The 240,252-nt window shown below is 38.5% G+C and overlaps 4 protein-coding genes and 2 long non-coding RNA genes across 23 annotated transcripts; 3 read left to right on the top strand and 3 right to left on the bottom strand.

Moving 5' to 3' along the window:
- Positions 1–754: 754 nt before the first annotated feature.
- Positions 755–153,958, bottom strand: adam22 (ADAM metallopeptidase domain 22). Of its 11 annotated transcripts, XM_062984470.1 has the most exons (33): positions 153,660–153,958; positions 152,926–153,089; positions 124,521–124,597; positions 90,928–90,994; positions 68,981–69,063; positions 65,422–65,485; positions 64,998–65,067; positions 60,107–60,177; positions 57,887–57,961; positions 51,245–51,316; positions 50,647–50,813; positions 49,607–49,691; positions 47,858–47,948; positions 46,934–46,985; positions 43,182–43,281; positions 41,448–41,519; positions 40,190–40,282; positions 38,833–38,913; positions 38,578–38,628; positions 38,215–38,278; positions 36,702–36,807; positions 35,874–35,996; positions 34,060–34,228; positions 32,225–32,330; positions 30,872–30,962; positions 29,712–29,729; positions 27,694–27,888; positions 23,775–23,875; positions 23,165–23,231; positions 19,868–19,978; positions 16,674–16,760; positions 9,917–10,040; positions 755–9,275 (listed from the first exon to the last, which is right to left on the bottom strand). In XM_062984470.1, exons 1-33 carry the CDS (start codon positions 153,712–153,714, stop codon positions 9,255–9,257), a joined length of 2,973 nt encoding a protein of 990 aa, XP_062840540.1. In that variant the 5' UTR covers positions 153,715–153,958; the 3' UTR covers positions 755–9,254. The 11 variants fall into 11 exon arrangements, with proteins under 11 accessions (XP_062840540.1, XP_062840535.1, XP_062840534.1 ...); XM_062984465.1 differs by lacking the exon at positions 19,868–19,978 and having other exon boundaries at positions 9,929–10,040; XM_062984464.1 differs by lacking the exon at positions 19,868–19,978 and having other exon boundaries at positions 152,926–153,086; positions 153,660–153,957.
- On the top strand, positions 86,437–87,104 carry LOC134299994 (uncharacterized). Its single transcript, XR_010007259.1, has 2 exons — positions 86,437–86,601; positions 86,696–87,104. It is a non-coding gene; the product is annotated as an uncharacterized LOC134299994 (long non-coding RNA).
- LOC134299995 (uncharacterized) lies at positions 153,085–164,379 on the top strand. Its single transcript, XR_010007260.1, has 2 exons — positions 153,085–153,315; positions 163,739–164,379. It is a non-coding gene; the product is annotated as an uncharacterized LOC134299995 (long non-coding RNA).
- Positions 158,578–172,697, bottom strand: dbf4 (DBF4-CDC7 kinase regulatory subunit). 5 transcript variants are annotated; one of them, XM_062984472.1, is made up of 13 exons: positions 172,558–172,697; positions 172,197–172,297; positions 169,929–170,104; positions 169,282–169,476; positions 168,734–168,784; positions 167,437–167,506; positions 167,260–167,336; positions 166,714–166,744; positions 166,489–166,531; positions 164,821–164,952; positions 161,584–161,695; positions 160,435–160,559; positions 158,578–159,651 (listed from the first exon to the last, which is right to left on the bottom strand). In XM_062984472.1, the coding sequence occupies exons 2-13, from the start codon at positions 172,240–172,242 to the stop codon at positions 158,628–158,630; spliced, it is 2,082 nt and encodes a 693-aa protein (XP_062840542.1). In that variant the 5' UTR covers positions 172,243–172,297; positions 172,558–172,697; the 3' UTR covers positions 158,578–158,627. The 5 variants fall into 5 exon arrangements, with proteins under 5 accessions (XP_062840542.1, XP_062840541.1, XP_062840545.1 ...); XM_062984471.1 differs by having other exon boundaries at positions 172,466–172,677; XM_062984475.1 differs by having other exon boundaries at positions 159,603–159,684; positions 161,603–161,695; positions 172,466–172,678.
- slc25a40 (solute carrier family 25 member 40) lies at positions 172,657–187,400 on the top strand. 2 transcript variants are annotated; one of them, XM_016994320.2, is made up of 11 exons: positions 172,657–172,794; positions 175,477–175,597; positions 176,586–176,645; positions 177,000–177,106; positions 177,932–177,999; positions 179,002–179,126; positions 180,845–181,018; positions 181,789–181,898; positions 183,160–183,241; positions 183,856–183,933; positions 186,713–187,400. In XM_016994320.2, exons 2-11 carry the CDS (start codon positions 175,501–175,503, stop codon positions 186,829–186,831), a joined length of 1,020 nt encoding a protein of 339 aa, XP_016849809.1. In that variant the 5' UTR covers positions 172,657–172,794; positions 175,477–175,500; the 3' UTR covers positions 186,832–187,400. The 2 variants fall into 2 exon arrangements, with proteins under 2 accessions (XP_016849809.1, XP_016849811.1); XM_016994322.2 differs by lacking the exon at positions 183,856–183,933.
- A 1,320-nt stretch (positions 187,401–188,720) lies between these two features.
- Positions 188,721–227,378, bottom strand: rundc3b (RUN domain containing 3B). 3 transcript variants are annotated; one of them, XM_008112487.3, is made up of 11 exons: positions 227,000–227,378; positions 212,015–212,130; positions 210,985–211,118; positions 209,877–209,962; positions 208,991–209,077; positions 207,170–207,250; positions 206,484–206,652; positions 202,331–202,488; positions 195,743–195,889; positions 192,216–192,337; positions 188,721–190,861 (listed from the first exon to the last, which is right to left on the bottom strand). In XM_008112487.3, the coding sequence occupies exons 1-11, from the start codon at positions 227,101–227,103 to the stop codon at positions 190,716–190,718; spliced, it is 1,350 nt and encodes a 449-aa protein (XP_008110694.1). In that variant the 5' UTR covers positions 227,104–227,378; the 3' UTR covers positions 188,721–190,715. The 3 variants fall into 3 exon arrangements, with proteins under 3 accessions (XP_008110694.1, XP_003222140.1, XP_008110695.1); XM_003222092.4 differs by having other exon boundaries at positions 208,991–209,080; positions 227,000–227,377; XM_008112488.3 differs by lacking the exon at positions 195,743–195,889 and having other exon boundaries at positions 208,991–209,080; positions 227,000–227,375.
- Positions 227,379–240,252: the final 12,874 nt, after the last annotated feature.

A 240,252-nucleotide genomic window follows, 5' to 3' on the forward strand; every position in this document is an offset into this window, starting at 1 on the left:
TATATAAAATAGGTATAAAATCAAATAAATCAGCATTTGCAAAGCTTGCTAAACAGGCTTGTTTTATAAAATACAACTGAAGCATTTTCTGTAGAGCCCACTGTTACAAACTGGACGTTTTTGTTAACAGGTCCATGTAAATGTCTAAAACTGCCTCTAGGTGGCATTCAGAAACATTTTACGGTTGCCAAATTTTTGCATCCCGAGCATTAAACTCAAGAGACCCCATTTGGGGTTCAGGACCCACAGTACTTTAACTCTTACTTAAAAAGCCCATTCCCTTTTCCAGATAGAGTAGCAAAAGGCTGTCCAGGGAGACACTATAGAAACATTAATCCAACTTACTGCTTCCTACAGCTTTTTTGAATGCCTGGGCAGGAAAATGGTGGCAACAGCACCCGCAGGCAACTGTGTCCTGAGGTGGCGCTGATGCTTCCCCCTTATCTTATTCTCAAGTCATATCAAAATTCATGACTTTACCTCCAAAACAAGCCTTAAACTTATATACAGGGTCAATTTATACACAAGTATGCAGCAGGCACACTGAGAAACCTATTAGCGAATTGTGGCCCAAATGGGACCAAAACCATTTACAAGCACAAACTTTTTTCAAGCAGACACCACAACAGTATAGTCATTTGAGAGACATTTTTACTGAAGTTACAATACATTAGTAACAATGGGAACCAGTCGTTTTGTATTAAATATTTTTATCATCATGAAAAGTGCAAGAACTGAGACTCACAAGTCACAATTTTATAAAAAGGTACATTTTATTCAATTATATGAAAGCTGGCTTGATGCATTTGGATACTCCTTGACAAAAATGTCCTGTTCAAAGGTATAATGATACGTATATAATGGGCCAGAGCTTAGGAACGTTAACATTTGGGGATAACAAACCCCAGGTTTCTTTAACCAAAATTGGGCAGAAATCTAGGAGCTGTAAAATTAGCATAGCAAGCTCTGTAATGGGCAAGGCTTTTGCACTGGCATTTCTCAAAATCTGATCTATCAAGCAATGGACAGAACTGGGAGAGTTTGATATAGCAAAACAATTACAAGATGCAACATGATTAGCTACCATGGTAGAAACAATCTCCATCATTCCTGGTTCTTACAATATGGGATAGTTTTAAAAGTACTTTTAAAAAGATATAGATTATCAGCAACACAAATACACTATTTTTTTTAATAAAAAAAGATCAGCAATTTAGACATACTGTATACAGAATACATTGCTCAGGTGTTCATATTGAAAACAGATTCCACAGCATACTTAAAATGTGATCAGTGCTACCATGAAAGAAGCCACAGCAATTATAAGAAAGTGTTGAAATAACATGGCAGCCTCATGTAACATGGCATTTACGTTCCATTCAAATTAACGGCATTAAAAGCACGCTTAGGTTAAATTGTGGCCAGTATTTGAATAGTACAGTGGTATATTTTTGCTCCAGGATTGCTCAAATATCTACAGTTTAATAAGCCCCAGACTGTATGCCCTGGCAAATACTACACAGATTTTCAACATTGGCAACCAGCAGGCATTGTTATACTGTGATATGATACAGGTAATATTTTAGCACATACAGAATTACAACTGTGTCATATTTATATAGTTATCAGCTAGCACCACTATATCCAAGGCAGTGAAGCATATTTACAAGTGGTTTTTTTTTTTTCATACTGGCTGTAAAAATATATTCTGAAAATCTTGAATATTAATCTTAAGGCCTCTAAGGCTGCAATTCTACTGTCCCAGCATCATGTATTGGGGCAATAGGAAGAAGCAGATCTTCCCCACAAGGCATTGACCTTAGAAGGGGATACCGAATGTCAGACCCACTCATGCCCTCCTAGTCACCATGGAGTTCCCATAGTGGCCCTAAGTTGGCTCTCTAAACTAGGAAAGAAGACAAAGGGGGCATGTTTCAGAAGACCTGGACCTTCTGAATTCAAAGGCCTCTCAGCCCCTGATCATGCCCCTAATTCAGAATGAAACACAAATGTGCCTCAGAGTATATCTCTTTGTCGGAGGAGGTTGTTTCTGCAGTGTAAGTCACCAATAAGCCCTGGACGGAGGAAGAAACAAGCGGTAAATCACTATCATTGGCCCATCTAACAAGTATTTGTAGGGTTCTAGATAGAATGGAGCCACCAAAGGCAAACGGTTCCCTCTATTTACCTCATTCCTTATGATTGCATTCTAAAAGCCAGTAAGAAATCTAGATTTGTAAAGCTTAGACAAGTTTTAATTTTACATAAAGATGAGGCTTTTGTACTGCCTTTTGCCCTGTTTGTTTATGAAGTGTGTTGACTCAACACATGAAGAACACTTGTCCTACCTTTCTGTGTCTCCAGATTCATTAATTTGGAAAATTATAACTTGGCACCATGAGCTTTTTGCTGCATGTAGAAGCTCCTCAAACCAGATTGGGAATCCATAAAGAATCATGGTTACAAATGGCAAGGGGGGTTTCTATATGTAGTGGAAGCTCTCCTGTTCAGACTACAGTCAGCCCTCCACATTCACTAAGTACACAAGACCCCGTTGAAAAGTAGAAAAATCATTAAAGAAAAAATACAATTTTTAAAAAATCTGGGACAGAGGTATCAAACGTGTGACCCTCCAGGTGTTTGGGCCTCTAATTCCCAGGAGCACTAGCTAGCTTGCCCAATGGGCAGGACTTATGGGAGCTGAAGTCCAAAACACCTCGAGGGCCACATATTTCACACCACTGATCTAGGAGATCACTTCTCTAGGAATCTCAAGGTGCTCCAATGTGACTCAATGGTCAACTTCTGCCACTGAGTTGTGCTAGAGGACCTAGAGATTTTTAGAAAGGACTTCTCTTTAGGAATGTCTAGATCCTCCAGCATAACTCTCTGGTCAACTTTTGCCAAAAGATGACAATAGAATCACATTGGAGGACCGAAAGATTCCTTGAGAGACCATATTAATTAAATCTGCAAACAATCAAACCTGTGAATGACAAACTGTAGTTACTTTTCATGTGGGGATAGCGATGGAACTAGACAGAAAAAGGCAGGGCTAGTGTGCTTTTTTATATGTTGGATTTACATGTGCTTTATATAATGCCTGAATGGCACTATTGACTTTTCTCACAGGGTGTATGTTTGTCCAAATGTCATTACTTCTGGGTTCTCATCATTATTTCAACTGTTTTACTACCAAAAAAAGTCAGAATAGTTGGCACCATTGCCTTTTGACTTACAGCACTAGGAGCTCATCTGGAATGGCTACAGTCTGTTCACTGGGTCCCCACTGTGCCATTTCAACTTGCCTGGTTGTCAAATTGATAATGGGGCCTGTCGCTTCTCAAAATCCTTACCTTGTTTGTTTGAATATGTATATGCCTTCAAGTCCCTAGCTAGCCGACTTATGGTGACTCCTTGAATTTTATAGGATTGTCTTAGGCAATCTTATAAAATTGCCTAAGGTTTTGCCCATTCCTTCCTCTGAAATATAACCTATAGCACCTGATACTTATTGGTGGTTCCTCATTAATTACATGGTCCTAAATCCAACATGACACTGGTAGTAATGTTGGACTCTTCTCCTACAGTTGTCACTGGTGTCCCAATGCTCCGGAGGGTCTTCCATTCCTTGGAACGAAATTTTGAGAATGCCAGCACCTATCTTAGTCTGGATTATATTCTTATGCAAGCAGACATTTGGTGCATGACACAGTCTGTGCTTTTCAGTGGTTTTATTTATTTCCCTGAATTCTCTACAGCTTTTTATTTCAAATAGCCTTAGACTAGGACTCTTATTGGTTTCAGATATTTCCATCAGAACCAATCTTCATTAGAACTGGAGATTAAACCTATCTTTCTGCAAAATTGTTTACGTTTAGCAAAATTGTTAAACTGAAAATAAATGATGAGGGTGCTGTTCAGGTGCCAGAAGGCACTTAATTGTTAATAACAGCTAGTTGGGAAACTACCACAATAAACTGTTGATTATGCCAACTGATTTCCAAAAAAAATTTAATCATTAGTTCATATCATTAATTGCAAACAGACACAATGAATAACAACTTTCTTATTCTTAGTAGCGAACGAACATAAATCATTTTATGACTAAGAAAAGATAATTGATTAAGGGTATGTAAATGTTATTACCATGTTCTAAAACAGTTTCAGTAAGTAGCTGGTATTTTTAAAAAATTAAAACATGAAGGTAGTCGTTCTAATATATGAATATACACAAGATTAGGGAAGACCTTTTTTGAGAATAAGCATAGTGATACAAAACTGTGCAAATATATGAGTTCTCCAGAACTCTTCTCTTGCGCTTGGTAACACTAGCTGGAAAAGAACTTGGGTTTTTTCCACAAATAATGATTAAACATATTCTTGAATGTCATTCTTGGCTCTAGCAGTTCTTAAAAATGGTAACAAACCCATTACACTATTGTTGTCTTTACACAAGTAATGTAAGCCTACAATTTTATGAACACTTATGTAGGAATCAGCCCCAACACTGTATAAAATAGAATTGATTCAACATGTATAGGATTGCTATAAAGGTTTTAACATATGAACCATTATCACTTTTTTCTTTATCTGTGGACAACATAGCCCATCCTGTGCAACCGGTACAAGAGGAAGCGATTCCAAGGCTTAAGGCACTTCCTATGTTGCAAATATACCTTCAATGTTTGGAATAACTCTCCAATACACCACAATTAGAAGTGTATCTAGGGCCATTCACAAAGACGACTTCATAGATTTCTTCCTAACAGAAAAACTATCCAAACTAGATAAAGGTAAAGGTTTTCCCCTGACATTAAGTCTAGTCGTGACTCTGGGGGTTGGTGCTCATCTCCATTTCTAAGCCGAAGAGTTGGCGTTGTCCATAGACACCTCCAAGGTCATGTGGCCGGCACGAATGCAAGGAGCGCCGTTATCCAAATTAAGTCATACAAAACCTTTTTTTAATACTATGCACACACAAAGCTACCAACAGATATTTTTGCGGGATAACCAAAAAACCATAGTAGTGAAATGGTAAACAATACTATATAACTAATTATACGAATAAATAGATAAATGCTACACTTTAAAAGAAGAAGAATGCCACTGTAGATCATGGTTAAATCTGGTTAAAAAATTCAATTACATTTGCCTGTTTCAAACACTTACGATGCAAACTGCTTTGGACAAATGAAATAATTTAAAATCATCCTGAGCACAATGAGATGGTAAAGGCATGGGTTTAATGCATATTCCAACCCATTGTCAATTTTATTTTGTGCAGTTAAGAGACACTGCACATTCATCCAAATTCAAAATACAGAGTAAAATTATCTGTAACATGCAAAAAAGTACAAAACATTCAAGAGAATAGAAAGAATAAAGTCCAAAGCACCTCCCCCCCAAATTATGTTGCTGGACAAAAAGCAGACAACCTTCAAATTATAGAAATGAATGTATTGTAAAGAACAGGGGCATCTGTTGAAGACAGAATTTTCCTATTACACACATCTGTCTGAGTGCCTTTCAAAACAGCCATATAATCCAGAGTATCAAGGCAGAAAATCCCACTCACAATGTCTGTTTTGAACTGGGTTATCTGAGTCCACACTGCCATATTTTCCAGTTCGAAGCAGAAAATGTGGAATTTTATTCAGCTGTGTGGAAGGATCCTTATATATCTAAGGTTTGTGTATTTTCCTCATAGCAGATTGTGGGAGCTGTAATCTCTCTAGTTGAAACCAAAATAACTAATCTCCAGAGACAATCCACATACGTAAGACATTGTCTCCAGGGACAATCCACATACATAAACTTACTAATATCTTTCTTTTAGATCCTTTCAAAACACAACATTCTTGACTCCAAATTCTCCCTCCATTTCCTATTGATTTCCATTCACCATTCTTTCTCATACCAAGGAAAATCACCTTTGTAAACTTAGAAATCCTGCACTAGACCACAAAAGTAAAAGCAAAATTTTATTAAAATTATTTTTAATCTTACATTAAGATGACCAAGTGACTTAATATTAGTAGTGGCCAGCAATGTCATTTACGACACAGAAGTTCATTTTCTCAACCAATGCTTTAAAGCACTTCAACTACTGTAACACATTCACCTTTGTCTAACAAAAAGAGGTGTCTTCACTCTGCTCAAAACTCTGAAAATAATAGATGGCTGGGGGGAAATAAAGAAAACATCACCAATCTATACTGAACAACACATGGATTTGTATCAAAGAAAAAAATCCCAAAAGGCACATGATAAACACCTAGATATTGCATCTAAAAAGCTACGGGGACAGGCTGATAATCAACAATAGATATGGAGTTGGTCATTTAACTTCCCTCAGATTGAGGAGAAATGTTCCAGAAGTTGATTCAAAATCCACTAAAAGTGATACTACAGGAAAGAAGCTACAATTTCCACCAGCTTTTCTCCACACCAAAATCCTGGCTTATATAAGTATTCACCCACCAAAATCCTGACTTATATTACAAATTCACAAAATTAGACATTTTAATATATATATATATATGTATGTGTGTATATATATATAGATAGATTTTTATACCCTTGCAGATATTTTCTTATATGGGAATTTGTGTGTCTTCTCTCTTTCCTATTCATTACAAATCAAAATACTTACCAAAAATGTTATGCCTCATATAGGGATATTTGTGACTGCAAAGCCAGTATTGTATAAATATAACTGGCAGAGTCTTATAAATATAATATTTTCAAAGTCTTACATATTTTACAATTGGAGATATTCTTGTAAGTACCGTAACTTTAGCTTCTCGTAGAACTGACATTCTCATATAAGTAGGTCTTTTCATATAAGTCCAGCTACATGAAGAAAGTTCATGCATGGTAACACATATATTAAAGGAATTGTGTAGAAGAGGTAGAAGAATCAGAAATACAGATTACATTCCCGATCAGTTACTGTCAAACTACTAGATGATACTATATACCTAACATTGTTTTTGACTATGAGATTTTTATTCCGAGTTCCCAAAAGGAAGAAACCTTAAACCCTTGAGCCCATGTAGATGGTGGTGCCTTTTTAGCCTGGGTACTAACTGGTAATATTTTGCCCAGATTTCTTCTCGTAGACGGTCAACTGTGCAGCCAGGTAGGACTAGATAGCACCTTGGTATAATCCAACATAGCTCTTATGTTCTCAATGTCATAATAGGAAAATAGCACATCACGCTCAATACTCTGCTTCAAGCACATCTACACTGAAAATTCTGTTACTACAAAAAAACTAAACATTAAATAAAATGCCCATTGGGTATTACAGGGGGGAAAAAACCTTGCACCACAGAACTACAACAAAATTTAAATAACTATTTTATGTCACATAAATTTTGAAATGAAATTAGGAAAAAGAAGACCTTGCAAGCTTGATTGGAACAGTGAAAGGTTTAGAAATTTACAGAGCAATCCTATGCATGTATATTCAGAGGTAAGCCTCATTGAGTTCAAGGGATATTACTCTCAAGCAAGTGAGTACTAGATTGCATCCTCAAAGTCTCTGAAAAGATTCCTCCCTCTTTCCTTTCACATATCTATCTCCTGCAGTTTTGTGTCACAGGGGGAATAATGAAGCTCATGTAACGAACGGGAGCATTATGTTACACTGGCAACATTATGTCGCCATCACAAAGTTCCCTTTGTTTATAAAAAAAACCACTCAAAAATCCCCACCCAACTGCAATAAGCTCAGGCGAAGGGTTTCACCCATAAGGAGTGTTATCAACGTATGTACATTCATCATTGTGTAATAAATACTTGTATAGTACACTGATGGTGCATCTCCTGTGCTGTTCTACTTGTACTTTCTAATTACCCCTCAAAATTCAATCAAGCCATTCAAAGGACACCTCCTATTTTTCCAAACGTTGTGCTATTTACGCGATACTGTGCCAGTGAACAGGATAAAGGGTGCTATCATTAAAACATGGAAGTTCTAGATAGCTAGATTTCAGCAAACAAGAGGTACATAGACGCAAATATGCCATTTTGGCCACTGTCACATTAATTGTAGTTGTTCCATTCATGAAGGCAAAGGCAAACTCCATTTGAGTCCAAGTGTATTCAACGGGAGGGATAACTACTACTATTTTTCATCACGATCCCTGTTCTACGCAAATCCAGAAAAGCATTCCAGACCCTTCGTATTAGTTCATTTCCTTGGAACAAAAGCAAGGTCATTCATCAACTTCTGCATACAAGCCATGTAACAGCAGGAATCAAACTTTGGATCTTAACTCCTCCACTTTGCAACTGCTACTAAACCTGATCCTGTTTTTACCATATAATGGAATCTTATGCTAAATTAGACCACAGGACCATCTTTAAAATATACTGTTTACACTACACTGGAATTGGTTCACCAGGTTTTTAGAAAGATGGTTTTCCCAATCCCTGCTATAGATGCCAGGGGCTGAACATGGACATCTTCCATGCAAAGCTTATGCTTTGCCAATGACCTACAGCCCTTCTCCTATGCCTTGTGTAGTTAGGCCCTTAGATTCCCTGACATGCCATGTTCAGTCATAAGCGCCCTTCAAGAAAAATGAAAAACAAAACCCACCACTACATAACAGAACTGTTGATATTTTACAGTTTTAAAAAATATTTATATGGATTTCTATGAGAATATAATCACAAAAAGTTTTTGAAGTCTCTTTGGGTGAATCGATGCTTATGTCAAAGATGTTTGCCTCTTCAGATCCCACTCATGGAAAACATATTTCTTATTCCTGCATGCTAATTCTACAGTATAATGACTAATCCCTTACATATGGAAAGTGGCAAACAGAGGGGTTCATGCATACAGCATAAATGTTTACATACCAAATTCTGATTTATTTTTCATATTATTTGGGACTGTTAGACCAGAGGGGGAAACACTTTTGGGACTCCAATTAGTTTTATCTGAATGTCTACATATCATCTGTCGTCATGCGGAATAAACTTATCATAGTCAGGCCCATATATCTCAGGTTACTTTTTTGTTGAAATGGTTTGTTTGTTCTTCATGTGTATTGATAACATTTCAAACAGCTGCAGAAAATGGACTTTTCTTTCATCAGGAGGTGGTTCCTTGCTGAGCAGCATCGCTGTGCTGTCCAAATGTCCACTTAGCAGATGAATGTTCAGCGACTCAGTGATGCTGAGTTTGTATAAAATCTGAAGTAAACAGTTCTTGGCGTCAGCTCAGGTAGACAGTGGAACTAAATGGAAGTCTCCCATAGCTATGAAAAGAGGAGAAAGAGGAGACAGGCATGACTAGAGTTGTTCCATTATTCTCTGGATAACCTATATAACACAATATGTTTGGATTTTAAAACCAACAACCAGCATGATAAAATTAATGGTTACTCCAAGTTCAAGTTCCATCTGAACCATAGATTCTTGAAAGTAGATCTAGATTCATGGTAGAGATGGAGCTTGAAACAGATCTGAAGGTCTTCTCTCCATGCCAATCCAATCAACCCACAATTTTCACAGTCAATAGGGGGTCCGCTGAATAGGGTGGGCTGATGCAAGGAAACCGGTTGGACAGAAGTGTTTTTTGCAAGCATAAAACCAGTATGACAAAAGGAATTGAGCTCCAAGTTCAAGGAAGCTGCCTCATGTTTCCAACTCTCTATGCTATGCACTATCCCAATGATTAAGGGTTCCTTGCCCCACTGGAAAATGAGGAGGAGAAGGGAATCAGCAGAGTTTCCACCAGTACATTTGTAATTCCCTAAAGTTTCCACCAACACATTTGTAATTCCCTAAAGCTGGGGCCAATTCACTGTGAGTGTATGTGTGACCTCAGGGAAGTAGTTCTTAACTGAATCCCGCAGACCCAATGAAGTTCATGGAAGAAGAAAGGATGATTGCTTACCCTGGCACTTACTCTATTGGCTCTTTTCTCTTCATCAGGAAGTGGAGGCATTGGGTACGGATATTTTCTGCTGGAGGCAATGGAACCAGTAGATGATGATGGGGACTTTGCAGGAGAAAGAGTCCTAAAGGGTTGGAACAAGAAAGAAAAAATAAGCAGAAGGTCTTGAGATACCAGGCTTTTTGCAGAAAATGAAAATATTCTGCCATTTTGTTGAGCATGTTTTTCAATTGCTCGGTTAGGGCCTTTGGTTTCCCAGCCGCATTTTGGGGGAATGCACACTTTCCAAGGTCCCTCATCTGCAATTTCTATTTCATTTTAGATTTCCTGGGGACAGCAATTTAGCAGCATGAAATGGCTTTCACTTCTTGCCACTTTTTGTAACAAAACTACAGAAGTCATAATTATTTATAAGAAAGAAAATAGTGGTTTATGATGAGCCCAAATTTGTGTAGCACAGTGACAGATTGAGCAAGTATCAACTTAGCCCAGGTAGCTTTTGGTAAACCATTCTCTCAGTTAACCTCAGTCTGCTATTTGAAATATGGGGCTAATGAGACTGGTCGTTGTAGCATAAGATTGCTGAGATAATAAGTAAAAAAGACACCCAAATTTTTACATTGTTATCTTCACCATCTTCACCACTACTATTTAACTAATTATTCCAGTATATACAAGAAAGCATCAATTTGTTCATGCATTTATTTATTTTTTATTGGTTGACAAAGTGATGTAGGACAAAAGGACTTCATAAGTCTGCTGAAGCTAAAAGGGGCCTTTCCATGGCCACCCCAAATCATCACGGGCTCAGACCTTACCTGCAATCTTATGTATGTTGGAACTAAACCCCGCTGGATGTAGCAAAGCTTACTCCCAGTGTGCAAAAGATTGCAGCCCAAGTTGCTTACAAAGAACTCACGAGATACATTTAGCACAGTATATAAAGAACATATTTATATAAAAGCATGCGGTTTAGGGGGGAAAGGTTAATTAAGAGGAAACACTGGCAAAGACAAAGGGCTCAGTTGTTAGACATGCAAGCATCATCCAGTGCATATTGGTTCCAGCCAAAGTTTGAATGGACCGAGGAGTGGCGGGAGAAGGGTAGACAAAAATGGACTGATTAGTCAAAGCAATCAGCATTTCTGTACAAGGTGAAGAAAGAAAGCAGTAGCAAGTCAATGTCCGCATCACATGGAAGTAGCATTGCCAGGTGTCTCCTATTATAATGGATGTCCCTTATCTGAGGACCAGGATGCCCGTCCCTCCTAGGGCTGGCAAGTGTCCCTTAAAGGATGTCCTCTATTTGTGAGTTGGGAAGCTTTTCTTTTTATAGAGACTAACAACCTGTCAAAAACTCCAGTATTTTTCAGTGTGGATTTGTCATAAACATATAAATGTGTGCATCATTTAATATATGAAGATGGACAATATATTAATTTTACAGAGAAATACTTGGCTAAGCTAACTGAAATCAAGACTTCTATCAGGTATGTAAAAGAATCTTGCAGCATCTTAGAAACTAGCTGAGAGAAAAAAGTTGATAGTATAAGCTCTATGTCTTTGACTTCTGTTTGGTGTTTAGGTGTAACACACACTTATCAACAGGTACTTTCTGATTGTCAGCCCTGCATGTTATCCATTCCAACGGTCCCTTATTGCTATGTTGAAAACCTGGCAACACCACGAGGAAATAGGTCAATAAATCCTCTGCATTTCATTAGCTAGAATTTTACATACAAGGACAGGAATGACTGAACTTTCTCAGAATCAGATTCTTAACCTGCAGGTTCTGTACTATACAATTGGCATCATTGCCAGTCAGCATAGAGTTGCAATGATGAGAACTTGCAGTCTGATACATCTGCAGGGTCCCAGTCTGACAAAGGGCTTTTCTAAACCAATCTAAACTAGTCCAAACCAATTCAGAGCCACCTAGGAAATGAAATATTAAGACCACCCAACCTACTTGAGTCCTCTGCCCATGGCATCTCTCTTCACACACAATACCTGCACTTCCCTCTGTTGAGCACAACAATGGATCCATTCTGCATGGTTCTCCTAGTCATTAGTGTGAAATCCTTGCTTCTTCTTCTTTTGATGCTACTCAGATATGATTTATACATTTTACACTGAATGGCATAGCTGCCCTCATATGGTCCCAAGTAACATCTATACTTTCTACTTCCGCAATTAAGGTGAATGTTTTTACCCAACTATTGCATCAACAGATGATGTAACCATACACTCTGTTCAAACTATCTAGACTGAAAATGTCAAACAAAAATGGATATCTGATATTTTGGGCTATATCTCCTGCACACCTCTAGCACTCACTATGCTAGGCTGAACCAATGAGAGATGACATAAGCTTTGCTCAGAGTAGCATAGGGAGCAACCATGAGCTCTTGAGTAAAATATGAACAGACACTTCTATTAGCCTTCATTCTCTAAGCTCAATAATTTGTTTACCTGCTCAAACACAATCTACCTGTTCCTGGACTTCTTCACACACATCCCTCCTGCTTCCTGTATGCATTTGTTATTATTACTTGCCTATGAATGAGGAACTTCAATGAGCTGCAGTTATCAACAGGTCTTGCCAATGCAGGGCCATAACTTCCTTTATTGAAGCAATCCATCTGTACTCTTAGGCTGTATCTATATCCCTAATATCCCAGGATCTGATCCCAGATTAGCTACTTTGAACTGGATTATATGAGTCTACACTGCCAGATAATCTCAAATACCAAGATAATCTGGGATTCGATTCTGGGACATAGGGCAGTGTAGATCCAACCTTCCTTTCCTGCTAGCTTCCTATTTACAGAACACAGAGCATATGCAGCTGTACAGTATAACAATTCAAGTCTAAATTTGAAACAAGTCTATCTCTTCAAGGAACACATGGAGAATATAGTGTATAGGTCCTAAAATAAATTCTTCTTGTGTTATATAATGGATGGTATAGGGATACTCAACATTTTGTCTCCAATTGTTTCTATATAACACAGGATCTACTCCAGGATTGAGAGAGATATGTCCCTCCAGATATATTGAACTACATTATCTATCATTTCTTTTGTCACGGTTGGTAGAACTGATGGAAGTCATAAACCAAACTATCTGGAAAATCAAACCATTCCTATCCTTCATCTACTGAAAATGTAGCTAAATAATACCGTAATACTATATGTTGGTATGGTCAAATTCTATATTACAGATTTTCATAGTTGATGTAATATTTTTGAATTTCAATGAAAAAATAGCCACATTAGCTTCTGGCATTCAAAACAGAGAGTCTTGTGGCACTTTAAGGCGTGACATGTTTAATTTGCCACAACATTTTTGCACTCCATTCTATCTTTCCAAATGCAAGTGATCACACGCAAGGGATGTGATAACATGAGCTTATGCCAACTAACATATAGCAAGCTGTGTACATGAGATGCTAAAAAAAATCCTAGATTTATTTATTACTCTTCTATATGGAGTAGTAATAAGAAATAAGTAGCTGCCATCTAAATTTATCTTTTCATTCAGAATAATATGCAGACCAATTCTGCTTAGCACTTACTCAACTTTACTGGTCTCATAGTGGACTGTGAGTAAAAATGATTTGACTAAAAATGGTCACAAATTGCCTCGTACAAGTATTCTCCTGAGCTTCCCCCAATCATATTCAGGCACTTAATGAGTCCAATTGTGGTCAGTTACTACAAAATATGTCATTCAAACTGATCCAACGCCTCCTAGAAATTGTCAAAATCTACTTTGAAATACAAAATTGGGCAGTTTTGCAAAGGCCTCACCTCTACTAAGATGAGAACACTTTTTAGATACCCCAAAATGATACTTTGCTGCAACATCCCTTTCAACAAGGTTCCCTGGGGGAGCTATATCAAACCTCCATCCCAACACTGAATTGTTGCCTTGTATTATCTTGGTCTGGAAGCTTTCATATTCAGATATCCAGAGCTTAGAAGTCATGAGTATGACTAAAATGTTACAAAATTACATTTTAATAACAACTTAACAATTAAAAGCAGAATTACTGTGTTGGTATAATGAGTAATGTGTTTGTTGTTATTTTATTAATTTAAGCATATTTAATAAACAGGTAAAAATTCCTCATTTTGTGCTATTTTAAAAAAAAACAATCCTACTTTTTTCCCTTGCAAAAAAAGGAAGGGAATAACTACGAACACATTATGGATTTAGATAAATTTGCACACATAGCATTGTACTTCTATAACACAGCAAGTCTTCAGTGGAGTAGTTTACCCTGAAGTACTGTAAATGCAATATTAAAATCTTTATGTAAAGCAAATCAAACTCCAGTGCAACAGACCACCTTAAGTATCCACGACAAAAGTTTCCTGAATGGAGGAGAGAAATGTCACCTTTACAAGCATGTTTGTAAGTCTGTATATCCCTCCCTTTTTTGCTATCTAGATTGTGTTCTTTAGGCTATCCAGAGAATAAGGAATGAACTACACCAAATGGCTGTATAATATATCATTTTTAATTCTGACATGGAATGAACTCAACCACAGATTGTCATGTATTCTCTCCTTCAGGCATCATTTTCCCTACTCCCAGAATGCTACCAGTCTATTCTACATCTTTCGTGTAAGCCATCTTGATCCCAATATCAAGAGAAATAACCGTATCTACCTCACAACCAGTTACTGAAAATATCACTAGTTTTCCTGCTGTGTTCTAGTTTATATTTCCTTAAGACTTTCAAGAATTGAAAGTACATTTCCAATTTCAGAAAACAGGCTACAATCAGTCCTCCACATTTGCTGGGGTTAGGGATGTAGGATCCCTGAAAAAGTGGGGAAATTACCATTTCTTTTTTTAATATCTTTTTTTACCTGAGAGAACACATCTCTAACACATTTCTAGGGGCGGTTCCAGACAGCACTTTAATGAGCATCCAATAGGGTTTTAAAAACCCGACTGGACCCACATTGAAGACCGTACCCCCCTCGAAACTGCGTGCTTTTCGGGGGGGGGGGGGTGTCGAGATACAGAAGAAAACTCCTTAAAATAAACCCTAAAAACAGGGAAATAACTCACCCAGCAGCCATTTCTCCTTCTCCAGAGCTCTTCTGGCTTGTACGGGGGGGGGGGGGGGGGGGGAGAGGAGGAAAATCTCTCCTGGCCATCCCCTCTGGTACAAGCCATAAGAGCTCCAGAGAAGGAGAAATGGTTGGTGCATGTCATTTCCCTGTTTTAAGGCTTTTCAAGGGGTTTTGGGAGGGGGGTGGGGGCTATCTTGGGTGAGACAGCTGTGTGGATTGGGACCAGAAGTTGCACACCACATTCCCAGGCCCAATCTACACAGCCCCTGCAACTGGAAAGACAGGGTTCTTTTGAAAGATCTACATCTTTCCAGCTGAAAAAGCTTTGTCCTGAAACCATTTGCGTTTACCTGAGGTATCGTCTGGACACCCCTCTTAAAGAAGCAGGAGTCCCGCTTCTAAGGGGCTGTCTGGATGCGTCCTTGGTCCTCCAGTGTGATTTTAATGGTCAATTTCAACCAGAACTTGTCCAGTAAAATATGATTTCATGAACTTCAGATGGCAATTGAATTGTTAAAATGAAATTACACGAATGACACTCATTTCTATTCTGGTAAATGCAAAACAACTTTCTTCTGATTTACAAATAGTTGACTGTCATTTGCACAAAATTGAAGAAATGCTAAACCACTGAAATATTTGCTATAAGGACGTATTACAATCATTTAAAATATTTAATGCACTTCTGTCATGAATAGGTTGACATTATTCTTCCTATAAAAATATATATATAGTCAAAAAAATCAGTTGCTTCATCCTTCTTTTGATCTGCCAGTATTGTTTATGGCCAAACTGGCAACACAAATGAAAAGAGACCCAATAAATATTCACAGCATAACATCTACCTTCTCCTGATGTTAAGAGAAATTGGTTCTTTCCAGCATCTCTTACTACTGACCTCTAATGGATAGTCCAGGTACATCCTCTGATAGCACACCATTATACTTGTTGGTTGTTTCTAAAATTATCTATGGGGCTCAAATGAAGTTATTCCTGTTTGAGTACAAGAGTAAAATTCTGCTCTTTGTAGGATTTAATGTTTAACACTCTTCAAAAGGCATTGGGAAAACTCACAGCACAACCCTATGCACATATACACTCAGAAGTAAGTAGGACTAACTTACTTCTCCCAGTTGAGTGGGAAAACAACTGCAACCTAAACCCTACTGGTTAGTCCCAACAGCAACAGATCAATAGACACAGTTGCTGAATTGTGATTCGAAATGTAGATAGATCCCACTGATTCAATGGGCCATTTCTAGTTTGGACCAACAATAGGATTCAGGCTTACATGTGTTATAAAGCTACTGCATTAAGCTCTATCTATTTAGGGCTACAGTAATTTGGTTAGTGCTAGACAGAGATCATGCCCATAAAACATTATGTGGCATTAAATGACAATAAAGCTACTAAAAGCTAAAGATGGGTGATGGGAAATGCATGCGCTATGATCATCCTTTCCAACGGCTTCATTAAATCATTCAGAAAAAAACTGCAACCACACAATGAAGCCTCCAAAAGACGTCAGAAGGCAGCAAATGAACAAATGAACAAATGGTCCTCAGCACCTAAAGGATGTCACTTGGATTACAAGGAAGGAGTCCCATCATATCCGGAATATGCTGGGACAGCTCTTAAAGATGATAGAGAATTAATTTGCAAAATACCTAAAGTAGGGTCCTTCAGTGTTTTTATTCACATCTTCTACCCACTTAGCTACATTATAGTCTCTTTTGAACCATGGATTTAAATACCTGCAAAAAGCAACGGGAGGAATAAAACAGCAGAAAAATAGAGAAATATCTGAAAACACATAGCACAAGCCCAGATCCCCTTCCCAACACCCGCCAAGTGCTAGGAATGGCATTCAATGAGTCAATAGAGAGATGTTATGCAGTGAAACTCTGAGGTGTGGGCTTGAAAATGAATCCCCCCTGGAAATTAATGTAGGCTTACATTTTCAATAAACTGTCTTTTAATGCAGCCATAAGTATGGGGACTTCATCTTCAGAGTACAAGAACATACATCTTACATCTTACAGTTTGGATTCTAGAAAACTTTGGAAATTATTTCATGTATTAAGAGAGCAGAGAAAAGGAACTATAACCACCTTTATTTGTGCTGAATAGGCAATATCCAAAATCCAAAATAGGGAGCAGAGACCAGTGAAAGGTCCATATTATGTTATAAACTATCCTTCAAAAATTACAATTCATTTAACTTGGTTGGCTAGTGGGCATCACTTGAATGGCTCAAGGTTAGTCATTTTATTTCAGTTCTACATCTTTAACCCAATTCACAGACTGAAGGAGATATAGGAATATGATCTGCCTTGTGCCATAACATTTCTAAATATCAATAGACTGCCTGCTTGAAGGAGGCCAGTTGGTATATTGTCCCTGATTCCTAGCAGAAGACTGAAGTTTATGGTCTTTGGGGGTAATTCTATTTCTACAGTTCCAAATAAACTAACTCCATAGGAAAAGAGAAGAAGTTGTTTAAATTTGCAAACAAATGTGGGTTGATTAACCCTTTGTACATCTTATCAACGCTACATAAAAAGCTAATTTGCATCACACGACAGTACAACTAGCCATTTCCAACAGGGCAGACTGAATATGCAACTCATAACAGCAAATACACCAATGTCAGCATACTTGATTCTGTTGAGCGCTTGAAATAGTTACTTTTGTAGACAGAAAATCCCAGATTCCCCCAGCCCAGCTGGCTAATGGTGGATTCTAGGAGTTATGGTTCAAAAAGGTAAACGTTCTAAGCTCTGGTTCCGTGTGGCAAGCTATCACACATATAAACATCTTGCAACATGATGAAATCCACCAAATGGAATGAGTGTTCTGAAAACCTATGTACAGTCTTTCTATGTACATAAATCAATGCTGTGACTCATGGATGGACAACCTACCCTGCTCTATAAATATGGATGATATAAGATGGGCAACTGTACATGCAAAATATACATGGATTTTGGTCAATGTGGATGAGAATTCCATCCCTTCCAAAAGCCTAGCTTCTGGCCCCAGCACAAACGAGATATCATTTTCAAGGTAAAAATGTTCAGTCTGGATCTAGCTACACCTGCTTGTCAATAGAACATCTACATAATTATACTGGAATCTTTCCTCATTTTTATACCCCAGATCAAGAATAAGGACCTTTTGGACCTCAAGGTGTTTTGTTCTAAAATTCCATACTATGTTTGCTGGAGTTTCTGAGCATTAGAGTCTGAAATATCTGAAGAGCCAACAGTTCCCCATCTCATGACTATCTCCACTACTAGTATAAAGACTGCTTTTACTGAAGTCAGTGCAATACAAGAAGCAACTAGTAGTCTATGTCCTCCACAGGATAATGTTAAATATATCTGTGGCTGACATACAGTCAGAGAACCCCTGGTCTCCTACAAACTGAATTATAAACAGCACCACAATCTCTTGAGGCCACCAAAAAGTATACTATGGAGAATCTCAAGGTTTTAAACAAAAAGTCACTTGCAAATATTTTCAGTTAAAAAGAAAAAAGAAGGGTACTCAGGGTTATACCAATGGTCTTTCAAAGGCAAGGACGGGCAGAAAGGATCTACCTTTTTCTCCTTGTCCCTGCTTTATACAGTCGACTGTCCACATTCACTGCTGTTAAGGGCACAGAACCCACACAACAGTGCGAAAACCTGAATAAAAACACCACTATTCTTTTAAACTGGGAAAACACATCTCTAGTAATCGTCAGATCCTCCAGTGCAACTCTGTAGTCAATATCCAGCTGCAGTTGACCACATAGTCAATGACCACATAGTCATATTGGGGTATCTAGAGAGTCTAAAAGATATCACCATTATCAAATCCACAAATATTGAAATCCACAAAAGTCAAACCTGCAAATGTGGTGGGCAATTGTTTGTATTATCAGATCAGATCAATATTAAACTTGGTTCACTTATTAAAGCCAGCCAACAATTCTTATTTGTGTGTGTCTCTTTCGGTTGCATGTATCTCTCCCATCACCAACCACATAAGCTCAGCCATAGTTTTAATTCTCCATCAGCCAGAAATGCTTCTAAGTAAATCAGCTTCCTGAAGAGATTAAAAACAAGGAGTGCTTTATGTTTTCCATCTCAGTTCCTAATTTATAAAGTAAAAGTTAACAGCACAGCTGGACAGCAAAACTGCTAGCAAAGCAATGGGCTCATGGCAGGATAGTGTGCGCTAATTCATGTCTTGCAGTTTTAGTGGGCTCGTGCGAGAAGAAGTGCCAAACCTTTAACCTACATTTTTTATTGGAAAGGCTTGTTTGGTAACCATGAAGCACTCCTGATCTGGATTTTATAATAAGAAAAGAGAAAGTTATTACATCAACAAGGCATGCAACTGTTGTACAACAGAGTTTGGAGGCTTTAGGGCCCATTACACAGACATAGTAACTTCTATTCCTCCCGATCAGCCTGCGGTTGGAATTTTAATATCATGCCAGGTTGCTGAATTAAATCTGGAAATAGGGGTAACTGTGCATCGGTCATCATTGATATATCATAACCTGTCCAATTAATGAGCGGGGAGTGGTTTGAAATGATGTCAATTCTCAACTAGCTTACACATAAAAACTAAACCAATGACTTGATTTGGCTTGCAATGCAACATGCAACAATGCAAAAGTACCAGGTTGGTAAGAGTGGAGAAAAAAGTACACATCAGGCCAGCAAGGAGGGCTTAGCTAGCACTGCCATCAACAGAAGAATCTCCAAGCGATCAAAGGCATTTTTGGCTACAGTGAAACTTCTGAGAAGTAACTTTTAATGGGATTTTTAAAATGGTTGCCTCAAACAAAAGGGCCGTTGCAACTGACCTGTGTTCCTGATTCCCTGCCTGGGGGTGGAGAGAGCCCCCTTGGCTTATGCCTTGGGGCGGGATTGGATTGGTGTGGGAAAGCCCAGGCTCAGAAGCATGGGACACCCGGCTGCAAAAACACAATATGCAATAGAAAAAAATTCTAAGCCAAATTGTACATTACTTATAACAATGAGGAAGATGCACACCTAGAGGCAAAGTTAGTATGAATTAACACAGAATGTTAATATGGTTATTTGGGAAGTAATTCATCAGGACATGCTTAAGACATGCTGGTAAAATTCCTACTTTTCATAGCTAAAACTACCTGCTAAACCTTTATCGAAAACACTGGGAAACACTACGTACATTTTACTGAATCAATTCAAAATCAGCACACAAACAAAAAATCAGTTCCAACAGAAATCATTTTTCACCCGCAGTTATTATCTTCTGTTCCACTAACAGAGCTTCACCCAGCAAAAACACTCATTTGCAGCTGTGATTTTAGGCTCACATTGGTAGTAAAAGTAGGCATTGCCTATAACCTATCAATTGAATCCTGCAAAGGGAGCAAGGAGAGCTTTTATTGGTTGTATTCCAACGTCATAATAAACTATGGCATTATTACACCAGTAATGAGCCCAGCCTTTCCCTCCATGCTTAATGCTCCCCAGTACCCATCACAGAGAAGGGTTTTTTCTAACTGTTTTTGATGAATGGCAGCTTATTATGGTGTTTGGCCCCAACAAATGGTAGCTCATCTCAACAGATGTTTGCTGTATTGAAGTAAGCCATGTTCAAGTCCTTTTTAAATCCCCAGCTGGCTCACCAAAAACAGAATGAAAAGTTTCCAAACTTCTCCTTGTGCCCAATCCCAGTATACAGTGGATGTGGGGAAAGGCTAGGACCAACTTTAGTTATTTCTTTGGAATACATATCAACAAAATCATCTTATTTCTGCTAGAGAACTTGGGGATTATCATGTCCATGCAGTTAATATTTGATGGGTTACCAGTAGTATTGTAATACTCTACACATCATAAACATATGTGTTATTTGTTATCTCCTCCCTTGCCTGAAATCCATTATGACACACAAATCATACTATCTGGCAGTCTGTAGAACCAGATGCTTATAAAAATGTCAATATCTGGGTATTTTGTTACAACCCCCCTCTATGTGAATATGTGAAATGCTCACTTTATGCACATACTGATGGCATTGCACAAACCAATCAAATGCTTTAAGTAAATTATTCTTTAGTTAAACTATTTATCTAGTGAAATTTACAATTATACATTATATAAAATGTTCAAATAAATTAACATGTAGGAAAAAATAAACATTTCTTAGTGTCATGCACTTCTAATATCTTACAGAACTACGTTTTGCCCAATAATATTCAAAATGATTTATTAAAATGGGTATCTAATGGGACACAAAGCATAAGAAAAGGAACAGAAATCCAAAATGCTGTTTGATGATTAAAATATTATGCTTTATTAAGAAAAAACAAGATGGTTTAAGTAGGATTTTTAACTTTCTTAACAAGTCCCTCTGAATAACCTTTGATCTACCATAAAGAAAAGGTCACATTTAATACTTAATACTCAGCATTAATGTTCCTGACTAATGCCTCCTTCTTCTATAGCATTTATTATCCATTTAAAGTGTTACTGGGGTTAGATGACCTAGGTTCAAATACCTCTTGAACCCATACTAGGTGGCCTTGTTTCAGGGACACATTATCAAATCTCACTCACAGCCTTAAGCTCATTGGAGAAAAGGTGGGATAGAAGGGCAACAAATAAATAATAACAATAAATAGCAAAACAGATTTTTTTAAAAATCTATCAGAAACCATTGTTGCATGCAGGTTAACACATTACAATCTGCGGGTGGGAGGAATGGTGCAGTATACACAAGTAAAGAAGTGTAGGACCAACACTACAAAGCAAAGTAGAACTTGGGGAATATGAAAGGCACAGACAGACTGATGGTCTTAGCTTAAGAGAAACCCAGGAATATAAATCCTTCATTTAACCTAATGCTTGTTGCTGGAAAAGTGGTATGGGAAACCTTTCAGAGACTGATTGGCTCCATAAAGGTTTTAATCTTATACACACTTTGTGAGTAAGTCCACTTATGGCTAAAAATAGATGTATTGAGTGGATGGTATAATTACATAGTTTAGTCCCTAGGTGACCCTGGACGTAGCTGTCATGAGGATGGAATAGTATTTATATGTTTCTTATCCCAGTTTTAGATGGACAGTTGACTTCCTCTAAGGTTGTGATGACTTGCAGAGCATGTTCCTCAATATTTCATTTTTGTTTGTTCAGAGAGAAACTCTGCTGTGTCAGATACTGATGAATACCTCCCTGAAGTAGCCATTTTGCCTCTGAAGTTGACACTGCAACATGTGGCACCTTAAAAGGACAAATAAATGTGATGGATTTTCTGTGTGAAAATCATAAACAGGAAAGAACTTTCCACCTGGAGCCCTTTTGGAGCATAATTACAGTCAGCCCCCCACATTCACTGAGATTAGGGTAGAAAGGCCCCTAATAAAGTGGAGGAATGATGAATTAAAATGTTCCCCCCCCCCCCCCCCGAGAGAATACCTCTTTAGGAATCGCTAGTTCCTCCAGTGTGAAGTTGACCACAGACATCCTTTCTATCGTCAAGTTGACCATAGAAGTTCAGCATAGAGTCAAAATAGGGTTCAATTCCCATTTTAATCAAACCACAAACAAATAAATTCTGCAAAAGTTCATGGGGAGATCCAGCTGTGTAGCTCTATATTGTATGTTATTGATTATTATTATTATTATTATTATTATTATTATTATTATTATTATTATTATTATCATCATCATCATCATCATCCTCATTATCTGCCATTCTCGGCAATCTTGCGGTTTGCAGTTTGGTAATACCTCTGTCTAAGATCTCTAAATACCCTTTCCTAAAGGATACTGCCAGGGCAGTTAAAGTGGAATCATAGTACTATAAAAGTGCAATAAGGAAATGCCCTGTTTCCTAAATAAAAAACCTATAAAAATCTCGGTGTGAAGTGAGGAGGTGGTTAACAGTGGATAAACATTGCTGTAAAAAATCTATGTGGATACCTAGGCTTGGTTTTTAAAATAAACAAGGGTGGGGAAAGAACTACACCTTTTTACACATTAGTGCTTTAAGACAGGAAAGAACCTCTAAAGGGTCTGGTTCAAATGTTTTGCACAAAGGAACTGAAACAGAATGACTGTAGTAGCTATTCTGTTTTCTTTTTCATTCAGAAGTTAAAACTTACTCGGTTGAATTAGAGCGTGGCCTAAACCTTTTGCCTTTGACTTTCTTTCTGTTGCCTCCTATATTACCTGAAAAAAAATAAAAGGTTAGATAGTGAAAAACAATGTTTCAAAATAACAGGTAAACGTTTTCACAATTCACTTAAATCTTATTGAGTTCCATGAATTTACAAACTCGGGTCATAAACTGGTCTGGACAAAGTGCAGTGTGGTGGGTTTACAGCCTTCAAATGGTCATGATAACTTTAGATGAGCCAAAACACTTGGTCTTAAAATGACAGTTGAAGAAAACATGGGTAGGAGAATTTACTACAGGACTTTTGACATCCTTTCTATGGTCAAGTCGACCATAGAAGTTCAGCATAGAGTCAAAATAAGGGATAGGGCTCCTTGTTCCTTTAACGTTTGTTCAGAAGAGGGAATTTTAGCAGGTGACAAAAAGCACCTGCTGAAATTTCTTCTTCTACACAACTGTTATTTCATCTGGCAACCATACTGCAATGTCAAAAAGGAGAGAATGAAATAAAATCTCAAGACTGTGCCTCTATGTTGCTTCTAAACAAGTCACACAATCATTAGCCTTCAATGTCAGAGTGTGAAAGTCCTTCTCACCTTGCCACGAGTTACTCCTTGGTCTCCCGTTTTGACAGATGTCTGAAAGATTCTTTGCATCTTGGATTCTTTCACTCCATGAATGAGATAGTCCGTTTGACCTAGGAGTAATCATCAGCAAGATTTGCATGAGATTATTAGACTGATGAGGCTAAATGTCTGACAATATCAACATCCCCTTATTTTTACAATGGATAATTCAAAAGTCTGTCTACACATTCAAAATGATTACTCAAATTAACAGCCTACGTAAGTTTCTTTTTCCAGTTAAGTGTTCCTATTTCTGTAAAGTCCAACTGTTTCTTTACTTAGTATAATGGTGGCAATCACAGGCTTTTTAAGAAATGATCTTGATTAGTCTTTGGGAACACAGATTTACTGTAATACTAGAAAATCCCATCATAGCTTTCTTTGCCTCAATCCCACAGGGTTTTTTGAAACTAGAAAAGGCAATATTTTTTGTTTCTCAATACTGAAATCCTTCTGCTCACTTCTGATTTTGCAAGAGAGGATGGTATGGCCTATAGCTGGTCCTTGGATAAGAAAAATAGCTGAGAAATTGCTGACCCCCAATCTACAAGTTACTACAACACTATATTCATCACTTTAATGTGGGGATGGGCAACTATGAAGGATGTGGGGCCAAGTTTCATACACAGCATGCCCAACATAATCAGTAATGACATTACTTCCAATTTCAATGCTGGCTTATTACTTTTGTTTGCTTTTTTTCTTTAGACTTGTGGATGTCTTTGGGGTAAGGCAAAATCAATGGTTTTTAGTTATTTGGGGGAGCTTGGAGGTAAATAAAATCTAACGTTTGAAGGGTTTGGGTGGGGCTTCCAGAGCTTTAGGTGTGCCCATCTAATTCAACCTTTTCAATGGAAGCACCAACTATATGTGTTAGATTACAATTACAAGACTTTGGGGAGGTGTGTTAGGACGTTATGCTATTGAGGAAAGTTTTAACAACTGACGTCATGCATTCCATGTTGACTGGAACATTTAGCATGGAACAGATTCTAATCTAGAGCTCTGTATTTAGTTTAGTTCTCGTAGTCTACCTGGCTATTTGTGAAGGGGTTACTCTAGAAAAGCTAGCTAAATGAGCAAGGTCATTTAAAGGAAAACTAAAAAGAGATATTTCTGCATTGTACTCAGAGGTACAAAATTTGCATTCCGGGTCATTTCTTGATACTTTTAAAATTAGTTCTGGAGAACCATGTACTCAAAGGAATCAGAAAAATTATCTGCCAACAGATCGTGGAAGAGTGACTCTTGGGGCAACAGCTTCTACACTGACTTGTGGGATAATTCCCAGCTGAAAATGATGGAAATGGCAGTCTGACATATCTGTTGCTCCTTCTCTATTCTTTAGTTTCCACTGTACAGGGTCTGTGTCACATATCTTATGTAATTGTTTTCCTTCGTCATTGTTTGCATTGTTGTGATCTGAAGCTTTCTGGGAAGGTAATTTATCTGAAGTTGAACATCATTATACGAATCCTTTTCAGCCAAAGTGTCAAGAGACTAAGGTTTCGAATATTCTAGTGCAGACAGACCTTTAGATTTTTATAACATTATCACTCAAAGAACAAACAACTGACTGGAATGAAGACTAAATGGAAACATGGGGGTGGGATAATGGGCAGCCACACAGCACTGTAACCATGACATTTTAAGCAATACCCATTTTAAATGCCAAAAAACAATTTCAGACAAGTAATGATATTCTGTTCCATCGTGTAGATCTAAAAATAGATATAACAGAATCTTAGAGTTAGCTATTTGAGAAATTCAGGAGCACAAGAATAATTTGAAAATGATTCCCAGAAAAATATAACATTTTAATTATTTGCAAATATAACCTCACCTCAGTATAGACCCAAATGTATTTTTCAAATAGACGACTGCCAGAAACCCACACACATACTTTCAGACACTGTTAATCAATGTGTTGATCACTAGCATTGGCATTTATACACCCATCCCATCATTATACTAACACGTATAACTTGAAAGGGTCAAAATTATCTTCCTTTTCCTCTTCAGTTTCTAATCCAAAGAATGAATTATATGATTGGTCCTGTCCATTATTAGCAGTATAACGTGACCATTATTACAAAACGTTTCTTAAATGCTGGCAAAACTTTGAATATGAACTTCTCTTTTATAGAAAATAAGAGTGTTGTAAATCAAAGCAACCTTGGTAACTGCTCAATGAGATTAGCTCATTGGATTTTTTTTATGTATATGCCTTCTTTCCTCAATTCATAGCCCAGTTTTTCCAAGAATTCTAAGAATTATTTTTCATATAAGCGGACAAGAAGGTTTTACTCACACTGTCACCAAAGATAATGGACCAGGTATTAAATTTATCAATGTTCTTAGGGTCTGATTTATAATCCCACTCTGGGTGGCTGGTTATAACAGAACCATTTGAACACACACAGTACCTTCTCATGCATACTAACTTTTCTATTGCAATCATGGACAAAACGCATGAGAAGTCACTGATAGAAAGTAGCTTCCTAACTTGTATATCATTTGGAATGTGTAGGTATGTGTTTATGTTAGAAATAGGCACTCACAAGGTCATTTAAATAGGTCTTCACTGATCATTAAAGAGAGAGAGAAATGCAAGCTAAAGATGCCAGATAACACTATCAAGCTGTCACGAACACAGAAGCAGAGCCAACAAATGCCAAGACACAACACTTATGTTCTAATATATCCATTAATCTATTAACTGTTAATGAAAATACAACATCCTCCTTCTTTGATTACTCGATAAGGATAGAAAAATAGTGGCAAGGTAGATGCAGCTACGGGACTTCAACAATCCAGGTGTTCTGCTTAAGCGGCTACACTTTTGAGTACAAAATTTTGCTGGGTTGTGAAATCGTATCCATTATCAAAATAAGCTTTCAAACCAAAGTAGATAATTGAAAAGTTCATTTTTTTTTTAATTACAGCGCCTAGAATCTCCTAGGGCAGCGGTTCCCAAACTGTGTTCTGCGGATGCCTAATCACTTGACAGGTACTTCTCAAACACCAGCAGGACCATTTGTCAACTGAAATAAACCTCATAAGTTGTCCGTGCCTGAAAATCAAGATCTTATTGAAATTCAATGTACCTCTGCTTTAAAAACAAACAAAAAATGAATCTGTGTCACTGAATGACATTTGGGTAGGACTGATAGATGTATACTCAACAGTAACCTGAAAGGATATTTGAGCTTTGCTCCCCTTTGTGTCCACCTATCAATGTGAATCAGGATTTTCAGCTTCTGCTTACACCAAAAACAAATACAAGAGTAAGTTGGATACTGCCCCAGATCCACGTATTCAGTTGTTAAGACATAAAGCCTGATTTCAAAACTATTTTAAGTATAAAAATGAAACTATTTCTTGTATCAAAGCAAATGTTTGTAGTGATATTTGAAATGTGTTATCTTTGTTTCCAAACTTACTGCATTATACAAAACACTCAGGCAATAGGAATGTATAAAAAAGGAAAGACTTAGCAGGTTCAAAAATCAGAGATAGAATTTAGTGATCTATGTCTTCCAAAGGGTTCTGTGACTGAAAAAGTTTGGGAATTGCTGTCCTAAGGAATCTAAGAATTAATATATATATATATTTGAGCTCTGGAGAGGAATTACAGAATAGTGTCCATCTCTTGATTCACAAATTAGATAATTATGTTATTTGATACCACCAGATTTTTTTGATTACTCAAGAAGAAAATTAGTCAGCAGGGTAGGATAGAATGATACAATTTGGGAGCAAGAAGGGAGCCGAGAGATCACCTCATCCAGCCCATAGGACAGAATACAATCGACAAGTAATCAAAGATGGGAGGATGTCACGTTTTCACACAATTGACAAAATGAAGGAAGAAAGGAAGTAATCAAACCTGCTGCAAAACAATGAAAGGTTCTGACTAATGGAATAATGTGTGATGGAACAGGTAGAAATCTGAAAATGCGACAGAAAAGCAGACCTCTTCTTAGAACTAGATGCAGAATTTGTGCTGACTCCAGGACCCATGCCGCTATACAAGGAGTCGGCCTCAGCAGGCTTTTTAACATAATCTCCCTGAGGAATTTGTCTAAAGCATAATGAACATTTTCAAGTCAGAAATAATTCTAAAAATGCATACACTAAATGAGAATACTCAGTCAAATATAAATAGATTTTTAAAATACAGGAAAAGGGAGTCAAGAGAGGATAATACAATATTTTCTCACATAATGATACAAACAAAAATATCAGGCTACACAACACTGCAGTACGAAAATAGAACCTCTGCAATATTTAAATATCTACTTTAAATATCTCACTATTCAAATTTTGCTTAACTTGCCTTAAATAAAAACTATATTAAGATACCCATATTTACTCGAGTTTAATGCGCCATCGAATCTAATGCATGCCCCAGTTTTCAAAACCCTGAAACCCAAAATGGTATTTACCATATTATGAGAATCTAACACGCACCCTAATTTTGGGAAGGTAATTTAATCAAAAGAGGTGAGCATTAGAATCAAGTAAAAATGGTATTCTAAGTCATTCAGTCACAAAAGTAGAACTCAGTTAAATTCTAGACTACAGGTTTAAACCACAACTTCTGCAAAACTTTCCTTTCCTGCCACAGGGAAGAAGGATTTTGTAATTAATAAGCAGTAATGAAGGAAACCCAGTCATGCCCAAGTGTGACCTGGGCAATAGTCATGGTAGCTGAGAACCTCTAAGACAGTGGTTCTCAACCTGTGGGTCCCCAGATGTTTTGGCCTTCAACTCCCAGAAATCCTAACAGCTGGTAAACTGGCCAGGATTTCTAGGAGTTGTAGGCCAAAATAACTGGGGACCCACAGGTTGAGAACCATTGCTCTAGGAGATGAGGACCAAAAAGTTACTTTTTCAAGTTCTGAACCTATGCGTCAAAAGGATTTTCCTACAGCTCATCACAAAGAACTTTACTTCCAGAAATTAGGCTAGACGAATAATGGCTTGCTCTCCTTTTCCTCTCCTTTTATTTCCTTCCATTTCGTGAAATGAATCTTTCTTCAATATATAACACCAGAATTTTAAAAATGTAAAGCACATTCACAGAAGATTTTGTAATGGAAACTACTGAAGCCCATATAATTTTCACATGCTTCAAAATGCCATACAATATTTAGTTCAGAGGTTAAGTTACAACCATTACTATTAAGGAAGCCAAACTATAGTAGGAAATATAATATAAGTACTTTCCCCATATGATAAATGGGATTCCAAACCTTAAGACTACAGGCAGTCTCCAAGTTATGATCATGATAGGTTCTGTAGGTTTGTTCTTAAGTTGAATTTGTATGTAAGTTGTTAACAGGCATATTTTAAAATGTAACTTCAGCCAAACACACATATATATAACTTTAGATATCAGGGGGAAGGGTTAACACCCCTGTGTTGTTTGTTTCGCTGTCTGTGCCCCTGTTTGTTTCACCTCATTTTCTTTCCCTCTGAGAACTGGATTTTGAAAATTTTGGCTTGTTGTGGGAACAAGGATTGGTGAGAAAGCTGCAGTGGAGACACCTTTTCCCCATGTTTGCTCTTCCGGGAGTGAATTTCCCTTTCTAGAGGTAGATTTCTCTCACTTCTTGTTGTCTCATCCCCATTCTTAACTATGGGTCATTTGTAAGTCAGATGTTTGTAACTTGGGGGCTGCCTGTATATTAATAGTATAAGCGGAATAATCATTTCTGTTAGATTGAATAAGAGATCTCAGCTCTATGTACACAAAGAACTGTCAACTTATATGACTAGGGAAATTGGCCTTATTCTGATTCATAGGACTATTTCAATATATATATTCCCTGGTAAATACCAAATAGAGAGCACTATTTCAAAAATTCTGAGCCAACATAGTCACACTGCTTTTTCACATACCTCTGTCTTCGATAGTTTCTTACAAGAGAAAGGAAGAGAGATAAAGAGCAAGTTACCACTTCTATATTTTAGTACATTCAGCATCACAAACAAAAGACTGGATCCCATAAACTGCAAAAAGATTTCCACTTCCAGAATGAGGCATTTCTGTATCCGCCATCCTTTAGCCCCGTTTGAAGAAGTGAGACTTTTAAAAAGGAATTATTTTCCTCCATTAGCTTTCTGCATACTATAGGTAAAGTAAAATAAAGGTTTCCCCTTGACATAAAGTCTAGTAGAGTCCGACTCTGGGAATTGATGCTCATCTCCATTTCTAAGCCAAAGAGCCAGCATTGTCCGTAGATGCCTCCTAGGTCGTGTGACCGGCATGACTGCATGGAGCACCATTACTTTCCCACCAAAGCAGTATCTATTTATCTGCTCAAATTTGCATGTTTTCAATCTGCTAGGTTGGCAGAAGCTGGGGCTAACAACAGGAGCTCACACCGTCCTGAGGATTCAAACCACCGACTTTCTGGTCAGCAAGTTCTGCAACTTAGCGGTTTAACCCACTCCGCCACCACAGCCCCATATACTATATGTATACTAGTCATTTTGAATTGTTATTTTTGTTGAAGTAAAATAATACAAATAAGATGAAATTATAAAAATTATGTTATCTTCAGTGTTTGGCACACTTAGCAAGATGCATCTGATTCCTTTTTAGGAGACATACTTTCAGGTTGTTTAGAATCATTGACATACTTGAAAAGAAACTTTTCTTTAATTTGGATTTTTCCCCAACAGAGCTCTTTAGACAGACAAACCTAGACAGAATAGTGTAACAAATCTTACAAATGTTTAAAAAGTATGTTTAAAAAGTAGAAAGTATTGGGTCAAGTATACTGGGAACTGCATTAACTGGCTTTCACAGCAACTAGATACTAGAATAAAGCATATGAGCTAAGCAAGTCTAATTAGGCAACTATTTGCAGAGAAAACTGGAAGCAAGTTGAAAGCGGTTAAAAGGTTAATAATTACGCTTACTGCTCCTTCATTATGCCTTTTTGATCAGTGAATCTAAGCAAAATGTGCCTTTTTGCCCAAACTGTTCAATGTCCTATATTGCCAGCAATTAAAAGTATTTCATACTTGGAGTGTATTAAATATAAATTACTTACTTGTAACCCCATGCAGTTATGCCCAAAATCAGAGCCAACACTAAAATGGTACCAGCAATAGCTCCTATAATGATATTTGTGCTAGTAACACCTAGATAAAAACAAACAAACAAATAAAGAAAAAGTATAATCTGAATTTGATGGATTGGAAAACAACATAAAATTATAGCACTTCTGTTTTCTAAATCTGTATTGTCAGAGATTAAAATTTCCCAGGATACTTTTGGGAGCAATAATTGCACAGGGTTTAAATCAAGGAGGAACCCTATGCCTAAAAAATATTTAGCAGGCTGAATAACTCTTGTATAATTTGAACTGAAACCAAGAGTGGGATTCACAACCCCACTGACATCAAAGTCACCAGCTGTTAGGACTCAGCAGCAAGATGCTGGAGATTTCTCAGATGACGAGGGGAATGATGGATTTCCCACTGAGGAGTCTGTATGTGATCAAGGGGAATTGCAGGCCTTAGATCACACTGAGACAGAGGTTGTTTTGGATTCCAATGTTCATTCCTTAGCAACAGGGGACAAGTCAATTTCTTTTGGGAATCGGCCTTCAGCAGATGGGAAGTTTTCCTGTTGATATCAATTAGGCCTCCGCACGGAGGGAGTGAAGGATAGATTAATTAGGCATTCAGAAAGACTCCTTGAGAAGTCCTTGAAACCCAGGTGTCAGAGACATGATCTCATGGCTTCTTGGTCAAGCCTGGGCTTAAAATAAGTGTTGTTTACTTGGTGTCTTCAGAGCAGACAACGTTGCCATAGATTCAAGCTCCTGATTCAGATCTCAAGCTCATGATTCAAGTATCCTGTGTTTGCCTATGTTCCTGAAAGAGTTTTGCCTTGGAAAAGTTCCGGTTTTCATGCTTATGGATTTATGCCTATGATCTTGACTTCCTTGATTTCATGTACCTTGCAATTTTGGATTATTGATCTTTTGTATATAGACTACTGCTATTTTATAGTGCCTTTTCTACTGCTTTTTGGGGGGAAATGGCCCTTTTTCCATTTGTACATGCTTTTCCTAATAAACTGCTGTAGTTAAAATACTGGACTCTGGTGTGGTGCTAGGTGAAAAGGTATCTCATGGATTTTCACCAAGCTGCCAAGAAGTGATTGTTTTTTTATTTAATAAATAGCAGGTGCTAGATTAGAGCATCAGATGAAAATACATTTTTAACTTCTTGCTCCTATCACAATTTTAATCTAAATCACCTTTCTTTTAGCAGATTCAAAATAAAAAAATTCAAGGTATCTGTTCAAAGTAAAAAAAAATCTAGAAATAAGCAAGATTAGACTCCAATTTTGCTTACTTAATTTTAAAAGGGTTACTACACAATACGCAACTTACTTGAAGTATCCACATTTATTCTACCAATTGGTCCTCCAACGTGTTTATTGCAGTCTTCACCTGCCCAGAATGAGTCGCAGATACATTGTATTTCATTGCTGCAAACCTATGTTAAATTGGAGGCAGTGTTAAGAAAAACAAAACAAAATGGTACCAAAATTCCAACACCCAATGTATTATTCATATATTTGCATACAGATATACTTGTATGCATATGCATATACAGTAGAGTCTCACTTATCCAAGTCTCACTTATCCAAGCCTCTGGATTATCCAAGCCATTTTTGTAGTCAATGTTTTCAATATATTGTGATATTTTGGTGCTACATTCGTAAATACAGTAATTACAACATAACATTACTCTGTACTGAACTACTTTTTTGTCAAATTTGTTGTATAACATGATGTTTTGGTGCTTAATTTGTAAAATCATAACCTAATTTGATGTTTAATAGGATTTTCCTTAATCCCTCCTTATTATCCAGGATATTCGCTTATCCAAGCTTCTGCTGGCCCGTTTAGCTTGGATAAGTGAGACTCTACTGTACATATGTGTATATACATATATCATATTATAGTTTAACACTCTGCTTTATGTGATTTTGTCTTGTCATTATCAGTTTGCATTTCTCATTTCTTTTGTGTGTGTGTGTGTGTGTGTGTGTGTATGGGAAAGGATCATACTTTGTGTGGTCATACAGCATCACACAAGGTTGAGAAAAAACGGAATGGCATAAAATAGTCGGCTGCCCTCTGGAATTAAATCCTACTACTTTACTAGTTCCTAAAAAGCAGCCTCGGCCAACTTGGTGACTTCAAGATGTGTTGGACTACAATCCTCATCACCCTGACCAAGCAGGATGCATTTACATTAAGGAATAGTCAGAAAGAAGTTCAACTGACAACTATAGAATCTCAGAGGTGTGTCAGTACAAAGCATATAAGCAGAAAAGTACTCATCTAAGATAATAGTAGATCTTGAAACACCACTTGAAATAACAATATTCTTAAGTATATATTTCCCATCCTTTCCTTTCAAAAGGAACACTTAGTACATCTAAAGAAATCCTAGCCATATCCATTGGTCATATAAGAAAGTGTTGCTGTAACACCTGCTTTCTTCTCCCCTCATCATTCATTGAGAGTCTGTGAGCAGGGATTGGAATGTTTTAGGCAATTTGGAAGCGAATTACCACTACTGCTATAATTTCCCAGAAGATCTATGTGCACTGGATTGTACATGGTGATCTGGATTAAAGTTACACAGTCACCTCCATTCCTTTAAAACAGAACATTCCTGTTGTTGGAAAGCTGCAATTTACAGCAGTACTACACTGTTTTATAGAAAACATCAATCTCAGTATTGTCTGCTCTGACAGCAGCTCTCAAGAACAGAGAACTTTCCATGATTTGCCACAAAAATAGTAGATTGATCATGTAGACTTTCTATATGAAAAACTATGGGACCTTTTGGACCAAAGCAAATTATTCAATTCTTCTTTTGTACAAGTTTTTCTTGAAAATAAATCATACATACATACTTATATACACATACATGTGTCTCTATGTTTGTACATGAATATATATCACAGACATATATGAGAGCTTAGAAAAGTTAATTTTTGGCATTCCAACTCACAGAATCTTCCAACTACTCTAGCCCTCATGTTTACTGGGGATTCTGGGAGCTCTAACTCGAAATATAGCACTTCCGAACTCTAACAGATATCATGTGTGTCCATGTATTGCTAGCCTACATTTAAACATTAAAATAATGATAACGATATTGTGTCATCACATCCTTGCCTTCCAATACAAAGAACAAACAAACATACTCCATGTCCTGAACATATGCTGCCTCCTGTACTTCCTGGGCAGGAACTGAAGTTAAAAGAATCCACAGAAAGACATCTGTGTTCCCAGCATATCATTCCACGGCCACAAGGTGTCCCATCTTCTACGTAGCCAAGATCTACATCTTCTTCCAGCTTAACATGAGCACCACTGTATTAAGGAAGGAAAGACATTGAAGCAAATTACTAAGAAAATACATGATGGAAAAGTAACATATTAGTTTTCACCCCTAATTATCTCTCCATCTAATTATCTTCACAGCTGCAAACATGGCTATCTAGGATTTGAAACTTCATCAGTAGCAGGAGCAGTAGCAGTAGTAGTAGTAGTAGTAGTAGTAGTAGTAGTAGTAGTAGTAATAATAATAATAATAATAATGTCGAAGGCTTTCATGGCCGGGATCACAGGGTTGTTGTATGTCTTTCAGGCTGTGTGGCAATGTTCTAGAAGTATTCCCTCCTGACATTTCACCCACATCTATGGCAGGCATCTTCAGAGGTTGTGAGGCATGGATAAACTAGGCAAGGAAAGGAAAAAAATATATATCTGTGGAGAGTCCAGGGTGTGACAAGAGTCTTTTGTCAGTTGGAAGCTAGCATTAATGTTTCAGTTAATCACCCTATATATTTTTCCTTTCCTTGCCTAGTTTATCCATGCCTCACAACCTCTGAGGATGCCTGCCATAGATGTGGGCGAAACGTCAGGAGAGAATATTTCTGGAACATGGCCACACAGCCCAAAAGACATACAACAACCCAATAATAATAATAATAATAATAATAATAATAATAATAATAATAATAATAATAATAATAATAATAATGTGTCTCTCATAGCTCTTACTTGAAGACCACAAAGACTGCCTACTGACTTATAGCAATTCCAAGAATTTCATTCGGTTGTTCATGCTTAGGTTCTGAGATCAGACGGTGACTTTCGAGTATTTAGATCCATGAAGCCTTGACACCTGGAATTTGGTATGCATAGTCAGGATGCCAAGGACTGCGCTCCTGTAGATTATTTTAGTTTTCTAAATCATTACTTAACTTTGTTAATTTTGATATACTGTTGGAATTTGACAATACCACCTTTGACTATTAGATGGCAGACTTCCTTAACCAGGGTATAGCACTAATAAATTACTACAGGCGGGAGTCGGAGAAAATAATCTGAAGGAGAAAGTTATATGAGTATAATGGTAGTAGACTACACCTCTGTATAGTTTGATGAGAGCAACATGCATCTCAATGGGATCCTTGAGACCAGAACTTCATTCAAACGAAGCTGAAGCTGGGTCTAACTCAATTAGGTTCATCAGGATACAATTATGTTTTTTGTAATTATACAATACTCATGACAGTAATGTTTCATTTTGTCTTGTTTCTGACTGTTATCTTTTGTGTTGTTTAGCCATGTCTGATTCTGACAGCTACATTATTTTGCTTGCAGGCTTTGGTGTATTATGCTAAAGGCTATTCTAACACTATACTAACTGCTATCAAAACACAACAGAGCATATCCTCAACATGAGTAGCTACTATGGATGAATTGCATTCTCTGTGGTGCAGTCCACTGATTCAGTAAACTCTAGTTTCCTTTGAGTTTGTACCAAATTGTACCTTCCTTGTTCAAACACGTTATCAGATGGCTCTTTGTAAAGTAGGGGACAGCAGGGGAAATCGTGGGGCAGCATAGGGAACTGTCACGCTGTGCTTCCTACAGTCAAGGTCTGAGAAGCAGGGGGAAGACACTTCTTTGACTTCATCTGATGAGGCCATAAGTGTTGAAAGATTACCTGCAAACATAGGTCTTGTCTAAATTTTGGAGAGATGTTGATGTGATGTCACCGTCAAGCTCCCCCAGTCTTGGGATATTTGAGTCGATATTGGAGCACAGAAGATATCCACAAAGAACATCTCTGGAAGGAAAGTTTAAACAAGTCAAAAAATACTTTAAACAGTTTATGATTTTTGAAGGGAAGGAACAGTTATATTACCACCTCTGCTCAAAAAGCATCATTTCTTTAAATAGGAAAATACATAAAGGGGGGAACGGCAGAGAAGATGGGAAGAGAAGAGTGTAGCCTTATTTCAAGCTTCATCAATTCTCGAAATGGGATTGATCAATCTGAGTTTGGAAGAGGATGATAAGTAGAACATTTTAGCTCCTCTTCTGACAAGAATAAAGAGGTGGTCCCAGGTTCTCCACTGAACATTACTGTGCATACTCCTTCCAAAAAAGCTGGGATGGCACTTCAGGATAGACATAAAGGATAGGCAAAGCACTGTGTAAATTCAGCTTCTACTATGAAGCAAAAGAAGTTGTTTTTTTTTAAAAAAATGCCTACATCCTTAGTGGGAAATTCTGGGAGTTGTAACCAACGTGATGAGAAAAGCCATCTGATAGCAACAACACGGGAAAATACTTGTCATCTTGACTACAGTAAACAGTAGTGGAAACTCCAAGGAGCTCAAAGAGGGTGGCCTGGTTATTGCTGTAAACATAACATGTACATTTGGGAATGCATTGAGGCTATTTGCAAATATTATCATTTTTGGGAAACCACTGGCCTAAAAATAAAAAAAAAACAAAGTTCTTGCATAAACAGATTAGTTTGACTTACTCATTCTTGCACTGTATCCAAGTATCTCTCTCTCTGCCACAGTTACCTTTCTCAGTGCCCTCTATATTCAGCCTCTCATAGCAGTATTTGTCAGCAGCGTTCACTTCTAAAACAGAGGCAAATGGCTTTAAACAAATTGTGCGTATGTGTGGTTTAGAATACAGGCAGACATAAACGTGAAGACTCAAACTATATGTTTTCAAAAAGGTATTACACTCTTCAGCCACTTAGAAATAAAATTTCAGAACTTCACATTTTTTTTCAAAAGAGTAAGTTCACTGAAGGTTCCCAGTCTAGGCATCTGTGAGACAAAACAAGAATGAAAGAAAATGAAAGGGAAACTAGAATGTGCAAAATAAATGTAGAATTTCTAAAGGTCCTTTCCTTTATAAAGTGGACAATCAGGGATAGTCTCGTAGCATTCCTCTATGGAGTGTTTGCAAATTATACCAAGTTTCAGAGGGAAAGGCTGGCAGGGAAAGCATGGACAGATATTCCTTCTGACTGCCTCATCCAGAAAATGATGAAAATAATTAATTCCAGTGAGACATTCTGACCAAGTAGGACACATCATTCTTTGCATTCTTTTCAATTTTACTTTTCCAGTTATTACTGCACTTTCTCTAAATAATGAGCAAGATAGGTCAGGAGGGTAATTTCCTTCTTCCCATATAAAAAATATATAATTTTTTCAAACTGCAGGGTTCACTCCAATGGTCTAAGACTTCCCTCATGCTTCTGTGCCCATTTCAAATTTGATTCTGACAGCAACTTTAGATTACTATTGGAAGAATTGGTGGTGTGATGGGTTCCCATAGTAGCCCACCCAATTGTATATAATCTTCTGATATATTATCAGAATTGACTTTTCCAAGCGATGGTTCAAAATGTGTTATGCCCAAGAAGCAGGATGCTTGAAAGACTGCCATATCGATATGCATCCAGCTGTATGTCTTTACCAAAAGCATTCTGCCGATATCTCCAATGTCTCAAACATGTGGCTACTAGGGAAAAGGCCTCTTCAGTGTTGTCCCTTGAATACCAAATTTTTAGCAATATATTATATACAGTAAGATCCTAATTATCTGTAAGGGATACATTCCACTTTGTGTGGATGCATAAAACTGTGGATAATAGCAAACCCTATTGAAATGAAGGACTTACACTTCAGAAATGCCTTAGAATCACACTAGAAAATGCCTAGGAAGGATGTATTTTGTTGGACATGGATAAATGAAATCACTGGGCCTGTGGATACAAGGATCATACTGTAACATTTGTTTATATGTGGAGTTTTGTAGACCTGCTCTGACTCCTGTCCCCAGCTTCTGCATCTCCAAAACAAACATTTTTGGGCAAAAATTGCCCCTATTTAAAACCTCCAGTATCAAAACCAGAACTAACTTTTCAACCAATTTTAGGATGCCTGCATATGCCCCCAACAGAGATTACTGCAATGTGTTTATAATTATTCTTATGCTATCTATATAAGCACAAAAGACACATTACTCACTTTCTCCCCAAATATATTTACACTGCCTGTCTCTTGTTTTGCATCGTCCTCCAAAACAAATGCCCTAAGGAGAAAATTTAAAAGGAAATAAAATAATAAGTCTTTATCATTTTGATGAAAGAGTTTTACAAATAACCATTATTGTTGTGGTTGTTATCACCATCATTTGATGCTCCTTTTCTAGTGAAATGAGGTCAAAGCAATTTAATGTATCATTTCTACTCTGAAGTACGTTCCAGTGACTTCATCCAAGTTCTTTCATAGATATCTACACAGAAACTAGCTTTGATCTCCCTGGGTTTAGGATAGAGGGCATCTTATGAGCTATAATGAAAAGCAAATCAAATGAAACATTGTACTCACTTGCTCATTATCACATGAATACCCATCCATTTTGTGCAGATTTGGAGAACACTAAAGATAAAACAGAAGGAACCACGTGATACGCTAGACAGTGAGGGACAGTTTTTAAACCATCATTACAGCATCTATCATGATTGAAATCACAGCTTTTCAAACTTGACTTTTGATTGGAGATTGCCTCTTTTCTCCCAACATTGTTTTATGCATTATTGTATTACAGGATTTGCCATTCTCCATCTGGTTTTGAAACTTTACCTGATCAGAATCTCCTGTACAACTCTCTGGAATATCACAACCATTTACAGCTTCTCTGCAAATCACTCCTTTGGCTTCAAACTGAAAAAGAAACATCAACATCTGTGCATATCCAAACATCACAAACAGTAAATTCCCCCCAATGGTTCTTGCATCCAGATTTACTCTAAAAGACCCCCTCAGAAATCCAAGAGCTTCCTCTGCAAATTCCCAGGAACTGTGAAATGTTGCTTTTACTGACTGATCACTCGACCCCACTGAATAATAAGCTACATAAGTGAAGCACCATCTACACTGCCATTATAATGCAGATTGAATTGCATTATATGGTGAGTGTAGACTCGTATAATGTGGTCTAACTTACTGAACTGGAGTTCAATCTGCATTATAATGGCAGTGTAGATGGGGCCTGATTCCATTCTGCTGTGCTATAGCAGAATTCAGTGGTTTTAGTATCCAAACTAACCTTCTGTAGTGCTATATACAGAAAGAAAATGATGTTAAAAGACATTATGGCTCTTGTTCGTATCCCAATAGATAAGCCCTGTTTCCTCCCAAGTATTATAATGATTCACATAAAACTATAGCTGTGTCTCTTCTAACCACATGCTACCTTTCTGCTTACATCATGTTTCTAAAACATTGCCTTGCCAATACTCTATTCATTTCAGTGAAATCTTATTTATGTTAAAAATGCTATAGACTGAGAATTTCACTGTCAACAGAGAGGAAAAAGGCAGATGTTTTTAAGCACTGAAAGTTGAACTTGCTAATCAAAAAGTACCTGTCTACAATAAAAATTAAGCCACAGTTTCATATTAAAATGTCAAGATACAGGGATTTTCAGATTTGTGATTTCCTGTTTGGTCTTTTCTCCTCCTCTGATCAAGCCTTATAGAAAGCATAAATATGCATTTCATATTAACCACAACTAGTGGTTCTCAATCTGTGGGTCTGCAGATGTTTTGGCCTTCAACTCCCAGAAATCCTAACAGCTGGTAAATTGGCTGGGATTTCTGGGAGTTGGAGGCCCAAAACATCTGGGGACCCAGAGGTTGAGAACCACTGCCCTCAACCATCGTGAATCCTACCTGTCATTAATAAAAAATAAACCAGCTTCATAAATTACTGTTTGAAGCTAGCTTGTGTCTATCAAAATTAGCCAGATTTTCAAAAAAGATCATTGTTAATAGAAACAGGAAAGCTCCACACAGATGCACGAGAGAAAGGGAAGGGGGGACTGTGCAAATCAAAACCACACCTAGACTCATCTACATGACTGGTAACCTCTCCTTTTTTAAAAAAACAACCCTGTATATTGCTTTTTTATTCCTTTAAAATCCATATAAATACATACCTGACATTTTGTACAGCAAAGTCCATTGCTGCACTGAGAATTAGCAGTTAAGGTGCAAGAATTACAGCACTCGCCACCTTCAATGAGACATTCCTGGGGAGTAGAAGCAACTTTAAAACAGCAGTTTGACAAGCAGATATTTGTAAAACTATCTGTCTTCCAATCTATATTATATATCAGACAAATGTCAAATTAAATGGGGGTGTGTGATGCAGGAGTCCGAGGTAAACCAAGAGTATACTGACATCTAATATGTAGTTTTGGTAGTGTGTCAGAGGAAAACTTGGGAGATACCAGTTCAATACTCTACTCATGCATGAAGTTTATTTATTTTATTTACAGTATTTATATTCCGCCCTTCTCACCCCGAAGGGGACTCAGGGCAGATCACATTACACATATAAGGCAAACATTCAATGCCTTAACACAGAACAAAGACAAGACAAACGCGGGGCTCCGAGCTGGCCTCGAACTCATGACCTCTTGGTCAGAGTGATTTGTTGCAGTTGGCTGCAGCTGGTTGCTCAACAGCCTGCACCACAGCCCGGCCCCTTGGTGAAGTTCCCTTGGTGACCTTGAGCAGATCGCCATCTGTAATCCTAAAATAATTGTACAGAGTTGTTATACAAATAAGAAAAGAGCAGGGGGACCATATTCAGTGCCTCTGCTCTAGGAGGAATGATTGGGCAAAAAAAAGAAGAGAAGTAGTAGAAAGTAAAGATTATTGTCTCAATTGCTGGCTGGTAAAGTGCATGTGTACTGTGGGAATGAAAGATACAGTGCTACTAGGGCCCTATTGTCACAATCTCCACATATGACACTGAGCTTGCTCTGCTCGTAGGTTTTTGTGCAGTGTTTTGCATATGCGGTAATTATCCCTGGGATCACTCTTTGGTTTGCAGGGTCATCCCTACCACCGGGCAGTAGATTTTTGGGAGTATGGCAGGACGTTGTTGGAAGTCATAGAATCATAGAGTTAGAAGAGACCACAAAGGCCATCCAGTCCAACCCGCCGCCCCCACACACACATGCACACACTGTTCAATATTATACCATTAAAGCACTCTCCAACAATAATCATCCCACCTCTGTTAAGAAAACCTCCAAAGAAGAAACCAGAGCTATGCACCAGTACAGCCTGCCCTATTCCCCCTTCCCAAAGTAGCCTACTGCCCACAAGTGAAAGAGAAGCAGGTGTAATAGAAGTACATGCTCATATGGTAGTCACTCCTATACTACTAAACGTTGTGTAACTTACTGCTGCAGAACCACAATCACACTCTTCTCCAGCTTCAACAAAACCATTGCCACATTCTGGAGGATCCAGGAGCTGAACGAATAAACATACGTAGATAAATATAACAACAACAAGATATATACAGTAATAATGCATAGGCAGTGTCTAAAAGTGATGCTTTATTCAAGATAGACCCCTTCATTTATTAGTAGCAGCCAAACACAAAAAGGGTTATGTTAGTTATATAAAACACAGAATATAAAATGAATTTAAGGCACCAAACAACCAGGTGAAATTTTGGATTAGCACTGTAGTCTTTTTTGAACAAACTTTTTTCTTTTCACATCTGAATTCTCCATTATTATGCTTTCTGTTAGAAATGGCCAAACTAATTCAGAGCAAACTTCAGGAAAGAGCAATAAAACACAAGCAGATTCTATGATTACACCATGATTGGACAGGATGTACCAAACCATTTCTGTGTCCATGTCCCATGTAAACAAAGGAGTCCAGAAGCATTTGAGTATTTTCTTAGTTAACCACAGTTTGCCAAATCAATCTTATTTAATGTGAACTTGACTTCCTCTTCTTATGACACAAGAATTAAGCAAGTCTACAGGCTCATTCTCGTTCATGCACATGGTACTAAATTATGGCCTAGTTCAGTGGTTCTCAACCTGTGGATCCCCAGATGTTTTGGCCTACAAAACCCAGAAATCCCAGCCAGTTTGCCAGCTGTTAGGATTTCTGGGAGTTGAAGGACAAAACATGTGGGGATCCACAGGTTGAAAACCACTGGCCTAGTTTGATATGCTATATGCAACCAGTGTAAAACAAAAATCATGAGATAGCAAATAGATGGCAGATAAAATTTCAAAGCGGATAAACCAAGAAGATCCTAATCCATGCTGCAATGAGAAGCAAAGCCGAAGTGAAATACATGCTATTTCATTTATCCTAAATGATTAAGCAAGACTACCCAGGGGTTTGTGTGGGAAGAAGACTGTTTATGTACAGTTGACAGCTGTACGTTAACCTACAGGAATCAGTGAATAAAAGGCGATTTGTCATCTCCATCTGTCACTGGGTAGCCTTTTTAAAAAGAAGTGTCACATATGCCGAGCTCAGTATAATATGAAAAGAAACAACAATGTATATTGTAGGGATTAACCCTTCACTATGGATTGTAAACTCTGGAAACAAGTAAATAAAAATGTTGCTCAAACAATACTCCAAAGCATGGCACTTCTACAGTTTTTCTGTGTGTGTCACGAGCGACTTGAGAAACTGCAAGTTGCTTCTGGGGTGAGAGAATTGGCTGTCTGTAAGAACGTTGTCCAGGGGACACCTGGATGTTTTGATGTTTCACCATCCTTGTGGGAAGCTTCTCTCATGTCCCCAAATGGGGAGCTGGAGCAGCCATCAACCCTATATAGTGTCTAACAGAAGCAGTGAGTATATAATCTTAAAAGACCAAGAGAAATGTACTAACAACTGGATTTAGGCCACTAAGGCAATTTAGGCCACTACACTGCAATTTAAAATCCAGATTATCTGCTTTGAACTGGATTGTGTGGCAATGCAAAGCAGTTAAAAGCAAATAATCTAGGATCAGATCCTGAGCTATAGGGCAGTATAGATCCAGCCCAAGTGTTACCATATCAACTTCAGTTTCTTTACTAGAAAGCATTTCAATATAATGGCTCTGACACTAAACTAAGAACTGAACAGAATAGAAAATGCTATCTTTATTACCTTGGAGGGCTTATTGAAAAGGCAGGCTCCACCTCCATTATTTAAGAATTCATGATATGCCTCAATGTCACATTTGGAGAATTTAGTTGGAATGTAGTAACTGCAAAGGAAAAGAAAACAAGTTATTTCACATTTCTCATTTGGATGCATAAAAAATTGACAGGCTTCCACTGGACTGACAGCATTTGCATGGGAGGCGAGAGTTTTTGCCAGTGGTTTTATTACATTATTTTATGTCTAATTAAACCCAGCAGAAAAAGTGTTATCAAAATGACTCTGCATCTTCAGGGGTGATATTTCACCCTAGATAATTTAATTACGTTTCCCTTATTCTAGTTTCCATTATTCATATTTGCAAGTTATCTAAAACTTGAAGGAGCATTGTCAAGATGAAACAGAATAGCACTGAGATCCCTCATATGGACTTTTAGCAGTGCATAGAACATAGATGGCAATTATTTTTCACTTTAAAATGTTATCAAGGAGTGCATGTTTCAATATTTAAAATGCCAGAGATATTTTCTTTTTCACTTCTCCTTGCTAAATGGGAAAATAGGCCATTTCCTTTTGTTCCATTCTAGACAGTGGTGGCCACGTGCAGATTGTTCCTCTACAAAAGGGGAGCAGTTTAAAGAAGGAGGTTCATTTCAAAGTAGGATTCTGGAAATCTTAGACTGGGGGCATACATCAGTGAACGTTGTTTCAGCAACAGAGAAGTCTGGGACAAGGATTAGATTAGTTTGCAAACCAGTTTGGCTACATAAAATTGCATCCTTGGGGAGAAACATTATGTGGTTAAAACAAGGCTGCTTACTATTGTAACCAGTGCTTCATATATTGTAAGAACTAAAGTCACCAAGATTTATTTGGAACACTCAAGGGATCTGGATATGTTTACCTTGAAGAAGGAATAACTGAGTGATAACATGCCTTTAAATATCTGAAAGACTGTCCTGCACAAAATGCAATAAGTCTCTTTTATGGTGATTCAGAAGGCAGAACTCTTGAATTCAAGGATTGAAAAGACAGGAGATTCCCACTAAATATTAGGAAGAATTTACTGGTGGCAAGACCTGTTCAGCAGTAGAACTGAATACAAGTGATTATTTATTTATTTATTTTTTAATTTTTATCCCACTTTTCTCCAGAATTAGGACTCAAAGCAGTGAACAACATGAAGACAAAAAAATAACATAGCATAAAAATAAACATAATCATCAAACCATAACATTCCTAATGAAAATTATAAAAACTGAAGAACTTACAACATACATAATAAATAAACTACGATGACATAGTTTAAACACTCAATAGATTAAAACCCTTTCTAATATCCATGCCTTTAGGCTGTAATCAAGTCCAATTGCCGGAGGTCAACTATGCACACATGAAACTGGTGTTTACAACACTACCCTTCTCCTTCAGAGAAGGCCTGCTTCCATAGGAAGGATTTAACTTGGTTCCTAAATGAAAGCAAGGAGGGAGCCCCTCTAACCCCTTTAGGAAGGGAGTTCCAGAGCCATGGGGCAACCAGCAAAAAGGCCCTCTCTCTCGTTCCCACCAATCACACTTGGGACAATGGTGGGACAAGAGAAGGGACTCTCCTGAAGACCTCAGGGCAAATGTGGGTTCATAGGAGGAGATGCAGTCCGCTAAGTAGATTGAGTCCAAACTATTTAGGGCTTTATAAGCTAAAACCCGGTAACAGACTGGTAGCCAGTGCAGTTGTTTTAACACGGGGGTGGTTCATTTCCTATACCCAGCTCCTGTAAGCAATCTGGCAGCTGAGCTTTGAACCAGTTAAAGCTTCCAAATGCTCTTCTGAGGCAGCTCCACATAGAGCGCGTTACATTAGTCTAATCTGGATGTGACTAAGGTGTGCACCACCATGGCCAGATCAGACTTTTCAAAGGTTGAGGTTGTAGGAGGTTTTAAACAGAGGTTAGGGAGCGTACTACCCCCCTGCTAAGCCAGCTCCACTGGCTGCCAATATGCTACCGAGCCCAATTCAAAGTGCTGGTTTTGACCTACAAAGCCCTAAACGGTTCTGGTCCAATTTACCTGTCCGAACGCATCTCCTCCTATGAGCCTACGAGAATCTTAAGATCATCCGGGGAGGCCCTGCTCTCGATCCCACTGGCCTCACAAGCACGGCTGGTGGGGACGAGAGACAGGGCCTTCTCGGTGGTGGCTCCTCGGCTGTGGAACTCCCTCCCCAGTGACATCCGGCAGGCTCCATCCCTTCTGGGGTTCAGGAAGAAGCTGAAGACCTGGCTATGCGCGCAGGCGTTTAATGAATGAACTCAGTTAGCATTGACATGGATTGGATTCAGGCTTTTGCACAAGGTCTGATGGATGATTGGTATATATATTTGGTGTTGCATTGTCTTAAATTTTTATATATTGTATTTTACTATGTTATTTAATTATTTTAACTGTTTTATTCTTATTTTATTGTATTATGATGTACTGGTAGTGATCCTACCAGTTGTGTAAGCCGCCCTGAGTCCCCTTGGGGAGAAGGGCGGGGTAGAAATATTGGAAATAAATAATAAATAAATAGGTGGCCACAGGGATGAATTCTTGCACTGGCAGCCAAGTGGACAAGATAGCCCTTCAGGTATTTTCCAGTCCTATAAATCTGATTCACTTGAAGTCCACTAAAGGAAGCACAACCTACACTAATAGGAGAGGTGATTCACAGTTTTATGCCACGAAGATGGGGATTTCAATTCTGTAGCCATTGTATATTTTCTTTTTTACCTCCTGCAAAGTATTCACCACCATTATTTAAATGTAGTATCCAAAACCTTTTGCTAGCTATGTCCTCCTTGGATCTCTCTATTTATTTATTGTGTCAGAAGTGAACTGAAGGTACAGATGTAATATATTTAAAAACACAAAGAAAGTTTAAAAAATTTAGCATTATACTAAATGTCCTTTGACCACTAGGAGTGCCTCTAGTATTGCTATAAGAAAATCCTCCATTGAGCATGTGGCAGTGATCAGACTGCACTGTAATAGGTGGTCTGTGGTTTGCTCTTCTCCACACTTACTTGGATCTCTCTAAGGCTGTTTGACCCCAACCCTACTATCAGGGGAATACGGCTGTTGCATCTAGTAGCAGACTATAATAGCTTGTATGTAAGGTGTGTGCACTTTGCATCTAAGATAACCTTCTGAACCTGGGTGCAACGGAAGACTGACATCGCTTTGTCGTTCACTACATCAAACAAAATGTCATTGACCAGTCTCATTCCTATTAGAAAATAACCCTGAAATGAAATGGCTCCTAGCTTTTCCTGAAGAGCTATCATTAGCTATTGCCAGCTATCATCACCAGGTGGTGGCCTCTCCATTCCTTCTCTCACAGCTAGTAAATTACTGACTAATAAATTCACAACCTCCCTCAGTAACTGATGGCTACAACATGGCGAATATTTGCCCATTATACTCCACATGGAAAATCATGACCAACATGTTTAAATCCAATCTATTAATGCTTTGAGGAGACACAATGGAATCAACAGGGCTTAAATTAGTCACGACTTTGTCCCACTGATTTCAGTGCCTGTTATAAATATGGCTAAATCTGGACCAAGATCAGTTTGACAATGCGTCACATTTTCTGTTAGCAACTTCATGCACATGGTTCCTCGGATGACATATGTTTAGGATAGGAGTTTTCCCCCATAGCCATCTGTTAATTTATGCTTCCACTGTACAGAAGTTTGTCAAAACAAGTGTCTTACCCGATGTCTCCCATTATGCATCCAGACCAGGTATCCTCACATTTGCACTCACCTAAAATAAAATAAAAAACATATCACTCCCAATGTGAATTTTATTATTACAGGTATTTTGTTGAAAAGGAGACGAAAGAATGTAAAATGCTATTATGCTTATGAATAAATCATAACTATCAGACTAGTTTGGAGTAGAGTAGTCTTGTTAGACTGTTTTGCAACAAAAACGACAAAGATTAACATGGCATAATAAAGATAGGCCATCAAAACTGAGTTAGTCTATTAGGGAATACAATACTTCTGGTAACATAGTACTAATGAAAACAATGGGGAAAAGGGCACGGCATCCCACCAGCCTTTTGTGACTGCTGCCACCTCTCGCTCCTTTGTACCCAGCTGGGATCTCTTGCCTAACGGCACAATTGGGTTTATGAGTTCAATTCTAACGCGCCACTGAATCTAATTCACATCTTTGGCAATGTAATTTAGCCAAAGAAAGCGGGCATTAGACTCGAGCAAAAATGGTAATTCGAAATAATTATTTTAAAAAAGTAACTTGCACACTCTGAGACACTTTCTTTAGTTTGAAGATTCTAAAAATGGACAGAAGTCAGCTACATTAAACAAAACATATTTATGTTCACACATTTGATTTTAACACACATGTATATACTAAGTAATGGTTTACTGTAATAGCCACATTCCATGTCTATTCCAAATGAAAAGATGAAATACCTTCTCCAAAGATGCAATTATGAATTTTGTGGAATCTGTTTTATTTATATAACATTGTAAGAAATGTAGTAGAATTCCAGTGTCTTGTTAGAAGTGAATGTGCAATTGGAACAGAAACAATACTGAGGATTTATACTGAGGATATATTTGCAATCTTGAAAAAATCCATGTTTTAAAAGAAGTCAAACTCCTCACCGCTCTGTAGTTTTCTCTTGTCTGAGAAAATGCCAAGATTGTAAGCCAAGGACTGCGCCAAAGTAACAGACATCAAATCTGCCTTTCCGAACTGAAAAAGAACGATAATAATGGCTCATCAAGGAAGTCGTCAAAGTAAATGTCCTGAAGCAATGGATGATACACAAGCAGGTGGCATGTACTCCCTGATAGAGACTTTGAATTGTAGATGAGTACCAAGTAGACAGGAAGTTACAAAGCGCTCTATTAAGAATCAGTCAACTAAGGAATGTAAAACATTTACTCTTAAACAGCGAATGGACTGTGAATACAAGTGGAACCTCAGTTTAAATGTAATAATAATAATAATAATAATAATAATAATAATAATAATAATAATAACAACAACTTTATTTTTATACCCCAGCTCCATCTCCCCAAAGGGACTTGGGGCGGCTTACATGGGGTCAAGCCCAGATAAAAACAATACCAGTGTAAAACGCATCAAATGAAAAAGGACATGCACAATTATAGAAATTTAAGCATTAACATATAAAGATAAATACCTAACATTATAGAACATGATTTCAACACCGAGATATTATAAAAACAGACTGGGTAAAGTGCACCATATAAATTTTGTAAACACAAGGTAGCTGATAAAGTGATGCAAAGTCGTGAGAGAGCAATATGGGATGGGAATGAATCCTATGTCTATGCCAAATTAACAAAGCAAGAAAAGTGCTAACCGTGAGGAAATGGTCGTAGAAACAAGATTGTTATGGGGATGGGTGATCTTTATCCAAAGGCTTGTGTGAAGAGCCAGGTTTTCAGGCTCTTCCTAAATACTACGTTAAATCTTAGTTTTGCTACAGCTAAATTAAAAGTGACATTTTTCATGTGATCAGATTTATTTTCAAAACCTGATGCGGAGTTCAAAAGGGAAATTAGGGAGGGTTTTAATCCTTTTCCCCAAGTAAAATCAGGGAAAGTGAAATTCATGATTTTTTTTCAATAAAATGAAAGTTCTCATAGGGAGGCAACGGCAACAACTGTAGGCCCTGTTTCTGAGAAAGATTATAGTAAAGGCAAAGGGGACCGATATGGTAATCCCAGTCCAGGTAGCCCTTCCATTGTTCGTCCAAATCAGTGGTTCCCAACTTGTGGTCCACAGACCACCAGTGGTCCGCAAAAATGAAAATATGGTCCACGGCCTTACCATAGCTACATAATTGCCTTGAAACCATGCGGCAATGAGAGTAACTGGTCTTGCAAAACCGTCTTATAGTGCCGAGGCAACGGGGATGTTGGGAGAGGAGAGGCTGACTACCCATGAAATATTACTACTACCACATCATCTCTAGATTATTAAATATGGTTTTCTGTGTGCGAGCAGATGGTGATTACTGGATGGCATATGTTCTGTATAAGAAACTAGAGCTGATGTGGTCTGTCCAATGCAATTTCTGAATCAGCACCCCAAATAACCAAACCGAATCTAAAGTTGACCTAAAACTGATTCATAACTCTTTTGATACTTTTGGAGAGTGGTCCCTGGTCAAAAAAAAGGTTGGGAACCGCTGGTCCAGATCCTGGGAAACTCTGGAGCACAAGGACATGATGGATATTAATTAAGGGAATCAGTGAACATGGGGGGAAAGGTCACATCACACTATGTCACAGGAGCAGAACTAAAAGATGATTTCGAGAAATCACTATGAAGCGAGTGACAGAGTTCATTTCGCAATGTCTGGAGTTGTGCAGACCTACTTCATTCACTCCGCCTCCTCTCAGTAATGAACAAATGCCCCCAATGTAGGCTGCACTGCTGCGGCTGCTCTGAAACTGGCTCCCCCTTAAAAAAAAACACAGTGAGAAAAAAATAAGATGTGAAAAAGTGACTTAAGCATTACAGTTAGAAAGAAAGAAAACCAAGCCTGCCCAATAGGGAAGGATTAGGCTTTCAATTAACCAGAGACAGAAGACAGGTCTGTTCGGGAACTCCCCGCTCTGCTGATTAAGCACTTTTGTGAGAAGAACTACAGTTTTCAGTTAAAAAGAGGGCGCTGGAAGATTTGAAGCAATGTGTTTTTATCTTTATTGTACCAGATATGCTGCTTGCTGTACAGACAAAGAGATTACCATTAGATGATTTGCACCAAATTCAGTATTGTTATCTAAGAAAGCAACTTTGGTGTTCTCATATCCCCAGTGAATCTCTCTCAACAACAGGATGAAAGCAATTGTACATTCAGATTCAGGATTACTAAAATAAATAGTAGAAGTTACTTTACCCAAGGCATGGGCAAACTTTGGCCTTCCAGGTGTTTTGGACCTCCCACAATTCCTAACAGCCTCAGGCCCCTTACTGAAACAATCAGGGCAAGCTAACACCTCCCAACAAAGGATTCCCCCAGGCAGGAATCAGCCAGGCTTTGAAACAGCAAGGCTAATCAAGGTGATTAACTGAAATAGTTACACTTGCCTCCAATAGATAAGTGTTCTTTCTCCCACCCTGGACCTTACACAGATATATAAACCTCCCTTGCCTAGACTCCAACAGACTTCAACAACCTCTGAGGATGCCTGCCATAGATGTGGGCAAAACGTTAGGAGAGAATGCTTCTGGAACATAGTCATACAGCCTGGAAAACTCACAGCAACCCACTTTTAGACTCCTCGTTCCATCCCAAGTCCTAAACATGTGGGGGGAACACATCTGGACCAATCAATGGAATGCTATGCCAATGATATTGGAAATTCAGCCCATGCCACCCTAAACAGTAACAAAACAATATGAAATTACGTACGAAAAAAGGTGAACCGCATCACTTTTCTCTTTGATAAAATCCCTCCTGTATTTCATAAATTCACGCAGAGTCACCAATGGGTTTTCGGAGATGGTGAACTTATTATCCGTACCCCAGGTTTCCATGGCAACCAATACTATCCTGGTCTTCAGTTGTTCCTTATAGATCTAGCATATTAACAAAATGAACAATTACCTAGGAACAGTGTAAATTAAATATCACCTCTTTTTTCCTTTTTTAAATACATGTAACTAAGGAAATATTCAACATAAAGGACATTAATGAAGGATCACTGTCATCGCCTCTATAACAAATTAACGCATAATGGGATAAATGGCTAAACATCTTAACCTCATTTAAGGGACGTTTTTGTAAAAACTAATGACAGCTTTGATACGAGCAACATGTTTCGATACATGTTGAAACTGACTGAGATAACTGGAATTTTGGCTTTTCACTCACCCATACTCAAGTGAAAGGCTAAACAGACATTGATGAATAAATACAGTTCTGTTATCTCTCTCTCTGACCTCAAATTACCATTCCTGTGATAAAGCCGACAATGTATCTAGGACAGCAGCTTGTGAATTATACTTACTATGTCTGCCATGTTCACTACTGATTTCGCAAAGCTGTTTGTGTGGCCGACAGATAATCGATGCTTTTTCAGCTGAGAAACAAAACGACAAATTCTAAATGTATCTTTGAAAGATAATTGTCATCCACGAATGACTTTGTCAAAGGCTTGCTTCACTTGTGACATTAAAAATGGATTACTATCAATCTATTCAAACATTTCTATTAGATTTTTTTTTCAATTCAGTATAATGTCATGAACGTTAGATTACCAACTGATGAAAGGAATATTTCAGCTGATGGATCTTCTACCATCAATAGACAGGTTAATATCATAAGGGTTGTCCAACAGTATAGAAAGGTTACCATATATACTTGAGTATGAGCCGAGTTTTTCAGCCCTTTTCAAGTGAGAGTCCTGGCCGGCTTATATTCGGGTTGGCTTATACTTGGGTTGGCTTATACTATATTATTTTAGTTTAGTATTGTTGTTTTTCTCTTTTTTCTTTTTTTTCTTTCTCTTTTCTTTTCTCTCTTACCCTATCGTTCCTATAACCATTATTGTTCTTACTCTTTTTATGTATAGAAACACTCAATAAAAACATTTTTAAAAGTATTGTTGTTATTATTAAATTTATTATTTTACTCTATTTATTATTAAATTTATTATTTTACTCTATTTATTATTAAATTTATTATTTTACTCTATTTATTATTATTACTACATTTATTATTTTACTATTACAGTATTCTTGTTACTATGACATTCATTATTTTACTTTATTATTGTTGTTTCTATTGCATTTATTAATTTACTCTATTATTGTTATTATTACATTTATTATTTTACTCTATCATTATTGTTATTATTACATGTATTATTTTACTCTATTATTATTGGAAGGAAACGTAAGCACATTAACATTGAAAAAGGTTAGAATAATGATTTAATCAGAGTTGGGCAGTCTTATCTTAAATTACAGTTTTATGTAAATAGTCAAAACATTTAACTTACTGATGCTTCAATCAATATGTTTTTATTAGTATCTATTTTTATTTTTGAAATTTAATGGTAGCTGTTGCATTATACCCAAGTCTTATTTGTGATAAAATCAGGTGCCTCGGCTTATATTCGGGTCGGCTTATACTCGGGTATATATGGTAACTTCCATTAGTGACTCTGTTTAAGACTCTTTGCATTAGCATGGCAGTTTGAGTCTCTAAAAGATATGAAGGCTTTTAACAGACCAGGGGAGTGAATTTTCCTCCGCTATTTATTGCTTGCACTGTTCCCATAACTATAAGAAGGGCTGTGCACTTTGATTTTCTTTGTTTGCTTCTGCACTGTGTTGGAAGTCCATCTTGCATCAACTTTGCCTGCAGGGGTTGAATTTTAGTCCAGGGGTGACTCATTTCGACAATTCTGGGAAACTGGACTGCTGCCCAGGGATAATATGGGTAGAATTACAGCCAGACCTACATATCCATGGATTGTGCAGACTTCAATTCTTATATTCATGGCTTGAAGACATTCAAAAAGAAACTCTTAACAAGCAAATCTTGATTTTGCCATTTTATATCAGGGCCAATATATTACTACAACATTGTATATAATGGGACTTGATCATCTATAGATTTTGGATTGGTGAGGCAGGGGTTCCTAGAATCAAACCCCAATGCATATTGATGGTCAATGTAGTTGTTAAGGGATCCAATTTCACCACCACTGATTGTTCCGGGATGCTGAGCCCCATCAGATAAAGGGCTGAGATGCCTTTCTTCTCTATATCATCTGCTGTATCACTTAATACCAAGAAAGCTTATCACATAGCATTGACATGTTTCAGTATGACAAACAAAGTCTAAACCCAGTTCCAGAATCAGACAGATATTCTAAAACCTGATGGGAAATTTTAAAGTATCTTACTAGGTCAGTGAAAATAAGAAGGTGAGTAAAGGGGGGAATGTGATAGAAGCATATAAATTTATGCATGGTATGGAGATAGAGGAAAGGAGTAGGCTTGTGCCTTTCGGCTGAACCTCAATTCATTTCTGCTGGACAGATACTAGTAGACCCCCATATCTGTTTTCACGTGTGTCCCAAAAATAGGCATGCAGTCGGATGGATTTTTTGGACCACAGCTGATAAATACAGCTAGATCCGACTTACTGGAGGCGATGGGGGGGGGGGGGAATCCCCCGGGATCCCCTTCCTGTCATTTTAGGCAATGGCATCATTTGTCCTTATATCCTTCATTAAGTCCTGGATTTAAAGAGCATCAGAGTTAAGATACTACTCTTTCTGCAATCCTTTCCCTTTGATCTGTAGAGTAGACCTGGGATTAAAGCTCCCTTAAAGCTGTTTCTACTTTCTACTCTAGAGGAGAGGTAACTAAATACACTGAAGCCCCCATTAAGGTAAAGGTAAAAGTTTTCCCCTGACATTAAGTCTGGTCGTGTCCGACTCTGGGGGTTGGTGCTTATCTCCATTTCTAAGCCAAAGAGCCAGCATTGTCCGTAGACACTTCCAAGGTCATGTGGCTGCATGACTGTATGGAGCACAATTATCTTCCTTCTGGAGCAGTACCTATTGATCTACTCACATTTACATGTTTTCAAACTGCTAGGTTGGCAGAAATTGGGGCTAACAACGGGAGCTCACCCTGCTCCCCGGATTCAAACTGCCAAGCCTTTGGTCAGCAAATTCAGCAGCTCAGTAGTTTAACCCACTGTGACACTGTGACAGCTGGGCCCTTGCCATTAGGACCACCTGATAGAGCCGAATAAACCAGTTTGGCTGAATTAAACGGCTAAATGGATCTGTACAGAAGTCTAAAAAAGAGATGCTTTTCTCTCTCTCTCTCTCTCTCTCTCTCTCTCTCTCTCTCTCTCTGTGTGTGTGTGTGTGTGTGTGTGTGTGTGTGTGTGTGTGTGTGTGTGTGTGAAAAGCTGGTTCTGTAGTTTAACTATGGAATTGACTAATACAAGATATAGAGATGACCGCTGACATGGACTTCTTTGAAACGAGTTTAAGCAAATCCATGGAAGATAAGGCTGTCACTGGCTATAGACATTAGAGATATATATTTTATTTATGTGTGTACAACATCAGAGTCAATAAATATCTGCCAGTAGCATTGCTGAGGAACAAAAGTAAGAGGGTGTTGTTATACTTTGGCTTATGGACTTTATTTATTTATTTATTGATATCCTGCCTTTCTCTCAATTAGGTATCGGGCTGGCTACTGTGGGATTCCTAACTATATGGCCCTTTGATCCACCCCAAGTTAGCTAATTTATGTTCATGTGCATTTAGGATGGGAAGTTACCAACACCAGAAATTGACATAAGGTCATGCTGGAGAAACTAGAAATTCCTAGAGAGGTTTTCTCTAATAACCTGACCCCTATGAAATGGAGAGCTTACTGTACTTGCACATTAGAGTTGCACACACATTGGCACACAAACACAGATGCAGTTACACATTTCACAATAAAGTGGAACAGGAGTAAAGATTATGGCAGAGGTGTGGATGATAATGGTTTACTGAAACGAAACAATGGGATGATTGGGAAGCAATGTAAAGACAAGCGATGGACTTACACCAGCTTCAAATTCAATTGTAGAAATAATTCATTTTAATTGAGATAACAGATTAAAATGTTGGGCAGACTGCTCCAAAAATGAATAATAACATCGAAGGGAGGACATTTTTAGGCAGAGACTTGTCCAAATTAATATTAATAGGCTATGGGATTGTTGGCCATGGTATGAAGTGCTTTCCCTCTTTGTTTGTTCTTGCTTAAATAATTGAAATCCGCTTGACATTAAAGGGCATTTCTAGCTGTATGATCCATAATCCTGCAGAGCGTTTCTCCTACAGAAAGCCTGCTGCTGATTCCAGGAGAGAGCTGCTTCATTTCTATGGAGTTTGCAAAGGAGTGGATTGAATTGTATGTTTCACTTATGCTCTGGAAAAAAAGTCCACCCACACAGTTTCATCCAAATTATTACATAAGATGTCTCTTCATGGAATAAGAGGTTATTGATTTTTTTTCCACCTCCACGAGAAACAGGAAAGAAAGCCATCATATTTCACTGAGTGCACTTTGAGATGATTTTATTCCCAGTGCATTTATGCTACTATCCAAAGTGGGAGTTGTCAAGGAAGTATATATCATATCTATCCTTCATAATGGTCACAAATATTAGTGTGGCTGTCAAAATCATGGGGAGGTACCATTTAAGCCTCATCAGTAGGAGTATAGTGTCGAGTTTTAGGGAAATCTATTCTGCTTTGATCAAACCTCACCTGGGACGCTGTATCCAGTTCTGGGCAAAGCAATTCAAGAAGGATATTGACAAAGTGAAATGTGTCCAGAGATGGGTGACCAGAAAGGGTTTGGAAACCTAGCCCTATGAGGAGCAGCTTAGGGAGCTGGGTATGTTTAGCTTGGAGAAAAGAAAGCTGAGAGAGGACATGATATCCATGTTTAAACACACTTGAAAGTATGTCATGCTGAGAAGGGGTCAAACTTGTTTTCTGTGGGTCTGGAAAATAGAATAAAGAACGATGGATTCAAATTGCAGAAAAAGAGATTCCATTTAAGCATTAGGAAGAACTTCCTGATGTTAAGAGCAGTTCGATAGTGCAACGTGCTGCTTTGGAGTCTCCTTCTCTGGAGGTTTTTAAGCAGAGACTGGATGGCCATCTATCAAGGGTATTTTGAATGTGTGTTTTTGCATGGCAAGCGGTCAGACTGAATGGACCTTGCAATCTCTTTCCAAATTATATGATTCTAGTAACATTTACTCTAACCATGGTGGAAGACCTGTAAGGCTGCAACTATAGAAATCCCACTCAGAAGAGAATACTGAATTGGCAATACTTCTGAACAGATTAAACCAGGGGTCCCCAAACTTTTTAAGCAGAGGGCCGGTCCACAATCCTTCAGACTGTTGAGGGGCCGAATTATCATTTGAAGAAAAACAAACAAACAAACAAATACCTATGCATACTGCACATGTCTTATTTGTAGTGCAACAACAACAATGAAAGAACAATACAATATTTAAAAATGAAAACAATTTTAACCAGCATAAACCAATTAGAATTTCAATGGAAAGTGAGAGCCTGCTACTGGCCAATGAGATAGTCAAGTTAATTAGGATTGTTGTTGTTGTTGTTGTGTGCCTTCAAGTCATGTCAGACTTTGGCTGAGCCTAAGTCTAAAATTAATTATTTATTTACTGCATTTATTTACTACATTTATATCCCACCCTTCTCACCCCAAAGGGGACTCAGAGCAGCTGTATGTACATACAATATATTATGTTATTAGCATAACACAATATTAGCATTATACATTACTATATTGAACTATACCACTATACTATTATATAATATGTAATATATAACATAATTAATATTATTATATGGTATTACTATTAGTATTATATTGTATAACATAAGATTATTATCAATATTATATGTATATACAATATATTATATTATTCAAACTAATATAAAAATATTATATTATAAAACTGAGGGCGGGGGCCAGGTAAATGACCTTGGAGGGCCGCATCCAGCCCCTGGGCCTTAGTTTGGGGACCCCTGATATAAATGCTGTAAATAAATAAATAGTAGGTGCCTTCATGCTCCCCGCATTTCCAACATTTGTTGGAGGTTTTTTTTGTAGAGCACATTCTAAGGATTATTTCTGCATTTGATTTATTAAAATAGTCCCATCCACACCGAAGTAACGAAGGTGGAGGCATTACTTTTCATTCAACCCTCATATCTAGAGGACACCAGATTGCTAATAGTCATGCTAATAGTCATAATAGTCATACAATATATTATATTATTAAAACTAATATAAAAATATTATATTATAAAACTGAGGGCGGGGGCCAGGTAAATGACCTTGGAGGGCCGCATCCGGCCCCCGGGCCTTAGTTTGGGGACCCCTGGATTAAACCAACGTGCCTAAGCACTTTGGTTTTGGCCAACCTCCAGAATATCCCCTGATTTTTCCTAATGCGGGGCTAAACCGGGATTATCCACCAGATATTCAGGAATAACGTAGGGACAGCAAGGAGCAACCACATGGTGAATGTGATCTATTAAATCCATGTAAATATGCCATTAATTAATGAACTAAGGCAGGTTCATAAATGAACCACTGCTGTAGAGTAGATGAAAACTACTGATTTTAGGGTGGACATTACCATCAGTGCAAAGTGTAGTTGCATTTGTTTAGTCTTTCTAAACAAGTGTGTAAGAATTTGTGCAGTAAATACATCTACTTTTTAAAAGCAACGCTGAGGGAGACAGAGCACTCCCTCATCTTCAGTAGTATCTTGACAATTTGCATTGCTAAATGCACTCTTCTGGAAAGAATTCAAAACAAATGTCATGCATGACGTTATCCTTAAGAAAACCTGGAATATTTTCTAATTACTGCATTTTCTTTTGCTCTTAGCTATTCTACTGAACAGCTCCAAATATTATCCCATAGAGCACTGACATTGTTTTGACAACATCCTTTATACGTTAAAATCATTTTGCAGCAGGTACTTTACTGTTAATCTATTGTAGGCACAAAGTTGCACATGCATTATTAATTACTTTGAAAAAGCCCAATATGCAAAAGCTCACCATTAGATGATCATTTACAATCATTAGCTCAACATATTTCATATCATTTTCAAACTGATGTGAACTCTGATGGATCTGCAGAAAGAATAAGGTAATGATATACACGTTTAAAACAGCAACAGGCAAGACATTTGATTCTAAACCAATCTGATCGAAATGTATGTGGCCTCATTTTAAAAGCACTTAAAAGTAGTTCCAGATATCAAATTAGCAACAGAATGTGTACCATGCCTTCCCATGTTAGCCTGAAATAAACAGACTAAAAACAAATTCTAATATATTCCTGGGAGGTTCATAATGGACAAAGTCTGCATTAAGATATTGATTACTGCTGGATTCCCATCAAAGTGATCGTGATTGTTCAACAGAAAAAATAGTTTGGAAAGGTACACATAGGACAAACCTTCAGAATATGATTTATTTTATGCAAAGTAAAAACAACTCAAATGACGATTAAATTATTTAAAGTACATTTTCTGTCTGCTATATTTTTGCTGAACAATAAACATCTTACTGATAGTTATTTTAGTATTACATTTCTGTCTACTTCACAAATGAAAAAACGTGGAAAAAACAAATGAAAAAACGTCCCAACTCTTTTGTGCAGCTTTTCCTAACATCCCAAGATATTTTTGTAATAAAAGAAAGCCACCAATCAAATCAGCTGTGTGATCTTAGTGTTGATCTTGGCAACAAACCTTAACTAGAGTCATTCCTCAGTAGCCAAGTACTGTAGCTGCAGCTAAATTAGCTAATACCTTCATCTCACCACTTGAATAAGTTGCCAAGCAATAGCAACAGCAAGGAATTTGCACCCATTCGCACAACACAGAGGACAAAGAAGTCACTCAGCATAAGTAATTTTTCTAATCTGCTCAGAAAGTAGCTGGCTCTATACAGCTGAGCTGGTTGTGGCTGATGGCACGAGGACCTCTGTGTTCACCTTCCTTCAGCAGGTGTTGCCTCCTCCTCCCTTCCCTCCACTGTTTGGACAGCTGGCTAAATCTTTATGTTCCTCCCCAGCATATGCATATGGGTGTGCTGAGAGAAGAATAGAAAGAATGTGTCCTCCCAAGGGAAACATGGCATCTGGCATTTGGTGGATACATGATGATGGAGGCAAGATCTTTGGGGCTGAAGTTGTACAAAGGATGCTGGTAAGGGGATCTCTGTCATTGGAAAAACCAGTGGCAAGGCTGTTATTCCACCCAACAAAATGCTTAAAATTGATTTCCCCCGCCCCCCTTGTTTGTGAACATATTAACATTTGCCTTCCACAGATATTGCAAAAGGATGCGTTTCCTGTACTTCTTTCAAATTTAAGACAAGACAGAAAACACATACAAAAGGAAACAAAGTAGACTTTGAGAAGTTTCTCAACTGGTATAGTGGCCTCTGGCCCAACTTCAATTCCCCAGCCCAAATCTAACGTGAGAGATATATATACAAACAGGCCTATGTAATCTAATCCCCAATTTTAGTCCTAAGTATTTTGAGGCAAATGCCTTAATAGCATTGGTATATAAATAAATAACAATGTCATGAAATCTAAACTGTATCTGTCACTGAAGTAATCCATACAGTTTCTCTTTGATTTGAATGTCTACCAAATCCAGAAATACTGGCAATATATTTGTGGGTACAATCAAACACTGCTATAAAAATATAAATAAAACCAACAAGCTCCTTTAGAACTCCCCATTTGAGAAATGTGACCTTGAAGCAACACACAAATACTAAATGTGTTGAGATAAAAGATCCTAAATGTCATGAGAGAAATACTGCACAAGGTAACTGGAAAGTCATGAGCATTGGTTCTGACCTTGTATCTGTATTGGCTATTCCCATACACAGGGATGAGATATAGGGGACCCTAAAGGCTCAGTCCTACCATCTGCTGAAGCAAGACATTCATAACTACAGCAGGGCCATACCTAGCAAAAGGAAACCGGGTGGATGAAACTGGCTCCCTTCTTCCAAGTTTTCCCCCATTGGGGTGGGGACATATTGGTGGAGTCATGATCTCTGTGTCCTCCCATCACTGGGGAAGGATAAATACCAGTTCCACTTTAAGTTAGCCATGCTGGCCAAATCCAATGGCACACATATTCTCAGTAGGAAGAGGACTGGACCCTTGCACAGTGCATAGCTATTAAAAAACAAAAAAAGCATGTGGGGATGGGCATATGTTTGTATAAAAGTCAGTGTATAGGGACATACCTGCCTTTTTCTTCTTTTGTGTCTTGGTTTCACAACAAACCTCTGTGATGTGGTATTCATATGCCAGAATTCTAAACAAAACACACATTGAGATAAATTGGTTAATATAGTTATGTACTTCTTCAACAACAGTATGAAAACAGAAGTGCATAAAATAAAGCTGAGCACAAAGGCATTACAAGTATTTCAAGAGCTACTCAAAATTCAAGTGAACTTTACATTTTTACACCCTTCACTGTGATTTCCCATAGAGATTGTGCACTTGGCAGTTGTTCAGAAAGGTGGGCTATAAGTTTAGATGATATAATATACCATACTGGCAACAAATATGAGAGAGACTTAACTATGTAAACTTGTTGGTTTAAAATTATGCTTATAAAGAATCTCAAGAGCAATTCAAGCACAAAAGTAATTTAAGCCATAAGATCCCAGGCTAAAAGGACATCATGGATACATATCGGACAATGTTTTAATAAGAGGAACTAAACATTATATCTGCAATGAGAGATTCTGCTAGAAAAAAAGATGACCTACTTATTTGTACAAGAGAAGCATTACCACATCAACTTGGCATTCAGCACAAGCGAGAAACCTAGGCAAAGCCTAGACATCTAAGGACAACTTTATGATGGACCCTTTATCCTGGGACAAATTCAGAATGGTGTATGCCGGACCAGCTACAGGATAGTTTTAACTGCCAATTCCCCAGCCGCTGTGGGGGAAGAAGGGAATCCCGACTGTTTCATGGTGCCGAATCCAGTTAGACACCACCAGATGGCCATCCTTACCATCCCTCTCCCGTTCTTGCCATGGCAGTGGCCAGGGAGCGCAAAATGTTGCCTCAGAGGCATCAGAGCAACACAGAAGGGGGTGGAGAGGAGGAATCACATTCTCCCTTGTATAATCACCTCACTGCTTTGGCCAGTGTCACTCAATGAACAACAGACACTAGTCATGTTGCACGCTCCGGCCACTGTGACGATGAGAATGGGATGGGGACTGTGAGTGACATCCTGTGTCCCCAGGACACCTGAACCTGGGGAATTCAGGATGGCATTGTAAACAGGTGTTCTGTCTTCGACCTAACCCAACTGCTTACATGGGTCCATAATCATGGTTTGCTCTGGATTCTTAGGTAGAATTTAGAATAACCTATGATCTTTGTTAATTTGGTTCACTGCCTCATTAAAATGCTTTGGTCCATGTTGACCTGAATCAGCTCTGTGCATTGTACAGCTGCCACAGAGCTGATTTGCCCCCTTTTCGGGATAACAGGTCAGGGTAGAAGTGCCCTACATTTCTTGGCTATAAGTGTTCACAGTCAATAGACTGGATGCCATGGTAGAGAAGGCATGTGAAGTCAGGTGTGATGCCTGTGCCATAGAATAAGAGTTTCATCTATGCTGACGATCGTGCCATCACCGCCCAAGCAGGGAGCTTTAAAATGGTTGAACAGAAGCTCTCCGAAGCTTTGGGTGCTCTTACTGTCTATTACAGCTAAAACCAGCTGATTCCTAATCCATCTAAAACACAGGCGAGTGCTTTTCACCTTAAGAACAGACAAGCATCTCAAGCTCTGAGGATTACCTGGGAAGGAACCCCCCTGAAGCATTGCAGCACACCAAAATACTTGGGAGTTACCCTGGACTGTGCTCTGACTTACAAGAAACACTGTTTGACTATCAAGCAAAAAATGGGCACAGGAAATAATATCATTTGAAAGCTGACTGGCACAACCTGGGAATCACAACCAGATACAGGGAAGACATCTGCCCTTACGCTTTGCTACTCTGCTGCTGAGAACGCATTTCCAGTGTGGAACACATCTCACCATGTCAAAACAGTGGCTCTTAATGAGACATGCCACATTATTACAAGATGTTTATGCCCCACACCACTGGAGAAATTATACTGTTTAGCCAGTATTGTACCACCTGACATCTGCCGGGAAGTAGCAGCCAACAATGAGAGGACCAAGGTAGTGATATCTCCGGTTCATCCCCTGTTCAGATAACAGCCAACATGCCAATGCCTTATATCAAGAAATAATTTTCTAAAATCTACAGAGATACTCGCAGGAACACCTCAGCAAGCGAGAGCCCAAAAGTGGCAGGCTAAAACCCAAAACCTCAAGCTATGGCTGATTTCGAATGAGAGACTCCCTCCAGGGCACACAGAAGACTGGGCAACCTGGAAGGCGCTGAACAGACTGGGCTCTGGCACCATGAGATGCAGAGACAACCTTAAGAAATAGGGCCACAAAGTGGAGTCCACGACATGCAAGAGTGGAGAAGAACAAACCACAGACCATCTATTACAGTATAGTCTGAGTTCTGCCACATGCACAATGGAGGACCTTCTAATAGCAACACCAGAGGTACTCCAAGTGGCCAGCTATGGTCAAAGGACATTTAGTATAATGCCAATATTTTTAACTTAGTTTGTGTTTTTAAATACATTACAACTGTACCCTCGGCTAGCTTCTGACACAATAAATAAATAACTTCCCTTTAATTACATGTGGTCCCTTTCATGTTATTGGCGAATCGAAGGGGTTCAAGAATCGCAGCTAAGCATCTATGACAAATCAGCATAAAATGCTAACTACAAGGGAACATCCAACTTAATTTACATATGAAATAGACATGCCTTAGGATGCTATAAAGCGATATTCATTATTCAGAAGCTATTCGTTCTCCTTATTACCATTGCTTCACACTACCGCACCCTGAAATGTGGCCCTTTCATATGTTGGTTCAAACAGGGTGCTCCCATATTTTTGAAAAACAGCATCAGGGTCAATGATAATCAAAGCAATCTGCTTCTTTGTCACAGCCAAAATGAAAAGAATCACAAGGCTTATACAAATGTGCATTCCTGAAGTTGCATACAAGTAACCAAATAAAGATCTCAAAAGTAAAGAAAATGCTTCTTTCCAATTTCCTCAAGGGAAATAGTAACACATCTTTTTTTTTAACACAGTCTAATACTACCGTAACTGCTAGAACCTCAGCACCTTCAGTGGCTGCATTCATTCAAGAAACATAGCCTCACTCTGCCTCCAACTGCTCACATTTTTGAGTAAATTAATGGCAGCTACAATGACCAGTAAGCTGCAAGAGCCTCCCAGCTATTTTCTAACACAACCAGTATTTTCCGTGTACAAGGAAATGGGTAATGTAAAAAGCTCTCTTTGGTCCCACTGACGTCAACAACACGTATTTCAACCCAGTCTCCAGAGGACTGCAGGCCTGGATAGAGATGATCAAAGCGCAGTTAAATCAGTATTTTAATGATAGGATCAGATAAATAATCTTAATGGCATGAATAAAAGTCAGAATTTTAAAAGGCCTCAAATCCCTATTTAATAAACAGTTCAATATTTTTTTCACCACAGGCAAAGTTTCCTTATCTGAATCAACATAAACAGATTTGGCTGTGAAAAGCCATAAGTAATCATCCACATATATTGCTAAAACTGCCCTTAGAGGTTTACGTGAGAGTATTTTTTTGCTCTTTCTTGAAGATCAAAACCTTTCAGAAAGTATTTTTTTAAAGCTGTAATGTCACAAACCGTGGCTTTTGTATGCAAATGTTTCTGTATCTGAGTGCTTCGACAAATATATTACACACAAGTCTGGTTTTATCAATGTTTCAACCGTTCTTTAAAAAAAGATGTCAGAATTCAGTGTGAAAAATTATTTTGATACACATAGTTTAAAATAGGACATTCCCTCCTGTGAATCTGTTCATAGATAAGGTAAAGGTAAAGGTAAAGGTTTCCCCTGACATTAAGTCTAGTCGTGTCCGACTCTGGGGGTTGGTGCTCATCTCCATTTCTAAGCTGAAGAGCCGGCGTTGTCCGTAGACACCTCCAAGGTCATGTGGCTGGCATGACTGCATGGAGCGTCGTTACCTTCCCTCCGAAGCAGTACCTATTGATCTACTCACATTTGCATGTTTTTGAACTGGTAGGTTGGCAGAAGCTGGGGCTAACAGCAGGAGCTCACCCTGCTCCCCGGATTCAAACCTCCAACCTTTTAGTCAGCAAGTTCAGCAACTCAGCAATTTAATCTGCTACGCCACTGGGGGCTCCTTCCAGATCATGGTACACAACATTAAAAATATCACACATTTGTAAGATATTTGTATAATTGTAATGATTTCCTCATGTCCCCACTTTTAAGGAAACATACTTCAGAATATCATACTGTGCATCCATCTTACTTTTCTTAAATATTTACACATAGCATTTTAGAGCTCTACAAGCTTGGAAAAGGAGCTTGGCTATTTATTACCAAAGCAATCATAAACACTAAATTGAATCTAGTTAGAAATAAAATAATTTGAAGAGCAGTAAAAATATATGACCTAAATATCCTAAAGGCACCAGATATTATCTGGTTTTGGAAGCTAAGCAAGGTCAGCCCTGGATAGTACTATTCATTGGAGACAGCCAATGAATAGTAACAACCTTCTTGCAAACATGCTTTGGGAATCCTCAGCATCTCCTTATGAGCTGATTTTTTAAATTATTATTAAACTTATTCTGACAAGATGCAAAGAATATTATGTTTACAGAAATGCATCAGTCCTAATCCTTAGGATGCTTTGATCTTCAGCCACTTCTAAAACCAGTAATTAAGTAATTATCAGGACATCAAAAACCCTATAAATATCCTTAGTAGGAAGGGAGCCGGGACAAATTCTTCGATCAGAAGAGAGCCAAAATTATGAAGCCAGGGTCTGTTTCCCAATCCTATATTCAGCCTAGGAGATTATTTTCTTCAGCTTTAAGTTACAAATGATAACAAAATAAAATGCGACAGATGATTAACTACCAAAGAAAGGCAACAATGAAGGCTAAGCTAAGAGTCTGAAAAAGAGTTACCAGATGGAAGATCATCCAAAGGAAATTCAAATAATCTGGATTTGTAGACAGAATGTAAGTGGAATTCCTCCTGAAATAGCAAACAGCTAAATTTAGGAAATAAATACAAAACAAAATTTCTCAGACCTTCATCACCGCGGGTGTACCAAATGTTCTTTTAAATTGGGTGATATAAATGAATTACATTTTACATTTTGCATTACGTTAGTAATAAAAATAGATTACACAGCCATACACATAAAACACACATATATAAATGAATTATTTTATTTCTCATTTCACCCATATGATTGATCTGAATATTGTCAGAATTCAAACATTCACATGGAACCCAACACCTATATGAAAATTAAAGACTCCCAGGTTGTTGAGAAGATCATTCATTATGGAATATCCACATTGGGAAAACTGGAATTCTGCTTACCTGTGAAGTATAATTTTCTTCTGGCTCAATAAGATACGTGTGATTCCCATCATAGAACATGCCACTGTGAAAAACAAGGCAAATGTTAGAGTCAGTGTCTCCCTATACACAACTCTAGAGTCTTCCATTTTGTTATAAACCAGTACCGAAGAATAAGATCGATCACTGGTTTTTAGGCTTCTGTGTTGTGCGTGTCTTCAAGTCTCTTCCAGTTTACGGCAACCCTAAGGTGAACCTATTATGAGGTTTTGATGGCAAGATATGTTGGGAGGTTGCCACTAGCTTTCTCTGGCTTGATCTAAACTGCCATATAATATAGTTTGAATCTGCATTATATGGTCAGTGTAGACCTATACAATACTATTGTAACTGCATTGAACTGCATTAAATGGTTGACACTGGTCATATAATGCAGATTAAAGCTGCTTTATTTGGCAGTGTAGGTGCAGCCTAAGAGAGTGAAGGACTTGCCCAAGCTCATTTTGTAGTTTCCATGGCCAAGTGAGGATTCAAATCTTGGTCTCCCAGAATCCCAGTACAACACTCAAATCACTACGTCATGCTGCCTAGATGCTATATACATATGTTCGTATTTCAAAAATAGAAAAAATAAGAGCACCCCAATGGTAAATCTGAAGAAAACAATGCATTTCACAACATCAAGGTGCACACTAACTGGTAAAAATTCATTCTAAATCACAGCAACCACAGTAAGATTAGGAACCTGTCATTAGCAGTCCCTGATTTCATTCAGATAGCTAACAAGAATCACTGAGAAAGGTCTAAAAGCCAGTACCATGCTATTAAATGAATCCATGTAGCGAAACCACAGAGAATGCATTAAAATGATCCTATTTTTAGTCTGGTCTGCCTGAAACCTGAGCTCAGGGCATAACCTGCCACGATCTTAAATCTGGATTATTGTTAAAGGGGAAAAAGCCATTAACATATGGACAAGATTGAAAATTCTTTAAAAAAAACCCTATCAACGTTGCAAATATATGTGTAATAATTTTTAAATGCATTTCAAAAAATGATGCTGAGATTAGTAAACCATCAATCAATGAAGAGCCCATAAGATAAGTGCATGCCTTTCAGGGAAATTGGATGATGACAAAGAACCTTGAGGCAAGTGCTTCTATTTATAGCGCTCACTGCTTGACCTTAGGAACAATATAGTATATCAGGGCAAGAAATCAGGTCTGCTATTGTACTATAAGTACCGTATATAAAAGAGAAATGAACGAATTCTTCAAAATTAGTTATATACATTAACCCACTTATCTTTATGACAATAACTCTGTAAGGTAGGCCAGTACTTTGCTGTTAACTGCCATCAACTTCAACTTAAGGCAACCTCATGAATGAGAGACCTCAAAATTATCGTCAGCCATGCTCAGGTTTTGCAGACTCAAGGCTGTGGCTTTCTTGCTTTAGTTTATCCATCTGTAATGCAGTCTTCCTCTTTTCCTGCTTCCTTCTCCCTCATCAAGCATTATTGTCTTTTCCAATGAATTGTGTCTTCTCATGATATGGCCAACATGCAACAGTCTCAGTTCAATCATCTTGACTTGGGCAGAGCAAGACTTTGAGATAGCAAAAAAATAAAAGTATGGTATATAATATAATACAAGTTAAGTTGTGTTATTATCATATAAGGGACTACATTACAATAGAAGTGTGTGATAATAACACAACTTACCTTGTATTATATTATATACCATACTTTTCCTTTTTTGCTGTGTATAATAGACATCTGTGCGTTTCGCAAGACTTTGAGATGCCAAATGGAGCTGATCCAAAGTAATGCGGGCAAGGCCATCTTAAAGGACCTAATACATTAACAGTTGGAAAGCAGGGGAAAGCTGAAGGAACCATCTTAATTTGTTTCCTATCGTCTTTCTCCGTCTTCTGGGATGGTTGGTCAGCCCATATCCTTTTCCACCCTTTCCCATGCTTATTGACTCAGGAGTCGAGTAGCACCTGACTCCTGAAAACAGAGTCTTCTCTCTGTTTTAACATGTTGGCAACATGGATTCCCATGGGCAGCCACCGGAAGTGGCCATGGGTCATGGGATGACCTCAGTGGTACTTCATTTTGCCAGTGTGCTAAAACGGAGAGATGAAAGAGAGTTGAATACGTGGGATGAAGCTGAAAGTAGCCTTGCCTTGCATTAACCAAAGTTGTCCCAACTTTGGGCCTTTCTGAAGACTTAGGCCAGTTCCACAATGGAGCCAGCTGCAATTGTTCTCACTGCTTGGGTAGCCCAGGGAAAAAGGATGGCACTTATCATCCCCTCCCATCCTCCATATTGCGATGGTCTCTGGCTGTGACATGGGTCCTACCTATCTGCCATCTTTTCTAGTGACATTGATGGGGTAATTGGAGAAGGGAGGAAGAGAGTGACAGCAAATAGAAAGTAGACAGATAGGGCCCATGTAACAGCAGCAAATGTCAACATGGAAGATATAAGGGGATAATAGGGTGGCCATCAGGTCTTCGTCCGGCCTCCATAACACTCAAGGGAATGCCATTTGACCCATGCCAGATAGGCCCCAATATGGTGAGTTGCTGAAGAGCCACCTTATGTCTCTGATTTGTCTGTTTACTTCTCTAAACTCCACCAGCATTTTCATTCAATTCACGGCTTATAACTTTTTATTACAGAAATTAATGTGTGACTTCCACAAAAAGTATGTGTGTATACGTCTGATTGACTAAAGCGGGTTATGTCATATTTTTCAATTGTAAAGTTTCAAAGGTTAAGACATTTTTAGAATATAGGCATGGTCTGAGGATAGGTTATACAGTAGAGTCTCACTTATCCAAGCTAAACGGGCCGGCAGAAGCTTGGATAAGCAAATATCTTAGATAATAAGGAGGGATTAAGGAAAAGCTTATTAAACATCAAATTAGGTTATGATTTTACAAATTAAGCACCAAAACATCTTGTTATACAACAAATTTGACAGAAAAAGTAGTTCAATACGCAGTAATATTATGTTGTAATTACTGTATTTACGAATTTAGCACCAAAATATCACGATATATTGAAAACATTGACAACAAAAATGGCTTGGATTATCCAGAGACTTGGATAAGCGAGGCTTGGATAAGTGAGACTCTACTGTACTTCAAAACACATAGAAACCCTTAGAAATTTACAGATCTCTGGGGCAAGGTTATTTGTGTCCTGCAATGAGTCTTAGAAGTATGAAATGGATACTTTCATTAAACAGCATCTATGGACAGATTTTGCTTCATGAATTTGTCAAACACCCTTTTAAATGCCTACTTATTTATTTAATGTCAGCTAGTTTATTGGATTTCTAATATAGTTAATGCACCATGTACAAATTACAGAACTGCTCTTTCAGCAATCAAGGTACTGTATGAGCTGCTTCTAAAAATAAAACTGTTTTAAAATACTTGTTAAAAAGTAGTATGCTAACTGAAATAATTTAAATACAGGTTTTTAGCAGAAATATAATTGAAAAGTTCATTTTTTATTTTAGCTACATGCATCTTTTTGCTATACAACATTTGGGAAAAACTTACTGGAGTCCATGGCATGTTGACAGAGCGACAAATGACTCCAGATTCCCTCGGATGTGACCTTGGTAATAACAGTGTTCTCCTCCCTGCAATTAGAAACACGGTCTATGAGTTAGTCTCACACTTTCCATTGTGATATAAACATGGTTTCAAAAAAAAAAAAATAAGGTTGGGGTAAATTTCTAAATCAGACTGTCTCTGAGTGAGAAAAGGAAATAATGTCCCTAACCATCTTACAAAGTGAAAAACGTACACTCAGTACCTAAGACCAGGCAAGTTCATTTACCACCTGATGTAGAAAATCCCAGAACTACTTTTCCTCCCCACTGAGGACACATCTACATGGGGGGGGGGGGGGGGGGACCATACTCACATTAAATCTGGTATTGGTAGCCTTCACAAGCCATGAGGACTGCCAGTAAGACTCCAGACTTAACTCAACGTTGCTTTGCAGTAAGCAAAGTCAGCGGATACTCAGAGTTCACAGGAAACCCTGGTGTGGCCTCAAGGTTTGTAGCCATTGGGATTGCAGGATTGGGTCCCTTTCAGCACAATCCATTGTCTACATGCACATTGCCATTTGCCATTCCCTACACTGATCAGCACATGGAAAGGAATGGATCAGCCTCATGACATTGCCATCACTCCTTGCCAGTCACAGAACTTCCTATAAAAGCCTCGGTGTCATGGTCACATCTGCTGAGGTCATAACAAGGTGCCTGTGCAATCCATAAAAAAGAGACATTATTCTACTCCTTCCTTGTTGATTATATGGGCGCCTCATTTTGGCCTCAGCAGATGCTGGCCAAGCTCTCACAAGGAGCTTAATGGTCAGCAGCGGCAGTGGCAACACAAGGTCAATGGGACAAACCAGTGAGGCCAATGTATTTCAGCCTGGCTGGATTGGTTAGACATTGATGGGATGTCGCAGAGAATTCAGCCTGGTGTATGTGGCCACCATCATTGTCAATTTGAAACCAGTTCGGAGTATAATGCTCTGGACTGGTCATAGATTAAGCAGCTAGTGTCGACTTAGCCTGAATAACAATGTCATCTTATCCAAATGAATATCTGGCCATTTGCAGCTCTTTCATGTCACCCATGCTAATATCAAGACCAAGAAGAAAATTCAGGGCATAGCTCCATTATTCTGCTAATCCCCCACATTTTATTGCAGATTAACCTACTTTGTATTCCATTTTTAAAAAATTAGTAAAAGAAAATATTATTCAGAACAAAGCATTTGCTCTGGAAAATGACTAATGTCAAGGACAATTTAAAGGCAAAATAGTAAGCACACATACATATTTATACAGACATGAACAGGCACTGATATCTACATACACACACACAACCCTGCAGCTTCTTCATATAGTCAGTGTTATAGGTAAAAGGTTCTGCAAAGATTCAGTGCTTTCATGTTAGCAGCTTACAACAGATGTGCAAGCTGCTATATCAGGCATGGGCAAACTAAGGCCCAGGGCCGGATGCAGCCCTCTGGGTGATTACCTCAGGCCCCTCTGATTTTTCTCTGTCCTCTTGGCATAAGGACACAGTAGCTCGCCACGTCCTAATGCCAAAAAGATGGAGAAGGAAGGAGTGCTCTCAGCCACCGCCTGTCTCACCCTCCTCCTGGCATAATCTGAGGATTGGGCCAGGAGGATCAGGGTAGTCCCAGGCGGGGATGAATCGTGCCCATCTTGCTGCAGCCACAACTCCATGGACATTATCCCACAGGCAGGAGGAAAGAGGAGGAAAGTGTTTGGAAGAGTGGGGACTTGTCTTACCCCAGCAAGGTCCATCTTTGGGGATGGCCAGCCATCCCATGTAATTTCCCCATCTTCTTCCTGCCATCTGCTGTCTGCCCCCGCTCCCCCCTTCTTTCTTTAATCAGTAGTCACCTAACATCCAACTTCTGAAAACAGAGTCTTCTCTCCATTTTTGCACACCGGCAAGATGGGTTTTATTTATTTATTTGCAACATTTATATCCCGCCCTTCTCACCCAAAGGGACTCAGGGCGGCGTACACAATTGGCAACAATTCGATGCCTACACATAGTTAAAACATAGCAATGAATAAAATCCAATTACAACACTTAAAACAATATAAAAATATATAACATATGGTTAACGTCCGTTCATCCAATATCCTCATACTGTGGCCGTAAGTCAGTCCGGGTTGTCTTTATCATTTAATCATCGAAAGCCTGGGCACATAGCCATGTTTTCAGGGCTTTTCTAAAACTCAGAAGGGTTGGGGCTTGCCGTATATCTCTGGGGAGGGTGTTCCACAGCCGGGGAGCCACCACCGAGAAGGCCTTGTCTCTCGTTCCCGCCAGCCGTGCTTGCGAGGCAGGCAGGACCGAGAGCAGGGCCTCACCAGATGACCTTAGAGATCTTCCTGGCTCATAGGAGGAGATACGTTCGGATAAGTAGATTCCCACGGGCTGCAACCAGAAATGGCCATGCATCATGAGAATGCCTCCATGGGGCTCCGTTCTGCCAACATGCGAAAACAGAGAGAAAACTGGGGGATACTTACATGGGAGAAGGCCTTTAGTCTACCACATAAGAACTCCTGGCCATTGCAGGTGTGGTTGCTGACATCAAAACAGGGGGCCCATGCAACTGGCATAAAGAAGGGGGACCATCCTCTCTTCTAGTTCCAGATTATGTAGGCACTTATGGGAATGTCAGAATGGGATGCCCCCATGACCAAAAACAAGAAAGGGAAATTTCCCCCTCTTTTGTACTGTTTGCACAGGCACCCCATCCCAATGTAAGCAGAGATGCTCAAATCAGCCAGAAACTCCCACAGAGCTCAATGGCCAACTAGGAGCAGCAGTGGAGGCAACATGGAGGAGGTAAGACATACATCACACCAGCAGAGCAAATGCACTCCCTGGCTGTTGTGAATAATGGCCCCAGATTCAAGGCTGCTCCACAGCATATTTATACCAGACTAAACTGGCCGGTATAGATGAGCCCTTAAAGAAGCACTAAAACCAGGCTGGAAATCATTCACTGATTAAATTGTCTGTGTCTGAAAGCCAGAACTGGGTGTCCACTCAGGCAAAGAACCATTACTTTTTAAATGCCTTGCATAACGCCAGGAAAAAAAGAGCTTAAAGTGTGCTGGTGTGAGCCACAGAGATTGTAACTTGGCTCTTTCTTCATTATCAATTTGCTCTGAATGTTCTCACTCTCACTGATGCAGACTAAAAGCATCATTGTCTGCTGAAGATGGACACATCATGACTTGAAGCAATCTCCTGAAATGCCCATTTGTCCCCCTGCAATCATCTCTAGTCAAACTGGGTTCGAGGGGTGTTATAACACTTCGAGCTTTATCCCGAGACAGTTGAATATAGCCTGCCAGAAGCCTAACAAGTATGGATGTAATAGAAACAAGTTCATTTCAGAGCGATTGTCACAGGCAGTTAAGGAGCAAGTCATCCATGTTTAATTTCATCTGCAATAGAATAATCCCCATCTAATATCACTGTTGCTCTCAGACTGTGAAACTCTCTTTCAAGGGATGTTAGGCTGGTTTCCTCCCTTTTGCCCTTTCTCTGGTCATCAAAAACCTTTTTTTGCAGAAAGACTTTCAGCAATTGCCTACCTGCTGTGGAGGCGGCTTTTAGCCAACTGCTGCTATACATCTTTATGGATGCTTTTAAATGCTCTTTTTAAAAAAGTTCAATAGGGTTTTAATAGTAATTCTGTCTTGGTATTATAACTTTGAGTTTATTGTTATTTGCACCTGTTTTTAATCTTGCTTTGGATTTCCTTGACTCTCTGTTTTAGAAGAAAGGTGGAATATATCTTTAAAAACAAATATTTTGTATAAATGCTGGGAAACATTCTCAAGCTATTATTAACTAAATTAATTGATGGCCAAAAAGGAATAAAATCTGAATGGGTTTTATGTATTTCAGCCTGCATTCATCAAATGTGTTGAATATAACTTCCATCATATAATATTAATAATATAATATAATATTAATCATATTATTTTGTAATACAATATAATACTAATAATACAATATAATAATATTAATTATATATGATATATTACATGTAATATTAATAATATTACAATATATAGATATAGTACAATATATCTATAAGGGCTCGGGCTGTGGCGCAGGCTGGAGAGCAGCTGCAATGTATCACTGCAATGAATCACTCTGACCAGGAGGTCATGAGTTCGAGGCCCGCTCGGAGCCTATGTTTGTTTGTCTTTGTTCTATGTTAAAAGGCATTGAATGTTTGCCTATATGTGTAATGTGATCCGCCCTGAGTCCTCTTCGGGGTGAGAAGGGCGGAATATAAATGCTGTAGATAAATAAATAAATAAATAAATATGGTAATTTATTGCCAGTATTGTGCTACGTATGTTAATAATATAATATTGTATGTAAATTTAATTTGTAAGCCACTCTGAGTCCCCTTTGGGGTGAGAAGGGCGGGATATAAATGTATTAAATAAATAAATAAATCATTCCAGCAACTGCAGCTGTAGCTGAATACTGGAGTCTATAATGGATCTCTGGCAGTCTATGATTCTATGATTCTGGCAGTCTTCACTATGCACTTCAGCTTCTTTGCTTTTATTCAACTTTGCCCTGCTTTTGGTAAAATTGGAAGATACTCCAGAGTTTGCTGGAAACTCTGCAGTATCTGAAGGGTTCAAGGCAGTCTAGGGAGCAGAATCAGGTGCAATTTGGCCCAATCCACTGTCCAGATGGATAAAAAGATGGGTCGGGTCCATGCAGTTTCTCCTAGATCAGTAGTTCTCAACCTGTGGCTTCCCAGATGTTTTGGCCTTCAACTGCCAGAAATCCTAACAGCTGGTAAACTGGCTGGGGTTTCTGGGAGTTGTAGGCCAAAACACCTGAGGACCCACAGTTTGAGAACCACTGTCCTAGCTCCATCCAAGTTCCTAACCATTGTGGGTGCCTCTTCCAATATCAAGACATGGTGACCAGCAAGGAGGGGAATTCACTGCCCCACTTCTTGCTGGCATGCAAAGACCCTGTTCTGACTTCAGAAGATGCACCTGCAATGGTCAGGTGCTCAAGTGGAACTCTTTGGCCAGTTGGGAGTAGCAGTGACACAGAGGAGTTGACAGCCACAATGGTGAATGTGGTCCTGGGCCATTTGGTCCCAGCTTCAGCACAAAATTGAGGGCAGACTTACCCTGGGCTAACCTGCCCAGTGTAGATGCACCCTTAATGTCTTCTCAATAAGCAGCGGGTAAATAAGCTTGCTTCCAAGTTTGGGCCTCCCGGACATTAAAGTGAAAAGAGCATTTCCACCTTCCTTTGTTCCCATAGAGACATCCTTCAGACACTCACTAGCCTGTGGAAAAAGGGGACAACCAGTGACATTTTTCTGCTAGCTGCAATGTTACTATAACTTGATCCAGCTAATGAGTTCTGTGTTATTGGTGAAATGTCAAATGCCCTTTTTTCAGCAGGCACACACTGCGAGGTCACTGTGCTGATAACTTGCTCCCCTCAGCTTGCAGCTAAATCTTAATTACCTATTATTGGCATACCCACAAGTTGAAATCCAATGCAAAATATAGCACAGTTTCCAAGTACATTGTTGCATACATGTATATTTCTTAAGAGGCATCACAAAGGCACCAGGTTGGGTGGGGGGAGGATGAGCTATTTGGAGGGTTTTTTAAAATACTTATTTTTATTAAATTGTTAAATAAATCAACTAGAGTCTTTTGGCTTTCTACCTGAAAGTAGTGCTATAGTGCTGTTAAGTTGCTTTTCCAACTATCCATAGCACATAGAAAGAGGGAGATCCTTTAATGAAGACCTGGTGGTGTCGGCAGGTTTTTGCGTAATTACAATGGAATACCGTCGATCAAACTGGGCCTGAATATATTGCACAAGATTTATCTAGCCTGAAATGATACACTTTAATATATTGGGTTTATGGTTCCCGCCCCCTTGATCAGGTTGTGTAAGTGTTATTTATTGCTATATAATTGTATTATTTTTACATTGTTTAATAATGTGTTATTATGCTGCTGTGTAATGTATGTGTTGTTTTTATGATTGTAAACTGGCCTGTGTCCCATTCGGGAGATAGGGCAGTATATAAATATATTATTATTATTATTATTATTATTATTATTATTATATTAAACCAGAAGTGGGAATCATGCCAATCCTTCAGACATTATTGGACTACATCTAGTGATTAAATACAATAACTATACACCACAGACATATTTAAATTGCTTAGTCTATCGTCTAATGTCTAAAGATAATACTGCAAGATACAGATGTTGAAATGGATTAAAATCAATTAATACATTTAAACACCTCCAGGCTAGAAGCCCATTGGGTTCCCTTAGTATATATGTATATGTGTCATGGTATTGGAATTAAAGCAGAAAAATACAGAAATATACATACACACACTTACATTATGTGTATATTTGCATATTACATAACAGATGCTATCACATATATTATAACTTTGAGTCCCCTTTGGGGAAATAAAGCTGGATATAAATAAATATACTACTAATAATAATTTCTTGGATAAAGAATCAATAGAAAAATGAAGTTTTAAACCCTCTCTTTTAAACATCAGCCTTAAAAACAATGTATGAACAGCAGGCATAGCTCAGAGGACTCGAAAGAATCACGTATACAACCTCGCCTTATAAAAGAAGCTTTGAAGTCAAGAGAGGTCATATGCCATAAGCGACCCAAAAATGCTTCATCCTTTCAGCTGCAGGGTGTGGAAAGATGGCTCATGCACTTTGCTGCTTGTTCACAGCCATCTGGCAAGGGAGATCTGTTAGCATTTATTTGCTCAGAAAGCTCTTCTTGATTGCTTTCCTTTAAAAGCTAAGCGACTGGTTTTGAACAGCACCTAAGACATTCTGAAAAGGCAAGGAGCCAGAACCATGTCCCTTGCCTTATTATTTGAAGATTAATTGAAATCATTACTGGTAGGGCCCCGAGAATCTATGGCACCATTCTGGAACAAGTGTACGCTCCCCCATGGTGGCACAGAAGGTCCGTCACCTAAAGGCAGAAGAATTTCTTGTGGGCAAATGTGTACAACTCAAAGTTCCTGCCTCTAAGAAAAGCAATCTTGAGACAAAAGGGGGGAAAAAGGATGCTTAATGGGGTGTTCTGCAGACTTGGCTGAATCCCAGATCAAACTGGCATGATTCATTAATTTTGGAGAAGTTCAGACTGAATTGGGACTTATTCCAAGTGGACTATATCCCAAGCTTCATTAGTAATTCAGATTCAGAAGGTCCAGCGACTCTGAATGTCCCCTAAAACGTGAAGACCACCCCACTTCTCCCAAAATCACTGTACCTATCCTTGAGGACAAAGATTTAGAGCTGTCAATCAAGATTATCAATTCAGGTCTGACGCAAAATTTGCCCCCAAATTATGGCATAAACCACATCTTGCCGTGTTCATTCACAGTTCTTAAATTTTGCTCCACTGCATTTCCATCCTCCCTCCCCTGCACTGGAGGATTCAAAGAGGCATTTACGCTTTTGAAGAATGCTGTAAAAGGAAAAAAGAGTACATATGGCAAAACACAGATTAAGTGTGTATGCATGTGTGCACACACAGTACTTATCTAGTTCAAATCACCTCTTGGCTATCATTTGTTCTGCAATTTGCGATCTTGCATTTTACACTTAGTCCTTTCAGAACCATGTTGATAATTCCTACCACTCCCAAACTGTTGAAAATTAAATCCTCTTTGCTCTACTGCTCCGATGTGATTCTTGAGAACCTAATTTAGGCATCGGGTTAAACTCTGCCTAAGATGCAACTGAGATCTGAGGCAGGAAAACAATATCCAATTGTGGTCTTTCAAGAATGTCTACCAGCAACAAAAGCTAACTATTGTGGACAAAATGGAAATAAGATGAAACGGCAATGCAGTTGTAGGGTGTTGTGTGGTTTTCTGGGCTGTACGGCCATGTTCTAGCAGCAGTTGTACTTTAGGAAAAGAAAAACATTCATTTTTTACTCTTTGGGAATGGATGGTTCAGCTGTGTTACAGAAATCTTGCAAAGCTACTGAATTATAAATTGGGTCAGTGGTTCAAGAAATTAAGTGAGCAAGATGAGCTATTTTAGTTATAGTTGTAGGCCACAGAGACTATCCTACATGAATGGTATTTAGGGCAGGACCTACCATTAGATAGAGTGAGGTGACTGATTTAAACAGCAGGTTCTGAGTATCATGAAGCAAACTGTTACACTATTTTTGCTTATAAGACAGTGACGGAGAAGTGTTTTTAGAATGTCTTGCTTCACACACCATGAATTGTCTTTTTAAGGCACTATACACATCTCAACACGTTAAAACAGTGGATGTGGCTCGTAGTGAGACATGCCACATTATCACAGGATGTCCACGCCCCACACGACTGAAGAAATTATACTGTTTAACTGGTATTGCACCACCTGATATCCTCCGGGAAGTAGCAGCCAATAATGAAAGGACCAAGGCATTGACATCTCCGACCCATCCCCTGTTCAGATATCAGCCAGCTCGCCAACACCTTAAATCAAGAAATAGCTTTCTAAGATCTATGGGAATACTCGCAGGAACACCTCAGCAAGCGAGAGTCCAAAAGTGGCAGGCTAAAACCCGGAACCTCAATCCATGGCTGATGCCGGATGAGAAGACTCCCTCCTGGTCGCACAGAAGACTGGGCAACATAGAAGGCACTGAACAGACCGTGCTCTGGCACCACAAAATGCAAAGCCAATCTTCAGAAATGGGGCTACAAAGTGGAGTTCGCGACATGCGAGTATGGGAAAGAGCAAACCACTTACTACAATGCGGTCTGAACCCTGGCACATGCACAATGGAGGACCTTCTTGCAACGACACCAGAGGCACTCCAAGTGGCCAGATTCTGGTCAAAGGACACTTAATATGTCAAGTTTTAAACTGTGTTTGTGTTTCTAAATACATTACAACTGTACCCTCAGTACAATACAAAAAGGCACTATATACCTTGACTTGGTGGTATGAGGGCAGTTGTGAATGTGCTATCACACATAGTGGTTAAGGAACAGACCCCAACAACCTATAAACAAGTGGGGGGGGGGATTGGGGGTGATAACCCTATGCAACAATGAATAAGATCAAATAAGGATAAAGCAGTCAACAACAAAGCTAATTTTGAAAGTAAAAAACAGTAGAAGACAGGAGGACAAAAACCTGTCTAAACAGGAGAGCTTTTCCCATCACAAAAAGGAAATCTGAGAGGGCACTTGGCAAACCTCCTTAGAGGCAGAGTTCCAAAAACTATAAAAGGGATAAGTGATCGTGGGTATCAATGTGACAGAGACATTATGGCTTATGTACATTCTTACTGATGAGTGCACAAAATCTGAAAGCAGTTCCTTTGGTTGCACGTAAAGAATAAAGATTTAGCCACATTATTATGCCAGTCTATGAACATCCCCTTCATGGAAAATTGGCCCTTGGCAATTTCCTTGTAAATATCACTGACCTAGATAAGGGAAATATTTATGCTGCTTTTGCTACGCTATCTCTTGCAGTAAGCCTTCCCACTTAATTTTCAAAACTGGAGCATGCCACAGTGGTATGTCAACGTGAAACAGCTCATACATGCGTGCCATTACCTTAAAACTATTCTGACGGCATGTACACAGTTTTACAAAATGAAGTGAGGAGGTGATGATGGGTAACAATCACCACTTTGGAGGAAAACCACTTGAAAGATACCAGTATAACCTATCATTTGACTGAAATTGGTTAAATACAACATTCACAATCCTCCAAATTGCAATTGTTATCCTGCCATAGTAACTTAGTATGGATGTGGAAGCTGGACAGTGCAAAAGGCAGAAAGACAGAAATCCCCTCATTGGAAATGTGGTGCTAGACAAGAGTTTTGCAGATGCCATGGGCTGCTAAAAGACAAATGAATGGATGTTAGAACAAATCAGACCCCAATAGGAGCCAGTACTAAATAGCTTTTTTCCAGAAAGTTATATAGAAAGAGCATCCAAAATATGGTACTTCTGGTCCCAGGCATTTCAGATAAGGGATATTCAACCTGTAATTGTTAACGCATAATGTGTCATATTCTTTTCTGTCCATAATTTGGCACATCTACTTTTTTCAACAACAATTCCCAAATCCCACAGCCACTATAACCACCAGCCATGCTATCTAGGAAATACCATGTTCAAACACTGGATGTGGCTTTTAATGAGACATGCCACATTATCACAGGATGTCTATGCCCCACACCACTCAAGAAATTATACTGTTTAACTGGCATTGAGCCACCTGACATCCACCGGGAAGAAGCAGCCAGAAATGAAAGGACCAAGGTATTGACATCTCCATTCCATCCCCTGTTTGGATATCAGCCAGCATGCCAATGTCTTAAATCAAAAAATAGTTTTCTAAGATCTACAGAGATACTCGCAAGAGCACCTCAGCAAGCAAGAGTCCAAAAGCGGCAGGCTAAAACCCGAAACCTCAATCAATGGCGGATGACGGATGAGAGACTCTGTCCTGGGTACACAGAAGACTGGGTGACTTAGAAGGCACTGAATAGACTCCGCTCTGGCACCACGAGATGCAGAAAGAAATGGGCCCACAAAGTGGAGTCCACAGCATGTGGAGAAGAGTAAACCACAAACCACCTACTACAATGCAGTCTGAGCCCTGCCACATGCACAATGGGGGACTTTCTTTTTTTTCCATTTGCAGGAAAAGCTTTAATTTTCCATCAAGTAAAGTGGGTTCAACCCAGGAAAAATCCTCCACAATATTGTAGCTAAAGTGTCAGAAACTTTGATATAATGAACAACTATTTATTTTTAAAATAGCAGCAATAACAATGATCTTCAATTCAAAAGCTCTGGAAGGCGGCATGATTCACCCTTGATCTGGTTGATCACTGGACAAGATTTAAAGCAGGATCCAATGAGAAAATGTCATGTTTCAGTTTTTATCACATTATTTACAATAGTTTTACCAACAACTGGTGTATCTACACTGCAGAATAAATGCAGTTTCACACTGCTTTAATGGAGGACCTTCTTATAGCAACACCAGAGGTACTCCAAGTGGTCAAATGACATTTAGTATAATGCCAAGAGTTTTTTTAACTTTGTTTATGTTTTCAAATACATTACAACTTGTACCCTCGGTTCGCTTCTGACATGATAAATAAATAAATCTAGGAAATCTGGACTTCTTGTAAAGTAACTCCTTAAAATTCTTCTCTTATATATTCCTCTTACTGTGGCTCTGAGGCCATGAACAACCTTGAGCTTGGGTCTCATATGGCCCTCCACCTAATGAAAAAAATCCTCAGAAAATAAATCCAGGCTCCTAGAAGGTATTAGGGAAGAAGAAAGACAAAGAGAGAGAGAGAGAAAGGAATGGAGAAAAGCTATATACAATTGTAATTTAAAAAAACTCCCTGCTAATTGAAATATGAATATGAACAGGGATAAGAAAATGCATTCACAAAGGATGGGTAACACTTGGCCTGAAAGTATTACACGTGAAAATAATCTAAGAGACTAAGTAGACCAGAAGCTAAATATGAACTAACAGTGCAATGCGATGCCCAAAAAGTCCAGTACAATTCTAGGCAGCGTCAACAAAATTATACTGTCAAGATCAAGGGAAATAGCAGTGCCAAACTGTTCTGCTTTAGTCAGAACACACCGGAGATGTTCTCTCCAGTTTTAGGCACAACAATCCAAGAAAGATGTTGACAAGCTGCAATGTGTCCAGAAGAGGGCAACCAAGATGATCAAAACTCTGGAAAACAAGTCTTATGAGGAATTATTTAGGGAGTTGGGAATGTTTTGCTTGGAGAATAAATGTCTGAGTAGTGACATAATAGTTATCCGTAAATATTTGAAAGGAAGTCATGTAGAAGACGGAGTAAATTTGTTTTCTCCTGCTCCAGAGACTAACCACTAGACAGTAGGTTTGAATGACAACAAAAGATTAGGAAGAACTTCTTTACTGTAACAACTGTCTGACAGTGGAATACATTTCCTTAGAGGCTGGTAAACTTTCCTATTTGGGATGTCTTGGAAGGGCGTTTTCCAACTACTTTGGTATATCTGTATGGAAGAAGGTTGGATTAAATGTGGTCCCTTCCCAATCTATGCCCCTTTTCCTCTCCAGGTCTTTCTGAACTCACTAGTGCTTTTATGGACACTCCAGTCCTGTTTCGCAGCTGTGAAAAGGCAGTTTGCTGCCATATTAGGGTCCATGCTTCTGAGAATCTAGCCTTGGTTCATCCAGATGGACTAAAAGCTGTTACCCAGCATCACCGCTTCCCTTGGGCCTGAAAGGGGCTGGTTTTGACCCCAACCAGATTTCCAGTACAGGAAGGAATAGTTTACACGATTTGATAACCAGAATGCAAGTGAGAAGTTCCCACAAGGTTTGCTCAGGGACAGAAAGAATGGGACTGTGGCAAATAAAACTCATTTCAACAGATCTCACCCACACACTTTTTCTAACTTAGATATGCAAAAAGATTGTTTTAGCATAAAAGTCTTAGCTTTGCCACACATTTCCAGAAGTGCCGCATAACATTGAGCTGCCTTTTTAGAGTCCATTTCTCTAAAGCTGTAGGCAAGCATCTTACAGCCAAAAGGCTGACATTCATAGCCCACTTGGGATAACAGATATTTTCTAGGCTTACATATCAAGCAAGCAGGTCACCTTTGAATGTATCATGTCTGTCCAGAACTAGTTGAAGTCATTTCCATGTAATTAATGCCTTCCTGGCTTCATCTCAGAGCCCCAAAGTGAAAAGTGGGGATGCAAACTATTAGGGATATTACAACCCCTCCGTCTAAATTCATCTAGATATCACCTGCACTTTCTTTTCATCATTGTTTTGTCTGGTTGGCAAAGTTATACTTTTTTTTGCTCACTAAAATTTGAACAATGTATTGTATTTGCAACTGTATTTTAACAACCTACCTTATTTACACCTTCCCCCAATTACTGCTCTATTGTGCACATTTTAACTATTTGCATTTTTAAAAACAGACATTGTTTTCTTTGTTACATTCACAAATCTCTGAATATTTAAGTGGAGGTCTACATTTTCTCATTTGAAAGTACAGAAATGTCTATTTTGTGGAGACCATTGGGTCTCCCCATCCTGAACAGACATTCTATACACTTCAACATAGGATGTTCACAATTTAAATCACATGTTAATATAACCTATGCTGTTCTGCTTATTTTCGCACCTGCTTTTCTGTTTATCATCTTCTCTTCATTTTGACTGGAGATTTGGTGTGTGGATTTCTGATCAAATCAAGGAGGCAGCTGCTCATTCCTCTTTACCAGCTACCTCAACCTATCCAACAAGGTGGGGGGTTAGCAAAGTGCCAACTTTATACTGGGGAATTATCTCATTCCATGGAAAATACTCAGCTTTCATACCAGCACCAGAGGCTGGCAGCAGAAATTAGCATTCAGGCAGGAAGGTAGATCCTATCTATCTCCTAAGAAATTGTTGTCCCACAGAGTGGTTCATCCCCAGTAATAAATAATAAAAACAGGGAAACCCAAGGACTAAAGATTCTCAAATCCTCCACATATCACATGGAAGATTCAGTTTAGAAAATGTCACATAGTCTGCCGCTTGTGTGTGTTAGTGTGTGTTAGTACAGCTGATTTAATCCTTCTGTAGAAAACAGTATGTTTCACAACATCCTCCACAAGCACTGTTGTTATAACACAAACTATCCTTAGGCATTAAACACATTCTCCAAATTCAAGGAATTTTCAGTAAAATCATGCTACCCAACCTAGTACCAACCATAGGAAATGGAACATAACCGTCATCATCCAAATAATGCTCACTATGGTGATAGGAAATACAATCCAACATATCCAGAGAGTACCAGGTTGGGGGAGTCTGGGGAAAGATCTATAGGAGAGGAACACGGGAATTTGCCATAGTCATATTGTTCAACACTATCTACACTAACAGGAAACAACATTCTAGGCTTTCAGACAAGAGTATTTTATTACAGTCTTATCTAGAGAAGCCAGGGACTAAACCTACATTAAATGCACCTCCATAGAGAAATCAATATGCAACATACACATGTATCTCCTGATCTGGCAAGTATATACATGAATTTTGTTATGTACTTCACAGTGTATGCTGTGACCATAGCTTCCTAGTGGATATCTAGGCAATGAAACATATATGTCAGTACAGTCATTTAGTTGCCATATGCACCACGGTAGACCTCTTGCAAATAGGATGGGATTCATTTTAACTTCCAAGAACAGTGAAACAGAAGTGACTTCTGGTTGCCATTTCCAAGTCTTGTTGATCTTTCTACATGGAGGGAAACGAAGCTGGTATTTTAGTTACCTGCCACTCCTGGAAGCATCTCGGAATGATGATTTACCAATTTTGGCTTATTTTACCTCTGTCAACCCCCAATACTGGGAGGGAGCTTTGGGAGGTTCTAGGGTTGCCACAAAGATATATTAGCTCTGATACATTACTTGCTAATGCAAAAGTCTTTTTTTGCATAAGAATTTTGACAAACCTGGTACCAATGTGGAAACATGCATCAATAGCAAAATAAAGAAATACACTAGGAATTATTACCCAGGGCTGTTGGTTGGCTAGTTCAAAGTACTAGATGAGCAGAAAGGCATTGGCTCTGCTGTGGGTGGAAAAAGGAACATGTTTGATTTTAAGTGAGAAACAACAGGGAACAGATTTGGATACTTAACCGAAAAGAGGATTCTCGTGGATTACTTAGACCTTCAACTCTTTCATCTTGGTGACAGAACTAATGTCAGAAAGATAACTAAAGAGAGATAAAAGGATCCATCCAGTGATGTAGAATTTCTACATAATGAATGAATGCATGCTGGGAGCTTAACAGAGCCTTGAATTGAATAACACAAAAGCATATCAACACCTGAAGGGCTTCCTATATATTCTTTTTGTTTCTCAAGTCCCTTTTCCCACTCAAACAGAACAATGGCATTGGTTCAACTCTATTGAGGAAGACTGCTACTTTAGCAATAAAGCAGCTTTGCTCATTGACAGTGTAATCTAATAGCCTGAAGCGGCAATTTCTGTTGCATCCTTGCACACACGGCAATTGTGAGTCTGCAAAACTGCCCTAAACCACCACTGTAGCCAAAAGGTCATGCTCTTTCGCTTCACCTCCTTTCATACAAACACCATATGTTCCATCTACTCCAGTTTTTCAAGGACAAACCTGATTGATCTGTTGCCTCCTCAAGTTTTCAGCTGCGTTTAAAATGTCCTAGTTTCTCCCACTTTTCTCAACTTACTACAGTTGCTGAAAACCAAGTTCAAAGTGCAAAAGTAGTTTGAACTTTACTAAGTCAATGGCAGCAGTAAGGGGAGACAAAAGAGGCCGAATCTTATCACTTCCCTAGAGATTCAGGCAAAAGCAAGCCAGACCACCTTCTGCCAATTCGTTTTTTCTTCCACATAATTTTTGCCATCTTGACTACACTCTTATGTTGTTTGGCCATAAGTGTTTCTGGAGGGTCTGAAACACAAATTCGAGAAAAATCCTAAACTAATAATAGAACCAAAAAGAAATGCAGTCTCTAAATAAATATGGGTGATACGTATTTCTTCCACACCATAATCAAGCACTGTAATCTATGTAATGCTGACTGCTTCTACACCTGCTGAAATACCCTGAAGTGTCCTGGATGCAGCAAATAGAGTACACACACCAACCACTGTGGAAGTACCCTGAAGCCATTTCTGAATCCCGACAACCACCAGTCCAACAGCACACTGGCACTGGTGCCCTGTTCTTCTGAAAGCTGCTACCATCACCAGTGTTTGAGCTGTAAGATGCTCCTGGCAAAGCCTTGCTGCTGGCATTGCTTCTGGTAAGGCCACAGCAGCCATGTGATCTCAGAAGCAACATCACCAGCAAGGGCTCTGCTGGGAAACTGCTTGTGCTGCTTCTGTCCAGCAAACTACTGATAAGCGTTTTTTAAAGCGTGGATACTGGATTGCCACAAATCCAGATGTCCATACTCCACAAACACTGGAGTTAATCCTGGAAGCTCCAGAGAAAATTGTGTTTACCTTTATGGCAGATTAATGGCTGAATGTGATGTTTCCGCTGCAAAATTATTGCGTAGACCTCTTACAATGGTTGCACAATGAGTCTGTTTTATTTGGCCAGTGTAGACATGGCCACTGTGAACTAAGCTAGTAGCACTAGATGTAGTTACAGGTTATATTTTCATATTGGTGTTCCCCAAATCATATCTACTGCATACTGAACACATCCAGTCTCCAAAGGTAAGAAGCAGAGTGCATTCTGACATGTATAGTACATGGATGGGAGACCACCAGTAAATACCAGCAGTCTCCCCACCTGGTTAGAAGATGATCCTCTCTGAAAACCCAAGAAAGTCACTACTAGTGCTGGGTTAGACAACACAAAAGTCTCAGTATAAACCAGCTTTCCATATACTGGAAGGGAGATAGTGCATTTCAACAAGAAGTATGGTACATGGGATGTTTTAACATCTTATTTGTGTGCTACCTAGGGTAGCACACAATTGACTTATAATTTTAAAAACTATGGAGATATGTACTCATCTACTTAGATACATGTTGATTTCAGCCCACACACCCAAAATGTCCACACCTCCATCCAAATCTGGATTTATTTCCAGTCTTAAAAGCCAACTGGGAAATAGGAGATCAGACATTACAAAAGATCAAGTAGTCAGGAGGAATTCAGAATAATGAACCCTTCTCTGTGAAATATTTACAATAGTAAGAAAGGAAATAGAGCCATGCTTTGTGAGTGACTCAGTCTACAAATTTATAACTGGTAGGTCAAGTAACTGGATATAGTCTGAAAATGCTGCATAGGAATGTGGCCTGTTAGATAACTTTTCCCCCTTCCATCAATTTTTTTAAGTTATCAAAATGCATGGAGCAAGCCTTTGTTTTCATAATACTGCCCTGTATTGTGGCTAGCTTATTTTTGGAAGAAGTATCCATTTTAAAAAGGAGGCAAAAGATACACAAAGACAATAATTGCATTGTTTGGTGGCACCGCAACATTGCAATGGTGCAGGAAGTCTGGACCCATCTGACCCAAGAATAGAATCCAGACTCTCTAAACAAAAACAAACACTGCTGTTTGTCCCGATCGCTTTCTCTCTCCCGTCCCTCTCTTTCTCTCTCTTTAGATTCACAAAGTGCCCTTACTGTTTTGCACAGACAGGCAGAAACAAAGAACAAAACAAATTTCCCAACTTTCAACTATTTTAAGCAAAGTCAGGAAAAGTTCCTCTTTGAGGTTCTGTTTGTGGATGCGCTTTCAAGTTGCTATGGCAACCCAAGAATTAGATTGGGTTTCTTAGGCAAGGAAAACTCTAAGATGGTTTTCCCAGTGCCTTCCTCTAAATTATGAGTTCTTTGGTAGACTCCCGTTCAAGTACTAACCAGGTTTAATTTCTAAGAGCAATCAGGATTTGGTGCCTACAGCTCAAAAAAATCCTCCTGCCAGCATGGATGTTTGGGTGCTGTCACTCTCTTCCAAAGTGCTTTTTGTATCTGTTTTTTCCTATTTTTGCATAAGTCCCTTACCTCATTTTCCCTTTTCTTTTACTACAGTGACAGTAAAGAAAGAAGCATAGCTAGAACATGGAATATGGAGTGAGAGCCTCGCATCAGCTGCTGGAGTCAAGGCATCATGGCCTTTACAGAACTACAATACCCCAAATCCCACCAACAGTTTGGAGAATTTGGAACGAGATCCCAACATAGCAATATTTTCCAAATTCATAGATCAGAAATCCATCAGCATTCCACCTCCTGGCAAGAAAGATTTTTCTCATCACTTGATGAGTATGTTTTTATTGTATGTTATATGCCTTTGATCTTATATGTTTATATGTTTTAATGTATTTTGTTGCTGTATTTTATGGTGTATTCTGGGCTTGGTCCCCATGTGAGCCGCCCTGAGTCCCTCCTGGGAGATGGAGCGGGGTATAAGAATAAAGTTGTTGTTGTTGTTATTTTATTATGACACAGCAAACAAGATAGATATGCTGGATTTTGTATCACAAAATCACAAGTCGAACACTTCCCAAGTGTCTAGGACTGTGTGATGTATTTTCGGATGATGCGTGCAGATCCCAGTAGGGTGGCCTTTTGCAGTTGGCAGATCGTGATTTTGTCAATGTCTATTGTTTCCAAATGCTGGCTGAGATCTTTTGGAACGGCACCTAATGTGCCGATCACCACCGGGACCACCTGTACTGGTTTCTGCCAGAGTCTTTGAAGTTCAATCTTGAGGTCCTGATTGTTTTTCCTGTTGTTTTTCGTCAATGTGACAAAAATTATTATTTGCCACCTAATCCTTTTTTTTTAAAGAGCACTTGAAATTAAAGGCAGAGCCTTCTACATACTTATGTGCCTTATGAAGCACATGAGAAAACACAACACTAGTTAGCATGCTCTGTCTACCACATATCTTGCCTAAGTGCGTCTACTCAGTGAATTAAGATAAAGTGATCTGAGAATGAAAGTGCTCTCCCTAACCTGTTTTCCTGCTAAATCTCAACAAGCTTTTTGCTGTTTGTTTTCATTTGGTTCTCTTGAAGCCATCTCCTGGTATGAAGGACTGCCGCTCAATATGGAATCAATGATTGAGAATCGAAAAAGGTATACATTTGTCTAACTCCTAGACTGCAGAACTTCCTTTCAGCAAACATCAAGGGACGTGCTAAATTGCAGCTGCACTTAATGCGATCCCAACACCTCTTCTCTGTTAAGAAACCCGCTCAGATGGGCAGGCAGCCTGTGCAAAGGGGGCATGGAAGGGAAAGAAAAGTATGCAACTCACTGAGCAAATTACAGCTGCCAACAAAACACAAGAACTTCACAGAACAGAAGCCTATTGTACCCTGCACTTTATCTTTAAAAATTCTAATTGGGCAACCCTAGGAGAAACTAAAATACACAAGCCAAAAACTTGCATAGTTTTCCTCCCTAGAGGAGGAAACTGATGACAGAGGGGGAGAGGTCTGAATCCCAGAGGCAATTTCAATTCATCTTCAGGTTCTGGGGGTGTACATCTACAGCTGAGTTTCCCAGTGGCAATTTGGCACGAGTCAGCAGTTGGTAAAATAACAAGCATCAAGAAGGCTAATTACTTCTTCTAGATTTACAATGGCAAATGGAATGACAAGGAGTTCCAGCTTATCTACCAGGATCTGGGAAGGAGTGGGTGAAACTGCATTCTTTCCTTTGCTAGTCTGAATTGCACGACAACATATTTATTTCCCGCAGTTGAAAGTACAGGGTTCAAAGCGCCTCATATATCTTTTCGTTCTGATATTTACACATCAAGGAGGAAATGAAAAGAAAATAAAGTATGGATAAAAAAATGGAAGAAAGGGGAAATGATATGGTATAGTAAAATGCTAAGAAATTACAAAGAAAAGACAGCAACACTCAATACCTATGCTGAGTCAAAGTTTTTCCCAAAAAAAGAACTGTGTGCTTTCACGCAGCAGCAAAGAGATCAAGATTCAAATCAAATTTGATAAGGAATTAGTCAGGAATTACCTAACTAATATGAATGATTTCAGATCTGAAGGGCCAGATAAATTGCATTACCAAAGGAAGGAATTTGCTGTTGTACTCTCTGAAACCCTTTCCATCGGTTTTGAGGATCAAATGAAATACTAAAGGACTGGAGAAAGGGACATGATGGGGATACATGGCTTAGGAGTAATACATGAAAAAGGACCTTGGGATGATTGTGGACTATAAATTGAAGATACATCAGGAGCATAATGCTTTAGCAAAGAAGGCAAATGCCATTTTGGCCTGCAGTAATGGAAGCATATTTTCCAACTCAAGAAAAGTAATAGTCTCTCTATATTCTGTCCTGGTCAGGTATCTTCTGGACTACAGGACATTGGCATCACATTTTAAGGGTATAGACAGGTTGGAGCAGGTTCAAAGAAGAGCAATAAGGATGACAAAAGATTGAAGGAGGTGGGCTTTTTAAAGCTTGGTGAAGGAAAGACTAAGGGCTGGCATGGTTGAACTCTTTAAATACCTTAAGGGCAGACACAAAGAGGCTTGGGTGAACATTATTACAAGGATGTCCTTGACAGTAAGAGTGGTCCAGCAATGGAACCGATTGCCCAGAGATGTGCTGCAGTTTCCTTCTTTGGACACCTTCAGAAAGAGGCTGGATAGCTATCTCCTGGGGATGCCCTGGCTGGAGAGGGAGCTGGACTCAATGACCCATAACCACCCATCTAACTTGATGATTCTGTGAAGACGATTCTATCAAAACAACATTACAGGGACAGAGATTTCTCCTAGCAGTAAAACTCGCTCAGCAGTCAGGAAAAAAGTAAAGCATTACGGTACCAATTTCCCCAAACTGTCACTAGTAGGAAAGCCAATAAAAGACATCCAGCTCACTTCTTTTTATATCAGAAATTAGCTCTTTTACCGTTGTAAAATGCCTGTTGTTTTATAATTACTATAAGAACCAAGAGAGAAAGATAACAAATAGCAATAATGTTCTAAAGATGCTGCAAATGGCTTAACAACCATCTCTGGAATTAAAAATAGAGATAACTAAAATTGAGCCAAAACACATGGACAGACATGTAAATGGTCTAGTAATTCTGAAACCATCAGGGGGAAATTTTGGGGTTCCTGACCCTCACAATTTTTTCCCAGAAAAAATACTGACATTTTGAGGGGAAAATGGGAAAATGCAGTATTAGAACACTTTAGAGACTAAAATTTCACTCTGTTACTTTAATAAAGGTTTTCCCCTGACATTACGTCTAGTTGTGTCTGACTCTAGGGGCTGGTGCTCATCTCCATTTCTAAGCCAAAGAGCCGGCATTGTCCGTAGACACCTCCAAGGACACGTGGCCGGCATGACTGCATAGAGTGCCGCACAGAAAGTGTACAGTATTAGATATAAAGTTCAGTTTGCAATAACATGATAATTTGTATTATAACAATCTAGTTCATTTAGAAAAAAATTAAAAATTGGCTTTATTCTTTAATGTTTTACTTGGTATCAGTAGAACCACACAGTCCTGAACTGTAAAGAACACTTAAACTGTAAATGACATTTCGAGGTTTGCTCGTTCATTAAGAGCAAGGGTAAAAAGAACAGAAAAAGAAACAACGGATATTAGCAAAACACTTTGGTTTCCCTAATTTTGCCCAACTTCATCAGACTCATTACCATAAAAGATATCCCTGGATCTTGGGTTTCTTTCCTCAGGTTTTTATGGCTTATCCTATCCATTTATTTATAGTCATATTTGTGATCAATGAAGGTTGTTGTTTCTGGTCTCGGTGGAATCTGCTCTGGGTTTAAATCTGAACTTTAAAGGGAATATTTAGGATGTTGCACCATATCCACAAAATAGGATCCATTTTTGGATCGCTACTTTAAAATCTGAACTAAAAATGCAGTAAACACACTGACATTAAAGCCACCAACCTCCACTGACATGTATGTAAAAAAACACTCCAAAAAAACTTTAGAAAATTCAATATAACACAGTTATCTAAGTAATACAGTGATATATCAACACTAATGATATTTAATACTGTTTTAATATTTGTATATTTTAAATTGTATTGTAATGCTTTTAATGTTAGCTGCTTTGAGTCTCCTTGTGGAGAGAAAACGTGGGATATAAATAAACATAAACAATAATAATAATAATAATAATAATAATAATAATAATAATAATAATAATAATAAATGATCCTAAAATTCAACACTACTTGCAGCAAAAGTAATACAACTGAATTTCATACAACAAAAAATATCAATGAGAAAAACTTACTTTAACTTCAACCATCTTTCCACCATGTTCAATGTGTCTCTCAAGATATTCTGAAGACAGGAGATCACTGCAACAGCAGAAAAGTTGAACAATGTAATAATTTTTCACATTATATAACATTCACTAAATAAGCACTGGCGTTTACAAAACACAAAATCCAGTGGGATCAGTTTCTTCAAATATTAACATACATAATGCTGAAATACACACTAACAGGAGGACAAGACCCTGGCACAAACCCAGGTATTAACTCTGTCCCCAGATTTGTCTTGGAAGCAATATTACACGGGTCAATAACATCACCCACAACATCAAGGGTGTGCTATCCTTGAACATTTACAAAGGAAGACTGGAAAAAGAAACAGCTGAATTGAATTATATTCACAAATTCCAGACCATTAGTAGAATGTGAATGAAGACAATAGCTTCATGGCACAGATATATTAGCACAAGAGGCCTGGCTACTGCACATTAAGGAACGTTCTCATAGTTTTGTTCCCAGGGAAACTGACTTTTAATAAGTTGATTTATTGTTTTCAGATATCAGTGCTAACTAAACACTATAATGATCTGAAAAACATTGAAATTTTAAGGCAAAGAATCTTTTAGGATTCTATTACATTCTATCCCACTATCACAACTGCATCAATACATTATATCGGTAAAGGTAAAGGTTTTCCTTGACATTAAGTCTAGATGTGTCCGACTCTGGGGTGGGGGTGCTCATCTCTTTTTCTAAGCTGAAGAGCCAGCGTTGTCCGTAGACGCCTCCTAGGTCATGTGGCCGACATGACTGCATGGAACACCATTACCTTCCCATCGAAGCAGTACCTATTGATCTACTCACATTTGCATGTTTCGAACTGCTAGATTGGCAGAAGCTGGGGCTAACAGCAGGAGCTCACCCCACTCCCCAGTTTCAAACTGCCAACCTTTTGGTCAGCATGTTTAGCAGCTTGGAGGTTTAATCCTTCAATATACTGTATAGCCTGAGACTATAATATCACTCTGTGCTCCATCTGAAGAAGTGGTTTTTATATCCACAAAAGCTCATGCTACAAGAAGCACACATCAGACTCAAAAGTGCTGGCACAATCCTTTTTTCCTCCCGTTCCTTTCTCCTTTGTACACCAAAAGACGTAGCACTTAATGGTAACAGAGTTGCATTCAGACATTCGGGACACAAACAGCAATATGCTGAAGAGTGACTTATTTATTTATTTATTTATTTCCAACATTTGTATCCCACCTTTCTCACCCAAAGGGACTCAGGGCGGCTTACAACAATGGCAACAATTCAATGCCCACATAAAAACAATACATAAAATACATAAAATAAATTAACACTATTAAATACAATATAAAATTACAATGTATAAATTTAAAACATTTGATCAGATCCGAAGAAGCCGCTAATTGATCACCAACATCAAGATCCAAAGTTTACTTTGGCTTGTAATACAATAAGACAAACACTACATAGAAATCTTATCCCTACAGTCAACATTTCAGTTCCTCTATATCTGTTCACATTCTACAAGGCACACAATTCTCTTTTTTAAAAAAATAAATTTTATTGAATATTACATACATAAAATAGCTTAAAAAGAAAAACCACCTTAGTGGATTGGAGGGGAAGGGAAACACAATTCTCTTGATATAACTTGTGCTACTCTTGATTTCTGATATCTTGCTATTTTAACAGCATTATAGTCCCAATGCAGATATTCAGTCTCTTGACCTTTTCTTGAGGCACAGATATATGAATGAAAATTCCACCCCAAACACAAATCTCCAAATCTGGGTCTTTTTCTTTTCTTTTTTTTTTGCCCAATCTGATTGAACACTGCCACAGATTTACAGCTCATAATGATCTGTACCAAGATCATTTATCGGTTTTAGAAAGCTGGTATAAAGAAAAGTGTAATGGCCTCATCATGACTAGTCCCAGAAGCAATTGAAAGGTCCTCTTTCCACCCCAAGACTCTCTCAACATCCCAACTGTCTCCGCCCTGGCCATGGAGGAAAAGAAGAATAGGCAGCATCTGGGCTGGATTTGGACCTCTGGCACGCTGGCAAAACAGAATCCCAAGAAGCCATCGCATGAAGCACAACCACTTCTGGCGTCCACACGTAGGAATCCATCGTGCTAGTTGTGGGATGACTGGCCATCCCTGAAGACGTGCCTTGACAGGAGAAAATGGAGTAAGACTGTTTCCCTATTCTTCCCAATGCTTTCCCCCACTTCCCTCCTGCCCATCTGATAAAGTCCTTGGTCTCTTCTCCAACTGCCATTCCCTTTTTTTGTGGGCCCTGTTTTATTTAAATTATAAGCCTGATGGCAGAGGTGTGGTGGAGGCTCCTTCTTTGGAGACTTTTAAACAGAGATTGGATGGCCATCTGTCAGGGATGCTTTGAATGCGGTTTCCTTGCTTCTTGGCAGGAGGTTGGACTGGATAGCCCACAAGGTCTCTTCCAACTCTATGATTCTATGATTCTATGGCTGTCAAATTAAGTTTGTACACCATGCTGAAAACCTTTTGTGGCTGAAGAGTGGGATATAAATACTTTAAACAAACATACAAATAAATAATACATAAAATTAATCTTTTACATATTTTCATCTTACTAAAAGCAAGAGTAAAAAATATTCCTGCAAAATTCAGAAAAGCTACTTGTTTGGACTACAACTCCCAGAATCTTTCAGTCACCATGGCTGGGAAATCTAGGCATTAATAATCCAAAGAAATAATTTTTCCAGTCTCTGAAATTCTGAAGAAGATGTTGAGTGTCTAGTTGGTGTCGAAAACTCTTCAAACTGCCTTTGAGTGTTAAGAGCTGCAAAGTAAGTCGGAGGGAGTACTAGATAAGCAGTATGCTTCTACAGAGAAAAGACTGTAGGAAATTCTCAGCTTCATGCAGATAATACACGTCAACCAGTGAAGACTTTTCAGCAATCCCAGGGAGGAGCCCATTGTTTCTTCCATCGGCAACAGACTTCATGTTATTCAGAACTATACTTACATTATATCTGCTAAGGGATTCTTAGAAACATGTGTCCATTCTAATCAGAACCAAAATATTCAATTCAATAAAGCTAAATTTGACCTCTGTTGAGAGATCTAGTAAGTCACCGTTAGGTGGAGTGAAAGCACTAGTGTAAACAAAAAACCTCCTTCAGTAACCTAATTTGAGTCTGGCATGCTAAAAGCATGGACAGACTTGCGGGCACAAATGAGATACTTGTATTTTCTTCCTTTGTTTACGTGCAGTGGGAAGGCTTTAGTTATCAGCTCCTATGACAGAATGGAGAACTACTGCATAGCATTGCAAATACTGTAAGGCTTGTTTTGATTGAAATAATTTTGAGAGTCAGATTTCCTCCATGGGGTGCTTGAGCAAATCTTACTTGAGGAAATCTCTGTAGCCAGGATATGGCTCAAGAACTAGTTTTGTTACTTCGTTTAATGTTTGTCAGAATCAGAAAATGGCATACACTCAATACTATGGAATCATGACAGATGTTGGCTCTTTAACCTTCTCTGATAAAGAGTGCGGGTGGCTCACCAAACTACAAATCCCAAGGTTCTACAACATTGAGCCATAGCGGATAATGTGATTTCTACAGTGTACATACACCTGAAGACTGCACATTTCACTCATCCCAACAAGGATCACCTTGCCACTTCTACAAAAGAGAGCAATCATTTTATCAATCAATTAAAATGTATTCCTTCTCATTCTGAAGTTTTACAGTATTACTAGGGTCTATTGCAAATACAGCTGGTGCCCATTCCTCCCACTCTGTAGCATTTTCAGCCTGGTAGAAGGAAAAATCCTCTCTTCACAATGGTTGCTCATTGGCCATTACTATGTTTCAATGGGGTTAGAAGTTCCTGCAGGATTTGAAATCTCACAGGAGCTCCAACTCTCCAAAAAAATTTTCTCATGCATGACTTGAGGTGGTCCTTATCTAGGCCTGTCTCACATGTACCATTTTGGATTGCCATATATCTTCATCCTGCACCTTTTTTTTGTGGAGAGCAGGCTGAAGATGAAAAGGAGGGTCTGGAGAACTTTAAAGACTTACAAAATAATCTACAACTACAGTTCATCCTAGTAGGGGTACGGTCGGCCTGGATTTTGTCTTAAAGCAAAAATGAATGCTATTGACATGAGACAGCTGCAAACTCTTAAAAAACAAATGCCCTGGGCAGAAAGCCATTCTCGCAATATGGACTTTAATAAGGGAAAGCGGCATCATGTTCTCCCTAGAAACCATTTTTGTTGTATTGAAATACACTGTTTTTTGGCACTCAGAGCCTAACTATACAGTCTGCATGGGGTAGACACCTTCCCAAAGGCAGGAAAATGGCACTTGCCCTTGAAGCTTAAAAGCACTGATTCATTTGCCATAAAATGATTTGCATTTCAATGACGACAAGTCAAATGAAATTTCTATGTTTGCTTGCATTTTGAATAGCACTAATTGATAGTGAGACCACCCCGAATGCCTGCTGACTCCTAAAAAGGGAAGGCAGAGATATATATGTGTGTGTGGAGTCAATGCACTACAGATATAGATATACAGACATAGATATAGATGATGAATTGGCTCTAAAACAATTCCAATTCCATAGACAAACATTTTGGAGAGGCTTATTTTCACCTAAGGCTAAACCAAGTAATGAATGTGGATGGGAACACAGTAGAACAGCCGGCTCCTATTAATACATTTTTATAAAATTCCATTAACTAAATAAGTGGTTAGTGCTTCTCAGAGCTTCTCAGAGCTCCCATTGTCTTTGTACTTGCTTGCCAGAACACTAGAAAGCTAAAACAATTTTACTTCTAACTGTGTGAGGAGAGTGGAATTTGGTGAAATCATACCCTGCAACATTTCACAGATGGGTTGCTGTGAGTTTTCTGGGCTGTATGACCATGTTCCAGAAACATTCTCTCCTGACATTTCATCCACATCTATGGCAGGCATCCTCAGAGGTTGTGAAGTATTGGAAACTAAGCGAGTGGGGTTTATATATCTGCAAAATGTTCAGATTGGGAGAAAGAACTCTTGTCTGCCTGGGGCAAGTGTGAATGTTTCAAATGACCAGCTTGATTAGCACTGAATGGCCTTGCAGCTTCAAAACTTGGCTGTTTCCTGCCTGGAGGAATCCTTTGTTGGGAGGTGCTAAGTGGCCCTGATTGTTTCTTGTCTGGAAACCCCACTTGCCTAGTTTTTTTTTTTTTAAATGTCAGGAGCAACTTGAGAAACTACAAGTCGCTTCTGGTGTGAGAGAATTGGCCGCCTGCAAGGACGTTGCCCAGGGGACACCAGGATGTTTTTGATGTTTTTACCATCCTTGTCGGAGGCTTCTCTCATGTCCCCGCATGGAGCTGGAGCTGATAGAGGGAGCTCATCCGAACACTCCCTGGGTTGGATTCGAACCTGGCAGCCTTCAGGTCAGCAACCCAACCTTCGAGTCACAAGGCTTTAACCCATTGTGCCACTGGGGGCTCCTAGTTTCCTAGTTTCCAACACCTCACAACCTCTGAGGATGCCTGCCATAGACGTGGGCGAAACGTCGGGAGAGAATGCTTCTGGAACATTGCCATACAACCCGGAAAACTGACAGCAATCCAGTGATTCCAGCCATGAAAACCTTTGAAAACACATTTCACAGATGAAAAATGGAACACATATGGTTCAGCAAAATCAGAAGGTGCTCAAGATGACAACAGTTACTAAGGAAGAAGTACAGTTAGGTTGGGAAAGGCTGCTGAAATTTGCTTTTCCTGAATCTATTGGAAATGCAAGATTACACCCCCTTCCCTTCTTTCTCTCTAACTTAACAATTAGAGAGAACAGTTAACAGTTTAAAACTACTTTCTCACTTTGAAATGAGTTGGCAGCAATTGAAATAGACTGAAAATAAAGGTGAAATTAGGAGGAAGAGTACAAAACCAGACATTTAAGTGGGAAAAGTAGGACGAGAGAGAATTAATTGGGACTATCCCTGTCAAATCTGGACAATTGGGAGGTATGTGAAAGTTGAGGATCTAGTGACAAGGATCTTGTAGGTACAGTCCTGACCAACCTACAACTTGGCTCTGATGTGAGATGAAATCTTTCAAGTTCTTGTCAGTGGCTGCTGGCCCATGAAATTTCTCCCTATGCAATTTAGAAAAGTAGCCCGTTGTTGTTGTTGTGTGCCTTCAAGTCATCTCACTCTATGGCAATCCTAAGGCAAACATATTCTGGCATTTTCTTATCAAGTTGTCTAAGGCCACTTCTACACCGTCCTTATATCTCAGGATCTGATCCCAGATTATCTGCTTATCCCAGATTACTTGAAAAACAAGCCCTGGAAATGGCAACAAAAAAGCCCACTATATGGTTCAGATATGTGAATGACACCTTCACCATTTGGAGCAATTAAGGAGAAAAGCTAAATAAGTTCCTGGACCACCTTAACAGCATCCACCCAAACATCCAATTCACCATGGAAAAAGAAAACGAAGGAAAACTGCCATTGTAGATGTTCTAGTCATCTGCAAACCCAATCAACAATTGGACCACACCGTTTACAGAAAGCCTACACACACGGATAGATACCTACATAAAATCTCCAACCATCACCCAAGTAAAAAAGCATAATAAAAGCCTTGGCAGACCATGCAAAAAGAATGTGTGAACCTCCTCCAAGGTGAACTAAACCACCTAAACTGGGCTCTACAGGCCAATGGAGACTCCACCACAAACATCAGATGAGTTGCAAGACCAAGAACAAGCCACAAGGGTAAAGACAAAGATCCACCCAGAGGAAAAGTGTTCTTACCATACATCAAGGGAACCACTGACCGCTTAGGGAAGCTGATGAAGAAACACAACCTACAAACGATCTACAGACAAATACTGTGTTCAGCAAAGGGCAAGAGGGATCCTCTCAGCTCTACGGGAGTCTACTGTATGCCATGCAGCTGTGGACAAGTCTACAAAGGGGCCACCAATAAAGCATTGCCCAAACACGAATCAAGGAACACGAAAAGCACTGCAGACTAACTCAACCAGAGAAGTCAGCCATAGCAGAGCACTTGATGAACCAACCTGGACACAGCATATATTATTTGAAACACAGAAATACTGAGCCATTCAACCAACCACCATGTCAGACTACACAGAGAAGCCATTGAAATCCACAGGAATGTGGAAATTTTCAACAGAAAGCAGGAAACAATAAAAATGAACAAAATCTGGCTACCAATATTAAAAAACTCTAAAATCAGGACAGTAAATAAAGAGCAACACTACAAAAAAAAAAAACAACAGAGGTATTCCAGACAGGAAACAATCAGGCCAACTAACACCTCCCAACAAAGGATTCCCCCAGGCAGGAAGCAGCCAGTCTTTGAGGCTGCAAGGCCATTCAGTACTAATCAAGGTGGCCAATGGCAACATTCACACTTGCACTCTGGACATTCCACAGATATATAAACCTCACTTGCCTAGTTTCCAACAGACCTCTGAGGATGCCTGCCATACATGTGGGTGAAATGTCAGGAGAGACTGCTTCTGGAACATGGCCATACAGCCTGGGAAACTCACAGCAACCTAGTGATTCCAGTCATGAAAGCCTTCAACAACACATTTTTTTAATTTTCATGTCTAGAATTAAGGTTGTAATGCTACTCCAGGTTTCATTATGTTTTTAATAACGATAATTTGACTAGATTTATCCATGTTACAGCTAGCTTACTCTGTAAGCCATCTTAAGTTCCAATTGCGGGAGGTGGGGGGAATGGCATATAAATAAAATGAGAAATTATGACAGCCGTAGAATCCTAAAGCTGCTAAGTCTATGGGAAACTGTGGTGATAACACACCTATCAACAAAAACAAAAGCAACAACAACAATGCAACACCTGTGCTATGATATATGTGAAACATAAGCTCAGGCACAGAGATAAAACACTTGGAACATGAAAGAGAGTACAGTGCATTTCAGTTCCAAACAGTACTTTATGGAAAACATGTGTGCACTTGAATTTTGCCCACAAAGTTGTAATAAATGCTAGCATTATCCAGAGCATCTTCATATTTGAATTCCTGCTTCAAACCATATGGTGGCAAAGAGAAATCCTCTGGGAAACTTTATTACATTTAATACAGGGACTGAAAGAAAGAGAGCGGGTGTAGAAGAGTATCAGATTTGTTTATTATTACACTGCCTCTGAATTTATTTCATGTCTTGGCCATGCTGTATGTTGCAAATTTCAAATAACGTATAGCAAGAAAAGAAATCAAGAAATAAAAAGTATATTCAGTGGACGCTAAGTATCCACTGGAGTTCAGTTCTATGCTCTCCCATGGATATTAAAATCCATGGAGGCTCAAATCCCATTATATACAATGGCATAGTAAAATGATGTCATGCTTATAAAATAGTAAAATTTTGATTTTTGATTTTTTTAAAAAAATATTTTCAAGTTGTAGATGGTGGGATCTGTGGATATGGAACCCATAGAGTCAGAGAGCTGACTATAATAATAATAATAATAATAATAATAATAATAATAATAATAATAAATAATATAATAAGGGTATAAAATTTTTATTTTATTTTTATACCCTGCCCCATCTCCCCGAGGGGACACGGAGCGGCTTACATGGGGCCAAGCCCAGGCAATAAGCAATATTAAACTCAGCAATAATATATAACATATAATAATATATATTTTTGTGGCACAAATCCGATTGCCAATCCCAGCTATAGTCAACTCACTGAATAAATGGGATTTCCACGAGTACTGACAGAACCATTCACCAATTGATTCAGTAGATCAACTCAGTAGATCAACCCAAAACTGGGATTAATTCTAGTTCTGGGAAGGAGGCTAAGGCTGGATCTATACTGCCCTATAACCCAGGATCGGATCCCAGATTATCTGCTTTGAACTGAATTATATGAATCTACACTGCCAGATAATCTGGGATAAGCAGATAATCTGAGATCAAATCCTGGGATATAGGGCAGTGTAGCTCCAGCCTAAGAATGCCTAGCAGCAAATTTTCAACATTAGCAGAAATATTCACTACACTGTAATTCATTATACTGCTCAATGTGATATATTCTGTTCATATCTAGCTGAGCATAACAGTATAGTGAAATCATGAGTGTCTGTGCAACCTCTATTCAAATGACACTGAAGAGTTATACGCAAAAAAGCCATCACTAATCTATTTCAGTGGACCATCAACACTATTCTAATTGCTTAATCACAGACTTGGGAAAGAAGAAACTCAGCCAATCTTAATTATCCAGCCACAGACTCCCAAACACAACCATGATATCTAGAGTATACAGCCATCAATCCTCATTAACGCAAAATACATGTGCTCCATTAGAAACCTCCAAACACAATCATTACTACCCCAAAAACAAAATGCTCAAAATATTGAGGAAATATGAGTTGTAATCCATAAATTTAAGTTTTCTGAGTTCTAGTCAAACATAGGTTTTAGCCAGCTGTTCCCTTCAAAAACGAACAGGGCGAGACTTTCTACTTGATCAAACCACTTCTGCATCTGACACACTATGGTTGATTTTGAATGGAAGTAATGCTTCTCAATGACAAACAGAACTGGTCTTCCCCATTCTTACTATCTCCCATAGAATACTAGCCAGTCAGTAATAACCTTATTGGATTAAACATGTTGGCAAAATTGAATATGTTCAAGACAGCACAACGACAGATGTCATTCCTCTCTCCATCCATTACCTTGTGCCAGAGGAATTCCGATGGCTACTGCACAATTACTTTAGAAGTCCTTTGCTTCCTTGGTTTGAGTATTGTTGCTGTTTAGACTTTTTAAGAGGCTTGTTTGTACACAAACCTGAGGTACTTTCCCCAAGTTTCCTAATGTTTCCTCCTGGTTTCTCTGTGGTCCCATTTTGTCTATAATCCTACAAATGCTCTTCCTCTGAAGAAATTATCATTGTGTGCCTCCAAATCAGGACTGCCAGTAACCACGATCTGAAGACAGACAGTTGTCCTCACTGGATGACCTTCTCACTAGATTGCTGCATCATATTATAGTATATTATGCAGAGGTGATTCCATCATTCTCTACAGGTATGAAAATAGTGGGATAGAATGGAAATAAAAAAATACAATTTTTAGAAAACTTGGTTTTTCTTCACCCAGCAAAATCTGGCTGGCAAATACACTTGCGCTATGAGCTTGTTAAAAACCCATTCATTTTGTTTTATTATCACTTACAGATTGTCATTATTTAACTAAAGTAGCAGTTTCATGCTTGCCCAGACCATATGGGTATTTTTGTTAATTGACACTATTGAGTGGTTTAAATCCATCCTTACTAAAACAGGCAGATGAATGGACACATGAGAAATTACATTTGGCAGCAAGGATGATTACATGTGTGTGTTAAAATAAACAGCAATGGACAAGGCTTCCCAAATTCAGCAAACATTGCTTAACTAGCATTTCCTTAAAAAATTGATATTCCCATTCTTCAGCAACCCTTCCAAGGTCACATGTAGTTGTTTGTTTGTTTGTTTATTAGTTTAATATATACCCCACTGTTCTCCCATATGGAACACAAAGCAGCTTATATTGTAGGCTAAAACAATATAGCTGAAAGAACTGGAATACAAAATCTAAGAAAACATTAAACAACCCTCCACTTAAGTAAAGGTAAAGGTTTTCCCCTGACGTTAAGTCCAGTCGTGACCGACTCTGGGGGTTGGTGCTCATCTCCATTTCTAAGCCGAAGAGCCGGCGTTGTCCGTAGACACCTCCAAGGTCATGTGGCCGACATGACTGCATGGAGCGCCGTTACCTTCCCGCCAGAGCGGTACCTATTGATCTACTCACATTTGCATGTTTTTGAACTGCTAGGTTGGCAGAAGCAGGAGCTTACAGCAGGTGCTCATTCCACTCCCAGGATTTGAACCTGGCACCTTTTGGTCTGCAAGTTCAGCAGTTCAGTGCTTTAACACACTGTGCCACCACTTACAAATACTGATTTAAAACAGTTAATGTATTGCATATTAAAACAAGAGACAGTGTGGTGTAGCGGTTTGATTGTTGGTGTATGACTGAACACTAGGGTTTGAATTCTTGTTAGGCCACAAAAACCCACTGGGCAACTATTGATCCTCTTCCATTGGAAGGGGAACCTGGAAAGCTTTGATTTGCATCCTTAAAACTTCTAGGAAAGTATTGGAAAAGCAAGCAGCTACTTATTTCTCAGCAGCTCTAAGCAAACTCCACTTCAGCTAAGCACTGGATGAAGCTGGTATTAACAATTATCTGGCTGCTAGTCAATAAAAAAATACCTGGCAAGCTTGTATTGCTTTTTCCTTGCAGAAAAATCTAATGTCATTCCAAACATCTCTAATTCATCCATCCCTTCAGTCTCTACTCTCTTCTGCCCCACCCCCACCTCCTCCTCAGTATTCTTTTCGGTGCTTTTCTTCCCAGGCATATCCTCTCTTTGCACATTCCTCCCCATTTCCCAATTATTCCATATTGAATTGTCCTGTGCCCCAACATTTTTTCAGGCTACACCAGCTCTCCTTTATTTCAGGACCTACCGATTTTGTGTTTCTGTAGGTAGTGCCCTCTTTCATCACCACTCTATTATAGCAACCCTGGAAAAGTCACATAATCCGACCTCTAGAAAATCCTGTCATACAGTTATCTTAGAGTTGTTGTTGTTGTTGTTGCCCCTGGAAGGCATGCAACAACAACAATAATATTAAAGCTAGTATACTTGTTGAATTACCCCAAACAGTTAAAAGCTAGAGGTCTATTTAAACAAGAGAACAAAGAAGGAAGCAATCAAGCCTTTCTTGGAAGAGTATTACATAGCCTGGGATCAGCCACTGAGAAGACTGTGTCCTGAGTCCTCAACAGATATATCAGATGAAGCCTCCAGAAATTCCATTTAAATGAGGCATTATGCCATTAAAGTTCTGCAAAACAAAACAAAACAAAGGGCTGGCTGGGGTATGGAATAGAGGGTCCTCAACATGAAAAGTCCTCCTCCCAGAACCTAATCTTCTTTCTTCTTCATTCACTCAGTCGTTTCCAACTCTATGTGACCTCATGGAGCAGTCAATGACCTCATGGACCTAACCTTCATGTAGATGCAATTCCCTGCACATCTCACCAAGAAAAAAGCACTCATAGTAGCCACAATTCTACGAGTCACCCACTTTGATGTAAATAAGACATCTACCTGGAACCAAATTAGTACAGGAGTCAGTGCTAGGCAACTATCTCTAAGCACATGCTTGACAGCAATAGCTTATTTGTTACATATGTCAGAGATCCTGCTGTAACAGCATCACAGATACCTATATATAAAAATGCCTGCATGTAATAACCCTTGTGATTGCAGCATTTGACTTCAGGTGTAATCCTCTGAAGAACAAGCTAAAGAGAATTTTCATACATCAAGGTGAAATGAGGGCAAATTCTTCTTCTTCAACTATTCAAGAAGACCAGATAAGGAACATTTAGCTACTTGCTTCTAGCTAGAAGGCAAATAAAGAAAGAAAAAATAGATGATGCTACAGCAATTGGGATTGAAAGATGGGTGCTAACTAAGAACAGTATGACTTCAGTATCTGTATCCACTACAGAAAAATATGACCTTTCTGGGCATTTTCTATGTCCTCTAGATCAATTCTATGGGTATTATTGGACAAGAAGTTCTTTGTTTCAATAGGATTTGCTATTTTTGCTGTTTAATATATCACACAAAGTTCACAAATGTATCACCTAGATATGGGGGATTGAGCTGCAAATATACAGACCTCCTGGAGACTCTTTACAAATTGCAGAAAATGCAACAAACTGCTTCTCTATTAATTGAGCTGGAGATTTGCACACTATTCTTTCCTCTTCCCATCGAAGTGGAAAACTTTTCATCCTCATCTCCCTCCTGGAAATGGTCCACAAGAACTGGAAATTTAGGGCAAGCTTCAGGATCTGGCAAACTTTGATGCAAAGTTTATTCTTGTATTTCTTAATAAATGCAAAATGTTTTTGAAAATTATTTATACAAAAAACACTGAAGAAAGACATTCATGTTAAAATGGCCTTCCACCTTTCAAAGATGCTCTCTAGACAAAGCTGCTCCATATGAAAACATACTGTAGATCCACGTCTAAAAGTAAAATGTCCATGGCTTCCCCATTTTTCAGACAGAAGTCCTTTCTGGACGTGCATTCTCTCTTAGCCACAGTCGAAAGTACTACGGCCAAAGTCACAAGAAAAAATAAGATTGACCTGGGAATGCACTGGAAATGGTATTCCAAAGTGCAGCATTCCAAACCACCATTCACCACAAGAACGTCAGCGCCTTGAAATTTTCAGCAAGCTCGTTGCAATGTAAGTAAACCTTCAGTCCTCTGGAATCTCCCTCCACATTGCTAAATTATTGATGGTTCTTTAAAAAGCTGCTCAGATGCACTATGTGCTATTTATAATGGGGAAAAGAGTAAACCAAAACAAGAATTCAGCACCTCTCTACTGTCATTCTGCTGTCAAGCACAATGTATGTGAGTGCCACTTTTAGAACAAAGTTAGACAAAGTGAACTGGGAATTACAGAGATTTCCAAGCAAAGCAAATTACATTGAAAACTATCTCTGGTGATGCGCAAACCGATGTTTTAAACTTTAACAATGATCTTATGCATATCTACTTAGTTATGAAATTAAGTAGGACAAGCTCTCAGGTGTATAGGGATAGGTCTGAAAACTTAATTTTTTGGAATATGACTCTCACAGTCTTTTGAAGTTCAACTTTTGGACTACAACTTCAGCTGTCTATATAATGACTGCAGTAGTCAAAAATCTTAACATCTTCAAGTGTTGATCCATATCTATATCCTAATCTAATTACTTAATTAGATAACAACACAGACAGGCATGTAGCCGGGGGGGGGGGGGGGGGGGCTTGAGGGGCTTAAGCCCCCCCCCCCCCGAAATTCTCAGGATGGTCCACGAGAAGGCCTAACATTTATTATTTAAACTGTTATGTTTATTCATATCATGATCTGATCACCATGCTCAATATATCCCATATGCATGGGGGGTATTGGGATAATGATACAAAAGGTTTGCTAGGGTAGATCCTCTCTCACTCAGACTCAGCCCCCCCCCCCCCCCGAATCAAAATCCTGGCTATGGGCCTGAACACAGAGAAAGCCTCCTTCGGCATGACCAAGTGGAAATGATGGCTGAAGGTATTTCTTTTTATAAGCCATAATTCATAAACCAATCCCAAACCCTGATTTGCAAATCTGGATTGTGAAAAATTAGAAATCAGAGAATGAGCTATGTGCACCAACACGCAATTCGTTCCACAAAATCTTCCCATTCCATGTAAACACAGTCATTGATTAGTCCTTCCAGTCAAAAACATACATTATTATTTTTTCTTTGGATGAACCAGAAAAGAATGAACAAAAAAGCAAAGCCAATTACACTGATATTGTGCTCAAACAGCCCCAAAATCTATTTTCTTCTCTTATGTGACTTTAAATACATGTGTGTGATAATATGTATAGGTTATGCACATGTGATTTTATGGAACAGTACCACAAGAAAAAGTGCAAGTGCCATAGCATAATAGAGCTTGCATGTTCCTTTATCTCTCCAAGTGAGGTAAAGAGACTAAAGACCCTTTCACACAATATAGGGCACTTCCAGACAGCATCAAATCACAGGTTTTCTATGAGGAGCAAAAAAAACCTGGGATGTGAGAGCAGGTCTGCACACAGACCTGTTAGTCCCTGGATTTCTGCCTGCGATGTTCAGACTTTCTGCTTCATTATGGGATTTTGAAGCCTACAAGGCTACAAGAAATTTTGGCGTTTAAAAAAAAAAAAAACCTTAAATGCACAGATGCAAATATGTGTATTGTTCATATGAGTTTTGTTCTTGGATCATACATATCTGCCCCCCATTGTTTTTGTCCTGAAAATATGTTGAAAGTTGTCTAGAGAGAGAAAACTTTGTCTTAGCAAGAGAAACTTCATTTTCCACACATTTAATGAAATTTGTGGAGTAGGACCACTATTTTCAAGGTCAGGACTACTCTATTAAACATGAACTGACACTTTCAAGCCAGGAACAAAACTCCATCATTATTATTATCATTCAGCAGCTGCATGACCATCTGTCCAAACAGGTTTGGTCATGTACTTGTGCCTGGGAACAACAGGGTGATGTTCCTGGGTTATACCTGTCTGTTCCTCATTGCTTTTATCATAAAAACATGGGGGAAATGATTACATGGCAAAACCGTTGTTTGTGTGTCACAAACTTCATTAAACCTGTGGAAGATTAAGTTTTTCTTGCCAGGATAAAGTTTTCGCCCTCTAGTCAACTGTTGCCATGATTTTAGGATACAACCAATCAGGAACTGACATGTATAACCCGGGAACAAACCAACATAAAAAATCCCGTATTTTCTGAGTGTAGGGATATAAAGAGATTTGAATATCCACATTTTCCGGACAGAAACGGAATATTCTCGCGACTGAAAAACTCGTGTTTTTAGCGCTTTGTAGCGATTCTCCCATGTTTTCAGAGGACGTTGTTTGGCCAACCTCCATTTTGAACCAGGAGCTCCTGAAATAAAGGTACTGTGTGGGTGCGCCCATAATGTCAATGCTATGATTCCACTTCAGCTATCATGGTCTCAGCCTATGGATTTGCAGGGAGGGATATTTAGAATTCTCAGCCATACAGTTCAAATGCCTCCTTGGGTCCCATACTGTGAGAAAGGCAGGGTATAATAAATTAAAGAAATAAAGGGGGAAATCCCTTCCCAGAATGTAAATGCCAGCATTCCACAGGATGCAGCCATGGCAGTTAAAATGGAATCCCTGTACTATAATTGCGTATTATAAAATGGCCCTAGAGCTAGGAGCACCCAACCCGTCAAGGTAAAAAAAAAATCAAAAGATAAGCAAAGAATCTTATCTTGAAGCTAGAGATACCCTAATTCCCTTCTTTGAAGGGTCAGAAAAGTGAATTCGAACAAATCTGTCCTTTGCTGATTGATGGCACAATTGTTGCCTTCTCATTTTTATTGAAATAGAATAGTCTTCATTTCAATATAGAGATGAAGCGAGAACAGGTGGGGATGGGAGGAGAGAAATGGAGGAGTCATATCAACAGCAGATTGAATGTTGGCTTGCATGCACATACACAGACACACACACATCCTTGAGCTTGCCTTGTTGTCACAGAGACAGGCTATAAATATCAGCATAAATAAATGATACGCTCCGGGTGAAGGCACCAGGATGATTGGAATCGTGGGCAGGTCCTATGATGTACTCTACCTAGATGTTACACTCACAAGGGCAAAATCAGCTGATCTGGGTGGGAAAGATCTTAAGATCAAGGCTATTCTTAGCCAGAGTAACTGCACCCTTCTATTTATACAGGCCCTGGCTTCCCCCCTAGGCAGGTCTTAAAAGAAAAGCTAGAAACGATTGTTCCCAAGAGCAGAATCCAAAATAGACTTGACTACACATCTTATACGCCAAGAACAGTTGAAAAAAGGATATTCAAATCACCTATCTGCTAAAAATGCAAATCCAAAGGAGTCAGAAACACTGTGTTTCAACACATAATGTTATAGTGAAAATGCAGATGTCTAGCCATATAACTGCAAAAATTCAGAAGTGTCTAATAATCCCAGGGATACAGATGAATGCATTACAGCATCTTGTCTTACTGTGGTAGAGGACCTTCTACCTATTTCTGTTACAACAATCAACAAATACAACTCATTGGTTTTCAGATGCAGACGTTGGAAAGTTAATTTTTAAAACGAATTCATTATTTTTTTTAAATGATGGAGCTATATAAACAAATGATAATAAATAATAATGTGACTTGCTCGGAAGTCCCAAAGAATAAATTACTACTGTTAACCTTAGTGCATGTGTCTATCACATTACTTTTTATTATTCTTTTATATTTTACTTGCAAAAATAACCCTTAGGTTAGATAATAGAATGGCATAAAACTTTAAAATGTCTTTAAAACATCTAAAAATACTCTTAAAATGTCTAAAAATACAGTTACATTTTGCAAAAACATTACTCATCACACCAAAAAAGAGCCATCATTTCCACACGTTCCCTTTGAAATGTAATTTCTCTATGTCCTTATTTCCAAAAAAGGGAACAAAATAATGAATTGCAGCTAGTAGGCTCTTAGGAATTGTGGGAGTTGAAGTCCAAAACACCTGGTGGGACCAAGTTTGCCCATGCCTGATCTATACTGTGTAGAATTAATGAAGTTTGATACCACTTTAACAGCACTCGCTCAATGCTATGGAATCCTGGGGTTTGCATTTTTGGTGAGGTACTAGCACTCTGACTAAACACCATGCAAAACTACAGCTCTCATAATTCCATAACATTGAGCCATAGCAGTTAAAAGTGGTGTCAAACTCCACTAATTCTACAGTGTAGAAGATGCACCCCAAGTTCTGTTCAAACTACAGTGCAATGCTACGTATTGCTGAAAAGAATAATGAGTAGAGTTAAATAAACAGCAGCAGTAGGCACAAAGAGCAAGAAAGAACCATTTTAGAAACGAAATAACAAAATGGAAGAATTACAGGAAGGACAGTGGCAGCCAAAAGGGGTTCTTTTGGTGACATATCGGTGCAGAAAGACCTGCTGCCAGTTTTAACAATCAATCCCGAATTAATCATGTGCATTTTAAAAAGTGGCAACAGATAAGTATTGTAAATTATAGCCAAAGACGCCAGAGAACATAGCTGCACTTCTACCACTTAATGAAAATATTTATTTACTTAAAACATTTATAGTCCGCCCTTCTCACCCCGAAGGGAACTCAAGGCGGAGAACATATATACGGCAAATGCTCCATGCCGGGACATAAAATAATTATTATAAATATACACATACAGTGGAGTCTCACTTATCCAACGTTCTGGATTATCCAATGCATTTTTGTAGTCAATGTTTTCAATAATTGTGATATTTTGGTGCTAAATTCGTAAATACAGTAATTACTACATAGCATTAATGTCTAATGAACTACTTTTTCTGTCCAATTTGTTGTATAACATGATGTTTTGGTGCTTAATTTGTAAAATCATAACCTAATTTGATGTTTATTAGGCTTTTTCTTAATCTTGCCTTATTATCCAACATCTTCGCTTATCCAATGTTCTGCCGGCCCGTTTATGTTGGATAAGTAAGACTCTACTGTACATTAAAATTAGTTACATCTACTTTAAAATCAGCTATTTAAACCAACTCAGGACACCATAATACTTTCAGCTCTCCACATGCACTGAAATTAGCAGCATAGGACACCCATGTTTTTTTCATATCAGGAGCAACTTTAGAAACTGCAAGTCTCTTCTGGAGTGAGAGAATGGCCACCTGCAAGCACGTTGCTCAGGGGATGCCTGGATGTTTTTATGTTTTTACCATCCTTGTGGGAGGCTTCTCTCATGTCCCTGCATGGAGCTGGAGCTGATAAAGGGAGCTCATCCATGCTCTCCCTAGTGTGGATTCAAACCAGCAGCCTTCATGTCAGCAACCCAACCTTCAAATCATCAGTCCTGCCAGCACAAGGGTTTAACACACTGCACCACGGGGGCTCCAGTAATGTGTTAAGTAGTGCTATATTTTATCGTGTTGTGTCCAAGAGCTGGCTAGACAAGCCAATGCCTTGGCTCTATTTCAGCGCCAGATTTGCAAGTCTGTTGTCTTTTTCTCATTAGATGGCAGACAATAAACATCTTATTTCCAGAAGTATTTCACCGTCTCCCCAAGAGGTCAAAAAGCACCTTGAAGATGTGTACATTTCTTATACCATAAGCTTCTTGTTGACCAGGCCCAGTGCTTACACCAGAATAAGCATCTCAGTCTTTAAGCCACCCTTAGACCCTTTGTTCTTTTTCCTGCAACGGAGTAGCCCAACTGCCCTCCTGGAATCTGGCCCTTGTCTACTAACTGCTAGCCTTTCTGTCTCATGCACTTAAATCCACAACCAAAGCTTCGAGGCTGGTTGGGGCACAGCAAAAGGAAAAGCCAAGGAGCACAGCTTGAGTCACATAATAATCAATCATACTTTCTTGAGCCAAAAGCTTTTATGCCATCATCCAGACAGTTATATTAAATATTTATGCAGAGCAAAAGACAATAGCTCCTCTTTTTTGCTCTTTGTCAGTTTTTTTTTCTCCCCTGGAAACAAATTCTATCTGTGACGAATCATAGCACCTGAATGTCGTTTCTTTTACATTTGATGCCTTACAATTAATTTTCAATTTGTTTCACATTTCATTTCATTCAATTTCTGCACCAGAAATATTTTTCCTACATTTCTCCCATTAGTCAGTTAGTGGAAGATAAAACAAAATGAAAATTAGAAATACAATGTTATATGTGACTGACGAGAAGTACGGTTGGAGTTACACGGAGATAAATGGGTATAGGTTTCAGTGTAATCTGTTTTCTTCTCTTCCCCCCCCCCCCTGCTTTTTCTCTCTTCTTTCTCATTTGAAACACATTTCCAAAAATGCCTTCTGCAACCTATTTTTAATATAGCAAATGCTTTGGGGATGGGATGAATTAATACCATTTTCTGCTATTGTTCCATCTTAATTTACTCCAGCAAAGAAAGAAGCAGAGCACAGTGTGGATATTTGACAGCATATTCTTCAAACACCTAGTTAAGTATCCAAAAAAAATGAAAATGTATTATACCCATACTGATTTATTAAAGTGCTGTTCTATTATGTTCACTTATTTATTACAGTGTTGAATGACTGTCTAGAGAAGCAATCCAGAAATATTCATATCCAAGGGGAGTTGACTTCAAGAAGCTGCGAAGTGCTTCTTAAACATATTACCCAAGGCTGTTCTTCAGCAAAACATTGGTTACCAGTCCACTGAAAATCCTCGGCTACCGAAATACTTCTCAATGAACAAAGATACTTCAAGGTAAGCCCAAACGCACAGTACAAGGTTTGACAAGAACAATAGCAAAAGTTAAATTAAATCTGATCATTTTAATGTCAGTACAGCTTATAGTTGGTTTGTGCAAGTGAAAAAAGGTCTTCCTACCTCCTCTATGGGTAATGCATATTTAGTAGGTAAAGCACCTGTGGAAAATTCAAGGCTCGCGGGCCAAATGCATCTCACCATGTCATTTTAGGTGGCCCTTCAGATGCTTAGGAATCCATTTTGTCATGATTCAATTTATTGGCCTCATCCAGTTCATTACAGCATTCAAATAATGAATCTACATGGTCTCATCTGGCTCTGTTGAAAGCCCAAACTAATATCCACTGCACTAGTTTGGACTCTACAAATGAAAGCTCAGATACTTTGACACCAAGACCTTCTGTTTTGACAAAAATCAGATGCCAATCCTGGTTCTTTGATATACAGTAGAGTCTCACTTATCCAACATAAACGGGCCGGCAGAACGTTGGATAAGCGAATATGTTGGATAATAAGGAGGGATTAAGGAAAAGCCTATTAAACATCAAATTAGGTTATGATTTTACAAATAAAGCACCAAAACATCATGTTATGCATCAAATTTGATAGAAAAAGTAGTTCAATATGCAGTAATGCTATGTAGTAATTACTGTCTTTACGAATTTAGCACCAAAATATCACGATGTATTGAAAACATTGACTACAAAATTGCGTTGGATAATCCAGAACGTTGGATAAGCGAGACTCTACTGTATTTTTAAAAATCAATATTTTCTCTCATGCTCACATTTTGCTAAATGGCTATGCTAGAATTGCATATTTGAAGAACAAATGGAAATGTTTCAATTGAACAATGGTTAATCTCCTTGTCCTCTATGACTTTGGACTGGTAAAGTAGATTGAGTTTTATACTCTTATTTCAGTTCTCCCCAAACCACAACACAATCCACATAGGCACTGATCAACTGTCTAGATTTGGCAAATCTCACATACAGCATTTTTCACAACAGATCTCTCCATGTGTGTTGACTGCTTAATGGGGTTCTGTGTGATTAAAGAGCTTACACCAGTGCCCTATCAGCAAAGTAGTGTGGTATCTCCCCACCCACTGTCAATCATAAGCTGAGAGCACACATCTGAGAAGGGAAGGTCTAAGCATGTGGGCCTGTACGAAAAGCCTGATTAGAATTTAAGCCAACACACATACAACCGAATCCGGTGGAGCATAAAGCCAGCTCTACTAGCCATAACTATGTGTCACCCCCCTGTCCTCCTCTTTATAAATGACATCACCAAGGTTGTAGTCACCCAATGTGGTAACTCATGGTGTCACCTCCATAGACCTTCTCCCATACCAGATCCCCACCTTAGTATTTTAAGTAGAGCATTAGAAAATTTGACAAAATCAGCAACTATTAAAGGCCAGCAACAACAAAAACAACAACAGTATAAAAACAATTGTTCCGGTGTCTCCCGCTCTGATGGTGCCACTCATTGCGGTTCACACATCCTACACTGCCTTAATTATATCAATGCTCTTTATTACCTAGTGCTGGGTCATCTTCCTTGGGCATTTAGCAGCTAGGGAAGCACAAATGGTGCCCAGGTTGCTGCTGGATTTTTTCAGCAGCAAGTGAAATGACACTGACATAATCTTCAAAGGACCATGAGATGGATTCTTGTTTCTTCTTATTCCTGTTGAAACCCAGCCAGCCACTGCTTGGCTTCCCGTACCCTGTCCTGACTATCCCTGGCCACTAAATGGTTATGGGATGGCAACCTGACACCATATTAGTAAATAAAGATGGCCAATATTAACACCACAGGCTATGTGCAACTCCAGCTTTGCATGATTTATTAATATTTTTATACATATAAAGATACAGATGGCTCCCATGGGGCAGACTGGGAGATATTACTAAATTCCTATCAACATTCACCACTGAATTTGTAGGCTGAAATATATCTAGAAAGCCACGCATTTCCCAACCTGAATGAATTTGCCTCTCCTAGAGTCATCCCTATCCATTTTAGTCCAAATGCTAACAAGCATACACACAAATGGTTATCGAGTATGGGGACAGCTGTCCAAAAATATAGGCATCTATGTGAAAAGATATAGAATGGCACATCTGGCAAGGTCTTTTAAGTTAAAATATAAAATATAAGGATGATCTTTCAAGTTTGGTTGCTCAAGCTATTTGGAGTCAGAAATCTTTACAAGAAACACAGAACAAACATCCTCCTTTATCACACAGAGTGTTGCCTCAGATGTCAGTACTGCTTTCCCTTTTGGAGCAAAATAAAAGAGAGGGAACAGAATGGGGTCACTAGATAAATTTGGTTTCAGCTGTGTTTGGGCATTTATTTTCCAACACTAACAATACTATTACCCCCTAGCCAGTTTTACAAAAACTATATTCAGGCTCATTCAGCAACAGTCAGGTTCATTCATTGTAAGGATTTGAGAGGGGGGGGGAATGTACCACCAACATCACCCACATGACTTGCTTCATTTTTGTAATACCAAAATAATTAGTTGGTTAGTTATCTGGATGCACCTGTGATAAGAATTTAATACAAGAATGCACAATTTTGCCAGAGTTAGAAATCAAATGCTGACCCATCACGGACCACACCAGAAATGGCAAAAACTATTTTAAAACAGAAAAAACCCTGAGGGAGCTCAACATCTACATCAAGTTCTGATTTTGCAAATGGCAGTTTGAAAGCTTGGGGTAATGACCTATTTATGAAAAATAAATACCACTCCTGGCAGTCTCCAGAACACTTAGAAAAGCTTTTCAAAATAATCTCATTAGAGTGGGCATCAAAGAGAGTGTCTGGTGGCAACACTCATGCCAGGATGTGGTGAATCCATTCCAGGTTTTGACTACTATTAAGAGAGCTCTCCGTGGTTCTGAACCTTTTTAGAGCTAATGTGTCACCCCTTGCAATGGGTTAATCTACTCCCTGACATGAGAACCACCATTTGAAGGGTTGCATCAGGCCACACCTCTGTTTTCTAACAGAAAGGTGTTTAACTAATATGGTTGTTCTCAATTTGGGTCCCCAGATATTTTGGCCTTCAACTCCCAGAAATCCTAAGAGCTGGTAAAGTGACTGGGATTTCTGGGAGTTGTAGGCCAAAACACCAGGGGACCCACAGGTTGAGAACCACTGGTCTAATATATTAATGATATATTTTATTACTAAAATCATAAAATGAAACCAAAAACAGTGCTTGTGGTCCTCCAAATGTTAATAATTTATAACCCTCAACATCACAGTCCACTAGCTATACTATACAAGGCTAGTAAGAACTGAGGTCCCATTTCCAGGCTGGATCTTATTGGAACATTGGTTAAACATCAATTGCTAAGCTGAACAATTCTGAAATAGCCTGAACATATACAAATCTTTGTGCTTAAGAATATAGAGCCCATGAAGCACAATATGTATGGTTTCCGCTTACATAATGTAAGAAGTCACATACTGGCAGTTTCTAACATCTTGAACCAATCCTTTGTTCTTGAAGAATGCAAGGAAGATCAATTGGGAGTCACTGACTTGCAATTGCATTCATTGCTTTAAATTATTTTCATATGAGGTTTTTTAAAATCTTGCCTTTCAACAATTCCAATTCCTCTTCTGTTAATTATTTCCACATTTTTAATCATTCGTTTCACCTGTTTTGTCTTTCTTTCCTAAGATAAATGGGGTTCAGCTGAACACACTCAGGAAACATCCCTGCGTATATGTTTTCTTCCAGCACTGACTTTAATCTCTTCATATTTCATTGACCCTTTTGATCATTTCTGGATGGTAAGAAGTTGGAGCACCGTATTCAGATATGAAGGCATGCAGATTTCTTGCATACAAAGTGAGTGGATATTTGAAGTCATTCTGCTGCAAAAATGTCATCCATATGTGGAAAGGAATGTATGCCAAGCCTGCAATACAAAATTTGGGAAGGCGGACCATTTGGGAAACTTGTTGTGTATGCTATGATATGCTTCTTGCCGGATGTTAGACAGCATCTATGGCCCCTGTGCATAATTCTGATCTACATTTATTTTTAAACTCACATTTCCTTGAACTGTTTGAGAACTCTAGATTTGTTATCCAAAGCTTTTACAGCCTTTTAATAACAAGAGCTTCTTTTTTCCTTCTCCATAAGACAAGAGTTAAAACATATTTTCAAGAAATCAACGGTTTCTAGAGAGAAACCTAGCTTTCATGAGTGTAGATTTATGTTCATTCATTTTTCTTCCACCCAAAGGCTTCCCAGCATATTATGAAGCAACAAACTTAGAACTGCCAAATAATGTTCACCTAACAAGAAGTCTCTGCTAATTCCATCTCCCTGACAAATTAACCTGCATGACACACACATTTGAAAACCACTGATACGTCACAAGATTACATCTACATTGTAAGCATTTGTGCCTTCAAGTCCCCTGTCAATGTATTACAACCCCATGAATTTCATAGGGTTTTCTCTGGCAAATACTCAGAGATGGTTTATCATTGCATCCCCCCCACCCTGCAAAAAAAAATCTGTCCTTCAGCACCTGGCATTCCTTGGGAGTCCTGCATCTGAGTACTAACTGGGACTGATCCTGCTTAGTTTCCAAGACCAGATGGGATGTGGTGCCCTCATACCAAGAATGACCAGATTTAAAGCATATATTCTAAATATTCTTTGTTCTTTTGAGGACCATGACTTACTCTTTGTTGTTGTTGACTTATGACAATTCTGTTAATGAGATACCTCCAAGAGATCTTGTTATTAAACAGCCCCATTCAGGTCTTGCAAATTTGGGGCAGTGGTTTCCTTCATTGAGTCAATCCATCTGTAGTCTTCCTTTTTCCCTACTGCCTGCAATATGTTTTCTCTAAGAATTCACTTCCATCTTGTTCAATGAGTCATGCCTTCTCGTGATATGCTAGAAACCATAAAAAGGAATGGAGAACGTGTAACTCTCCAGATGTTGCTCAGATACAATTCTTTCATCTTCTTTCATCATTTGCAATGCTAGCTGATTCATGTAACTGTGGATCAGCCACATGGGGCTGATCTAGGACCTTATCACATTGGGATATAATCAGTTTATGTATCCCAATTTTTTTAGGACTGGATGCATACTGCATTGAGACGCAGGCATGTAGCCGGGGGGGGGGGGGGGTTGAGGGGCTTCAGCCCCCCCTCCCCGAAATTCTCAGGGAGAAGACCTTACATTTATTATTTAAACTGTTATGTATAACAATACAAAAGGTTTGCTAAAGCAAATCCTCTCTCACTCAGACTCAGCCCCCCCCCCCCCCCGGAACCAAAATCCCAGCCCCTCCCGAACCAAAATCCTGGTTACTGTCCTGTGACATCACACCTGATTATTACAATTCTTATGATTTGAAAATACTGTGCTTTGACTCATCACACCACAGAAGGCTGGCTCTTCCCAATCCATTCAAAACACTCCCTATATCACTCTATGACCTTTTAAAAAGTATAATTACTAATGGGATGCATACAGATTTTCCTATTACACACAGAAAGAGCGCTTCAGCAATGGAAGAATCTGTAGTATTTTTTTAAAAAACACGATTAGAATTCCATCTACAAATAATCAATTTCTGCAAAGTTGGCAGACGGATTCTAACAGAACACTGACGGGTTAAGGGCAAACATCATGTGATGGGACCCATTCCAAATCATTCTCAAATAGTCTCAGAAACTGAGTATTTCCTCATGTGATAGGGTCCCTATAGTAATGCGGGGCAAGAACACCTTAAAATATTCTTGCCCCATGTTACCAAGAGTTGTGGAATGCTCCCAATTCTTACCCAGAATTTGGGGTATCCATCAACTTTGAACCAGTGAAGAAAGTTGGGTTGGTTCCCAACTGCCATCCTGTGTTTTGCTGGTTTGGATGACCCAGGGACACATGATAGCAGTCCCTTATCCCCCTCACACTCATGTCACGGCAGTCTTTAACACGGCACCTATCTTTTCCTTGGGTCTTGGTCTGATGTCGGCCAGAGTGATGGGGAATGATGAGAAGTAAGGAGGAGAGGAAGGGGATTTCTTTCTGTCCCTCTTCCCTCAGCATCCGTTGCTCTGGTTGAAGTCAGGGCAAGCAATAGGGGAAAAGATAGGTGCCACTCAAAGACATTTAGAGTCACCCTTTCAGTGGCACTGGACCGTGTTCAATACTGTTGGGCAGTCTCCATGGTGGCTGGGAGACTTTTCTCAGAATCAATCTGACACCCAATTTAAGTGTCAGTATAGATGTGCCCTAGGATATATATGAAACATAAATGCATTTTTGTGTTTACACTTGGATCCTGTCTCAAAGGTACCTTATTATGTACATGAATATACTCCAAAGTACAAAAAATTCCAAAATACAGAAGACTTCTGGACCTAAATAATTTGAATAAAGGATAATCATCAACCTGTGCAACACTAGAATGAAACCCAAATAGATGAACCAATGATGCACTAAATGGAGAATTTAGCAACTTGTATGTAGAGGGGAATATAAAGCATGCCTAGAATCATGGAGCTGGAAAAAGTTGCAAGATCCATCTAAGCCAGTTCCCTGTCTTGCAGGAATATATAGCTAAAGCACTCCATCCAACCTCTGTTTAAAGACCTTCAAAGAAGGATTTATTGCCTGCCAGGGAAGTATATTCCACTTCCAAACCTCCAAGAAGTTTTTTTGTAACATTTAGGTGAATTCTTGTAATTTGAATCCACTAGTTCGTGTTCTAGTTTCTGGAAAGAAAGAAGCTCACTTCAGTCACTTGCAAAAACCCCTTACTAGTGACATTTAAGTTTGCTGATGGAAGCTGCATCCCAAAACTGTTGGAGGGTTACATTTTTCCCCACTTTGGTTTTACAGCATTAGAAAAATAACATCAATACTTCTGTAGAATCAGAAATTCAATCAGAAGCCAGACCATTTCATCATTCTGCATTTACTGGAATATTAGTTCTGGCTCAAGAACAAGCTCAAGGCTTACTGGAAGTCCACCTTACAATAAAAATGAAACAATTAAGTCAGCATTTAAGATAAAGCCCAGATCTATTGAAACATTGAAGATTCATCTTGTATTCCAATGGAGTTGAATATTAAACCGGGCAAAACAATAACATGATCCGAAAAGGCAACAAAAATCTTTCAAGTAAACAACTGATGTTGAGTTGTGGGGTATTTACAATTCCATTACATAAGGAAAACAAGAAACTATATCCAGATGTTATGATATTACTTGCTTAGATTTGTTTTAAAGTATGTTGCAATTCATAGTTTGTACTAATAATTTGGGGCGAGAGAGAGAGAAAAAACAAATTGCTTTTCAACCACAGAAAATTTATCATAGTGACAAAAAACGCACACACACAGTGTCAATATTATTCTTATATGCAGTAGCTATGGAATCTGGATAATGTAGCAATACATCTTTTTACTAAATTTAAAGATCATTTAAACTTAAATTTTGAAAAACTGTAAACCTGTGGGCAGGTTTTGTTCTTTTTAGCTTAGTAATTATGATACCAAACCTGGCTTTAGAGACAATTGAAAATAAAGATATACAAGGAGAAAAGGGCATTTGCCAGTAGCAAAAATGAAAACTGCATTTTCCTTCATTGAAGCAGAAAACTGTACAGTTGCCAGCCTAAAAACTTCAGAGGCATAAACACTTTTCAAAGCACTTTTGTCACAAAACTGGCCACTCTAGTGAAAACCTACTGCTACCTCTTAGATTTCTTTTGAATACACAAAATCGGATTACTTCTTGTGATCAGATTGCTACGGAGCCGATTTTATACAAGAAAATGATTTTGAAATAAAGCTATAAGTCACCCAAAACCAGCTTAGCCAAAACTATAATGTGCTTTCACAACTATTCTTGTATAAGTAAGGAAATTCAAAAGAGATATCCCTTTTGGACAAAGTTAATCTTTGCAGTAAAGCTGTCGAAAAAAATAAATATGAGAGGAGGGGAAAAAATGAGAAAAACAGTTCAACAAGTACTGACAAATTAATCTGGTGGCATGGGGGAATATAATTTTAAAGAGACAAGGAAACTTGCATGTTGTTCCCTATAATAAATTTAAAGGGAGAATATACCAAAATGCATTATATCAAGAAAAAATAGGATTAATTTATGTTGTTGTTGTTGATTTGTTCAGTCGCTTCCGACTCTTTGTGACCTCATGGACCATCCCACGCCAGAGCTCCTTGCCACCTCCAGCCCTTGCCACCCTCAGTTCCTTCAAGGTCAAGCCAGTCCTTGCCATCCATCCATCTTGCCCTTGGCCGACCCCTCTTCCTTTTTCCTTCCATCTGCCCCAGCATCATTCTCTAGGATTTATTTATATATTTTTTAAAAGCTGAAACATTTAAAAGCTTGAACTTATTGGAAACTGCCAATCTGCAAGAATAAATGCCAAAGAAATCTAAATTACACTAATCAATGAAGACTTACACAGGTTGTTCAAGGTTTCTGAACTGTACAATGACTTTCTCCTAGTCATACCCTAGAATCCGAATGGTTGCCCCCCAAAATGTTGGTGAAGGTTTTGGAGGAATACAATGAATTGCTGAGAGAAGTAAAATCTGTTGCACAAACTTTTTTCATAGCACCAGATATTATCCACAGAACTATCATGTATAACAGGAAGTCAGGTTCTGGTAGGGCAAAGCAGACACACCAGAGGCAAAAAATAGACAATTAGGAAATACAAAGTTGAGGAAGCAGAAGGACAAGTCATATAACCATTCGTGAAAACTGAAGGCAAATGAGATTGTTGACCAGTAGGCTGAAGTACAGAAGTCCTTCCAGTGCTGCCTAAACTTGACAGCCCGATGGCTAAATACTGTCCATCTGGTATCTAAGTCCATGCATGAAGTGGTGGATTCATCTCTGCTTCTGTTTGACTTATCTTCATCACATGACAGAATGAATTATCTCCTTAGCATCCAACTGGCTCAAATGGGGCCTTGCCATCCAGAGAGTCTACATTATCTGCTCTTGCTTATTCAAGAGCAGACAATGGCCCTCTGGACGACATTGGGAAGAGGCTGACTTCTGGAGCTCTATGACATTCCTAGCCTGCCTCCTCTATGTTGGATTCCTCTGGCAAGCGAGGTGTCCCAGTAGCATCCCAAGGTCATCCTTGCTGCCCTCCATTCCACCAGAAGCCCAAGACTATCTTTTTATAGCCAAACAAGGCTAAATGACTCCTCCTGCAAGCCTCCAGGAGGGGTGATTCACCTTTTAAATAATTTGAAGAGCAGCTAAACATTTACTAAAACATGTTTTTCAAAATCAGAAATTGACTTCTAACCAGTTCTGCCTTTTGGTCTATTCCAAAAGGGAGCACTAGACACAGAAGGATAGTCCATTTTACATGGGGGACCGGGGGGGGGGGGGGGGTTGAAAGAATAAAACTGTTTCTCTCTGTGTTGTCGAAGGCTTTCATGGCCGGGATCACAGGGTTGTTGTATGTTTTCCGGGCTGTCTGGCCATGTTCTAGAAGTATTCTCTCCTGACGTTTCGCCCACATCTATGGCAGGCATCCTCAGAGGTTGTGAGGTATGGAGAAACTAAGCAAGGAAGGTTTATATATATCTGTGGAAAGTCCAGGGTGAGAGAAGAACTCTTTGTCAGTTGGAGGCCAGTGTGAATGTTGTAGTTAATCACCTTGATTAGCATTGAATAGCTGGCTTCTCCTGCCTAAGGGCATCCTTTGTTCAGAGTCGTTAACTGCCCTTGGTTCCCATGTCTGGAATTCCTCTGTTTTCAGAGTGTTGCTTCTTATTTACTGTTCTGGTTTTTGAGTTTTTTAATACTGGTAGCCAGATTTTGTTCATTTTCATGGTTTCCTCCTTTCTGTTGAAGTTGTCCAACAATTGTCCACTCCAACAACTATCATGTCAGACTACACAGAGAAGCCATTAAAATTCACAAGCATGTGGACAACTTCAACAGAAAGGAGCAAACCATGAAAATGAACAAAATCTGGCTACCAGTATTTAAAAAACCACTATTTTGTTTCGGTTATCAAAGAAATTTGTGCTAGAACTGAAATTCACACCAATGACTAGTTTCAGATTCAGCCTTCATTCATGACCATTCATTTTTGTATGCTGCATATACAAAAATGGAAATGTGTCCAAACGAAGTTATCTTCCTGATTGGAGAAGAAATGCTCTAGTTTGTCTTCATTTTATATGTCTCTGTATTTCAGGGTAACTTTCAAATAAGTTTTTAATTTACAGTCTTAGTGGCACTTCAACCTAAATGTTGCAGATTATATGCTAAAGAAAGTTAATTCATAGTTTAGCAGCTTGTCTATTAATTTAAAAAGAATAAGGGAGGAGGGCAATTTGGTTATCTGGCTATATCTTCCAGATATTTTTATTTCTTATAATTTTATAGCCCAAGGGGGCAATGTTTGGAAGGTTCTTCTTCAGCATCGCCATGTGGTTGTCTCATTTGCTTTGGATGCTTTTGCTGCATATTTCAAACCAGGCCATCTTATTCTGGATTCCAGATGCAATGGATATTCACTAAAGCTGCATCCTAATTAAAACTTCTCTCACACATCTGTTTCCTTGCAAAATGGAAGTGCCTCAACCTCAAAAGAACATCAGCACGTTGACCAACAGCTCCAAATCACATACTAATCCACAGGCATGGGTTGTCTCAGCTGTTCCACACATGTAAAATTGCATTTGTGGCCAGATATCTGGTTTTTGCTCAGCTTTATGTATGCTTTATATTAAAGGCAGAAAATGCACATTGTTCAAAGGAGAGGCTAAGTCTTCCCATCGCAGGCGGGAGATATCATTTCTATGCTCCTTCGCCAAACAGTTATGACAGATTCCCACCTACAGAAACTTTATAGACTTTTTCATCCTTTTAGGTTGAAGCCAGATGCAATTTAAAGCCGTAGGATGGTATTTTCAAAAAGTAATTTGTTGCCCACAGATTTTTCAAAGTAAAACATTACTTAATTCATTTTACTTGTTTTTTAATAAATTAAATAGACAAAAAAGTATATGTTTCTCCCAAACGACCCCCATCAACATTTTTGAACTAATGAGTAAAATGCTAACACATCCCACTAAAACGAAACAGCTGGGTTATCCAGTTTTGGGCTATAGTTGTTTTTTAATAAACCACCTCTTTGATTCCATTACCTCCAAAGCATTATGTTGCCTCTATTACTTGTAACACATTTATCCCACTCAGATTTGAAAGAAAAAATCCACAATGCTGGGAGCATATGTCAGCTCCCTTTTAGCAGGCCAGATGACTGAACAATGCTACATAATTCCCTTCATCATCTCTCTGTCTGCTCACTTGCTCGATGAAACAACAGCTCTGAGGCTTCTCTGAATTAGAATGAAAGGACGCTTCTCTAGGAATCTCTTGGCCGCGTTTGTCAAATACAAGGCCCACGGGCTGAATCCGGCCCTCCATGTCATTTTTGTGGCCCTCCAGATAGAATCATAGAAACACAGAGTCGGAAGAGACCTCATTGGCCATTCAGTCCAACCTGCTACCAAGAAGCAGATGCTGGACTACAACTCCTGTATTCTTATTCATTAAACATCATGACTAGAGCTGATGGGAGTTGGGATACAGTAACATCTGGAAGGCTGCAGTTTGTTCTGTTCAGTCAGGAGAATGGGATTTGAATTTAAATACAAGGCTTGTGGATATGATGTCTGACTTTCAAATGTCCTTCCACGTTTCTCCAACCTCAGAGCTACAAGTGCTGATAGGTTGCAATTTTATGATCCCCAGGCATATAATCGTAAGTTATGGGAGTTGTTGTTCAGTAACAAACATCCAAGGACCTAAATTGGGTTAAACGAAGGACCACTGACTACTATTATAGTTGGCTCTCTATTCACAGATTCTTCATCCATGGATTCAGTGAGCCTTTGAAGACAATTAAAAGGCTGATGTGGCACTTGATAAAAGGAGTTTGACACTCCTGCTCTAGGTCCTTCAGTGCAACTCTACAGTCAGCTTCTTCCAGAGGTTGACTATACAATGACACCGAATGACCTAAAAATGTCTAGAAATGTTCTGTATTGAATTACTAGGTCCTGCAGCTCCAGCCTAATACAATATATATTCATTTTTCATCTAAGTAGACCTATGCATTTGAGAGCCAATGTGGGATACTGCTTTGAGCACTCTGGAGAGCAAGATTAGAGTCCCCACTTGGCCACGGAGGCCCCTTCTACACTGCCATATAAAACCCAGATTATCTGCTTTGAAGTGAATTTTACAGCAGTGTAGACTCATATGGAGCCCCCAATGGCACAGCGGGTTAAACTACTGAGCTACTGAACTTCCTAGCAGTTTGAAAACATGCAAATGTGAGTAGATCACTAGGTACCGCTTCAGCAGGAAGGTAACTGCACTTCATGCAGTCATGCCAGCCACATGACCTAGGAGGCAACTATGGACAATGCCGGCTCTTTGCTTAGAAATGGAGATGAGCACCAACCCCCCAGAGTCGGACATGACTAGACTTAATGTCACGGGGAAACCTTTACCTTTACCTTTAGACTCATATAACCCAGTTCATAGTATATAATGTGGATTATCTGATTTGATGATCTGGATTATATGACAGTGTATATCCAGCCTTAGTGATCTTGGTCTAGTCACACTTTCCTAAACTCAGTGAAAGGCAACTGCACTCTGACAAATCTTGCTGAGTAAAACCCTGTGAAAGGGTCACACTAGCATCGCCATAATTTGCAATTAACTTGAAGGCAAAGAGCTACGCATACAGAGAACTCTTCTCTGTCTCTCTCACTTTATTACAAACACAAAGTGTAGAAAGAGGCGTACACACACACACACACACACACACACAAAAATCAAAGCGCTTGCTTTGGAGTTGTGCAGCCAAAGTGGACCCACATCAATGGCCAAGGCAAGAAATAGCCAATATTCTTTCTGCTGCAAACAGCAGGGAAAGAGAGCATTGTTTAACACCAAAGTGCAGATTTCAATAAATCCATACAATTTTCTGAATTAGAAAGAAAGAAATGGGAAAAGCTCCCTCCTAAGATCCATACAAGGGGTTACCATTATAGTAGGCAGCAAAAGGAAGTATGGATGGGTTGACAGTGTGTACAAGACCATGGATTCCAGAATAAGAAGGATCCTGTACTTTTGAGAAGTTACAAAAAAAAGGCAGACTATCTAGGGAACAGCCACTGATGTATCTGTTAGAGTAGCTTTTCCTAAACTGGTATGCCTACACATATACATACACTTATACACAGTGTAAAGTACTGTACATGAATTCAACAGATTCAATTGACTTATGCAAGTTATTCTAATGGAGACTAACAATTGGATGTATGCCAAGTATGTTATGTCAACTTGCATCAAGATCTGAATCAAGAAGCAATACTGGAAAATACTAAAACTATCACATACAATACTGAAGGAGAAATTTTTTTAAACAGTCAAATGAATATATAAATACTCACTGGTTTAATTCTACATCCAAGATGAAAGATGATCCAAAAGCATCAACCTGGAAGCTGGCCCGGGCGATATGTGTGGACTGCAATGTTAAAATAATTGAAATGTGTTAGTTGGTACTGAGTCTATCTCCAATGTTTATTCCAAACTTGGGAATGTTACTTATTGGGGGGGGGGGGGGGGATGAAGGGCTGTGATTTTGCCCATTGCTGTCCAAAATAGGAACTCCAAGCCCTGATTGTAAATATATTAGAAAGAAAGTGCACTTAGCGTCAGCACAAATATACAAAAACACTTTATGCTGCTCAATAGCAAAGCTATCTTTTATAGAACTAGGGCTCTGTTTCAGCATATCAGTTCTTGGCAAATCAATATTAAATGTATAGCACACGATGCAATGCAAAGGATAGCTCTGAAACAACTTAAATAGTTATTTGTAATTAATTCCTTTACCCAATAACAAAAGTATAACTATAACACAAATATAATAATGAATAACTTCACTCCTTCCGTAACATCTGAAATGGATTTCAAACAGACTCTGAAGCTGAAAGGCTATTCAATGCTAATCAAGGTGGCCAATTGAAACATTTACACCTGCCACAAACAGACAAGAGTTCTTTCTCCCACTCTGAACATTCAACAGATATATAAACCCAAATTACTTAGTTTCCAACAGACCACACGACCTCTGAGGATCCCTGCCATAGATGCAGGCGAAATGTCAGGAAAGAATGCTTCTGGAACATTGTCATACAGCCCAAAAAACTCATAGCAACCTCTTTGGATTTCAGTTTTTTTAGATTTTGGAATACTATATTTGACTATATAAACATAATGGGATATCTTGAAGATGGGACCCAAGTCTAACCACAAATTTCATATCAGTCCGGCTATATTTCAAAATATACATCTTAAATACATAGCCTTAAAGTAATTTTATCCACAGTATTTTTTAATAATGCATAAAACAAAGTTTGTGTACACTTGGCCACCAGAAAGCAAAAGTGTCATTCGCCCATGGAGACAATTTCAGAATTTGAAGGATTTTGTATTTTCAGGTAAGGGAAATACTCAACCAGTACCACAAGCCAGCAGACTGCAGCATTCGTGTGCTTTTTTAAAAAGGAGGAACTAAAAAGAATCTATGTTATTTATTTTAGAGAATAGGAAAAATACAGTAATGTTGTTAATATAGTTATTTGCCATTAAAACAACTTTGACTTATAGTGACCCTGTAAACAAGAACCAGACTGGCAAACTCTGGGCTGTAGATTCTTTGAATCAATCTACTTTGTAGGAGAGCCTCCCTCTTTTCCTATTGTCTTCCATTTTACCAAGCATGATCACATTTTCCAAAAAAAACCCTCATGATTTCATAATAACCCACAGTAACTACCTACTTTAAAAATATTTAATACACTTTGAAAATTTTCCAACGTTTGAAAAACAATACATTAAACGCGTAAAGACAGCAGACCAGAATCAGGTTGCTTGCTAGCTCCTAGGACATCAATACAATAAACATTGATGGGAGAGGACTCCTGATATTTTCTTAGAGCCCTCAATTTTCAGCTGGCACTATTCCCCACGTCTGCTATGGCCTAGTAGCTGGCACCTGATAAACTATGCTGCTATTGAGAAGGAATATTGCGTTCCAAGGGCAGAATCCTAAAACTGGCTATTTAGGAAGCATTCTTCTTAAAACAACCAAGGATTGTGGTTCTTCATGGAAAATTCAATCTGTTATAATTCTGCAGAAGTACATGTGCTGATAATACAATGCCAGGAATACTTTAAAAGGACCTTAAAGGGAAGAAGAAAAACAACACAGCAGGAAGTGAAAAGGGAAAAAATGGATACAGACCAATTCCAAAGGTTACTGAACTTCAAAATAGCACTGGAAAGACTTTTTGGCTGATCCTACCAAATAAATTAAGGGGCAATGTGACCAGACGCTGCTGTCTTACTAAGAAGCTTATTACTGGAAGCCTGTTCAGAGTCCTTCAATGAATACATCCTGATTTTATTGAGGAGGAAACCCATTGTGGCTTGCCAATTAGACCAAAGTCTGTTCTAGAACTGGCAACTGGGAAGCCTTGACAGTTTGGGGGAAAGAGTTTGGCGAGAAGAGCAAAACTTGAGAAAGTTACTCTTTTGGACTACAACACTCAGAATTCCTCAGTTGGCACTGCAACCTGTTGTATGATTTGACTGTCTAGATCCCAGTGGCAGCATTTTGCACCACTTTCTGGATTGCTTTTAGCCCAACACAGATGGTATTCCAGTAATCTCAGTTATTCATTCCAGTATGAATAACGGAGGCAAGAACTACCTTCTTCTTATAGAGCTGCATTCAGTATATCAATATCAGCCCATGCTGAAATAAACACTTCTGGCCGCTGCTGTAACTGGAATTAGTGGTGTATCCAAGAGAACCTTAGAACTGCACATTTGGTCCTCATTGGGTAATGGAGATCTATCTAGGGTAACCACGCCATTCTGCAAGGGGGCACTAAACATTTCTGATCTCACCCAATTTGCAAGCTGCCATCCCAATCTTGTCCAGCATCTCACATTGTCCTACCAGGTCCTTCTGCCTTCTGCTTCCTCCTCCGAAGTTGGCATTTCTATCTTGCCTTTCTGCCATGAATCCTTATAATCCATCTAGGCCAGTGCCTTAGATCACCACAGAACATTAATGATGCATAATATGAACGAGAGCTTTCTCTTGTCTGTCCCAAACTACTTCCAGTCAATTTCACAAGTGACTTTCATGCTCTCCTACAAAGAAAGAGGAAGAAGCATCCACAGCCTTTGCAAAGCACTAATTTCTAAATCTTTAGCTTTCCAGTCTTTTAGGTGAGACTTTAAAAGACAAAAATGCTCTTGCTCCCCTTTCAGGGAGTAGTGAGAACGCTTAATTTTAGTCACCCTTTTCTTCACACAATCTACCACTGCACACAGTTAATTTGTATCTGATGAAGGTTCTGCACAGAGACCATGACAGAGCTCAAGCAAGAGGGCTGTGTGCCCATATCACCCCTATCTTCCCCTATCAGCTCTTAATGCCATATCTGTATTACTATTTTCCAGAAAGACTTTTTAGGGAGCATGTGGCCTCTCATGAGTAGCAGGGTGCAAAAATATTAGGTGGGCAATATGCAGCCTAAAGGGCTAATGAGATCTTCCAACTGCCCAGAATCCCCTCTTTTTAAAAATATGTAAAGGCCCCCTACAACCTCTAGGGCTGTGGCGCAGGCTGGTGAGCAGCCAGCTGCAGCCAGCTACAACAAATCACTCTGGTCATGAGTTCGAGGCCAGCTCGGAGCCTGCGTTTGTCTTTGTCTTTGTTCTATGTTAAGGCATTGAATGCTTGCTTTATATGTGTAATGTGATCCATCCTGAGTCCCCTTCGGGGTGAGAAGGGCAGAATATAAATACTGTAAATAAAATAAATAAATAAATAGGGCAGCTGTTCCCAAACTGTGTTCCATAGAATCCTAGAGTTCTACAAAAGCATCATATGGGCTCCACCAAAAATCTTAAAAATCAAAAACCAATTTAAAAAAACAAAACAAATGAAGCCAACTACCCTGTTTCCCCGAAAATAAGACATGCCCATAAAATAAGTCATGGGAGTATTTCTAAGCATTTGCATAATATAAGCCATACCCCGAAAATAAGACATAGTGATAGGCGTGGCTATGCAGCGTACAAGGTTGGCTCTTTCTGTCAGGTCCCGGTAGTTCTGTGTGTGCTGCAAGCTGAGGCATAAAGGAAGACATAGAAAGTGAAACTAAAAGTCTCCTCGGTGAAGTGAGGAGCAAGATGCTCTGCTTTAGGTATAGTGTGTCCTCAAGGGAAAGAAGTAAAGCTGTGGCTACTGTTTTACTCAGCACTGTGGGTCTCTCTCCCCCAGCACCAACCAGCAACTGTCTGTGGGTCTCTCTCACTCCCCACAAACACCAGTAAAGCTGCAGCTCACCAGCACTGACCAGCAACAGTCTGTGGGTCTCTCTCACCCCACACAAACACCAGTGGGTAAGGGGAAAGCTTCAGCAAGCAGTCCACTACTAAGCCCAGAGAGATCATCCCATAAATGCAGATTGTAGTACCATACTTAATAAAAAAAAGACATCCTCTGAAAATAAGCCATAGTGTGTCTTCTTGAGGAAAAATAACTATAACAGAGTGTCTTGTTTTCGGGGAAACATGGTATTTGGTGATCCCTAATGTGAAGAAAGGGGGAGCACAAGATATCTCCAAACATCTACTCACCAAAAGAAGTTGTTTTATCACAATCTGGCAGTTCATAAAGCACTCGTGCTAGAACATTTTCTAGCAAAATCCAAATGGTTCTTTGTCTTATAAATATTAGCATACCACTCCTCCCTTCACTCAGTTCAGAGATTTATTATGTTGAAGTTCTTTTTTGGTGAGTTATTATAAGTTTATGATGTTTTACCTATTGTTTTGATTTGGTTTGTCTGTCTGTTTATTTTTATTATGGCACTGAATGTTTGCCACTTTTTGTTTGGAAACCGCCCAGAGTCATCCCCCCCCCCCCCCCGGGAGATAGGATGGGTTATAAATAAAGTTGATGATTATTATTATTATTATTATTATTATTCAGTGCACTCTAACAATTTTGGTTATATTCTAAATATTTTATTTATTTTGTAAACTTGCTACATTATACAAAACACTTGGGTAACAGGAGTAGATGAAAGAAGAGATAACTTTGTGCGATAGAGTTCATAGAATCACAGAATAATAGAGTTGGAAGAGATCATATGGGCCATCCAATCCAACCCCCTACCATGCAGGAAAAGCACAATCAAAGCACCCCCAACAGATGCCCATCTAGCCTCTATTTAAAAGCCTCCAAAGAAGGAGCTTCCACCACACTCCAAGGCAGAGAGTTCCACTTTAGAGGTTCTTCCTTTAGAGGTTCTTCCTAATGTTCAGGTGTTCCTTTACTATCGTTTGAACCCATTGCTTTAAGTCCTAGTCTCAAAGACAGCAGAAAACAAGCCTGCTCCCTCTTCCTTATGACATCCTTTCAAATATTAGGGTTGGAGTTGGGGTTCAACAGGAAAAAAAATGCCTTCTGAAGAGCACTATGACTGAAAAGGTTTCAGAATGGCTTCTCTAGGACAGTGATTCCAAGCTCTAGTCCTCCAGGTGTTTGAGATTTCAACTCTCCAATGTCTCAGCCAACGATCAGGGATTCTGGAAGCCAATGTCCTAAACACCTAGAAGACCATAGTTTGGGAAACTCTGCTCCAGGGGATGTATTTTAGACTTACAATCTATCTTGACTTGGGAAAGTGGGGTTCTAAAACAACTGAAATTACGAGTTCTGGTCACTCAATAGAGAGGCTCAAGACAAATAGCATAGTGTGCTGTTGGAGGCCAGAAACACCTGTTGCCTGAGGCAGTTGCCTCGTCCCATCTTATAGCAGAATGGGCCCAACAATGTTAACAGCTCACCAACTGAAATTAGACCATTTGATTCATTTCACCAAGAAATATTATTTTTTTTCACAGGCAGTGAATGGCGAAATGAGAAAGGGAAGAAACCTCATCATCAGACTGCATATCAAAAAGTTCATTATATGATAACAGTGGTCACATAGAATTATTTCATTCTATGTGCAACTGACCTTGCAATAAAACTACTACAAAATTAACTGCCAAATAAGATCAATTATGTTCATTGCTCATTGTAGTCATGCCTACGTATTTTGACCTAGACAATATTTTCTAGGAAGGAAAAACATTGTAATTCACACCACATAATGTGGTCCTGGCCATAAGATTATCACCGGAAACGGCATTCACAAAGGCCAAACAACACATTTCCAGACAAGCGAGGTAACTTTTAAGTGGAATGGGAAGAGATTCAACAAGGTCATACTGAAGCAATCTTAAAAGCTTCTTTCAAACATATCATTGTCACAGCTGCTTAGGGAATATTTGGTGGGAGGCCATGGGTTGAGATTCTTTTCAAGAGCCGTTTGACAAAACAAAAGATACAGATTAGATTCAAAAGTCATTGGTGTAAAGGCATTTTCCACACAGTCTGTGCGCATTTCTGTCTGCAGTGGGAATGTAAAAACAATGATAATGTCTTTTTAAAATAGCAAAAGTACTGCAGCAATAACAAATGCCTGAGATCATTTTATAGATATTCTAGAAATAAGAACACACACAAAATCCCTTTAATAAAAAGAGCAAAGTACGGTACCACGGTCGAACAATTAACTAGATCTCTGGGTAACCAGTATTCATGTCAACCCTCCTCTGAATAAATCTTGCCAAGAAAATCCCAAAACAGGGTTACCATAATCATAAAGTAATTTGAATACATATAACAAGATGAATATCAGGTATAGATTCTGCTGGTTTAAACCATATCTGATCACCCATATTGGCTTAAACCATGATCTAACCCACTTCTAACTCTCTATTATTTTTCTTAAAAATCTGCTTCTTCTTCTTCTTCTTCTTCTTATTATTATTATTATTATTATTATTATTATTATTATTATTTAACCCTGTTACTGGAACAACAATTGCAGTTGGATTTAACTTGAACAGTTTATTGGTAATTGTTCATTATTAGACCAGTATTCAGTGTCAATGCCTATTTATTCACAGCATTTATATACCGCTCTTCTCACCCTGATGGGGACTCAGGGCAGATCACCACACACACATACACAGCAAAGTGTTGTTGAAGGCTTTCAAGGCCGGAATCAAAGGGTTGTTATGTGTTTTCCGGGCTATATGGCTGTGTTCCAAAAGCATATACAGCAAACATTCAATGCCATTCGATATACATGACAAATGAACAGATAGAGGTATACTGGCATTTTTTCCCAGTTCGGCCTGGAGGTTATGCTCGATTCCAGCCACAGGGATTGCTGTCGCTCCATTTGCTATGACGACAAGCCCTTTGATCGCAAAAATTTTTCCTCCTTGTTCTTTGATCACTGGCATTTTTATAGTGCCATAAAATACCTCCCTGCTAAGTGGTGCCTAATTTCTCTACTCACAGCACAGTTGTTTTCGAACTGCTTAGGTGGACAGTGAGCTGGGCTGACGGTCACTCCAACCCGGGCTTCAAACTGCCAACCTTCTGGTTGGTAATGATCTATAGCTTCTGATGATTAACCAGCTGTGCTAAAGCCCAGCCCATAATTCCTACTTAAATTAGTGTTTCTATTCGAGGTGCTTAATGCCAATGCTTCATTTTTTGTGCTTTTGTATTTTTGTACTACAATTTGCTTAGACTTAATTATAAATAATAAGTAGGAATAATGCTAAACATTAAGTTATTTTTATTCCATCTATCTCTGAGAATACTTTTATCATGTATAGTCTATGTATATTGAGATTTAATAGGAATAATAAGCAGTAGAAATTGGCCTTTTATGCAAAGATATAAATCATATCAAAGCCTAATTACTTTGGATTGGGAATGTTAGGAAACATTTACATATAGTTCATCAAGCTTTCTAACAGAAAAAATAATGTTGGGCAACATTAATACAATAACCAGGATTTAAAAAGTCCCAATGAACATGGCCATCCAGCCCAGAAAACTCACAACAACCCAATGATTCTGGCATGAAAGCATTCAACAACACATTCCCAATGAATTTAATTTTGACATTTAAGCATATTTTATAGACTAGGCATAATTATTCATTCTGTCTGGAATGTAATACATCACTGCAATAATCAAACTGAAAAATGTGTTGAACCCATACTAACGAAAAATTAATTAATAGGAGAGGGGCAAGGCAGGCACCATAAGTAACGCTACAGAAAGACCCTCTTCCTGAATTCTCGGCAAACCCTGAACAAGACCCCAAAGCAACACAAATTATGCACCTCTCCTCAAGAGACCTCAGCCTAGGGCAAGAAGAAAGGTATCGGTTCAAGTACATCCAACTTACAAAGAAAGGATTAAAAATTTATTCTCATGGAGTGAATGACTTTCTGTAAGGTCAAACATGCTTTAGAATGTTAAAAGAAGAGCAGGTACAAATTTAACTAGTGTTATTGTTTTATGTTGGGTACAAAAATTTTCATTAATTTTCATGGAGATTAGGTATATAGGACCACCATGAAAGTGGAAGAACTATGGGGAATTTTAATTCACCTGAGACAACACCTTTCCAGGAATCCCTAGGTCCTCCAGCATGACCCCATGGTGAACCAACATATTGTATATAGACCGACTATATTCCTATTGCCATTCATTTTCACTTCTAGCGTATTTGTTCCTGATTATTTGGAATGTTTAACTACTGGTAAGCAAATGTATACAATATTACCAGATTTGGGTGGAGCATAACTCACAGTTTCACAGTATTATCATCAGACTGTTATTCACTGGTAAAATTTGTAGTGTTTTAGTCCCCAATTTGGGATTTGTGCAAGTGACCAATCTTGCTGTTATCATTGTCACTGTTGTTGTCCTCATTATCTTTTGGTTCCAAGTGTTACTGAATGGAGTTTGGGGGCAATCAATGATTTAGATTCTTCCCAAGTATCACTGTGTAGTATAATTTGCTTTCTTTTCTCAGAGGTGCTGAATCTCAACTTATAGGGTTTTGTATGTTATAATATTTTTTCCTTTCTTGATATTCTGCCCTGTTATCTCCAAGAATTGCTACATCTAGAATCCAACCACAGTTATGATTGGTCCAATTGTTTACCGATTTGACTTTCAAATTTTCTAAGAGTTGTACTTGAAGAAATAGTAAGAAGTAAGATTTCCTCTTCTTCTATTGGAAGTGATGCCCGGAAAGAAGGACTGGGTTCTACAATTTTCAATTTGGCAACAGTGCCTGTGCAAAAATATAGGCCTCAAATGTTAATCTAAACTACCAGGTGCTGTATACTATATTTCAGAGGAAGGAACTGGTAAAACCACTTCTGAGTATTCCTTGCTTAAGAAAAACCCTACAAAATTCATGGTGTTGATGGGTGATTTTAATGGGACGTGCACATACGAGTGGTGTTTAGATCCCAGAACTGAGGACCACTTGGCTCTCCTGATGATTTGAACCAAAATGCTCACAATTTCTTACCATTATCCAGGTTGACATCTATGATTTGGTGTCCAAAGCATCTGAGGTGCTCTGATTTGACCCCTGATCCAATTTCAATAGGCCAAAATCATAAAAACTTTTAAAAATTGAAGTAAATGTGGGACAGACACTCATCATGGGCGATCATTCATGGCCAAGTATGATTGGTCAGAGTAGGTTCCCACAAATATTGAGAAAACACATTTAAACCTGGTACTTATGACCGTAGGTCAGGGAATTTCCAGACTGATTGCCCAGGCAGATTTTAGGGGTGACTTTATTTTAGGAACACAACTCTTATATTCTGTCATGGTAACCACATCTACCAAAAAAGAGCCTCCTGGCATCTTTAACACATTCGTTATGTCATAAGCATAACTGTATTCATGAAAGCTTGAGCCAAGGCAGACCTGTTAGCCTTTAACATTCCAGAGGACTCTTAGTTGTATGTTTCCCTTCTCTCAACCCAACTGTGAATCATTGATAGTTGTTTTCTCATACTCATATTGTGCATTAAGGTTACGGAAAAGTAATTTAAAACCTTTGTGACAATCAATAAATTACAGAATAGCATGCACTGCTGATTTTGCAATTGATATTGTTGCAATCTTTTCTTTTTGTTTGCTCTATTGTGTAACGGGTTGCATTAATTAAATTCAGTATACAGGGTGTTTGAAAAAGAACTCCCTAGTTTTAAGTATAATTACATTAAAACTAGGGAGTTCTTTTTCAAACACCCTGTATAGGTAGGTAGTCAAAAAAAGGCAGCATACCACCAGCAAGACTGTTTTGTTTTTGTTTTTTTTGTAAACTCTGCAAACTCTGTATCAAATCAGTCTGGTGAGGTACCAATACTCTTGGGAAGAGAAGGCTAAAGATCTTGCAAAATTGCAACACCCATTATTCCATACCATTGAGCCATGGCTGTTAAGTGGTGTCAACCTGCATTAATTCTCCAGTGTAGATGCATCCTTAAACTAATAACAATAAAGTTTTATTTTGTGCTATTTTTAATAAGTGTTAGACCACCTTGAGTCCCATTATTGGAGTGGGATTGAATATAAGGAAAGCATTTCTGTGTAGTTCACCATCATCACACCTTCAAACACCTTGGCTCTCCTCTATTTAATTCAATTGTGCCATTAAAGGGCTACCATGTAATCATTTTTTGGATAGAGCAAAATTTAAAATCAGTGTTTGTGATACTTGGTTGACTGTTTTTTTCATTTCTGGTGGTGCCGATTGACTGTTATTGTTCATTGGCATAAAACAAAATTTTAAATGAAATTAGCCATGTGCTTTTGCCATACAACCATTAAGCGCTATTTTGGTCCTCACTGTATAGCCAAGATGACTTTTTTTTTCATTGTGGGACTATTTTATATTAAACAGAGCACCTTGTACCCATACCCATTGTGTATGGGTACAAGGGTGAAAACTGCACAACAAAAGATGCTCTTCCAGAAAAGTAGGAATCAAAGTACAGCCATCTCTGGACTCATGCTAAAGTATGCAGGAATATTTTGTCACCAAGTCTTTCCTCCCTCTATTTCACAAGGGCAAACACACTGTCGTTGAGTACACTTTTTCCATCCCACCACAAAATACATATTAACAATAATAAGATACAATTTTAGTATTAACACTATTTAAAAAAAAAGTTCTGTAAGCAATCTGGAGGAAGGGGGTAAAGGATCAAGAGAGAGACAATAAATTTATCATGAGCCAGAATGCTGCAGTGCATTTGCATATCACTGACAAACAGAGGGGATGCCAAGATAGAGATAGAGCCGTCTCTTTCCCTTGTGCTACATTTACCACTTTAAAAAGCCTGTACCTGGAAGAGACAGCTTTGAGGACTGAACAAGTGTTTTGATTCAAAGAACAAAAAAAGAGAAAGCAGCTTTATTCCAGGTCAGACTATTCATTCACTTTTAGACCAGAACTGTCTACACTGACTGGCAGAAGCTTGCCAAGTAGAAAAATGATTTTACCTATCACCTGTTAACTGATTCTTTCAACTGGAATTGCCTAAAGGAATAGAGATGTTTTGCACAAATGCAATTGTACCATTGAGCTAGGATCATGAAAAACAAAGACTAGAAGAACAACTACGCTGGGTCTAGCAAGTAGTCCACATAGCTGACCAGGGACCCTTCCAGACTACATGGTCACAAAACTACATTTCCACTTAAAATGCCATGTTTGTATTTAACAGAATACTGGAATTAGCAGTTCAGGAGGGAGCATTCAGCATTCTCAACCAGAGAGATCCAGTATCCCAGTAAACAACAAGTCTAGAAGATGAAGTACTGGCAATAAAAGTGTCAGGTGTTTTATACTATTAGCCTCCCAAGAAAAAACTGTGTTTGTTTTTATTGCTCTTAAATAAACCACTATTGGATTGTTTTGGCTAAACTGTGTGATAGATAAATAAATAAATGGCATCCAGACCTACAGAAATTGTTCAGTCACAGCAATCCTATACAAACCAAGGTGAGTTCTTGTAAATATCTTCATTACCAATGACAACAATTGTCTTAGCCACTGTATCTATGTCCCAAACGCTTGAAAAAGTGTCAACTCTAAGCAGAAGTCTAGCAACAAACCCATTCCCAGTGTAGCACACTCCAACCATTACAAAAATAAGCGTTCAACTTATCTTCAGCGAGACCATGAATGAGATACACAGTGAAGCATTCATTAGGTACGCTTTAGTAAACAGCATGAATCAAATTCAGAGCGTCCTGTAACAAAGCAGCTGTAATTCCCTCCAGGGAATGAACCTCTCAGTCAAAGCAACAAAGAACTCCAAAGAACATTGTGGCCAATACCAAGGGAGCATTTGCTTATTCTTAAGCAACTTGCTTCTTTAACTCTTAACAATTTTTCAACATTTTCTTAATATTCCTTTTCCACAGGCTGATTAAATAAATCATTTAAGTAGGGCTTGAATGCACATTCTTCATTCATTTATGCATTCCTGGGTTTCTAGGAGCAGCCATCCATGTCAAAAGATATTCCCCTTAGGCTGCCTTTCCAATCTAGCCTCCTCCAGATGTGTTGGATTAAAACTCCCATAACTGGTCGGGATGTTGCAGTCCCAATTGCAACCAATCTGGAGCACCCCCAAGCCTGGAAAGATTTATTTAGACTCATGCTTCCAAGCTTAAGATTGGAGATGTCATCGCACTTTGCATACCCAATGCTACAGTGAGTGTGGCCAATCGTGAAGGAATTTGATAGATGAAATCCACCAAGACTAGGACCATTGGGCTAGGCCATGCCCTGCAACCTCAAGACTGGTCCCATTCAGAAACATTATTGTCTGTTAAATATTTTTGCTTCTCAACATCTGGCCCTACAACTCCCAGAATTTGTCATTACTTGCCACACTGGCTGAGTTTGGCAAGCTGATTTCCATAACATCTGGAAGACCAAAGAGTGAGAATTTCTGAGATATTCAATCATCTTTTTCCCTTGGTATAGTAATTTTTTTGGAAAAAAGAATCGGGGCTGGGATTTCTGGGAGTTGTAGGCCAAAAACATCTGGGGACCCCAGGTTGAGAACCACTGCCCTAGACTATGGGTTCCCAACCATGTCAGCCAGAAATTGTTGGATTTCAATTCCCAGAATCGCTTGCCACTGGATATACCGTGTTTCCCCGAAAATAAGACCTCCCCAAAGAATAAGACCTAGCAGGGGTTTGGGGGGATTGCCAAATATAAGGCCTCCCCTGAAAGTAAGACCTAGCAACTAAGGCTGCAGCAGAGTTCCATTGGGAAGCATGGCTGCAGGGCAGAGGCAGCACTCATTCATACACCGGAGGGAGGGAGGGAGGGAAAGTGCTTGCTTTCTGTGCCTCCCTCCCTCCCTGCCTTGCCTTGCCTGTCCCCCAGCCGAGGCTTGAAAAACCTTCCGTGGCTGCTACTGCGCTGCCGTTTCTTCCTTCAGAGACAAGGCCATGCTGACCATGCTCCCTTGCTTCCCAGAGGCTTCTGATTGGCTCCTGGAGCCAGGGCAAGGGAGGGTGGGAGGGAGGGAAGGAAGAGGGCTTTCGTACTGCTGCTTTTGCTCCTTAAAGGTACAGGACGCATTGGGATTCTCCTCTCATCTTCCTATCCTATGCCATGAAACTGATTATTTTATACTATTATTCTATTGCCATATTATTATCATCATATTCTGTTACTATTATTATATCCCATTATTATATTATCCTATTAATATATTTTAAATCATTATATTATATTTTTCTATTATTATTATATCATTATATTATTATTCTATTATTATTCTATTATATTTTCATATTATTATTCTGTTATTATTAAATTCCATTTTATATTACCCTATTAATATATTTTATATCATTATATTCTATACTATTATTCTATTATATTATCATATTATTTTTTTATTATTAGCATATTCTGTTATTATTATTATATTCCATTTTATATTATCCTATTAATATATTTTATATCATTCTATTCTATTCTATTATTCTATTATATTATCCTATTATTATTATATTATTATGCTATTCTGTTATTATATCCCATTATTATATTATCCTATTAATACCATATTATTATCATTTTCTGTTATTATTATATCCTATATTATATTATCTCATTAATATATTGTATATAATTATATTATTATTATATTATCATATTATTATTATAGTATATTATATTATTCATCATTCATGACTACATTGAAACTAGAATAGAGAGAAATCAGCGTGGAAACCTTGTGAAACCTAAATTGCAAGAGGTACCATAGATTGTTGTACATGTAAATAATGGTAGTAACAAGAAATTCTTGATAGGATTCATAGTTTGTCTGGTTATGCTGGTTTGTGATGACAACTACTTTACAGTATATAATGTTCATTTTGTTGTTCAACAATAAATGTGAATTCTTCTTCATGGAAAAATAAGACATCCCCTGAAAATAAGACCTAGTGCATCTTTGGGAGCAAAAATTAATATAAGACCCTGTCTTATTTTCGGGGAAACAGGGTATTATAAATTTGAGAATTTATGTCCAAACATATGTTGAGGGGCCAAGGTTGAGATCCAGTGCCTCCATGGTTCAGCTATCATGATCTAGCTAGCTAATATAGTGCAGCCTTTAGCTAGATCTAGTCCAACCTGCATGTCTCTGGATATATCTTTGATTTGTCACGGAAACAGCCATTTTCAGGATTCTAACAGGATTCAGACACAAAAGTATAATGATTTAATTACAAATTACAAAATGGTCAACATTTCTTAAGGATTAAGTTGTCTTAGGCTGGATTTACACTGCCATATAATGCATTTTGAACTGCATTATATGGTTAAGATAGAGCCATATAATGCAGTTTGAACTGCATTGAACTGCATTATATGGTTAAGATAGAGCCATATAATGCAGTTCAAACTGCATTGTATGGCAGTGCAGATCAAGCCTTAGTTGGGAAAAGGAAGAAAGACTTGGCCTTTGTGTGCATACACTTGCATGCACAATTACATAACTTTTTATTTTTATAATTCTAATCCAGGGCGATATTTTGGTTTGTCCTCTGTTCCATGATAAATTTATTGCAAACTTGTTTTATATTTCTCTAAGAGTCATTAATTATATTCCAGAATGTTGAGCAGAGAAAAGAAATTAGACTCTCTTCCGTAATGTCTCCTTTCTGATAGTTACTTGCTCATCCAGCATTGCAGCCAGAATCAACTGAAGACTAAACAAACAAACAAAAGCAAGGACAGGAGAAGAAGAATTCATTATGTGCCTTCAAGTCATCTGTCGACAAATGGCAACTCCTTGAGTTTTATAGGGTTTTCTTAGGCATGAAATGCTCAAGTAGTTTTGCCAATTCCTCCCTCTGAAATATAGCCTACACTACCTGGTATTGGTGATCTCCCACCTGAGCACTAACCTGACTTGAATCTGCTTAGCTTCCAAAATCAGACAGAACCTTCTTCAGGGTATTTAGGTCACCAGAGACCTGTTAAGAGCAAGGAATCAGAAGCAAAGTGCTTACAGAACATTCTGGGAAAAATAATTAGGAAAGAAGTGGGAATACTAAAGTGTCCAACTAGCAGTAAAGAGAGATTTTTTTTAAAAATGTGATGGTTGTATAACACGAAAAGAGTTGCATGAAAAATAGTACAAATCAGATTGGATGAAATGAGGACCTTTCATCAAATGAACTGATTCCACCAGAGGAAGATGGTCCTTCGCCTCTAGCTTACTATGGAACCTTCAGGGAATATTTTAGAGCAAACCAAAAGACATGGGGAGCAATAGAAGGGAGAACGGCAAGGGAAATTCCTGTTGCTCAAGACAACTAATGCTACACTGGATTATATGCACAGAAAGCTCCCATACAAAAACATCTGCAATTCCCCAAGTATAGAGAAAGTGCCATTTTTAGACTACAATTTCCAGAAACCCCAGTCAGCATTGTTACTGGCCATTGATTAAAGAATTCTGAGATCTGAAGTCCAAAACAGTAACTTTGCCGATCTCTGCCAAAAAATTGTGTCTCTGGCTGTCTTCTCATCTGTTTTTACTTGGATTTTTTATTTAAAAAACGAAATGGACTGCTAAACTGGCATTTCGCTTCTGTTCTAAACTAGAAAAAAGCTTTATTGTGAAAAAAAAACATGCAATTTCATAATTTTGCAGAGGAAAGAAAGAAATGGATGCACTTTCTCAGAAGAAAAGAAGAAATTCTAAAATTTACTCCCCAAAAGTGGCCATAGATTAATCAATTTCTGTAACTGTCTAGAAATTGCTTTCATAGAAAGGCAACAGACCTGCCTATCTTTGCGACTGCATCTTCCCCTGTGAACCTGTGCAATCTCTAAGATCTTCTGGAGAGGTTCTCCTCTCACTCCCACCTCCATCACAAGCATGGTAGCTGGGGACGAGAGAGAGGGCCTTCTCGGTGGTGGCCCCCAGTTCAGGAACTCTCTCCCCAGGGAGATTAGACTGGCATCCACCCTGTCCACTTTTTGTAAAAACCTAAAAACTGTGCTTTTGATTAAACAGTCCCCCAGATAATTTTGGGTCCCAGCTTTATACTAAGATATAACTCTTGCACTTTACTACTGTTCCTTGCCCCTTGGATATAATGTTTGATTTCGTATTGCCTTTTTAGTCCTAACTTGTCATCTCGCTCCTGCACTTCACCCATCAGACCTGTCCTTGCAACTGATTTGCACCAATCCACCTGCCCAAGCTCAATATTTGTTTATTATGTCAGGCTATTGGTCCCTTGTTCAATGGTTGTTTTATGATATTTTATGATGTTGTTTTATGAAGTTTATGATGTTGTCATAAAATGTACTGTGTGTTATTTTAAACCATGTTGATCAGGTTTATCCCTATGTAAGCTGCCCCGAGTCCATTCAGGAAAATGGTGGCAGGATACAAAAATAAAGTTATTATTATTATTATTATTATTATTATTAATAATAATAATAATAATAATACAGTAGAGTCTCACTTATCCAAGCCTCGCTTATCCAAGTTTCTGGATTATCCAAGCCATTTTTGTAGTCAATGTTTTCAATATATCATATTTTGGTGCTAAATTCGTAAAACAGTAATTGCAACATAACATTATTGCATATTGAACTACTTTTTCTGTCAAATTTGTTGTATAACATGATGTTTTGGTGCTTAATTTGTAAAATCATAACCTAATTTGATGTTTAATAGGCTTTTCCTTAATCCCTCCTTATTAACCAAGATATTTATTATTTATTTATTTACAGCATTTATATTCTGCCCTTCTCACCCCGAAGGGGACTCAGGGCGGATCACATTACACATATAGGCAAACATTCAATGCCTTTTAACATAGAACAAAGACAAGACAAACATAGGCTCCGAGCGGGCCTCGAACTCATGACCTCCTGGTCAGAGTGATTCATTGCAGCTGGTTGCAGCTGACTTGCTCTCCCGCCTGCGCCACAGCCCGGGATATTCGCTTATCCATGGTTCTGCCGGCCCGTTTAGCTTGGATAAGTGGGACTCTACTGCAATAATAATAATAATGTTAACCTTGCAACTTCAAAAATTCATAGGAACACTGTGATCCAAGTGCTAATTGAAAAATTATTTCAAATGGACTATCAGCAACAATCCATAGATAAAACTTGAAACCTTTTCTATCAACAGATTGTTGGAAGGTGTTCTATGAAGTCAAACATAAAAGCTTTCTTAATAAGATTGTTATGGTTAACATCCTGCTTTAGCACCTCTGTTCATATGCATCACAATTTCTTTTTTGAGAAATCCTAAACCTAGATCTGATCTCACTTGCATACGGCACTTTAAAGCTAGATAAACTACCCAAAGGACTAATATTAAGCAGCCAGAACATATATGGATATTATTAGAAAGCTATGGTGGTTACCCCACTTTCCGGAAAAAAAATCTCAATTATATGATGAGTCATATAAACCTTTCTTGCAAGGTTTATTTTTTTCCCCCTCCAGGAACAATTTATGTTATGATTTGAAGCTTTTGTAAGCATCTGATCAGAGCCACCCACCACTGCGTAGAGTGAGATAACTGCTTCCACAGGCAACTGTTTGGAGGAGGCAGTGGAAGACCACCAGCAGTTCCCCTGGGTTGAAGGACAGAGATGCATGGCCTCCTCCTGCATCCCCTACACCCCTGGTCCCCAACGTGGGGCACACGTCCCATGGGAGGGATCTGATTTTTAAGGGGGGCAATTTGAAAATAAATTATTATACAGTTATTTTTTGTCATTCTTTATGGTTCTAGGGCAGGCATGGGCAAACTTCAGCTCTCCAGGTGTTTTGGACTTCAACCCCCACAATTCCTAACAGCTGGTAGGCTGTTAGGAATTGTGGGAGTTGAAGTCCAAAACACCTGGAGGACTGAAGTTTGCCCATGCCTGTTCTAGGGCCTCGTATACAGTATATACATATATATTGTGACATACACATTTTTAAAATTAAAATCAGAATGTACAGGGCAGTCAGATGGTGAAAATGGAGAGGGGAAAAGCGCGTTCACAGAGAGGAGTGATGAGAGCACAGAGTTAACTAGAAAGTGCATGAGAACAGAAAACGGAGGCCGCTTTCATGCCCAACAGCCCTGCTCCTCTCAGTGTTCTCTTAACATGACAAGCTATACAAAATTTATATAAATGTCTTTTGTTCGGCATATGAATGTAGCAAGAAATCTATGGAAAAACCCAAAGAACAATTATTAATTTCGTAAGTAAATATTTTGTATGGATTTTAATATATATGTATATCTATACAAATTAACATTGGGTGACAGGATATTCTCGCATATTCTCACGAAATGCACACAATGAAGTTGGACACTTAAGCTTCTCTAAACTTGATGCAGATTACTCAATTCATTCTTTTATTTTTGTCTTTCATGGATGCCATGTTCTTGGGAAGCTTGTTTAGACCAAGGTAATGGCCTTTTAGTCTTTCTCTATGTGAATAGGAGTTTACTTTTTGAATAAGAATCATATGGCACTGGAGGAGTGGGGGGCACCAGGATTTTAAATGCTTAGGTGAGGCATGGCCTAAAAAAAAAGATTGGGAACCATTGCCCTAAACTAACCCATGGCTCTCAAGTAGATGACAATATCTCATCACTAGATATTAAATAATTCAACCTCTGATCCATATGTATGCATAGAAATGAAAACTTCTTTGTGTTTCTCCAGTTTTTCTTTACTATCCTCCCAATGCCAATGCTGGTTTTTTTAAAAAAAAAATCCAGTGAAACAGAGTATGAGAAGGAAAAATTAAATTGAACCAGCATTAAATAAAACTTTGTAAAAAGGAACTTCACGATAGATAGATAGATAGATAGATAGATATCCTTGATTCCTTGATCTTACTTTAGAAATACTGGTTGACTCCAAAGCTAGTCATGTCTAGAGTAGGTCTACAAAAATCAATGAGTCTACTGCAAGGATGACTCAATCTAGATACACCTCATTGTTTATGCTATGTACAATGTATTTCTACATTGAAAGACTAAAATTCCTAGGGTTAATCCTTTGAAAAAATCAGGCTGCAACTCAGGTATTTAGTATATTAAACTGATAATAAAGAATGACAGTATGATCTGCATGGGTTATGTTCCAGGACTTCAAAACTGCAGGCATTAGCAAACTCTATTGAAAGGTTGTTTTCTAGGAGAAGTATACCATGGAGTCATGCTGGAAGACCTAAGAAATGTCTAGGGAAGACACTTTTCTAGCCATTCTTAGGTCTTCCAATGCAACTCTATAGTTAACATCCAGCAGAAGCATGCCCTATAATTACCTGGAGGACATAGAAAATGCTTAGAGGGGGCATATTTTGTCAGATATTAGTAAATAAAACCACAAGTACGGGTCCTTGTGGATATGGAAGTTGTGTTGCATTAGAAGAAACATACCAGTGAATAGTATGCATTATTACATATAAACATCTAATAAGATCCATTGTGAGGAACACAGCCACTCCCTTCTTATAGTTTAGTTATATTTTGAATACGTGTCATGAGAAAAGTAGTCAAGTAGCAAACCTTGGAAAGTCTACCTTTTTGGACCACAACTACTAGAATCTTCTGGCCAGGATGTCTAGTGCTAACTAGTAGCCAGCACATGCTGTCATTGGCAGTTTGGGCACTTTTGCCAACTTTTGTTGCATCCAAGCTGAAATGGAAACAGTGCCAAACGCTTGGAAGATGAAGAGTCCATCCACCCATCTGTTATCACTGCAGCAAAAACACAGTCAGAGCCACCACCACCCCTTGCATTCTCTGCTCTAAAAGACAATGAAATTAAGATTTACATTATTATCACACACAATGGCTAGAATGCAATCAGGGCTTTCAACCACAGATCCTTTCACTAGCTGGAGCAGGCATATTCACAATTCAACTTTAACTGGTTTACAAACAGCAAACATAGAACTAATTTGACCCAAAAACCATCTTTGAAAAACAACACTGTAATGAAAGTTCCAACTACAGGCTTTTAAAACTAATGCAAATTTAACATCAATGAATTTTAGAAGAGTATGGCTTTTACACTCTTCTTATCTCTTCAGACTGAATTGTGATGACTATATTGTGAGTCACACGAGGAGAAAAGCTAATGGAGCTCATGTAGAGCCAGCCATTCACCACTCAAGAAATGCTGGAGGAGCTATGTGGGGATATAATATAAACTAAAGATTTGTACTGTATTTCAAAATGTCAGACAGGGCTATACGGAAACAGAGATGGTGAAGAGAGAAACTGGTGAAATCTGAATAGGGTCTTTGTTCAATGAGAGTTAAGAGTATTGAAAGACTTCAAAAAGTTCATGTTTAACTGGTTGTATAATAAAGTCTTCACTGATTTTATGTTCTACATCTCTGTTGTGATATTTTCATTTAAGAACAAATCAAGAAGATTGGTCCTACATTACCACACCAAATACAACAACCAACACATTCATTTGCCCATTATAAGTGTCACCTTCAAGCCTGAGACCCTGACTAAGGAACAGGTTTTATGGGTACAATAGATACAGTGATTGAGAGAAACTAAAAAATGGGAACATAAGACACAACCTACATGCACATCAGTTACAGCTTGCACTCTACATCAACAGAAACTTAAATAATTCCCTGGAAGGAAAATTCCTTTTTTGTCATAACCAAAAGTCTGAGCACCCTCATAAAAATATGAGATATAGCAACAAGGGCTGGTAGGTTGACTTGAAGACAAGTCTTCCTATCCAAGCCGCCCCATCCCACCATGCTTAAGCCAGAGTTGAGCAAAGTGTGCCCCATTCTCTCCAAGTTGTTTGTGTAGGCTTTGACCAATACAGACCCCCGGACTATTTTCTACCCCCTAAAAAGAGTGAAGCATCAGCCTAGGAAGTTTCCAAAAGAAACAATTAACTGTCTGTACAGACTGCAGGAGTCATGCATATTTAACATCAAAAGTCAATTGTTTTTCAAAATAGGATGCAAATTCCCATCTACTTCCAATTATGCTCTGTGGTCTTTTTAACTCTCTCTTACCGAATGCTTTCGGCAAATCTGGCACTCTGAGATGCTTCTAAAAGTTCCCTGGGGTGGAAAAATGCCTCCCCAAGTAACATAAATGTCAAATAATGCCATTCTATATAAAAATTACAGAATCTGTCTTAAATCATTTAAATTGTATAAATGAATGGTCAATAGATCATCACATAACAGCAACATGTGCAGGATTTTACTGTAAGAATATTTTCACTGAGAGACTATTACAGGCTCCCATTCTATATTTGCTTACTTGAGAGTAAACCCCACTTAGCTCAATTGTGTGTACTGCTGAGTAGACACGTATAACAATGCATTTTATTTTCATGCAGTGACCGTTTCTTTTTAAAAAGCTACAACAGAGCTATTCTTCCTAAAAGAAGTTTAATGCTTACACCAAATAGATGTTTGGGTTAGACAATATATACTTCTGACACATCATTCAAGATGTAAGACGCTTACAGAGAAATTTGACATTGTAAAACATAATGAAACACTTTTAGAAAGATGCAACTTGGTAAACAATATACCTCAGTTGCATGGCTTGGAAGCTAAGGATTTCTGGCACAGAGACAAAGCAATATTTAAAATCTTTTATCTCAGATTCCCTTTGAGACAACTGAGCTGTTTCACCTCACTCCTTCAAAAGCTTTGGGGTCTTCACATGATCTTGAAAACTGAGACTTGTCATCAGCTTTCAACAGGTCAGCCACTGACATGCAGATGAACCGTAACCTACACGCAGCACTAAGTTCATCTATAGGGTAAGAGGAAAATTAGGATCACTAACTTGCAGCTAATTGACTGCCCAGTAGAGAAACCATATAGCCTTTGATAATTCAGTGGAAATACTCCAGCAGACAGGAGCAGAATCCAGAACGATCTTAACAGATTAGAGAGATGGGCCAAAACTAACAAAATGAAGTTCAGCAGGGACAAATGCAAGATACTCCACTTTGGCAGAAAAAAATGAAATGCAAAGATACAGAATGGGGGATGCCTGGCTCAACAGCAGTTCATGTTAAAAAGATCTTGGGGTCCTCGTGGACAAATTAAACATGAGCCAATAATGTGATGTGACAGCTAAAAAGCCAATGGTATTTTGGCCTGCATAAATAAGAATATAGTGCCTAGATCCAAGGAAGTCATGCTCCCCCTCTATTCTGCCTTGGTCAGACCACACCTGGAATCACACTGTGTCCAATTCTGGGCACTGCAATTGAAGGGAGATGTTGACAAGCTGGAAAGTGTCCAGAGGAGGGCATCTAAAATGATCAAGGGTCTGGAGAACAAGCCCTATGAGGAGCGTCTTAAAGAACTGGGCATGTTTAGCCTGAAGAAGAGAAGGCTGAGAGGAGACATGATGATAGCCATGTATAAATATGTGAGGGGAAGTCATAGGGAGGAGGGAGCAAGCTTGTTTTCTGCTGTCCTGAAGATTAGTACGCAGTGGAACAAGGGCTTCAAACTACAGGAAAGGAGATTCCACCTGAACATTAGGAAGAACTTCCTAACTGTGAGAGCTGTTCAGCAGTGGAACTCTCTGCCTGTGGTGGAGGCTCCTTCTTTGGAGGCTTTTAAACAGGCTGGGTGGCCATCTGTTCGGGATGCTTTGAATGCAATTTTCCCGCTTCTTGGTAGGAGGTTGGACTGGATGGCCTATGAGGTCTCTTTCAACTCAATGATTCTATGGCTTTATAATTCTAAGAAACAGCCAGGAGCTTCACAAATTTTGGACCTCTGCAACAAACATGGCGGACCTCGTTTTCAAGCCCCATCCTCATAATCAAATTAGACCACATTCAGATATTTTTCAAAATTGAAAGTGTCTTTGTAAACCAAGAAGGCACTTCTACAGGAAAAGACCATTTTGACACCCCAAAGTCAAAATACTCTTAAAATGGAGAGCTCAGTCTACTAAACAACAGATGGATAGCTGCAAAAGAGGTTGGGGATATTTTTCCATCGGTATCTCCTTGTAGCCCACACCAGTGTATCCAATGTGACTGGAAATGTTGTCCTAGCAATTCTGGGTTTGTTTTTAGCCTATTTCTAGCTGCCACTTTTTAAGGTATACATGGACATATGGCAACAAAATTGTGTTTTGCAGCAGCATTAAGCTATTCTGAGGGTGTTTGGGAACAGAAAATTACTCTAATTTTTTTAACACATGATTGGTGTTTGAGGGTTTTAGGAATCATACATTGGTGTCCATAGGCCTTGTTTCCCCCCATCTATGCCCTAATAGCCTTTAAAGCACAAGTTGGCCCTGCCACAAATTCAACCAACCATATCTCAAAAATATTTGGGGGGGGGGGGCAACGATGATTCCAGTTTTCCAGGAATTTATAAAACAGACTTTTTACTACACCATAATGAGAATGCAGCATCCATGGATTTTGTATCTATGAGGGTTCCTGGAACCAAATCCCAAAGGATACTTAAGGCCTAATTCTCCATTTAGCATTTGAACAAAAGGTTTGCAATGGAGAAAGCTTAGAATCCAGGGATCTTGGGAGCTGCAAAAACTGAATACTCACTGTCCCTACAGGGAAAAAAATATGCAGAAAGCCATCAAAATGTAACAAAATGAAAAATTATTCGTGTATTTTAAAGATGCACAGCCTTATTAAGATTTGGTCTTGGTTATCAACCCTCTATTCTTTACTGCCAGTAAGGCCTGTTCTTACAAATACTCAAATTTGAACAATGATATTGGGTCCATAAGAACTCAGAGAACAGCCAGGTCAAGCATTATGCACACTCATTTAATAGAGTACATTTAGTGATGCTTGCACTGCCTGTACTCTGAGTTCCAGTATCATTGTAATCGAACAAGAAGAATGTATAACAATATTGAGCATTTTCCCTCTTCCCCAACAAAGCCCTTAGTTATTTTGATCCAAAAATAACAACTCTTATTCTGCAGTGCATTTTTCTTCTGAAAATTTATTCCAGTGGGGATGTCTCCCTTGAAGGGCCAAGGCGATTTGAATGAAACCAGTTTATCTCTTTGGATGAGCCCCCAGTGGCATAATGGGTTAAACCCTCATGCCGGCAGAACTGCTGACCGACGGGTTGACGGTTCGAATCTGGGGAGAGCGGGTGAACTACTTCTGTCAGCTCCAGCTTCCCATGCAGGGACCTGAGAGAAGCCTCCCACAAGGATGGTAAAACATCAAAACATCTGGGCATCCCCGGGCAACGTCCTTGCAGACAGCCAATTCTCTCACAACAGAAGCGACATGCAATTTCTCAAGTTGCTTCTGACACGAAAAAAAAAAATCTCTTTGGAAAGGGGAGCTGTCATGGCAGGTTAGAAGAAGAAGAAGCGACCTGATCATGAAGCCAGAGGCTGATGAGAGTCATCGCCCAAGTTCTAGAGAATCACATGAGGAAATATAGGAAGTCATATGATAACATTATCCACTCCTATTGCGGTGCAGGAATGGAAAGACTATTAGAAAGTTTAGAACGCTATCATTCTTTCATGATGTTTTGGAGGATTTAAAATAATAAAAAAGAATTAAATATAAGCAGTATTTTAAAATTCATAGCTAAAATCCATTAAAACATATTCAGAGTTACAAACTACAGCACCCCCTGGCTTGATCTTAAAAATCTTCATATTGCAATTGACATGGTAGTTGTCTGTGACCACATGAGAAAAGGTGGTACAGTAGAGTCTCACTTATCCAAGACTCACTCATTTATTTATTATTTCCGATATTTCGGAAATAATACATAGCTTTTTATATTTGTTTAAATTGTTCTAGTAGTATTTATATTTAAGACTGATAATTTTAATAATTTTGTTTTAATATATATTTAACATGTTGCTTAATGACCTGTTTAGTTCAACCAATGTTTTGTTGGTGGTGGGTTTCTTAATATTAATATAATGTATGGGTTACAGTTATACACACCTATTTATAAATATATTCTTTTCAATTCAACAGGATCTACACTCAGAAAGATGCATCTATAAAAATAATTATTATTTTGTTGTTGAAGGCTTTCATAGCCGCAATTGCTGGGTGGCTGTGAGTTTTCTGGGCTATATGATCATGTTCCAAAAGCATTCTCTCCTGACATTTCACCCACATCTATGGCAGGCATCTTCAGAGGTGTGAGGTCTGCTGGAAACTGGGCAAGTGGAGTTTATATATCTGTGGAAATTCTATGTTGGGGGAAAGAACTCTTGTCTGTTTGAGACAAGTGTGAATGTTGCAATTGAGCATCTTGATTAGCATTCAATGGCCTTGCAGATTCAAAGCCTGGCCGAGGGAATCCTTTGTTGAGATGTATTAGCTGGCCCTGATTGTTTTATGTCTCGAATTACCCTGTTTTCAGAATGTTGTTCTTTACTTATTGTCCTGATTTTAGTGTTTTTTTATACTGGTAGCCAGATTTTGTTCATTTTCATGGTTTCCTCCTTTCCGTTGAAATTGTCTACATGCTTGTAGATTTCAATGGCTTCTCTGTGTAGTCCCAACAGAAAAGGAGGAAACCATGAAAATGAACAAAATCTGGCTACCAGTATTAAAAAATGCTAAAATCAGGAAAGCAAAAAAAGAACAACACTCTAAAAACAGGGGAATTCCAGACATGAAATAATCAGGACCAGCTAACACCTCCCAAAAAAGGATTACCTCATGCAAAAAGCAGCCAGGCATTGAATCTGCCTGAGGTGAGTGTGAATGTTTCAACTGACCAGCTTGATTAGCATTGAATGGCATTGTAGCTTCAAAGTCTGGCTGTTTCCTGCCTGGGGAATCCTTTTTGGGAGATGTTAACTGGCCCTGATTGTTTCTTGTCTGGAAACCCCACTTGCCTAGTTTCCAACACCTCACAACCTCTGAGGATGCCTGCCATAGATGTGGGTGAAACATCAGGAGAGAATGCTTCTGGAACATAGTCATGCAGCCTGGAAAACTCACCGCAACCCATTATTATTACTACTATTATTTATTTGTTAGCCACCTGTCTCATATGACTATGGTTTACATAAATGTGTTAAGAATCTAACTTTTAATAGGAATCCAAGCACAGGTATGCTTTTGACTTTTCACCTCCAAAGCTTTGAATACACTCAAGAGAATATGGATTGGGGGAAATATAGCAATTCAACAGCTAAAACTGCATATAAAATACTCCTGTGATCGAAACGCTAAGCCAATTTCTGCGGAAGGTGAACATTGCTCAGGAAGTCACCTAAAGGCATATCTATTCCCACAGCCATTAATCAGACCCGTTTGGGAAAGCTTCCACCAAAGGCCCTGTGGTCTGTTCCCAATGCTTTTAGGGAGCCACGGCTGATGCCAAAACTCCAAGCCATCGTGCTGAAAATAAACATTTCTAGATGCTGATGCTCGCGATTTTTCACAAAGGACAGACAGAAGAGGGTCACTTGACTGCAATTATGTTCTATAAATTGCCAGAGTCCTCTTTTTGTAGCAAGCATCCCCTCTTTCTGAATGTGAAACTCTAAGGAAACTCCATAGTGTGGGAATCTCTCCTTGCCTTGGCCTGCAATTCCTATGCAGGGCACATCCGACTCCTTGGTTAAGTGTTTTGGAAAGAGATGATGCTGCCTCCGCCAATGCTCCCATCCCAAGCGCTGGTCTCCGGGGAAACAGAAAAGCCAAAGGCACCAGCTAGGTCAGTGGTTCTCAACCTTCCTAATGCTGTGACCCCTTAATGCAGTTCCTCATGTTGTGGTGACCCCCAACCATAACATTATTTTAGTTGCTACTTCAGAACTGCAATTTTGCTACTGTTATAAATCGTAACGTAAATATCTGACATGCAGGAAGTATTTTCATTCACTGGACCAAATTTGGCACAAATACTCAATATGCTCAAAAATTAATACTGGTGGAGTTGGGGGGGATTGATTTTGTCATTTGGGAGTTGTAGTTGCTGGGATTTATAGTTCACCCCCAATCAAAGAGCATTCCAAACTCCACCACCGATAGAATTGAACCAAACTTGACACACAGAACTCCATGACCAACAGAAAATACTGGAAGGGCTTGGTGGGCATTGACCTTGAGTTTTGAATTTGTAGTTCACCTACATCCAAGAGCAGTGTGGACTCAAACAATGATGGTTCTGGACCTAACTTGGAACAAATACTCAATATGTCCAAATGTAAATGCTAGTGGGGCATGGAGAAAACAGCCCTCGATATTTGGGAGTTGTAGTTGCTGGGACATATAGTTCATCTACAATCAAAGAGCATTCTGAACCCCAACAATGATAGAATTGGGCCAAACGTCCCACACAGAACCCCCATGACCAACAGCAAACACTGGAGGGATGTGGGAAGAACTGACAGTGATTTAGGAGAGATGTAATTCTCCTACCTCCGGAGAGCACTGTGAACCCAAACAACTATGGATCTGGACCAAATTTGGCACAAATACCCAATACGCCCGAATTTGAATACTGGGGAGGGGGTTGGGGGATTGATTTTGTCATTTGGTAGTTGTAGTTGCTGGGATTTATAGTTCACCCACAATCAAAGAGCATTTTGAACTACATCAACGATGGAATTGAACCAAAGGGCACACAGAACTCCATGACCAACAGAAAATACTGGAAGAGTTTGGTGGGCATTGACCTTGAGTTTTGGAGTTGCAGTTCACCTACATCCAGAGAGCACGGTGGACTCAAACAATGATAGATCTGAACCTAACTTGGAAAAAATATTCAATATGCTCAAATGTGAACACTGGTGGAGTTTGGGGAAAACAGACCTCGATATTTGGGAGTTGTAGTTGCTGGGACTTATAGTTCACCTACAATCAAAGAGCATTCTGAACCCCAACAATGATAGAATTGGGCCAAATTTCCCACACAGAACCCCCATGACCAATAGAAAACACTGGAGGGATGTGGGAAGAACTGACAGTGATTTGGGGAAAATGTAGTTCACCTACCAACAGATAGCACTGTGAACCCAAACGACTATGGATCTGGACCAAATTTGGCATAAATACCTGATACACCCAAATTTCAATTCTAGGTGGACTGGTTTTATCATTTGGGAGTTGTAGTTTACCTACCTACAGAAAGCACCAGAGTGTCTTTGGCGACCCCTCTGACACGCCCCTCGTGACCCTTCAGGGGTCCCGACCCCAGGTTGAGAAAAAGTTAATTCAGATAGACAGCTTCTGTCTCTCTCTGGCTACTGCCACCAGAAGCCGGCGTGGCCACCACTCACCTGCCTGCCATTGAAGGTGCTCCCGATGCGGGTGTTGAGGGCATCCTGCTGGGTCTCGTTGCCTCCATCGGTGCTGAAGAGAAGCCGGAAGGGGACAATGTTCTGCCTCTCCAGGAAGCGGTCCTTGTCCCTGCGCTCCTTCTTCTCCGCCAGTGAGGCATCTTCTTGGGAGGAAGAAGACACTGGGAGGAGGGGGGAGAGAGAGAGAAGAGAGTCACGATTCTGGTGATTCTTCTGGAAATGGCCTTCTTATTTACCAAGAGGGAGGATTCTCCCGGCCAGGAGTCCTTGTTTACAGCGCATGATCCAAGACAACAAGACACTACTCTTCTCCTCCTGGGATCCAAAGGGGAATGAACGTCCCTCTCTCACCTGAAGGCTCATCTCTAGGTGACACACCTTTAATTTTGCAAAAAATAGGGACAGATAGAAAGTGAAACAGAGAGATGTGCAGAAGAGATCTCCATCTTATGGCAAAGAAGGAAATCCTTCCATGCTCTGCAGGGAAGATTACACTGGTGAAATGCAAATGGAAATATGTTCGCATCTGCACGCAAATGCCTGGGGATGCGTGCACGCTTGCGATGGAGGGGCTGTTCCTTCTGAAACACGCGTGTCTGTGCATACATACATAGGTAGGAAAGGGGTGGCTGGGAGTGAGGGTCACCCGCAAGGCTGCCCACCTTCCCACGTGCCCGGGGTCTCCTTCTCTTTCCCGCCGCGGACTGACTCACCTGCGCGGCCGGAGCCCACCTCCAGAAGGGCGCAGAGCATCCAGGGGAGCAGCATGGCTGGTCCGGCCGCCTTCCCCAGGAGCGAGCCTTGCCTTGCCTTGGCTTCCTTAGCCGGGGACGCGCAGCAGCAGCAGCAGCACCATCCCTGCCAGCCTGCCTCCCTCCGCCGCCGCCGCCTCAGTGCTGCATTGTGTGTCCGCCTGCTTCCCTGCCTGCTTCTCTTCCGTGGGCTTCCAAAGCTTTTACCGCATTGGGTGCCTTGCCTTCGCTCCGCGGCTCCCAGCTCCGCCTTTTTCTCTTCTCAACACCCCCTCCCTCTCTCCCTTGCTGTCAAATCCCCCCTCCCCTCCCAAAAATACACACACACACACACACAACCCCGCCTCGCTGGAGGCGGCTGGGAAATGTAGTTAGAGCCAGGTCCAGCTTTTGGAAGGCAAGGATGCAATGCAAAGGCGAGTCAACAGCATCCGCCAAGGGGAGAAGGGCACCGGCTTGTTGGTGATCTAGAGAGAGAGCAAAGGAAGGGTGGAGGAGCTCGGCCGGGGCCCCCGTGGGCCGCCTCCTTTGCAAGACCAGCTCTCAAGATTGTAGCCGAAATGCCAGGAAGGGGGGGGGGGGAGAGAGAGAGAAATGCCATCACTGCTGATAATCTATCTTTCCATCTCAGCAGTAACAGTGATGTCACGAGAGTTGGTGTCACCTGGTGCGGTCACTGATAGCAGAGCCATGGCCAGAAAAGAAAAATTCCAGAGTGGGGGGGGGGATTTGAAACTTGTTTTTTGCCAATCATAAAAGATAGTTCCATAACGCGAAATAATTTAGAAATCAGGCACCATTGATAAACTTCAGTGGACACTCAAGACAAATAAACTTCAGTGGACACTCTGGGCAGATAAACTTCAGAGGACATTCACGGGGGTTTGGTTAACCAGTTAAAATTGATGAGTAAACCAGGTTTTTAAAACCTGAAAAAAATGGGGGGGGGGGGTTGAACTCCCCCCCTTGGCTAGTCCTGATTGATAGTGGGGTCGGGGGTCTTTCATGTCAGGAGTCGTCTGGTGTGAGAAAATTTGCCATCTGCAAGGACGTTGCCCAGGATGTTTTGCCATCCTGTGGGAGGCTTTTCTCATGTCCCCGTATGGGAAGCTAGAGCTGGCCGAGGGAGCTCACAATCTTGCTGGATTCAAACTTCAAACCTATCCATCAGCAGTCTTGCCAGCAGATGGGTTTAACCCATTGCGCCACTGGGGACTTCATTGATAGTGTTGACGTCCTCCCATACAAGGCCTGATATTCATATTGTGGCTAAAATGCCAGAAAATTGGACAAATTCAATAACCCTCTATATCTACACACCAGAAATAACAGTGACGTCACTAGCATCTGTGTCACCTGGTGTAGACCAGGGGTCCTCAAACTTTTTAAGCCGAGGGCCGGTCCACAATCCTTCAGACTGTTGAGGGGCCGGATTATCATTTGAAAAAAAATATCTCAGTTACCCTTGTTGTCTTATATGTGTTTTATTGTATCGAGAAATGAGAATTTTTGTTGTTACTGTATAAGAAATGTATGGAGTTGCTCGGAAACCTCTCAATAAAAATTAATTATAAAAAAAGAAAAAAAATACAAACAAATTCTGATGCACACTGCACATGTCTTATTTGTAGTGCAAAAACAACAACAAGAACAATGAAAGAACAATACAATATTTAAAAATAAAAATAATTTTAACCAACATACATTTAACAGGATTTCAATGGGAAGTGTGCTTCTGCTTCTGGCCAATGAGATAGTCAAGTTAATTAGGGTTGTTGTTGTTGTTGTGTGCCTTCAAGTCATTTCAGACTTTGGGCGAGCCTAAGTCTAAAATGTATTTATTTATTATTTATTTATTGCATTTATTTACTACATTTGTATCCCACCCTTCTCACCCCAAAGAGGACTCAGAGTGGCTTACAAATTATATGTACATACAATATATTATATTATTAGCATAGCACAATATTAGCTATATATTACTTTATTGAACTATACCACTATACTGTAATATTATTAGTAATATTATATGTAATATAGAATATATTATTATTATTAGATGGTATTATCATTAGTGTTATATTGTATTACATTATAATATTATTATCAATATTATACGTATATACAATATATATTATAAAACTGAGGGCGGGGGCCAGGTAAATGACCTCGGAGGGCCGTATCCGGCCCCCGGGCCTTAGTTTGGGGACCCCTGGTGTAGACAGTCATAGAATAGGTACTTCCACTAAACATGCATGTGAAGGTGATCTAATTTAAAGAAGTGCTTCTGCTGTCATTCTTATCATTTGTGAGGCTCATATGGAAAGATGTAGTCCTTCAGTTAGCATGGACTCCCAAGTTGTAAAGCTCTTTATAGGTCACAACTAGCATCTTAAATTATACCTAGAAACAGATTGGCAGACAGTGAATCTGTTATTTTAAAAAAGGAGCCGCATGTTCTCTATAACTAAACTTGGTCAGTAGACTAGAGCTTTTTTAACCAGCTGAAGCTTCTGAATATTCCTCATGGGATAGAACTATGGCATTGCCATTATAATCAGAACCAGACATTTCTAAAAACAGGGGCAGAAGGTATACAAGTTTAGCTGTGCAAAGGTAGAAAGTGTTGGAATTCAGATTCCTACATTCTGACAGCAGAAATTCACAACTGGAGCTTGCCCAAATACTCCATTAACGTGTGGAGTCTAGTCTATAAGAACCGAGTGCGTTAGTGGACATTTTCAGTTTTTCTGTATTAAGCAAAAAACAGAATTGTTTGAGAAATCCTCTGAGAGATACCAGGAAGCCTTGGTCTTGAAGCCAATGCAGCATAGACAAGAATTTACCTGCAGTGATGCAAGGAGAGGAAATTGCGCTAGAACTCCTTTAATCGCTTAAAAAACCCTTTGTACTAAAGAGAAAAAAACCCCTAGAAATTGGCCATAAGGCCTTGGTAAGGTAAGAGACATACTAAAGAGTCTCTTTAGATATAGAAAATGTTACAAGCACTTAAAGAGTTTTAAAGTAGAATAAGATTCTGAAGTATGTCCTAAAGCACTATGATAAATGCTCCAGATAAAGTACACCTGCTAGAACACAAGTGTAAGGTACAAAATATAAACACAACAGTTTGGGAACACTGCTTTCTACAGTGATAGTCGTAACTTTGTCAGTTGTTGCCACTACAGGCTTTTCTTGGCATTCTGTAAGAAGGTGGCTGTGTGTACCCAAGAAATCTGAATTAAGAGTTCCCCTTTGTTGTGTTGCAAAGTTTACTGGTTTCTTCAATTCACTACTGCTTCAATTTCTAAATCCTACAGGAGGCACGCTTCTCCTCCAGCACCATTCAGTATTCAATTATTTATCAACATAGACACTTCATATGCATTTGCAAGCCTCCTATAAGTCTTAAGTAGAATACCTCTTTGACACAGGTATACCACAGTTAAAAAGAACATTTTAGCATGCTTCAGAAAACATTTATCCAAAATTAACAGTACACGCATGATAAGCCTTACATAAATACTTTATATATACAGTAGAGTCTTTCTTATCCAAGATAAACGGGCCAGCAGAACCTTGGATAAGCGAAAATCTTGGATAATAAGGAGGGGTTAAGAAAAAAGCCTATTAAACATAAAATTACATTATGATTTTACAAATTAAGCACCAAAACATGTTTTACAATAAATTGACAGAAAAAGCAGTTCAATACACAGTAATGTTATGTAGTAATTACTGTATTTACTAATTTAGCACCAAAACATGGCAACATTTACTACAAATACAATGACAACAAAAAGGCAGACTGCCTTGGAGAATACAAAACCTTGGATAAGTGAAGCTTGGATAAGTGAGACTCTACTGTATTCCGCCATCTCTCCCCAAACCTTTGAGACCACATAAAAGCTTCTTCCAAAATTTTATTTTTCTCCAGCTTCCATTGTTCTTATGATGTATATTTTGGTGGTCAAATTGATAGATCTATCCTTATTAGCTGGTGCTTTGCTATTCACACATGTTCAGTAAGGTACTGTGGAGACAGCTGCTCTTCCTCCTGTTGAAATCTGATACATCTAGCTACAATAGGATTATTCTTTTCTAGTACGTTTTATGGCAAACACACTTCTCCAGTCCTCCTTCTCCATCCTCTCAATGCCACTGCCTCTAAAAATCTTTCAAATAGAGAGAAGAGGACTTGGGGACATAAAAAAGCTTTGTAAAAATGAGCTTCATCATCAGATGCTTTGCCTGTATTTTTACCATCTAAATCCTCAACTTCCTTACCTTGCTGCAAACCTCTATTGATCAAATTTGGATTTTCAATATAAACATGCATAGGATTGCATTGGAGCCCCCAGCGATGCAGTGGGTTAAACCGCTGGGCTGCTGAACTTGCTGATCGAAAGATCAGTGGTTCGAATCTGGGGAGTGGAGTGGGCTCCCACTGTTAGCCCCAGCTTCTGCCAACCTAGCAATTCAAAAACTGCAAATGTGAGTAGATCAATAGGTAACAGCGCGCCATGCAGTCATGCCGAACACATGACCTTGGAGGTGTCTACGGACAACGCTGGCTCTTCATCTTAGAAATGGAGATGAGCACCAACCTCCAGAGTAGGACACGACTAGACTTAATGTCAGGGGAAAACCTTTACCTTTACTAGGATTGCATTGGAAATTGAAATATAAAAATCTCACTTCCTTAACATGAATAATTACATTAACTATTCCTTTAGATGTATTCCCCTAGCCTTTTTTTACATATACTATACTTGGAATAATATGAACATAAAGTTTTAATTTTTAAAAAGAATCATCTCTGTATAGTTTTTGATAAACTATTGATAAACTTTTGATAAACAAAGATGTTCGCAAATAGTATCTTTCAGGTCGCACCTTTATTCAAAACTCGTTTGAAATAAAGCAGGGTTAGAATCCAATAAATGGTGACGACGAAGCAGAAGTAGAAAACAAAGACCACAGAAGATCTGTATGCTGGTCTTCCCAAGTTTCTTTCATTAAACTGGATTCTTTGTTTTCCTGAATACTTGAAAACCCCGCAAAATCAGAGTTTGTATCGCTGGTCTGAAATAACTGTAATAGTGCATTTGTTGATGAGCCTTGTGCAGTTATTTTCTCTGGAGCAGATGGTTTATCAGTCGGCTGTGAGCATACCCTTATATTTTGTCTTGAAATTTCTTTTTTATTCCTCCCAACGGAGTGTATGACTTTCCTGCTGAGTTTTATTGAAGGTGAACTTTGTGTACTGGTATCTCTCGTGTCACTGGGCTCTTTGTTTGCAAGGGGACTGTGTGGTGGTTTCTCTGTCTCTAAGAGGACTGAAAGTTCTCTAGGAAAACTGCTCTCTCTGCGAAGGTCAGCAACATCTTTGTCAACCCTTGAATGAGTATCCACTTTCTTCAAACATTTTGCTGGCAGAAGAGCGCCATTGTTCAACTTTCTTTTGGGCATTGAGATATGGTTCTTTTCTGGGCCCTGGATTTGATTGTGGAGCAAGTTTAGATTTGTTGAAAACCCATGCAAATTCGGCCTTGAAACAGACTCATAATGCTCATATATTTCAGACAGGTTTTTCGTACACACTTTAATTTCTTTCTCGGGAGGCAGCTGATACAGGTTTGTGGATAAAGCAATCTCTGTTAAGTTGGAGGCTTTTGACATTTTACCACTCTCAGTGTTGCCGCTCACTTTCCGCGATGCATCTGAAGAACAGATGGTGTGGTAGGAATAAACAGAATGTAAAGGTTCAGAGGTAGAATTCTTGAGTGCAGAATTAGGACGGGCTTCCAGGCATTGAGAACTTTCCTTCACTGTCTGCATTATTTTTCTAGAATACCACCTCAGTGGCATATCTTGCCTCTTCATCCTTTCTTTCATTTCCTCTGTTTTTGTCCCAATAAGAGGAGCAAATTGTCCAACGCTACATTTTCGCCTAAAATTAAGGACGTTATACTAGTTAAAACTCCTGAAGAAAAATGAAGAAAAGGCATAAGTCTACCAAATCACTAGCCAGCAGTCCATACCCCTCCCCCAATTATTTTTTTCCAAAAAGCAAATTCTGACTTTGCCACTTTATATAAGTGACACCATTTTACTATACTATTGTATATGATAGGACTTGAGTATCCACCGATTTCAATATCCAAGGATCGAGATCCTCAAATCAAACCTCAGCAGATACCAAGGGCCCACTGCATGTACTAGCTGCAAGTCAGTGGTTCCCAACCTGTGGGTCCCCAGGTGTTTTGGCCTACAACTCCCAGAAATGCCAGCCAGTTTACCAGCTGTTAGGATTTCTGGGAGTTGAAGGCCAAAACATCTGGGGACCCGCAGGATGAGAACCACTACGGTAACTGGTTTAATTAAGGTCTGCAATTGCCTTCCTTGAGAAAACTGTCTATTACGTTTAATGCAAAGCGTTTGTGCACAAAAACACATGCACACATACATGACAGTCCATGTCTTCTGTTGTTATTTCTTTTCTCTTGCTTTCCTCCCTTCCCCCCCGCCACCTCCTTCTTATTTTATAAGAGACTAACATAGTTACTGTTTTGAAAATTTACTTGACTGAGTGCTAAACAAGCCAAATTTAAGATCACAGTGATCTTAAACCAGAATTAAAAACTAAGAACTACAATCCTTTCTACTGCAAGTATTATAAAAATCAAATGGAAATGGAGGCTACAACAGATTAACAAATTTCAGAATATTTTACCTTTTAATTTTTGGTGTGTTCTCCCTGAATTCTAAAAAGTCACAGGAAACTTTGGAAATGATGTCATCCACAACCTGATAATGCAAACTTTGTGCAAAATTCTGATGTTGCTCACTTTCAACATGCTAAAGTTAGAAAAGCAAGAAAAAAAGATGGTGGGTCAACTGTATCTATTCATGTATAAAGTAGTCATATGCAAATAAAAGGGATGTAATCCTTTCCTTGGACAACAAAAATGTATAAATCTACAACAATATAGTTCCACATTTCACACTTCTGTAACCATTTTTTTTAAATGGTGAGAAATAGATTCCAAACTGTAATGTTACATGTTGATGTTATATTCGATAGTACATTCACTAGGATTAGGGACACAGGGCCCATGTAAATGAGAAAATCACCTGGGAGAACAGGGTCAATTGTAGATATATTTTTGTAATTATTGTTTTATATTCCTGAGTGTGCATGTTCCATAACTGGGATGGCCATATTGGTAAACAGCCTCAAGTCTTCCCCAAATCTCTTTCACACAGTACAATTATGGCCTTCTATTCCACTTTTAACTGCTATAGCTGCATCCTATGGAATCCTGGGACTCGTAGTTTCATGAGTCATTAGGTCTCTGGTGGGGAATTTGAAGTTATAAACCCCAGGATTCCATAGAATGGAATAATTAAAGTTGAAGTGGTATCCAAGTACTATAATTATGCGATATGAAGGAAACTTTAAAACTAAAGGGGAGCAAAAAAAAGATCTATGCAACCAAAATCTGAACCTCATTAGTGTATACAGTAAACTCAGTTAAATGGAACTCAAGAAACCAAAACTCTTAAGCAAAAAATTAAATAAATAATATCATATAATAGTTTAAATAAAAAGCTGTAAAACAGTAAAACAGTGTTACATTAAGTTAAGTCTCTTTCTTAATTCGCTTTTAATAACTGTATGTCACAATTAATATCAAATCAGTACAGAATTAATGGTATTATATAGTACAGAGTATAGTATTAGGCCCATTTTTAACAGAAACTCTCAAACAACGAGAAACTGCATTTGTCTGGTATCCAGCAATCCTCATGAGTGCCGATTAACCACTGTATATACCTTCCTAACTTAAGTGCACCCATTATTTAGATAATATATACATACAGCTTGAAGATCATCATACTTCTTCAGACAGCATTCACAGTATCCTTTTCTCTTCTTCTGCTTTGGAGGAACTTGTACTGGGGCCTTCTCTTTCTCTTTATTTTCTGGGTTTCTGTTTACAAAAAAGAGATGTCCAATACTCACATGTTATAAGTTACATTGTCAACAGGATCAAGAAGTTCTGACCACCTTTTTCCCCCTACTATTTAAAAGTACATTTAAGTTGCTCTGCAATATCATGTTTTAAGCATTTTCAAAACAGGTATGTGTTTAATCAGAACAAAGGAAAATAAGTATTTTTATAAATTTTGACACAAATCTACCATGTGCAGAAACTACGGATTTGATCAGTTAAATCCCTATTTGAATTCCCCTTGCCAGTAACTCAATCTCCATCTAATGGGTACTGTACGTACAGGCAATCCCCAGGTTACAAACAAGATCGGCTCTGTAAGTCAGAACAGGTACATTTTTAAATGTAGCTCCAGCCAATTTTTAAAGGCTTGGATAGCATAGCAAAGGGTTAACACACCTCTCTAACATTTGTTTTGCTGTCTGTGCCTCTGTTCAGAAGATTTCACATCACTTTCTGGGCCTGTGACAATTGGATTTTGAAAATTTTGGGTTATCATGGAAACAAGGATTGGTGACAAAGCTTCAGTGAAGACACTTTTCTCCCATAAAAACTATTATGGGGTGAATTTCCCTTCGTAGAGGAAGATTTCCTCTCACTTCCTGTTGTCTCAAACCTGTTTGTAACCAGAAGTCATATGTAAGTCAGATGTTTGTAACTCGGAAACCGCCAGTATTTAGAAGTGGTCAGCACTGCTAAATTTATGCCACAGACTTCTGTCCATATTAAATCTTGACAGGCAGACAGCAAGTCATGTTTTGTGTGCTGTACAATATACCAAATAGTGATATAAAAGTAGAACTGCACACAAGTAGAATGATAGTACAGAAAAAAGAAACCAAACCTTTCAGTCTATACCTAATAAATTAGCAACGCTCGCTTTAGAGAAAACCCTATAAACATGAAAAACCAGTCTCTAGCACCATCTGCCTGTTGTTAATATAAGCTTCAGCCTGCATATTGTTCTCTATTATGCATGTATGTCAGCAGCTAAAGAGCCTGATTATGGGTTGCCCAGTCTTTGTATTTAAATATTTCTCTTTGAAGCTGAATTGGGTTATGTATTTACTGAACTCCAAGAAGTTAAGATGGATGATGACTATATACTGGACAATAAATGAGCCAAGCTGAGCTATGCAAAAACTCATATGATGGACAGATAAAGAAATGTAATGAATGGCATTAAACTGGAAGTAGGCCAAATCATACTATATTAATTATAGTGAGGCTTTCCCTAGAAAAATTGCAATTTGAGGATGCCTGTCATAGGTAAAGGTAAAGGTTTCCCCCGACGTTAAGTCCAGTCATGTCTGACTCTGGGGGTTGGTGCTCATCTCCATTTCTAAGCCGAAGAGCCGACATTGTCCGTAGACACCTCCAAGGTCATGTGGCCAGCATAACTTCATGGAGCGCCGTTACCTTCCCGCTGGAGCGGTACCTACTTATCTACTCACATTGGTATGTTTTCGAACTGCTAGGTTGGCAGAAGCTGGAGCAACAGTGGGCGCTCACTCCGCTCCCGGGATTTGAACCTGGGACCTTTCGGTCTGCAAGTTCAGCAGCTCAGTGCTTTAACACACTTTGCCTGCCACAGATGTGGGCAAAACGATAGGAGATAATGCTTCTGGAACATGGCCATACAGCCCAAAAAACTCACAGCAACCCAGTGATTCTGGCCATGAAACCCTTTAACAACACATTAAACACATTTGATTTTTTGAAATTTAGAAGAGGAGATCAATTCACTGGAGAAAAACTCCAAATAATTTCATTTAGCTCCTTGCACAATTTTGATGCCTCCAGATGTGAACCCCATATTAGCTGCCTTTTAAAAATTCCTACAGAAAACAGAAAAACAACTAATTGTCAGAAATTTTTAGGCCATTTAGTGTATTCTGTATAAATTTAATCACATTCTGGAACACCACTGCAGTCTTTGAAAGAATGAATTACATTTTAAAATGTTTTAATTGTTATTAGATAAATAAAATTATTCTCACATTATATTCTACTTTTTTCTAGATCAATTTATATGATCCAGTCCTACATCACTGTGATAAATTCCTCACTGCTCCTGGAGTCCTGTACAAACAGCAATTTGCAATTTAGGGGCAGAAGATTCTAGAAGAAAGTTTTAAAATGGGATGTGGGTGTTTCCTGTGGACTATTACTTCCTTTTGTCATCAATTAAGTCAAAAGCTCTCCATTATTCTGAAGACACCAACATTTCAAATGGGAAGTTATACCAACTTATGACTATTAATGTTTTTTTTAATAAGGATAAAAACACTATATAAAAACAGTGAGATTCTGGATTGTGGCAGCTCAAATGGTGATGGCTCAAGTGTGGAAAGCAGGACTTAAATCATTCATTACTATTTTCATCCTATAAGAAGATCAAATATATAGGTGCTATGGAAATATATTCCTACATAATATTTTATTAGTTAAGGGGAAAACTAAGCCAGATGTGTTTTGTCCAAAATAGCATATGTTTATTCAGTGTTAATGATGTAAATACAGTCAGTTTTTCCAAATAAATATGGAGCACAATGATTACAATAAAGGGAAGTTTGAAAGGAAATGATTACCTTGGATATTGTGCTTGATTATAAACTTTATTTTTATACTATTTTAATAAAAATGAAGGTAGGAGACTTGAACATGAATTAATTCCATGTCTTTATTTTTCCTCTGCATTGTAGTATTAACTGCCACGTTGGATTAAGAGGGGGCAAGTGGAAAAGGGATTTATTTTCATTTGATACAGTTTAAAAAACTCAATTCTGTGAAACATGTGCATGCAATCATGTGTATATGAAAAAGAAAGTTTGTGCAATCTTTTTATACAGTATGATTAAACAATGCATAAGATTTTGTTCCCCAGTTTCAAAGTAAAAACTTCAGCAGACTACGACATCCCTACATACATTACTAATTTTGCCTCCTATCGAACTGCTCAGAAATAATCCTATTAAATCAAATACAATGTAAGACTCATACTGGACTTAAACTTTGTTGGAGAAATCCATGCTTGTTTTCATTCCCTCTCACCTCTTACCAGATTTTCTCATTTCCCCCTCCAGACATCTCTCTTTCATTACCTTTGCTTATTCTGAATTTCCTTTTGGCCATTAGCATTCTTCTTTTCTACATCAAATGGACTACAAGGTCTTGGATTAGAATAGTTGATAACAGGAAAACTGGACAGTTGAATGTAAAATGGTCTGTAATGACTATATGAGGGGAGAAAACAGACACTTCTCTGTTACACAGCATACAGAACTTTAAATAAGTTATGAATATATTTTACATAACTCTTCTCTGCAAGACAACATGGCCTTTGCAGTGCTATAGCAAGATAACACTCTCAGGATTTTTCCTATGGGAACACTATATTTTTCTTTAAAAGATTCTGAACATATATAAATCTACCTAGACATTCAAAAGGATGTGTGCATACAGAACAGACTACCTGCACACCATTCTCCTAAATGCTGTATGTATTTGCTGTTGTTTCAGGGGTGTTTGCAAATTCATACTTAGATCTAGGATTATGCTGTGTAAATCAATTATTGAAGTTCGTTTCCATCTGGCCCTCCTTCCCTACTTGAAAAAAATACTACACTTTGGGAAATTCTGTCCAATGCCATATTTTAAGTATTAAATCATTAATATCTTCAAAGTCAACTTGTTACTTGAATTGGTACTTCCCTAATGTACTGCAAATTTGAAACAGAAGAAAAAGAAGAGACAAAAAGTAAAAGACAAAAGTTACAGGCTCCTCAAAAACTGGCTATATATAGCCCTTCCTGAGATCAATGAAAGAGTCTCTTTGAAGATGTACATGTCTGGATTTTTCACTGTCTAACAGAAAGCTCTGAGCAGATAAGACACAGTGCTTTTCTTTAAAAAAAAAAAAAAAAAAGAACTACATCAGGGGAATGCATACCTGAATGTGCAAGTATTTTCCTTCAATACATATCCTGTAAAATATCTGGGACCAGTTGTTATCCACATATGACATCAAAAGTGATTGGAGAAATATATCTAATGTTACTTTCTTGTGACTTGTTATCTATGTACAGGGCATTCCCCCTACCACAATTTCTGCTCAGATTCACTATACAGATAATGAATATTGCAATAAGTAAAGGTAAAGGTTTCCCCTGACGTTAAGTCCAGTCATGTCTGACTCTGGGGGTTGGTGCTCATCTCCATTTCTAAGCTGAAGAGCCGGCGTTGTCTGTAGACACCTCCAAGATCATGTGGCCGGCATAACTGCATGGAGCGCCGTTACCTTCCCGCCGGAGCGGTACCTATTGATCTCCTCACATTTGCATGTTTTTGAACTGCTAGTTTGGCAGAAGCTGGAGCTAACAGTGGGCGCTCACTCCGCTCCCGGGATTTAAACCTGGGACCTTTCGTTCTGCAATTTCAGCAGCTCAGTGCTTTAACACACTTCGCCACCGGGGCTCCACACTTCGCCACCGGGGCTCTGTATAGTTTCACTGTACGGATAATGAATATTGCAATATTTATTGAAAACATCTAATAAACAATTAGAAACACATTTCTTTACATTTAAAACTAAAGTTTGCCATGATTTCAGTGAATTTCTTATAGATATGATCAAATCTGGATCCAACCCAGAGAAGGCAGAATTTGCCAGCAGATATGTTATATAATAGTTGCACCAAACACTATCAGCAAATTCAAGGGGAAAGATATGCTTTGATATAAACTGGAATAAATCTGAAACCAATACTCACCATCTTCTATCTTCTACCTTCAGAAAAGGATTTTTCAGTTTACCTGTTCAATGGAATATGTATTAAATTTTTCATAATTAATTATACAACATTCCTGTTTGAAAGACAAACAACTTTTACATTATACATTAAAGAAAAAATACATATCAATAATCTCATCTCTAATTTTTATCTTATAGATTTAGAAACACATACAGCACTCTCATCAATTTCTTGAATACTTACTTTTTGTTCTCTGATCACTTCTCTCTTTTTCCTATTTAAGAGAAAAATTATATTTCAGAATAATGTTTTCCACCTGTTAGCAGCTTTCCATGGTTGCAAGAAGAGATTTTTCACACCATCTTTGTAGACAAAGCAACAGAAATCTCTACTTGAGTGTGCTAAATATACTGCAATAACAACTTCCATTTTAAAACAAAAAAACCCAGAGTTTTTTTACAGTGGTGTAAGATAAACACACAATAACGGTTCATCACATTTTAGCATACTTTTTGGACTCTCAGGCAGTCCCTGAGTTACAAACATCCAACTTACAAATGACTCATAGTTGGAGCATTTGGCAGTTCAACAACTAGAATAATAGCTCAGAAAACTATGGAAGTTGTCATATCATTTCAGACAATAATTCTACTAAACCTTTCTAGAACACAAGAGCGCATAGTTTGTTTGCTACATCCTACATCAGCACACAAGATAAATTATTTGTATACAATTCAAAATAGTCACAGCTTTCTCATATTTTGCTCTTAAACAAGAACATTTACTTACAACATCTTTGATTTCTGTGCTTGATTTCTTGATCAGAGCGAGATCTTTCTTCTTTTGATCAATATAATTTTTAATATCTATTTGAGAAAGAATAAAATAAAGAACAACTCGCTGAAAAAGAACTGAAAAGTATTTCAGTGATGCAATAAAAATCAGCTGTAGTTTAAAAATACTTGCCATCCACATGAAGTATTTTCACTCCCCAGCTCAAGGCATTAGATAGTATGCTACCTGAAGGGATTAATTCCTGGAGGAAAAATATATACTTTTTATCAGTTAAAGTATTTGGATGTGAATGCAAGCAGCATGACATGAAATGCTATATACACTCTCAGCCTACCCAATGAAAACAAACAAATTTTCAAGCAAAATTTAAATTTAGATTATCACTCTTTGAGAAGTTGTTCCTAGTTAGAATAGGAACTAACCATGCTCTTCTTTCAAGATTCCATCATCTTACTGTCTAGTCTTTCATTTTCAAGGGAAACATGTCTTATAGCTTTTCAAGCAACTGCCTCACTGTATCCTGCCAGAAGCACAACCTCTGTTACAACTGCTATGGTCATCAAGAGTAACAAAATAATTGTTAGAAGGAGCAAATTACTGAGCTAAACCAAGGAAATTACCATAACCCACTGATGGCATGGTGTACTTTGCCTGAATTATATCTGGTAATGGAAAATGAACATTATTGAATTATGCTTAATGGTCTATTATATGAAAGCTAATCACTTGCAAATCTATTTCATAGCTTTCACTTGGAAAATGTCTCTTAGGCTCCAATCCTATACACCTGCCAGTCAATAGTCTCCCAAAAATCAATAAGACTTCTTAATAGACATGTATAATATTGTGTTATTTGATTAGCATGCTCTTAGGCAAACTAGCCATTCTTTATTTTCTGAAAAATCTCAGAATGCATCTACACTATAAAATTAATGCAGTTTGATACCATTTTAACTGCCATGGCTCAATACTATGGAATCCTGGGAGTTTTAGTTTTTGAAACACCAGCTTTCTTTGGCAGACAAAGCTAAAGAATTTGTAAAGCACTGAGCCCTGGCAGTGAAAGTGATGTCAATCTGCATTAATTCTACATTGTAGGTGGAGCCTCAGAGTAGTCCCAGAAGAAAAGGTCTAATTGAGGGTCAGAAACAGCACAAACATGAATATTTTTGATAGTAGAAAAGGAACAGAAAGGCAAACTATGATTCAAAATAAAATTACTGCTCCGTTATATTGTAGGTACTGATTTTTTAAATCTCTTGTAATAAGCATTGCAACCCAAGCTAGGATGACATATAAATACTGAAAAACCTGAAATAATTTGGTTTGATGGTTTGGAACTATGACCTGGTAAAGCATTTAAAGTCTGCATTTCCACACATTCACATGATTCCAGTGGCAAATGACAAAGCTTTAATGATTATCGACAAGTTTAGAAAGTTGAATCGTTCTGTCATATGACACATACCTGTTCCTTGATTGCTCTTTCAACTAAGGATTTTCCTCTACTCATACGCATCTATGTTTGAAAAGAAATGATGTATTTTAAGGGATGAATTTGTAACAAAATGCGTGTATGAAGAAAGCAGCTACCCTTTAGCATTCAATGTACCCCACTGGTATACTTCATTATTTTCAGCATTTCAGGACAGAAATTATTTTGATGGGTAGGGATCTGAAAAGTCAACTAATCCAGGAAATCCACCACTACTTATGTGAGACGAATAATTGAGTCTTACATTTGGTTAAATATGATCACAACCTCATCAAAAAAATGGGGGATTTACAGTAGTACTATATTCCAAGTTAATGTAGACAAGGATAATGGAATCATACCCTAGTGATTTTCATCAATCCATTCTTTTCTTGTCACATTGTCTAAAGCATTAAGTTTCATTAAAATACTAGATAAAATGTTATAAAAAGATCTACAGTATTTGCAGCATTTAAAAAAAACAACAGCATTCACTTCTGTGATGGGCAGGGAGAGGAGGACTGAACAGGAAAAAGACTTACTGAATCTGCTGGTTTACATGAACTTCCATCATGTCTATCTCTTCTGCTGCTTGGATGTGGTGAACTGTTTCCACCATTGTATATAGAGTCTGGGCTTGGCACCGGAGATATTGGTCCAAAAGTCTGAGCAAATTTTGCTTCCTTCTTATTAGAAATTAGATAGGTAATATCTTTACTCAGAAATCCTTCAATTCTCTAGATATGAGGAAGAAAAGTATTATCTCATTATAAGGGGCAATCACAGAATTTGATACAATACGCAGTAATGTTAGAAAAAAATTGTTTATAATGTCCCCTTTCCCACATGGTGACCATGGGAATTTCTTCCCCAGAACTGAATTCATATGGCCTCAGTTTTATGTAAACAGCATAACAAAATCATATAACGAAGACTGGAAAGCCAAATCACAATGGGCTAGTCTCAACTGCAGCGATTTGATGATGTATATAATAAAGTGCATGTTAATTACTCCCATTCATCAGCATCCTATTAATCATTAGAGCTGTCATCCAAAGGACTACCAGGAAACCTTATATACAAGTAAGCTTGTTTGGGAGGCTCCTCACACAAATAGCAGCACTTTCTAATTCTGAAGTCCTGTTTTTGCAGACCTTGCAAAATCATGGCCAAATAATTGTTGACTTACCCCTCCCAACTCTTTAAGATCTTTTGCTAGTTTTTCAGAGACGGCACTAGATGGAATGTCAAGATAGAACACTTTCCCAGTAAGTGGTTTGTATTTAAATTTGTCTGACTTTGTGGAATCTTTCTTTACAGTTTTCAACGGAGGCCTACTTCTTTCTGTTCTTCCTTGCATATCACCTGTCACCAAAAGAAAAGAAAATATAATCACCCAAGTGAATCTTACAATTTATATGAACAATCATGCAAAACCATATTTCTGAAAAGCGTGTGTGGTTGTCAGTATCTGTCACATATATCAGCATTGGAAGATAATCAACACAGGTCTCATCTGTATAGGATATAATATCTTAAAACCAGCAGAACCTGATATATGCTTGTTGAAAAGTAAATTTTTTTGTTTTCAGTAGAGGCCTTTTTCTTGATCTCACCCCATTGCAAGCACGGTTGGTGAAAATAAAAGTGCGGGCTATTGCCAGGTCAACAGATGTGACAAAAACCATGGAAAACTGCTGAAGGATCTCAGTGGATCATTTCAGCTGGATACATATCCCAGCGAACTGGATTACAAATCAGCCTTCAATTCAGAAAACCACCCTCAGAGCATAGAAGACATTGTAAACACCAACACAATGGGCTGAGGCTAATAGAGTTTCCCTCTTCATATGTTTTATTCAGCAATTTTAAAAGTTTCTAAACATTTCAAGTAGCTATGGAGCATCCAAACACGGAGATCAGTAACCCAACAAGACATAACCTGTGGTCAGTTTGAATACTTGTAAGCTGCCCTGAAATCTTCAGGCAAAGGGAGTGATATAACTACTAAATAATAAAAAACGTGTAAAATATCCCTCAGTCTAAAATCTTACAATGCCACATGTTACTAACAAGGATTGTGTTGCTACTTCAAAATGGCCAAGAGATCTGCATTAGTCCTCACTGGGCTGTGATCTTTTTTAAAATGTATTTTGGGACAAGATTTCAGATCCTAAAATCATCAATAGGACCCTTTCTGCAGAGAAACTAGATCACACTTACACACAACCTAATTCAGAAACATCTTAATTTTGCCATTTTATATAAGGGTGGCCAGTTTACCATGCCATGGTATTCAGATTTTGGTATTCTTGAGGGTCCTGGAACCAAACTATAGGGATTTTGTGAAATCCCTTTATGCCTCCATCTCCAATTCATGGCTTCATTTATGAATTGATAGTAAAAAAAATAGAGGCAAATTCATCCATTGCGTATTTGCAGGTAGGGAAGAACAGGTTTTGTTCCAAACAGTTCCCTTCTGAAACGTCGAGAGCCTCAAATTCTTTGGAAAGGATGAATTACATTTTCTGCTGAGGAGGTTATAGGTAGAATTGGGGGTGGAAGATGTTTAGCTTTTAAATGCAACTTTAAATGAATTTTTATTGGATTCTATCCATGACACAAATATTGGGTAAAATTGTGTAGAACCTTCAATAGGGCCCTAGGAGGTATATGGGTGATCAAAAATAAGGGTGGAGGAGCAATCCCAGTAAACACTAAAACCATAAAAGGTAAGGAACAGCAATAAAGTGCAATAACTGATAATGAATTGTAAGCGGGCTGTGTATCTGGTGGGATTGCTTACTCAAAAGCGCACCAAAACTGGAAACTCTCACCCTCAGCCCTCAGTCTACACGGCCACATAATCCAGTTCAAAGCAGAGTCTGGATCTTATAGAACTGTGTAAAAGGGCCCCTGGTAAGAAAATAAAGCGCTATAAACCACATTATCCGCTTTGAACTGGGTTATATGACAGTGTGGACTCAGATAACCCATTTCAAAGCAGATATCTGCCTTGATATTCTGGGTTGTATGGCTGTGTGGAAAAGCCCCAAGTTTCCCATCAGATGTGTTTAATAGCTGGGGACCCAGCCATATAACCCAGAATATCAAGGCAGAAAATCCAACAATATCTGATTTGAATTGGGTTATCCAAGTCAGTACTGCCATATATCCCAGTTCAAAGCAGAAAATGTGGGATTTTATTCAGCTGTGTAGAAGGGGGCCTACGCTTCTCTCTCCTCACGCTTTTTCTCTTTGTTCTCATCTTATTTCAACTGCTGCATACTGAGCTTGAAGTGCAAAATAGTTTCCATTCAGTCAAATCCGTAGGAAGGAAGGGAGTCCAGTCACAATGCCATATAATCCAGTTCAATGCGGGTTTGATACAACAGTGTGTGGAAGGGGCCGTTGAATAGCTGAGAGGAAAAGAAGGCGGCCCCACCACAACACTTACAGGGCAACTGTCCTTTGTTGCTGCTTTTCAAACCACTTGCTTTCATTTTTCCTGGGAAGTCACATCTTCTTTTCGGCCCACTTCCCTGTGACGGTTATGACCTGAAAGGAAAATTAAGAGATGCTGCTTACAAAGGGAGCGAGGAATCGACAGACAAAGAGACTTAAATACACTTTGAGGGGGAGGGGTGTCCATTTAAAGGACTCGGCGTCCTTTGCCGCCTCCAAGCCCTGAACCCTCCTAGGCCTCTCCTCCGACCCCGGCCTTACGTTGCCTTCTCCCCGGGGGCAGCGCCTGGTGTGCGGCGCCCGTTCCAACCCCGCGCTTCCCGGCGGCGGTTGGCGTTTGAAAGCGACGTCACCTCAGCCTCATGGCGCCGCCCGCCGCCGCTGCTGCTGCTGCTGCCGAGGGGATTCCGCTCCGCCGTTCGGCCATTCGGCGCCTCGGCTTTCCCGCCTCACTCGGGCTGGGCCTACCAGCAGACTCCGAGGCGGGGCCCGGCGCTCTGGTTGGGCTGCAGTCAGGGCCGAGGAGGAGGAGGAGCTTCGTCCCTCAGAGAGGCCTTCTCGCCCGGGTCCTCTCCCTCTCACCTGCCCAGGTAACCCTCCCAGCCACCTCAATTGGGAAGTGAGTTCATTGGACAGGAGGAATCTCTCTTAGCCAAAATGCTAGGCGCCTGGAGTGTTTGGGACTTCGGAAACACTTGAGACCTTGGGTTATTTGCATATACAGTAGAGTCTCACTTATCCAACACAAACGGGCCGGAAGAATGCTGGATAAGCGAATGTGTTGGATAATAAGGAGGGATTAAGGAAAAGCCTATTAAACATCAAATTAGGTTATGATTTTACAAATTAAGCACCAAAAAATCATGTTATACAACAAATTTGACAGAAAAAGTAGTTTAATACGCAGTAATGCTATGCAGTAATTACTGTATTTATGAATTTAGCACCAAAATATCACGATGTATTGAAAACATTGACTACAAAAATGCGTTGGATAATCCAGAACGCTGGATAAACGAGTGTTGGATAAGTGAGACTCTATTGTATATGTGCATATCTAGCAAGCCTGGGCAAACTTGGGCCCTCCAGGTGTTTTGGACTTCAACTCCCACATTGCCTAACTGCCTTGAAATGAGATCCAGGTCTAAATACTACATTAATTTATTTTTCATAGACACCATACACACAGAGAGAGATGCAGTATATATACTATATATAACCTTGGGGTGAAACCCAAGTGTAAACAATACATTCATAATAATAATTAAAATAATTTTATATATATCCCGTTTTTTTCCCTAAACGGGACCAAAAGCGGCTCACAACATTATATAAAAGACTAGAGTAAAAATAAAGGTAAAGGTTTTGCCCTGACATTAAGTCTAGTCATGTCCAACTCTGGGGGTTGGTGATCATCTCCATTTCTAAGCTGAAGAGTCGGTGTTGTCCATAGACACCTCCAAGGTCATGTGGCCGGTAAGACTGCATGGAGCACCATTACCTTCTACTCACATTTGCATGCTTTTGACCTGCTAGGTTGGCAGAAGCTGGGGCTAACAGCAGGCGCTCAACCCGCTCCCAGATTCGAACCACCAATCTTTCGGTCAGCAAGTTGAGCAGCTCAGCATTTTAACCCGCTGCACCACTGGAGTCATGCAGTGGCTAAAAAGACTAATGGGATTATGACTTGAATATACATAGGAGACTAGTGTCTAGATCAGTGGGACACTAGACTCCTATGTATGCAAGTCAAAGGACCCCAGATGTTTTGGCCTTCAACTCCTAGAAATCCTAACAGCTGGCCCAAACACCACAGGTTGAGAACCACTGATCTAGATCCAGGGAAGTCATGCTGCCCCTCTATTTTGCCTTGGTTGGACCACACCTAGAATACTGTGTCCAGTTCTGGGCACCACAATTAAAGGGAGATGTTGACAAGCTGGAATGTGTCCAGAGGAGGGCATCTAAAATGATCAAGGGTCTGGAGAACAAATCCTATGAGGAGCGGCTTAAAGAGCTGGGCATATTTATCCTGAAGAAGAGAAGGCTGAGAGGAGCCATGATGAGGGCCATGTATAAAGATGTGACGGGAAGTCATAGGGAGGATGGAGCAGGCTTGTTTTCTGCCCTGGAGACTAGGACACAATGGAACAAGGGCTTCAAACTACAAGAAATGAGATTCCACCTGAACATTAGGAAGAACTTCCTAACTGTGAGAGCTATTCAGGAGTGGAACTCTCTGCCTCGGAGTGTGGTGGAGGCTCCTTCTTTGGAGGCTTTTAAGCAGAAGCTAGATGGCCATCTGAGAGGGGTGTTTTCAATGCAGTTTTCTTGCTCCTTAGTAGGGGGATGGCCCACAAATCTCTTCCAATTCTATGATTCTGTGATTCATAGACCCCATACACACAGAGAGAGAGATACATAGCCATATATATGCTATATAGCACCTTGGAGATGAAACCTAAGCGTAAGCAACAATATATTCATTTATCTTGCATAGAAGACACCATATACACCAGGCCTGGGCAAACGTGGACCTACCGGCTCTTAGGAATTGTAAGAGTTGAAAGAGGGGGGGGGGGGGGGTAACCGGGAACAGGGAAATGGTTTTACTCCTTCAGCCCACCCTCCACCACCATACATTGGACTGTTCTCTCTCTAGGGGCCCGTTGTGGTCTCCAGCCTGATAATGGAATCCATATGGAATATTTACATACAGTACAAATGTGCATATATAGCTGTCCTCCAGGTGTTTTGGACTTCAACTCCCACAATTCCTAATAGCCGGTAGGTTTGCCCATGCCTGTTTATATGCTACATACAGAGAGAGAGGGAGAGAGATAAATTTGGAGATGAAACCCAAGTGTAAAGAAAGACTACATTTATTTATCTTTCATAGACACCATACACACACACACACATAAAGGCAGTCCCAGAGTTACAAACATCTGACTTACAAATTTCCCATAGTTAAGTGGGAGAAATGTAGTTTCTGGCTGCCTGTTACTATTAAACTAGACCTAATTAATACTGTACCCCATACTATATTATACCCAAAACTCTGTATTGACTTGATGTTAATATTGAAATACCATAATTGAACACAAAAGCAAATAGAGAGAAACCTAAAAACAGCTTTGTGAATGCAGTATGCAGTTTTTGTTAAATGATAGTCAGTAAACTTTTACTGGTTGCTTGATAATTCCAGTTGCTTGAATTCCAGTTAACGGGATCTACACACACATATATATATATCTAATTTTTTAAATCAGGTTATGTTTTTCAAGGAGTGAATTATGGGTTCTGAAGAGAAAGAAGATGGATTATACAAAATTACAACATCTCAGCAAGCAGTCTGTTCTTGTTGTGGTGCTCTTATTACATCAGTTTTGGGTAAGAAAAAGCAATTAAGGTCACTTAGCACATTGTTAATATGTTAGTGTTATTTTAACAGACATGTTCTAAAAATCAGATAATGATCCTATTATGGGCATGTCCCACTAGGTTCAATAGAGCTTCCTCTCCAACAAATGTGTTTAGGATTGTAGACCGGTAGTCTCAAATAGATATTGAGTCATCACTGGAAGGGTAAGATGGCCACAGAAATCTGAAAATATCACATGAGGCCAGTCTTAAGACAGCAGCCAAAAAAGACAGGTAACGGAAGATACAACAACTGGCAATCACAATGTCCCTTATTAGGAAATAAAATACAAACTGGGAACCAAATAACGCAAACACTGAATTAGCTTGATTTTCTAAACACCAGGAAGTGTGATGAGTAATAATCTGTAGTTCGCAGAGATTTGCAAAATGCCTTTTAATCCATCCCCTGTGGGGATTTTCACTTTGTACATTGTTAATAATGGTGAATCCTCTTTAAGTCAAATGAAAAATAAAAGCCTCTCATGATTCAAGCTTAGAAACAAATAGGTTGGAAACTATATTTGTGCCTTACTCCATTTGTATTCTGATTCCTAGCAAATATAATTGTACTTTCATAATAAATCCAAAGCCTATTACAGTGAGACTCACAGCATTAGAGAAGGACTTTGTAGGCCATCTCTTCTAATCCCCTGCTTAGTATAGGAAATCCAGAATGGAACATACCCAGCAAGCTTAACAACTTTGAGCAAGGGATAGTTTTTCTCCCAAGCTCCGTTAGCAAAATACTTGTACAATCAAGAGCCATCTCAGGTTCCACTGAAATTTATTCCCCTATACTTTAAGTCCATTATATCTAATCTTACCTTCTGGAGCACCAATGAACACATCATTATGTGTGTTATTTTTTTTAATTGTTCTTGAAACCATTAACCACATTTAGAGATATTTAGTGTTTTCCATTTGATGGTTTCTTTTTTTTTTTTTTTTGCCTTAGTGACTCCCCTAGATGTTATCAAAGTTCGGCTGCAAGTCCAGATGAATCCATCTCTCAAAGGTACATCTATAACTGTACATCTGTGGTATGGGAATGGAGGAAGATGCCTGTTTTCCCATGTGTTTTGGTATTATGTGTCAGTGTCAGTGTGAGGGGAGGGATAGGAGCCTTTACTGTACTTGGACCAAAAGGCAGTAGATGTGATGTTGAGTTTATAGCTTTTAAAACCAGTATTAGTAACAATTTATTTGACTTGTTTTGCATTTGTAATATTATTAATTTAGAAGGAAAAGACACAACTTTTTCAGACCTTAAAGTGACAAAAATAGACTAGAAACCACTTCATTCCAGATTTCTTCCACTCATCTTTAACAGAATCACAGATTATTTTTCATCCTTTTTTTTTTTTTGCAGGAAAGTCATTTTTAGATTCTGATGGCTTGACAGATCATGTTTATCTCTATGAAAACGGAAGTGGCAAAACTTGGCAGAGGACAGCTGGCCGTTTTAATGGCATGATGGTAGGGAGAAAAGCATGTCCAATCCAAAGAATTTTGACCCTTAAATCCCAACAAACTATTGCCCAGTTTTTATTTTAAAATGCCATTATGTAGACTCAGAGTAGTTTGTATTTTGTAATAATGAGAACAAAAATTTAAGTCCACTTGAATTTTTAAAAAGTTTACTCTTTTAAAAAGATCAACGCAGAAAGCCACTTCAAATAAATGTGGACTTATGCATAAGGGAATAGGAGCAAGAAGCAAGAGCACAATTAGCTAATAATACATTTTCAACCAACTAAAATTCCACAACAGTTTTGTAATTTCCACCAGCCATTTATTAGGCTAAATTGTACCAGGATGAGAAGAGACAGAGATGTCCAGAAATACAGCCATGTTATGGTCAGGAACATTGCAGTTAAGCCCATTCCCTAAATGGATATTGGATACTAGATTACTGGTAGTCATGTGAGTATCAGATTTAAACTAGCAATGTATTTTACCGAAGGGACAACAATGAGTATCATTTTTTAAAACACTAAGATGATTTATCTTTCATCTCACTATGCTAGTTACTGTGTAATACTTATGACTCATTTAGAAGTCACCTTTAATATTAGAAGGATTTTATTTTAAGGTCTTTTAAAGTATTTGTATATTTTTTGGAAGATGATAGTATCAATCAGTCAATCATTGATTGATTGATTGATAGTATTTTTGTGTGAAATGTTTGTTGCAGAGTAATATTTTGTGCAGTTTTTAAACAATCACTTTTTAGCTTCCAGATCACTGGATGAGATTTATAAGAATGGATAACTGCTTCTGTTTGCATGTTTGGCCTTTCAGGATGCTTTTGTGAAAATTGTTCAAAGAGAGGGAGCGAAATCACTGTGGAGTGGATTGCCTCCATCATTGTAAGTGCATTGATTTCAGGCTATCATTATAAAACCTTTTTATTCAGGCAGGCTTTTAAAGAGGAAGGTGTCTAAGATCTAGTCAGGGGGTGCTGTGGTTTTTAACTGTTTTGATGGATTTTAACTGATTTTTTAATGTTGCTTGTGTTTAATTCTATTTTCATGTTTGCATTTTTGTATATTTTAAATTGTATGTTAATGTTTTTATGTCAAGCCACTTTGAGTCCCCTTTGGGTAGATAAAGCAGGGTATAAATATAATAATAATAATAATAATAATAATAATAATAATAATAATAATAATAATAATAATAATAATGATGACAGTAAGATTGGCTGCAAAGCAAACTGCGGCCTAATTTAAACAAGACACAAGTCAGGAGAAAAACCGGCATCGGATGACACCTGTTCTACTCCCTCTGAAAAATCAGGTTGTTGTATTCTTGTTATCAGCACTACTAGAAAGGAAATTGTGCAAAACAGGGATAGATTAGGCTTCTTATTGCATAAACTATCCTGTTGAATGCCATAACACACTTTTTTTGTGCTAGGAGTGACTTGAGAAACTGCAAGTCGCTTCTGGTGTGAAAGAATTGGCCATCTACAAGGACGTTGCCCAGGGGACACTCAGATTTTTTTTTGATGTTTTTACCATCCGTGTGAGAGGCTTCTCTCATGTCCCTGCATGGGGAGCTAGGGCTGACAGAGGGAGCTCATCTGCATTCTCCCCGGATTCGAACCGGCAACTTTCAGGTCAGCAACCAAACCTTCAAGTTGGCAGTCCTGCCGGCACAAGGCTTTAACCCATTGCACCACCAGGAGCTCCTATAACACACATGTAAATTTCCCATATTCAGATTCACAATCATGAAGTTATTTATGGAGAACGGCATTCTCATTGTCATTGAGCTGAGGCCAACTGGAATAGCTCTGATGTACTGATGTTTTAATCTTTTAATTAATTGGTTGACAACACTATTAAATCCTTCTACTTTTATTTTAGAGCAGTTTCAGTTCCAACAACAGTACTTTATTTTACCTGCTATGATAAACTACGCGATGCTATCATTTCTGAATTAGGAGAAGATAATGGCTATATTTCACTTGCTGCAGGTGGCATAGCTAGATGTGAGTCATAATCTCTAAGATCATGTATTCTATTAAGCATTTTAGCAAAAAATGTATTTTATTTATGTATGTTCATGTTCTGCGTTTCTCCCAGTATGGGACCCGGGTGGCCCCAAGAACTCAACCACCTTGATCAGGCCATATAAGTAATATATTGTGATGTTTTTCCTGCTTCTTATATCTAAACAAATAAAAATTTCACTTGATGAAGGTGGTACTTTTTGGTACCTCTTTTTGGTACTTTAACAATGATTTAGAAATCAACAGAACCTCTGGTGCAAGTGACTACACCAAGCATGGGCAAACTTGGGCCCTCCAGGTGTTTTGGACTACAACTCCCTCAATTCCTAACAGCCTACCAGCTGTGGGAGTTGAAGTCCAAAACACCTGGAGGGCCCAAGTTTGCCCATGCCTGGACTACACCCTCTTTGGTGACTCCAAATGACTTTGGAATTGTTTGGAACTAGACCTGTTAGAAACCAGAGATGAAAAGATGGAAAATTTATCATAGGAAGATAAGGGGTTCACAGAGAGATAAGACATCTCCTTGTCTCATCCGCTACAGAAAAAGGCATTAAATACAGTTATGAAATCCAATCCTCAACTTTGTGCTGCTGTGGTTTGGATAAGCTGCTTTTTCCATAGCTACTTATCTCTTTGAACATTTTGACTGATCGCTTTTGGTTTGTTCAGTTCCAGATTATTGTGTCTTTTCCATGACTTTTCTTTTGGCTGTTCGGTACATTTGGTTTGTAGAGCTTACTTTTCCACACTAAGGAGAGTTTCAGGCAAACCTTATTGCTTTTTTTCCCCTTTGGAGTGAGAGTGGAAATGGAACCAATCCAGATTATGCATTGCCAATACAGAATCCATTATGTCACTGTCAGTGGGAATAAAATGCATGAATATGAAAGATTAATTTTTCTTCATAAATCTAAGATGCATTGGGAATGCACAAAGGAATTCCCTCCCTTTAAAAGATCACAGTTAATACTAATGCTGATATTTATAATATTTATTCTAAATTGCCTTTTGATATCTTGACTTATTATGCATTTAGAACTTTGGGTAAAAACTATCTATATATAACAGGCATGGGCAAACTTTTTTGCCTTCAGGCTGCATTGTGAGCCCGGCCAAGAGGGAAGGCAGGACACGCAGCAACCACCCTGTTCCCCCCCCCCCGATCCTCCTCACCATTGTCCTCCCCCCACTCCATGGGCTGTCCTCTTGGCATAATGCCAGGAGAACAGTGAGACAGGCAGCAACTGGAGGGCTCCCAGCCACTGCGTGCCTTCCTTGAACCATCCTCCTAACATATGGATGGGACCGCTTGCACTTTTACTGGAAGGAGAAGAAGGGCGAGACACACGGTGGCTGAGAGTGCTCCAGAGGGCTCTCAGCTGCTGCATGCCTTCCTCCCTTGTCATTTTGGCATAAGGATGTGGTGAACCACCATGTCCTTATGCCAAGAGGACAGGGAAAATGAGAAGAGCCTGAGGTAAGCACCCAGGCGGCTGCATCCGGCCCCCGAGCCTTAGTTTGCCCATGCCTGATACATAGAGTTAAATCCTGTATTTTATAGTAATTTACTGTATTGGAAAAAAGATTGATGTGGTCAAAAATTGTAAATCTTGTCTCTGTTTATAAGAATTCTGTTTGGGGAAAATGTTCTTTCAACAAATTTATTTAAGCATGGTTTTTTTTGTCAATTGTAGTGTTTTCAGCCACTATAATAAGTCCAGTTGAAATGATTAGAACCACAATGCAGTCTCGGCGATTGAGTTATAAACAATTGAGTGCTTGTGTTAGTAATAATGTGGCTCAAAACGGCTGGCTTTCACTCTGGAAAGGATGGGGACCCACTGTTCTCAGAGATGTGCCATTCTCAGGTATGATATGTTTGAAACCAGTGGAAATGCCTGTTACTTATTTATAGATCATTTATTGCATATTTTCTTTTGATTAACCAAGTTGGAATTTAGAAGAGGAGAATACAAAAACACAGCTTAAGACATTGGTGTGGTCCTTTCCTCTCCTTCATGACATTGAGTGAAGTTCTGAATAAATGTTCAAAATAAATTGCCTAAATCCATTTACCACTCTGAGTGGAGTAGGCCTGTAGAATCAGTTGGGGCAGTCCCCGGGTTACAAACATTCAACTTACAAATGACTCATACTTAAGAATGGGGGGTAAGACAACAGAAAGTGAGAGAAATCTACCCCTAGTAAAGGAAATTAACTCCTGAAAGAATTATCATGGGGAAAGGGTGGGGTGTCTCAACTGAAGCTTTACCTCCAATCCTTGTTTCCACAGCGGGACCGAAAGTGAGGTAAAATCTTGCAGACAGCAAAACAAACACCACAGACGTTCCCTTCCCTATGCTTTCCAAAGCATGCATGTGTGTGTGTGTGTGTGTGTTTGGCTAGAGTTACACTAACAAATGTATACATATTCCAAATTCAAATTAAGAACAAACGTGCATAACCTATCTTGTTTGTAACTTGGGGACTGCCTGTAATTTTATTCCAGAATAAGTGTATCTGCAGCATGATATGTAGCTTTGTGCAAATATCTCTGTAGAAAATGGATTACTTCTCAGTTATTTTATGGTTGTGATTCTCTAACGGTTGATGTGTGATATATAACTTGTACCTCTAGCACTCTATTGGTGTAACTATGAATCCTTCAAGAAGTTATTGTGTAAGAAATCAGGAATACATGAACCAACAATCCTTATCACCTTCTCATCAGGAGCAGCAGCTGGCTCTGTAAGTTCAATTCAGGTTGCTGACAATTAATTTAATAAATGTTACTTTGTGCAGGTGTTTGCTTAAATGTGAATGTAAGATACTGAAAGTTGAAGACGTTTGAGAATATTAAATTTCCACTCCAGATTAACAGTATCTAAATATACTGTTTAAGCATTTAATGATCATTCTGATTGGGTTTATGCATGACTAAATGTCTTTGGGTTACATATTAAGGTGTTTCTCAAAGTGGCACAACTCATATGTTACAGGACCATACCAGGTAACTCCACCCATTACATTGTATGTACCAATAGCTTTGCTCCAAAGTGAAATTGCTTCTTCCAGCAACACTAAGAAGGCTTAGAAGACTCTTTGGGTGAATGTTTAGTCTAGAGCCACTGTGTCTTTAATTTTTGATTAGAATCGTGAAGGGTAGTCATTAGAGACTTCCAGAAGCTAGATTCATCTTCCTAAATATCACAATATGGCACCTGAAACGGATTTTTTGTTCTTCTTAAAGTATTGTTTTAAATTGCTGAACTTTTCAAGATTGAAAATTCCAGTTGTTGGATTCTTGTTGGCATACCCATTTCCACAATTTCACTAGCTCTGTCAGCCTTCAGGTCTTTCTTCCCCTCGCCTCATTTTGGAGGGGTTTGTATAGTTGAACTTTTACCCTTAACTATTCACTGTATCAAACCAAAGCTACCTAACTGGGTGTCCCCAGAGCACAGAAAACAAGGAAATGACCAAAACCCAAACACAAGTGAGCAGTAGAAACCTGGCAGGGACCAAGCCTTGTACCAGCCTATGCTTGTTTCATAGAGCCTGCCAACCAGGCAGGAGTGGAAGGATTCCAGCTATACTCCTCTCCCTTCCCTATTGCTTTACAGAGCCTGCAGTTATACCTAGCACTCACAGGAGAAATGAGAAAAATTTACCTGGTCATTTTAACAATCTACCTCTTCTGTCCCCTACTGATCAACTGAAAGAATAAGCCTTCTGGAACAGTGTGGCTAGTTTCCTAAAATGCATTCTAAAAGAGAAAATTTGTTGCCTAGAAAATTTCTTCCACAGCCAAGCAGAGCACTCAAACCACAGCACCATGCTGGATATTAGATATCGTAATTTTATTGTTAATTAATGTGATTTTAATGGTGTGATGTTATTTTGCCAATGAGCATACCAACACGTTTTATTTACATACTGAAAATTTGGTTGCTAGCTATTTAAATGTGGCTATTGTAACATGTCAAATTTATTTTTCACCTCCTTCTAGATTGCTGCCACATTAACGTTACCTTTTGATGTAGTCAAAACACACAAGCAGACAGAACTTTGGCAATCTGATGTTTTACAGTGTAAGTTCTTTGTAATTCAAAAAGTATTTTTGTTTCAGGACCCATCTGCTATAGTATTCAAGAAGATCTTGCTGAAAATCTAAAGTGGCTCTGTATGAGCTCTTTATTCCAGGGCCAGAGTAGGCATGGGCAAACTTCAGCCAGTTTGCCCATGCTTGCTCTGGCCCTGGAATAAAGAGTTGTATCCTGATGCTCAAACCACTTGCTGCAATATGCTCAATGAAGACTGCCCCTAAATGTTATTTGAAACTCGCAGAATATGGCTGCCTCTATATATTCAGCTAGTTCTGAAGAAATTGCATATTAGCTACTGTCCAGACTGACCTTCTTCAGTCTATGATGTATAGTTGTAGGTGCTCAGAACATGACTGTGTTTCTTGGAATTTCTGCTGATCATCATCATCCATTTACCATCATATCAAAGTGGCATATATACTCGTAAGTAAATTAAATCAGAATGCAATATAAAATGTTCTTGCAGTTGGCTTTGAAAACCCCCTCACCTAAAAATAGTGATTTGCAGCATAACACATAGGTATAGCTAGATATAAGTGTAACTGAAACGTAATTGAATAACCACTTTTTTCACATTTAACATGTTTTCTTTTCCTCAGCATCACAGAAAAGTGCATCAATTTGGGAAATAATGAAGGGAATTGTTGCTAAAAATGGACTTACTGGATTGTTTACTGGTAAATAGATAAAAAATATATGCATATAGATATTATTTCCACATATTATTTTCTCTACTTTGAATTGCTATCCGTGATTTAAAGAAGCCTTTTAAAAGGATTCGCCAATGAGCCCTGGATGGAGCAGAGAAGCAATCAAAATATTTTTGTGACAATTTCAGAAGCAGTAGTTAGGTGATTTTTGTCAGCTTGCCTGTTGACCCATCTTTTTCATTTTTTCCATCCTGTCTCGCCAGCTAATAATATGGCAAGTGACTCCGTGGACTTCCTTAATAGTTCCTTCTTCTTCACCATTTTCTCATGAAGTTCTTCAGTATCTTATCACTTCACTTGTCTTCAGTTGTCTCTTTTATTTTCTCAGGGTGGGCACTACCTTAATCTTTTTACCCTCTATATCAGGCCTGAACAATCTGTGATCCTCCATGTGTTTTGAACTTCAGCTCCCACAATTCCTGACCATTGGACAACCTGGCTAGAACTTCTGATAATCTGAATTTCAAACATCTGGAGGCCACAAGTTGTGCAGGCCTGCCCTATATCTTCATTTGATTTCTTTGTAATGTTGTCAGGTATTGGTAATACTTTGAAGTAAAAAATGTGCCATGACAATGATCAATAGTTGTCCTTAGTAAAATAATCCTAAGGAACCAGCAAAGGGCAACTCAATAGTAAAGCTCAGTTGACTGCACATCAGTAAACCTTTGAACTTTTGTCTAAATGTCATTTAGAAAAATACCTGTTTTGTCAAGTGAGAGTAATTCTAGGGGGGTGGTTGAGGTTCACTGCAGTAGCAGCTAGACAACTGGACTGATTTACAGGAAAAGGATGCTGATCATAAAGTCTGATCTACAAAAACTTCAGCTGAAAGATTGAAGTTCAATAGAAAATGGGAAATTAAATTAGGTATTAGTAACAGATCAGGTGCAAGTGCCAGCATGGTGTGAGCCAGCAGTTTGAGTGTTGAAACAAGGACACTGGGAAACCATGGTTTGAATCCCCACTCAGCCATTGAAACTCACTGTATGATCTTGAGTAAATCATACTCACTGTCTCATGGAAAGGCAAGAGCAAACAGCCTTTGAACAAATTCTGCCCAATGATAGGGTTGTCTTAGGGTTACCATAAGTCAGAAATTACTTGAAGGCAGACGACAGTAATAACAACAACAGAGCAGATAGAAATAGAGTCAGTATACACAGTGCAGACCAGCATAACTATTAAATTCAGCTACTTCTTCAGTTTGCTGTGCTGTCTGTGGGGATCTTTCTTCTTTCCCTCAGGATTTTGACCTACCTAACCATTTATTCATTTATGGCCTCAAACTTTATCCTTCTTGTGGGACAAAAGTTTATCTGCTAGTGGTCATTCTCAGTTTATTTTGTCTTGTTGAAGGACACATCATGTAGAAGAGTTCCATCTGCCTGCAATTTCATATTCAAAGCTCTGCAGAATCAAGTTTCTTATGTTAAATTACAATTGGGAGGAATGTCTTCAGGTAACAGACCAAGTGACATTCTATTCTTCCTCTACATTCGTGGCTAAGCTTGTAACTGTGAAGAAAGTCTGTAAATCATCTATCTCTGCCTCCCAAGTTGGGTCAACACCCATGTCAGACTCTAGCTTAGTACTTGATACCAACTGATAAAACTTCAGCTTTCTCTGCAAGCCACCACTGTTGACTTCTGCTATGCTAGTATAGTCATAGGGAACTGATATTTGTTCCAGTTGCCTTCAGGCAGAAAGTTGGCCTGAGCTATATATGCTCGGCATGAGAACAAGCAATGTGTTTCTCCAATTGATGATTCTGAACCAAAAAAGAGGAATACTTCCAAGAATAAAGTCAAATCCCGATCCAAACCTTGACATATTTCATTCTGCCGCAATACTGTCTTTGGTTTTGCATATTGATTCCACTGGGTTTTTTTTTGCCATTGTACTGATGAGCAGGGATCTGATGGTTTTAATATTGTTAATGACAAATACCAACAATACTACTCTACTGAACTCAGTATTATTACAAACTCATAGCATGATACATCTCACTGTATGGACAGCTTCCACTTTGCAGCATCACTTTCTACAAGAGATCGAAGAAATACCTCGGATTTATTTTTGCATTGCTCTCCACATTGTCACTATGACTGTTCCTCTCCAACCAGTTTGCCTTCCTCCTTTCATAGATCACCTACTATATTCATCTTCTTAGCATGATTTGCATCACTACTGTGAACCACATGACTTCTGTTCTCCACAAGCTGTGTTCTAAGTCACCCATCGGGTTCTTATTGCACCTCCACCAGTGCACCATTTCGCTCAGCCACTTTTGCCTCCTCCACCTTTTTTATCAATTGCCTGTCTGTCCATCACTAGGTCCACTATTATCAAATCCAACATCTATTTCTCTTACAGTTACTTCTCTGGACACTGCAGTAATTAGTTCTAAGTAACATGCATAAGATTCCATTATGTGAACTGTTGTTCAAAGTGTGGACAAGTCTTTAAAGAATATAAATTAATTATATAAAATACTGCTGTAATCTGTGAACAGGCTACTGCTGGAACGGATTGTGTAATTTAGGAGTCTTCAGTAGTGAAATCATTCACCCATTTTATAATGTACACTATCAGATTAAGAACCATAAAAATCCATCTGTATTACATTAGCCACACCACAATTTAAACTTTAAATAATAGCTTTCTGATATATTATTCCAGTTATATAATGTGCACCAATTTTCTTGTACTACTATGTACTTTTAACACGTTTCCTTTTCTTTAGGTATTATTCCAAGGCTGACAAAAATTGCTCCTGCTTGTGCGATAATGATAAGTACATATGAATATGGGAAATCTTTCTTTCGTAAGTTAAATAAAAAGAAGGACACGGAGAACCATTAATGCTGTTTCTGTAGACTGTAAGTGGCAATGATGGCAAGAGGGATGTACCTTGGTCCATACAAGAAAGTTGCATCTGGAAAGTATAAGCTCTCCATGTATCACCCAAACTCTAGCAATGGCATATAGGTAAAAATATCCAGTTCTGTAGGAACAGAGCGCTTAAAAGTTCTGTATTCAAGTAAACAGAACATAAATTGCTTTAGAAAAAACTGGAGAATTTATCTGTTTTTCTGTTGCCATTGTGTTATTCATGGTACTACATATGGTAACAGAACGTAACAGCATATCCACGTGTACTGTGAAAAATACCCATATAGAATTCAGGTACTGTACAACTAAGTGTGTGATAGATTAGTACACATATTGCCTCTGATATATGTGGTTTTATTCAGCCTGCCTGGTGATTCCTAGCACAGGAGTTTGAGTTCTCTTGATAAAACAGAATGTCCAAGCCATGGTTTGACATGTATAACAACTGTTTTCCAGATGCAGATGTTACTTCAGTAATTGTATGAATATTTATTAAGGTAGAAACAAATATGTCAGTAATAAAGCAGTGCTGTTTTTAATACTTTTTTTCTTATTTGAAATCGAATAATATTTGCATTAAACCTATGATGAACATATCTGTCTACAGAAGTCAAAGGGAAAGGGAATAACAGAGGAGTTGCCAAGTCAAGATTTCTGAAGGAGGGAAAAAACCAATAAAGCTTTTTGATACTTCAAAGATTAACCAATTCAGTTAACATGAATTCACATGGACTAATGGCTATATCAGATGCAGACATGTTACCCTGAAAATGTGGATAATATCTCAAATATGTAATGAAATAGGCTATCATAATGGTATAATAAATTACTCTTTTAGGGTGCAACAGGAAGCTCCATGGCTTTCACATATTAGACCAGTAGCAGGGCATCAGTTAATTCATGAGATTGTGGTTTTTTTCATTACTTTAATAGCAACTCTTTAATTCCACTGTGTAGCTACATCATAGCCAGCAGAACTATAGAATGTGAACATATTGGTCATTTCTTCCTTTTGCTTTGCAGTTTAGCTAAGAAGTAGTAACTTTACTCACAAATTTTTTTCTTCAGAAAAGTGAAGAAAATGGATGGATAACTCTTAATTCAAGTATACCTGTTATCTAAGTTATCTTTCCATGGAATGTTATTTACCTTTCTCTACTTTTTAGTAGTTCAGGGATGGGCGATGGCCTTCTAGACCTCCAATTGTAACTTTAAACAGCCCTAGCCAACATACCTTTAGTGTAAGACTGGGGAAATTACTACCCAGCATCTGGAGAGCTACATGTTTAACATCTCAAGCTGGGTCACTTTGTTCCAGTTGAGGATGCAGACAGTGTACATTATGCAAGTTCATCCCTTGTTTTCTTCTCTTTTTCTTCCACCATTGATTCTCCCATTGTTGAAGCTTAGACTAGGAATAGGCAATTTGTTGGTCTCCAAATGCTGTTGAACTGGAACTTCCAGCACCTCTCAGCATCAGTCATGCTGGTTGGGACTAATGAATGGGTGTTGCAGTTCACAGATTATTATACTTGGCATTTCAGGTCAAAGGCAAATCTACAGCACTGTACCTTCCTGCACTTGGATGAAAATACAACATTTACCCCAACTTTAGGAAGACTAATAATAAAGTGAAGGAAAATAACCTTTTAAAAGAGCAAATGATATTGAAAATTGAGTGATCACTGGTGTGAAACTATGCCACAATTCTGTTAGATGTCTAATGGTAAGATCTATATTTTAAATCTGCATAATTCTGTAGTTCCTTAAAGAGTGAGATGCAATATCTTAGGTGCTTGTTTTTTTTTTAATAAACAGGCAATGTATTTGTCATCAGTAAAAAGTACAACTACAGTAGCAATAGTACAAAAATTTAATGCACATGCAGTATTTGATGTAACAGGGCAATAAGTATTCACAATTTGCTTTCTTCTGAATTCTCAAAGTTTAGCAAAGTTTGAAAATCAAGATAGCAATTACCTTTTCATGCACAAATATCAAATCACCTGGTTTCACATACTCACACACATACAGTCACATTCTAGACTTTACAAATGTTCCCCAAAAGACTTTCATTATAGCTTTGCCAACCCAACAATAACAGGTACAACAAAGTAATCCTCTTAGCCCAAGAAAGTTTTCACATACAGCCTGCTAATGTTACTGTACATACTTCTGGAAGCTTACCTGCATAGATTAGTTTTGTTTCTCGTGCTTTTGAATGGTAATTTAAAAGAGATAACATGCATGTTTCAAGTAGCCAGTGTATACATTCTGGCAGAGCAAGAGTGCTGCTTTGTTTCAAAATTTAACACAGCACATATATAACATAGTAAATTTCTTGTATCTTACTCATCCCAATCAAATTTTATAGCAGGTTTACAAGAAACCACCTCTGCGTGAAAAAAAATGTTATGTCTTCAAATCTTTCATCTCAAATTTAGCTGTATTTTTAAAGATTCCCACATGTTCTTACATACTAGTAAACAAAGTGTAAAACTTCTTTGGCACAGTAAAGTATTTCCTTCAAAGCCACCAGTTTCAGAGGCCCTATGTGTATCAATGCTTCTACACAAAATGTCTGGTGATTACTGCAGATAATTCTCAGTAATGCTAGGAGCTAGCAGTTTCACTGTAGAGAGGGCTGCACTTCAAAAATTAAGCTGCAAAACTTGAAACAAATTATGCATTGTTCGCATGTTGTACAATAAAATAAAGCTTACTGTAGTTGGACAAGTTACACCTGTTTGTTTTTAACTACAAAGTGAGCAGAAAGAAGTCTGAAGCATTAACAAAAACCTTTACATAAAAATCCATTGTGACATTTTCTGTTTGGCAATATGTGTCTTCCTCGGTAAACCCTTCCAGCCTCTAACTTAAGATTTACTTTGAGGTCAGCAATTTAGAAGGCATCTCTGAATTTTCCTTTTAATGCTGCAGATGAGTTCACTATAGCCCTCTGCAGGAATAAACTAGGAGCAGGAATATTGGTAGGTAATTCCCCACTCTGAATGCAACTTACACAGCCAGCAGCTTCCCAGACCCAACAAACTGAGCTTGCGATTTGTATAAGACTCCATAACTGCATTCGGTTGAACACACTGACAGAGCTACTATGATATGGAACCTGGCCCTATTAATAACTGTAATATAATTTCAAAGTACTATACATAGCTTCACATTGAAGTCTTAGAAGCTGTTATATGCACAATGAGCTTTGAAGGCTGGTATTACATGTGCACTGATACCTCTGCCACCAGTATGCCCCTTTATGTGAACAAAAAAAATGCTTATGGAGGGCTTACATCAAGGTGCTAAATATGAGTATGATGCTGATGACAATAATGTATAGACTCAACCAAAATTAAAACAGCTGTACAGTATGATGAGAAAATCTATGTAGAACTAATGGTTGCCATTGTTCTAGTTTAATTTTTAAATTCATCGTAATAGCACACAATATTTTTTGCTTTTCCAGTAAATTCAAACGCATCAATTTTCAAGTTATCACTGGCATACCTAAAAGTATGGTAAAGTCCTTTGGATATCAATAAGAATATAAGTCAGTCTTGCAGAAAAGACAAATTCCAGGACTTAAAATAATTCTGTCCACCCTTAGGGGATTCTTAACCTTAATTGTACAATACATTCAGCAGGAGACTAGATATTATTAAGCAGTCAACAAATGCATACCTAGGAATGCTCCTTTCCAAGACAGCTGCCAAAAAGAAAACCAAAAAAAGAAACAGGTAGCATTTTAGTTAAAGCTGAGTTGACTTCCTATGAGCCTTGACAGTTGACAAATCTAGGCATGCCAATGGCAAACACAAATGGCCTTCTTTGCATAGATCTGCTCAAGAAGGAGTTAATCCAGGACTTGTCATCTCTGTCGTAGGGCTTGCAAGATATTCACTTGATTTCAAACTTGTTAGAGATTTGTAGCTTGCTACTGAAGTCAGAGATCCACAGAGACCAAGTAATGAAGGAGTGTCTTCTTTTCCTATTAAAAAATATATATTAAATGATAGCTGTGTCAAGTAATGGGGCATTAATCAAGCATCACCTATAAACCCCACAAATGAGCCACTCATATCTCAAACCAATGTAATAGATGCTGAAAATATGCATGTGAAAATGTAGCTGCTTGCTGTCGCCACCCTTTTCATGCCTACGTCAGAGGCAGGGTCACAGCAGGGCCCTACCTCTGATCTCACTGTAGGAAACATACCACTTGAAGAAAGCTGTAGATGCCAGAAACAGGGAGAAAAAATGAGAAAAGATGGTAAAGATGCTAGTACAGTAAAGTTTCCTCAGAAATGTGTGGATGGAGAAAGACCCAGCATAAGGATTTCCTTCTCACTGCCTCAGAAAAAAAATGGCTGGAAGGTGTAGGGCAATTCAGATTTATGTACAGGTTATCTAATAATTACTATTTGAATTAAAATTGGTAGCAAGTGGAAGATAACATGATGGTACTGTAATTCCTTGGATAAGGAGTTTTGAAATGATATGGCTGACAGTAATTACACATTGATTAAATATAAACTAGTTCAAGCCTTTGGTGGAAAACAACCAGGTGTTGTAGCCTAAATTTCAGAGGAGGAAACTGGCAAAACCACCTTTGAGTATCCATTGTGTAAGAAAATCCCATTAAATTCATGGGATTGCCATAAGTCCACAAACAAAAAAACACATACGAGTAATGCAGCTTCCCTGCATTTTGGTATATAAACCATTAAATGGGAGTGGTTTTATTTTCCTGTCAAAACCACAACTGGCATGCCAATTCAACAGATTTGTTCATGAAACCTCTACACATTGCTTTGAACTTTTACATTATTGCCCCGATAGATATGGATACCAGAGAGCCACAGGGCCAACACCACACATTTCCAAGTAGCTTACCTGCAGGAAGCTCTACTATACAAATGGTCCCAACAGTGTGGTGGTTCCACTTCATGAATGTTACTAAATAAGGCAATATATGGGGACAGCCTTAGTATTTAGGAAGATTGTAGGAAAACTGGCCATCTTAGGAAAGCTTTTGAAAACCAGAATGTGAATTTATTTGTAAGGTAGGATTAAGCCTCATGATGGCAGTAATGCCAAAGGCAGATCAGAAAGTCATCCTCCCCAAGTTCAGACCTGAAAATAATGGAGAGTAGGCAGACTGCAATGCATAAAACACTGACTTATAAATCTACATCTATAATATTTGATGATACTGATGTATCAAGAGTTATAATGACATATCTTAAGTTTGAAGCAGCATAATTGCACAGTCTTATGTATATCCAAAAATGGGTGATTATGACATTTTCAATATCAATTAATTTTTAAGCTGGAAACCTTACCGTCACTAAGTGAATTTAGTCCACTCTGCTTTACGTCTTCATCTTGTGAGTGGCTTGGATCCAGAGATGTTTGAGATAGGCTAACATCAGCTGAGAGCTGGTCCAGGCTGTGAAAGCTTTTTCTGCAAATTCAAGGACAGCCAATTTCATTAATTATCTTCCAAGTATTCAAATGATGCAAGTTATCATTATAATAGTTGCTATTTGTCTTATTTTCTAGAGCAATTTCTCAAAAATGGGCTACACCATAAATATAAAAGTGGAAATAGATGGGTAAATCTAGACTTAATCAAACGTTTTCCAGGATGTGGTTTTTGTATACAAAGGTTTTTCTTTAAATAAAATTGCAGAAAGGAACAATAGATGTGAATTTACAAATTATGTTATTCAAAACAAGATACGTTTGAGAAATGTCATAATGAAGACTCAGTGATACAAATCCAGAGAGAGTGTTACGTGCTTACACATCACGTATATTAAAGTTTTAAGATTTGCTTTTCTTCACATGTGGCTGACAACCAAGAACCCACTTCTGAGGTTTCATACTATTTGATGTTCAGTTGGTAGCAGAGAAAGGGCCTTTTCAGTGGCAGCTTCATTTCTGATGTCTTCTTGGTGTTTGGTGTAATATTGGTTTTTAAATGCTTTTAAACTTTCTGCTCTGTTCAATTCTGGTTTGCGTATTGGATTAATGCTTCTTTGATAGAAATTCAGTAAGGTTTGAATAGCTAACCTAATAGTTTAGACCTCATTCCTAATATTTATTGCAAACTGTCCTAAAAGTTTGTATCTCACCATGCTAATTATATCCAATAGCCAACTCTTAATGAGAGTATATCACTTATGAGAATTTCTGGAGTTTTTTCAAATTTATACTTGAATCTTGTTCCCTGCAGAACTATGAAGTTTGCAATGTTACTGAGGTTATATATACAAAACTAAACAAAAACTAATATATTTTTGAATTATTCAAGAATGTCTGCTAACCTACCCAGGGTTTTGAAAAGTATGTGATTCTATAGGTGTGCACAAGAGACATACATAAGAATTTACCATTAAATAATATGTTTAAAATGTATTTGCTGGAAAATATATTTGCAGACTTCCTAGCTATCTCCTAGAAGCAAAGTCTAAAGGTCTCCAAGAACAGATGGAATTATTGCTTTCACTACTTCTGAAGTTATTTCATAAGGTTTACAGTAACAACAGTCAGTGCTTTAAGACATCTTCCCAACTATTATGTATATCAGAGCAATACAAAAATAGTGTTTTTTAAAAGTAAGTCCCTCTCCCCAAAACTCCCAATTCAACAGAATTGTATTATTCATAGAAATAGCTAAATAAATAGGATTAAATAATCAACCAAATGAAGCTATTTGCATTCCAAATCATTCATAATTTCACAGTTTATGAGAGGCAAGTGTATAAAAATTATAAGCTTTTCATATGCACAGTGCATCCTATTAAATTGTTTATAATTGATCCATCTCCCGGTATATCAGTCTTTTAACATCCCCAACATTCAGTACTATAATCCTCAACTCACTTCATTCTCACGGATGCACTAATAGTCTTTCTCAATCTTGACAAGTAGGCTGTTGTTATTCATACAGCTATGCCAGTGCAGACTTCTGGAATAACTCCTCCCTCCCTTCTTGATTAATCCTTGCTTGCCTATCAAACCATTTGTCTTCTGTTTGCCATATCCCTTTCCACAAGAACTGTCCTTCATGGTCTCTTTGGCAGGAAAAGCCCAGAGTCATCTCATAACATGCTGCAGCAAAGTATTCCATGTTATAAACCATGCCATTTTTGATCATAAGGCAATTAATATCAAATTAAGCAAAGGTACACTACAAGTACTTCATGGCAATATTGGCTCTACATATTAGATTGTCCGCACAACTATAAACCAAACTATGTCCACATAAGAATGAGACTATTAACTTAAGTGTAACTTCCAAACATACATTACCAAGAGAAAAAAGAAAAGAAAAAAGACATTTTGAATAAAAGAGTAACTGGGAGAAAGAATATCTGAAAATCTACCAGGAAACTATGATGGTGAAAGAATATCAGTATATAATTCTTCAGGAAATGACTGTTTTATGACTATTGGTGTTAGTATTAAAATTGGATTTTGCAAAGCATAAAAAGAAGCACTAAAGAGAGAGTGCACACGCATACCAGTCATCATCTGGCAAAGCATAAGTGGTAGTCAGTACTGGTTGGAACGGCAGCTTTTGGATAAGCAAGTCTGTTTCTCCCCAAACAACTCATACAGAGTGACTTTCTCATTAGATCAAAAAAGGACAGGTATTTGTCTAAATCATGAAGAGCCTTACTTGTCCTTAGGAATTACAGATCAAACATCCCGAAAAATTCACAGTAAAAACCTCACACAAAATGCAGATAGATATATGCATTTACAATTCAGAATCCATGCTGTTTCCTGTGAAAATGTACATTCACTGAAGTGACAAATGCATTTTAATGCAGAGGTAAGTTACTGTATTACTGAACTATTACAAGTATGTATTTTCATTGAGAGCTGAAGATTTCTGTATATTAAAGCCTTCCATTCTGAAGTTCTAAATTACTGCTCAGATTTATTTAACTGTCGATATATACTAGGGGTTTATATGTAAAATATTTTTCAGCAGTATCTCACAAATAGGAAAAATATAGGCAGCTCCTCTCTAAAACTAAAAATAACACACACTTTATCTGGTGTAAATTAAATAAAGACCATAAATAGTCATAGTGTAACTATTGCACAGGAGCTCATGCACTTGTGCCTTGTAAGGGGTTTCTCGTCTTCTCTACATTTCTTCAGCAATATAGGACCTGACTTTTTCCAGTATTCATTAAAATATATTGGTATCAGTCAGACATCCAGCCAAGCCATTGGGGGCAGGGGGTGGCAGGTCAAGTGTAGGTGAAATAAGGAAATAAGATATCCCACAGCCGAAGTCCCAAACTATGCTTCACTGTATCCTATAGAAACCGCAAATATATATTCAAACCACCATGTATTAACTGGACTTTGTGACAAATGCTGTAAGAACCTGGGCTTTGTGGCGACTGCCTGTGTATTGTGTGCTATAAAATTTACACTACCACTATGCAAAAAATATTTTTATTACTTTCCTGGGTATCTAATTTTTATTTTGTTTTACCTTCCCATGTTTTTAATATAACCTGAGTTTAATAACTCAAGTACTGACAAGTAACATAAATAATACAAATCTATCTTGTAGGGTTATTTTAAGATGTACTAAAATAAATGAAAAGATTATGCACCTATAGAATTTGTAAACACTTTGTACACATGAGTTGTGTATGTGTTTAAGACAAATGCTAGTAAATATTAAATACAAGTACTGTACTTCTATATTGCTTTAGTATTTACTCATCTACAGGTTTTCCCCCAAGCCCTTAACACACAATATTCCATATGACAAGATGCAGGGGGGAAAGTGAGATTTCTGGGATCTTAGGAGCACTGCATAAATATTTCAACTTACTCATCCCATTGCTTATTTTGTTTTCGATAAAGTAGCGTATCCAAGGCAACAGCATTAACATCCAGAACTCCTGGGGAAGGCCACTGATTGGTGAGATGGGTAGTTAATTCTTGTCTTGATCTTAAATCATTATTCTTTAGCACAGTTCTGTGAACACACAGTGAATTTTATGCCGTTAGAAGTAATATCTTCTAGCACAGGAAGAAAATAGGCTTGTACTTGGAAGATTCACCCGCAGTCATGCTGTTCTTCACTTTCACCCAGGAGAGACTTCATAGAATTCTATTACTACTACTACTACTACTACTTATTATTATTATTATTATTATTATTATTATTATTATTTTAAAAATCCTAAAACCCACTTGGAACTACACTATGGAGTACTTTAACTGATAAAATGATCTTGTTCAGCAAATGTAAATCATGTAGAACAAAAAGCAAAGAATTAAATATTACTTCTAAAATGGCTAATGTCATGTTTGAATCTCAGTTACCTAGTACTATACATTCTCAGCTAATATTTCACACCTCCATAAACCTGGAGGATTATTTTTGTTTCACAAAGCAGAAAATCAAGGTCCTAAGTTTTTCAATAATTCCGCTTTTCTATATTGGCAAGTCTAGAGGAGAGAACAAAACAAAGCCCCAGTTCTTCAGATTTTTTTAGCCATAAAAGATCTCAGTAAACGCACATGACTCATAGAACAGCTGTCAATAGCTGCACTGTAACTGAAGTATGGTTTATTTTTATTTCATCCAGGTAAACACAGAGCAAGGACATGACTTAAAATGCTGCTTTCTATCAATTATTTTGTGTAGCAAAGTTTATCGTCATAAGGAAGCTTTCCATGCTCTTATTCATGGCAAAGCTGACACTCCCAGTGCTTTTCTTCAACAACAGCTTAAGTTACAGTATTTTACTTTCTTCCAAACAAGTCAATTATATTGCACTGTATAATTTTACTTCCACAAACTGGAAATAAAATAAATGGGTTTTCTCTGAATATCTATATAAAGTGTCCAAAAAAGCAAGAAAGAAAAAGTGAATGGGAGGAGAGGGGGGCTTTACTATTGGAAATTCAGTCAGAAGAAGAATAGTAGAGGTAATCATTATTTAAAGTTCAAAACCATGAATGCTTCACACAACAGATAAAGAATTCCATATACAAAAAGATTAGTAGTGTTTACAACTTAGCGAGACAACCATACAGCTTAATTACTTACCAGTACTATGAATTCTCCTATTGGGAAATCTCCTTCACATATCCCCTCTCTATGGAATGAGTTGTCAGCACCACTTGATGACTCAAATCTGTTGAAATTTCAAATGTCATGGATGTGAGCCCATGCAACAATGCATGTGGTGTGTTATCTGCCCTCTAACTACATGTTAGTATAGTAGAAGAACTCCCAACAGCAAACAAACAAAAATAGCAGCAAGGAGATCTAAGAATAATCGTGGATTTATGGAGGAGATAACAATAGTAGAATTCTAGTTACTGACACGCAATCTTGTTTTCTGCTGCTCATAGCACTTTCCATAATATTCACTACAGAACTTGCTCAACCCAGTTAGGCATATATGTAAAATATAAACCCGTGAGGTCATGCTATATCATGATAATCTTTCAAAGCCACAATTCACAAAGACCAGTTCAATTTTCTTTTTTCATTTATGTTATGTGTTCTAGATTAATTCAGTACAGAGCACCACTCTACAAACTCATTTTACGAGCTTAGTTTTGAAAGTAGTTGCAAATTGTATGCATTTTATTAGAAAAGAAACTCACATTTTTAGGGTTTTCACAATAGGATATGCAAAACAGCATGCAAAGGGATCTTGTAGTACAGGTTCTAAGGTGCTACAATATTGCTTAGCATACTGATATTCCAGAGTAATATGGCTATGTCTTTAAGCAATATAACTGAAATCACCAATGTCACCTGTTTAGCAATTAAGGCTGCATAACATTTCTATGATTGCTATAGACCAGCGGTTCTCAAAGTGTGCTCTGTGGAGCCCTTAGGGCTCTGTGTAGCAAATTGAGAGGCCCTGCACTTCCCTCTTCCTCCCCCACTCCCTTCCTTCAAGCGTGCGCGGCGGCAGCTTCTCCCTCCTTCTTCCTGGCTGAGTAGCTGCAAGGGAAAGGAATGCAGCGGTGGCTGCCTGCCCACAGAGAAAACAGGTGCAGAGGGGGCCCTAACGGCCCAACTGGGGGAAGGGGAGGGGAAGGTGGAGGAGAAAGGGCAGGTGTATGGAGGAGAGCTCTGGCTGGTGGGCAAGCTGCTGAGGAGAGGCTCCAGAGTCCCTTACTAAAGGTGTATGGGCTACCTGCTTGCAGAGAGAGAGAGAGGCAGTTGGCACCTCTCTGTGGAGCGTGGTCAGCCACCACTGCATTCCTTTCTTTCACAGCTATCCAGCCAGGGGTGCACCCTTGTTTCCCCTCTCTTAAACAGGCAACAGCTGTGCCAACATAGCTTACGCACTTCATCTTTCTGCTTTGCCCATTCATTCTTTCGGCTGGCATGATTTTTTGCTAGGCCTCTCCCCTTTAAACAGGTTTGTTCACACACATGCTCGCTCTCTGCAGGTACTGCCTGTTTAAAGAGGGTAGGGGAAGGGATAGCGAGGCAGGCAGGCAGCCCACACGCCCTCAGAGCCGCAGCAGTGGAATAACATGGTGACTGTGGAGCTTCTCAACCTCTCAGCCTCTGCATCCACTATCTCTGCCACAAATCCTGAGCTTAGTCCCCTCCCCAATCTGCAGTTGTGACAAAAGGTGGTGCCCAGCACACTCCTGAAGCATTAGAAGGAGGAAACTGCAGAGCTGCATTCCACAAAAAGATAAACCAGCCTGTTTCGCAAGCATTGTAAATGCTGATAATCAGTAAATATTGGGTTTTTATACTTTTCTAATATACATATATACCTGGGGTCGCGTTAAAAAAAAAACATGGGTGAAAAGAACTATTGTTTCTTTTATTGATATGCAACATAAATAATATATAACTTTTCTTAATTATAATATATAAACATTGGTTAATATATATAAACTATATATAATATATAGTTTAATATATAAATATTTCTTGGTGTTCAAGAAACCTTTGCTTCAAAAAGGGCTCCGTGACTGAAAAAGTTTGAGAACCCCTGCTACTTACTACCTAGAGATCAATAGTATAAACTCAACAAGACTAATTATTTTAAAAAATATTTTGCCAACACAACCAAGTCCTTTCTGCAACTTCCAAATCCTCCACCTCCATTTTAATAATTTCCACAATAAATTAATCCACATATAAATTAATAATACTGAACTACTCCAAAAACAATTCCAAAATAGGTCTTGAGGCTTTAAAAAAATTGTCTTCATCCAAAGGCCAAATTGAAACCACAGTTAAGCATATGAATAAGAATACAAAAACACATAAAGCCCTCAAAGACCACTCACCCACTCCTCTTGCAATCCTAGATGCTAATGATCAAAGATATATAGTATATATTTTATTTCAAAATACTAAGAAAAGAAATAAGAGCTGAACTAATTCAAATGTCATGGCATTTTATGGCAAGCTGCAGATATCCAAATTAGGGACACGAAACAAAGGAAATGAGAAGAGACATTTACAATAAATCATTGGATTTTAAAAATGCTACAGTTTAGATGTATATAGATAAGAGATCCCATGTATTATGAATTATGTTTCACATTTCAATCATCATTCAGTTTCAAATGGAACAGCAGATGTATTTTTCTCATCTCTGACAGCACAGGAAACCACTGCTAAAGATCTATTTCAATTACATACTGTTTTATTATTTCAGTGAAGATTTCAGGCCCTATATATACATTAGCAGTTACTAAGCCACTGTTGACAACCATATTTCAATAGTTTAAGTTTCCAAACTACAGGTTATTTATTTAAGGAAAATGAGAAGTACTGAAATACTTATCAGGGTATTAGCTAATTAGCCTTTTTCTTCTATAATAAAAAATTTATTTTACAGAATGTGAAAAAATATCTGTCCATTAATGCTACATATTAGTTTCTAACACAGAGATCAACTTGCAAAATGCAAATTGTGTTACATGGAATTATTTAACTACTCTTAGTTTAAGTAAACTAATCTGTATTGTTTCTACTTCCTTTTTAAAAACACAGTAACTTCTGCCCCATATATTTATACTCTGGCCTCCTTTTACAAAGAAAATACTTAATGCAAATACATCAGCATGCTCTTTGGAAGAGCGGTGAGTACAGTTAATAAGATGATTCATGTTAGGTTAACTATGAGTCAGTGTAATCTAAGTAATGAAGTATTAAAACGGTACCAAAAAAGAGAAAGTCTCTTAAAATACAGGAACACGGGGAGTTGTCAATCATCTGAGATTTGAAATGAGAAGGAGACAATTCTGTTGCGCTTATATTACCTGTGAAAATCTCTAGTGATGCAGAAACCAATAAACTCGTGAAACCATCTTATATAAGAGCAATTCCCTCTTCCTCTTAACCCCCCCCCCCCCCCCAATATAAAGTATAACTCCTAAAAACATGCTCAAGAGTGTTACTGGAAAAATCTTAAAACAGGCTTTTGACAGCAAAGGGGGTTGGCAGGGGGGAGAATAAAAGGCTGAAAACTTCCACTTCAACCACAAGCATTACAAGTAAGCCAATATTTTAATTATTTTACTCAACCCAATTTGAAATCAATTTATGAGATTGCTTGTAGTATGGCAAGCAATATGAAAATTTGAGATCAAGAAATCCACCCAGGCCTTTTATGTTTTGCTGAATATTTTAAAAATCCTCCAGGCATTGTGTCTAGTCAAGAATCACTGCAATACCTACTACCGCTTATTCTCCTGAATAACTTGACCATAGATTTAGTTGCCTCTGTGATTACATTTTATTTTAAGTGAAAATATCTGCTTCCTTACATCCACTGCTAAGCACACAGCATTTGAACATATGAACAAAAATTATTCTTGAAGTAATGTATTTCATTTAGATGAAAAACTACAGGAAAACAGGTATCAGCTAAAACTATGTAGTCTCCACACAATCAATTATCATGATGTTAAAAAGCTACACAATCTAAACATATTTCTCAGCACAAAACTTGTGGTACCTTAAACACTCACACATTTATTGCGGTGTAACCCCAATTGCTATAGGGAGCCAATTAGCCAATGTTTTTGTGAACTGTATCATACATAAGGTATAGTCTACTTCATCAGTAATTTTATGAACTTTAACAAATTTGAGAGTAAATCATGACAATCAGCATGGTGTAGTGGTTTGAGCTCAAATCCCTATTTGACATCGAAACTCACTGGGCAGTCCTGGACAAATCACATGCTTTAAGCCTCAGGGGAAGACAAAAGCAACCCCACACTGAACAAATTTTGCTAAGATAAGGTTTTCAGTAAACCAGTAATGACTTGAAAAGAATAACAATATTTCTGAGCTAACTCTGTAAAGAAGAAGATGGTTCCTGCCTCAATTTCATGTATAGAAGCCTAAAAAACTGGCATTAATTCTTACTTCAGCATGACTGATGGGGCAGTGTCTATGTCTTCACAATTCCAGAGGAGAGAAGTATAGGTGAAAAGTCAACGGGCAAGCTGTATGGTGGCACACTCATTCCTATGCACTGTTAGCTTGTTCCTTGTTACCCTGACATCATACCTCATATGACCTACTATCCACTGCTCAGTCTTTCTGTTGATATCAATAAGGTGATCAAATCAATCACAGCTTAGAATTCACAATATACAATTTTATTTACATTTGCCTCATTGTGTAAAGTATGAATCCCAGTAGTCCTAGCCTCCATAGCTAAAAGACTGCAGAATTCCCACTGGCCTACATCCCCCCCCCCCCCCCCATGTACCAGAAGCATTAAAACTCTAACATCAGACAAACTAGTTTTAATGCATTTAAATATTTTTATACTTGATAGTTTAAATAAAGTTCAAATAAAATTGTTTGTTCCGAAAGATCACACGTTCAAATGTATGCATGATCAAAAGATTACCATGACATTTGCATAATATAGTTATTACTTTTTTTTAACAAGACAGCATAATTTTGATGCAGAATTTGGGATTGCATGTAGCAAAATCCCACTCTCAAAGTTCTTAAAATAATGAAGCAAATTCATTTCACACTAGAAATATAAAGGAAGATCTAAGCATCTTTCTGTTTATGCATGTAATCTCTACAGTGGCAATACATCCCAAATGACAAAGGTATCGTCAGGATCCATAAAGACTGAAAAGGAGATAAATACAAACATAGAGTAAATATATTTCTTCACAATTCTCTATGAATGACAGCACTCTGTAAATTAGTGAGTCATAATATTGTCTGTACTATTTATTTTGTAATATCTGATGTTTTATTAATTGTATAAAGAGATTCAGCCACAATAAAATTGAAACCTTTCAAAGGGATTTTGAGACAATCAGTACTTCAATATTTCTAAATGAGCAACATTAATTTTGTAAACATTTAAAGACAAAAAAATATTATCCAAGAACATTTTTTTCCAGTAAAATTTCTGCAATGCATCCTACTTACAGTTGATCCTGCAGTTCCACAATGATGTATTCAAGTTGCTCCTTTTCTGTTTTATGGGCCATATTCATAGCTTCTATCTTCTGCCGTAATAACTTTTTCTGAGAGATGGATTCAGCCAGCTGAGTCTCTCTAAGGCGTACTAGCTCTTCTAGATAACCCTAAAACATAGATATATTCACTATGGCATAAAATGTGTAAGTAAAACAACACGTGCTCATTTTTTAAAATATGCTGGCAAGCTTTCTAGCATTTAATACACAATTAAACCACTGATAGTCTTTACACACTGAAAACTAGTTCAAAGGGGGTACCTTTTCATGATTATCTCTGCAGACGCTTCTATAGTTACTTAAAGAATTGGAAGACATCTACCCAACATATGCCTAAAGGAATGTGATACCTGTCTTTGTACAAAATGGAAGTTTTGTATCACCACAGTAGATGCTAAGAAGCGAACCATGGCACTTTCTACAGGAAACAACTATTGCAGCCCAGAAATCTAATTATAATGGCAAACAAGTGTAGAGGAGTAAGGCCATGGAGCAGAACAGCTAAAGTGTGCCACTTCAACTTCTCAGAAATTGCAATATCCCTTGTGGAATGAACTCAGGCCATATCTCTAGGGATGAAAGCATCGACTGCTGGTACCAGAAACAGAGAGACAGGGAAGTCCATCAAGAAAAATGTTTGCTGGAGAGTTCTTTCATTTCCTGAGAGTTTCATAACTAAAGCTCCTCATTCTGTTAAGTTAAAATGGCTGTATCCAACAACAGGGTTTAAGTATCTTTCATACATGTTATTTTTGTGAGCCCAAACAATTTATTCACCCTGTACATTAATCTGCTTTCAAGGCAGGTAAAATATATGCTGAATAGCAACCAATTAAGGACCAGCTGAAATATAAAACTGCATGTCACTTTGCATTACTCATAGCAGCATGACTTATACATCATCTCATGAGAGCTGAACAAACATGTCATGAGATCTCTCTTCTGTCTCTTGTAACCTTTGCCTCATCCTTATTTTATAGTGTAGTCATACAGCGGAAAAATAGATGTCCTCATAAAATGTATTATCACAGAGGTTTATAATCGTAATGATTGAAGACAGAGAAATGTTGCACCACAGTTGCCTGCCAGAATGAGGTCAGAAATGTGCAATGTCAGTGTTACTGTAATTTGTTTTAAGTAAGTAGTTATATAGGGCTATACCAAATTCAGTTAACATTCATTGCCCATAATATGTTCCTTTACAAACTTTTACGATTTTTTTGAAAATCTTTTTTAAAAGAGTAAAATTGATTGTACGTGAACTATATCTGAGCCATATATTTCTTCAGATAGCTATAGTCAAGGCCATTACATCATCTGTAAATTGTATGCAGTACAAAGAGTAATCTATCAAAACCTCCACCACTGTTGGTAATTTATTTAAATGCTCTTAAGAGATTATAGAGTTTATCAGCTTAAAAATGATAGGATGACTTAAAAGCTCTCATTCATAGGGTCAGCATAAGTCGAAGTTGACTTGACAGTAATTAACAACAAAGAAATTATTGCCCATGATGAGAACTTCAACAGGTGCCCTTATCCCCAAAAGAGACACTTTGGACAGCATAGGATTAGAGGCAGCCCTGATGAGTAGAACAGAGGCTCCATGAATCCTGTAAACCACCTTGCTTTGCCTTTTGAAACATAGCTATGCTTTGCATTGTGTGTTGTGGGTCTCTCTTCTTTGCTATAGAAAGATTATTGGCTTTGCTGGGAGGTCAATCATGTTCTTTGAAGGCCACACACTGGCAGGGACAAGACTGGCTGCTCTAACAGCTACAAAAACATTTGCAGTGGGGTTCTCCCTCTCTCTCCTCTAAATGCAAGAGATGGCACTTGAGGAATGGAGCTGTGTTCTTTCCCCAACCCACAAGCAGAATGCAGGAGGGTCCCAAGAAGAGTAAAGTAGTATGCTCAGCCCTATTCACTCCAGATGATCCACAGGGGGAATAAGAGGCTTTCCTGCTCTATTTATCTCAATTGCAGAAACACCTTCATGACTCATTAATATGATATTGTCTGATCCAGCATCCAATGCATTAGCAAGTATCATGTTGCCCAAAAACTATCGTAATATTGTCACAGCTCCAGTTCTATATCTAACATGAACCAATGATGTGATGCAGCAGCTAATAAAAACAACAGGGTTTTTGGGCTGCATCAAAAGAAGTATAGTGTCTAGATCAGGGGTCCCCAACGTAAGGCCCATGGGCCGGATGTAGCCCTCCAAGGTCATTTACCTGGGCCCCGCCCTCTGTTTTGGACTTAGGCTTGCCCAAAGTCTGAAAGGACTTGAAGGCACACAACAACAATCCTAATTAACTTGACTATCTCATTGGCCAGAAGTAAAGAATAGTAGCATTTTAAAAAAAATCCAACCTAGACAGGTGGTTTTTCCTTCTTTAAAAATAATGTTCTTCCTACACAGTTGTCAAAAGTATAAACAGAAACCCAAGCCTACTTTTTCTTTGTCTTTTCTGTTACTGTAGAAGTTACATGTAAGGTTCTTTTATCAAACAAAATTATTCAAATGTGAGGACCCGTAGTACCACTATCACTTTTTCATTTGGCATTTGTACATCATATCTTTTCACATCTGATGTGGAGGAGAAAAATGCAAACAGGTTTTGGTTTTCCATCTGCACTGAAGCCAAAGTTGTTTTTTTTTTTTCATTTCCTTCTGCACCTGTTAGAATCATATAGTTGGAAGAGGCCACATGATCCATTCAGTCCAATCTCCTGCCATGCAGGAAAAGCACAAAGTACCCCCAAAGATGGCTCTCCAAGCTTTCACTACACTCTGAGAGAGTTCCACTGTTGAACAGCTCTTGCGTCAGGAAGCTCTTCCTAATGTTCAAGTGGAATGTCCTTTCCTGTCATTTGAACTCATTGCTCTGAGTTTCATTCTCCAGGGCAGCAGAAAACAAGCCTGCTCTCTCTTCCTTATGCCATCCTTTCACATATTTATATACGGCTATCATGTCTCCTCTCAACTTTCTCTTCTGCAAGCTAAACATACACAGCTCTTTAAGCCACTCCTCATAGGGCATGGTTTCCAGGCCTTTGATAATTTTAGTTGCCCTCCTCTGGACAAGTTTAATCTTGTCAATATCATGCTTGAATTATGGTGACCAGAACTGGACACAGTATTGCAGGTGAGATTTGACCAAAGCAGAATAGAGGGGCACCATTACTTCCCTTGATCTAGACTAGGTGTCTTCAAACTTTTAAAGCAGAGGGCCAGTCCACAATCCTTCAGACTGTTGAGGGGCCGAATTATCATTTGAAAAAAATATGAACAAATTCCTATGCACACTGCACATGTCTTATTTGTAGTGCAAAAAAAAAACCCTATGAAATAACAATACAATATTTAAAAATAAAAAACAATTTTAACCAACATAAACCTATCAGGATTTCAATGGGAAGTGTGGGCCTGCTTCCCTAGAACTCTTTATTTCCCTCAAGCAATGTCCCTTTCAGTCTACTGGAATCAATATCATTGTTTTTTTCATATATTGTCAATCTAAAATGGAGTTTGAAATATAGTAGACTCTCAGGATCTGTGAGGGACTGTTCCTGGATCCCCCACAGATAACAAAAACAAAAAAGTTGGGAGTAACCTGGAGCCAACTGCAGCCAGGCTGAGAAGCAGTCCCAGGATAGTAACAGAAGTGTTAGGAAGGTATAGGCATCAGGAATGCATTCTTCCTGCTTTGGCTTTTGAAGGAAAGAACAGAATCCCCACCAAAGTCAAAGTAGGAAACATGCATGCTTGTGGCCCAGGCCTCCCCACCACAGCCTCCACTACTCCTGTAAGACTGATTCTCAAGCTGGCTACACCTGATTGTAAGTTTTAAACACATTAAATATTTATTCATTTAATATCTGCAGATACCAAATCTACAGATAATGAAGGCCCGCTTTACTACTAGCAGATCTGCTTTCTGTTCCCAGCAGCTATCTCTTTCTCATCTACTGCACATTTTTTTAATCCTCAGCAAACATATAATGATTTGCTCTTGAACTACATTTTAGCAGTAAGATTTTTGTGAAGTTAAGTTTATAGAATGTGACTACTTTCAACTCAAGGTAGGTTTTACCTTCTGCTCCAGTGTGAGTCGGTATTTTTGTTCAACCCGTTTGCATTTGTTGTACCAAGTGTTCTCATCCATGTTGAATGGAGGACCAATATTTTCTGGTGTGCTGCTTTCACTGCCACTGCTGCCCAGTGTTCTTAGCTCTTCCTCATCACTACTGATGCTATCAGAACTGAGGAATTAAATTCGAAAGGTAACAAATGGCTTGTTGTAATCAACACAGTGTATTTATGCTTACAGTTTCTCAAATGCTTCATTATATTTATATTTTTAACAAGCATCCACTAACACTAGAAATATCAGAACCTACACATCAGCTGTATCTGAATTTTCTTTTTCAGATACCAAAGAATCTATCAGCTTTCCTAGGAGATGATTTTAAAACAATTATGCAGGCTTTTTGATGTTAAAACAATAGCAACTCTGGTCATGTGGAGCCCATATTTTTATAAATGTATTTTATATACGTTAATGTGTATGCATGCCTAGAATTAAATTTTAAATTTCAAACTTAATTCCTTCTTAGACCAGAGTTCAAGAAGCCAAAAAAAGGCAAGAGGACAAGAAAAATGACCATACTTATGTTATCAACAAGTAGCATCCAAACCTACTGGAAGCAGTAAATGAAATGATAGGTAACAATAAAGTAGACTGTTATCACTAAACTTTAAATTCAAGAGGACAGGTACCTTTGGGTGAATTTCAGGTATGGTGTGTAGTCTATCACAGCTGGATAGTTGCCATCTAAACCTTCACCCTTGAGGCAGAAGCTGACACAAATGTGAGAAATCAGTAACTATCTTTAAATGAAAATAAATGGTGGCTACACTGTATCCTTTTGGCACATAATTTAATTTTCATAACAAAATTACTATTACAGGGGAGGTTTCAGAACAATTTTCAGTAAATGCAAAGTCAGGCTTAAACATAGATTCTTAAAATTCAATTACTAACTGTTTCACTGGCAAGCAAGATGTTATATCCTTTTTTGACACTCTGCTTTTCCACATATAGACTGGCATTACAGAATTCAACACAATCAATTATAGAAGTGCTTCTCAACCTGGGGTCCCCAGATGTTTTTGGCCTACAACTCTCAGAAATCCCAACCAGTTTACCAGCTGTTAGGATTTTTGGGAGTTGAAGGCCGAAACATCTGGGGACCCCAGGTTGAGAACCATTGATTTAGAGGGAATAGATATTTGTACTTGAATTTATTCTTTCTCAAAGGTAAAACTGGAGAGAAAATAGAAGAATTTTCTTGCTGTCTTATAATAATCAAAACACAACTGGAGTTAATATCTATCATCACAGATAGATGTTCCTTAGACAGAGGATATAGATCTTTCTGAAAGCACATTAATTAGGACTAATTGACAGGAGACTCCCAATGAAATCAGGTACATCCGATATGTTTCAGAAAGCAACTGGCAAAACCACCTCTGAATATTTCTTGCCTTAAAAAACCTCTGTGAAATTCATGGGGTCACCATAGGTAACAAACAACTTGCAGACACATATTGTATATACACACATAAAGAAGTCTAAAACACAGGAACAGCTTATACTTGTAATGTTAATTTAATTACATCTTGCTGTTCCAGGGTGGTGGGAGTTCCGGTTAGTTTATAATTCTGATTTGGTCACTAATCGTCACATAAGCACAAATTCCCAAAATCTAGGTATATAGTGGGCCATTGGTATCTTTGACAGTTTGGTTCCAGGACCGTTATGGACAATCAAGTCCCATTTATATACAAAAGCATAATAAAATGGTGGCCCTTAGATAAAATGGCAAAATCAAATGGCTAAAAACATTTTCAAACCATGGATGATTGATTCCATAGATGGTGGAGAATGCAAGGTTGAGGAACATACAATCTTTTTTGCATAGCATTAAATTATAGCACATCCCAACTGATCAGTTTAAATTTTAAACCACAAAAATCAAATAGCTTGTATCAAATAGAAGCCCTGCTAACAAAAATAGAACATCCTGTCATCCTTGAATGATTAAATCTGAGAAAGAATGTGCAAAATTAGCCATAGTTCTTCTCCATTTTAAAAAAAAACAGCTTTCCCTTCTCTTTAGTTACAATATTTAAGTTAGATGTTCATATATATTCAAACAATCCAAGATGACAGCACACAAAACTGCATTAAATGATTTAATCATGCAGCATGATCTAAGGAAATAGCAATCGCTGTAAGCAGACATCGCAAGCACAAAAAAAGGCTAAGTTGCAAGTAATTGTACTTTCTTAACATATTAAGAAATTTATGTTTTCTAACTTTCAGCATTTATGGGAGAAAGCACTGTTCCATTATTCGGGTGGAGGTCAAAAGACTGAGAAGGACAGTCCATTTTATCGGGAAGGGGGAGTTGAAGGAGTAAAAAAAGTTGAAGGAGTTTCCACCCTTTTCGCTGCTTAGAAAGTTTTTTAAAAATCATTTCAGTTTCTATCAATATTTTAGCATGAACATTATTTAAATTCACTAAAAATGGATACCTGAAATCAATAGCATTGAGTCCCAGCAGCATACCAGCAAGCATGTTTGCTTCTTCTCCCAGTACAATTGCTCCATCTTCATAGAATCTTCTGGAAAACATTAGTTTTAAGTTCAAATGCTTTTAACCATTTGGCTTATCTAACAACTACTAATGATACAGTGTTAATACTTTCTAACAGCAATTTCAAATTTACAATATTCATATAATTATGTATTTAGTATGACAACTGGATTATCATTCTGCATATATAAAGAATATTGCCAATGTGCTTCAATTTGCATTAAGACAGAATCTTTTTATGACTGCTTGACATCAAACAAATGATTTGGGTTCTACTTTTCTTTGTTTAGTATTAGGCAGTAGGCACCAAACTAAAAACCTTATACATTCTTTTTTTGGGAGGGGTTACTGGGAGTCACTTCAGTATTTCAGTGTCTTCTAGTTAGAAATACTTCAAAATGAAATGAGACAAAATGTGATTCAAAGTCACTTTAGTTAAACAAATTAAACCAATACTTCAGAATTTCAGCACTTGTTCATTAGTGGAAATGTAGTTATCAAATGTGAATCTTTTGATGGCAGTAAGGGCATTACAGAGATACAAAAATGAGACATCCTCTCCCGTGAGAAGATTTCTTGATAGGGTTTCCTGATAGAAAAACTTAAGTAACAGTGTGGAAATAAATGCACTCAAGTCATTTTGATTGACACAACATTTTCAGACTTTGCTGTTAATAAATTTATATTGAACTAAATTGTGTTTACAAAATTCAATTACAGTTGATCACACAGAATCCAGAAAGGGATACATTAGCAAGTAAGAGAATTATATTGAGAAACCTTGAAATCCACTTTATTATTTTGTTAAACATGGGCATTAACACCTGGTTGTTTTGAAGTCTCGCAAAGCTGTTGAAATATATTCAGACAAGTGCTTTTCCATCAGTGCTACTCTGATCCATGCTCTTCCCTGAAAAAGAAGAAGCTGTTAATTCAGTGTTATACTGAGCTAGTGAACGTAATTTCAAATATTCAAAAACCGGTAAGGCTGATAAACCTATTTACAGTATTTATATTTATTTACAGTATTTATATTCAACCCTGCTCACCCCAAAGGGGACTCAGGGCGGATCACGTTATACACACATAGGGCAAACATTCAATGCCCATAAACACATCAAACAGAGACCGAGACAGACAGATGCAGAGACCTAAAACTACGTCTTATTTCAAAAAGAAAAATGTACTTCATACGTGATTCTAGACCATGTGCAGTCAAGTGGATTCCCAGCCCTCAAAAATAAACTCTAGATTAGAGCTTGGAGACATTGCTTTTAGACAGTATCTTCTAAAATTCTTTATGCAGCACAGCCACCATTTATTATATCATTTATTAAGATATTTCTATTTTGCCCTATATCCTAAGATTTCATTATGTTTATAGGTCACTTGCCATGGAATTGTAGTTCAACAAAACAATGTTTTCCATCTCTACTGTGGATCTAACTATAACCAAAACCACTTACGTTTTAATTTTTTGTTTTTGATTTACCAGAGATTCAGAAATGTTTGCAATTCTCCCGTGTCTAGCGTTTTAATAATAAAAATAATCATTTTAGCATTCTTGCTGAAAATGAGGAGACAGTTGCCATGAAAGAAAATGGTAATTTATTATAGTTCCTATACTGTCAACCAAATCAGACTTCAGCAAAACCCTCTTCCACTCCCATATGTCTCCATATAATCCAGTCTATGCATCTGCATAGTCTCCATCCCCAATATAAATGCCTATACTTTCTTGAATGTTTTCTAAATCCAAGCCTACATACTTTTCCCCCTTACTGCATACACGCATCTCAGACTGAATCCTAATATGCAGATGTTGAACACAAAAATGTTATAAAACCAAGCAGTTATGCTTCAAGTCTTTTATTTATACTATAAACTTCTATGCCTATTGTTAGCATATAATGTTTGAAAACAAATTCTCACCTTAGCTCTTGAAGAACCAACATTTTCCATATTTTCAATGCTACAGATGCAGTTATGTGAAACCTTTCGGCAAGCCACTTTGATATAATCCCAGAAGCTACGAGGGCTTTCATAGCCAAACCAACTGATTTGACCTGAATCCAGATATCAAGCAGAAATTAAACAAAATCATTAAACAAAATGCATGAAATATAAACTTCTTCCATTCTTAAAAAAGAGTGCAAGGCCTTTATGGTACTGTACTCCATTTGTCTTTACACCACATAATACTAATTTAAGTTTGATAACTGAGAGAAATTAAAACTTAGATATGATCAGCACACAACCCAAGCCATGTCTGCCTCCTTTACAAAAGGTACACAGTAGCTGCTGTTTAAACCCCTTACTAACCATGCATGAACAGCAAAACAAAGAGAGAAGGAGAGAACAAAGAAGCCTCATCAGCTACCCCTGGTATGTTAAAAAAGTATAGAATCTCTCAATTATGTTGATAAACTGAAGTTTAAATGAGCCAGGATAGTTGTTTCTGGATATTACTGCTGATCTAGGATCATTGAGTTCAAACCGTGCTTGATGGGGCAGTGCTTGTCTTAAAATCCTTGGTCATAACTCAGAGATCTTGGTAAATCACAATATAAGTTTAAAAACAAAACAAAAACAACTCATGACACTACAAGAATTAAAAAAATATAATCATTCAAATTAAAATATTAATTTAAAACACTTTAAAAGTCAGCATAATAATAATAATAATAATAATAATAATAATAATAATAATAATATACAACATACTCCTATTAAAAGACAGCTGCAATAGTCAATAATTTTTTAAAAACCTGGATAAACAGAAAGATATCTCCCAACCAGCAGAAGAGATGAAACAGAAGGACAAACAGGCCTCAAAGTTCATTATGACAAAGTCATCACAAACACATCAGTCTAAATCTCAGTTACACATTCTTAGACAGGAAAGATTGTTGTGAGCAAAAAAAAAAAAAAAGCCCAACCAACCAAAGCAGAATTTAAATACCTTTAAGTCGATGGCTTAGAATTTGTTCCAGAATGGCTGCAAAATTGTTGAATTCAGGAGATGAATCATCAATAGTTTCAAAACAGGATCGATCAATAAGTGTTTTGATAGAAAACCTAGGGTATATGAAAAGCATGAGAACAATATATTTTTATAGTGCATCTTGGACTGCATAATACTTTAGGTGAGAAGGACATGGTTTTAAAAAGGGAACTTTCAGAGATACTTCCAATGACTATGTCCCATAAGTCCTGATTTACTGCTATTAACCTAATTTGCAAAAGGTCCTTGTGAGACCTATGTTTGAGAGAAAACGCTGATGTTTGGAAAAAGAGTTGTTGCAGAAAGGAAGTTACTTTTCAAGAAAAAGTGTATCAGGACAGAACTGGTTACCTAGTACTCCCTAAAGTTTCCCAGCCATGTTGGAGTTATGCTTGCAACAAAAGTAGATAAGATTGACCCATAGGTGCAGTGATCAGGGTCAATAACATTAAAGCACCATTGTCTAAGGAATCACATGTTGTTAGAACAAAGAAAACCAATGAAACTGGATGTTAGTTAAGATGTTTGTGATGTAATCAATGCTAGATGAATGGGATAAATAATCTTTGTAAGCCAATAAAAATATGTTTTCTACTTTCTGTAATAGTGATAAAAAGCCTCACAACCCATTTCAAGGGGCAACAAAACCTTTGATTGCTTTCCTGTATGCATTTTGTCGTTATTGCTAAGCTCGTAATAAACAGCTTCTGCAATTTAAAGATTCAACTTTTGGAGTCTTTTCTAACCTTGCCCTTAACAGTAAAGGGGCTCCTGCCTTCAGAGAGATCATAGGAGTACCAGTGCGTCTTTGCCCCTTCATAGGGAAAAATGTTCTTTCAAACTGATACTCATCACTAACATTTAGAAAATTCTGTAAGTTTCAAAATTAAGTTGATTATAATCCCCCTTATTTTTGGACACTCTTTGTTTCTCTGCAATGTGCAAATATTTCTTATTCTGAAACGCAGCAACTCATGTGTATCTTTTAAAACAGACACATTTTAGTTGTTTGACTTACTATGATTACTATAGTTTGCATTGCTAAACAAAAAACAGGCTTGTTTATTTAAAGTATGGAACTAGCGATGTTTATAGGTAAGCCATTCTGTTAACAAATATCAGCAGAATGTTTTCCATTGAAGCCAAAATACATTCAACCATCAGATAAATTTTAAATACTTAAAATGATTGTTTAGGTAACAAAAGTTGACAAGTAATTACAAGTACAGTAGAGTCTCACTTATCCAAGCCTCGCTTATCCAAGTTTCTGGATTATCCAAGCCATTTTTGTAGTCAATGTTTTCAATATATCATGACATTTTGGTGCTAAATTCGTAAATACAGTAATTACAACATAACATTACTGTGTATTGAACTGCTTTTTCTGTCAAATTTGTTGTAAAACATGATGTTTTGGTGCTTAATTTGTAAAATCATAACCTAATTTGATATTTAATAGGCTTTTCCTTAATCCCTCCTTATTATCCAAGATATTCGCTTATCCAAGCTTCTGCTGGCCCGTTTAGCTTGGATAAGTGAGACTCTACTGTACATGTATATCTATTTAAATTCCTTCATATGTAAGCTCCTGAGCTTATCCCACTCCTTAGGCACAATTTATTCCATTTCAAAACAACAATAGTTGTAGTAGTTATTAAGAATGAAAATGAAATTCTGTCAGGCTTCCCCCAGGAGAAATAATCCTTTATATAAACTGCCAGATATTGTTGAAAAGATTTGTTTGTCATATTTGTCAGGTATTACAATAGAGAAAAAAGTTAAGTATTTTAAGTATTGTCACCTCTGATAAAAATTCCCTGATGTTTAAAAAAACTTTATTACAATTTGGAGGAAAATCAAAAAAGACTTACAGAGATGGACTAAACTTAGATTATCATTATTGGAATTAATTTCTGAAATCAACATGAACATTTTACCAAAGATGACCTTCCTTTTCCAAACTAACCCAATATTGACAAACGACAAACCATTTAAAATTGGCAAAGAGATCTGATGAACTTCATTTGGCAAGGATAGAATCAAAAGTAAGGCTGAGGGTATACTTCAGAGTTAAAAGGAGAGGAGGCCTGAAATTGCTAGATTTTAAAACAAAATGAAAAATTGGTGACATATACATAGAGATTCACTGAAGTTTGGATATAGTAAAAGCAGATTCAAAATAAGAGGACCTTTTGCTAGAAGGCTTTGGTTTATAATTGTATCACCATAGACAGTTATTTGAAAGTTATAAAACAGATAAAGCACAATACAGTCTTGAATTATTTAAAAACAGAATTTGAGTTCCAGACAAATGCAAAGGAAGATCATCTTAGTGGTAGAGCCTATACATCATTGCTAAACATAGAGTTATAAGAGGAAGGACTGTAAGATTAAGGACCTCATCACAAAAGTCCATGGATTCGCCACCCATCATGGCAAATCAATGGGGTCCTGGTAGGGTGTGTGGAGAACCCATCGCTCCATGCCCTACACGACTGACCCCAAACCCAATGCCCATCCCATGAGGGGAAGTGTCGCCACCTGGCTTCCCTCATTGTCCTGAAGGCATTTACTGCTTGCTCTCCCCTTTCCTGATGGAGCCTGGATACAAATACATGTGTGAAAGGGGAGAGCAAGCAGTATATGACAGGAAAAGTAGCCCACTTGATGAGTTCATAAGTACGCACAAAACTTCAGTTATCACACTGGAATAGAATAATGAGAAAAGGATGTGGCAGAGAGGATTAAAATGTATGTTGTCCTATAACATAAAAGAAAACTGTTACAGTATAAGATGATGTTTTGATAGTATCTCACATCAAAAGATTTGGCAAAAATTGTTTACTTCTTAAGTTAAATATATTGTTTTACTATCAAGGGGAGGCCAATTTAATAATTAATAGATGCCAATTAACTAGATGCCAAGAGAGACGTGGATGGCTCCATCCTTGCTGGCCTTCTGGAGACACATCAAGACCTTCTTCTGCCAACAGGCATTTGGGGAAGGATAAGGAGTAGGTTTTGGAGAGATTGGGTGGAATGGGGGGGGTATGATTTTTAAATGTCATTTTAAGTGTGTTTCTTGTATTGTAATTCTGTTTTTACCACACTGTTACTATTTGCTTTTAAACTTTTGTATTGCAATTTTTAAATTTGTCTAGTATGGGATTGTTAGCCGTCTTGAGTTAAGTTAATAATAATAACAATAAGAGAAAGTTAATTATTTTAATTAGTTTTAATATTAATATATTAATGTTAATGTAATTAAATGTAACATCATGGAAATATGTTTTTTTTTCTCTTCTGCCAATTTTCTGTATACTGTATAGAATATAGTATGTGCTTGTTGTCCGATATATTGGAAGTGCAAACGTTTTTTTAAAAAAGCCAAAAAATCTGAAAACCTCACAAATGATTTTTTCTTTAAAAAAATTAAATTAGCAAAATTACATTTGAACACTTTAATTTGGTAATTTCTTCAAAGTAGTGAATAAAGATTACCATACCACTGGTGATTCTATAGTTTCTCAAATAGTGTACTTTTAAATTAATGTTCCAGCTGCTAGGATTTTCAGATTTTCAGATATAAAGCTCTGGTTATACAGTATGTTTTCTGGTAGATGAGAGACTATTAGTTGCTTGGAAACCATTTCAACTTGCTAAAAGTAGCAAGCAAGTGCATAACTGCTTTTTTCATAGAACAGGATCAATATATGATAGATAGAAAGATTGATCTATAGTTATGGAGCAATTGTACAACACACCTCCCTCTTAGAGCAGAGGAAGGGAAAACAAGACTGCATAGTCTTGCTTTCGTCTATCCTTTTAAAGCATGATGAATTACGGTTCTGACCAACAGTAAGATACAAAGTGACACAAATCTGAAAGATGAAGGAAACAGAATGGGACATGTGGAGAGCTATTACTTGAATTCTGTGAAGCTTACAAGAATATTGGGGCAGATTTTTTTATAGCGTTCTACCTATGCAAACTTCCATACACGTATCATCACACAAAATAAAGGATGACTGGTGCCTGAATGTTCCACATTAACTCACCAATAATCTACCACTACATTAAATCCAAATCTTTGATTGCATTATATCATTTACAATTCTCTTGTAAATTTCCTAACTTCTGCTTTATTAGTGCAAATTGCATATCTCAAAGATGAGGAATCTTGCAGTACAAGGCTTGAAAAATGCACTGGTTTTAGGCTATTGACTTTGAGGAAGGGAATTAATTAGAGGACCCTCATGAACCCTTCTTGAGCACCTTCTCATTTGATGAATAAAATGCATTCCAGAACTTACAATAGAACTATGATTCAAATAAAACAGTAAGGTGTAAAGAAAAGGCATGAATACTATCACCACTATACATAAAGCGCCTTGCAATTCTGTAATTGCAGTAAACAAAAGTTCAATTTCCAGTTCCTAGTTCAAGACAGCTATTTTATTGTAAACGAGAAACAAGAACAAACACCAATAACCAAAAACACATAAAGAGCAATGCTGGATCTGACTAAAGGTCGCTTTTGTCTCTGTTTGCACTGAGGTCAATCAATTGCCTATAGAAAGCCTTCCCAAAAAACACACACACACACACACACACGATTGTGACTTATATACACTGCATGTCTTGAAGTGCTAGAAGCAAAGAAAATCTGCCTGAGATCTTCAGGCTAGCCATCTCAAGTGAACAAACACTCTGGTTCAGGAAGACTTTGGTCCTTTGACACCATGATGAAATTTTGCAGCTTTGCAAATCCACAGCAGTAATGCCAGTGTGTCTTTAAAGATGAAATAAGAGACACAAGACTAGAAGACAGCAATTGAAAAATGGGTTGTCCATTTATTGAGCGGCCAATAAAATATGTTCACATCACTATTTCCCCTACAGTTTCTAACAACTATATCACTGTTGTTTTTATGTAACATTAAGCAACATCATGAATATGGACAACACATCAATTTTACACTAGTGCCACTCAAAGTGGCAGTATATGCAGAGATGCTGGGTGTGTGAGCCATTAGCTCTTACTTTCCAGGAAACAATAAGACAATTTTAGGCAATAGGCACAAATATGGTACCAGTTCCCTGGCACATTAGGGGGAAAACCCCTATTTCCCTATTATATAACCTGAGAAGCACTGGTGCACATTATGAAATCATTATAATTACTATTCCTAATTTTCTTTTTTCAATTCTTTTCATGGGAATGAATGCTTTATGTCTCCTTGGTACCACTGTGGACTTCAGAAGACAAAATAATTATCATTGTTTTACTAATATTGATGCTTGCATCTGCACTTACTGGGGTTTTTTTACCTGATTCTTTGGAGAGGCAAAATCAAAGATGTTTAATAGAGTTCAGGTATTTCTAACAGTTCAGGACCTTGCTGTTATGGTTGAGCCTTATGGCTCCGATACTGGGAGACGTGGTCGTAAGACTCCTCGGGAGTCAGACTCTCTTGAGGAGCGAGAAAGGAAACGGCTGCGGGACTTATTTGCAGAACTAACTGACGAAGACTCCTTTGAGGGTTTTACCGAGGGAATGGAGGAAGAGATGGTTAGCTCAGAGGAGGATGATATGGAATGGACTCGTGTGAGGGAGGATTTGGGTGCCACCGGCAATGATAGTATGGGAGGCGACTGGGGGGTTGCAGGATTAGACCCGTGGACGAGCTGGAGGGATGGGACGGGATCCACAGCTGGGGATGCTGTGGGGCGTAGTCAAAGGTGTTTTAGTTCTGATGAGGAGGATGATGATGAGGCACCTGGAATTAGGGTAACAGCTGACAGCGATGAGGAGTTGTAAACTGGCATAAAATGGGGTTTAGAATCCAGGGCTAATTGCGCTGGGCAAGGTAATCTGGACGAACGCTTGGGCTCTTGTTGGGAATTTCCTGAAGACGGGTGTGATTCGTTTGCTGAATACGTAAGTTACCAAGGACACTGGGCATAGACGGCGGGAGGAACTGTGTGGGCTTTTCCTGTGCAACTTGTGTTTAATCTTAATAGCTTGGACCTCCGTCGTCTTTTTGACGGACATTAATTGCCTACTCTGGATTGACGCTGGACTGACTGACTGACTACGACCTTGGACTATCCCTTCTGTGATTATCGGTGGAACTGGTGAACTAAAGACGTCTGTACCTGGCCTTCGACCTTGGACCGGATTGGGACCCCGCTGACTGCTTCTGCCCTGATTGATGTGTTTGGACCCGGAGTTCGCTTGCTGCACGGAGGAGTAACAACTTAGTTAATCAATCACAGCTGTTGAGTAGCAGAGAGTAGTCTGCTGCCAGTTATTTATGTTTCGTTGAATCTTAGTTTACCAGTTTTTGTTTGTTTTAAGAGCCAGGCTGAAGTAAGCATTTTTGGTTTAACCCGGATTAAACTCCCATTTAATCTGGTTTATCTTTTGAACTGTTTTTTAGTGTCTTTTCATATTGAAGGCGAGTTTTTGCGTAGCCCTTTGTCTTTTACGGGCATTTTTGGTTCTGTATCTTTAATAAACTGTGTTGAATCTTATCTGGTGGCGTTCTGTCTATGACACTTGCAGCTTGATTTATAAAACAAAAATAAAAATTTGAAACAAATTAAATTTGTAATTGTTTTCTGGATAAATAATATTCATAATGTTTTTATATCCAATCCAATTTATATATATATATTGTGTTTCTAAAGTAACAAACTAACCCTGATTCTATAAAAGGTGCTAATATTGCTTTTCCTATTCCCATCCCACAAAAAACTGAGAATAGCTTCCTTCATGGGCTCAGCAATCCCAGAAAATTGTACACGCCTGTGCTGCACTAAAGCATTCCACAACAGACATATTTGTTGGGTAGTGAGAACACATTAAACAGAAAAGGGAAATAGCAACTTGTTTAACAAGAACAACAAAAAGCACATGCTCTGAAAGATTATGATTGTGAGGAAGGGTAGGGTACAAAGAAAAGATGGGAAATTCGCACATCTTTGCCTGGCTTGCTGCAGCACACTGTACAGAAAAGAAAAACCACAGCTAGCAAGGTAACTGTTCTGCTTCACTAGCAAGGTATTAGATATAATCTAAAATCCACCTCTTCATATAAGCCTTCTCACCACAATCAATACCTCTGATTGCATATCAAATAATAAGAGTCGGAATATGTGCAGTATAAGTACCTGGCTCCTATGCACCGGTTCATAAAGAAGAAAAACTGAACTGCTCAGGCGAAAAGTTATGCAAGATTCAAAAATCTATGCCTTTACATATAGTAATAATAATATAATAAAAACAAGCAATAACACAGAGCATCTTGGATAACAACAGAAATGCACCTCCCCCTCGAAAAGGGACATTGTCTGCAATGTTGATTATGTGGGGGCTTGGACAAGGATATAATAAAAACTCTGTGTAGTTTTAACAAGAAAAAACATACCAGCATCCCTTCCCTTGTTGCACCAAGAGGTCTTTTAAAAGGGCAAGACAAAAAAAAACTTGAAAAAATCTTCCAAACCTCTCCCTGTGATCTACATATGAAATTCACATACTGTACGTATCTTACACATATACATACACAGTCAAATTTAAAGAAGGTGATTAGAGGATCCCTACTTCACCATACATCCTTTGTTCTCATTATTGTTTTACTACCTGGAGAAGCACTTGGAAAGAATTTTAAAAAGGCAATGCACATTGTATATTAATAAATCATATGTTTCTGATGCACTGTGGTAAGCCCTCACAATACCTATTTCCTGTGGCTAGGGAAAGACACAAGGGATACCCATATCTGACATCAAGAAAGTTCAGGAAAATCTGATGCCCTGGTTAATATACCAGAAATTTATTAGAAAGAGGAAGAATACTACACAGACTTCTGCTCCTTTTGCAGATGGAAAAGAGCCGAGCCACCCTAGTGCACTGAAGGAGAGAGGGAATTTGGAAGCAAATTGGTTTGGTTTAGGACTGAGTCACGGAGATCACAGACTGTAAGTAAAATCGCTGGAGGGTATCTTCTCTTTTTCATGGTGTTGCCACATACATTCCACAAATCTACGATAGCATTTTCACTGACTGAGTTCAAAATATTCAAAAACCTGCCATTCTCTAAAGGTCTAGTTTACAAGTCCTGTCATTCAGAACCAATATAGTCATTGGTCATGCTAACAGGGTGATGAAAGAAGTAATCTAAGATATCTAGAGGGAGTTGGGTTGGAAAGACAGAATTAACCAGTGTGTCATGGAATCCGATGGCCAGGAAAAAAATGAACAAGATTCAAGCATTTTTTTTTCTATTAGCCATATTCTTTCATCATCCTCACTTTCCACATTAAGACCACCACTGGGGCTGTTCCCATGATCCACACAATGGATAACACAAGCCTGTTTTTCTATTCCAAATATCTTCCCATTTCTAGAATTAAGCATAATGCGAGTAAAGTGCATATAATGAAAGTTTTCTCCTTGTTTCAGTCTATCTGTAACAGGAATATGGAGAGTGGTAAGAAGATCTTTATACCAAAGACAGCCTGAAGAAATAATTGCATCAGACATATTTTTCTGATATTTTAAATGTGACAGTGGCGACTCCTATGGCTGGTGGCTGAGCAGTTTCTCCCGAATGGCAAGTATTCCCCCAACTGCAGTACTTAAATGTTCCCCATTTTTAAAAAGGGCAATTACTCACTGATATAGGAGGGGAAACCCTAACTGTATACTTATTGCAGGAATAGTTTTTTTCCTCAGCTATATAATACACAGCAGCCTATTTATTTCACACTTCAGAATGACAGCACTACAATTCCATTTAACTGCCATTTCGAGAACACAGGGAAAGATCCAGGAAGTACTTATTCTGTATTAAGATTACACTCCTAAACATACATACTGTATTTACAAAGTAAACCCTAATGAAATTTTCAATTTATATTTGTTGAAAAGAATTTGCATGGCTTACACTGCAGAGACACCAAAAGAGAGTAATGATCAAATAAAGTGTGTCCTATATATGTATATTTATATATAGTCACTCTTTTACAGCTAGCAGTAGCTACAGTACTTATTTTAGAGCTAAGTATTGAAGAATAAAAATTGTAATCATAATTTAATCAGTCTCACATTTTTTCTTGAAATAATTTTATGTAAGGTGTTCCAATTGTAACAGCCATACACTTCTTACATCACCCAAGTACAGAGTTGCACTTCTCTATTATTGGAATTTTGACAAAGTGGTGTCAAAGTACATTAATTCTACAGTATAAATTCACCTTCATTATTGTTTTGGAAAATCCTGCAAAAATCCAGGATTACAAAGTGTCAGGGATATATAGAAATTGAGACACCCTGTATACAAGGAGGGGGGGGGGGGGAAGGGAGGGAGATCTGTATATAGATTGAACATACCCTATCTGGAATTCAAAAATCAGAAATACTCAAACATTGTGCAAATGAGTGACTGAGATAGTGATATCTTTACTTTCTGATGGTTCCATGTACACAAACTTTGCTTCATGCACAAATTAAAAATATTGAATATCAAATTACCTTTAGACTTTGTATATAAGGTGTGTATGAGATATTAATGAATTTCAATTTTAGACTTGGGTCCCATCTCCATGATATCTTAACGTGCATACAATCACTTGTATTCCAAAATATGGGGGAAAAACAACAACTGAAATCCTTCTGATTCCAAGCACTTCAGAAAAGGGATAGTCAATCTATCTATATTCACTATGTGTATTTTTAGACTTAAGTATATGAATATGGTATATAAAAAGTATATTCTTGATTGTAGAATGTGTATGGAGTATATTCTAGGTGCAGGCATATGTATGGTGTACATAAAGGTATATCTTTGACTGAAGTATATGTGTGGGTATATCCTAGAGGACCGAGACAGAACTATATGTATGCTGTATTTTTCTAGGTAGAAATCTATGTGTAGGATATAAAGACAGGATATTCTAATGTAGATATAAGTATATGCATAGGATATATCCTAGGCAGAAGTATACATTTGAGGTATATAAATAGGTATATCCCAGACAGAAGTAAATTAGGTATATTCTAGGTAGCAGTACAGACAGTGTTGTGACTGCACCTTCGGGGATTATGGTTGATGGGGATGGAATTCGAAGAGGAAGAAAAAACCCTCGTGATGAGGGTTCACTGGAGGAGTTGCGCAGGAAGCGACTTAGAGAGCTATATGGGGGATCTTCTGAGGAAGATTCAGATGGGGAGATGGATGCTGAGGAACAGGTGGTGGCTGGGGAAGCGGGCACTGAATGGGCACAGCCACCGGAGATGTCTGGGGATTTGGGGTCTATGGATACTTCTGAACCTGGGGTTTCTGCAGGAGCTGATCCCAATTGGGATGCTTGGAGAAGGGAGGATGGTTCTTTAAGTGTTCATGGGGCTAAGTGTGGGCAGGATGATTGGGACTCCGACGAATTGCTAGGTACTCCAGATCCACGAGCTCTAGCTGTGTGGAGCTCAGACTCTGAGTAGATTTGGGACACCTGGTGTTTGGGTGTGAGTGTTTGGTCACCCAGGAGGAAGGGGAATAAAATGGGAATGTTTGGCCACTGCACTTTGCGTGTGGCAAGGTGTTGCTGAGGCGCCATTGGGATTTCTGTGTTTCCATGAAGACTGGACTTGGACTATGATTTGAATCTGCTGTTATCACCTAGCTTGGCTCTCGCTGTGTCTTATCGTGGACCTGTTTTGGATGACTGCACCCTCTTCAGACCTTGGATCGGAATTTGACCTTGCTACTGCCTTTGCCCTGTGATTGATGACTACTATCGGCTTTTGACTCCTGGCTTGCTCATTGGACACCGCTGTTATCTCCTGACCTGACCTTGGAATCCCGGACGACGTCTTTTCACCATCCTTTTGGAGCCTTCGGCTTTATCCACATTGTGGAAGCAGTCTACTGCATTCTTAGTTTGTTTGTTTGTTTCCTGACCAATTTGGTGTTTTCTTTTGGGAACTGTTCCTTTGAAAACTACAGAGCCGGCTGGCAGGGCTTGGACTCAGAAAGTGCAGTTTGCACTAAGTTTGTTTAGCTTTGTTTTTACCTGCTTGTGTTGCTGAATTATATTTTTGTTTGAACTGCTCTTGAAGCACTGATAGTGAAGTGTTTCAAGGTTTTTTCTGTGTTAACATTACTTTTTGGCTTATCTGCTGAATAAACTCTATTTTTGTTCGCTAATTGGCGTCTGACTCTTGACAGACAGTCCCTAAGTAAACGAACAAGATAGGTTCTATAGGTTTGTTCTTAAGCTGAATTTGTATGTGAGTCGTAACAGGTACATTTTTTAAGTGTAATTCCACTTAGCATAGGGAAAAGTTAACACCCATGTTTTGCTGTCTGTGCCCCTGTTTAGACGATTTCACCTCACTTTCTGTCCCAGTGATAATTGGGTTTTGAAAAATTTGGCTGGCTTGCTGTGGAATTGGTGATAAAGCTTCAGTGGAAACACTTTTTCTCAGTGGTAACTCGTTCAGGAGTGAATTTCCCTTCCGAGGAGAAAATTTCTCCCACATTCTGTTGTCTCGCTCCCGTTCTTAAGTATGAGTTGTTTTTAAGTCAGATGTTTGTAACTAAGGTCTGCCTGTATATATGGGTAATATCCTACAGCCCTTCCACACAGCCCTATATCCCAGAATATCAAGGCAGAAAAACCAACAATATCTGCTTTGAACGGGCTTATCTGAATCCACACTATCATATATCCCAGTTCAAAGCAGATAATGTGGGATTTTATTCAGCTGTGTGGAAGGGGCCCTAGATAGAGGTATATATATGGGATATATTCTAGGCAGAAGTATATGTATATATTGTGTTCCAAGCAGAAGTATGTATATGGAGTATATAAAAGGTATATTCTAAACAGAAGTATCTGTATAGGGTATACTCTAGACAGAAGGATGGCATGGGATAAATTCTAGATAGAAGTATCTGTTTGGGATTTATAAATAGCTATACTCCTAGACAGACATATATATGGAGTGTATTCTAGGTAGTATACATATGGGATGTAAGCAAAAGGAAATATATGTATAGATACATATAGAAGTATATGTATAGATCAGACATGGGCAAACTTCCTACTGGCTGTTAGGAATTGTAGAAGTTGAAGTCCAAAACGCCTGGAGGGCTAAAGTTTGCCCATGTCTAGCTTAGACAATAGACTATATTCCAGACAAAAGTACCTGTATGGGGTATAGAGACAGATATCTTGTATACATGTAGATTATTTTCTAGACAGAAATAGTATGGGATATACAGATATAGACAGAAGACAAGGAAGACTGGAGCATAGAGATAAGTATATTCTGGGTAAAATTAGATGTATGGCATGTATTTTAAACAGAAGTATATGTATGGGGTATATTCTAGGTAGTATACAAATTATAACATGGATTTTAATGCATGTCCTTTGTTCAATCTGTTTTAATATGTATTTCAGAGATACGTTTTGGTATGCAGCTTTTATGGAGGTATGTCTTAGTGTGTGTATTTGTAGTGTTTTTGCTGCGTTTATGCATTTTAATTGTTTTGTAATCTGCCTCAACCCATGAGGAGAGGTGGGTAAGAAATAAAATTGTTATTATTACATATGGGATATGGATCATTTCTATATATTCTAGATAGAAGTAGATGCATGGAATATATTCCAGACCAGGCATGGGCAAATTAATATACATATTAAAACATGAATTTTAATGCGTGTTTGAATGCGATTTTCCTGCTTCTTGGCAGGGTGTTGGACTGGATGGCCCATGAGATCTCCTCCAACTCTATAATTCTATGTCCTTTGTTTAATCTCAGTTACGTCTGTTTTAATATGTATTTCATTGAGATATGTTTTGATATGTAACTTTTATGGAGGTATGTTTTAGTGTGTGCATTGCTGTGTTTGTAACCCGCCTCGAGCCATGAGGAGAGGCGGGTAAGAAATAAATTATTACACATGGTACATTGATCATTTCTATATAGTCTAGATCAGTGTGGTCCAACCTGCAGCCCATGGGTTGCATGCGGCCCACCAATTCATTTTTGTTGGCCCTTGCTCTTCTTACTGGAAAAATATTTTAATTTAACATTTGGAGAAAAAATCATTTACCCTTCTTACTGCTTTAAATTTTTAAGAAATGTTTTCTTTCTGGAATGTCTCTGACCCTCAGATTCCTATACTAAAGTTTGATTGGTTCTCAGGTAACTAAAGGTTGGACCACACTGGTCTAGATAGTAGTAGATCCATGGAGTATATTCCAGACAAAACATCATGAGTTATAATTAACATGTCTTATTGGATTTATTTTCTTTGTGTTGCGATTTGCCCTTATGATTTGTTTGTTTTAATTTAACTGGCTTCCGACAAGTTTCCGGGCTCAATTCAAGGTGCAGGTTATTACCTATAAAGCCCTATACACTTTGGATCCAACCTATCTTTGAGACAGCATCTCTTTATATTAGTGGTTCTCAACCTGGGGTCCCCAGATGTTTTTGGCCTTCAACTTCCAGAAATCCTAACAGCTGATAAACTGGCTGGCATTTCTGGGAGTTGTAGGCCAAAAACATCTAGGGACCCCAGGTTGAGAACCACTGCTTTATATGAACCAGCGTAGTGTCTCAAGGGCAGTTGGTAGGATGAAAAAGAGAGCCTTCTCTGTTGTGGCTCTCCGGCTCTGAAATATCCTCCCAAAAGAGATTCATTAGTCCTCATCCTTCAATCTTTCTGATCCAGCCTAAAAACATGAATTTTTAAACAGGCTTTGGACCTCAAATAGGCTGAAATGGACCCATATGAGGTTGACACTCTGGAACTTCAGCTGTGAATTGATGGCAGCTAGGTTTATCTACAGATTTCTGCGTTTTCAAAATTGGGGTGTTTTTATTGTATGTATTGATAGTGGCTTGTTATAATTTTATGTGACATTGTTTTATATTCATGTACTTTTTATGTTATATACTGCACCCTGGAGTGCCTTTGTAAGCTGCCCCGAGTGCCTTCGGGGAGAAGGTGGCAGGATATAAATACAGCTTATTATCAATATTATCATTAACCTTTTGGAAGTAAGCGAGATGATACTATGTATATTGTTCTCTCTGTTGTAAGACGCCCCGAGTCTCCTTGGGGAGAGGTGGTGTGATATAAATAAAGCTTTATTATTATTATTATTATTATTATTATTAAAAGTACATGTATGAGGTATGGAGACAGATATGGGGTATAGAGGTAGCTATATCCTAGACAGAAATAGTATGAGGTATATAGGTAAAGGTTTTCCCCTGATGATAAGTCCAGTCGTGACCGACTCTGGGGGTTGGCACTCATCTCAATTTCTAAGCCGAAGAGCCGGAGTTGTCCGTAGACACCTCCAAGGTCATGGGGCCGGCATGACTGCATGGAGCACCGTTATCTTCCCGCCGGTGCAGTACCTATTCATCTACTCACATTTGCATGTTTTCGAACTGCTAGGTTGGCAGGAGCTGGGGCTAACAGCAGGTGCTCATTCCGCTCCCGGAATTTGAACCTGGCACCTTTTGGTTCACAAGTTCAGCAGCTCAGCGCTTTAACACACTTTGCCACCAGGGGCCCCTTATATAGATATATTCAAGATTAAAAGTATGGGTCATATATATTGGTATATTCTTGGTGGAAATATACACATGGGACATATTTTAGACACAAGTATATGTATGGGGTATGAAAGGAGTAAAGTGGGTATATTCTAGAGAGAACAGGCATGGGCAAAATTCGGCCCTCTCTCAATTCCTACCGGCTGTTAGGAATTGTGGGAGTTGAAGTCCAAAACACTTGGAGGGAAGGCCGAACTTTGCCCATACCCGAGATAGAAGGCAATGCATGAGGGCATGTTTTAGGCAGAGGTGTATGTCTAGATGCCAGAAAACCAGTCCAGGACGCGCTCACCTGCAGACGGTGATGAGGTTCCGCCTCTCGACGGTGGCGTTGCGGGAATAGACGCTTTTCCTCCGGGAGGAGGAATGGAGTCCCCCGAGGTTGAACGACGCCATCTCTCCGTGGAGAGAGAGGGAGGCAGGTGCCGGCGGCGCCTTTGTTCCGGGGATGGAGACGGAGATGGAGAGGAGGCTCTTCTCAGTCAGCGCAGCGGCGGCTGCTGCCTCAGGAAAAGACGCAAAGCGGAACGGGGCAACAACAACCCTTTAACGCGGAAAGGGGAGAGGGCCTTTAACTCAGCCCTTCCCCCTCCTCCGCCTCCCTCCGTCCGCTCTTCTAAACAGCTGATCCGCACCTCAGGAATCGCCTCTGAAAATTAAAAAAAAAAGCAGCTGCACACACAGCCGGGACTGCGGCGCACCGGTCGGGCCAGCCAATCGCGAGGCGGCGGGGGCGGGGCTTAGGGAAGACTGGCAGGGGGTGCCTCGCGCTTGGAGCGGAGCGGAGGCGGCGCGTGCTTCCAACGGGCGCAGCTGTCAGTCAAGGAAGAAAGGGAGAGTGCCGGCCAATAGGGGGCGCTGTTAGGGCGGGGAGTGAGCGCTGAGGGGAATCCTCGCGACTGCCTCAGGCTCTTTCCACACAGCTGAATAAAATCCCACATTATCTGCTCTGAACTGGGATATATGGCAGCAGGGTGGAGTCAGATTGGTCAAGGCCCTTCCACACAGGCATATATATAACCCAGAATATCAAGGCATGAAAACTCACAGTGGTCCCCTTCCACACAGCTGAATAAAATCCCACATTTTCTGTGTGGAAGGGCCCAATATCTGCTTTGAATTGGAATACAGTAGAGTCTCACTTATCCAGACTTCACTTAATCCAAGGTTCTGTATTATCCAAGGCAGTCTGCCTTTTAGTAGTTACTGTTTTTGTAGTAATTGTTGCAATGTTTTGGTGCTAAATTTGTAAATACAGTAATTACTACATAACATTACTGTGTATTGAACTGCTTTTTCTGTCAGTTTCTTGTAAAACATGTTTTAGTGCTTAATTTGTAAAATCATAATGTAATTTTATGTTTAATAGGCTTTTTCCTTAATCCCTCCTTATTATCCAAGATTTTCGCTTTTCCAAGGTTCTGCCAGCCCGTTTATCTTGGATAAGTGAGACTACTGTATATGGCAGTGTGGACTCAGGGCTCTTCCACACATCCATATAACCCAGCATATCAAGGCAGAAAATCCTACACTATCTGCTTTGAACTGGTTTATCTGAGGCCCTGATTCTCTTGAAAGCCTCTTCACCATAAGTTGAAGTGAACTTGATTTTTTTTTCTGTGTCAGGAGCGACTTGAGAAACTGCAAGTCACTTCTGGTGTGAGAGAATTGGCCTTCTGTAAGGATGATGCTCAGGGGACGTCCCAATGTTTTACCATCCTGTGGGAGGCTTCTTTCATGTCCCCGCATGGGAAGTTGGAGCTGACAGTTGGGAGCTCACCCTGCTCCCCGGATTCGAACCGCTGACCTTTCGACTAGCAGTCCTGCCGGCACAAGGGTTTAACCCATTGCGCCACCGGGGGCTCCAAGTGAACTTGTTGGCAAATGGCAATATTTGGGCACCTGTTAAAATCCTGTTATAATCCTGTTATATACCAAAGGTCCCAGGTTCAAACCCCGGGAGCGGAGTGAGCGCCCGGTGTTACCTCCAGCTTCTGCCAACCTAGTAGTTCAAAAACATGCCAATGTGAGTAGATCAATAGGTACCGCTCCGGTGGGAAGGTAACGGCACTGCATGCAGTCATGCCGGCCACATGACCTTGGAGGTGTCTACGGACAACGCTGGCTCTTTGGCTTAGAAATGGAGATGAGCACCAACCCCCAGAGTCAGACACAACTAGACTTAACTTCAGGGGAAACCTTTACCTTTACCTTATAATCCAGAACTCAGGGCTGGCCAAGTCAGTCAAATATAAATAAAAAGGAAAATAATAAGAAGAACTCTGAAGGGAGAAATAGTCTGTATTCTCTCGCCCCAAGTATTTCGGATAAGGGACACTCAACCCTTATTTACTCACAAAAAACTACCTTCAATGGGTTTAAAGGCAATGAGGAATGATCTAAACATACCTAAAGCAATTCTTGCACCCTTTGATTTATAAGAATGCCTACATCAACAAGAATTGCCATTTGAATTACCTATGCTTTACTTTCTACTTTATGTTTCACATTAACGAGGATAAAATATTAATGTAGCAACCCATTTGTAGTCCACTGAAAGCAAGGAGATTATGGATAGGATGCATAGATCATAAGAAGTTTGGGCCTATTGCTCAGAACTTTCCAGACAGGTAGTGTTGCTGACACACGGTTTAGACATGCATCATTTTGCAACACAGTAATTCAGTTTTACCAACAAATAGGAGATTAAACCAACCCCTTAGAAGAGATATGGACACATAACATGGATTGTAATAATGAAATGTATGAAAATATTTTGTATGTTTTTTAAAATATACCGTTCTTCTCCCCCAGGGGTTCTTGTCACGTTCTCGTGACACACCTACACACTAACATGTCAAAATACACAGCTTGGAAAGCTCTGATTTAAAAAATAAATGAAATATTTATTTCCATTTAATGGAAAGACACACTTTTGTCAAGAACTACATCCTGAACATGTTGGACGTTTTGCGTTCTGATCATATAACACTACATAACACAATTTTTGTTCCTGGGTTATAAATGTAATTTCCTAATTGGTTCTATCATAAAAATATAGAAAGGGCTTATTAAATTGCAAAAACTTTGTTTTTGTGGGACATCCTGCAGCACATTTTGCTATAGTTTTAAAACGAATATCTTATTGAGTCTCAATTAATTCAACATTGTTTGTGGCAGCCACAAAAGTTAAGTTTCTGGAGTATAACAACTAATTTCAAAGTAAGTACCGCACAATTAAACAGCAATACATAGAGTAATTAAAGTAAGTAGCCTGAGTCTAATCTCGCTCTCAAAAAACCAAAATGACTAAACCTGAAGCTATTGTACTTTGGCCATATAATGAGATAATGTTAGAAAATATGATAAATGGCAAGCAGTAAGAAAAAGAAGACCATTTTACAAGCGAATTGACTTCATAAAAGAAGCCCCAGTTCTGAGTTTGCAAGAAGTTTGCAAGGCTATTGATGACATGATATCTTTGAGGGCTCTGTTTTTTTTTTTTTTTTTTTTTTGAAAGTTAGAAGTTGAAGCTGACTTGATGGGAATTAACAATAAAAACAAATAAAAAGACAACTTGGGTCCATCATGGGTTTGTGAATTCTGGCCTCCAAAGTTTTTAAATACAGTATGTTGTTGTTGCTGCTGCTGCTGTGGCGTTCCTTCAAGTTATCAACTTATGGAGACACTACAACAAATCTGTATGTATGTGCCTCCAAGTTGCCTCTCCACTTTTAATTTCATAGTTTTTTTTAAGGCAGGGAATACACAGAGCTGTTTTTGACTCTGAAATATAGCTAAGCTATAATGGGGTCTTCTTGCCTTTCTCTTATCTGCTTATACATTATCCAACCACCACAAGGTGTCCTCATTTAGCCAAATAAAATTTGACTTCTTAAGTTTTGCTTTGAAAGCTTTTTATCTATTCCCTTAAAGTTGCATCTGTGAGGATTAGCTTAAATAAAACACTCCCATCCATTCGAAAAGATCATGGTACACTTATTTGGAATCATCACCTTGAAAACATATCACCCAGACCCAGCTGGAGAGCAGTTCTTGGTATCAAAGGCAAAGATTTTCTGCATGTTGTATGTAAAGTTAGCAAAAGTGTCAAAAAAGTCAGAATATACTAAATGTAGATATTTCCGTTATCCAGCATTTGCAATTATTATGTATCATACTAATTTCAAATGTAAAATTTCTTCTCATGTGAACACTTAACAAATCAGCTTATGAAACTTTTACCACAATACAATTGCAAGCATCACCCAGTATCCACCTTTGCATATAAAAATATTAACAGTCTCATAAAATGTTAATGAGAAAATTATGTCTGATAATGTCACCTATCTTATATATCTATCTATATATATAAAAGGGTAAAGTTGTTTGTTCCGTGACGCAACACAACTAAACGCCCCAGAAATACGAAACTTGGCAACACAACGCAAAAGCCTTGCCTCACGGTTGTTACAACACAACCACACCACAAAAACATAATCCGGAGCCACAAAACCGAAAAAACCGATAAAGATGCACAACATGACCCAAACACATGAAACTTGGCAACACAACCCAAAATCCTTGCCCCTAGGTGCCGACAACAAAAAGAAAAGAAAAATACTGTCCTAATTAGAGGGAGAGGAATAATTGTTTTTATCCAATTGCTGCCAGTTAGAAGGCTAAGTTCCGCCCACTTGGTCTCCTAGAAGCCCTCTCAGCCCAGGGGACAGTCAGAGTTAGGCCTCACTTAGGCTTCTTCCACACTGCCTATAAAATACAGATTATCTGATTTCAACTGGGTTATATGGCAGTGTAGACTCAAGGCCCTTCCACACAGCTATATAACCCATTTATAATCTTATATTATCTGCTTTGAACTGGATCATCTTGACTCCACACTGCCATATAATCCACTTCAGTGTGCATTTTATACAGCTGTGTAGATGGGGCCTCATATAATCCAGTTCTAAGCAGATAATATAAGATTATTAATATGCAGTAGAGTCTCACTTATCCAACATAAACAGGCCGGCAGAACGTTGGATAAGTGAATATGTTGGATAATAAGAAGGGATAAAGGAAAAGCCAGTTAAACATCAAATTAGGTAATCATTATACAAATTAAGCACCAAAACACCATGTTATACAACAAATTTGACAGAAAAAGTAGTTCCATGCGCAGTAATGCTATGTAGTAATTACTGTATTTACAAATTTACCACAAAAATATCACAATGAATTTAAAACACTGACTACAAAAACATTGACTACTAAAAGGCAGACTGCGTTGGATAATCCAGAACATTGGATAAGCGAATGTTTGATGAGATTCTACTGTAATATGAAATAATTACTGTGGTAGAGTAATACAGAACAATATAATCTCTAAAACCAGGACAGTAAATAAAGAGCAACACTCTGAAAGCAGGGAAATTGGGAATTCCACAAAGGAAACAATCAGGGCCAGCTAACACCTCCCAAGAAAGAATTCTTCCAGAAAGGAAACTGAGGAGTGAAGCAGTGTGTATTACCAAAGTCATTATTATTACTATCATTACTATTATTATTGACACAACAACATTGTATGACACAGCAAACAAAATAGATATGCTGAATTTCGTATCACAAAATCACAAGTCAAACACTTCCCAAGCGTTTAGGATTGTGTGATGTTTTTTCGGATGATGCGTGCAGATCCCAGTAGAGTGGCCTTTTGCAGTTGGCAGATCATAATTTTGTCAATGTCTATTGTTTCCAAATGCCGGCTGAGATCTTTTGGCATGGCACCCAATGTGCCGATCACCACCGGGACCACCTGTACTGGTTTCTGCCAGAGTCTTTGAAGTTCAATCTTGAGGTCCTGATAGCGGCTGAGTTTTTCCTGTTGTTTTTCGTCAATGCGACTGTCACCTGGGATGGCAACATCAATGATCCAAACCTTTTTCTTTTCCACAACTGTGATGTCTGGTGTGTTGTGTTGTTGTTGTTATTATTATTATTATTATTATTATTATTATTATTATTATTATTATTCTGTTGCTGTGATTCGTGAAAATGAATACAATCTGGCTCCAAGTATTCAAAAACACTAAAATCACAATATATACAAATTACTGTGGTATAATAAAACAGAACAATGCAATCTCTAAAATCAGAACACTAAATAAAGAACAACACTCTGAAAACAGGGGAATTCCACACAGGAAACAATCACGGCCAGCTAACACCTCCCAACAAAGTATTCCCATCACCAAAGTCTGGCAAATCCTCTATTTTCTGAGGGCGACAGACAGTAGAAGCACATAAAGTATCGCAAAGAACACCACTCTGAAAACAAGGGAATTCCAGACAGGAAACAATCAGGGCCAGCTAACACTTCCCAACAAAAAATTCCCTCAGGGAGGAAGCAGCCAGGCTTTAAAGCTACAAGCCCATTACATGCTAATCGTTTTGCTTAATTGCAGCATTCATACTTGCCTCCAACAGACAAAAAAAAAACAATCAGAAATATTGTATATTCACAAGCTTTAGGAAATAATATCCCCTGATGGCGCAGCGTGTTAAAGCGCTGAGCTGCTGAACTTCTGGACCGAAAGGTCGCAGGTTTGAATTGGGGGAGCAGAGAGAGCCCCCACTGTTAGCCCCAGCTTCTGCCAACCCTAAAGTTCAAAAACATGCAAATGAGAGTAGATGAATAGGTACTGCTCCAGTGGGAAGGTAACGGCACTCCATGCAGTCATGCCACATGACCTTGGAGGAGTCTACGGACAACACCAGCTCATTTCACCTTAGAAATGGAGATGAGCACCAACCCCCAGAGTCAGACACGACTGGAATTAATGTCAGGGGAAAACCTTTACCCTTTACCTTAACTACCACCAATTCCTCAATACTTTATTTCCCACACCACCATACTTCACCACAGCAACGCGTGGCCGGGCACAGCTAGTTTGTAGAAAGAAAGTTTGGGGCTACAATCCTGTTTACTTTATGAATTCCTCTCCCATTGAACTCTGACTCCATCTACACTGCCATATAATGTAGTTTCATAATGCAGTGTAGACTCGTCTAGTGCAGTTCAATATAGTTAAACTACATTATGAAACTTCATTATATGATATAGTGTAGATGGGGCCTTTGTCAGAAACCTTCCCAGAAGCTTGCAGGTCTGATTTTTTTTTTAATTGTGTCAGAAGTGACTTGAGAACACATTACAAGTCGCTTCTGGTGTGAGATAATTGGCCGTCTACAGAGACATTGCCCAGGGGACGCCCGGATGTGTTAGCATCCTGCTGAGAGGCTTCTCTCATGTCCCTGCATGCTAGAGCTGACAGACGGGAAATCACCCTGACTAACAGATTCAGTTCAGCCGGAGCAAAGGTTTAACCCATTGCGTCACTGCGGCTCCTGGCTGCAGGCCTGATAACATTGAGCATCCTTGTCTGGTGATATGGGACTTTATCAAACAAGGGGAATAAAACCTAATTACAGCATGATGGAAGCACCTTTGGATAGGGCTTTTATTCTATCCGTACTTTTTAAAGACTATGACTGACAAAGAAAAAAACTCACTGAAAACTATGACATTTTCTTAATCATCAAGACTGGTTGCTAGGTTTGCCAAGTCCTGAAACATCCAAGGTCCTGAAATTTTAGGGCTAAAAGCCAAGGCATATGGAAAGCCTGCAATGATGCTTAACAGAAGTAGATCCTGGTGATATCATTACGTGTGATGCATTGCGTGTCAACAGGATATAATTAAAATGAAAAAAAGATTATGTCTAATAAACTATTTCACATTTCTCTCTTTGGAAATTAGCTTTCTAATCTCTACACTGAACATGGAGAAAACCCAAATCTTTCCCCACCTTTGCTTTAACATTACAAGCACTACTTCGAAGAACATGTGGGAATCATAATCCAACCAAAAAAAGCTTTCCAAGTTCTAGACAGAAGAAAACACATTTTCTGTTAATGCTTTTCTAAATAGTTTTTAAGATAATTCCACCACCCCTCCAAATCCAAACAATAATAGTTTGGATTTTAATAGAATGCCGTTTAACCAATGCCCCTTATGGCCTGCACTTTATTTTATTTTATTTTCGTTTTTTCCTGGTGGAATAATAGTAACCATAATCACAATATTACTAATAAAAGAAATTAGCTAGTAATGCTATATATGAATGTATATTCTGAAGGAAACCGAACTGAGTTTAATGGGACTTTATTGCTGAGAATCAGCCATATCCTAATCATGGTTTCAAGGTTTTGAGATGAGGAAGGGGAAAAAAGATGAAGAAGGAAGGAAGGGGAAGTCTAATGATTAGTGTAGATAGGAAAACTTGAGAGAGAAATGACAGCAAACAGGTACAAAGATATAGAAGAAAGAGAGAAAGGATGGAGAAGATGTTTAGCTAGAACTTGTGGCTAGAGAAGGAGAAAGGTTACTTGGGAGGGGAGGAGAAGATATTTAATGAGGAGTTCGAAAATATTACAGCTTAATTTAAAGTGATGTCATTAAATAAACACAGTTTTATACCTTCATAGTTATGCTCGACATGTTTTGCAGTCTGATGACATCTTTTGCAATGTATGCTTCCACCCTTTCCTGTTATGTTCCTTTTCTGTCACCTGATACTAATTGTCCTGTTCTGTAAATTGATATTGAACTGTAAAAGGTTTTAAAGTGTTAACCTGTAGCATACTTTTATCCTCAGTCATTTCCGCTGACCCCACTTGTGCCGCTGTTCTCTTAGGAGGCCCATTAAATGCTTATCAGTAATCTTTCCACAAGGACAAGACTTCCTATTCGCAGCAAGTTGCACAGACAGATAATGCCTCCAGATAACAATGCTCTTTTTCTTTACCTAGAAGATCAAAGCCAAAATTCATACTGAGCTACACAAAGAATGATTAGGCATCCTGTGTTGTGTAAGGTGTCCTGCTTTTGGTGTTGGGGCAGGAATTGTTTGGCTGTATAAAAATTATGTAAGATAACAGTCCGATAATACTTGTTATAAGAAAGTCTTAATACATTCTGACCCACTGGCTTTAACAAGTATCTCCCAAAACATCCCTAATACAAAGCAGTATAAAAAGAGGGTGCATGAATGGTTTGCACACCTGTTTTTCATGTTTTCAAAGCATATTTGATGAGGACAGTTTATCCTTTTTCCTATGAAGAGCAACTGTTCTTATTAGATTTTAGAACTGGAGTGTATATTTGTGTGGTGACCTACATTTTGAATTGCAAAGACATAATCTTTAAATTAATGCAGAATGAAAAATAAGCCATAGGTCAGTCAGGCCTGTAGCCGGGGGGGGGTGTTAGGGGTTCACCCCCCCCCCCCGAAAATGTTCAGGTTAAAAAAAAACCTGGTTTACTCATGAATTTTAACTGGTTAACCAAATTCCCATGCTAAGTCTATGAGACGCATGTTTCCCTCCAGGCACTATCTCAAACAGATATTGACAGGTCTGTAGCCGGAAAGGGGGGGGGGGTAGGGGTTCAACCCCCCCAAATTTTGGCTACGGCCCTGAGGTCAGTATCATTTGAGAGGGAAATAGTTCCTATTTCTAATTTTATAGAGTACTAATGGAAACCATTTGAAATGAGACAACACATATCATTAAACAGTATGGGTCTTTCCTTATTTCTGTTTAATTGAACATTAATTAATTTTCCAGGCTATTGGGATCATAACAGTCTTTTTACTAGAGACATTATTGCATTTGTGTTGTGGAGATAACAGCTGAGATCTGTTCATTTTGTGAGGGAAACAGCTCTTGAGCAAAATAGACACCTCTTTTGCTGCTCAAGCATGCAAATGCAAAATACAACTATAGTTTGCAGAATTCTTAGGTGGATTTAATTATTAATGGATTTGATTAAAATATTATCTCTGGGAATACCTAAGTCCTCCAATGTGACACTGATCAATTTTCACCTCAGGATCTAGGGATTCCTAGAAAGAACACCTTTCTAGGAATCTCTAGGGGAGCATCCAGACATTACCCAAAATGTGTGCCCTCCCGCATTTTTACCTGGGGTGTCCAAACGATACCTCAGGTAAAAATGCATTCCTTTGAGACAAAGCAGGAAAACCCTGCTTTTGTCCTGAAGTAATTTGATACTGGAAAGATCCGGGTCTTTCCAGCTGTGGGCACTATCTGGACTGCCCCCTCAGAAGTCCTGGGACTTCTGAAGGGGGTCCACACAGCCCTCTCGTATTTTCCGGGCTCCATAAGCCTGGAATATCTGAGAGGGCCCTAGCACCCTACCCAACCCCCTCAGAAAAGCTTTTAAAAAAGTACTTACCTGGCCGGCATTTCCCTGCTACCGGAGCTCTCCTGGCAAGTAGAAATGACGCACCAGGAAAAGGGGGGAATCACTCCTGCCCCCCTTCTCCTGGCACATCATTTCTACATGCCAGGATTTTATACCTGTCACGGCTGTGGCCATTGAAACCCTTGGTTACTAATGGTGAAATTATCCTGGATTTTTTTCAAATGTGTTTTCTAACAGTCTATATTTAAGATTCCACATGTTGGCAAAATGGATAGTCTTTTACATACAGTAATTCCTGTTTTGTCCAAATGCTTTAAAGGTCTTTCAGGGAAGCTCAGGAATCGCTGGGACTAGGCAGTGACTAAAGATACACACAGACTAAAGGTTAGATGGATAAAGATAGGATAACTAAAGGAGCTGAGACAGCTGGTGATATATTTTTAAAAATCTTAAGGGAAGGTATGTGATGTGAACATTTGACTTAGAAGGATGAGACAGAGATTGCAGAAAGAAAAAGAATGTAGATGGGAGGCATTAATGAAAAGAAAACCTGTAGGAGAAAAAAACACAGGGGTGTATGTGTTTAATGTAAGTAGGATAGGGTTTCAAGTATAAACAAACAGGCTGCTGCTGCTGCTCAGTCGTTTAGTCGCCTCCAACTCTTCGTGACCTGATGGACCAGTCCACACCAGAGCTCCCTGTCAGCTGTCACCGCCCCCAGTTCCTTCAAGGTCAAGCCAGTCACTTCAAGGATACCGTCTATCCATCTTGCCCTTGGTCGGCCTCTCTTCCTTTTTCCTTCCATTTTCCCCAGCATTGTGATCCTTTCCAAGCTTTCCTGTCTCCTCATGATGTGGCCAAAATACTTCAGCTTTGCCTCTAATATCCTTCCCTCCAGTGAGCAGCCGGGCATTATTTCCTGGAGGATGGACTGGTTGGATCTTCTTGCGGTCCAAGGCACTCTCAGGATTTTCGGCCAGCACCAGAGTTCAAAAGCGTCTATCTTCCTTCGCTCAGCCTTCCTTATGGTCCAGCTCTCGCATCCATAGGTTACTATGGGGAATACCATTGCTTTGACTATGTGGACCTTCATTGCCAGTGTGATGTCTCTGCTCTTCACTATTTTGTCAAGGTTGGCCATTGCTCTCCTCCCAAGAAGTAAACGTCTTCTGATTTCCTGGCTACAGCTTGCATCTGCAATGATCTTTGCACCTAGAAAAACAAACAGGCAGTTTGATACTCAAGCAAATGGCTAAATGATGGAAGCAGCACAATGAGGAAGAAAGGGTGGACAATACTTAAGTATTATAGAAAAGCATTTGCCAGGTAAGGCTGTTCTTCTCAACACTGCATTTCAATAGGGAAAAATACCACTTAGGGTACATCAGCACCGTTGAATTAATAGAGCTCGGTACCACTTTAACTGCCAATGTTTATTTATTTATTTATTTACAGTATTTATATTCCGCCCTTCTCACCCCAAAGGGGACTCAGGGCGGATTACAATGAACACATATATGGCAAACATTCAATGCCAACAGACAAACAACATTCAGTTTTAGACAGACACAGAGGCATTTTTAACATCTTTCCAGCTTCACGATTTCGGCCACAGGGGGAGCTGTTGCTTCACCGTCCATTGGTGGCTGTTCTTCCTCTTCTTTTCCTCGTGAGCAGTTTTATGGTGTTGTAGATTAGTTAAATTAGCCTCCCACATAAAGCGTACCTAAATTTTCCCTACTTGACAGAGGCAACTGTCTTTCGGGGCTGCTAGGTCAACAGCAAGCCGGGGCTATATATATGGGCTATGGTTGGAGGCTTAACCCGACCCGGGCTTCGAACTCATGACCTCTCGGTCAGTAGTGATTTATAGCAGCTGGTTACTAGCCAGCTGCGCAACAGCCCAGCCCCAATGTTATGGAATCATGGGAGCCGTAGTTTTTTCCATGATTCCATAACATGGAATCATGGGAGCCGTAGTTTTTAAAAGTCTTTAGCCTCCTCTGCTAAAATGTGATAGTACCTCATACACCTTCAACTCCCACTATTACCTTTAGAATTTTATTTTAAACTGAATAGTGGATCTGTCTTATTGTATTTGTATATGGTGAATTGTGGCTCAAAAAAAACAAAACAAACGTGTTTTACATGTATCTTTTTGGCCCTTTAAATATATTTTGCACATTTGGTTATATGTCTATATATTGCAAAAATAATTACTTTGAAATTGCATAAATTTGTCTAATAAGACCCCCCCCCCATCTATAACACTCCATAATTCTGATATCCACCCATTGCCACATTCTGTATAATGCACAGATGTATTCCTGACATTTCCTAATTTGTTGATGTGTCTTCAAGCCATTTCAGACATATGGTGACCCTAAAGTATTCAAACCTATCACAAGTTTTTCTTGGCAGAATTCGTTTAGAGGGCGGCGGGGGGGGGGGGGGGGGTTGCCATTGCTTTTCTATGAGGCAGAGAAAGCATTACATGTTTCCATGGCCAAGCAGGGATTCAACATTCCTGTATCAGTGTCCTAGTACAACTGTCAAACTAGTATACCTTTCATTTCCAATGTATGGCAACTCCATCATGGGGTTTTCCGGGGGTTGAGATTATGTTACTCACCCAGTGGATTCCCATGTTGAAATGAGGAATCAAACCCTTATCTCCAGAAACACAGTCCAATGCTCAAGCCACTACACCAGTGATTCCCAAAGTGGGCATTACCGCCCCTTGGTAGGCGCTGCAGTGATCCAGGGGGGTGGTGATGGCCACAGGTGCATTTGCCATATGCATTAATACATATATCTTTCTGTTTAATTGCTATTAAAGATTTTTTAAAAATAATTTCCAGGGCTAAATAAGTTTGGGAACCACTGCACTACACCATGCTGACCCCCCTTTTGTATATGTGTGTGTGTGTGTGTGTGTGTGTATATATATATATATATAGCTTAATGCTTTATAATTACAAGGTTACATAAATGTATGAGTTTTAATTTAGCAAAACAGGCCGTACAAGGGAACAAAGCAATTGCACGTGTCATTTACAACCTTTCTGATCAAAGGTCAGTTTACAGTATATTGATTTAGTGCCGTAATATTTCTTTCTAGGTGAACTAAGTTCATTGAGGCTCATTGTAAATCTCTGAAATAACATTACACAAGGAAAAAATCTCCCTGAATACACAAATATGCCTTGAGAAATCAGAGAGAAAAATAATTATATTTTTCAATTTTTCCTTCT

This window comes from Anolis carolinensis, chromosome 6 (assembly GCF_035594765.1).
Source record: "Anolis carolinensis isolate JA03-04 chromosome 6, rAnoCar3.1.pri, whole genome shotgun sequence".
Classification (NCBI taxonomy): domain Eukaryota; kingdom Metazoa; phylum Chordata; class Lepidosauria; order Squamata; family Dactyloidae; genus Anolis; species Anolis carolinensis.

What these genes read in the sequence shown, in the direction of transcription:
- adam22 (XM_062984470.1), bottom strand. Translation starts at nt 153,714, where the DNA reads ATGCTGCTCCCCTGGATGCTCTGCGCCCTTCTGGAGGTGGGCTCCGGC. An exon ending in TAAATATATTTGGGGAGAAA is followed by an intron (nt 36,808 to 38,214) that starts GTGAGTAATGTG and finishes CCTCTGTTTTAG; the next exon opens with AAGTGAACGCTGCTGACAAA. An exon ending in TGGATACAGTGCAAGAATGA is followed by an intron (nt 35,997 to 36,701) that starts GTAAGTCAAACT and finishes CTTTCCTTCCAG; the next exon opens with AGATGTTCTTTGTGGATATC.
- slc25a40 (XM_016994320.2), top strand. Translation starts at nt 175,501, where the DNA reads ATGGGTTCTGAAGAGAAAGAAGATGGATTATACAAAATTACAACATCT. An exon ending in GCCGTTTTAATGGCATGATG is followed by an intron (nt 177,107 to 177,931) that starts GTAGGGAGAAAA and finishes TTGGCCTTTCAG; the next exon opens with GATGCTTTTGTGAAAATTGT. An exon ending in CAGAGATGTGCCATTCTCAG is followed by an intron (nt 181,019 to 181,788) that starts GTATGATATGTT and finishes TTGTACCTCTAG; the next exon opens with CACTCTATTGGTGTAACTAT.
- dbf4 (XM_062984472.1), bottom strand. Translation starts at nt 172,242, where the DNA reads ATGAAAGCAAGTGGTTTGAAAAGCAGCAACAAAGGACAGTTGCCCT. An exon ending in AAGTGATCAGAGAACAAAAA is followed by an intron (nt 166,532 to 166,713) that starts GTAAGTATTCAA and finishes TCCATTGAACAG; the next exon opens with GTAAACTGAAAAATCCTTTT. An exon ending in AAGGTAGAAGATAGAAGATG is followed by an intron (nt 164,953 to 166,488) that starts GTGAGTATTGGT and finishes CCCCTCATATAG; the next exon opens with TCATTACAGACCATTTTACA.
- rundc3b (XM_003222092.4), bottom strand. Translation starts at nt 227,103, where the DNA reads ATGGCGTCGTTCAACCTCGGGGGACTCCATTCCTCCTCCCGGAGGAAA. An exon ending in AACCTCATCACCGTCTGCAG is followed by an intron (nt 212,131 to 226,999) that starts GTGAGCGCGTCC and finishes CATATACCCTAG; the next exon opens with GTTTTCTATCAAAACACTTA. An exon ending in TTGGTTCTTCAAGAGCTAAG is followed by an intron (nt 209,963 to 210,984) that starts GTGAGAATTTGT and finishes CTTCTTTTTCAG; the next exon opens with GGAAGAGCATGGATCAGAGT.